Source organism: Chelmon rostratus, chromosome 19 (assembly GCF_017976325.1).
Source record: "Chelmon rostratus isolate fCheRos1 chromosome 19, fCheRos1.pri, whole genome shotgun sequence".
In the NCBI taxonomy this organism is placed as follows: Eukaryota; Metazoa; Chordata; class Actinopteri; order Chaetodontiformes; family Chaetodontidae; genus Chelmon; species Chelmon rostratus.
This window is the reverse complement of record NC_055676.1, coordinates 2,316,010-2,579,048: the sequence shown is the minus strand read 5'-3', so window position 1 is coordinate 2,579,048 and position 263,039 is coordinate 2,316,010. Positions and strand designations below refer to the sequence as shown.

General features: G+C 41.8%; 7 protein-coding genes, 1 long non-coding RNA gene and 1 pseudogene across 9 annotated transcripts; 6 read left to right on the top strand and 3 right to left on the bottom strand.

Annotated features, from left to right (window-relative positions):
- Nucleotides 1-1,891: 1,891 nt before the first annotated feature.
- On the bottom strand, nucleotides 1,892-6,071 carry LOC121623216 (E3 ubiquitin-protein ligase MARCHF3-like). The gene is made up of 5 exons (XM_041960426.1): nucleotides 5,934-6,071; nucleotides 4,574-4,880; nucleotides 4,009-4,213; nucleotides 3,689-3,898; nucleotides 1,892-2,828 (listed from the first exon to the last, which is right to left on the bottom strand). Exons 2-5 carry the CDS (start codon nucleotides 4,822-4,824, stop codon nucleotides 2,670-2,672), a joined length of 825 nt encoding a protein of 274 aa, XP_041816360.1. The 5' UTR covers nucleotides 4,825-4,880; nucleotides 5,934-6,071; the 3' UTR covers nucleotides 1,892-2,669.
- A 15,720-nt stretch (nucleotides 6,072-21,791) lies between these two features.
- Nucleotides 21,792-24,424, top strand: LOC121622969. The gene is made up of 3 exons (XR_006007808.1): nucleotides 21,792-21,989; nucleotides 22,648-22,715; nucleotides 24,379-24,424. It is a non-coding gene; the product is annotated as an uncharacterized LOC121622969 (long non-coding RNA).
- Nucleotides 24,425-28,227: 3,803 nt separating this feature from the next.
- On the top strand, nucleotides 28,228-50,747 carry slc27a6 (solute carrier family 27 member 6). The gene is made up of 10 exons (XM_041960060.1): nucleotides 28,228-28,783; nucleotides 33,270-33,479; nucleotides 35,129-35,287; nucleotides 37,869-37,993; nucleotides 39,534-39,728; nucleotides 44,478-44,568; nucleotides 44,690-44,888; nucleotides 46,789-46,886; nucleotides 47,004-47,134; nucleotides 48,490-50,747. Exons 1-10 carry the CDS (start codon nucleotides 28,297-28,299, stop codon nucleotides 48,664-48,666), a joined length of 1,872 nt encoding a protein of 623 aa, XP_041815994.1. The 5' UTR covers nucleotides 28,228-28,296; the 3' UTR covers nucleotides 48,667-50,747.
- A 22,427-nt stretch (nucleotides 50,748-73,174) lies between these two features.
- slc12a2 (solute carrier family 12 member 2) lies at nucleotides 73,175-139,632 on the top strand. The gene is made up of 27 exons (XM_041959760.1): nucleotides 73,175-74,288; nucleotides 95,460-95,579; nucleotides 96,944-97,019; nucleotides 98,792-98,887; nucleotides 103,449-103,588; nucleotides 104,510-104,620; nucleotides 104,738-104,846; nucleotides 104,945-105,069; nucleotides 105,416-105,500; nucleotides 105,597-105,757; nucleotides 105,881-105,988; nucleotides 106,105-106,228; nucleotides 106,670-106,771; nucleotides 109,947-110,102; nucleotides 110,638-110,737; nucleotides 111,980-112,091; nucleotides 114,829-114,969; nucleotides 116,790-116,896; nucleotides 117,832-117,911; nucleotides 119,703-119,846; nucleotides 123,928-123,975; nucleotides 125,746-125,868; nucleotides 127,046-127,157; nucleotides 129,936-130,022; nucleotides 131,637-131,772; nucleotides 132,087-132,154; nucleotides 134,804-139,632. Exons 1-27 carry the CDS (start codon nucleotides 73,704-73,706, stop codon nucleotides 134,937-134,939), a joined length of 3,492 nt encoding a protein of 1,163 aa, XP_041815694.1. The 5' UTR covers nucleotides 73,175-73,703; the 3' UTR covers nucleotides 134,940-139,632.
- Nucleotides 139,633-140,571: 939 nt separating this feature from the next.
- Nucleotides 140,572-144,149, bottom strand: LOC121623370 (major intrinsically disordered NOTCH2-binding receptor 1-like). Its single transcript, XM_041960637.1, has 3 exons — nucleotides 144,006-144,149; nucleotides 142,450-142,698; nucleotides 140,572-140,763 (listed from the first exon to the last, which is right to left on the bottom strand). Exons 1-3 carry the CDS (start codon nucleotides 144,147-144,149, stop codon nucleotides 140,572-140,574), a joined length of 585 nt encoding a protein of 194 aa, XP_041816571.1.
- Nucleotides 144,150-161,216: 17,067 nt separating this feature from the next.
- ajm1 (apical junction component 1 homolog) lies at nucleotides 161,217-164,495 on the top strand. Its single transcript, XM_041960834.1, has one exon. It carries the CDS (start codon nucleotides 161,217-161,219, stop codon nucleotides 164,493-164,495), a length of 3,279 nt encoding a protein of 1,092 aa, XP_041816768.1.
- Nucleotides 164,496-173,357: 8,862 nt separating this feature from the next.
- On the bottom strand, nucleotides 173,358-198,358 carry mapkap1 (MAPK associated protein 1). 2 transcript variants are annotated; one of them, XM_041960631.1, is made up of 13 exons: nucleotides 198,199-198,358; nucleotides 195,946-196,436; nucleotides 192,557-192,595; nucleotides 192,130-192,219; nucleotides 191,699-191,847; nucleotides 189,350-189,522; nucleotides 189,100-189,276; nucleotides 186,561-186,670; nucleotides 182,453-182,560; nucleotides 181,865-182,005; nucleotides 179,422-179,559; nucleotides 177,221-177,318; nucleotides 173,358-176,845 (listed from the first exon to the last, which is right to left on the bottom strand). In XM_041960631.1, exons 2-13 carry the CDS (start codon nucleotides 196,226-196,228, stop codon nucleotides 176,723-176,725), a joined length of 1,629 nt encoding a protein of 542 aa, XP_041816565.1. In that variant the 5' UTR covers nucleotides 196,229-196,436; nucleotides 198,199-198,358; the 3' UTR covers nucleotides 173,358-176,722. The 2 variants fall into 2 exon arrangements, with proteins under 2 accessions (XP_041816565.1, XP_041816566.1); XM_041960632.1 differs by lacking the exon at nucleotides 192,557-192,595.
- A 2,539-nt stretch (nucleotides 198,359-200,897) lies between these two features.
- LOC121623094 (pre-B-cell leukemia transcription factor 3-like) lies at nucleotides 200,898-238,886 on the top strand. Its single transcript, XM_041960240.1, has 10 exons — nucleotides 200,898-201,097; nucleotides 202,266-202,339; nucleotides 217,648-217,892; nucleotides 219,147-219,337; nucleotides 220,336-220,471; nucleotides 223,186-223,215; nucleotides 227,949-228,099; nucleotides 228,911-228,988; nucleotides 229,522-229,575; nucleotides 238,775-238,886. The coding sequence occupies exons 1-9, from the start codon at nucleotides 200,901-200,903 to the stop codon at nucleotides 229,563-229,565; spliced, it is 1,146 nt and encodes a 381-aa protein (XP_041816174.1). The 5' UTR covers nucleotides 200,898-200,900; the 3' UTR covers nucleotides 229,566-229,575; nucleotides 238,775-238,886.
- Nucleotides 238,887-257,724: 18,838 nt separating this feature from the next.
- LOC121623368 lies at nucleotides 257,725-259,145 on the top strand (annotated as a pseudogene).
- Nucleotides 259,146-263,039: the final 3,894 nt, after the last annotated feature.

The following is a 263,039-nucleotide window of genomic DNA, read 5'->3' as shown; positions in this document are numbered from 1 at the left end:
TCTTTTATAATGTAGAGCCACGGAGTGTTGGGGGTTGCCAGATCTTACAGCATCTTTATGCTTAGTTCTCCCAACATAAAAACTTAGTGTTATTCTTCCGACCTGATGTTTTGTGGGTGAAGTAGTCGGCGTGAATCATGTTCACACTGTGATTGCAATTTGCACGCTTGTGGTTTCCTGCTCTGATGCTTCAGCAGGTGTTATGCTGCACAGGGGGGAAGCTGATCATTGAGGCTCGGGCCTCTTCTGAAGCTGATGAGAACTGTCACTTTTCAATATGCTTCAGTTTCTTTGAATTGATCTGCTTCACTGCTAAATTGTGTCATAAAGTACACTTGATCTGACCATTGTTGTTCCCTCTGTTTTCAGACCCGTAGCTGTTCTCTAGTAAGACTTCTCATTTTATTGTAAGCCGAGGACATAGTTTCATGTTTATATCCTCTTTTCTTAAGCCTTTGGCTCGAGTGTGCTGTCTGCGTGCAAGACATGACGGATGTCGTGTCACAGGTTCATCTGGATGTGCACACTCACTTTCAGAGCGCCTGTTTCACATCGAGGCTGCATCTGAGTACAGACAACAGTCCCAAAATTATACAGGTGCACAACAAAATATGCTACTGGAGTGGACTGAATGCTGTCCATTGTGACATCACAGTACTACATTGCCATTTTGTCCTCCCAGTGGAGGTTTTCACTTTATGGTGATGGTTTGCGCTGTATTGTTGTCATTTCATGCAGCATTTAAGCTGTTAAAATGTTTTGGCTTTGAACCAAATATACAGTGTATTCTGATTCATTACTACGAGCAGTAATGTGTGTGTTTGAGAGGAGCTGTTAAGACCTTTAGTTTTCCATTTTTACCAGTGATCTGTGTTCATGTTGAACTCTGCCACTGTTGCTATGTAAGCAGATGATTGCACAACATGTATGTCAGTGAGCGGACAAGGAAAACAGGATAAGGTCTTAACTGAGGACCTAACTGAAGAGTGAAAACTAATAGATTAGTTTTTAAAATAGAACATCTATATCTCTAGAAAACATAGTTATTGATTAAGTGACCCTTTCTTGAGTGTAATTCATTGAAGTTTGAGAGAACATTAACAATGCAGTGTTGGAGATGTTAACATGACAACATTTTGTTTGTTTCCAAGAAAAGACCAGTCTAATTTCTTCATTTTAATACAAGACAGCAGTATGCTATATGATCAGACAGCTGAAGAATATACACACTGTGGACCACTTAAAGAGTGGAACAGCAGCAGCTGTGGCAGTGCTGCAATGCAACAGCATCGCGCAACTTGGAAACAACTGGCACGAGTAGTAAAAACTGACCCACTAACATCGTTTGCACAGCGGTATCTACCTTAAATTACCAACATTAGCCATGACCATATAGTTGTATGGAGGACACACATACGCTCTCTTTGATCTGTTATTCAGCGAGTTGGATAAAGCATCTTTGAGTATTGCTCTATGACTCAGGTCATTTTATCATTATTCATAAACACCTATTTGTGCAGATTTAGTAGATTTCATTCTTCTATCCCCATAAAGAAACATTTTATTGAAGCAGACAACTGTCAGCAAGAACAGAATAACATCACTTGTGCTTTCAAATTAGGGATATTCTTTGCATTTCATATAAGAAACAATGTCGTGTTATCTTTAACATCCATATTCAAATGTCAACCATTGTTTGAGGTTCTGTCTTTTTAATTTGCCTGCAGCAGTCATTAATTCAAGAGCACAATGCTTTCTCTACATGAGACATGCCTGGCTCTGTCGGATTTTACTCTTCTCTGTGCTGGAGAGCTATTGCAATGAGAAAAAAAATGAAGCCGCTGACAAAAAAAAACATCAAATTAACGACATTGACTCGATTGTATTGAACACTGAATTTTATTTTTCTCAATCAACACACACATGAAACAGACCAACAAGAACATGATTCAAATAAAAAAATAGCCTTTGGTTTAAGTGTGTCCCCTTTGATGTTTTATCAACACACTTACATCAGACTGACTGTAGATGTCAGTGTGTGTGTGTCCAGGAGAGGACCTGAAGGCTGTGCTTGACCTCAGCTGAACACCAGGGACCAACTCCACAGCAAACACGTTCACCTTCTTTGTCCATGTGTCCTCGTTTCTGCTGCTGAAATAACAGCTTCTTTGTTGGAGGAGGGGCCGACAGAACAAAAGTCAGCCTTAAAGGAACAGTCGGATGTTTCAGGACACTGACATTAAACTTCTCACCTGACTCAACAAACAAGACTTCCCCAAATGCTGTTTCTTGAAACAATACTAGAGCCATGATGTCTTTATCGTGGCGTAAAAATGTCTGACACTCTTCATCTCGTCGTGGTTCTGTTACTGCAAGTAACGATCACAGTGTTTAGCCTGAAGTCATCCGGTCGACCAAAACACTGCAGTCCCTCCCCCATCAGGAGCCAAGATGGCTGCTTCATCAGCTGACCGTATCTTAGTGTTCAGGTGAGGCAGTCCTTTACTGTGGAGTTTGAGAATAAAGTGCTGCTTAGACCTGTGGTCGTCCACCCACGTGACATCAGCTCTAACGGAACATCTCAGAACGGTTCTTTAAAGTGCAAAGAGACCAGAAGATGAACAGAGTCCATCCCCTGATGAGAGCCTGTCTTTGAGCCGGCTCTGTGCTCAGACTATCGACTCTTTGGATGGCTGCTTCCCTCGCTGTCCCCCCAGGGAGGAGTGCAGTGCCGACGCTTCCCTGCGTAACCTGGGAAGGAGGAGGACGACTCTCTGATTGGACTGCCGCCACTCATTGTACAGCCGACAGTGATACCTGAGAGACACCTGGGGAAGACAGATACGATGCCAGAGTTTCACCTAAAAAAGCCTTTTCACTGTGGACTATTCAACTAAAGTTCATTTCACTGGTGAACGGGGCATTCTGTCAGAAATGGATCACATTTGACCTCGCCCTTTTTGATTTGAATTATTTTTTTCCATATTGGACAACACACACAGCGAAGAACACGACATATTGTAGCCAGGCATGCTAACTCAAGTGGGATGAAAAACTTTTTCCAAACTGAGCTCCTGGATCAGAGGACAATGTCAGAGCGGTCTGGAATACTCTGACATGATTAAAATACACGGAAATGAAATGAAACGAAAGCTGCTATGGGTCATGAAAAAATTTAAAAAATAATAATTTGGTTCACCTGCACTGTTCAAGTGCATCATTTCTACTGTCCTGAACAGGAAGTTCATGGGCTTGTTGCAGCTGCTTAGCTGTAACACACACACTGACCACCAAGCATAATGTGAGTCATGTGTTGTGCCCACTGACTGTAGATAAGAGCTGGGTGACCCACTCTTAGAGCTCCACAACATTTCCCCCGGTAATACAACCCCGGTTTGTATTACAGTATCCAAATATGTGGTCCAGCAGGCCCCTGCATCAAGTACAGGTGTGTGTGTGTGTGACTTGTGTGAACTGTCAGACTGCATAGGTATATGACATGCAGCAGTATCTTCATTGAATGGCTTTCAACACTAGCTGAAAATAAGAGACACTGAGCAACACTACTCTTTTTAAGTTTGGAATTGCCTGAAAAGAAATTGGAGGCTCTGTGCAGGCAGATGGAAGTAGAGCTTATGTGTAATAAACATTGCATAACATCCACACCCACATGCCTCGGCCTACTAACCAGGGTCCAGAAGAGGTAAATGGTGAAGAGGGCAACAGTTAGCGCGATGAGCCCCACGGCCTCCAGCCGGCTGGAGAAGTGAAGGTGATCTATGGCACCACGAAGGCAGAGCCAGCCGGAGATGGTGGCCAGAGGGGTGATGAGCAGGAAACACACCATGTCACCAAACAGAGTGCGCTTCTCCTGACGAAGACTTGGGTTCCGCAGCCACTACACCACCAAAGAGAATTAAAGCACAGTCAGGCTCTAGATCAAACGTGACGCAATGAATCACTGAACTGAATCCTTCTCGTGTTGGAGCTTTCCTGACCATCCTGTACCTCAAGCAGCGACCTGGACTTCCTCTGCACAGTGAACTGGTAGTGGCAGAGCTCACAGAAACTGGTTCCTGAGGCAGACAGCCAGTGTTCCAGACAGCTGCGGTGGATGGTGGCCAGGGTCCCGGAACATTCACAGGGGGACAGCAGCTCCTCCTGGGCTCCGCTGTCATGACAGATTCGACACATGGGGTTCTCCGGCACGGCACTGAAGAGAGGAGGGAAAGATACTTTGATTAGTTTGTTTTGCATTCATTACCGTGTGTGGATGTCATTTAAGGCTTATATACCATCTAATCATTTTTTGTTCAAATGCATGTTTGTCTATCCACTAGGGGAGGTCACTCTTAGCACTGATTTCACACATTAAAGAGGTAGCTGAATCATAAGGAGACTGTATGTGAAATCAAACACCATCTGCATGCTGACATAGTACTATGAGACTTTCACCCAGCTGAAACAATCAGCATCCCAATAACATTTCAGTTGCATTACTTTCCTTGGGTTTACTGTTGTGAAAAATCAGAAACATTGTCTAAAACCAAATTAAAATACATCCACGACCTACCGCTGTTTGGCATACGCGTCCAACCCCGGAGACATCAGCTGACCATCCAGCCTGGTCGATGCCTGTGTGTAATACTGAGGCTGCTCGCTGGTCGACACGCTGCACTCCTCCATGGTTTTTCCTGGGAGAGGCGGCTCATCCGAGAACACACACATGGGCTCAGAGTCCAGCTCGGGCCGGCAGCTCACGTGCGCTGATAGACACTGGTTTGGCAAAACTTCTGGCAGCAGCGTGCAGCGATTGGTCATCATGATGACAGGCAGTAGAACGCTGGACACAGACTAAGGCCTTACTGGGCATCTCCCATCTACAGGAACAAGAGAGAGGTGATTCAGACTAACTGATGACAGAGATGAAGTCTGTGACAACAAAGCTGTTGCTGCTAAATGCTTCATTGCGCTCACCAGCTTCTTTCTACCTTGCCTGCTGTTTGGTGCTGACCAGGTACAATGCAGAGGCTTCATCAGAAAACCAATGAAAGCCGATGCTTGCTGCTGGTCAGAGTTTACAGGCTATAACATAAAACCAGCTGAGAGTAGTTGGCAGGCTGTGTAGCAGTCAGAGGAGCTGCAGAGTTGATGATTGTCTCTATCACAATATCACTATCTGCGACAAATTTCACATAACACAGTCATCTGACCCATTGTTAGTATAAATATACTGAGTGGTGCATCTTTAATATCTTTATTATTAAATGTTTTATATGTTTTCAGTCCAGTGCTCTCGTCACTTCCTTGCTTTGTGTTCCAGCTCGTGCATAGTAGCTGACGCGTGAAGTGTCACAGTGAAAGAGGCTCGGTCAGAACAACACATGACACAGTGTGTCCTGAGGTCAGAACAAATGCAGACGCATAGTGAGGACTTAAATGTCCTCACGAAGACATCCCATGTGCTGTCACAATGGCAGCCAGTTTGGTTAGCAACAGCTGAGGAATGTACTGACTAATCAACAGGTCGGGGAGCTCTGTCCGTGGAGCAATGTCAACTTTATGTCACGAGTTCTCCACGAAGAACGACTGTCCTCAAGTTTAGCTAGGTTAGCTAACCTTACTAACAGATGCGTGTAAAAAATATCACCTCAATACCAGACAATGTGTAACATTAGTAACGATACAGACGTCTAACATAAGCAGCAAACCAATATGGAAAAATAAACCACTGTAATGATAACATGTAATGCTGATGTTATGTCGAGAGGACATGGCTGTTTGACGTTTAGTTCGCTCGGATCGCGACCTGTCTGTTAGCGGATACGCGCTGTTGTTATGATATCATACAGGGGAAGTTAACGTTACAGGAGGCCAACGTTAGACAGCGAGCCACACCCTCTCTACACCTCTGTCTAACACCACACACTCACCTTCAGTCGGCGTCCTGCATTCTCGGTACCGCCAGCTTGAATGGCAAACAGTGGTTTTGAACAGCAGTCTCTCCTTCTCCCCTTGTATGCATTCAACTCTGCCATCAAGTCACTCTGAACTTCCGCTTTGAGATAAACGGTTCAGCGGTCTGTGACACCGACACTACTCCCCGATCACTCCTTATAGGCACACCTTGTGTTTGGGCTCCGTGCAAATCAGGTTTATGGTCAGATTCTAAGAACTCTTAATACTAATCTTTATTAAAACATCCACAATTTCGCCCCATTGATGGGCTAGCCTTAAGTAATTGAATGGTAGAGCAAGGACACGGTCTAAAGGGAGGCCTTGCCTGTCAGACCCAGCTCAGGGCTCAAAAAGTACTGGGTGCCGGTTTCTCCTGGCCAATCACATTCTGTGTTGTCCACACTCATTTACATAAAGTGGGTCAGAATAAGACAGCATACACGTTTAAAAAAACTACTTTATCATTTTTAAATAAGCAAAAAGACATTAGACAGACAAAACATACCTTAAACTGAGGCTGATGGTAATATGAAGTAAGGATCAGTCAGTCAGTCTCTACCTCTACTCAGGACCACAGATGTTGTGGCAGTAAAATGGAAAAAATTGCAAATATTGCTGTGTAGTGCAACATGCAGGTACTCTTATATCAGTGGCATACCAGACAATTCTGGACCTTGTACACAGGCATTCTCTATAGGCCCCTCCCCAAACCTATGGCTGTTAGTCTTTATATGTTTGTGGGCACTGCTTACATGCTGGACCAACACTTGAATAACCACACTACCATTTTTTATTGCTATATGATCATTGCAGCAGAGGAAATTTCATCTGAAGGACAGTGTTTCTGAAAAGCAGGTGGACAGTCTGTTTTATCTGTTTCTCTATGTCCCTGCTTGAATACAGTATGTGCTTTTCCTGACTTTTAAAGTCTAGTCTTTTAAAATCTGTTTACAACAATAATGGCAGTGGCCAAGGAGTGCAAGGCACTGCAGCTTTCCTTGAAACATCTCCATACTTGCCAAAAGAGAGCAGCTCCCCTCAAGAATGAAGCCAAAGCTGCAGCAGGCACACGAGGCAAGTTACCTGAATGTATTGTGATCCTGTTTCCTGTTGTGCTGATGCTGAACTACACTGTTTTTGTCAGACATCAGGAGGAATGATCTGCCCTGTACTGGCTGAAGGTGGGAGGCACCACTTGGGTTTTACATCACAGACAATTTATTCGTACAGTAGGAGGTGGAATTAGACAACATTAATAAAGCTGTAAAGTATATGCCCAGGTAAGCAGTAATGAAAGTGTGAGAGCAGGACATAAAATGAGACTTGTGTTCATGTGTCTATTGCCCAGTGCATTCTGGGAAGATTCCCAGCACACCCACTTCGTGAACCTACAATCACATCAGCACTCAAGCAATCATATGAATCGTGATCAAGGTTTCAACTCTCTTTTATCTTATTTTGCCTTTATTTCAAAATAGGAGTGCACTGTTATTTGAGATAAATCCCTCCAGGATTAACAAATCAATCCTCAAACAGCCTTCAAAAACAAATTAGCTAGATGAGAAGAAACAGGATTATTTCAGCCTGATAAAAGCGTTTTAGTCTGAATTAGTTCAAACATTTGAAGAACAGGGCGCTGGAAGTGTACCGTCTTTTTCATGGCACTTGCATGTAATCCATGCATGAACTGCACTTTTTTTGTTCGCAGCCTCTGCATTTTAATCACAATGCAGACGCTTGTCAAAATAATGTAACTGTCAAAAAATACATAACCCCTGAATCGAGAGAGAGCTCTTGAGTAGACTTCTACATCGATGCAGGAAGGTCAGGACATCAACCTGTGGAAGTTAACTGGTTTTAAAGAAAAGACTGGTGCTGTTTTATATGTTTTTTAAATGAGTACTTGAGATAAAGACTATGAAACTATAATGTATTGTCAGCCAGAAATGTGAACATTATCTCATCACACTTAATAAAGAGCCTGGAAGTTTTTAACAAGTAGACCAGTCCAAACCAGCTGTCCATTTGTCACTGAATCTTATATTGTCAAACATGATGGTTGTGGTTGTCATCTGCAACAAATACGTAAATAAAATGTATTTAGCAAAGCACCTTTCACAGATCAAGGTCACAAAGTGCTTCACAAGAGTAGAAAAATGTAAAAAAAGAAAAAGAAAAAAAAAGATACACTTTTCATTCAGAGCCTGTCTAGACCATACTCCTTAATTTACAGAGACACAGCAATTCTTCCATGAGCAAGCAGATGAGGAAAACTTCTTTTTAAATGGCAGAAAGCTTGAACAGAACCAGGCTCTGGGTGGGCGGTAACCTGCCTTGACCAGTTGGGCTGAGAGAGAGACAGAGAGATAGAGAAGACATACAGAGTGAGAGAGAAACAGAGTAAGATGCAGAGCAACAACAATCGTAACAACAGCTATAATAAATAAAAGAAATACAACTATATTATATAGTATAAGTATGACAGTGTGTGATCTATATATTAATATATGATAGTACTGTGCAGTGGTGTAAGTTAGTAAAGACGGGCCCCAGTGCAGGTTATTATAATGGGCCCTTGAGCTCCTCAGTTAAGAAGCAAACACGCACACACTTAGATTTTTTTCCTGCATTCACCAGACCCATTATGAGAGCCAGCCCACCTGCCCGACCAACAACAAGCCCATAATTTTGTTATATTTTGCTTGCTCTTCTTGCTTGTGTTTTTTCAGTAAAGTCACAGATACCATGACAGAGGTGGTTGTGCACATTTGAGGATATTCATTTATATATATATATAATTCATCAATGAGTATAATGGGTATACACACTGTAGCACTAGAAATTTTTGAAATGTTTCCTAGGAATACCACCTACTACCCACTACAGAGAGGAGATACACCAGCTCACCCAGTGGTGTTCAGCCAACAACCTGGTGCTGAACACAGGGAAGACCAAGGAGGTCATTGTGGATTTCAGGAGGTCCAGGAAGACGGATCACGCCCCCCCCTCCTCATGGACGGAGAAGTAGTGGAGCGTGTGGACAACATCATGTTCCTGGGCCTCCACATCACATCTGATCTCTCCTGGTCCATGAACACCTCCCACCTGGTGAAGAAGGCACAACAAAGGCTCTTCTTCCTCAGGAAACTGAAACGGGCTGGACTCTCCTCTCAGTTGCTCGTCAATTTCCACAGGGCCACAGTTGAAAGCATCCTCTGCCTTAGTGTGACAGTGTGGTATGGCAGATGCACGGCACAGGAGAGGAAACAACTGGCACGGGTGGTTAAAACTGCACAGGGCATCGTGGGCCGCCCCCTTCCTGACCTAGACTCTATATATGAAGGCCGGGTCAGGAAGAGGGCGAGATCCATCGCCACGGGCCCCAGCCATCCGGGCCACAGACTGTTTGTACCTCTTCCATCAGGAAAGCGGGACAGGAACATCCGCACCACCACCAACAGACTGAGGGACAGCTTCTGCCCCAGAGATGTTAGAGCTATCACCCCCAGCAGCCCCTCACTGGAGTGAGAGACTGTGAGAACTGTGAACCACTGCACACTGCACTTTACACCTACACCTCCACCTGCACCTTCTGTGTACTTAACATTTAAGTACACACATGCTTAACTACATGCTCAGCCATTTGCATTCAGTATATACATTTTAGTATATTCCAGCTGCTGTTGGTACATTTCATTGGTATATCCTATTGTTTATTGTTTAGTATATTTTCATTGTCTTTATAATCTTTTCATTTCTGGTACATTTTTGTTGCATTTATGAATATTTTTACTGCATGTTTGTTTATTTGTTCTAGTATCTTAATTTTATTTTCTAATCTTTCTTATCTCTCTTATTTTTTCTATCATGGGGGTGCAATGCAAATTTCATTGACATGTTATGCTCAGTGACAATAAAGGCAATCTTGAATCTTGAATAAAGGAAGCATACATACTGTGACTAGAATTGGTCCGATCACAGAATATTGTGGAGCTCTGTGATGAACTTTGATGTGTATGGAAGAATCATCATCAACTAACATCATTAGTAATTAATGTACAAACTAATTTCAATATGATAAATAGGATCTAAACCACGTTAATGTGGTTCCTTAAATGCCAATTAAATGTTCCAGTCTCTGGAAGAGTGCTGCACTTGACACCACTAAGATCCAACGAGACCAGCACAAAGATGCAACGAGAAGGTCATTTGTGAATGTCATCACCTTTTGTTTTTCAGTAGAGTGCGAGGGACAACCAGTAATCCCTGGTCAGAAGTGACCTGCTGGTGATATAAGGATGAAGTCACAGGTACCAGTCCAGGGTGCTCCCAGAGAACACACTGACCACTGCCTGAGCCTTCAGTCAGGATGCTGTGATCTACAGTGTCAAAAGCTGCGCTAACATCCAGCAGCGCCAAAACAGAGCAGTCACCCACATCAGAAGACATCTTTATGTTACTGGAGAAGGACTGTTTCAGTGGAACACTTCTGATGAAAATCAGATTGAAATTTATCTAAAATGTTGTGTGCAGTCAACACAGCAATGAGCTGTTTGGCAGCAACTTCCACTAATATTTTTGAGATAAAAGGCAGTTTTTATATAAGCCTATAGAGGCCTACATCGATATAGGCCTGCAAAAGTGTATTTTATTGAGTTAGCTGGATCATGACCAAAACATTTTAGGGTGAACCACATAATTTTCTCATTTTTAACCAATATAAATGGAGTGTTGATATAATTATGATTTTAGCTGAGAACCTGCATGTTATTGTAAAATCACTATAACCTGTTGGTGTAATTGCCACAATGAAAAAATCATAATGAAGAATTAGTCATTGTGGCGGTTGGTACTTCCGTTACGTTTATTTTGAAAACCAACTTCCTGTTTTGTTGTGTTTTTTCCGCTAACTTCACTTTTGTTTCCTGAGGCTCCCTTCCCCCCGCGGCGTCGAGGAGTGATCGGGCGCACCTGGATTCACTTCCGAATCAAGGACGCTTATTTTATTTTATTTTTATTTTTTTTCCTTTATTGATAAGTGTCCACCATACCATATATACATTACAATATACAAACACCAGTGTATATACAATATATACATTATATACAAATGTACATATATACACAAACGCTTAGTGTACCAAACCTGAGAAAATTAATTAAACATATTAAAGGATTTGCAAATGTCCAGAGTCTTCATTGCTCTTTTATCTTTTATGTTGTGTAAGGAGGTCATATAAAACTCTACTTCCTTTATAAACTGTTGTATTTTTGGAGGTTTTTGACTCCACTTGCATTTGTGAATATAATACTTGCCGTACAGTATGAATACATTTAGGATGTAACACTTTTGATGATCGCTAGTCCTACTTTCATAAAAAAATAAAACATCATTTTTCCTCAGTCGAATGTTGGAGCCAGTCTGTACATTGTAAAACTGCTCTACCTTTGACCAAAATGTTCGACAATAGAGACATTCAAAAAATAAATGGCAAATGGATTCCGTCTCATGGTTACAGAACACACAGTTTCTCTCCACAACTCCAAATCTTACGAGAACATGATTTGTTGGGTAAATTAAATGTAATATTTTGAAAGCTACTTCCTTGATTTTATTTGTTACAAAGAATTTCTGATTGAATGTCCATACAGATTTCCATTTAATATTCTCAAATTTTGAGTTCCAAATGGATTTTGACTGATGTTTGGTGGCACAGTTTCCTAATTTGTTTATTTGTTATTTGTTACTTGTTAATTGTATTCCACCTAAATAGAGCTCTAATGAATAGTGCGTGATCTCCTCCCCTCCCCCTTGCAGAAGTGATAATAGTCCAGCAGGAATTGCATCAAATACTATTGCATATTCTTTGGGAGTGATAGGAATTTTATATTTCATTAGAAATTCTGTATAGCTGTACAGGTGTTTGTTTCTATTTAATAATTGTGTGACAAACAGAATGTTGTTTCCAACCCAACCATCAAAAAACAATGTTTTATTTTTATATTTGATGTCTTTGTTGTTCCAGATTAATGATCTGTGTGGAGAGAAATTGTGCTTGTATATCATTAACCATGACATTAAGGCTTGTTTATGGAAATTAGAGAGTCTGACAGGAATCTTACCCACATCAAAATTACAATGCAACAAAAATTCAATCCCACCTACCTTCCTGAATAACAGTTCTGGGATAATAAACCATAATTTATCTTTTTCTTTTATATATCGTTTGAACCAATTAATCTTAAAGATTGTGTTGGATGTGCCAAAGTCCAACACATTTAAACCCCCTTCAGAGTATGAATTGCATAATACATTCTTTTTTAAATAATGTGGTTTATTTTTCCATATAAAGTCAAACAGTTTCCTGTCAATCTGTCCAATGAATTCTTGAGGAACATCCATAACAATTGCTGGATAAACTAGTCGTGAAAGACCTTCACTTTTCGACAATAAAACACGTCCCATTACAGATAAATCCCTTGACAACCAAAAATCTAATTTCTTTTTCACTTTTTTTACCAGAGGATCAAAGTTCATATTAGCCCGTTCCTTTTGATTTTTACATATTTTGATACCCAGATATAAAACCACATCTTTAATAGGAATCCCACCGATTTCCAGTAAGTCATTAGGCTTCTCTTTTAAAGCAAACAATTCACACTTTCCAATATTTACTGTTAACCCTGATATGTCTGAAAACTTGTTGAGGCATTCAATGGCATTTTCAACCAATTGTGGTGTCATCTGCTAGTTGGCAACACTTGATTTCTTTCCTGCCTAATTTAATACCACTGTTGCTTTGATTGATGTGCACTAACATGGTTTGCATAACTAACAGAAATAAAAAGGGTGCAGCAGGATCTCCTTGCTTAACTCCTCTACATATACTAAAGCTCCGTGTTGTGCCTGTAGACAGTCTACCCGAGCTTTTACAATCTTTATATAACAGTTGAATGGAAGATTTAAAGTAGTTACCAAATCCAAACAGGTCTAAGGTTTTGAAGAGAAAGCTATGACCTACTGTATCAAAGGCCTTATAATAATCCACAAACAGGATGTAGCTGTCGTCTTCAAGCAAATCATTATAATCAATTAGATCTAAAATTAAGCGAACATTATTACTTATGTGTCGTCCTTTCATAAAACCTGACTGACACTCATCAATAATTGTGTTGAGGCAAGGTTTAAGTCTCTGAGCAAGGATCAGTGAAAGTAGTTTAACATCGTTATTGATTAAAGTTATAGGTCTCCAATTTTCAACCATTAACAAATCTTTATCTGGTTTTGGTATTAAAATAATAAGTCCTTGAGACATAGTAGGCGGTAGTTTACCGGCCTCAAGAGCTTCTTCAAATACACATAACAGAAAGTCTGCAATTTCATCTTTGAACTCTTTATAGAATTTGCTGGTCAATCCATCATTGCCCAGAGATTTATTTCCTTTCAACTTAGATATACAAATTTTTATCTCAGCCGCCGTTATTTTTTCATCACATACTTTCTTGGAGTCTTCATCAATACATTTTACTACTTTCTTTATTGAAGAAAAAAAGGTTTCATCAGTATTATGAAGCTTCTCAGCATAAAGCTCTTCATAAAATGTTTTAACATAATAAGAAATTTCCTTCATATTGACTGAAATCGGACCATTAATGTTAAGTTTATGAATGGAGGAGAGTTCAGCATTTCTCTTTTCCAAATTAAAAAAATATTTAGTGTTCTTCTCTCCCTCCTCCATCCATCTCCTTCTGGATCTCATAAAAGCTCCTTTGGCCTTTTCCTCATATAACTGATCCAGTTCTAACTGGAGTTTAGTTAAACCAATTTTATCCTCGTTGGACAGCTGGTTCTTTCCATGTATCCTGATTATCTCTTTCACTATACCATCTTCTTTAATGCGCTTATTTGTTGCTATTTCCTTACCTCTCTGAATTGCCAATCTCCTAATTTTATACTTCATTAATTCCCACTGCCCACAATATGAGTTCAAGGTTTTACCTGTTATCCAACTTTCTTTAATAATTGATTTTGTGGTATCTAAAAATTGTTTATCCTTTAATAAGGTGCCATTGAATTTCCAGTAACTTGTGTTAGGTCTTTTACCTTGTAATATATTATTTGAACTTACTGATAAATAAATAAGTTTGTGGTCTGTGAGCACCGAGGGTTCAATATATGTCTCTATAACTTGTTTTTCTAATTCTCTAGATATTAACCAAAAGTCTATTCTGGACTGTTTACTGAGATGTTTAGTATTCCATGTAAAGAATGATTTATCAGGGTTCCTATGCCTCCAAACGTCAAAACAATTTAAATTAACACATATATTTTCAAATTCTACATTTTTGTCCGCTCGTACAGAACGGTGTGGTAAACAATCCATTGATGGGTTTTGGACCGTGTTCCAGTCACCCCCTAAAATTAATTTGGCTTGAGGAAATAAAACCAGAATTTGTGAAATATCCTCCTCATATTCTTGAAATAACATTTTATTTTTTACACTATTATTTGTTCCATATATATTCCCCAACACAAAAATATTATCCATTAATTCAACAACTAAAATAACCCATCTTCCAAAAATATGTGTTTTACTTTTCGAAATCTTTCCTTTAAAGTTCCCTTTTAAAGTGGCAACACCCACCGATCTGTTACTACCATAGGACATCCAAATGTCCTCTCCCCACTGGTTTTTCCAAAACTTATAATCTGACACTAAGGCATGTGTCTCCTGCAGAAAATAAAAATCAGCCTTGAACTTTTTGCAAAACAAAAATGTAGCTTTCCTTTTCAATACATCTCTCCATATCTCTCTCTGTATATACACTGTTCCATCGTCTCTGGTACCGCTCAGCGCCATTTAGTTTCTCCTCCAGCTCAGAGGTTTTCTTCTCGTGGTCAGAAGAGGCCTTTTGGATCGATGTAACATCTTTTTTCATATCTTGAATTTCACTGAACAGAAATTCGGCATTTTCTTTCAAGTCTTTAATATTTTCCGCGTTTTGTTTTGGTGACCAAGCTCATCTGCAGGCCGTCAGCTCTTTCATTTATTTTGTCTGCCAGCATTCTTACAATATTTTCTTGTAGGTCGGCGAGAGTAGGTTGGGCTCTGTCCTTCTTTGACTCCATTTTCCCCTTCTTAGCCGCTGGTGTTATAGGTGCAGAGTCAGAGTCAGGTAGGGGCACCCGTTCAGGGCTGTGAGTCTTTGCATAGCTGTGCATGTCCAGGGCGCTTGCTTCCATGTCCTTAACTGTGTCGTTGTAGGAAGGTGAGAACAAGTTTCTGCTTACGTTACTAGGCCTGGGTCTTATTTTTCCGCGTCCTCGTGCTCTTCCTCTACATCGTTCCATAGATGAGTTGGAACAGTTCCAGCTCCGCACATGAAAAGTTCGATGGCCGAGTAAGCTTACTGCTAGCTTTTCTGGTTCAATAAAAGTTTTTATATATATATATATATATATATATATATATATATACATGTATATATGTACGTATATATCTATATATAAAAACTTTAACTTTAACTTAAAAACTTTATATATATATATATATATATATATATATATATATAATAAGTATTCACCCCCTTTGATGTTTTACCCTTTTATTGCTTTCATAAATCAATCATGGTCAATAAAATTTAGCTTTTTCAACACAAAAATTTATTGGAAAAAACTCTTTAATTTCAAAGTGAAAACAGATTTCTATAAAGTAATGTTAATAAAAGAAAATTATATAAATGAAAATAATAGTTTGCATAATTATTCACCCCCCTTAAGTCAGTATTTAGTAGATGCACCTTTGGCTGCAATCACAGCAGTGAGTCTGTGTGGATAGGTTTCAATCAATCTTGCACATCTGCCCACTGCAATTTTGTTCCATTCTTCTTTGCAAAACTGCTCAAGCTCTGTCAGGTTGCATGGGTATTGGGCATGAACAGCCCTTTTCAAGTCCATCCACAAATTCTCTATAGGATTGAGGTCTGGGCTCAACTCCAGAACATTTACCTGGTTCTTTTTTAACCATTCCTGTGTAGCTTTTGCAGTATGTTTTGGATCATTGTCTTGCTGGAAAATAAATTTTCTCCCAAGTCGTAGTTCTCTTGCAGACTGAAAAAGATTGTCCCCCAGGATTTCAGTGTATTTTGCAGCATTCATTCTGCCCTCTATTTTTACAAGCCTTCCAGGTCCAGTTGCTGAGAAACATCCCCACAGCATGATGCTGCCACCACCATGCTTCACAGTGGGGATGGTGTGTTTTTGGTGATGTGCAGTGTTCGGTTTCTGCCAAACATGACGTCTTGTCTGATGGCCAAAAAGCTCAATTTTGGTCTCATCAGACCAAAGAATCTTCTTCCACTTGACCATGGAGTCCTCCACGTGCTTTTTGGCAAACTCTAGTCGAGATCTGATGTGACTTTTCTTCAACAGTGGCTTTCTCATTGCCACTCTCCCATAAAGCTTTGACCGGTGAAGAACCCGGGCAGCGGTTGCTACATGCACAGTCTCTCCCATCTCAGCAGCTGAAGCTTGTAACTCCTTCAGAGTAGTTGTAGGGGTCTTGGTGGCTTCTCTCACTAGTCTCCTACTTGCACGGTCACTCAGTTTACGAGGGCGGCCTGATCTAGGCAGATTCACACAAGTGCCATATTCCTTCCATTTCTTGATAATTGACTTCACTGAACTCCGGGGGATGTTCAGTGCCTTGGAAATTTTTTTGTAACCATCACCTGAATTGCACTTCTCAATAACCCTTTCCCTGAGTTGCTTAGAGTGTTCTTCTGTCTTCATGGTGTAATGTTAGCCAGGAATACTGATCAACCCTTCAGACACAGGTGTTTTACAACTCAGTCCCTTGAAACACACCCACACCACTCAGGTGATCTAATTCACTAATTGTGAGACTATTGGCAACAATTTGATAGACCTCTATTGAATTAGACCATTAAATAAAAAAGGGGGTGAATAATTATGCAAACAATTATTTTCATTTATATATTTTTATTTCATTAACATTACTTTATAGAAATCTGTTTTCACTTTGACATTAAAGAGTTTTTTCCAATAAATTTTTTTGTTAAGAGAGCCAAATTTTATTGACCATAATTGATTTATGAAAGCAATAAAAGGGTAAAACATCAAAGGGGGTGAATACTTGATGAATGAATATACAGATACAGATAAATAATTTCAAGGGAACGATTCTGACTGATAAAAGACTAATAAAAAAACACAGTTTACTGGTGGCTATAAAGTTAATGGGAGACATAACCGCCTCTCAAAATCACAGCTGAGGCATAACAGGTCAGTGATGTGTACATATCCTTCAAGTGATACTTCAATAAACTACCTAAAGTGCTGGTTAACTCAATCCTTGTTGCTCTGATATTTTAAAGCAGGTGGTTGCCTGGTGGGGATTTTAGGATTCAGTGTAAGGGTTGTGTGGACAGTGGTAAGACAGCCCAGAGCCTTATTTTCAGATGCCCCTGTTTCAGCATTTCATCCTGGCTACCGCCTCGGCTATTAGAACCTGGTTACAATAAGACTTCAGGTTGAATTTCATCAGGAAAAGGTGTCTTTACAAATCAGCAGGCAACTGAGTGAAAACTAACACTTCTCAGCAGAAAAGCAAAGTAATTTAGAGCGACAAAGTATGAATGCAAAACAAAATAATTCAGAAAAAACAAGAATTTCATCATAGTGAAAACTGGGCCTTCATCAAGACCGCAAAAAGACACAGAACAGAGAGAGCTGAAAAGGACCTTAAATGGAGCAATTGAAAGTGGAGGGAAAGAAGGCATCCATGTCAAACTGGAAAGACCATCACTGAAGCTGAGGGGTGGCCTAACACACCACCTGTCAGCCACTTACAATGCTCAATACTCAGAACCCTCCCAAGGCAGCTCTACAGCCATTCACACCAAGAGCCAGGTGACCCTGATGACTCATATGATGGTCAGGTGGGACAACCTCACTCTTTCACACCAGGACCCACCCATTGTAGTCCATTGACCCATTAACACCTTGGCCCATGTTACCTTAAAGACTCACATGATAGCTAGGTGGGTCCATGACCCTGCAAGAGGATGAATACCTGAGACTTCCCACCAGTCAGTCAGAACTGAAGTAGCCTCTTGGATGAGAGGCGAAACATCTTCTAGAACCATATACAAGTCCAGTTGCCTTTTGGAAAACCTTAGAAATAACGCTATGTCATTAACTGTACTAAAATGCACCATGCTGTGATATTTTGATCGATTTTACACATTTGCTCAGATTCTCATGGGCACTAATGTTAAATTGCAAATATTAAAATGTGTAGTCGAGTAAAATGCAAAGTAATTGGCTTTCTGACGGTCGTTTGACGTTTTAGCCTGAGTGCTTTTTCTTTTCCCTCACCAGAGGGAGACAGAGATCTTTGTGAAAGCATTAGTGTGTTGAAGTTGAACTTGTGCATTTTTTATTAATTTTATGATAAATCTACCAAGAATAAGTGCACCCAGGAAGCACAGAAACATCAGTGACTGTATTTAAATCTCTCCCATCCATTTTCACAATCACCCTCTCTTACCAATTCTGTCTTGCCAGTAGCTTCTTTCAAAAACTCGACTGAAGCATAATGTGTCAGTGATGTCTACATGTCCTTCAAGTAATATATAAATAAACTAAGTGCAGGATTTACCTGCCCTTTACTGTTTTCATTGATATAATGCAGAGATGGTCACAGCATTTTACTTTCAGCCAGGTGTCTGGTTCTCACCTGAACTGTGGTCACTTAATGAATGAAATAGTTAACCCAATCGTTGTTGCTCTTAAATTTAAAGCAAGGTGGTTGCCTGGTGGTGATTTTAGGATTCACTGTGTATAGTCTTGTCTAAATGTAAGGGGGATGTGGACAGTGATGAGGGTGGTGGGACGGTGAAGGGAGGGCCCTGGAGAATTGGAAAACTACAATATGATTTATAGTCAGTTCATACAGATTGAACATACAGTTATGAACAGCCATGACAATTATGCATATTACATTAAATCCCCTGGATTCAGATCTCAGTTAGCAGCTCACTGGTTTTGGTTTAGCAACAGGATAGATTGATGTATAAAATAATTTTTCAGCCTATTGTGTTTAAACAGAGGAACTCTAAGATGCGTGGATCCACCCTGGAGGTTGGAACGTAGACTGAGCAGACAGGCGGAGGGTAGGACAGTTAAAGCACAGCCACACATGACTGCTGCAGCTCAGGCTCAGGGGGCTGCTGTAGCTCAGGAACTGGGGGCTGCTCCATCTTAGCCGGAACTAGGGGTCGCTGCTGCTTAGGAACTGGTTGGCTAACATTATCAACCACACTGCAGATTTGTGCCATCTCACCAATAAAACAACCAAGCCCAGACATAAAAAGATTCAGATATCTTTACACAAATTTTGCATGTTGAAGGTATTTTGAGCCTAAAGTAAAATTCTATTGAACTACACCAAAATGGAGGTATAGAAGCCCAAAGAGGACTATATTAAAATGAAAATATAATTAATAATGAAAATGAAAATGTAATTCCACAACAGCTTTACAACTTTACATTTATGTTATGCTATTTAAGTAAAAAAAGATTTAAATGCAATTTTCTAACAATTTGAAAATAAAAACAAAAACATTTTCAAAGACTTAATTTGCTACAGATTAGACAATATTCAAATGCAATGAGGGAAACAACACCCCCAGGATTGCATTTATATTTACATGTCATCATGCTCTAAAGTGAACAGTATGGGTTAATTTAAACACAAGATACTTGTGCTCAAAAAGAGGATTCATTCTCAGTGAAGAACCTTGGAGCTCTAATCTGCCTCTATACCTGCCAAAGAGCAGTGATTCCTAACACGTCTCTGGGGGTCATCAGGTGGAAACCTCCCTTCAACAGTGTTTCGCCTACTTAGTCCCACTACACCTCCAGGAGGTTAGGCAGTGAACTCCGGCGTCCCAGAGTCACCCCCCCTAGTGCCAGTTCACACTGCTCCTACACAATCCAAACAGCACCGCCACGTTCAACTGACCCAGAGATGCTCCAGGTAGTGGCCAGTACCGATGCTACCAATTAACTATTGCTAATGCTAATGCTAACCGCTAGGAAGAACAGAAGAAGACAATACAGTTCCGATGCTACCATTTAGCTAATGTTACGTGCTAACCGCTACCTGCTAAGAGGAACAGAAGAAGACAATAAAGCTAGATTCACCTATACTGTTAATGTTAATTGCTAGCTACCAATACTAACTGCTAAGATACTATCATACTCTCACCGCTTTAGCTATTGTTAGCTGCTACAATGCTACCACAGGCCTAGATGCCACATGTAACTGCCGATTGCCACACTACCATCATCTACCCCTGCCTCTCACCAACTGCACCAAGAAAAAGCGGGGTGGGAATACAAACCCTGGTTCGGGTAGGGGATAGAAAATAAAGAGGTAGAGTCAAAAGATGAAAGTAGGGATTGGATACAGACCCTTGTTCGGGTAGGGGGTGGAAAATTTAGAAGGTGCTGAAGGTGGAGGCCTAAACCACAGACTAGATTTAACAGCCTCTTCTAACATTTCCTTCAAGAAGCAGCAAACCCTACCATTTCCTTCAAAAAGCAAACAGAGCAGGAAAACAAACCCTAACATTTCCTTCAAGAAGCAAACAAAACAGGAAAACAACCAAAAAGATCAAAAAACAAGCCAACTCTGTGTCTTACCACGCAAACTCACCTGAACAGGCTGCATGGTCCCAAAGAGAGACTCTAGCTGGCCACACCCCCACCTTATCTAAACTTCCTGGTTCTCTTCCTATTGGCAGAGCAAATGGAAACAAAAATGCCATCTGTCAGTCCTCTCATCAATGCAGGTCTTCACTTGGAACATCACTTCCTCTGTGGTGTGTTCCTCTTGGTAAAGTCTGCTGACCTAGCTCCTTCTGGCTTGATGCCATAGCCTATGCTATTTGGCAATGGCATATTTTTTGTAATGCCTGCAAGACTTACCACAAATAAATGTCAACAACACAGTTTCACCTCCACCTTAGCAGCCTAGCTGGATGACTATAAACCTTATCTACATGGAGTTTGGCGAGACTCGGTGACCGATGATGGACAGTATGTGAAGTTTGAATGATCCAACTTTTTCTCAGTATCCAAGAAAGATGAAGACACAGGTATAGTGTATGTGAGGGCGTTATGCTAACATTACAGGTCCATGAGGTAGTCAGACAAGTCCCCGTAGTGTGAAAGTAGGATGAAGATAGCAGCTTTAGAATACTGTGTTTGTTCAGACATGGTAGAGCCCGTAATAAATCCTACAACTTTTTAGGCTTTTTTTTCTCGTTAGTCAAGGATCCCTCTAACCTATTTTTTTTTTTTTTTTTGCTATATATACATATATGTATGTAGGACAGACATACCACCATGCTAGAAGTAATATTCATATCCCCTAAACCAAAGTAGCAGTACTACAGCATTTAAACCTATTCCATCTCTGGTCAAATTAATACCTAAAACAGAAAGAAGCATGGACGTATTTAAGAAAAAGTTACATGACTGTCAACTGGCAAGTAAAAAGTAGCAGACACACAAAACCAGTATCATTACAGAGGCTTTTTAAAAAATACTGATGTCAGATCAAAAAATGATAGAAGGTGCAACTATAACACAATATCTAATATCTATTACGTGGCAGTTGTTTATTTTTACAAAGCATTCAAATCCCCAGTGGCCAACTTTACCGCCACAGGAATTTGAAACATTTATTCATCTGAATGTTGAAAGTCAGGTCACTTCAGTGCCTTTCAGTGCTGGTTCTGTCTGTGTGGAGTTTGCATGGTCTTTCTGAGTTCATGTATGTTCCCGTGTATTTCCTCCGGTTTGTTTTGTCTTCCACACTGACACTTGTCTTCTATCATGAAGTCACTTTGAAGTAAGTGAAAAAGGGGAAAAAAATTAAAAGGAGAAGAAGACATGATGAGCAAGATCTGAAGTTGTTTTCTCAGGTCATCATGAAAAGGTAAGACTTACAGATCCCCGAGGGGAAATTCATGTTACAGCTGCACACGGACAGGCTGAGAACAAATAACTCTCTCTCTCACACACACACACACACAAAGTATTTTATCTGTAGTCAAAGTACATATCTAAATACATGTTTTACGTTGGATACAGTTTTCACATATATGTGTAGCAGTAATATTAATTTACTAGAAACTGAAGAGAATAGTATACCACATACAGTAATATAATAATTTAATTCATTATATAATATAGACACACAATAACAATATACTACTACTTTAAGCCTATATGAGGGACTAACAGCAAGTTAATAAGAGAAAGAAGAAGAAAAAGGGGGAAAAGAGGAGAAGAAAAGAAGATTAAACATGAATAAACAAGAAACGAACAAGGAAAACAGAGATGCCACTCCTCAGCAGACAGACTCCCTCCCAACAGTCAGAGTGCTCCAACGACAGGACATAAAACCTTAAAATTATTATGGACCCTATTGTCCCATGTTTCTGTGTCCAAGTTACTAGACACCAATTTTTAAAGTTTTTTTGAGTAAAGAACGAGAGAGCAGCAGCCAGGAAACGGCTGCAATTTAATCCCACAGGATGTTTGCACTCTGTCAATGTACGTCCACTAAAAGTGTTTGTTCTTGCCTCTGACAGGCTCCAGTTGTTCTAACTGTCTGACAACATTGTTAAAGGACCCCTGCAGAGGAACACTTTGTTAAAGAGTAAGTTTTGTTTTAACCAGAAACGACTGCTATATCGCTCTTGCCAAAGCCACCAAACCCCATTCACAGAAACAGTAGTTTAAAAACACACTTCATTCAAACACAACAAAAACAAAATAAAACTCAACAAAACCATCTTGGTTCGTCTTTTCGCTGTTCCAATAATCGCTAATTCTGGATTTGTTCTGAATTGGCAATTCATGTATAACTTCTCTCAATCGTTAGAGGAGCGAGAGAGAGGGCGGACATCAGAGAAGAATATTTTCACATCTACATTTGGACATCTAAATAGACTCAAATATGTCAGACTTCAACAGATTTTCCCAGTGGAAGTGGGGGCACTGACATCAGTGCCCCCCACTTCCACATTTTTCAATACATTATCATTTTCTTCTCTCCCATACGCACAACCATACATATAAAGGCGTGCCATATTTAACAGATTTCTTCTAAAATACTCGATACTTACACTCTTCTAAATCACTTATTGCATGATGTCTATTATTATTAGAATTACTGTGACTATTATTTCATCCTTGTGTTATGATTTTAAGGGTTTTAACAGACTCTGATGCCAAGCTCACACAGAGTAGCCAGGAGACAGGAGTACATGACAAACATGTATCACAATGTGTTTTAATGAATGCTCAGTAAGCAATGAGTTCCAATAGAAGAACAGAGTTCAATGGTGCAAGTTCAAGAAGTTCCAGACTCGAGTAACAGGGAGAGCAGCCAGACGGTCCAGACAAGGGTCGCAGGGCCAGGATTTTTACACAAGGTCTCACAGGGAGAACAATTATTTTTAATTCCCTGATATTTTGAAATCATATCCAGAATTGCAGCATATTAATGTTCCCTTGTGATTTCAACTTCCTTTTCCTTTTTTGACACTGTTGGAGCCACTGTGGGTGGGTCTACACTGGAGGATAAGTGAACAAGCCAGTGAGCCAGTCCTTCTCGTCTGACTGCTTTTTGTGTTTCAGAGGGACAAGGCCATGACTCACTTTACAGGTCTGTGGGAACACAGGATTGGTCTGGTTTATCATGCTTTCAGTGTTTGAACTCTGCAGCAAGAACATCCTGCAAATGCTAATCAGTATCATATTGAAATCCCTTTTATCAAACATGAAATGAATATGCTGTAATTATGTGGTTTCCTAACAAGAACCTGTAGAAGCAAGCCTGACACACTTAAGATGACTTTATCAATCACCAGTATTACAGCAGCAGGTAATGGCAGTTGGAAAAAATAGCAACAGAAATAGAAAAATACAAATTAAAAGCTGCCTTTATACATTATACAAATGACTATAAAAGAAATATGTATATATATATATATATATATATATATATATATATATATATAGAGAGAGAGAGAGAGAGAGAGAGAGAGAGAGAGATATTGCTGCCAAGAACTATTAGAAGAATTGCAAAAGAGTCTGATTATGGACCCAGTGCTACATTAAGCTACGCTGGAGTTGAACACTCTGACAGCTGATGGTATGAAGGACCTGTGGTAGCGTTCCTTCTTACAGGGTGGATGCAGCAGTCTGTTGCTGAAGGAGCTGCTGAGGGCCCCCCACTGTGTCATGCAGGGGGTGGGAGGGGTTGTCAATGATGGATGTCAGCTTGGCTAACATCCACCTCTCATCTACATCCTCAGTGGTGTCCAGAGGGCAGTCCAGGACAGAGCCAGCTCTCCTGACCAGTTTATTAAGTCTCCTGTCCCTCTCAGAGCTTCCACAGCCCCAGCAGACCACTGTGTCAAAGACTGCAGATGCAACCACAGAGTCATAGAAAGTCCTCAGTAATGTCCTACATACTCCAAAGGACCTCAGCCTCCCCAGCAGATGGAGACAACTTTGGCCCCTCCTGTACAGGGCATCAGTGCTGTGACTGAGTTTGGCTTATGGACCCACTGAGGCAGAGGCGAACACAGGTACAGAGTTCGATGGTTTTTGATGAAAATGGCTGGCAAAGGGCACAGGTGGTGGCAGCAGATGATGGCTGGCTTGGGAGCTGGGAACCACGTCTGATTTGGCAGCTTGTTCAGCTGAACACAGGAAAAAACAGATGAGCACTGGCAGCAAGGCACACGCTGGAAAAAACACGAGAGCACACTGGTAGTATTCCAGGAGAAAATACGCAGAAAAAAACTCTTAATGCTTGAAATAACACTAGAAGATATGACATGGGGGACATGTGACTCTACCATAGAGGACAGAGTTATCTGGCACATGATTGGTGTCATGAGGAGGTCTGATATGGAGGGTTGATTAGAGGGAATTGCAGCCAGGTGTGCCTCGTCTGCTGGGTGAAAGGGAGCGAGCGAGTGCCACACCAGCCACGCCTGCTGCCTCACACACACCCTGCATGGAGAAAGAAATACCAGAACAAACCAAACACAAAGTCTGTGTGATAAGAAGTATTGGCAAATGTAGAATATTTTAGAATAAGAAAACAGATGAGGCTCCAGGCACTTGGCGACCTATGCCTTATGGTCAAACTGACTGACTTTTAAATCATCTAAAGCATTTGCACCTGAATGTAGGAAACATACTCGTCTCTCTCAACTAGCCTGTTTGATGAATACAAACCGACACTTTGTAACAAGGAAGTGGAGCCTTTGTGGGAATGTGGAGGATAGATAATAATGAGGGACTGCTCTCTACAAAGGAGTTGTTAATAATACATTTAATTTGCGTTATCCTGCCTGTTTATGACTGTGAGTGAGCTCACTGAGTGAGTGAATTTTGAAATATAGCTGCAATAATCACAGTCCAGGCAGATTGTAAAACAGACTGGATGCAAATGGCTTGAGAGATTAAACTGATGAAAGAGATAATTGCAGAAATGTAAACTAGGTTATTTTAGCAGCACCTTGGGGTCACTGAGAGTCACTGTAGTGGGTGGAATTTGCAACCCATCTGCTAATTTTTGGTGTTCCTCACAGGTCTTACAGTTTTTGCTGCACAAACACTTTGGCTGCAGAAAAATAACAATGAAAGTAAATCTAGACGGGATCACAGTCATTGATAGTAAGTTGGACTTTGAACTCTGGACCTTTGTATATCGGAGATGATGATTTACTGAGTGGAGGTGTTAAACTGAGGTATTTTTTGTCTGTCTGTTGAACTTAAAACAGTCAAAATGTTGGTGAAAAAATTCTGAACAACATCACAAATTGAGTGTGTTGTGATATACTTTGATCAAACCTTTGGCAAAAATGTTGTGCACACAGTACAAACTTCGGTGCCAGACCATCGCGATAACACGTTTGAGACCCCAGCCTTAAACCCAGGACCGTGGGGTTCAGCTGAAGATAAAATGTGATAATAATGTTGGTCAGCTGGGTCAGGGCAGTGGAGGGGCCCACTTTGCAAGTGTCGGTTTTGAAAAGAGCTGTTCTCAGTAACAGATGATTGCTTTGCAGCTTAATGATTTCATGTTGTAGTTGTCAGACACATCAGCTGGTTCCACAGTAAACAGCAAACAGGTTCAGTTCCTTTTGTTTCCTTCTCATGTCCTGAAATCTTTCACCAGATGCCCGAACGAGTTTTCACACTCAGCATGTTCAGATGTCAGAGCAGCTTTTGTTCTGGCAAAAAAAAATAAAAAAAAAAATACAGTGTTCCCTCTTAGCACTTGTCACAGTTTTAATTCCTATTCAAATGATTTCACATTTGAAAGCAGAGAGCTGAGAAGCTGCTGGAGCACGAGGTTCATTTCCATTTAATGTTAGAAAAATAGAATTGGAAACAGTGAAGTTTGAGTTAGGCAAGCCACCAAAGCAACCAATAGCATTAGCAGCTTAGCTGATAATGTCACTTTAACAAACCTAAATGTATGATGATGTTCATTGTGTTTAACTCAGGCCACACATGGATTTTCACAGCCTGTAACAATGAATGGAAACCTGAGAGGCAGAGAAATGCATTCAAAGGTCTGTAAGATGCTCTGGAGAATAGTCCATAGTGAACAAATAGCTTTGTGACTCTTTTTCTGATACTTAAATGGTTTTTTGAATGTCTTATTTAGTTGGACAAGTAGGAGAATTGACCCAACCTGTCGTAGAACAGTTAACAGTTAATCCTCCAGTTTATCTGAACAATTCAAAAATGCCAAATTTAAAGATGTGTGGTTTTCAGTGGACAGTCCTAATGACTTTAACATGTCGCTAATAAATGAAAAAAGAAGTGAGATCCAGACATGGAAGGCTCCTATTAGAGCCACTCATGGAGGGGGCTGAACTGGGCTCAGACGAGCAGCAGGTGTCACTGCTATTTGATTTGCTAGTTTTAGTCTCTCTCTTATTTTTAATTTCAAATCTGTCTTTTGCAAGCTGCAAATGCGGCTTTAATTTTAAACTTGCAAATACGGAGCCGTGGGCTGAGCCCGCGCAGCGACCGGCCAGGGAGGGAGGAAGACGGGGTTCAGCAGCGTCTTCTACGGAGACGTGAGCGGTGAGGCCGAGCAGAGAGAGGCCGGAGCGTCTCCTCCCTGTTAACCGCCACCACACGCTCACCCTCACATCTGACTTTTAAAACGAGCCGAGGAGAGCGCCGCAGCGAGTCCGCCCACTCGTCTCCACAGCAACAGTCACATGACTCCACTCCCAGAGACGCACGGACAAGTTGCCGCGAGAGTTCAGCCACACCGGAAGTGAGTGTGGCCTTCAAAATAAAACGCTGATGTTCTACAACCCTTGCCGCTGGCTCCACGGAGAGCAGGATAATGTTGTGCATTTCTGGGAGAGGGGAAGCTCCTCTCTTGCTTTTTCCCTTTTTTAATGCAAAGCCCTGTGAGACAAGCTGGTGATAATTGCGATAATTAAAGAGGCATCCTCTTCTGTTGAAGTCTGCTTTTCGTAGCATATATTCAACAATGTCTTTAAAAAAGGAATAAAGCGTTTGAAATTTTCTGTAGTCATGTTGCTGTGACACTTGACATTTCATAGTTAAAATGTGTCCAAATGAACTTTGGTACTACGGTGTTATTATTGTGGAGAGCAAACACTCTTGTACTTGTACCTTCAAGACTGTTTAATGAATTGTCATCCTCCTGCCTCTGACTGCCTTTAATCAGACACATTGTTTCTTGCCTTTTATCATGACGGTGGATTACTGAGCCATCCCACAGGGAACAGGTCCAGGGGCCCAAGTGACCAAGGGGAGCCTTGAGCCATAGTTTGAAGTGACTGCCTTGACATTTCTTGTTGAAATGAATAGAATGTGGTGTTTATGATTTTCTGTTGTCATATTTTTTTCTTGTGTGTAACTATTAAGAGGGTGATGCTGAGAGACAGCATATTGGACAACCTATAGGAAGAGACTATTTGCAATTCACAACCAGACAGTTACAAGGGCAAACAGGACAATTGTTAACTCCGCTGTGCCTTTTATTTTGTAGGCGGCATTTCTCATGTTCCGGTATGATGTTGTGAGGCTTGACGCTGGTTGGCTTACATCACGATGACAGCCCGTGTTTGTCACATGAAACATGTAACAGTGTTTGTAGAGAGCAGCGCGCTCAGTGTCTCCGGCTCTCCAGCGCGTCCTCTCGCTGTCTCACAGCCGCGGACATGGTTCTGTCTCTGGGGTGGCTCTCAGCTTTGGCCGCGGGGGTCTTCTCCGCTCACGTCTTGCAGAAACTTTGCTTCCCGTACTTTTGGAGGGACCTGCTGTTTCTGCTCAAGGTAGTCGGGTACGGCGTGAAGCTGGAGATGTTCAAGCTGACGTCCAGCGTGTGTACGGTCCTGGACAGGTTCATCCAGCAGGCGCAGCGCATCCCCAACAAGCCGTTTGTCGTCTACGACGGGAGCGTCCACACCTACCGGGACATCGACACGCGCAGCAACAGACTCGCCAGGGTTTTCCTGGAAAGAGTGAACTTGAAAAAAGGGGACTGCGTTGCCTTGCTCATGAGCAACGAGCCCGACTTCTTGTGCGTGTGGTTCGGGTTGGCGAAGGTCGGCTGCTCGGTGGCTTTCCTCAACACAAACATCAAGGCCAGGTCTCTGCTGCACTGCCTGAGCTGCTGCGGAGCCACAACTCTGATTGTCGGTTCAGGTAAAGCGCTCACCTGCACCTGTTGTCACTGTGCGTCAGAACAGCGGCTCAGATGTGCACAGACGTCCACGGGGGGGTCGATCTTTTCATGCCAGTGTCTGATAACCAATAATAATTAGAATTTAAAAAAAAAATGTTTTAAAATGAGCTGGAGTTCACATCAGTAACTTTAGAGTTAACATTGCTCCCTGCTGCTTTTAATCCTGTTCGGTAAATAATAGGAAACTAAGAAAGCTGGTTATTTATATCTCGGTGTTCCTCTAACATTGTCCATGTTTCTGATCCTCTGTGTCTTTGCCTGCTAACTCTGAGCAGGTAGTATCACTCTCTGACTGTGACTTCTGGATGTCCTCAACAAGCCTCACAGTTCATATTCATTTGAATTCTCTCTTTCTGTCACCCACACTGGACACTCCAGGCCTGCATCAGAATTAGTTTAACTTTTTACAGTCGAGCAGCTGCATTATAAAAACCGAACTTGCAGGTTTCCTCTAATACTTTGCACAGTGACACTGCCCTGTAGTGAAATCCTGTGGAGGGTCAGTGCGGATCAGCTGTCAGAGTCAGTATCTTTTAAAGCAGCCTTGAAAATGTTTCAGAGCCTTTGTTTAAGTACAAGTCGCTATAAAAAAAATTTCATGAACACTTTTTGCTCTTCATCCAAGTATTAACATACAGGCTAGATAGATAGATAGATACTTTATTAATCTCCAAGGAGAAATTTGCAATTTGCTAATTACCAACAGTAAAATATATGCTAATTAAAGTAGTCATTATGCAGAATGAGTGTTGTGTGTACGTGATAATAATGGTAATAATACTGTTGTTATTTTTATTGATAAATGGATTTGAGCAAAGTGTAATATCAATCCCTGTTTATGCAGGTTAGCTTTCGTGGGGTAAAATGATCTCTAAAAATGTAGGATCACTTTTCATAATCTGGGCACAGTGGGCAGGGCGACACGCAGCGCACAGAGTCAGTCAGTCAGGGCAAGCTGGGATCCTTGTTCCATTTTGCATCTTAAACCTGCAGAGTGGGACCTCTGTCCCTTCTGGCTGTGGGAGTGATTACCAAACACTGTTGATGTGCCGGCCACCTCATCAGCGTAAACCAGTCGATGCTGGTTGACGTAGAAAGCATCACTGTCAGTAGGCCAGCGTGGGAATGTCACCACATACACCAGATTTCAAAACTCTGGTCTCCTGTGAGACACAGAGACATTTGCCTGGCAGTGACAGGATTAATCAGGGTAAAGGACATGAACGTTTAACATTGCAAGTTACTGGGTGACCCTGTATTAAGCTTCAGTTTCGGTCGTCCCAGGGAAAGGTTTAGGCACCCCTGTTTGTTGTAGATCATTATTAATTATTAAGATCATCATTATGAGTGTCTCCCTGTAACGACGTGGATTAGACATCAGTGTGGCAGACTTTTAAAGGCAGATGTCTGAAATTGGTGCCCCTCCAGCTGGTGGTGTCCTTATTTGCTGTATGGAGGATTTAAAATGCCTAAATTAAAAAGAATGAAACTAATAAAGTAAAATACAGAAATACCCAATGAAAAACATGTCACAAGGACCGTTATTTAAGATATTTATCTTTAATAACTGAATTCATTGTTTTTTCTTGGGACATTAAAATCAAATCAATGTGGTTTGATTTTAATGTTTGATTTCTGTTTTTCCTTGATAGCAACAGAAATGATTAATTTATAGTTGCTACATAACTTGAGACACGTTCAAGTCCAGCTCCCCATGATTTAGCCTTCCTCAGCTACCCATGACCTGGATGCCTGAGAGTCATCAGTTCATACTGTGGCTGGGGGCTGGGGCCATCGTCCACTCTGCCCTCCACCATTGCAAACTTCAAAACTAATATCAGAGTGTATTTGAAAGATTTTGTCATACACTCCAAAGCATTGCCGATGGCCGATGAACTCTAACTCTTCAAACGTTCTGCCAGCTCGCTGTTGTTGTTTTCAGTCTCAGGTGGGGCCTGTGTGGAGTTCCAGCGAGGATCTGAGTGATTGCTTAATGTGGGAGTCAACCCAGACAACTTCCAAACTTGCTAACGTCCACAAAGACTGGGAGCTTCCTGCTGTTCATGCCTGAATGTGTAATAGCTGCTGTCCAGTTTTATGACACAAACCTGAAAATGTAGTTGAACCATATTCAGCTTCAGCCCATGTTTCGCTGGAAGAATCCTGTTTCTGCAGTTAATAGGATTCATCATGCTGCAGCCATGTGACAGGACCCACATTGGGAGGTCATTGCTCAACCAAAGAAGCATGATGTTAGTCAGAGGCAGTGTCCTGAGCACAACCCTAGTGCAACAGCAGAGGGATTCATGGAATAGCTGGAACGCTGATACGAGCAGATGTGATGCCGTACAGTGCAGGCCTCAGTGGACTCTCGCTGAATGTTTTCCAAACATCGCGTCATGAAAACTCTGAAAATCTGGGCTGACTCGACTCATGTTGGCTTTGTAAGGCGTGTGTGTGTTTGACACCAGTGGCAGAGGGTTGTAGAACATCAGCGTTTTATTTTGAAGGCCACACTCACTTCCGGTGTGGCTGAACTCTCGCGGAAACTTGTCCGTGCGTCTCTGGGAGTGGAGTCATGACACCCTTGTGTGTATATCTGTGTATTTGTGGAATCTGAGGGGGAGAAAGAGCTTATGGCTCAGCATTATTGCTCAAAATTGATTCTAGAGGTTAAGTTATTGAGTAAAAACTCATTCTAAAGCATCTAATTCAGGGTTTATTAAAGTAAAGCCGTCTCTGAGGCAGTCCTTCCCGAACCTTTTTAAACCGTGGCACCCAGCACAGCATGCATACACCTTCCTTCCTTCAGTCACAGATTCTCACTCTCTCAGCACTGTTATGCTTTGCTGCTGAGCAGATTCACACATAATTATCACACTCATGATAAACAATTATTGAAAATTACGTCTGCTAATTGGTTGAATGTATTTCTCCCACGGAGACATGACCTCATGCCTACTTGGCAGTGGTGATGCGTTATGATGTGGGACAGCTATGTGCTGTACAGCCCCCATCCACAAAAAGTAGTACTCCAGGTAGCTTTCACCACTCAGCCTGATTCGGTGTTTTTAGGGGTCACTCAGGATAGTAATGCTAATCCACAGTCTTAGACTAGGCTCTATTTGCAGAGACTACTCTTCTCTGATGTTTGCCATCAGACTGGCTGTGGCATACATGCATATTTAGCAGGTTTTTATTGAGGAGATTTCACTGTTTGCTTACTATTCCTTCCATTTCCACACACTTAAAAAATGTCTCTGTTTTTAATGTGGCGCAACTTTAAAATAAACTCCATGTAATTTATTCTCTTTGTCCTGCATTGGGATGCCGAAGGACTGGAAGGCTCTGGGAGCTTTTCTGGTGTGGGATTTATAGATGTACACATGGCAGATTGCTTAGATAATGGTCTTAATCATGCCTGAGCGATGGCGCGGTGGTGCTAACCAGTTCTCAGTAATGACCAGCGAAGTAAAGTGTCACACTTTGCTTTGTGTTGCATCAGAGGACACCGCTCCACGTATTCAACGAACAAAGACACTCACAATCACAAAATATTGCACAGACTCATTGTAATCATTTACAACGTCCCAGCCAGGAGTGGTGCTGCATTGTGAAATATTTATTATATACGGGACTTCTGACCTTGCAGTGGAGGTTTATCAGCTGGCACAGTGTATTCATGTATTACAGCACAGTCACCACAGTGCACAGGCTCCATGAAACACTAGTTGCTCAATCCTTTTAAAAGTGCATGTTTTATGATGTCATATATCATATTCCTTTATTAGCTTTCTATTTGCTCTGATGTCTCTATGTTACACACTCAGAAAACACATTGTTTACAGCAGTGGTCCCCAACCTTTTCTGTACCATGGCCCAGTTTAATGTCTGACAATATTTTCACGGCCCAGTCTAAAGGTGTAGCAGATAAAAACAAAATAAAATGATAAGATCGGCATTAAAAACTGTGCTCTTTAATAATAATAATAACAATAATAATGAACGTAAATCCACTTTTTAATTATGTCAAGAGGACCTGGCTGCAGACTGGCACTGTCAGGCACCTCCACTGTCAGAACTTTGTTTGTTGTTCATTTTGTTAGCTTGGGATTTAATTTAGCGGGATATACCACGTGACTTATGGTGGTGTCAAGCGAGACGGATGTAACAGAGAGAATCCGGCCGCTTTTCAAAATAAAACGTCATTAAGACTCGTTAAATAAATCAAACAAATTATGTGAAAAAACAAAATAATGGAAATTATTTTTTCTTTCTATGCAGCCCAGTAGTGGGCTGTGGGTCATTTGGGTTGGGGATCAATGGTTTACAGCACACACTCACAATTCAAATTCAGTACATAGAAAGTAGAGGAAGGCTACAGTTCACAGTGTAATTTATGGCATCCTTCACCTGAAACACGGCTCGGCTGTCTCCATCTCCCAGATTTAGTGGACGGTCTGAACGGCATCCTAACCAGCCTGCTGGAGGACAACGTTCAGGTGTGGGCCATGGGGAGCCAGAGTGACCACGCTCAGGTGCACACTCTGCTAGATAAGATGGATGCTGCCTCTGACCAGCCTGTACCAGCCGAGTTACGTGCCTGCACCTCCCTCAAAGCCCCCACCCTCTACATCTTCACCTCTGGAACAACTGGTGAGTGTGTGCTTCTCTGCACCTCACTTTCAGTCAGGACAGTTCATGCTAAGGTGACACAGGTAGTCTGCCTTTTAGAAAATAGGGCATGTTACGTAATGTAAACGGTGCTTTCAGTGTACGTGTGTCATGTAATGTTGCTGCAGTTTTCTTGTCATGTGGGCACATCCAGTTTGATAGCTATTAGTCGCAATGTAGAAGTAACCAATACATGTTGAGGTAAGATTTCATTCATTTCAGTGACTGTGATGGTGGTAAACTGTGCCACATCAGACTAGTGCTTTCACACAATTCAGAGATAAATAAGCTGCCATACTTGCTTATAGTGCTTATAGTGATAACCAGCTGTAATACTTAACCTGACACCAGCCTTTCAGCCATATTTAAAAAGTGTTAGATTGGGTTATCCTTATGATTATTCTTATGATGATTTTTCTCAGCGATCTGTTGACTAATGAGTTTGTTTTCTTACGTCTAATCATAATTGATAGGTAAAATGGAGCTTTACATACTGTTTAGTTAGTACTACTACTGTTACTTGACTGTAAATCATTTGAACCCCCCCCCCCCTCCAAAAAAAGAATAATTATTACAATCATTAACCTTGATGGGCGCAAATGACATAATAATCTATTCCATCTTTATTGGGATATAGTGTTGTACGTTTTTGCAAAATAAAAGCTATGATTCGGGATATGTTTTGTGTGAAGAATGCCATGTAGCTAACTGCAGGTTGTTTCTCAGCAGTAATCCATGTTTTATAGCCCGCTGTGGGTGTCATGGTTGTGTTGGTGACAGGATAAACAGAGTAGTTCCCACAGGACTCCTGTAGCCCCTCTTGGGGTACTGAGACCTTCCCCCTGTTTACTCCTTCCAGCCTTTGTGAAGTGATGATTCCTTTTCGCTCTGATGAGCCAACTCATTTTTGATTAACCATCTAGTACACAAAATAACAACAAGGTCTGGTGAACTGTGCAGCTTTTTCCTGCCTTTTCCCAATGCATGCTGGGATAGACTTTGTGACGCTGAGTAGAGAAGGTTATTCAGTAAATGTGTTTCACCTTAGGCCTCAGGCATCATCCAGAAACTTTCCCTACATTTTACATTCTGTATTAATTCTGTAATTTTATTATGGCTGTTTGTTTTAGAGCCAAAGGTCTGTCTGAATTCACCGTGACAGCTGGCTTTGCAGAAGACACTAAATGCTTGTTTCTGCAGGAGTCAGCTGTCTGTCAGAACAGTAATGCTTTGATTTCAGTTGATTCTGCCGTCATCATCATCTTCATCACATGAACATCACCATGACCTGCAGTGTGGTTTGAAAACAGAGCGAGAGCTTTTAAAGCGGGGAGACACACGAGGGCGAGCGAGCACGCGGCAGCTTAGTGTCGTTGGCATCTTTAACAGGACTGAAAGGATGACGGCTGACTCACTGTACGTGACTTGAATTTCTGTTTAGTTTTCTCTTCCGTCACTGAGTCAGAAACCTGTTAGCGCTATTTGAATATTAGCATGTAGGTGAAATGCAGCATTGCATGACATTGTCAAATGGAGGTAGGTACGGATATGTGCTCCCTCCTCAGGCAAACGTTGGATCGAATATCAAATGTTTATTTTGGAATGTCACATAAGGCTGTGAATTTTTACAGGGCTCCCTAAGGCTGCAGTGATCACTCACCTCCAGAGCTTGAAGGCGGCAGCTGGTTTTTGGGCGTTTGGGGCGACTGAAGATGATGTGATGTACATCCCTCTGCCGCTCTACCACAGCGCTGCCTCTTTGATCGGTATAGGAGGAACCATAGAGCTGGGTAGGCCTCACAGTATCTTCACAAGAGTAATTCCCTTCATCTCACTGGATGTTGTACTCTTTTCTTCTGTCTTTTCAGACGAAAACATCCAGCAAACAACTGTTGATGAGGGGTTTTCATTATCATACATTATCGAGGTTCAGAAACCAAGACAGTCCAAATATACGATTATCTTTTGGACTTCAAGGGATTTACTCTAAACCTGTGCACAAATAGGACTGACAGAGAAGCAATTCTGTTGGCAAACTGGCAGTCAGAGCTGCAGACAGTGTCCACCGAGCGCAGTGTGACTGCAAAACTATGTGACCCCTGTGAGGACCCGCTGTTTCACTTCAGCTAGCAGCTTAATTAGAGGCTTCAGAGCAGGAAGTGAACACTGGCGACGATTGTGAGACTTTTATTATTGTTTTATTATTATTATTGATGCCGTGTGTCCAGCCTTCATGGAAAGTTCAAATTCATATTCGAGTTACGATCACATTTTAATATAGTCAGCACTGGCTTGCTTCAGTAGCTGATCTAGCATGAGCTTAAAGGTGGTGTCAGAGTTACGTAATGGTTTTGGAAAAGCAGCAAATTCTAATCAGCCGTCCTACTGATGAAGCCCTGGCTTCTGCATTTGTTCCAACTGCTGCCAAAGTTGACAGTTCATTGTCCTTCTGACATCCCAACAGGATACAACAACAAACCCTAGTGAGGTCGGTGTCCTGTCCTTTAGATGTGTATTACATGTGACATGTAATACACCCCCATACTGACCGTCAGGTGATTCCATCATAGCGACCACACTGTGAGCAGGGCTGTGGAGCGACAGAGGCCACAGGTCCAGTTCCATTCAGCAGTACATCCCAAAACATTAAGCTGAAGCTAATATGAGATTGTCAGTTAGCAAAAACATGGTTATCTTCATGGTTATAGCCTTTTTGTACACATTTCATCCTGGAAGTCACGAGTTTGTCAGCGGGATAAAAAGCTGGACGACTGTCAGGACGAAGATACGCACTCAGTTTTGACTAACTCAGTGATGAACCTCAAACTATCATTGGCCTAACTTTGAAGTGCATTTTTGGACCAAACTGAGTCTTTTGCACAGTTTTCACATTACGAAGGTATCTGTCTAAGACGGATGTGGAGAGGAGGAACAGTCACTCTTTCAGCATACGTATGGCATGTCCTTTAAGGATGGCATGCTTGGTTCCAACGATCAAGACTTTTAAAACTAGGACTTCTCTCGAGCTTATTGTACTGTAGCTTACAAATACAAGTCAGTTAACAAGCTAGCTTACAGACTGACCTCTAAATGCTGTTTGCTTCCAGCAGGTACGTGTGGTGCATTAAAACCTGAACCCAGGTCAGTCAGGTCACAGTCTGCAGTGTTAGAGATGAAGAGCGCCCTCACAGCACTGAGATGAGCTTGTTTGACTGAACGTAACCAGAATGACATCAAGTTCTGGTCACCTTTACCACAAGATAACACTGACAGACATGGTGTCCTTTGCAATTGATTAGTGGGCCAAAGAGAATACTTTGTACCTGAGTTTTTGAAAGACGTCAGTAAAGCACCATATGTCCTGTCCAATTTGAGATAGAACTGTTTGTGCTGTGAGGACACGGACTAATGTTTGCGCCCCTCTTTGTGGAGAGTGTATCCACTCAGGTCAGGAAGTGGCTTCTGTCTCAGGTGCTGTCTTGATGTGGCACCTGGGCTGAAACCATTTGACTCTGTGTGTTAGTTTCCACCTCAGAGATTCTAAATAGAAAAACTTGTGGGTTTCATCAGAAAACGTATTTAATGTAAGCAGTTCACCAGAGTTTTGAGACAAACATTATGAATGTAATATAAATGAGATTTTACACATTTTAAATTATCCACACACAATTTAAGTGCAAGGAATCAAACAATGAACTTAATGCACTAATGTGAATATGAAGTTTATCATTCAGTCATGTGTACATTCAGTGAATAGCACTGCCCTGCTCTTCTTCATCATGTCACCTGTCACTGTCACAACAGCACAGAGATCCTTTTAAAGCTAAAACATAATAATAATTTTTCTTGCTCCACGGCAGAGGGGAGACTGAATGGACCGGCTGGCCTGGAAAACAACTCAGAACTACTCCAGCGAGTCCAATTTACTTCAAAAAGTTACTGAAGTATATCTAACAGAAAAAATGTAACTGGTTGCTCATTACAATGTACAATTACAAGTACACATGTGCATGACAAGAGATCATTACTTTTAACCGATAAACATTCGACTGCTTATTAAATTCACGCAGTTCTGTGCTGTGAGGTGAAAGTGTGAGCCTGCTTCAACATGAACACAAACACACCAAAGAATGAAAAGAGGAAATCAGGAAGCAGCGTCTTCGGTCACAACATAACATAAGCACGCATTGCTTCACAATAAGGAGGGAGGGCAGAGATCTGGTCTCTGACCTGCAGCGTGGTTCAGAGTAACCTGGTTTAAATGTGATCAGATGACACTTCCTACGAACCTACAGTCCTACAAAAGAGATTTGAACGATGCGTGTTGACGCTCTCATGACTTTAATGACATTGCTGTGTGTTGTGTCACAGGTGCGACCTGCGTCCTGAAGAAGAAGTTCTCAGCCTCTCAGTTCTGGAATGACTGTAGAAAACATGACGTGACTGTTTTCCAGTATATTGGTGAGCTCTGCAGATACCTCTGCAACCAGCCCAAGGTAATCTTCTGTGTGCCGTTCAGCTGTGAGTGTTAACAAGCCCTCGCAAAAATGGGATCATACTGCCACTTTATTTCTGCTGCATTTGGTATAAAATTCCAACATTCTGATTCTGATGGATTGACACCCAAACCACTGATCAACAGAGTATCTCCATGTTTTTTCGATCCTGTACTCAGCATGATGTCACATCATGCTTATCATCATTTATCATGTTGTCCACACACCAGGCTGCAAACCGGGGCCGGAGAGTCAACATGTATCACCACCTAATGAATGACGGAGCAGCAGAGTTAGAGTAGAGCACCAGCAGACCTTCACAGTCGCAGTCACTGCTACTTGTGAATCATTCGAGTAACGTTGTGCACAACTACGACAGAAAGACAAGCCGGGGCTTTGTTTTAGCGTCCTCCCATAATAGACAGACACACACACACACAGTGTGAGGGCAGAACTCATTCCTTCTTGAGGCTGGACTCAAAGTCCTCTTTGTCCACTCTGTGTTATGTGGCTGTGTGGGTGGAAGGCTGGCCTTGACTGTCCTCACCACTGATTGGTAAATTAAAGATGCGGACACGTACAGCACAGAAGCACCTTTTTAGAAGGTCAATGTGTGCACACAAGCGATGTACTAATTACTGCTAGTGTGCTCTCATTATGCAAACATGGTGAATACCATAGAACTCATCACTGGAGACACAAACATACATGATCGCGAGTTAACCAACAACTAAGTGTTTCCAGCATACTGTTCGGACTGTTCTTACAATTGACCCTCCACTAAACCCCTCCTCCAAACAGAACTGTCCAATTATAGTTTAGTAACTGTCTCTCCTCCCTGGCAGGCATGTCGAGCTTTGCATTTCTTTACATGTCGATGTGGTCTGCATGAGGCTCTGAGAAGAGCGATACTCAGTATCTCAAGAGTTTGGAGGGTGCCGTCTTTTTTCCTTCAACACAAGCAAACATGTGTACAGGTTCCAGGTTACATTAGAAAAACAACTGTCCCGGACCAACTGTTCACTGTTTGAGGTCATGTTAACCTCTGAGCCAAGGATTCAGAGATATGACAGCAGCTCAGTCCTGCTCTTTGTTTGTTTTTGGGAAGTTCACACTGCAGACACTCAGCACTGCAGCCAAACTTACATTAGATACCATCACATTAAACTCATGGCTTATTCCTCACATACTCAAATCCTTTGATGATACAAACAATAAAGCATAAACTAAATGTAACCACTGTATTACATTAAAAAAGTACCATTTTCTTCTAAAGTTAGCATCCAAACAATTCAAGGGTTATGATGTAACATTTTAATTAGCCTGCATTTTATTATTTTTTATTTGTGATACCATGCTATGGGGCGACCTAGCTCTACACTGAAATACAAAGGCTAAGGATTATGGCTAGCCAAGTAGTGCTTATGGTTTTGGTTAGGATAAGTCTCCAGGAAATGAATGGAAGTCAATGTAACGTCCTCAGAAGTGATGGAAACATGACTCTTTGTACGTGCATTTGTGTGTGTATGTTTTTATATAGACGGAGGTGGATAAAGTTCACAAGGTGCGGATGGGCGTGGGGAACGGGTTGCGGCAGGACGTCTGGCGGGAGTTCCAGAATCGCTTCGGAAACATTAAAATGTGCGAGGTGTACGGCTCCACTGAGGGAAACCTGTGTTTCATGAACCACGTCGGCAAGATCGGAACCGTGGGCCGCTCCAACTTCATCTACAGGGTGAGTGCTTGGGAGAATGTGAAGGGGGGGTGAAATTCCATACAAGTAGTAATAATAATAATAATAATAAACTTTATTTGTATGAAACCTTTAATACAAAACTTGATAATGAGAGGAAGAAAGAAAGAATAAGAAAATAAAGTGAATGCATTACAAAGGAATTATTAATTGTAGGCACAATACCAAAGTGAGATCACATGAAGACAGATGAAAACATTTTCTGAATACACCTTGATGCCACATTGTGTAAATAAAGAGTGCACAGACAAATGAAAAGCACAGGGGTTCACCCCATCAGGAGCACGATTGTGGTCTAGAAATGCTCTGGCAGTCTGCCTCTTATAGTATTATTCCCTTCATATACAAATGTAATATTTAGCCTGAAAATTCAGGGCTCATTCTGGATTAAATGGAGGATGAGGAGTCGTAGATACCTGTCAGGGCATTCTGAAAATAAATGGCTGGAAGTGGGTGTGCTATTGTGTATTTATGTGTAATGGGAGTTTTGCTGGAGTAGCTGCATACACACATCTACATCACACTTTTCAGGGCGTGGCTCATTAACATCATCAACCCACCACACTTCTGACCCAGAGGGTGTGTGTGTGTCCGTGTGCTTCAGTCTGCATACACGTGGGAACATTTCAATTATGTCTTCTTGGCATAAATCCAAAAGAAGTTTGAATTATTCTAACTAATAATTATTATTATGTTATGCATGCTGAATATATGCAGCTGCCTGAACTCATTAGGTTTATGAATGTAAATGATACAGCTCAAACGGTCATGGTGACTGTTTTGCACTAAGATCTGGTTGCAGATCAGGGACTAGAACACGATGTGTGAGAGGTTACTGGTCAGGAGCCAGAGATGTGGTACTATCAGTTCTGGTGGTTTGTGGTTTCTGTGAAGGTGGCTGAGTTTGTCATGCCACAGAGAGGAAACTTCCTCCCGCTCCCTGGCTGCTTTCACGGCTAGCCAAAGGTCTTTTCACTTTTGATGGACAGGCCGCAGGAAATCTTGGTTGACGAAAACATTTGAGTCTTTCAGGAATTTATCTTTACTCAGAAACTTTAGTTTACCTCTGTAGCGACAAAACTTTACAGTGATAGGCCAGGCCAGATGAGCGGATCTATCAGCCCTCTCCAGCTCGGTCTTCTCATACAGCAGCTTTTTCACCTTGTCTTCTTTGTCTTCAAGATGTTCCACTTTGTCACCGAGCAGAGAAAACTTCTACAAATGGTTTAAACATCATTCCTGTAATCTTGGCTGCATCAGTCCATGCTTTGATTTGATTTTCAAAAAAAAATCCTCAAATTCCCTAAGAGTGAACTCAAGAGTGGTTTTGAGATTAAGGACTTCCTGTAACATCCTCTTGTGGGAGGAGTCAATAATGATTTTAATATTAGATTTAAAACCTGCTGCAGTGTGTTATAGAAATGCTTTTGCTGATCTAGCAGTCCGTGCATGTCAGTGACCACAACTGTATGCCACTGCCGTCCTTGTTGTTCTGCAAATGCAAGGCATTTTGGGTAGTGACGTTTCGGCTATATTAAATCTAAATTGTTGAACATTTTGGGAAATGCATATATTCTCAATCTCATGTCTGTGTGTTAAGTGCGATGATGGGGCAGGGCATGGTTAGCCTAGCTTAGCATAAAGACTGGAAGCAGGCCACACACATACCAGCACCCGTAGAGCTCACTAATTAATAATCAATCACTAATTAATTAATCAATTATCTAATTTCCACCAACAAAGTATATAGCATATACAAAATGCTGCCAAAAATAAGTACCGGTATATACGCAAGTTAGCATGGAATAAAGTATGATGTATTATGATTAGATACTAAGCAGACAGACTTGTAGCCTACTATATGTACACAGCTCACACATGATATATACATAAATATGCATGTCAGTATATTTATGCACTATGTAAATCTACTTCTAGACATGATGGTAATCCAGGTGTATGGTTTTGAGGTGTATACATCACGCATACCCCCCAGGTTCATTCTAATAAGGCATACCCTGTGGTAGAAGCAGTGTGCAGGACTTGAATTTGACCCCTAAAGTGCACATGGTTAGCTGTTGAACTCTGGTGAGTGGTGGGGGAGGGGTAAACAGCTTAGAGGAGATCTGTCAGGTCATGTATTATCCAGGATGTAGCAAGTGACCTCCATCAGAGGGATGCTTGAGGGTTCACTCAGCTGACTCCCTGTAGTTACTGCACCTGGCATCAACACAGTATCATGAACACCTGTTGAATGTAAAGTCGTCCAATATTACAGTAATAATCTCTGTGAAGCTTAACATCTTCATTTTTTTGGTCTGAAAAAGGTGTGATACCTTACATTAAAATCATTACATGAATCATTATAGATGATGATGATGATGATTATCGTGTCATGTAAACGTGTCCAGCCTGCATGGGCTCACAGCACAAGTGAATGTAAACCAGATCCAGAACACAACACACACATTTTCAAATGAGACTACACAAGGGAAAAAAAAACAAAAGACAAGTCACATTTCTTACCACAGATTTTCAGACCTTCACGTCTACAACACAATCCATAAGTTACTAGTAAAGCTACATATAAAACTGTTACCTATAAGAGAAGTCCAAGTGAAAACAAGTTAAATTGTCCATCTTATTGTGTTTTCTGAGCTCAAAAACATCACAAATTAGCAACAAAATCCTATTTTTTATCTTCCGTGTACAGTGTTTGGAATACAGCAGAAATGTGGTTAACTTTCCACTTACACCAAAATCACACAGCTCACACAATAACAATAGTAATAGCAAAGATATTACAGTATGATGTATTAGTAAGACAATAATACAATACAAATGTGATTTAATACATAATATAATGTACAACACAATACTAACACAATAGTCATGTTTATTTTGTCCACTTGGTGGTCAATGTAACAATATTATGCAGTAAATATGAGTTATGATAATATGATTTATACAATTACAATGAATTGTAATATATTGTTGTTAACAAACAGCTTGTGGTGTGAAAATAATGTGTCAGGGCATCAACATCATTATGCTGCTGGAACTTGGAAAGAGGCTGCGTAAAGAATGTCATCTTGAATAATTAGTCCAAGTGATTAATCCGTAAGTCTGTTGAGGCAGTTAGGAAGGATGAGCAGTGAAGTGGCTTCCCTGTGCCTGTTGTGGGTATTAGCCTCTCTAATGCTTGTCTGCGGAGCTGCTGCTGTTAATCAGAGGAGTTACAAAAGAGTGGCTACATGTATTTAGTTCTAATCTCTGACCTGAGCTATTCTTAGATCTGTCCCTGTGCTCTTCCTGCTGGCCCACTGATTGTTAGAAAAGATAGTTATGAAAGTGAAGTTGTACAACTTAATCATGTCGGGACACATATCCAAATTTAGTTAACGGGATTTCTAGTTCTGTAACATGTCGTAAAAAGTGATTCTTCTTTGGTTGTAGTTGGTGGTGCTAGAAGAAGTATTCAGATTCTGAAGGTAGCAACACTGCAATATGAAGATACTCCATTACAATCCCAAGTTGTGCATTGACATTGTCAGCAAAATGTACTTAAGATATCTCTTAATGCAGAAAAATAGTGGGTGCTATACTATTACACTTGTTGTTGTTATATTATTAGGTTATTACTACTGATGCATATATGTAGCTGGTCAATATGGAGCTAATCTGATCTGCTGGGCAGTGTCATTTCTAAGAGCGCACTGTATTTTATCAGCTCATCACTTCTTGCAACTTAACAGCTTGAAAAAAATTAGTAACTAAAACTCAAATGGCTCAAATGTACAAAACTTCTGTCCAAATTGTCGCACAAAGTACAAAATTGGCCAAATTGCCTAGTAATTAAGGTACAAGCACCTTTTATCTGTACTCAAGCACAGTACACACAGACACATTTCACATTACATTTTTCAGATTAACCACAAACGTCATGTAGCCTACTTCAGTGCAACCAAAGAGAGGCTAGCGTGGGGTTAATGCTGGTATTCACTCCAAATGAGATCTAAAAGCTTTATTATGTGATAAAATGTCAACTGTTGTGGTTTGAGCGTGTTCTGCTGCCCCCAAATGGCCAAAACACTAAATGACTGCTGCCTTAAATTAGTGATGTAATTTGTAACCAGCCAGTAACAAACTGCTTAGAGCAGTACAACAGCATAGCACTAAAATGAGTGCTGAGGCCGTTTCCCAAAGGCAAGCAGTAACCTGGTATGTTTTACAAAGACTGTCTTCAATTAGATTGAATAATAAAGGAAAACAGCAGTTTGGACTCAACTGAACAGCTGATGGAAGCAGATTAATTTTGGGCCTCCTGCTCCCACTATGACAACATTTTACAATTGCTCATTTTTCACAGCAGATATTGTGAATAATAACTTTGATATATTAGGCCTTCAGTAAACAATGCTTTGATATATATATACATACATATATATATATATATATATATATATATAGGGAGGGAGGTTGAGACGATCTATATATAGATAGATAGATACATAGATACATAGATACATAGATACTTTATTCATCTCCAAAGAGAAATTTGCAGAGGTAGATATAGACTGCACATTGAGAAAGGCTGCATTTCAGTTTCAATTAAAATCTGATATCTGATCTTTGACCTGAAGGTGATTTGTGGGCAACTGTTCCAGTAATTAGTTGAGACTCTTATGGCACTGCCCACTGTAATGATATTGTCTTTTAACTTTTCTGTAGCTCCTGTTCAAGTATGATCTGGTAAAGTATGACATGCTGAAAGATGAACCAGTGAAAGATCAGTATGGATTCTGTCAGCGGGTGGAAAAAGGTAAGAGTGCAACTTCTAAACATTTACACAAGTGAATTTCCTCTGTAGAATTTTTTTTTTTTTCGGAAGTTAAACTCATCTTAAAATGATGATTTTAGACTGTCTGTGCTCTTATTCTCAGGTGAGACAGGACTTTTGCTGTCCAAGGTGGGCGCCCTCAGCCCGTTCTTTGGTTATGCTGGAAGCAAGCAGCTGACTGAGAAGAAGCTGATGAGGAATGTGTTCGCAAAGGGAGACGCCTACTTTAACACGGGCGACCTCATGGCTGAAGACCAGGAGGGCTTCATCTGTTTCAGAGACAGAGTGGGGGACACCTTCAGGTACGCCGGGACGAGATATTGACATGTTTGCATTGCGGTTATGAACGATACTTTAAAGCATCCGTGTTCAGTCTGGTATCGTCAGGCTTGAAGACAACACTAACACAAAGCCTGGGAGACAAACCAGAGGTGCAGAGTTAAAACATGTGCAGGAAAGGTGTAACAGAGAGGTGATGTTAAGCAGAGAGCCGTCACGTCCGAGCCAGCCTCTGATCCACTAGCACTCCCTCATTCAGCTGTTAGAAAGGTTTATGGACATCAGTGGACAATTAAAACAAAGACGTTTCAGTGCTAATCCAAACAGCCTCATCAGTTTGAAAAGGACAGGAAGTACCTCTAAATGCATACAAAGAAGTCACACGATCATCACATGACCTGAGGAGTAGAAGTCACATGACTACTGAAATGTCACTGAAGTGTGCCCACCAGAGGATGGTATTCCCAGCAGCTTACGGTAGAACCCTCCTCCCTGTTTGGATGAACAGCGAAGCCTCTTGGTGATTGCTCTTTTCATTGTCTGCTGACTTTGATAAAGCCTTGTAACAGTTTACAACCTGAGGCAGTTGTGTGTATTGCGTTGCAGTCCTTTGTTCTGTGGTGAGGTGTGCCCTTTGAACAAGGCTGGCTTGATTGGGGGACCGTACATTTCTTTCTGGTCTGGGAAGGCTATCTTTACTGTTGAGGACTTTGTGGCCACCGGTCCTGTTTATTCTTTCAGCCAGCTACTCATGTTTTTCACTGCTTCTCAAAAGTAAGCTTACCCCTGAGTGGGTTCTCTCAGTCGTCTGGAGAAAGGGTCTTCCAAGATCCTGAGCCCAGAAAACCAGGTTTTACAATGCTCTGTTTCCCCCAGTAGAGGGCATCAGTCAACTGAAATCGCTTCAGGAGGCTGACTTGGGCCTAACCGTTTCACGTGACCATATATCCCTTTATTAAAAACTTCTGGGCAAAGGTTTATAGATACAATTCTGAATGTTTGGTAAAAATCTAGACATTAATTCTCTGTCTTGTGTTCTTGGATAATGTTAAAACTGCTTAATGTTCTCTTGTTTTGTGCAAAATAATTGGGACCCCTTCTTAAAGTACATTGGAACAGCTACACTTCACTGCCTGCATGTTGATCACCCACCCATTAGTCAACATGATTTTTGTTCATTTACAACAATTTATTTATTTATTTGATCTGTTTCTCTCTCCTTTCTGTTGTATTTATTTATTTTTGTTTTATCATGTCGCTCTTCTATTCTCCTGAAAAGGCAGAGTGCTCTTCATCACATGTCACCATTCACGCACGCACATTCACACACTGATTCATAGACTTGGACATGTAGGAGCTGGGGATCGAACTACCGACCTTCTGGCCATTCTTTGTTTTTAATCTGTCACAGTGCAACACTGAGTTACTGGAGTTCCCAGGAATTAATCACAGATTTCTCATTCTTGGTTTCATGGCTTTTTACTTTTATCTGTCAGGCTGGCTTAAAGATCTCAGGAGCTGAAAAAAGAATATTAACAGAGAGGCTGAGAGAGAAGTTCTTACTTTCACACAAATAAGACATAAGAAAGGTTTCATTTATTTATTTACACGATGTAATTCATGTAATTTTAACTTTTGTGGTCTGCGGTCCCAACCAGGGATTCAGAAACATCTGAATATAAGGATGATGATGTTCATGAAAAGGAAGCATGATGAGACACAGTACTGCCTCTGTATTACTATTAGAGACTAGTCTGAAACAGCCGGCTGTCTCCTGAAGATCTATTTACTCTATCTTATGCAAATTACTATACTTGCACCGCTGATTCCCCCTCCAGGAGATCAATGAAGGATTATCTTATCTTAATATCTTAATCATCAATAATGAAGATTGAAATCTTCATCATTTTTCCCTGATTGCAGGTGGAAGGGTGAAAATGTAGCAACGACAGAGGTAACAGAGGCTCTGGGACTGGTGGATTTTATCCAAGAGGTCAACGTGTATGGAGTGGAAATACCAGGTATGTTTAAGATGTGTTTGTATGTCTGCCATGGAAGCTTCATCTGCTCATAGTGTGCCACAGCCCAGCGCTGAGTGAGACTGAGCTGGAGACTCCTCTGAACCGTGTTGTCCACAGGGCATGAGGGCAGAGCAGGAATGGCTGCCATGATCCTGAGACCAGGCTTCACGTTCAACGGGAAGAAACTCTTTGAGCACGTGACGAGAGACCTGCCAGCGTACGCTTGTCCACTCTTCATAAGGCTTCAGGTAATGATCCGAGGCAGCGTGTCGCTGGCAAACTGTGTCTGCAGCTTCATTTTGTTGACGCGTGTCGTCTTTGTGAGGAGGACTTTAGTGGAGTTCACATTGATTCAGCACGTTAAAGTGAGCTGTTGGAAAGCAGGCTCACTGTGGCATCGCTGATTGCTGCTGGTGGGGAAGCAGAAGTGACGGGCAGAGTGAGGCGCAGCTCAGCCTCAGTCTACAAGCTGCTGCCAAAATACTGTGATACTCAAGGATTCTACTTAAGTACAAATTAGAGGTACTTGTACTTTATTTTCCATTTTATGCAACTTTATACTTCTACTCCACTTGTCTGACAGCTTTGCTTATTAGTTACCTTTCAGATTACATTTTTTTTTCTTCTTGTCCAGAGAAAACCATGTATCTCCAGATCTGGTGATGTTGAATTTTTTCTGAAGATTGAAGGATGAAGTGTTTCTTTATGTGTAGAGAAAATTCTCCTTCTGAAGCTAAATAAACGGATCTTTAAGTGGATTAGCAGGAAAATGTGTCGTCACAAAGCTGAAAACAGGCTGTTCCTCTGAACTGATGAAAAGTTGACTTTTTAGAGATACGTGGTTCTCACAGGACAGTGACTCTATAAACATACGATGATCTTATAGAATATGATGCATCGCTGTAGATTAAACCAGCCAACAGTATATAATGTAGTTCAAAGGAGCTCAACCTGATATGACCAGTGATATTAATCCACAAACATCAGATATGATAGAAAACACTGACAGGAGCATTTCAGGTGGTAACTCTAGTTTTATGCTGCAGCACCAGCTGGCATCTGCTGTCTGTTTATTCCACTGACAGTATATTTAGGAAGATTTGCATTCATATTTGGGGTGTTGTGTATTTGGATTCTGGATGTTCGGATGCTCACGGAGGTGAACTTTTTTCTCTCTGAGAGACCTCAGCCTCCCTCTTCCTGTGTCACCTGTCGCTGCGTTTAAAGTGGATGTGACGAGCTCGTGTGATTGGTCATTACTGAAGCTCACTCGACTCTATGTACTGTATTCTGGCTCTCTTGCGTGTTTATTCTTATGTTTGCATCTGCATCCTGTTTCAGTAAAATAGAGCCCAGCTGATGAACATAGTGGAGCATTTAGCAGCTAACAGCCAGATGTTTTCCTCAGGTAGAGACCAAAAACAGAGCTAAAAGGAGAGTAAATATTGGACTTTCATTCATCAAGTGGACACAAACACAAATGTGATGGTAATGTTGCGTCAGTGCAGCTTTAATTCAAACATTAATCAGTTTAATGTTCGACTTGAACTTGAATTCAGTCTGAAACCTGCAGATACTCTGAAATTACACTGTTTTCCCACAGGAGGTCATGGAAATGACGAGTACCTTCAAGCAGCAGAAGTTCCAGCTGGTGCAGAGTGGATTCAACCCCTCCACAATCTCTGACCCTCTCTATGTGTTGGACTACCAGCAGAAGAGCTACATTCCTCTTACAGATAGCATCTACAAGAGCATCCTCGCAGGAGAACGCAAGCTATAGAGCGTCAGTGTTACGACATGGAGTGACACGAAGCACAGAGAAGATAGAAATAAGCTCCGCTAATTGCAGCATTTTTATTCTGAATGGAAACTAGTGAGCCTACAATCTAGTTGAGTGATGCACTAAGGTCTGAATGAAAGCCGTCCTCTAGTTAGTGAATTAGAGGATCCTGACGTGTTGACCCTGCAGTACGGGTGATAAATAATATAGATATTATAGATAAATAATATGAACCTGAATGTGTCATTATGAAACAGCAACTCCTGGTTTAATCCTTAATCTACCCCTCAAAACGCACCAAACACCCTCAACTGAAACAAGGTGTTTGTTACGGTGACCAGAAACCCTTCATTCAGCCATTCATTTGAAAAGATGAAGAGCAAGCACTTAAGTTTCTTCTTTAAAAGATAGAAATATTTGGCGAAACCGTGAATAATCAGTTTAAGTTAAGGTTTACATTAGGGGTCTTAAGTATTTTTACAGGAAAATTAATGATATTTTAAAGGATTTTTCTTCAGGATTCAAGTGTTATTAGGTTTATTCAAATTTGGAGTTAAGTAATAGATTCATAATAGTAATAAATGACTGAACTGTAATATATAAAGTAGCATTTAATGGTCTTTCTGCATGGATTAAGAGGGTTTTATAGGAAAAAAAAATAACAAAAAGATGCAAATTCGTTTTCCACACATTGGGGGTTAATTATTGCATAAATGAATGAATTGCAATATAAACCCTTATCATTAACAAAATAACATGATCTTACCTTTAAAGGGCCTTATTTATTTCAGTTAAGGTGTGAGTCTGGGCTTAATTAATAGTCAAAGCGAATGGATCACAGTGTATTAAGGGGATTTCATGGTTGAACGGGTTCTTTGGAAATGACCAAACATCATTGAAGCCATCGTTGAAGATTGAAAAATTAAGACACCTTTAAGGTATAAGTGCAGAGATGGGGTTTTTTTCACGTTATTTGGTCAGTTTTAAGGGTTTTTTTCACCATTGCAAAAGCCGTTAAGCCCTGTGCAGACAAGCCATTAGAAATACCTTAATATATCACAGTCCAAGAGTTCACGTAAAATCCCATCAAAGTGCCTTAATTACATTAGCAGTCATGGATTGATGAGGAGAGTGATTATGTTAATGGCATTTTAAGGTGCAAAATCAAGGGATTTAGTTTAATAATTTATGAAACTGAGGGTTTGCACATGTGGTTTGTAACTTAGAAACAAAATAAATGGTTCACAGATGTATTTTTGCACCTTTGCTGACATTATGTCAAAAGATTTTTCCCAAAAAGATAAACAAACTTACCCACAGATATTTTCTGTTCACTGATTTTCCTCTATCCAATAATTAAAGCCATCATTTTGCAAATTCACACAATAAGGTGACCAATCACAGCACACCCTGCATGTGTTTCTTCAATTCATATATTTTATTAGTGAAAGAAGAATAACTGTATGTTGTCTTGACTGTGGGAGATTGTGGATATGAAAAGCTCCAAAGTGCCCAGATGTTTAGCCATATCAAAAGTTTTTAATGCTGTGAACGTTCTCAGTCCATGATTTATTTATTAATTTTTGTTTTTATTTGTTTCTTTTATTTTGCTTTTGTTTACCCGAGATTGTATTGTGAACTAAATATATTTACCGACATTCATGCCAGGGAAGTTAGTGTGTTTGCTGTTGTGTGACACGAGTTCACGGTAGAAGCACAATCAGGGCAGAGCTGGGATTTGAACAACCACAATAAGCCTGCTTTTTCCTCCAACCTCAGCGTGTCCGTGATGTTCTGCTTCCTCATTCACATGATTTATTTGAGCTATCAGCAGCGTGTTGCAGGATATCACCACTGTTACATGACTGTGACTGAGGTGAGTGCCACCATTTGTCATGTTTTAGAGAGTAAACAAACTGTGGCGGATAGAGCGCTGCTGTTATCCAGAGATCTGAGCTACGTGAGCATCATGTACTGTTTACTGTTTGTGGTGTGAGCAACTCTTTAATATTCAGTAATGATATTCAGAAGGTTCAATTCACTTCTACTTGTGATTGGGATGTGAAGATATAAAAAGCACTGAATAGAAGTTAAAGGATGGTTGTGGTTTATTAAAACTTGGTGTTGTAGTCATCATTCATGCCAGCTGTAACAATGTTAAATTCAAGCTGATTTTTCAGGATTCGGTTAAGAAGGTTAAGAAACACCAGGCTCAGCACAGCAGGGAGCAGGGAGTGACCTTAACAAGTCTACAGGTGGATGCTGGTGGAGGTGGGCCTTTGAAATGCTGTATGAACAGCAGCAGCAGAGGTGACCTGGTGACGTTGCAGCTGCTTCAAAGTGCACTGCACAAACAGCAAATCAGTTGTGTAGCTTCAGATATAATATTAATAACAATGATAGACTTTATTTGTACAGCACTTTTCATACAAGAAATGCAACTCAAAGTGTTTCACACCAAAGAAATCACATGCACCAAGTGCTTCACATAAACCTGATACGATGTTTCATTCTCAGCATTCTTGATAGGACCTGTGTTGGCCTTGTATCAATCATCAATCAGCAGTCAATCGATTATCATCAATGGCCCCAGAGTAGTTTTGTCATATAGATAAAATGCTCATGAAAAGAAAGACTTTTGGGAAGAATCAGCTGTGTTGATTTACTGAAGACAGCACTATGCTTCATACCAAGTGCTTGTCTGATCATTTGAAAGTATCTGAAAACGTTTTTCTGGCAGGAAAATGTTCAAATTTTTGTAACATTGCAACAGCAGATATGATAATCAAGATCCCAGCGTGCCTCATATAGGAACAGGGCTGAATTAGGTGTCGTCTGCCCGTGTCTAAAGGCAAAAGAGAAAAACCCTGCTGATTTTCACACCTTCAGTACAAAAGCACGAATGCCTTTGAGAGCAGACTGTCTGATAGTGTGCACCTTTATCCTCATTATCCTCTGTCTGACACCACATCATGTGACTTTTGTTAGAATACTGAGGCCTTCTGCAGGAGGAGGACCCTGCTCCTCAGAGCTGTACGGGGATATGGGAATGAAAACCATAAAGTAAAGGTCACATCAAGCATGTTCAACACAGCCAAAGACATCAAGGAGGAGAGGAGCAGGTCGGGACCTGCAGGACAGTTGCTGACCTGAGAGAGGAGAGTTGACATCATTGTTCTTCAGCCATTCAGTATCACATGTATACATGAAATACAGTGGCAATACATCCAGCAACTGACAGCTATACCAGCCACAGGAACAAAAATAAATCCAGGTTCTGTTTCCTGTGGTCTAGGACTATCCAACCAGATTCTGTCAATGGGAGCAGCTCTTTCACAAAGCTACACACGGAGGTGAACGTAGTTTTTTCATGTTATTTAGGTTAGCTGACCCTTTAACAAAGGAAGCTGGGGCTTCATTTAGATGTAAAGCAATTTAACTAACAGCATCACACTGCACACCTGGTTATGTTATGTGTTTAGAGGCCTGTAGCAGTACAAACTCTGTCCTCTTCTCACCTGATTCCAGTTGTCACACTCATTTTAAACAGCAGATGGCGCCAAAATGTTTTGAATGGTCACCAGCGTCAGTACCAGTCAGACTGTTCACTTCTGCAACAGTGCAAATACCTGATGTGTACTCCATTACAAGTAGAAGTATTTCATTCCAAATCCTTCTTAATGCTTTTGTGCTTTTGTTTATCAGCCACGATAATGTTTGTATGACAATAGTTAATACTGATGCATCAGTGTGGAACTAGCATTTTACTGTTTTACTGTAGCTGGTGCTGTTGAGGGTGGAGCAGGTTTAGTCCAGTGTTTCCCCACCTCAGGGTCAGGCACCTCCACAGTGTTGCAAGATTAATGTCAGATGATTGATGAAGGAAGGAGAGGAAAAAACAAAGTTCCTAAGTTTATTTACTGGACCTCTCTTAAATGAGAAACACCAGCTAATTTCAGCTCTTTGGACCTCGAAGACTTATTGAAACGAAACCACGTGAGGAAATGTCTCTTTGGAGGAGCTGCTGATAACTCATAGTCATCTGTAACTACTAATGTTTCGTAAGGTTTGACAAGCCAAAAGATTGAGGAACTGGAGTTGTCCAATAAATGTAGTGGAATAAAAAGTGCAACACTTCCCCTCTGAATTGTAATGGTGTGAAGTAGCATAGAGTGGAAATCTCCAAGTACTTTCAAATTGTACTGAAGTGCAGTACTTGAGTAATTAGGCCTCATTACTTCTCACCACTGACAGTCACTTATATTTGCTGTTGCTTCTGATCCATATTTCTATTATTGTGATGTCTGGTTCTGATTGCTGTCTACATTGATTCACGCCTCAGTATCTACATGTTGTATCTGTGTTTTCTTGTATGGATGCTACACTTAAGAACTACATTTCCCATGTGTACTTGCATGACAAAGCACAGGTGAGACAGCAGATATTTTGACCTGTCAAAGCAGGAAATGCACAGATATAAAAATTAACATTAGTGATGGCTCCATTCCAGGTGTCAATGGAAGTGGCTCATCTAAAAGGAATGCAGCCAGGCTTCATGCCATTAGTTCCTCCTGTGCCTTTCCTGCACCGACAAGTCAAAACCTTCTTCATCAAACGCTTGCCCCGATGAAGGTCTGGCAACCAAGACAACAATCAAATGCCAGAATAATAATCAGTGCTCTAACCAAATACGTGTGAAACCATCTCTCTCTATGTTGTGTTTTGCTTAAATACTGAATCAATATTGAAACAAAGAATAGTAACTAAATGAAGGATGGATATTCAGATATTTGCCTAAGTCGCGCAAAGCTGTCCAGTTCCAGACTGTCTGAGTTAGTAGCTACTTCATCAAGTCCCTAAAGTGCTCAAAAAACAGGAAATTTCAGCAGCTACCGTTCCATGACAACGTCAGCTGCTGATGGAGAACAGCTAGCAGGGCTGATGCAGAGCTGTACCAGGCAACCGTATCCAGACCTCAGTCACAGATCTGCTCATAAATGGGATGGCAACAAAACTTGAGAGACCAGAAAGAACGAGTAGAAACAGATTGTTTCTTCAATTGAGAAAAGTTTCTTCCATCAGAGTTGATGCAAAGCACGTCACATCAGAGAAGATGTAGAGCTGCTGTCTCGCCATGAAGCAAGAATTCCAACCACTGATAACACTGTCCCCAACATTTGATGGACAGTGCTGTGATATACAGTCCCAGAATGAGGACCAAACAGCTGCTAAAGGGTCCTTTTCAGTGGTTTTCAGTGTTGTCAGCACCACAAGCAGAACTCCCCTCTGCTACCCTGAACCATGGTGTAAACAAAAACCACCAGAACTGGAGGAGTAGTACGAGTGACTTTTTGTCATCGTTGAAAATGGAGGATGAGAAAAAGAACAAATGTTTTGTATATGTAGCTTTTATTTTGTCTTTATATGTGAAGCATCTTCCCCCTTCAGTTCAGAAAAATCCATACAGTTCATGGTTCGCAGGAATGATTTGTTTGGAACATGACTATCACATGTGGCACTGTTGTTTGCCGTATAATCCCTTGTGGCATGGACCATTTTAACGGTATGACACCAAAATAAAATAAAAAACTCACTCACATAAAAGAGAATGTTGACAGCAGCAAAAACAGGACAAATACATGTTTTAAAGTGAGTTTCCTAAAAATGTCAACAAACATAGTGTCAGTTCTCAGTTCACAGATAGCCTGGAGACAGGGTCTCTGACTCGGAAAGCTTAATTTGTGTCAGTGTTTGTTTCTGTCAGGCTGTGTGAGCAGCATTAGACTGGCCTGGGAGCAGTGTGTGTGCAGTCGTTTACAGATGTGTGTGTGTGTGTGTGTGTGTGTGTGTGTGTGTGTCTCGGTGCTCCTCCTCACACTGAACTCCTGCTGGAATCGAATCTGCCTTCAGGAGCCTTTCTTGACATTTTACCATGTATAGAGCACCATCAATATTGACATCCATAATGTTTACTGTGATCCAAAGTTCAGCCGCTGATCTCGACGCTCCATGCTCCAGCTGGAAGGATAAATGCTGGTTGTGCTGCCGTGTGTGTAAGCTGACAACAAGCAGCGGTGTGTACAAGATCTCCAGAGAAAACTTTCCACTCGTGCCGGTGGGAGTGACCCTTTGTGTGCTGAGCTGTCGGTCAGTAATGCTCTGTTTGTTAGTGACTCACAAAGCCAGCCGGAGCAGCATCTTGAGAGAGGTCGCAGCTCCGTTTGAACACTGATTTTCCTTCACTCATTCTGCTCGTTTTGTGAAACTGATGATGCTTTCGGCATTTCGAGGATGTTGTGTGTGGCACGCTGAAAGTTAAAGGCTGAAGCCAAATTACAATAAAAGCAGAGTTTCTCATTTGCCTTGTCTCGCCTGATGTATCTCTGTTTGGTTTTGGTTTGATTTGTTCCTGATCTGAGAAATCTGTCTCCACTCCAACACAAGGAGGTGATTTAGGTAAGAGTCAATAGTTCAACCAGGATTTTCAACCTCAGTCCTTCATCCTCATATCTGACTTCGACCGTCGTCCTTTGATTGTCGTTGTTTGTATGGACCCCGTTAGTCTATCATGTGACAACACTATGGTTAACGTTTGGTTAGGCTGACTCAAGTACATTTCTTGAGTACTTTAGACAGCTCCCTCTGGAGACGCAAAAGGCTTCATACAACGTTTTTCACATATGCAGTGGTCCTCCAAAACCAGGCAAAAGAGTCAGAGATCTGTAGGTGGAGAGCAGAGGAACCAGAGGCTTTGGGTGGATGGCCTGGGGGCTGGAGAGCACAGGAACCAGGGGATTCAGGTGGATGGCCTGGGGGCTGGAGAGCAGAGGAACCTTGAACAGCCGACCTAGGGGCTGGAAAGCTTGTGAGCCATGAAACTCTGGTGGACAGGCCTGTGAAGAGACAGACAGGTGGAGCTGCTCAGGAGGGAAAACAGGAGACAAGAAAGATGGCTGTTATCACTCTGGATGGTGGCCATGACGTCGGTCGGATGGACAGAGATGTTCAGAAGGTGAGCAGAGCAGGTCTGAAGGGTGGGAGACTGGCAGGTGAACCCGGTGGAGCCAGGCAAACAGAAGACTGCTGACACGCAACCACAGGCAGCTGCTGCAGCACAGGAGGGCGAGACAGTCGCATCTCAGTCAGCAGGAACAGGAGATTGCTGCAGCTCAGACTCAGTAAATGGCTGTAGCACAGGAACTGGAGACAACTGCGTCTCAGGCGTGCGTGTCAGTCGGACCGCTGACTGGAAACCAGGAGCAGGTGCCGACCAGACCACCGACGGGGAACCAGGAGGACAGACGGCTGAGTCGCCCGCACATAAACAGATGTTGTTTAGTTGCATTTCCTCAAGATTCTAGAAATACTGCAATCAGCAGTTCACATTTTCCTCCAAATGTTTTGTCACATTTCATTCACTCATCAACTGTTACACAGTGTTCTGCAAATATGATCTCCTATCACAGTCATGGACCCAGTGGCTTTGGCAAGATGTTCTTCAGCATCTGACTTCAAGTCCGATCATCCCCTGTTTATGTCTCTCACAGTATGTTGCTACACTGATGTTCTTACTGTTTCAGCTCTCCTAATACAACTACTGAAACTGTATGCAATACTGTGGTCTATTGATTATGACAGCAGACCTGAAGCTTCATGGTGTGAAATTTATCCTTCCACAAAGAAAATAAGTTGTCGCAAATGGAGCGGAAAATGTCACCTGTATGACAATTTAGGGGCCTAATTTATACTCATTATTAAATGTCATGCACCTCCTTATGAGCATGTGACATTCATCTGGCTTTAAATGAACTATTTCTGACAAGCTCATGCAGTTCAGAGAGTTTAGTGGCTCTGACTTGTAACAACCAAACCTCACAGGAAAAGTCATAGGTTAAAGATGAGAATACTACAATGTTTTTTTTTAATTATATATAAGTTAATTTTGTTTGCTATGAAAACTTCACACAGCACCTTTAACCAAAAAACCCAAACAGGGGTGAATAGAAGACCACAGCTAATTTTCATCCCAGAGCCTTGCTGAATGAATAACGGTGCAAACAAGTTCAAATGTTGAACTGTATCAGTTCTTTTTTGAATTCCACGCCTCATGGACCTGAGCGTGGTTGTTGCAGTGGTTTCGGGGAATGTGAGCCGCCTCCCCGGGTCAACTATGTGCTAATGGTCTTACACTGTTCTGAGAGGTCGTAGTGACACTTGAGGCTGAAGCTTCTCTCCTCCTCCCCCCAGAAATAGAAAAGCACTCCTCCAATATTTGTGTACACTGTTAACTCTACCATACTGTTATCTTGTTTTCTTGACCTCAAAAAGTGTTAAACTGATATAACTGATGATATATACATATACATATATGTGTATATATCATATGTGTGTGTGTGTGTGTGCGCGTGCGTGCGTGCATGCGTGTGTGTGTGTATAGAAATGACTCTTTCCACATAAATATTTTTGTACACAGACATACTATATAAATGTAAAACAAATCCACATATAAAAAGATAAGGTTGTCTGTGTCCAAATATGTTTTGATGAAATTTGCAAATACTTTTAAATACATACATTTGTGGATTTCTGCTACATTTATTTAAAACTAAATATTTGTGAGTCTATCAGAAATACATTATTCTAAATAGAACTAAATGTTTAGATGTGGATTTCACAGAGACATTTGTATATAAATCCTGAAATACTGAGACTGATCTGACTCCACAGGTTTGAGTCTGAAGTCTGTGTTAACCCCAAACGAAGTGGCTAAAAAAGGACCAATGAATGTTATCTTGCATACACTGAGATGACTTTCATTGGCACTTTGTTGCCCCTAATTGGTCCTTTCCTATTGGTCCCTTTATAGCCCCTTGACCAATCAATGTAATCTCGGCCTATGTGATGTCTAAGATATATTTTAATTCCTTCTGAAGCTTTCTGGGCTTCAGAGGAAGAATTCTTGCTACAGTCAAAAGCTAATATATCTGTTTCAGCTGTACTTCTTCTATTTAATCTCATCAGCACAATTCACAGCACACTGACATCTTATCACAGTGCAGTGTAATACAGTACTGTGTTCCATGCTGCACCATGCATCTGCTCTGAGTGTGTATAAAAATATTTTCACCTGCATGTTTTTTGTGATGGCAACCCACTTGTTTTGTGTTTGGCAGTAGTGTTAATTTTCTTAACGAGAGCTGGGACCAAATATGTTCTCCAACAAGCCTTTTTTCCACGGCGAAGGCATTCAACTGTGACTGTAACAACAGGCAATACTGTTGATGAAAAAAGACGGGAATAAAATGTGGTTTCAGTTTTTGTAAAATCTCTTTGTTTTCATTGAAAAGAAAGAGGAGAACAAGTTTCACCAAGTGATGGACAGCATATGAGGATTCTAGCGGCAGTGCACAATGAGCACAGTCGGCACTCAGAGTAACTTACATCAGATATTTTACAGAAAGCACGACGTGTCTCTCCAGCTTTGTGGTACCCTTACCAGGACTGTACGGCCTCATCGCTTCCCTTCTGATAAAGCAATGCATTCGCTTTTTCAGCCTCATTGGAACATAAATGGGCAATAATATCACCTTATTTCTCTTTCTCCCAAGCTCTGCTGTTGTCATTGTTAACTTTCCATCTGACGACTAAACCAGACACACTCTGCAAAGCTGCATTCTCAATCATTCAACCTGTGTTATTGGGTTTGGCTGGATTAACCTGACTGAAATATAAAAACTGATGACTGAAGCAGACTAAAATGTCAACAGTTTTCACTGACTTAAAATAGACTAAAACAGAGTTTTGACTGAGATAAGACTAAATCTTCATCCTCTTCAATCTTTTTCATCTTAAAAAAAAACAGGATGAGGACTAAATAATAAACAGTGTTTAAGTGGATAAATATCAAACTATTTTACAAATAAATACAACTAAACCTAAATAACTGTCAGACGACCAATCAACCAGTACAACCAGTCTAAAACCCAATGTGTTTATTTTTTCTTGCATGTGTTAATACTAAGAAGGTACATGGGAATGATTCAGTATCAGACGGAGGGTCTGGGCACTCGTCCGTCCCCCTGCAGCTTCACAGTCACCTTGCAGGGAGTGGGCGGTGCTCAGATGTTGGTAGCAGGTAGAGTCGTACTCAGTGAAAGTCACAGCACCCTGTTAACTGAAAGGCCACAGATATGGTCAAAACAAACGAAAGACTGATGACACATAAACTCCACCACACCACCATGCGACGTGGTGCTCTGCTGGGACGTTCTAATAACATTTCTCAGCCCGGAGCTCAAATGAATAGATCCATCTCTGAATGTGCTGTGTGTTTCATGAAGTTCAATATTTAACCACAGACACGTGGACCTTCTAAAATGCTGCTATTTTTTTTTTTAACACCGAGTTGTGCGACTGTTTGACAGCCACTTGGCAGAGATGCTTTTGTCATCAGAGGTGAACTATTTGCTAAATTAAAATTAGTACAACGACCACAAATACATCTAGAACAACTATGAAGAGACACACAATGACTACAGATGCAAAAAGACCACAAAGAGACTCAAAATGACTGTAAAGACATGCAAAACAACTGCAAAGAGACGGAAAACAACTATGAAAAGACGCAAAATGATTGCAAGCAGACACAAAATGACCACAAAAAGATGCCAAACAACTACACAGAGACGGAAAGCAACTATGAGGAAACGCAAAATGACAACCGATTACAACATTACAAAAAAACAAAAAAAAAACAAACAGAAACATATACATCTGTGTTCTCCTCTGCTGACTGGATGTGCCTCATTATCACGAAGAAAATTCACTCCACACTGAACAATTCTACAGTGTGTTTCAGAAATGACAGACAGATGAAACAACCAGTGGCTGTATACTGTACTCTCTTTGCTTAAGCCCTTCTTAAAACACACTGCAGACATTCCCAGCGTATGTGGTAATTCAACATGTGTCTGCAGACTGACACTGAGGGTCACGGAGCTCGGCAAGAATACCATCTGATTGGTTTGGATGTCAGTGCAGAGGTCCATCTGTAGACCTGTTGATTTAGACGTGGTCACAACAGAAATAACCCCGGGGGCCTAAACCTGTGGCACACTTCTCATCTTTCAGTGAAGTGAGAGGACAGAGCGGTTAGAGCGCAGGATGAGGGAGAGGCTGAAAACGCTCGCTGATAAAAGCTGCAGATAAAATATCTTTTTTTTTTTTTTTACATTCAAAGAACGCATAATATTTCAGTGTGAGCAAACCTTACAGTTATGCTGCATGTAGGATCTTCAAGGAACATCTTTGACATCCTGGCCCGTTTTACAGAGTGCAAGAGGTCAAGCAACAACAAAAGCTACATTGCATATTTAGAAGAGAAAAGAAATGACCCAACACATATATATATGATACAAGGTAATGAAAAGTGGACACTTTGAAAAAAACTTGCATAGTTGTGACAGTTAGTAGAAATACAATCTGTATCAGTGGAGTGACTGTATAATCCAGCAGTAGGATTACAATGAGTCCAGTGCGGGTGCAGTAAATCCAGTAGGAAGTCCAGTGAAATGGGCCATAAGAATGTCTGCCCCAGTTCACTACGCCCCCGTGTCACACTCGTTCAGTTTCAAGCTGTGGCCAGTATGGAATCTGTAGTAGATAGTAGTCGCTGTGTGTTGCCATGGCAGCAGCTCTACTTGACATCTGGGAATTACGTGTTCATTATGGTCCCCATGCCAACCCCACACAATCTCCTTGGTGGCTGTGTGCACACGACAGTTACTGGATAACCTGCAAGTCACACTCGTGGATTGTGATTGCTTTCCCACACTGTAGTGGGAGCTGTGGACAAGAGAAACAGCAGGCACACAGGAAGTCACTCTGGAAGAGGATTTGGAGGCTTTTTTTTCCTTTTATTGGTAGAGATAGTGGAAACAGACAGGTAACATGAAGCGAGACAATGATGACATGAAACAAAGGACAGTGAGGTGGGATGTAAGTGTTCCGCATATGTTGCTTCTTCCATCTACTCATTAAAAATACATTGGCTGTAAGCAGGTTGAGCCCAACCAGCCAGTTTGTGCAGCTGCAGTCTGTGATGTTTCATATTTCCTGTCCTCACAGCAGTCGCACTTATGTTATGGTGGAGGTTTGCAGGTGTGTTCTCAAATTTGCGAACATCACAAGGCCCACTGCATGAAAACTATACAGGGGCCTTGTGATGGGGAAGGACCTTGCTCAGTATGTAATAGTCCAGGAAACACAGAGGACCTTTAAGATAATCAACCATGACCTTTTTTTAAGCGATTTTCATTCTGTAATAAAGCTCCCATGTGCTTTAAATCCTGTTTTTCTGGTTAAGGACAGTGGAATTAAGCAGCCCATCATCAATCAGCTGTGGAGTAGCTGAGGTGTGCCTCAGGGGAGTGTCCTATTGCTTCTTTTGTCTATTAATCAGATGGTTCTATCACCGGGATCCCAGGAACGATTTTGGGAACACAGAAACTTTCTCTGTGTTTTGACCAGAAGCACCAGAGTCCATAGCTGGTGGAAACACAGAGAAACGTAGTCAAACAGCAACATGGTGGGCACTTTGCTTCTGACAATCTGCATGTATCACTGTTCTGTTTGTTAAATGTATGTTCATCATTTATGTACCACCCCTGGTTGCTCTGTGCCGTTATAGGGCCTGGCATGCTCCGAACATGTTTGATCACAGGTACGTGTCAGATAACAGATGGTATGAGTCGGGTCTGGAATTAGGTTAGAGATAATTGTGGGTAAAAGAATGGTTCCGGTACTGAGATATGTGGGGCATGGACGCATTTGCAAAATTATACAAATGCAGGACTCTGCAAAAGGGCCGTTGGATATAGTCCATGCTGTGATGTTGTTTAAGTGATGGAGGTCTTTCTTCCTTTGCTTGTTTTTTGGCCATTTGCATGTTTTCTGAACTTCGCATCTCAGCCACCATAAGCAAGTGAAAGCTCTAGCTCATCACTAAGACACTATTACTCACACCTTATCGATGCACACTACTGCTGTCACTGATACCTATTATATTCTATTCCTCTGTTTTTTCCTTTTTTCCTTCCAGGTCACAGCTCATGGAAAATAAATGGAGGCCTGTAGCTTCACAAAGGCCTCACTGTTGGGTGTGACTGCTGTAAATGACAACAGCTCCAAGGTGTTGTGGTCAGTGTTGAAAATCTGTTTACAGTAACTTCACCAAGCTCCCTTTAGAGAATTCTAACCACAAACAGGTCAACTGTGGATGAGGTGTCTGTGATGTCACCCCCAGTCTTCAGATGAGTGCTTTGCCTCAATGCAAATCATACAAAACATTATTTGATCAGAGGAACTACCCATAGTGGGGTAGTTGGGGAAATACCCATTTATTTCATGAAAATACACACATTACATGAAGGAATATAGAAAAGGAAAGCCTGATATTCTGCATTAGTCTGATTGTCAACAATCCATGCGCAGTGCCAAACCAACGGGGCTGTATTCCAAACCGCTTCTACATGCTTCAGACAAAAGCAGCAAAATGCAGACAAAATGTGCAATGGTGGACGTAACACTACTAACAGCAGACCAGCACTCCTGTGCAGCATTCCCTTATGCTCCAAATAAGCGGAATTATAAAATGTGAAATAGTTTTCGTGGCGATGGGTATTCTGATGATTGGAAGGGACCAGATTCACGGACATTTTGTCTCATCACTTCACTGCAAATATAACAGGACTTGGACTCGTCCTCCTGGTATGTCATGTCCAAGAAATTGTGTTAAGTTATGTTTTTGCCCTGTGTCTATGGTGTCTTGTGACTTCCTGTTTTATTGTGAAACCTAACTCATCTCTTGTTTCAGGCCCTTGACTTCCTGGTGTCCTTCCCGCCTGTCTGATTGTCTACCCCGCCCTGATTGTTTCCACCTGTTCCCCATTACCTCATGTGTATATATAGTCTGCGTTTCCCTTTGTCCCGTGCCAGTTCGTCTTGTCTTGTGCAGTCTGAACCTATGCCATTCCATGCCACGTCTTGTTACCAGGTTTTGCATTTCTTTGTTACTTTGTCTAGTTAAATACCGTAGTCTTGCCTTGCTTTATTTTGATACTTTGCCTTGCCTTTTCCTGTCACAGATTTTTGTTTTCCTCCTTGAGAGCGATCTTTAGTTATTAGAGTAGTTTGTGTCTTCCTCTGTAAAGAGCGATTTATTTTGTTACTTTGTCATTAAAGATTGTTTGTTTTGCACTTTGTCTCCTCAGTTGTGCATTTGGGTTCAAGTCCTAGTTTGGTAGTGACATGGTATTTCTGTTGCTTTAAAGTGCAACTTTATCCTGCTTCAATCAAACTGTCTTTTCATAAAACATGTTGGTTGGTATTTTTGTTGTTAATGTCCATGCAGGTTTGGTCATATTGTGAACATCTCCCCCTTGGAAATAGCTGCATTTCCAAAAAACACGTACAAAATGTAATGACAGAATAACAGTGGTGGGGATACTACAGACACCTTCCGGTTGTGGTCCTGGCTTTCCTCTGCCATTGTTGCTGCCTTGCCTGCAGGGGTCTGTGTGCATGTCGGTTAAACCGGGTCTGTGAAATTAGCATCTGTCAACAGATAATCACAATGCTGCGACAAAGCAAAAGAAAGATGTGGAGTTAGATACTCCTCATTTTTATCCATTCACACAGGCGAGGTACAGCCTGGAGAAGTCCCCAACGTATCCTCAGACTGAACATTACTGGCTGTAGGCTAGCTAGCAAACATGCTGGGGCTTTTGGATCTTCTCAGTCCCAGTTTTTTGGAAAATTGACAAATCTACACAGTTGATTTATCACCTCGAAAAATCTCAGAAGTGAATGAATAAGTGATGAAGCGGCAAGCAGCACAGTGCAGGTTCTGCTTTTGTCTGCTGGCTACATGTTTGACCAAATCAGTATGTCCTGCTTGCATAGTAGGTAATCAAACTTGCATGAAAAACATGCACACGTCTGGAGAACACGTCTAAACACATGACTGTGGAAATTCGAACTCATGTTTTTGTAAACATTCAGGCTTTTTGTCAGTGTTCTGTAGCGTTTCTTATCTTCTTGCTATGAAGCAGCTTCTTTAAGACATTTCAAAGCTCCGCTCTGTGTGCCTGTTTTTGTCCAGGACTGATAATGTTGCTGATTCTGTGTAGCCCCAGAATAAGCACAGTGATTATGAGGAAAACAGGAGTCGAGCTGTTACCTGAACATCCCAGTACCATAAATGCCGCCACTTATCTGAACCCCAAAGGAGCTGCCAGCGTTTCCTCAGCTCCCTGCTGCAGTGACGCCTGCCAAAACTGAAACACTAGACAAGCGTCTCTCTGTGAAAATATCACTCCGATCGTTACACATGTTTACATGCAATTATGTTCACACGCGTCCAAAGTAACATACGGTATTTGGTGAGTGTGTGTTGGGCAGGTGGAACATTTCAGTGTCGTGTTTCAGCCTGAGATGCTGAGAATCTGCATGTCAATCCCTCCTTTTTCTGTTTGGCAGATAATGTCATGATTGGCTGTGTTCCTTTTATTTTGTCCACCTCTGGGTCATACTGAAAGTCTAAATCCTTGTTCATACAGTTCACTCGGAGTTATGTATTTCCATTAACACTGAATATTTCTCTGCTTGTACATGAGAGCATAGTAACACAGATACAGTTTATAGCACTGTAGGGTGCTACCCTGCACTTTCAGTCATGTGTTGTATTACTGCTGTATTCGTGCTGCATTAGTTGAGCATTTCTTCCTATAATATCACTAACTACAGTAGCTGAATGGCAGTTCTGTACTCCAGCACATTTATGTATACCAGTTGTGACTGGAAGTAGCTGAAATGCATTCCAGGCATTCTCATGACGCTCAAAGCTGTCATCGAGGCAAACAGTGGAGCGTCTTGGACATAAACAATTCCTTTGAAATGAGTAAAGTTGTGTCTCATGTTAGTCTTTATTTTAGATGAGCTTATTGCAAGTCCTGTGCACTCTGACTTGCTGATGATCCTGATGCTGCATTTTTTTGAATCATTTGTATTCATATTCAAAGCCCCCAGGATCACAGGTGACACATTACCCCAAAATAGAGATGTATTATTCACTGCACAGCAACGCACATCTCAACCACTGGGACAACTGTACACTGTACTGGGAGGTCTGTGTGTGCGCCCTGGTCCTCCTGGGCCTCACGTCAACCCACATCGATTCCAGCCAAAGTCGATCCACGTCCAACCTCGGTCAGGAGGTGGGGTGGGAAGCAGGGGGTCGGCTGACGTGCGCCTACCTGGGTCTGACCTGCATTACACTGACATGTTGAGTGGCCTATAATGCTTATAAATTCTGTACGCCCACTCAAGGACGAGCATGCAGTCTTCTTTCATACAACCTCTCAGGGTGCAAACTGATGTTGTTGTATCCGGTGACAAGGGATGGAGGCATGGCAGTGCGTTTAATGTCACCGTGCTGTATTGTGTTTTGGGAGTGAGGAGAAATATGACAAGCGTGCTTTGACAACCAGCTTGAGACGTTCAACTTGAATCAAATCATGAATTAGTGCTAATTAAGAGATGACACGCACTAATTAAGCGGTGAATCTAAAATGATGAGGAGGGAGGTGTGAAGTGTCGCCGTACACAAGAGAGATGTGAGGAAAGAGAGGCGGGAAAGATGCGAAGGTGTGTGTTCAGAAACGCTTTGTTATGAAATCAGCATCTGTCAACAGATAATCACGATGCTGCGACAAAGCAAAAGAAAGATGTGGAGTTAGATTCTCCCCATTTTTATCCATTCACATAGGCGAGGTACAGCCTGGAGAAGTCCCCAACGTATCCTCAGACTGACACATACTCTAATCCCATTCACACCTTTACAGGCAATCTAGAGCTGGCAATTCACTTGTATGTCATTGGACTGTTGGAGGGAATAACCTGAGGACATGCAAACTCCACACGCTGGAGGATATCAACCACTAGTGTGCAGTTAGAGGGGATTTTAACCTTCAAATTGGCATTAAATCATACAATATGGCCAAATGCCATAACATCCTGTTCTATTTTCACCACTGATTTTCACATGAATCATTAACAGTATGGTAGGGTTTCATCAAATCATGTTTCATGATTTGATTATTTTAGGTTTGATTGAAATATTATTTTAAATATTTTAAACACTGTATATGTAGAAATGGCAGTAGAAAACAACATGAAAGCGATGCCTGTTTGCAGTACAAACTGAATGCAAATGTATTTGTGACATAGTGCAAGCGGATACAATTCACACACCATGTCAGGGCTCACAGAGGAAGTGGAGTTATGAAGCAGCCTCTACACAAATGAGGAGTTCAAAGGATTTAATGTCTTTTCATGGGACAACAGTACATCTGACAAACCGAGGTATCCAAAGGCAAAGACAGAGAGAATTGTCAAAATCCAAAAAGGGTCAAACACAATGAACACTGGAATCATGAGAAAACACTGGATAACACACATGGGATGAAGAGTGTCTGGCAAGAGAAAGGGGAAAGACAAAGGGTATATATAGTGAGGGGCAGGTGGGCACAGGTGAAACACATCAGGCTGATTGGGAAGGGCGGGAAGCTCGACAGGAACTTGACGAATGAACAGAAACCTACCAAAATAAAGCAGGAAGTGAATCACAAAACACAAACTTGATGGATCATGACACACCTAGTCTGTAGTCCAGCAGTAACTCTTTTATTATTTATTAAAGTGCATGAAGACATGCATCTAGAGAAAATCTCTTCTGGCCCAATTCCATCTTTACACAGGTTTATTATGATCAAACCTTAAAGTTAGTTGGAACACCTGCTTAATGAGTAGGGTTCTTGCTGGGCCAAGGAGGAACTAGTGATGTCAGTTTCAGTTCGTCTTGTTCTTGGGCAGAGCTACAAGCAATGATAGCAATAGCCTAACAGCCATGAACCCATAACTACCTGTTTTGTTTTGAGCTGATGAGCCTGCTGGACTGGATCTCCCAGTTAGTCATGTCCTGCAAGAATTCTATGTCCTGGAAAAATGGGGAGAATTCCAATCAAATATTATTTGTATTTATGGATCTTATTTTCCATGTTTTCATGTCTAAATGAGTTATGTGGAAAGCAGTTTTTGAAACTGGTTGATTACTGAGCGAGAGTGCTGTAGCCAGCAGCCATCAGCCACAATGTACATCTACTAACAGCTATTGTTTGTATGATTGACAGGCTCAGATTGATATTCTAAGTGTCTGACAACATTATGGAAAGGATGCCTACAGAAATAGACCTTTTTAGTTAAAGAGTTAGATCTTAATTGTTTTACCAGAAACAACTGCTATATTGCTCTCACCAAAGAACGTCTCTGTGTTAAACTGGGTTGAAATATACATCAAAGGGAGAAAGTTTTCCATCAGTCTTTGAGATCACGTGTCTGAGAAACATGACGTCTGTTTTTCGGGTTGCACAAGGCAGCGGCCTCAGCCCATTACTGTCCTCACTATACATGCTGCAACTTGGTTGGAGAGCACAGTGTGTAGTTATGCAGATGACACCCACAGCTGTACATCTGTGCTGCCAAATGTTGCTGCAGCTGTAGACTCTGTTACTGTCTTTTGGTAATAAAGACATTGATTAGCAATAATTTCTTAAAGGTAAATGAGGATAAAACTGAAATCCTACTACTCGGCCTTAAAACAAAAAGAAATGTGCTGTTTAATAATAAGGTCTTCTTTATGTGAAGCACTAGGTCAAATTATTATCTTAATGTAAGTAATTAATGGGGGAAGTTTCATAGTGGGGCTGCACGGTGGCTCGGTGGTTAGCAGCGTCGCCTCACAGCTATAAGATCCCCGGTGCGATCCCACCTGGGATCTTTCTGTGTGGAGTTTGCATGTTCTCCCTGTGCACCGGGTTCTCCGGCTTCCTCCCACAGTCCAAAAACATGCTGAGGATTGTCCATAGGTGTGAATGAGTGGTGTGCATGGTTGTCTGTCTATATGTGTAGCCCTGTGGTAGGCTGGCGACCTGCCCAAAGTGTCCCCTGCCTTTGCCCGAGAGACGGCTGGGATAGGCTCCAGCCCCCCCGTGACCCTGCAAAGGATTCAGCGGTGTATAGATAATGGATGGATGGAAGTTTCATAGTGATCAGTTCTTTTTTTTTTTACCCTTTTCACCTGTCGTGTTATTTTTACGAATTTTTTGCTGGCTTTATCCAATGCTCAGAATTTATCAGATTTTAATTGGGATATGTATGCAAAATGGATCACTGGCATATTAAAGATAAAATTTTAGACAACTTGCAATATGTAAAATAATTAGTCTTAATGTCTGAAATCAAATTGGAGCCCACATAAGGACTAATAGCAGATTTTAACAGAAATAAATGAGTAAATAGCTGTGTCATTATACAACTAGTTTTATACCCTGAATGGTACATAGTACTACCTCTATATTATACAAACATACATAAAATAGCTCTTGTACGAAACAATAGTATTTTTATAAGAAGAACCGTCTCAATATGAAATGTGTCTCTGTGTTTTAACTGTTTGTAAGTGCACTCGTGTTCTGACCACCTGGAACCTGTCCATCCTGGCTGAGGGTGATGTGTAAAACCAGTGAGCAGTAACATGGCGATGATGATACTCATTAACATGAGGTATGATGGCAACTCATATTCTCATCTGACCAATTAACACTTTGCAAATCATTTGGGGGACAGGAAAACACGTTTTTTGTTCTGAGTCTGCAATACTGCATGCTGTACTATATAAATAAAATCGAATGCTTAGGGTCCAAGTCAAAAGGAGAGCGATAATTTGGAGCAGAAATGCAGTTATTTGTTAGAGTGTAGAGGCGGTGAGAGCAGCACAGGACTGAGTGTGTGCCACAGTAATGACCTCCTGCTGTAGAGAGCAGCATTAACTGGATTAGCAGTCCTACTGGCTAATGAGCAGGAGAAACTGTCTGGGGGGTCTGACCTTCCACGCTGCTGTGAGAAGATATGGCAGAGCCTGCACGGTGTGATTATCAGCATGACAGCCTGCTGCAGTCCAGGCAGCCAGCTAGACCAGGCGAGGAAACTTAAAACCTGATGGAGGATGTCATGGAGCGGCAGGAGCTCCATTTCTGTCCTCTTACATCCTACTAGTGAGCTATTTGTGCAATTAAAAACATCTTCCCTCCTACAGACATATAATTCCTCTCTCATACTTGCGTATTTTTTCTGTCAGGTGTACTATATTGTAATAAAGAAATTGATGTGTGTGTGTGTGTGTGTGCATTTGTCCATGTTTGAGTCCTCCTCTCTCTGTTGCCTGATGTGACAACATATCTCAGAATCAGTCAGTGATGGGCACTTTACCATGAACTTGGCCGTGGATTGTCATGCTCACCAGACTATGAATCCAGAATGTTTCTGGTGACCCTCTGAGCTTCCTTTTGTGCCGCCGACATTCCACAGCTTCCACATGTGTGCAAGAAATACCACAAACTAATCAGCAATGCAGTTTATTTGTCTCAACATAAAAAACGCACAGACCTCTGTTAGTGTGAAACAGTGTTTGGGTCAGTTTCATGTCCACACCCTCCTCCAGTGGACCAGGCTGTTTGTGGTTTGTTAATGTAATAATACCATTATTCATGAGTCCCTGCTCTGATTGGCTGGCAGCACCTCAGGCCCACACGTCTTCCTTTGAGAGAAACAATAGCTGCTTTGCCAGAGAAAAGATGCTCATCAGTATACAAACAAACCTGGCTAAGAATTATTTACACATTAAATAACATTATTTGCTCCCACTGTGATGTCTTGTGGAGGGAGCAGCTTGTGTATTCAAATAGTGGAGGACTAGTTTCATACTTTGGCAGCACATCAGTTAACATTTCTAACAGCAAGATCCAACACAAAAATAATCAAAGACAAAGCTTTCCAGCTCTCTAATGTTAAGTAAAAAGATCGGAGTAACTTTAATCTCCATTTGTCCAGGTAAGGTGAGCAGCTGCCCTGAGGCCCCAGAGCCCCAAATATCCTAATTACCACAAACCGGCCGTCACAGGGAAAAGTTGGGGTCAGCCTAGAAGCACCGGTGGGTGTCTGGGTCTCTCTGTGCACCAAACCTGATGGAGCATGGAGTAGATGGGGCACATGTGTACAGAGGGTCAAATCATTTGTGGGCCAGCTTAAGTAGAATAACTTGGAAACTGGGCACTCAGCTCTGAGAAAAGTGTGGAAAAGGGTTTATGTCATACTGAGATCGTATAATTGGAATAAAAATTGATACCAGCTGTTTGTTCTATGAATCCAGTTGAATCCATCTGTGCTGATCCATTATCCACAGTGGAACATTTTCGTCTGACATTCTTGGCTTTGTTTTAACGTATTTTCTTTGTATTTTTTTGTTTTTCCATGAAAGATATTGTCTTCATACTGGCCTCGTCTGTTGCACATGTCCAATGTGTAATATCTAATGTTTAAAAAGTCAGCCTGCAGGCGTCTTAATCTTGGTTGCTGTGCTTTTGTCTGACTTGGATCCCCTTTAATTACACGTTTATTGATTACATTTTGCCAGCCTGGATATGTGAGAAGACACTGTTGCCTTTTCAGTGCTCAGTGCAGCGGTTTCATTAGCTATCATTACTGTGACACTGTGATCGTACTGTTATGTGTTTGCGTATAAAAACACATTTTTCATCCTGATACCACACACTCCCTCTGTCCTTGGTCAATGTTGGCAATAACCATGAATGTAGGCTGTATGACATCATAACTAATATGTTGACACAACAGTTGTGAGCCACAAATATTCACTGGGCATGACCAGCTGTGTAAACGTCCACACTGTTTAAAGAGCAACAAGCACTGCCGTAAATGTAAAGATCACAGGTCACAAAATACGTCGTTTACAGTTTATCCCGCCATTAACATGCTTTATTTTGACCAAAGCAAGACACAATCAAAAGTGAACTTACTGAGTTCGGAATAAACCTGTGATTCTGAGCTTATTCAGCCTTAAAGTTGGTCCTTGGCCCAGAAAAGCTGTTTTGGTCGTTCAGCTGTTCTCAGCCTAGCTTTCACCCTCCACCTTTACTAATTGGGGTATGCTCTAAGATAATGATAGGGGTGAAAGAGGATTCAGGTACTTTGTACGTACAAATTAAAGCTGTAAAAACATTCTCATTTATTTAAAGGCCTTTGTTACAGGACCAAGGTGTTCCATGTGAATCAAGTCACTGAGCTATCCCTGGTCTGATTTCATTTACCACCAAACAGCCAAACCTGATTACTGTGATTCAATTTGTGGGGACAAAGTCTAGCAGTTATATCTCACAAGGTATTATTTTAAGGTCAGAGAGATCAATATGTCATTGCACTGGTCCTAACGGTTCTTTAAAGATCCCCACTGTATGGTCAAAGTGGAAGCAGCCTTCTGTCTTTCCATCAGATGCTGGGACCTGGCTGTAGAGATTTGCCCCCATTCAGCCAATAGGGCTTCAGTGAGGCCCAGCACTGACTACCAGTTCATCCTAAAGGTGTCGGGTGGGGTTCGGTCAAGTTCTTCCACAGCAGACAGGGAAAGCCATTTCTTTATGGGGCTGACTTTGTGTGCAGGACCAGTGTCATGTTGAAACGGGACAGACAAACACAAACTGCTGATGCAAAGTTGGAAGAACACAGTTGTCCGACATATCATTGCATCCTGAGGCATTAGAATGACCTCGCCTTCGAACGAATGGGCAGGCACAGGTTAAAGGATGAATGTAGCATAAAGAGCAACAAAGTGTGCGTACGGAGGAGGGACGGGTCAAACACAGGACTTTCACCCAGGAGACCAGGGTTCATGTAACGTGTGAAGCTAAAAGTCACTGCTGACTATTTGAACCTCAATCACATATGTAAGAACAGTCATCACGTATGTGTGTAACATACTCAACTTACGTAAGAAACATACTTATTTCAACCCAAACAAGGATCTTTTCCTAAACCTAACAAAGTAGTATTAGTGCCTGAAGCTAACAAACGCCTAACTGTCAAGTGAAACTTTCTCAGCAATCTTGGGTTTGAAACTGTACATTGCACATGTGTTTTCACTAACTTGACCACAGAATGAGAATTTGTTCCTTTCACACTAAGGAGAGGCAGACAGTGACCCTGACTCGTGAACTGGAGGATCTGTTACACGCTTTGGTGTGACACCCCACCAGGGAATATCTGGCTCTTTAGTTGCTAACTGCTCAGCTGCTCACCAGCTCGTCGCTAACTGTGTCGTATTGCTGCAGAGCAGGTCACGTACAGTGGTTTTTCAGAGCTTTCTCTCTGAAAGCAGCAACCGGCTGTGGCTGAAACCAACACCATGAGAAAAGTCAGAGAGAAGCAGAAAAGAAAGTTGGGGGTCATGCAGCTAAGCAATGAGCTGAAACTCCCAATAAAGCTCTGTAAGGCTGAGGGGAGCTGCAGAGCCAGGTGACAATTCTCTGCAGGTTCATCACTATGAGCAGCCCCATTCACTGTTCTCATGTCATTGATACAATATTATCACAATAATTATGATCACAGGCCACTTGAATTGCTTTTATACTTGATTGTTGTATAATGTCCCTACACCATTCCTCATATGTAATCAGTAGTGGACACTACATGTGACGCTACATTTGAAGCACTACAACAGTGCTAGTCAACCATCTCTTATGTATTTCGCCTCCACATCATACCTCAGGACTGGAGAGTAAGGGGGTAGGAAAAGTGACACCACCCTTAAATTGGCTACAAACCACTCTGTGCCTGAAAGAGAGCAGTGAAACGCCATGTTATATGTCTCTATTAAAGGTTAATGCGCTTTTAGATTTTAGATGTAGATGGATGTAGAAAATTGCAGCCTATTCTACATTGTACATACATCAGGTTTTGAGGGTAAATGTGGTTTTACATTCAGCTGTACACATGTGCGAAACAGAGCATAAATGCAGAGTTTTGCTGGTGGTTGAGTTTAAGAGAGTCTCTCTGACTTATGATGAGCAGAATGTGAAGAGTTTTGAAAAAACAAAGCAAAACATGAAACAGTGTTGTGCAGCTACCTGTGAAATTTTTGGAGGTCACTTAGACTAAATAAATCAAGTTCCAAAGACTTGTGCCACCTTGGTGAACACTTCCCTTACATTAACTTACATCCGCCCATCCAGACTAAATTCTGAACAGCACCGTGGTATTAACTGTTAGGCCTTATGGCAGCAAACACCCTAAAGGTGTCACAGCCTATCCACACAAATACAGGAAGCTGCCAGACAGACAGACAGACAGACAGACAGACAACCAGAGCACACACACACACACACACACACACACACAATGAGTATTGGTTGGCCTGTTGGTGCAGTTTCATCCCCGCCCCTCCTCGTCCTCATCTCTTCCTCCCATAAGAGCTTAATAACGTCACGCCTACTGTTCGGGTATTGTCATGTCTTCTCGCGACAGTTCTCCCCCACACCCCGAAAAAAGAGTGGAGCTCGAGGACATCTCGCGAGCCCCCCCCCCTCAGAGGGAGCCCACCCTTCGGTGATGCCGACTGCAGTGTGTATAATAGCGGCGAGGGAAGCTCTGGGAGTCTAGGAGGAGCTGCGGCAAGGTTGAAAACAGCATCCTGCCTTGAACAAGAGGAAGTACAGAGGTGGACGGGATTAGGTCCGGCGGTTAGCGCGTGAAGGTAACCGGGACAGTTTGGATTTACTGCCGCGGAAGAAGGAGGAAGAGAGCGGCTGAAAGTTTCCAGCCTGTGTGTTAGCCTCATGTTCCGAGGCAGCTAACGAGCTATCCTTCACCACTAACTTACCGCTCTCCTCACGGCTGCCCTGCGCCTTTTCTCCCGGGCACAGCAGCGTGTTCGTCCCTCTACATTGGAAGCTAGCTGTGCGTTTGTCACGGAGCACCTCCGGGGCTTTCACGCTCCTTCCAGTTAGTTTTGCGCGCCGTAGCGTGGCTTCCCCCCCCCACACGGTTTCACGTTCATTTGTGTTTTTTGTGCCATGTCAGCGCCATCCTCCGCGCCTTCCGCCCCGGCAGAGAGCGCCGCGACGGAAACTGATTTTCTAGCGCCGGATCCGGCGCTGAGGCCGCCCGGTCCGACGCCTAGCCAGAGCCGCTTCCAGGTGGACCTTGTGGCTGAGGCAGCGGGCGCCACCGAAGATAAGTCCCCCAGCTCCGACGCATCCACCACCGTCCCATCCAGCGATAAGGCAACTCCCACCGCTTCTCTCGATGGTCCCGGTGCTGATCCAGGAGCGGGCGGAGAGGAAGCCAAGGGCCGGTTTCGGGTGGTGAACTTCGCGGATCCGAGCGGAGCGGGAAGCGCGGCCTCTTCGGAGGCAGCGCCGGTTGAGGGGCTCCAGAACGGCGACACGGTGATGAGCGAGACCAGCCTGCATTCATCCACGGGGGGCCAGCATCACTATCACTATGACACCCACACCAACACCTATTACCTGAGGACTTTTGGCCACAACACCATCGATGCCGTGCCCAACATCGATTTCTACCGGCAGACAGCAGCCCCACTGGGGGAGAAGCTCATCAGACCCACCCTGTCGGAGCTGCACGACGAGCTCGACAAGGTAAGCCACCAGAGAGCACTGAGGCAGGCATGACGCCGCTCAAAGTATCCCGGTAGAAATCATCTTAGAGCGATCATAAGTGTTAGAAACCACACGGGATGCACACCATGTCTGCAGAGGACGATCACACCCTCAGCTCATCCTTAAATACCACATTACAGATGCTGATCATTTCATTCTCAGGCCATGTTGTGCACAGGTTTTGGCCGCCTGTGCACATGTGCAGACAGAAACAACATGTGCTTTTCCTCGCTCCTTCTAGGTCACAGCAAACCTGCACCACTGCTGTGTTTTTCGTGGCATTGACAGACTTAAGTCAGCAGACAGAAGCCATGTCTGACAGTCGGGTTCGTGTGATGTCAAGGAGCGTTGTTGCAAGTGTACAGCAGATGTTTTATGGTGCTCTGTCCTTTTATTTACACCAGAAACAATAAACCTATGAACGGTATTAGCAGTTTAGTTGTAATTGGTCGTGTTATTTGGTCAGGCTCAGTGAAAACTTAATGGCTTCATGCTAGATGGTTTGTCTTGTGAAATGTTCCGTATAATTCACTCATGTGTTGGTACACAGAAGTAAGTGGATTCTTGAAATGTACCCCATGTGTGGCCGTTCACAGCCCATGCCATGGGCCTCACCGTGCAGCTGTGAGCAGCCTCCCCTCCGGTCAGAAGGTTTTCCACCAGAAAGGGGACCAAGCTGCTCCCATGCAGCCACATGCTTGGTGAGCTCCATCACTGATGCCGGCCGATAAGGTGGGGCTCCCGGTGTTTGGTGGGATGGGGTTTGTGCAGGCCGAGCGTCTTCTTCATGGAGCTGGCTTTGTGTTTTGTAGGGCTGTACGTTTAATTCTTCTGCACATGGCTCTGGTGCCACAAAGGGCTGAATTTTTGTAGCACAGGCAGCAAAACTGTAGCATGAGCCTTTCTTCTGTAAAAACAACCGCAAGTGGTGCAGTTCATCACAGGCATGTGACTGGCAAATGACATTAATGTTGCAGACGGGCACCATCCAAGCCTTAACAATAAATGTTTTTTATGTGTCCATAACTGTAAATTACAGGGACATAAAACTTTTTGCTAGCAGTATACGATCTAAGTGCATTTATGTCATCCATACATGCACACAATATCATTTCTATTAAATTCATATTGATCAGACAGTGTCTCTCTAAAAGGTGGTTTTGTTCTCTTGTTACTGATTTACACCGGGGTGTAACAACTAAAAATTAGGATCCAAAAGATTTCTTTGTTCTTTAACAGAATGCAACAAATTCAAGTCACTGGCTACAACCAAAGTCTGTGGGCAGACATCGCCTAATAAAAAGGGCTCATTATATTAGAGCTGTCTCCTCAGATCTTTTCAAGAGCCAACAACAGAACAAGAGCTGCCTTTCCTTAATTTTACTGTTTGCTTAATCGTTTAACTTCAGTGTTTGTTGTAATTAGTTGTGTACTAGCTGTAATTTTAGAATGAAGAAAGAGAGTACGAAGCTTCTACACTCAGATGCCACCAACACGCCCACTCGCTCATTGTGTAGCAGGTTAGTAATGCGTGCTTTGTGAATGACAGCACGTAAATATGGCTTAAGGCAAAGTAACAGTAGCAGTATTGCCAAATCTCTACTGGTGGACTCATTTCTACCTTTGCTCAAATATGCCTTCATATCTCCCAACCTCACCTGAACCAATATGCCAACTACTTTGACAAGCCCAGAGCTAAAGTTTGTTTGCTTCATCATCAACCAAGGAGCCTCAAACCCTGAAAAATTGGCTAAAAATTGTATGGCCGGAGGTATGTGGATAAATGTGCCCACATACCTCTGGCCATACAATCTCAGTGGCTAAGTAAAAATTGTGGTTCCATAGCAAAGGCATCTACACACACATGATTTTTTTCAACTCATCTGTCAGCTTGTCAATGACACGAGCTCAGTTTGGCATTGATGAGCTTCAATCATGTCCCATCATGTTAGCGTTCCCTCCAGGCGAGCTCAGCAGCAGCCGACCGGACTGATTAGTTTCTCCTCTGTGGATATTACTTTCAGTGAAATCAGCTGCTGTGTTTGGTCGGAAGGACAGTGGGGTCATAACTGCATGTGACTGATGACGGCTCTTGGAGATGATTTTAAAGAGTCATTTCTACTGGAGCACAGTCAACTGGAGTGTGTTTATCTGACCCCAAATAGCCTTTAATTGTCAAGGTTAAATTTTGATAAACCTCAGAGTGACTGCTGGCAACAGTAGCCTGGATAATACATGGTAGCCCTGATAAATCTGCACTGGTTACTCACTCTGAGATAGAGAGCGATTCCAAAGACTACTGTAAACATCTAGACTATGAATAGAAGACCTTCATGAAATGCAGTATGTAATCTTTGGCAGCCCCTTTTTAACTTTCTATCCCCCAAGTGCTTTTTCTGAATTAGAAATACAGTTCTTTGATGCAGCTCAAGCTGATAATTATCTTAACTTATCTGGATAACAGCATGAATCAGTGGAGCAATGTGGATGTAGCTGCTTGGCTGTGTTCTGCTAAGTGTCTCGTAATTAAGCCAGCTTCCATAAAAGATCGCTGATCTTTGTTCCAGGAGTTTAAAGAGAGCCCTGCTGATACTGGATGGTTGAAGCCGATGCTAATAATTCAACATATAGTTAAAAAAAACACCAGACAACAGTTTATTTGTTGGTATTTGTTTTTATTTTAAGATGAATGTCTTTGTTTAGAATTCTCTACATTTCATTATTAAAGAGTCATAACCAGGATGTATGCTGACATTCTGAGATGTAAAATATGTGATTGATTGGCTCAAACATATCTCACCTGAGGGGATGTGTCGCAGTGTATTGAATTGAATTCTCAGACACTGAAAGTATTCCTGTTTGCGTTCTTCCTGGGAGTTAGATGAGAAAGTGTGGATCCATTTTATTTCTGTGCACAGTTCGGAGGTGGCTTTGAGGCTTGTTTTGCTTAGCTTAGCACCAGCGTAGCTCCATCAGAGGTAGCTTTGCTTTTTTGAGGAATGTATCAGAACTGATATTGATCCACTCATTAAACCTCCATCAAGACTGCGAGCAAGAACATTTCTCCAAATGTCTGAGTTTCCTTTAATGTCAGTCTTTTTGTGTTTTTTATTAGTAGATCGACCTCATCCTAAAAGACCTTAAAGTCTTTGCAACTTGTGAAAATTTTGTATGTTTGTTGTAGTTTAGATGCAGAATGATGTTCATTGCAAAAGTCCTGTGCCGATGTTAAGTAACTTCCTTTTGGCACATCTTCATGTCATCACTAGTTACACGATTGCAACACATGAAGAAGTATTATTATTCCTATTGCAGTTATGATTATTGTTGCTATTAAAAATAATGACAACAATAATATTATAATTGTTATTATTATTATCCTGCTTAATAAAATAACCGTCTCGCTGCACTGTTTACATTTGTATGCAGTGTAAACCCTTTTAATATTTTGGAATGCCAGTACTGTATATATCCTAATGTGTGAGAGGACAGATGAACTTCAAGCTCTTCAAGCAATAGTATCTGATCGTTGGAAAGCCAACTTTTACAATACTTCTTTTTGTCTGTCAGAAGTGAACTCGTACAGACTTGAAATTGTCATGGTTTAGGTAAAGCATCACAGTCTGTCATGTCTTCCTGTGACATGATCGTATCATCATAAGCACATCGATTTGAACATCCTGTACCACATTACCATATAACAGAACAAACAGGTTTGATGTTAACTGTGGTCGCTTACATAACCCAGGCAAGGTTCATGTCTCTGCAGGCCGATTTTCGTAGTGTAGAGAAATGGTGAAAACAAATGACTCTGGATGGTGAGAAATATGTGTTAACAAATTGAAAAACTCCATTATAGTTTGGAAAGTGATGCAAGTATATGTGATGTTGAGTAAATATCATGACTAGAGAGAAAAAGAACAGCGGTTGCTTTAAATGTAGTAGTGTGGTGTGATTTGGTACTTCTGTTAAAGGCCCAGATTGGCCCTCTATAGATCACTATACTGCCCCAGTGGTCACATGATGGTCGAGTCCACATGGACACATTCCAGTGCCGGCAGCAGTCACGCACAGAGGAGCATTAAACAAAGAAGCTGGCTTCATGCTTTGCAGTGCACAAATACAGCAGGTAGACATAGAACTAATGGAAACACTTGGACTAAATCACTCGTACAAATACTGCCTTGTTACTTTGTTACTTCCAATGTTATGAACCTGTTAATATGAAACTGTTTGTTGAAAAAATGTCACTGCCTAAGCAGAGATTATGCAAATTACACAAATCTTGTGCATGTGTGTTTATCAAACTCCAACAGAAGCTGCATGCCTGTAAATGACACGGAAACACGGTAAAGACTTAGCATAGATTTTATTGCATGACCATTTTGATGCAAACATTTACAGCCAAGAAGTCCTTTAAATGGAAATGGAGCTCCATTCGTGGTCTCATGTCTGCTGAAAAGTTCCATTTGAAAGTAGTGTTTGAACAGTACCAGCACCAGTTTTTGGACTTGTGATGAAGTTATTTCAGTGTTATCATGAGGGGCTTGGACTATTTAGTCTACCCACTTTAAATCAAAGAAATGGCTTTAAACATAACAAAGGAAGTGATAAAATTTACAAGACTGCTTTTTATCAACATGTCATGAGTGCTGGTTTGTATCCAGCCACAAGCGTTTGTTGTCAGGATGTTGAGGTGATTGAGAAGCGATGACTAGGCTTCAAGCCACCGTGAGAACAGTTTATTGTCAGTAAATCATGAGCAGTATACAAAGTCTAGTGGTTAAATGAGTCCTGGTGATATCACTGACCACGTTTTTCTGTTTGTGAAATTAGTGAGCTATAATATCAGGCTGTTCAAGGGAAGGTCATTGTGTGGAATCACATATAAATACTACCAACAACGCCAGAGTGAAGGTGCAGTCTGATCGCCTAGTAGTTCCCCTTTCTCTTATTGTTGGTGTAATATAAAGAAGCATGGCAGGCTAAAAGCAGTGAAAAGGAGTTGAGGCTTCGGCATTTTACCTTAGAAGCGTGAGGTTGACAATGCTGACAACAGCAAGGTGCATGAGACCTGCCATCAATTGTGTGCACCATTCATTATTAGCAAGGACAGCATAATATAAATATTACATAATCATAAAAATACTTTGTAACAATTCATTATATTAATAAATAATCCTAATCTAACCCATATAATATTACAAAATCTGTAAATAATCCTTATGAAGGACACACATCTTTTACATTAATGAAATCACATTTATTCACAAATTGCATGCTGCCTCAAAACCCCAGTATGGGTTGGGCTCTAATTGGTCAGGGTGTTGCCATACATCCTGACTTGCATAGAAATCTAGACAGACTTTAACTGCCCTGAGCCATACTGTTACTACTGGAAATGTTATGACCATTAAGCCTATCGATACACAGGATGTGATGCAACAGCCAATGGATTGTGCATGTCGTTGCTGTATTGAGAGCAGTAAAGCACAGCCTGCACTTACGTGTAAGTTGTTCCTGCCCTGGACCTGTTTTATACAGTTATCAAGAGCTGCAAATGTTTCCTGGGTTTTACTCAGTGAATTTATCATCAGATAACCTGCTAGGAACGGGTAGAGCTTGACATATCAAGGTCTGCTACTTTGTCTATTATGCCTAAAAGGCAGACATACATAGCATAAGACAACACAAGCTTGATGCCTTTGTCCAAATTCACTTCCTGCAGTCAGTTGTATAGTAAATGAAAAATGGTGAAAAGCAATCTCCCTTCCCCTAATCTCCGAAGCAGCTGATTAGCTGTTCCTATATCCAGCCATCAAGTAGTTTGTGATGAAAAGCTGGTCTCATATTTTCTCAAGGTTGTGTAGCTGAAAGAGGGCTCCTATTGTCGTCCTTGGTCAGAATATATTGGGTCTTAATGGCAAGTATGTGGTACAGAATCAGGAGTCGAGCCTGTTTCATCACCACAAAATTACTGCTGCTAGCAGATCTGTATGATCAACTGATCGACGACAGGATTTAATTAGCTGCCGTGGTTGGCTCACATTCATAGAGGCAGCGCTCTTTGGCTCAATATCTGGGAAATGGCTTTCGGACTCTAAAATTCAGGGGGTTTGTGGTGCTTTGAAGGTCATGGTGACCGTGGTGTTTCCACTGTATCATGTCTAACAGTGAAGAGTTTTCCCCTCTCTGTACCAGATCGAAATGTGGAATGGAAATTCCACTGTGCCAATTGACTGTTGCCCATGGACTGTTCACAGCAATCAATGAGTCATTCAGTGTACTCTCAGGGCAGTTAAAGAAATGCCGCCGCATTTCCCGGATTGCTGCTGAACGCTTCAGGTTCTTCATGTAACCTGAGAAGGGCGGTGATGGTGAGCTCCAGAAGAGGAAATTTGGGTGTATATTGAACATCCCCAGCAGGGACAGGCAGGAATGTCCCACTGTCCCGGTGTTTTGGGCCCTTGATCAGGCTGCGGTAGCCACAACAGCAGTGTGCTGTTGGTGACAGAGCAGATTTATTCAGTCTGAAGCAGCCAAGCATAAATATGTTGTGCTTAAATATTGATGCCGCCCTCTGTGTTGCTCCAGTGTAACAGCCCACTCTGTCCAAAAAGGCTGGGTTATCATGTGTAGTTGTAGCATGACCTTAACTTTTTGAGTAATATTTGACTATATATCCACAGTGGTATGAAACAGGGCTGTGGGTGTGAACTGGACACAAGCACAGACATCCCAGCCTCCAGCAGTTTACATTTGTAGCATTTGGGTCACATTTAAATTTGTGTTCCCCACCTCACACATTGGCTTCATGGCAGCGATTCGGTCAGTGTATGTAAATGAGTTTGTTTCTTTTTAATTCTATGAGTAATACATGACTTTAAAGGACATGCCCATTGTGTAATAAACAAAACCCAGCCCTGTAACAGTAGTTGGTTCAATCTGCCTTGCTACGTACCTGATTCTCAGATTAGTTGTAACATGGTACAGATACACCTTTAATTTTAACTCCTGGTGCCTGGATGTAGTCCTAAAATCACAGAGAGATTGGGGCGTGCTGGTACATTACAAAGTTTATTGTGTCAAGCATAACTTGCATTAGAGCCTGTTAAAGACATACTCTGCTGCTTTTGTTGCAGAAAATATAATTAATACAAGGTCTTGGAGGATTGTGTTATAGTTCTCAGAGGCTTACTGCTGAGCAGCTGAACATGTCCTGACATTAGTCCGGCAGTGTTTCCCACAGGATTTTGTGAGACTTTGGTGGATGGACATTGCGCCCTGTCGGGGGGTCTGGGTCACGCTCTCTCAAAAGAAAATCTTGTACATTTTAAAGTTAAGTGCATCAATCTGTTGAACACAAAATAAGGAGGTTAGATCCAAGAACAGCTTTGTGCTCATGTAAACAGTTCAGTGCTCTAGTAAACAACTGAATCCTAAACACATTGGTTTTATAGACATGAGTGATAGTGACACAACAAAAAGTCACACCAACAAAGTAGTTAACGCAGTTCACAAATGATCAGAGCACAAATCGACGAGAGCATACATTTGAGCCATCAAAGAACTGAAGCAAAAGTGGTTAATTACCATCCAATGGGTAGCAGTGACGGTGTGCACAGAGGCAGGGTCTTAATCAATGCCAGGTTATGACCTGCACTTACTGGGAATTCCTTGGTATCAGTGGTAGCTTCTGCAGAACTCTATCTGTTTGACGTTGTACATTGATAATGATAAACTTGTGTTTGGACTAGTGGATAACTTTAGTGGATACTGGGATGTTAAAATTGGAGTTTAGGCACACACCCTCAGTACCCCCCCTGAATGTTTGTGATTGTGAAATTATAGATTTTTTTATTAAAAGTATGAAAATGAGAAAAGCAAGGTTCCAGCTGCTCTGCTCTGAGTCCATGCTGCCTGACAAACAGTGAGGTACAGATGTTGATGTTGGGTTTGCTGCTCTTTATAGGAGATGTTGTGAACTTGCACAATGGAACCTCTGTTTGAGTGTTACGAGAGTTTTTTTTTTTTTCTGAGCAAATGTCTCCCTCCCCCTGTTTCTACGCTGCTCCCCCTTCTCTTTGTTTGCTGCACAGTTTGTACACAGAAACAGGAAGCGAAGGACGCCCTGGGCTTCTGGTGTGGCCTTTGACAGGAGAGGGAGTCCTTTTGTCTCAGCATCAGCCATGGCTGATAGCCTTACAGCTGTTGTAACACACACACACACACACACACACACACACACAGTGTTGGCAACAGCTCGTAAACCTGTGTGTGTGTGTGTGTGTGTGTGTGTGTGTGTGTGTGTGTGTGTGTTTGTGTGGTGCTAGAGTGAATGTGTGCTTTTTGTCTGCCGAGGACCTGGCTGCTTTCTTATCCCCACATCCACGTGCGTCATATGCAGCCTGATGTCAGAAATAGCACAACACCCCCACCCCCCTCCTGAGACTATTTGTACCAGCTCACTTGTACAGTAATTAAACTGGGAGCATATGGGAGTTTGTTTTTTTCCCCAACTTACCTTACAATAAGGTGAAGCAAAGGAAGCAGAATGATTCAGACATCTATAAAATAATCCTTCAATAACTTAGTACATGCTTCAGAATAAATGCTAATTCTCCTTTATCACAACTTTGGTCTTTGTCCTAATTTCTATTGGTTTGGTTGTTGTTTTTTTTCTCTAGCACTGACCCATATACATACCAAGTGGGACATTTTACTATGTAAAAACTAATTTGTCAGTACTCTCTGGTAGACAAACTATGTAAAGGTGATGCTGTTCCCAAATGACTTGACACTAGCGGTGTAATGGCACACAGGTTGTGGTTCGGTTCATACCTCAGTCACGCTGTGGTCTGAGTTCAGTGCAGTCGGCAGGAATAAGGGTACATTTCTTTTCATTTATTTTGAACAGACAGTCGTGCAGGTGTGAAAGACAGTCTTGTTGGGGACTGAAGTAGCATCTGGCCACAGAGAACTTCTGTTTTCTGTTTCCATTAAATCATTTCACTGAAGCTTCCGCTCCACTGAAGGCATAAGAATTGGCGTCAGACAAAAACATCAGATCTGTGTGGAGCGGTGAGACTGTAACTTTCCGCAAACTGATACACGAAACAAGCAGAAATGTCAGATTTCCACCATGTTTTCTCCATTGCTTTTCACTGTTTGAGCTTCAAGTGGAACTCATTTAATTCGATCATCTTGCTGTTCACTTTTCTTCCACAGTGGTGTAACCCGGCTGGAGAATTGGCATAATGGAAGTGGCTGGAAACAAGCACTCATTAGCATTTTCTTTTGTTGTTTGTTTTGCAGATATAAATCTAATGGTCTGATAGAGTGGTACATTTAGAGGTGTCAACAGCTCTTACTGTTAATGTCTGTAATGTAGTTTTGAATGGAGCAGTTGGTAATAGCTGCAGCAGTGAGAACAGTTTACTGCCAGATGTGCTCCAGTTTGCGAACACTGTGGTTGTGTTGACTAAACCAGACATGCCAGGGTTTAACAATAATGGTTGCCTGCTGGCCTAATGCCAGTAGAAAGACACTCAAGAGCTTACTGTCCTGATCAGGAGCTGACTGATCATCAGTTATCTGATCTGATACACAGCATTTTTGTGATGATGGGAACCAACTTTTTTTTTTTAAAGCGTTCATTGTAGCTTTGAGTATCGTTGGTACGAGTGTAACTGGAGCTTATTTTAGCGTATTACTCGCCCTAATGGGTTGGTGCTGTTACATGTTAGCATGTCAACAGGTCGGCGATGGTCATAATAACGTGAGCTTATGTTGAGCCTCAAAGCGCTTACTTAAACAGGATAGTGAGTGTTAACAAATTCATTTGTTGATCCATGATAGCCAGCCAGCAGGCCAAAAAATTGATAAGCTATAACGTTCTTTCTTGCACGTCACTTAATAAGGCTGGTCATACTCAGTCTCAGCTCACGACTAGCTGTTCCTAGTAACGTTACTACAGTGTGTCCTGAAGCTGTCCAAGTACAAATGGTTATTGTCTTTGGTCTCAGGACCTGTCCCTGAAGTCTGCACTGAACTGGGAACAAGGGCATTGAAGTGTGCTGCTCCCTCTTCTTGGAATCAGTGGCAAGATTACCTGAATCTTAGCAGCTGGTCTCACTGGATTTAAAGTGAGACCAGCAAGGACATCTGCCTGTAGAGGTTTAGATGTTGGTGAATGTTTCTTAATGCTGATTCTGTAATTTGTTCATTGTTTTTTTTGTTATACTGTGTGCTTGTTTGGTGTCGTTTTGAAGAAATCTGAATGAGTCTTCACTTTAATAGCCTTTGAAAACACTGAACAATGACATGCACTATCAAAGTCACCCATTTCATTTTCCAGGAACTTCTACAAACTATGGCGGCACAAAGATGTGGCTTACAATAATATTTTGTAACAGCCCACGCAGTTTTCCTTTCTCAGAACCGAGGAATTTTGTCCCCTTCAAGGAACACTCCAGTGAATGTGATTCATAATCACATTTCCTGTTGCCTGCAGTCCTCGCTCTCGCAGCACTCGGCACTGCACGACAGATCGACTGTCCTCTCCCAACACTGCTAAGCTCAGCACTTCACAGAGCACGTGCACTATTTTCACCTAGGGGCTCAGTCACAGTATGAGGGGTGAATGATGACATCACGTTCTCACGTGATACCTCCGTTCCCACCCCCGCAGTACGGGACAACAAACTTGCCACGGCTGCTATGAATGGGTAGGAAACAAAGAAATATGTTAAAAAGACTGTCACCAGAGTTGAAAGCGGCAAACCGTCGTTATTAAAAAGGTGGTCAGGAATGAGGCTTTCTGTCAAATAGTAGTGGGTTTGTATTAATCATGCGTCTCAGAACGCGTCCTTGGAGTCATGCTGAAAGGAGCAACGGCCTGCTGTGGCTTCTCTTGTTGTTTGAGTTGATGATTTCATGTCATACTTTGCCCAATTTTAAACTGTTTTATTCAGGCAATGTTCTTGTAAGGCTGCTTGTGTTAAGACAATTCGAGAATCTTTGGGAAAACGATGAAAAACTGTTTTTCCAAAAAAAAAAAAATCAAAACAAAAAAACATATAGTTAGGCATTGGAAAAAGCTATTGTTCATGCATGTATGAAAACTTATCGTAGCGGCACTAGTATAGAAATTATTACCAAGCCCCCAGTTTAACCCTAAATAATCAAAACCCACAGTAAAAGACAGTTATGCATTTTTAGAAGCGTTCTTCCCTTTGCTCAAGTTAACCTCATCTCAAGAAACGACTGCTGTCACCTACTCCTTTCAATGACCTGCTAAGAAGAAACTCAAGGTTCCCAGTGCTTAATCATTCACCTTGAACTGAGGACACTTTTGACAATGCGAGCTTTTGTCTGTGCACAGCATATAACCTACCACATGTCTGCAGCGCTGACACATGATATGTTGTGTTGGGGGATCGTGTTTGATGAATAAGTCACAGATTTTTGGAGGTCAGTTTGATGTGATGGCACTAGCCTGTCCCTCTGCTTATTGAAGCAGCCTGTTTCACGAGGCGGTAGCTACAATCTACTTCCTGTGAGCTTGTGGTGAGCATCATGGAAAATTGGCAGACATCCGTTACATACATGTTTACAAGCTGCCACATGTGTGCTTGCGTGTACACGTGCAAGCCGTATGGCAGGAAGTGCCCACAATCCAGTCAATTTGCATTCAATTGCAAAATGAAATCACTCTTGGTGGCCCACTTCTGTAAACACTTGTATGAGAAGCACATGTGATGGAAAGTTAGACGTTAGCAGAGCATTGCAGCAAAAATGCCACTGGAATGTCACACAACACCTTTTTCATTTAGCTGAAAATTGTGTTTATTGTTGGCAATTTTTTCTCAGACAGAACATTATGAATGGTGAGGCACACAATCTGGACAAAAGCAGCCCACAGAAGGGTCAGACTGATGAAATGCTATTGTTTTTCAGAATGTATTTGTTCATCGTCCAAACACAACATAAAATATATTCACTGCAAGAGCAAAGACACAGTGTATGGTAGGGTAGGGTATGAACTTCAGCTGCATCTTCCTAAAATAATCTCACTCTAATTGAAGTAAAGAATATAAAGTAAACTAACTTTAGAAAATAAGATTTTGGTGCTCTGGTTTCCATCGGTTGTCCGTTTGTAGTCTGTGTTGTATTGACCAATCGCATTTGAGCTTGGGCTTTGGTTGCATGCAGGTAAACATTCCATATGATGGAAAAAGAGGCGGAATGAATTGGGTGAAAAATATTCTCGACCAATGCTCTTAATTTACCTTGTTTTAATTTATCTGCCCTTATATGCATATTTTTGTCCATAAAGATTAGCTGAGAGATTGAGCGTCACCTGACCAGTGAAGCAGAGTGACCTGGTTTGTAAGAGCCCAATCTAGCTGTTCCATGGTGTCGCTCTATTATTACAAATGTAATCAGAGCATGTATGAAAAATGAACAGATTAAGTAACACAGACCTTGTGCTGCATTTCAAGTAATTTCAGTCAGATGCACTAAACTTTAACACACCAGCCTGCTCATGTCTGGTGTTTTTCAGTGTATTTTAAATTCTTGTCCAACAGCGTGGCATCATGCAGGTCTTTGACTTCTCCTCCCGTCCATGCCAAACTAAAACTTATCGGTGCACCCAAAACTGCCTCTCTGTCTGAGTGCATTCACAGATGCTGTTACCTCACAGAGCAACAAAGCTCCTCACTGTTTCCAGGTGCCTCATTCATCACCTCTTTCACGCTCATGCCAGAGTCAAATAGTAATTCGACACAATTCCAAAACAAAAATCTCTGCAGTGTGAGGCCAGGCCATTTTAGTTCCATCAACAGGCCTCAGTGGGCAGCAGGGAATCCAACTCTGGGAGAGTTTCAGTGCAGTAAAAGAATAATGAACTGAGTGGTGGGAGGTTTTTCCAAACAATGGTGAGATGTCTGAGACAGTGGACATCTGATCGGTCCTCTCAATCACTGATAGAGTCATGCGGGGAGGGTGTGGGACTCTGCCTGAAATAGGTATCTGAGAATCCATCAGCCCTGCTCAAAAGATGCTTGCCACAGCAATGTAAACTAATATGTATATGGGACACAGTGTACCAATGTACAGTGTTGCAGAGATATTATTAACAAATAGTAAAAGTAGCAGTAAAAGACATGCTAACAGCCAAAGAGGCAACTGTCATTACTCTCCCAACAGTCAAAGCCCTGCAAATATTCACTGTACAGTAATAAATAATATTGGAGAAGCTGCAACCAAAGAATGTTTGGTATTTTTGCTTAAAGGTGTACTGCTGTTAGAAAACAAATTGTTCAAAGCTATTCCTCCCCGGCTCAACGTAACTAAGAGAGCAGCGGGGGTCAAATGAGCTCGAGAGTGAATGAAGAGAGGGAGCAGTGTTAGCCAGAACAAAGCAGCGAATCAGAGAAGTGAAACCGTTTTTTTGTATTGTTTCACGGTGGTTGTGTTCTAAAGCACAAATAAACACAGCCGCACCTCCGACCAGCCCTGCAGGAGGATGCTGCATTGCTGGATTTTGTGTGAATTCAGCAGAGGTGCACGCTCCATCCTGTCTATCTTCTATCTCAGCCCCGCCGTGGTTAAACAGACACACAGCAGAGGAAAGATGGACACCGCGATGTCATCAGGTTAGAGACAGCAACGAGTCTCAACCTCGTGGGGTTTAATTAATAAAGTAGACCTACTTATTAATACAAAGCGTTGTTTACATCGTGGCTCATGGTAATGTCAGCTCATATGATGGATGAGGATGATGATGACGATGATGATGATGCATGTGACTGCACTATAATGAATAGGCTATTTTGTTTTTCATATCGTTATGATAATTTGTACTAATTTGGCATACATTTGACAACAGTGGAGCCATTGTGCTGCATACGCTGTTTAGAGACCAACAAAGGAACCAGCACTGAAATGGTTATTATTACTGGATGTTAATATTGGATATTCTTTATGGCTTTGAACGTTGTGCTTGGACTCTGATACCATTTCCAGTCTATGTTTGCCGACTGAGGAAAGGTGAGAAGAGAATGCATTTTTCCTCCTTTGGGACCCTTTAAGTTAACGTGAGGATTCACATTTGGGAATGATTAGATTTGGTGTTCTTGTATTTCTGAATAGGGTCGCGCAATGCACCACAGCCGCCGTCCATCTGGCCGGTAGCCTACATCTCACTAGGCTAGTATGTGTCAACCACACGCCACCCACGTGAACAAAGGATTTTCTCCACTTTATAGACCCACATCTAGATAGACATTTCACTCCCTGTCGGCTGTGTTGCTTTTTAAATGACGTCAGGCAATGTGAGCTTCCCAGGTCAGGAGCAAAATACGACTCAGCCAACTGGTTGCTTTAAATGATGCCATGAAGTAAGTTACCTTCAGTGTGTTACGCAACCCAACACAAGCATCTCTTCAGTGAAACTAATTGCCTGTAGTGACGCCTGTTTTTCCACGTCTGCTGTGTAGTTCGGAGGGATACTGGCAGTTGCAGCCTCACTGACATAAACAGGAGCCTTGTTTGTTTTTTGATTAGGTGTTTTGCGTCAGTCCCGATCATTTGTAGGGGAAGAATTATTCATTAGCATTTTGTCACCGGGACATGTCAGTGTTTTGCAGAAATAAAGTGCTGTCATTCTTTGTTGTCAAGTTGTTTAGGATTGGTGATAGTTTTTTTTTTTTTTTAAACCTTCCTTAATGTACGTTCCAGGATCAACTTCTAATCTAATAACTAAAATCTAATTGCAACACAAGGTTTTCTTTTTTGTAATGATGCCCTTCATGGCAAGTGATGGTACAGTTTGCACTGCCATGCTAAGCTCTCGATGCTTTGTCATTGTTGTGCAAAGCCGGCCTTTGTGTTGCTTCAGCGATGTAGATAATGTTCACTAACTCATCCTGTGTCGTCTGCACTGTTCTCAGTGCTGTGCATTCAGCAGTGAGAGCGGGTCTCAGCCACACCAGAGCCGCCTCTTGAGTTCAAGTTAGAATGTCTGACATAGCTGAATCAGTTTCAGTCTTCCCCAGTGATTGTGTTGCTCCCATCTACTTCCTAATAGGATGGTGTTTTGTATTGTGCGCTGTAGTAATTTAGATCCATTCAGAGTGGAACTGCTGTGGCAGGGGGACTAAGACATCTCTTCTCGATCCCCAGCGTGAACAAAATGCTGTAAATCCAATGCAGGATTCAGTCAGCATCAGGACTTCTGAACTGTTTCCACCTGAAACACGTCACCGAAGCAGAAACCGAGCGACCCTGCTGCTCTGTGATTGGCTTTAAGGAATGACAAAACAAATTATTACATATTGATGTGAGATACAAGGATTCTTTCTTGAATGATTCAGCATTGATTTGTCAAACTTCTTCAATGAAAACAAATCAGAGGGTTCCATGAGCAGGTTATTCCCACAGTTTCAGCATTTTTACTCCCTAAGCCAGGCATGTCCAAACGATTCCATGAAGGGCCGTGTGGCTGCAGGTTTTTATTCCAACCAAGGAGGAGCCCACCAGGCTGGACTCATTTAATCAGCTGATCTCAGTCTTCAGCTGATAATTAGGTGACCTCTTGACTGGTTGGAACAAAAACCTGCAGCCACTCGGCCCTTGATGGGATAGTTTGGACACGCCTGCTCTAAGCCTGTAAGTGTAGGTATCTAAACACTCAAATATTTTTTTATGCAAAGAAGTCATTTGAAATGGCTGCTTACCACACAATGTACTCTATTCTGTTCTTAGGACTTATCACAAAAACAAAGATAAAATGTCTCCTAGCTCAGTTTCTAAATTTTATACAGCTCTGGCTGTAGTTGGGTCTATACAAGAAACAGCGATAAGAAAATCTTTTTGCTTTGTTCCTGCTCAACCTGCTGTGTTTCAGTTGCAAATGAATCCAATAGACAGAATTTCTCAAAACTCTCGATAATTTCTGACATACTTTCACTCACAGAATGAGCATGATGCTGAGAGTCCAGTGTTTCCACATTCCTGAGCTTCAGCATCATTAGTGCCAACAAGATGAATCAGTCAAAGCAAACAGGCCGCATCAATGTGCTCCAGCAGTCTTGCAATCATCTGAAGAAGTATACCTGAATACGTCATAATACTCATAATGTGAGGAACAGTAAAGAGACAGAGCTGGCCTGGAGCTGACAGCAAGTCTGACCTGCTTCTACAAATCAACCAAACAGATGCTCCCTGGTTAACAGTGCCCCTAATGCCACACAAGGGCAGCAGACCTTACTGTCAGTGTTGCATAATGGCATCAGCAGCATGACCTGACATCACTCTGAACTAAGAATGTGATGTCCCTTTGCCCAGCTGTTTCAATAATTTGTGCCAGAAGCAGATTTAATTATCTTTAGATTGTTAAGCCAACCTCAGGCCACACAGAGGCAGCTCAGTTTGCTTTTCAAATGGTTCAAAAAGCCACAGCCATGTCAAACCAAGCCTGGTTGTCAAAACTCAGTCCTCTTTAGGGACTGGCTGAGCCCCAAAAACAGCCAAGTACCACAAAGTCCGGTCAAATGTGTTGCATTATTTACTCATTCTTTGGTCAGGTTGTCCCTTATTGAAGTCACAATTTTTCCATTTTTTCTCTACAACTGGTCCACTGCACCATACACTTCTTTCTCCAATCAGTTAAAGAAAACAGAACACTGTGTCATTCGCCGGGTGTGGTCCTGGAGTCATTGGGACCGGGGTAGGTTGGTTAGAGAGCGATACTCAACATGTAAGAACTTCATGTGTTTTTGCAACTTTCCAAACCAGACGCCCTGACAGTCATATCAACAGCTGTGTGGAGATGTGAAAAGAGGCAGCGTTTGAATTCCCTCTCAGACTTCAGCTTCATCTTTCACACAACTGCTTTGTCACTTTTATTACAAGTGCAACACCGTGAATGGCTCTGAGGAGAGCCTGTGATGATGTCTTTGAGTGTTACCATTTTGAACAGGTCACCTTTGCCTTTAAGTTATTGGACAACACTTTGTGTGACCTAGTTCAATTAAAGCAGGTAGAGCAAGTGTTCAGTACCAACCTGTTGAGCCTGACGGTTTCCCTCGTCAGTGCTCAAATTATTGAGACCTGTGTTGACCACGTGCTGTTAAAGCTGGCATGTCTAATGAGTCTAAGGTAATGTGGACTAGAATTCTTAGGTCTTGATGTGCTCTCTGTGAACATGTGGCTGCTGCACACCTCAACATTTCTTCTTGGCCATTACATCTGTATCTGCTAGAAGCCATTAACGTCATCGCCCAGAGCTGGGTGATATCATTACTTCACTCTCAGGGTCACGGCTCCCCAGTCTTTGGACTACTGCAGGGCCTCTTACAAAGAACAATGGGTGAGACAGCACATACTTCAAATTAAAGGATGGGAGTATGACTCATGTATGCCTGGAGACTTACAGTAAGAGCACACTGTCTGTGTCATGCCCTGTTGGCTGTTCTTCCTTTAATTTCCTGCTTTGTCCCATGTGTCTGTGTACACTAGCTATCTTTTGGGCTAATCCCAGCACAGCTCCTGGCAAGAACTTCATTCTTGCCCTGACTGATTTCTGTGTTTGATACCTGACATTTGGTTTGATTCCAACAGACTGTACCGTTTACTTTGTTGGCTGAACTAGTCATGAGTGTACCTTGGGGCTGGACGTTAGTGTACAGCCTCCATTGTCTTACTGCCTTCTTTAAAGAGAGGGCTGGAATGGCAGCTAATGCAGGTGCCACATGGTAATCTGTCCCTCCTAACACATAAAGTCCCACATAAAGTGTTGACAAAATTCTCTAAAAATGATATATGTTCTACCTTCTCCTGTATGTTTTGTCAAGGGAACATCTCTTTTCATTATGCGTGCTTTTGTACTTCTTAATAGTGATGCTGTGTACCACACCTGAGTTGAGTTTGTAGCTGCTGCAGGAAATGCAGCGTTTCAGTGTTCTGGTAACTCAGAAGAGACAGGGCAAAAAGGCTTGCAGCATGTTTTGCATAGTTTTGCTCCCTCTGGGTTTTTCAGGCATCCTTGCTAATAATTGGAAGTATAGCAGTGCACATATGAAATGTTTTGATAAAAACCCCTTTAATGAATTAATCAAAATAACACTTCCTAAATGGATCATTTGCATACACATCAGTCGTACAAGAATGAAGCTTAATATTAGAAAATATCTCATCAAAGAATAAGTAAAGAAGACGAAGGATCTTACCAAGCATTTAATGCCAGCCTCTAGTGCTTGATGATAAATTGTTCTACGGACATATTTCATTCCATGCCCACAGATACACAACCCTAATTGGAATTGGAATCGCCAGAAGTCGGGTATTCTCCGACAAAGTGTACAGAAAGCCTAGCGCTGTCCCTCTTCCACACTTGCTTCTGGCCCCCTGGCTTCTGTTCCACAATGCGTTTTTGCACAGAGATCTCCTTTGTTCATCCTGAGAATTAATTCTTTTGTTTTTAATTTTTTTCTTCATTTTTACGGCTCATGCTAAAATGAACGCTTTAGGGCTACAACAGCTAATCGTTTAAATCAATTAAAATCCTTTATAAAACAGCTGGCAATGAATTTCATCATTGATTAGTTGGGCTGTGGCAACATCTCTTGCGATGGGTGCAGCAAGCCAGCCAATGCCATGCCATGCTGGCTCACGTGATGAATTACAGGAAATGACGCCCTCTGCTTTGTCTAGCAGCGGCGGAGGAAGAATCTAACCTTACAGTGGAGAAATGCATGATTATAGGTACTTATTTAGAAACAAATGTAACGCACAGAAATACAGATTGATCCATCACCAAATGGAGATAAAACACTTAATGAGAAAAGTCATCCTTGAAAGTGTAAAAATCCATTTGGAAAAGAAGCCGACCCCGGTGTGGGGAGGGCCCGCCTCGCTGCCGTTGCCAGATCACAGCGGGGTTGCTGAGTCATTGAAGGGACACAGGCGGGGTGTTCGTGTCGACAGATGGCCCAGGTGAAGTGATGCTGAGTGATGCTTCAGCCCGAGCCGTCCCTCCCGCAGGTCAGCTCTGTACATGCCAGAGGCCCGGCCCTCCTGGATAATTTATAACACCCGTTTATACAGGCAGCAGAGCGTAACAGAGCCTCTCTGCTGGGAGCTATTCATTTACACGTCTTTCATGTTTCCTCTCTTCATCTTACCATAAACATTTTCTAGACCTTCTGTTACATCAATGATTGTTAATAAACTATCCTCAAATGAAGGCCTTGTCGGGACGGGCGTTGTTAATTTGCACAGTCAGTGTTTCACTCTTGGGATATGGACAAGGCCAGCGCCGTGTCACCACGCTTCCTTTCCCCTGCTGTAAAATGACACAGCGGAAGAGGATCCATAAACCCAAGGTCATCCATTTCCAAAGGAAACTCACGCAATATGAAACGCTGATGTAAAAAGACACTTTTTCTAAAGGGAAGGTACACATATGACATTATTACTAATAGGTTAGCATTTTCCAAGAATTTGCTTTCATAGCATAACGTGCCACATACATTCTTTTTTATGGGGTTATGTAACGTGCCCTTGACTTGTCCAGTCCATTATGACAGCATTATTCTAAAAATACAGCAGGTATAGACTCTGTGTGTACTTGTGTCTGTTGGCAGTGGAATTGTATTGAACGTCAGCAGCGTGTTGATGGGCTCCAGAGTGAATGAATGAACTTCTGCACAAGTCAATGGTTACTCTTACTCTCAACCAGAACGCCTTTGTGATGCTAGAGGCAGGGCCCAAGAATGGTGATGTCCTCCAGTATGTGTCACTAATATTCCTGAGGGGAAAATATTTGTCTGAGCACATTTCTTGTTAAGGTTTGGATGATGAACATTGATGTCCTTTGCCTGTCTCATGCCTGTTAAAGTGATGAACTGCACTACTTGTGGTTGTTTTTAGAGACGGCAACAGACATTTTAAACTCATGCTACAATTTTGTGGCCTGTGCTACAAAAAAAACTTTCAACCTCTAAAACCAGTGCTATGTGCAGAAAAAGTGAACGTGCAGCCCTGAATTGCCTTGACAGGAAGAAAAAACCATGAAACGTTTTTAGGTTTCAAAGCAGCAAGGCTCCAAGAGCAAACTAATTTGTCATTATGTTTTTGCTCCAGCCCTCACTGCTGTTGTGGCTTGAAAGAAGTATTGCAGTCCCCGGGCTAACTAACTGCCGTGTAACATTATGCTGTGAAAATTATGGTAATGACTCACTTTTGTTCAGCTGATGCCAGAGCTGTTCTGAAGCCATGCTGTTAAGCTTATTTCAGTTTGACACCCTCATGTACAATTCTCCTGGCCAGTGGAGGGAGGAAATGCTGCGAAAGCCTCACAATAAGTACAAAGGAGTGGTGCGCAGACATCCTGTGCTCATCCCAAGGTCATTACGAGTGCTGTAAAATGCAGGACGGACAATGCGCCGGATTCCCAGAGAGTCCGGGAGGCGAGGCCACCGACGTCACAACATTGTGTGCACAGGAGGGAGTCTTCCTGTGTTGTTTGTGCTGTAGTGACACATGCTCTGTCTGTGTGTCTGTCTGGTTTAAAGAACCTGTGTTGTCTAGAGAAGTGAGACCCGTCAGCCAGAGGGTTTATCACATTGACATTCCATGATTATTTTGCCTCTGTGTCATTTCATGTCATCGTAATGTGGAAATACAGTCAAGTCTGACCCCTACATGTTTTACCTTTTCCAGAATTGCCTTTACAAATGAATCTTTTGAACACTACTCAAAGCAGTCTTAATTCAGTTACAGGGTCAGATTTTTCACGCAGCGGGTACAATGAAACCAATACACCAAACCAGCGCTAATTTCACATGCAGTCAAAATGAATGATATATTGCTGCAGAAAACTCCAAAAATCATCTGTTCAGGAGATATTGTGGTTGAAAAGAGAGGTATTTTTTGGCACATCTTGACCGACGTTTGTCTCAGTTTATCATACTCTTCCATGTGGACTGCTTCCTTTTCCCACCACAGCTAACACCCAGGATTCGTCCTCTTTGACCAAATTCCAGTGTTCTGGCTCCAAGGTTACCATGAGTAGTAGTGCTGTCAGTGAAGCAGGCTGTGGGTGACGACAGTAAACCTGATTTTATTTTTTGTGCTTTTTAGGAGCCGTTTGAGGATGGGTTTGCCAATGGTGATGAGCTGACCCCGGCCGAGGAGGCTGCTGCTAAAGAATCAGCCGATTCGAAAGGAGTGGTCAAATTTGGCTGGATCAAGGGGGTGCTGGTGAGTCACTTTTTCTTCAAGTCAAGTTACCCATGAACACTGTTTGCACTGTGAGCCAAAACTACATACGTTTTTTGGTTGTTGGTGTTTTTTTTGTCTAAAGATTTTGACTAGTTTAGTCGAGACTATAATTCCATATTTGATCAAGTTTCAAGTATACATACTATGTACAGTCAAACGATCTGGTGTATCACTGTGAGGTAACATCGGCTATTCTAAAGTAAAAACAAACCCTAAAGGAGTTACAAGACATTTGCACTACATAACCTGCAATTTTGCATCTTACATACTCAAAGAGGGAAATAGCTTTACTGTTTGTCCACTGTATCAGTGCTTCTACATATGTCTCAAATTTCTCCAATCCAAACAAGTTTGACAGCTGTGTTGATCTAAATGTATTGTCCTCATCATCTCGGTCATGTTCAAATGTCCAATTGGTCAGTTAAACTCGAAGTGGATCACAGGCATGTTTTGAACTCTATGTGCAAGTAGGAGACTGTCTGTTATGTGACAGTCTGGATTTTGGACCATGAGTGTGAATATCTGGTGGATCAGATTTTTTGCTTGGTCGCGGTTGAACCACTGAGGAAGAAATGACTCACATCAACTGAGACATGTTTAATTTAATTGAGAATAAAGTCAGCAGAGGACGAAGTTTTCATGTTAGAGCGTGTCTGGAGATTATCATCCAGCGTTTATTTTGACATGAGATGTCCTCACTTCCTCTCTATTATAAACCTTGCCCTAATTCTCATGGTTCTTGGAACCTGATAGCGTTTATCAAGTGGTGTAGGATATTTTCTTCGCGTAATCTTAAAGTGTGGTACTCGGGGTGGTCTCTGCAGGGAGAAGGGGGTGGTAGGTCGGGGTCAGCTGATGATCTGTGCCCCTGGAGCTGGGAGGGATTCTTCAAGTTGTTCAAAATTTGTCGTGGCTCAGCTTTTGCTGCAGCACAACAAAGTGACACTCAGCTACTTGTTAGCTTGAAAGTCAGATAGGTGCGACTATCTATTGTTCCAATCTGAAAACTTTAATCTGCATCTGCTTCTGGACAAATCTGTGCTGAACAGCATTCCACCTTTTCCTCTCGTCTGTTTGAACATGATTTTATCACAACAGACAATGAGCGTGTGACCTTAGATGACAGCTTTGTCTGCTGAGACATGTGCAGCTTTCTTCTCTTAAAAATACATGTTGCTATGTGTTGCTATGTGTTGCAGTGAAGTATGAAGTGTTCAGCTAAATTTTAATAACATCAAATAATGGTAGAAGGCTTCATTGGTAAAACCCGACAGTAACCATCACTAGAAACTAGAAGAGCTAATAGTGAGGTTGAAGTGAACCTGTCTCCCTCCTCTCTGCAGGTCCGCTGCATGTTGAACATTTGGGGTGTGATGCTCTTCATCCGCATGTCATGGATCGTGGGTCAGGCTGGAATTGGTAAGGAGACCATTTTAAATGCGACGACCTGTTTAGAATCTAATTTTCAGCTCTCAGTATATTTACAGTATCCTGCCCTCTAAAGCAAATTGTGACTTTGGGAAGTTGTGTGTGCAATGTGCCTGTGGTTACCAGCATGAGAACACTGTTGCTTCACAAAAAGAACATGGTGTAAGACTTGTTCCTTTTAAAAAAGTGGGGTAATTGTTTTTTCTATATTGTAATGCCATGCTGAGGAACAAACAAAGTAGACAGTGATGGCAGAGCCGATTTTACATTGTGTTTAAAAGCCTCTCGTGTGGGCTCAAAATTACCATGAACAAGGCAAACCCCTACATTTGATGGCAGCATTAATGTATCGTAGTTGTGCTGTTTAAGAAAGAGTCTCACCCTTCCTGTTTCTTCTGAGCTGTCACATCACACCATCACAGCCCCAGTCTGTGGTCAGCGGCTGGAGCCCTGCTGCAGCTTACAGACTCTTTGGATTCAGTCTTAATGGGACAGTTGAAGCAGATTCAGGCTACAAACAACCAGACACAAACTGTGTTACACAATTTAGACCACTTATTACAAATAATAATTACTTGCACACTACTTGACCTTAAGTTTTTGAGACTGATGCTCATCCTCCAGGCAGCTGTTGTTCTCAGTTGATCATATGGGATGATGTCAGCTTGAAAAGTCTTGAAACCTCTATTTTTTTTTTTTTTAGTTTTAGTCAACATAGTCTCCACAAGTCTCAACAAGATGATTTTCAGACTTCAAGCCAATTAAAAAAGACTATGAAATGCAAAACACTTCACCATCTGAAAAAGTGCAAAGCTACTGTGATGGTGTGAGAGTGGACGTTGACAGTGTGTTCTGTGGAGTATACACAGTAACAGAGACACTACTTCTGGAAAGAGATGATGCTGTTTAAAATGTCTTTTCTTCTATACTGTGACCACCTCAAACTAAATTCTGTTCACAGTAATCTTATTCATACAGCACTTCTCCAAAACGCAGCAAATCAACAAATTCAAAGGCTGTCGATAACAGAAAATATGAACTGGACCCGAATAAAGTAAAATAAAATAGAACTGCTCCTGATAATTAAAGAAAAGAGAAGTAAAAGAAGCATAAGTGAAAAATCAGGATATGCTCTCCAAAAGAAAAGTATATTTTAAGAAGCATTTAAAATAAATCTGCTGACTCAGCCGGCGGATGTGTTGGGGTGGATGCAGAGTTTTTAAACCAAAACGATCTGCGTCAAGAGACACCAAGTGACAAAAAACTTCACCTGGCCCCTTAATGATCCGTTTTTCCTTCCTGTTGTTCGATAATCGAGGCTAGTCAGACCGCCAGGAGCCTGTTTGATACACATCCAATGTTTTTCTCTGATGTGACAAAGACTGCACGCATGTGACAGATTCAAATATCGCTGTGCAGAGAAGCTACCGAGCAGTGTGGCACACCGCCCGTGTTTATTAGCGCTGCGGCGCTCACTGGGTGGTCATTTCAGACCCAGTGTTCAACACTCTGTGTCATTTCACACACAGCACAACTCCCCGCTGCCGCTGACCCCCCCAGCACTTTGATGTGAAATATCACCATGAAGTGACACGTGGCAGACTTCACTGCAGCGGCTCGTCCTTGTGGCTGCGCTGAGACTTTTCACAGAGCCCTCAGAGTGATCGCGTGGCCTGCTAGAAAACTGTTAACAGTGTTGCACATTCTTTTCATTCAAGCGTGGAGAGCGTAATGTAAAGGTTGTGATGTGTTTTCTTCTGCAGTTCTCTCCTGTTTGATCGTTGCCATGGCTACCGTAGTGACAACCATCACCGGCCTCTCCACCTCTGCCATCGCCACCAACGGATTTGTACGAGGAGGTTTGTGTCACTTTCATTACTAGAATGATGGACTATCTACAGTCATAAAGCAGAAAAGTACGGTGACCAGTGATTCACTGAATCCTGCTCTGGAGCAGCGGGGCTCTTTTGGCCTCTCCCTGCTGTTTGGTGTGAAACGAGGTGATCCAAGTGTGTGATCTTAACCAGCATGAGCAGCCATCGGTCATCAGTCACGGCGTAGTATTATGTGTGCAGCTTTATTTGAAGTCAGGTGGAAGAAGGGTTAAACACACATCTGTCCCAGTCGCCTCAGTGAGCGGAGAAATGCACACTTTGTGTGGAGGTGAATGGAAGCAGGGGTAGATGTGAGTGGGTGGTCCGACATGGATATTAACGCATTCCTCAGCTGCTGCATCGTGCAAGATGGGCTCATAATTACTTCAATATTTTACATTGAGATGAAGAAAACAATCATTTTGAAATAGGACAGATGTTTTTTGTGTTTCCATACATTGGATTCCTTTTCTGCTTTGAGGCAGACAGACGTAGTGTCAAATATTTGCACTCAGAACTCTGACTCTGTTTTCTTGCTCATGCTATATCACTGTCTATTCTGGGTTTTGTTTTGTTTTTTGTTCTTCGCTCAGTTCTGCTCTTTTTCACCTTGCTGATCCTGCCTCAGTATCAGCCATAACTACAAAATATAACATAAAAAATAGAACTGTCAGAAGAAAAATCTCCTCCTGCTCCCTTTAACTGGCTAACGTACTATTTGGGGCGACTGTGGCGGTCGTCCACTTATCAAGAGGTCGCGGTTCGATCCCTGGCCTTGACATGTCGAAGTATCCTTGAGCAAGATACTGAACCCCAAGTTGCTCCCGATGCTGTGCATTGTTGTGTGAATGTGTTAATGCTCTAATGACCAGGTGTGAATGGGTGACTGCAGGCTTGTGTTGTAAAGCGCTTTGAGTGGTCAAAAGACTAGAAAAGCGCTTTATAAATACAGTCCATTTACCATTTATTTCTAATAATGTACCACTACTTCTTAGAATAGAATAGCTATATGGAAATATCATCTCCCTGATGGTTTTGTTTACTTATGCAGACCAAGGCATCAGTATTAAATAGAGACTGCTTCGTTGCAGTGCGTTTAAACACCTGCTTCAAATGCATGAACTCACGGGGGTCAGTGTTCCAGGTGCTCAGGTACAGCTGAGAACATGAAATGAAATCCAAATCCAGGAAGGCTGGTGTGAGTAATAGATCAGTGACTTTGATGGTTTTCAAGCCATCAAAACACTGCACAACTGTTTACAATACCATGAGACAGGATTTCACAACTGTGCCATTTTATCCTCCATCTGAAAGATTAATGTAAGCAGAAGAATTACCCTGTGACGTTACCAAGTGGTTTACCAGGAATTTCAGCTCGCATGCATTCGATTGGCCAACGCTGTGTCTTGCCGGATGATGACGCATTGCTTTGCAGCAAAAGTTGAGCCGACTTTTTTGCGTGACAGTGAATGCATTAAAATAAAAGCAGCCGTGTTTTTATTCCTGTGTTTTATGCTAATGTCAGTCTGAACACGGAACATTACTACTTTTAAATCACACAAATCATATTAGCAGCCTTTTTGGGCCCTGCTTTCAACTCTCTCTCCTGCCATTATCACAACATTTCAGGGAAGGCTTGCTCAGTGGCCTAATTTTAATGCCTGCAGAGTAGTTGAAATGTAAGATGTAAGTGAAATGTCAAAGCGGAGTCATTGAGGGTAATTAATGCACAGCTGCTTTCAGCTGGGTTCTTTTCTTACATTTTGGTAAAGTAAGACATTTGTAAAATGTCAAGGCAGAGATTTGTTGAGGATTGTTACAGTATCTTTTTGTAGCATTTCTTTTAGCCATGGTTACATTTAACATTTTATTTACAGTCTGTTTGTTGACACTCGATCATCTTAAATGTCAGGCCTGTGTTAATAAAGGTTAGTGAATCAGTGTTGAATTTGATGATGATGATTTGATGATTAAGACATCCAGTCAGGTAGCCCGGTGCCGTAGCATGCAAGGCCTTGAAAGTCAAGATTAAAATTTTGGCAGTGAGGTGGTGCAAAAGTCTTTTCTGCCCAACACAGTGTGAGAGTGGATTTAACCACATGCCATGGGACTTAGTGTAATACAGTCAGCCAGAGCGCTGTTTGTTTTGTAAGCTTATCAAAAACCGTATCAAGCCGTATCAGTTCTTCAAGATTTTTGTCCATTCTTTGTTCCATTTACCTCATGAGATACTTTCCTATGTTCACATTACAGATTTACCTTTTGAATGTGATCAATAACAGATGTATGGCTGTTATGGGACTGATGTGACTGCCAGTACAGAATAGTTCTTTTCCAGTATACAGAATAGTACATATGAAATAGTACTTTGCCAGTGTATTGTATCTTTCTCTGGCTCAGGAGGAGCTATGAATGATTTTGTTCAGACATAAGGGGGCTCAGACATTTAGCTATGCTATGCAACATACTGGTGGCATCATAAAAGCTTGCTTTCACTTGTAAGGAGTACGTCTTTTCAACATCCTAGCCTCATAGTTAAACCCTAAAAAATCATAAAGTCTAAACTGTCTTTCACACCCTGTCTCCAGCTTCAGTTTTAGTCCGTGCTCATGTATCTATGCTGATTGCATATTGGGTTGTGAGCATAATTAAAAGCTTGTGCATAGTAATTAAGATTCCCACAAATCACTCCAAATTGTCGTCTCGCTTGTCTCCATCAATTGTTTTTAATATTAAACTTCCAGTATATTGTTAATGTTCTGTTGTAGAGTGTTGTAACCAGGAAAGTGTTGACTGTGATGATGAGCTTTTCCTGCTTTTAGTATTCTGTCGTCACAGCAAATTATTATATCCTCAGAGGACAATTGTAAAAAGTCAAGTGTTTCTCAGCTCCTCATGTCACCATGCAGGATGACCTGCAGAAAAGACTGTGAAGCAGTCACACTCTGTGCAACATCATCAGCATGCCCACTTGCTTGTGGTAAAGTCTGTTTAATGTCTGGTCCAGTAGATTCCCACACACAGCTCCTCCAGATGATGTGTAGATTAGTTCAGGGTTGCAGTGCATGTGTAAAAGAGACTGATGTGTAGAAACCTGATGTGCCTCCAGTGTTTGAGTGAGTAAGTGTGAATGGGGGGTGACAGACAACCACAGCCGCTGTGCTGCTTACATGTCTGCAAGCAAGACATATGACAACAGTTAGCAGGTAAACTCTGCCTAATATGCACAGTATAAAGCTTAAAGAAGTTGTTTGGATTTTTTTCTGACAATGTGTGATAAGGGTTTCTCACTTGTAACATCATTGTATAATTCCATAGATAACACCTAGCATGGGGTCCTCTGATCAGTTTTCTAGCAATTTAGTAGCAGGTCAGCCCGAGATGAGCTCCATCTCTCTGCGGGGAAACAAAGCTAAAATATCTGATTCTACAACACAGTGTGCATCGACCAACCACCCACACTTTTATGTGCTGCTGAATTCTCCAGCAAGGCCTTTAGGTAACTCTAAGCTGCTTTGTTGCAGTTAAATCTATAGTCCGTCTCACATATGCACTGCAACCCTGAACTTATCTAGATGCTTTCCGGTCGAGCTATATGTGAGAACACTAATCCGATTCAGTTGGACCTAACATTAAACAGACTTTACCCAGTCAGTGAGCGAGCGGGCATGTTGATGATGTTTCTATCAAGCCTTAGCACGCCCTACCCATGATCTACCCACACTCCACCCAGGCGCCACCCCTCACTAAACCAAACAGAGTTCTTCCAGTAGGTGAGAGCACTAGGAGTACCATGCCCAGCCATACACGCTGTTTCAAACAGCTGATTGGCAGTGTGATATGTGATCCTGAAACTAAAATAACCTTTTGATGTGGAGCATGGGCTGCTCTGGAGGCCTCTCCCTCTCGGTTACGTGAGGCTGTAGTGTTTAACACTCCACACTCTGAGAGGAAAGTGCATAACTGACCATTGATAATTGTGCTAATGGAAGCCTCAACACACAGGTCTGAGGATGAATCAGGCTCGAGTAGAGCAGTTTTCCACCAATCAGAATGTCGGTGGTGTGATCCCCGGCCCCTGTGGTCTACATATTCAAGTGTCCTCGGGCAACATACTGAACCCCAAATTGCTCCCGGTGTTGTGCCATCGGTGTGTGACTGTGCTTGAATGGTTGTTGCTCCTGATGAGCAGGTAGCAGCTTGAATGGCAGCCCCTGCTCTGTGTTAATGCGTGTGTGAATGGGTGAGTGCTGACTTGTGTTGTAAAGTGCTTTGAGAAAAGTGCTGTGAAAATGTAGACCATTACCATTTCCATTTAACTCTGTCGACAGACAGTTTGTACCACATTTCCGCTTTGCCGGGGACAGTTATTTCCCAGTGCAGTACTTTGGGATGCAAACGTTGCAATATCATCCTACAGTATGTATATAAGTTAATAAAAGAATGGTAAATCCATGTTATCAGTTTAATTAAATGTGTCCTAGCTTTTCATAACGGCAAGTTAACTTTTACTAACGTCTTTTTTTCCCTTTACCTTCTTTTCCAGGTGGAGCATATTACTTGATTTCGAGGAGTCTGGGCCCAGAGTTTGGAGGCTCTATTGGTCTGATCTTTGCGTTCGCCAATGCAGTGGCTGTTGCCATGTATGTCGTTGGCTTTGCAGAAACTGTAGTGGAACTTCTCGCCGTAAGTCTCTGTGTCTTACAGTTCGTTAAAGCCGTTAGTGATTCCTGCTGTGTCTCTTGTTGTCGGTGCAATTTCACTACTTTGGCTCTCCTGGGTACCGGACCTTTCCCAAGTCGTACAGACAGCTTGGACCAAGAGAAAGATCAGTTAGTGACTTGACACCCTTTATATAGCAAGTTTAGCCATGTTAACTAATACTGACGTTGTTTATTGGCTTTCTATTCGTTCATCCATTAGCAATATCCCAGCTGACACTGAGGCTGGGTGAGAGGACAGGTAGCGAGTCAGTCCCAGTGCTGACACAGACAACCATTCACATTCACACCTACAGGCAATTTAGAATCGCTAATTAACCTAACCAGCATGTCCTTGGTCTGTGGGTGGAAACCGGAGCACGCAGTTAACCCACACAGGCTCAGGGACAACATGCTGCATCCTACATTCCTTGTTCTGTGCAAACATACATTCCATTCAGGTTTATCTGAAGAAAATATGGGCATTAGCAGTCTGAGGTAGACTGAGAATCTGCCAAAGTAAAAATCCTTTTAAGTAAAATTACTTTTTTCTGTTACTGTCCCTCCACAACAGCTCAGCACAGAAACGCTGTCCAGGGAAAGTGAAGAGGGAGCTGACTGTTGTTTTAAGACAGACTCAAAAAAATGTGAACCAAACTTTTGGGCAGCAAATCACCGTGCATGTATGCAAAAGCACCAGCTGCTGGGTTTAGTGGGAACTGTTTCGGCGGTGACGATTAATAGTAGTTTCATTTTAAAAGCTCCCATCATTGGATTTTTGTCTAAACTATTATATTGAGTCTTTTGCAGTATCAAGTAAAATACATATGAAAGAACTCGAATGTTTGCACTAGGCATTGGAAGTTTAGTGTAATTCCATTTAACAGCTCCTTGTATTGTCTCTCAGGGAGCAGATGCCATCATGACAGACGAAACCAACGATATCCGAATCATTGGCACCATCACTGTAATCCTTCTCCTCGGCATCTCTGTGGCAGGAATGGAATGGGAGGCCAAGGTATGGACAGGGTCCCACCTCTGGTGCTTCGTGTAGTTGAAGATGAAAATTCCCAATACAGGACACACAGTATGATTGATGCATTCCTAATGAACTGGTTCTTGTGCGTCTCTGCAGGCCCAGATCTTCTTGCTAGTTGTCCTCATCACAGCCATCATCAACTTCTTCATCGGGACCTTCATTCCCGTCAAGTCGAAGGAATCTGTGGGCTTCTTTGGATACGACAGTAGGATCATGGGCTGATTTCTCAAGTCAAACTTCCTTTAAAACATAAAAGTCTGTACCACCTCATAACCCTGCTGCCTTTCTTTGTGTTTATTTCAGGTTCAATCATGTGGGAAAACATGGGTCCGAATTTCCGAGAAGAAACGTTCTTCTCTGTCTTTGCCATCTTCTTCCCTGCAGCCACTGGTATTCTGGCTGGAGCCAACATTTCAGGAGACCTTGCTGTAAGCCACCTGTAACTGTGAACAAAGCCCCCATTGATAAAGAGATTACAGATCTCAACGGGTTTATCCTGATCTAATACATTTGACTAAAGCTGTCAAACCAAGCAAACTCATTGTCTGTGGAGATTCTTCTGCACTTATCTTTGTCAGACCTTAACTCTGTCTGGTAAGATGAATATTGGTGGCGTCTTCATTGATTTTCTGCTGGAAATAGTGAAAAAAGTAACAGTGAAACAGTGATTGAGCTGAAGACCTTCGGTGTGGCAGAGTATTGGTGACATCATCTAAAAGCCCTTTATTGATAAGAATAAAAATGAAATGCACTCATTGTGGTTGTTTGTTGCAGGACCCACAGCTGGCCATTCCCAGAGGAACCCTTCTGGCCATATTGATCACAGGAATAGTCTACCTGGGCGTTGCTTTTTCAACAGGTGCAGTAGTACAGTAAATGGGAGATTCTCTGTCGCTTTACGAGTGGTGTCACTTTTCTGAACAGGCTTTTAACATGTGCACAATACTCACACCAGGCTCCTGTATCGTGAGAGATGCCAGTGGAAATATGAATGACACACTCAGTTCTCAGTTCATGGCGAACTGCACAGATGCTGCCTGCAAATTTGGCTATGACTTCTCTTCCTGTAAGAGCGATAAAGACGGCTGCCGCTATGGCCTCCATAATGACTTCCAGGTATGAAGCAGCTCTATCAGAAGATGATTATTAGGAGCATTTCAGGGATAGAGGTCAAAATAGCTGTGTTGTTGCTCGGTGCAAAAGTCCAACAATTCACTGTGGATTGAACTTTCTGTTCAGGTGATGAGTGTGGTTTCTGGTTTTGGGCCCATCATCACGGCTGGGATCTTCTCTGCCACGCTGTCCTCAGCTCTGGCCTCTTTGGTCAGTGCACCCAAGGTTTTTCAGGTAAGACTCAACCTAAACTGTAACAAGGTATTTAACAAATCACACTAATAACCAGTAAGCATTTTACTTTTGGATTGATTATGAACAATTTCAACTCTGTCGTTTTCTTTCTACAGGCTTTATGTAAGGACAACATCTACCCCGGCCTGGGCATGTTCGCCAAAGGCTACGGCAAGAACAACGAGCCCCTCCGAGGCTACATCCTGACCTTCGGTATCGCTCTGGCCTTCATCCTCATCGGTATGCTCATTTATATTCTGACAATTAGGCATTGTTGTTGTTTGAGATCACAAAGAACAAAAGCCTTAAAGCTTAACATTCAGTAAACTGCAGTATGATAATGTTGGACTAAATTAGCGTAATGTTTTGTTGTACAGCGTTGTCTGTAAAGTCAGAATAATTTCTTGTAATGTAACAATGTCATTTGGGAGTAACTATTCCCATTTGCCTGTGATGAGTACCAGATTTCATAGTTCTTTCCTGAAAATCTTCTAAGAATAACAATTGGAAATTATTAAGACACTATGGACTTCTAAAATAAAGTGATATCAAATGTGCTGTTTTAGAGACCTCACCATCAGCAATATGCCAGTACAGAACATGGTCTGATGGTGGCATTAGAGGAAATTGCAGGTTTGAGTTTTGGCCCATTTGAAGTTGACTCATGTTTTGTTCTTTCAGCCGAGTTGAACGTAATTGCGCCCATCATCTCCAACTTTTTCTTGGCGTCCTACGCCTTGATCAACTTTTCTGTGTTCCATGCATCACTGGCTAACTCACCAGGTAAGATTGAGATCGAGAAACGGCAGAAAATAAGAAGTAAGATGTGCTAGCTCAAGAAGTTAAGACAGCAGGAACTTATCAGAAGACATGTCCTTTGTTTGAGTGTTAAAACAAGCAGACTGATAGCAGAGTCACGAGGAATATGCTGTTTAACAACGATTGTGATGGGAAATGATGGGGTTTCAAAAGGAATTACTTGAAGCACTTAGACATGTCCTGAGCTTTAAAGTGCCTCAAAGAGCTTAGGGCTCACAAGACCGGCGCTATCAGGCTGTCCATGGAAAGGCTAAGAGAAAATCTGTGGTAGAGTGAGTGAATGCAGCAGCACTCAGACCATCATTTACATGACTTATCATTTTTTTCACAGGGATATTGATCAATATGGCAGTAACTGTGGAGGCAGAGGCAAACTTTTAGGAATCATAATAATAATTTACTTTTTTTGTACAACACCTTTTATACAAGAAATGCGTCTCAAAGTGCTTTACAACAAAGAAATTATTTGCAACAAGTGCTTTACATAAAAAAAAAAAACCTTTTTACCTGAAACTGTTCAGTGGCCTGATGTTGAATTGGCCGTTAAAATAATATTAAACCTGACATGTAAGATCAGAACAAGAGAAGGCAGCTTAAACACGAAAGTAACTAGACAAAGGGTTAAAAGTAGGGAGATACTACAACTACAACTAGCTTGAAAGTATTGTAGCTGTGCTAACATGCTAGCCAACTTGGAACATGGCAGTGCCAGTTATTCATAATAGCTCTGCAGGAAGCTGACTTGCTAACAGCTAGCAAGCTAGTTAGCCTGACTGCTAACTGGACGACAGTTAATTCAGTAGGTGTATGTGAGAGCTTGCTCTGTGTTAGACTCTTTGGGTTTTAGTTCCCTCAGACGTCAGTGATGTGAAGACAGTTTGCTATTCTTCAACAGCATAAATTTACCTTGTCAAAGTTAACTGAAGCCCGTCTTGCGGCGAGCTGGTCCAACACAGTCACAAAATACCCAATGTCCATTTATCATTAAACTTGCGAGGAAATGCCATGTTTGTTGAGTCATCTGGACAAACACACACTCAGCATGAAGTTCAATATTCAGGTTCTGACAAATGAAAATCCATTGATTCGTAGGTGCACACAATGACAACACACACACAAATACAAGGTGTGTAAATCAACATTCTTTATAGTGGTGAAAAGCTGCCCAAACAGTCTTGACTTAAAGTCTGCTTACACGCTTGTTCCCGAGCTTTCAACAGTATCACACAGCCTTTATCAGCAGATGAAACTGTAGGATTAAACTTTGTTATTCAGAGAACTTTTAGGAGCAGATTAAACCCTTTTCAGGCAGCTTTAACATGCTACCAAAAATCAAAGCTTATTTGGGTAAAAAACTTTTGTTAGATCCTCTGGGTGTCACTTTGACCGTACAATAAGCCTAAAAAAATGCATCAAATACAGTAGTTCAACGAAGGGTTTGGGATTTCCAATAACTGATGATGCATTTTCTGACAAAACAGAAGTTCATTACCAATTGCTCCCTACTCCCTTATTACTGGATTTGTATACAATGTAATGCTCTTAGAAAGGAGATGAATGAAATCCACCCACGTCACCAACCCCCCATTTTCCTTCAGTCACTCAGTCACTATGTTGCATTGAAATATGTTTTTACAGAAGTGTGTAGGTCACTGTTACTGAAACTCTGCCACACATCTGATGAGTCATTTTATATGATTCACTGGGTGACGATTATGACTGACAGCTGTGTTAAATTGGATCACAAAGCCTCCGGCATTTTGAAGCCCTTTTAAATGTACGGTACGTCATTTGGCTTTGCTGTTTAATGATAACTGCATCAGGAGCTGTACGGTTCTTGCCTGACACTAACGAGGTATTGTCAATTTACATTAAAGTGAGGACTGATCTCTGCTCATATAGCTTAACATAAATATGTCTGAATATATCATCAGCTTTTCAGAGGTGACACACAACGTACAAAAGATGCTGCCTTATATATGCTAGTTTTTCATGTTCTATAAAGGGTCAGTTCACCAACCCTAACCTTAATAAAAACTGTTGAATTATCTGTTGAGTGATGAAACATTGAGTGGAAAGAGAGAGGATTTCGCTCCCTTGCATTGGGGTGGAAACAGAAATGTCAGACACAGATATCTGAAAACCTGGACAAATGAAACCCAACCTGTCTGTGTGGATACCACTGTAGGTGTGTGAGAAAATGTTTACATTTTTTTGTAGTTTAGGTGAACTGACCCTTTAGACTGCAGTGAAAGGCTGAATGAATGCATGTAGTTCATTTATTCATTTTTTATATTGAGTTCTGTGCTTTTTTCCCCTCAATACCAAAGCTCTAGCAGAACTCCAGGTACAGATTCTCTATCTGCTTCTAATTCTGCCAAGCAGGTCATATAATTACATGGACTTAAATGGTACATGACTCAATTAGAGGCAAGCAGTAATACAGACATTGACTTTTACTGCCTCTGCAACCACAAACTGTATAAACCCCATTTGGTGTTCTGACCTCATCAGGGCCGATCTCGCCCCACTCTGGGGGACACATAAAACCCCTGCAGGGGACTGAGAGGAACAGCACCATCAATGTACCGTTTATGTCCTGTGGTTTGTTTTAGACTCTGTCATTGTGTAACCACACACACTCTGACTGTATCCCATCACTAAAATCCCACTAGTCTAGTTTCTGTGATACGCAGTAAATAAATATGGCCCCTAATAGCTGGTATAATCTTCTGGTCTCCAGTCTAACTGGCTGCTAACTCCCATTCTTTAACCCCGGCACATATCCAACTTTCACTTTATCCATGCTCTTTAACAGCAACATTTAATATTTTAAGACCATGTTAATGATGAAGATTACGGCAAAGTGTTTCCTTTCATGTGATGACCACGCTTACCCTTGATTTTTAGTCTTTTCCATTGCAGGCCTGACTTAATTTGGTCCCAGTTAAGGAGTCTTTAACAAATCGGACTTCTACTCAACCTTAACACGAAGTGCATTTCCTCAGTTTACCATAACTATTAATTTTGCTACTATTCTGATATCCACACAGTATGCAAGTTGCACTCTGTTTCTTTGCTGTTAAATGTCCATTGACTTTTGTTGCAGTGATGTGACTTGTTTTCTTTGGTGCTGTAGGCTGGCGTCCCAGCTTCAAATACTACAACATGTGGGTTTCTCTTGCTGGAGCTATACTGTGCTGTGTGGTGATGTTTGTCATCAACTGGTGGGCTGCTCTTCTGACCAACGTCATTGTTATGGGTCTCTTTATCTACGTCAGCTACAAGAAGCCAGGTGAGTTTCGAAGTATTCATTCAGCACAATTTGGCCAGTGAGTTCACATTTCTTGTTCCTAGCCATGGTTTACGGCGTTACGGGATTTCACAAACATAATTAGCTTCAGTGCCCTAATTTCAAGACAAAAAAAATCTATTTAAAGTCTTTATAGACAGAATAAAATGCATTTAAAGGACTTGAAGCATGGTGAAAATGCTAGCCTAGCATCACCAAAAGTGAAAAACATACACCGTCCAACAAGCCAAGTCAGTTTTCTTTATATAGCGCTTTGCCACATGATACTGAGCTGTCAAGTCGTTCCACTTCCCAACGCACTTTCTTTGCACCTCTTCAAACACAAGCCTGGCCTTGCAGCTCTGCACGCACACCTGTGTGCACGCTCAGTTTGACATGCAGCTACACTCACATATGAGGCCTTCTCAATGTCTGTAACACCACATGTGTCAGATGGCCTTTGGTCCAGCGGGACGACCTGTAAACACACTTCCTAACTGCACTGTGTGTTTCTGCCTGCATGCGTCCTCCCCTCCAGATGTGAACTGGGGCTCATCGACCCAGGCTCTGACCTACCACCAGGCCCTGACCCACACTCTGCACCTCAGCGGAGTGGAGGACCACATCAAGAACTTCAGGTACCAAACACGAAGAGGCACCCCTACGGACTTACTAAACATGTCCGCAGTTATTATCATGAGTGCCGAAGCTGAAAAAATCCAGCAGTTTTATCAGACTGAAAGCACTGTACTGTAGGCTTCAACTGAAGTTCAAATGTACACATAAACATGTCTACTAATACACATTTATGAATCTGTTTGATGTGTTTTGTGGCACCCATGTGGACAGCTTCAATATGCCTTGGTAGGCTTACAGGGTATCATTTGACAGTGTTTTGTATTGGTGTCAATACAATCCCCAATGTCTAAGCTTTTCAGTGTAACAAAGCATGTCAGCTGCTCATTGCACCAGTATTAAATAAAGAAGTTGACCTTAATAAAAAACTAAAGCTAGAGAAGTTTTCTGATTTAGATCAGGAATTATCTGCTCATAGAGGCAGTAAACAAGCCTAACACTTATATATAACTAAATCAAATTCAGGGTGGGGTCAGAATGCACTGAGAGATTATCAAGTTATGGTCATAAGGGAAATGAGGCCTACTGTCAACAACCTGAGCTTACAGCTCACATACTGTAGTTATTGTCTAACACAGTTTTGTAGTTTGCGGTACACACAAACACTGGGGACAAAGTTTGCTGCAAGTCATTCAGCGAATGTAAAAAAGTACACAAAATCACATAATATAACTAAACAATCGCTGTCACACATTACATGGGACCATGTAAGGGGCAATTTGGGGCAATACAAACTCTAACTAATTTGGAATCACTTATCATTAAATTGTAGACCAGATGCATAGATCATTGCACCTACAGTAGGTATTATTATATATACAAATATCCACCATGTTGTTCATTCTCTGAAGGCTTGCACACAGAGCACATGGCTCAGTGGTGCTTTTGAGGACGTATTAGTGATAATGTGCCTTTGGACTGTTCCCATGGCAGCAAACCAAGCAGGAGATTAAAAGGCATCTGATGGTGTCTTCAGAATGACTTGTGTGTTCCTCTGGGCCCTCTCTTGTCTCCTCTCAGCGCCTCTATTAAATCCCATGGTGCTTAACATATTTGCTTTGATGTGCGCTACTCTGCTCCAGTTTTTCTGTCCCGTGCTAAGAGGGCTGGAGACCACTGTGAAGGTCAGCAGAAAGTGGCCGCACATGTAAAAGCTAGTAGTGCTGTAACTGTCATGGCAAAAGATGAAAACTGACCCAAATGCTGACATGTTGATATTTTCTCTTGAATGTGTGTGACTGTAGACCCCAGTGTTTGGTGATGACTGGCTACCCCAACTCTCGTCCAGCTATTCTTGACCTGGTGCACAGCTTCACCAAGAATGTGGGCCTGATGATCTGCGGTCATATTCGCACGGTGAGCAGACACTCTTAGTGTTACTGTTATTACAAAGATGCTCTGTTAACCCACAACTGCTCCTAAATTGCTTCAGAGTCTCATGAAGCTGCCAAGTCAGACAAATGCAATGAAAGCATTTCATTAATACTGTGGATGACTTCAGAAAAAGCTTTTAGACCGACTTTATAATTTCAGCATGTTGACTTCATGCCACTCATATGGCCATGAATAGAAACTAATTAAACTATAATCAAGCTTCCTCTCCTATATTTTGACCCTTTGCACTCCTGATGCACCAGCTGTCATTTGGCATATTTAAAAAAATCAAATTATGCTCCATTTGCGTTCATCACAAATGCTTCAGCAAATCGTTTTTGACTAGCAAACAAAGTGAAATAGAGGCTTTTGTATTTGGTTACACTAACTACATGTGAATCCTCTATTTAGTGATTCTGTGAAGTCCTCTCTAATCTCTTCATCAATACCAGTTAGTGTTGAGTTGCAACACCCAAACATTATTATGTCTTAGCCAAAGCGCTTTGTAATGTATTGATTGTCATCTTGAGCTGTAACAAAGTAGCAGTAGTAATAATGATAATGGTAATAGTAGAGTATTGCAGTATAGATATGCAGTATAATAATATATGTATGCACCACAGCATTGCACCATTGAATTATTGCACATGTTGAGGAGATTATTATTATGAGCTACTGACAGGGGTGAAATAGGAAGTCCAGCTCCTTCGTCTTTGTCTTCGTTCTGCTCAGGTCGGTGACAGAATTTCCCACCACAGCCCTGTGCTCACCCTCCTCACCCTCGCTGATACATCCAACCATGGCAGAGTCAAATAAATTCTGATGATGGCAGGACACTGATAGTGATGTAGTGATAGTGACGTCTGTGGTGCAGATGTTGACGAGGAGTGGAGACAGGACTGTCCCCTGCTGGGCCCAGTGTTGCCGACCACTCTGTCTGACACACAGTGTTGCAGGTGCACATACTGTGGTCTGCCAATCAGGTGGTCGAGGGGGGTATCCACCTGCATCACTGTCAGCTTCTCACCCAGTGGAGTCGGCTGGATGGTGTTGAGAACTGGAGAAGTCAAAAAACATGAGTGGGGGAGGGGGAGTAGGTGGTGTTTGGAGGCAGACAGTAGATTAGTCAAGGAGGGGATGGGCAGGAAGATGAAATTGCTTTTTATATAATTAGGATCCCTAATTATTAATTACTTTTCAGAAACTGAAGTCAGTCAATTAAGGGGACTTGGGATCTGAGTACCATTTTCCATCTTAACAGTACAACACAACAGCTGTTCACTTCTTTCCCAATGCCCACCATTAAGTTTTCAGTTTTGACCCTCCATGGCAAAAAGTTTGGGCACCACTGTTCTAGTCTCATGTGATCTGAGCTAGTTAAAATCTGTCATGACGTTGGGTGAATCAGTTGAGTTATCATTGTTGTCACTCTCTGTCACAGTTTTGACACTAAATAGAGTCTATGCAGTATACCATGACTTTACAACAACCTCTGGACAGTGTTATTGAGTCTGATGGTCAGGTCAAATATACCGCCCCCCTCACTGTAATCAAGTCATATATGCACCATGTTTTTTTGCTCTATGCCAAGTTTGTTGGTGGCTGTCATTCAGCCATCCAACAGTTGTATCTAAAACTTACCTGATGCAGGTATTTAGTAACAATTGTGATGTTGTAAGTAGTGCTTTATTGTGATATTGAAGAATTCAAACAATCCATTAAGAATATATTGGCTGATCTATCATTTTTAATGTAAATACATAAAATAATTAACATTTTTTAATAAGAATTCCTTACATTTGTTTTTTAAGAGTGTTGACCAAAATATGGAGTGAGCAGGACACACTTGAGTTGAAAAATCAGCTGACATTTATTTATTTATTTACTGTAGTAATGGATGCGTGAACGATTATAAGCTGATATTGGTCGATGCATTGACTCTGCTGTCCATGGTCGTTTTGGAGTATATCAGAGCTTTTCTGCTACACCAAGGACAGCTTTAACAACTGCCGCAAACAGCTATTATCAGTATTTCCTCTGCTTGCTCCAAGTTAATTAGTTGTTGTCTTAGCGTGACACTAATTTTCCCTTTAAAACATCATCATAGTTGTGTGATCTCTTGTCCGTCTTTGCTCAGACACAGTATAACTCTCTCTCTGAGTCAGCTTAGAGCTCAGAAGTGAGCGCATCAGTGAGCCACAGTGGTGATACGGTTGATGTGTTTGTTCCACTACACAGTGTAAAAGGCCTTTTACAAATCCCCTGCCAGGCATAACTACTTCACAATGGAAATCCATTTTGATTGGATGAATGCGGCTCTGTGCAGTCCAGCAGCTCTATGGCTCTGTGGAACACGCCACCCCCAACAAGTGGCCTCTGATCTGCCTCCTGCCTGTTTCCACAGCTTCCATTAGGACGCCAGGAGAGAGAGCGAGTTAAATTGTGTAAACATTCCCAGCTAATGGCATTAAGGTTTTCTGTCTGAAGAGCGTCTTTGTGCGCTCTTTTTTTAAGAAATAAACAAAGTCACCAATGAGGAGATTCAGAGCAGGACTTTTCATCTCATTTTATTTATTCCAAACTTCCAACTTCCAATAAAGGCTGTGGGATAAATTCTATTGTCCTTAATTAGTGTGTGTGTGTGTGTGTGTGTGTGTGTGTGTGTGTGTGTGTGTGTGTGTGTGTGTGTGTGTGTGTGCATGTACACTCCTCCCCACAGGGCTACAGAAGGCCAAACTTCAAAGATCTGGCCACAGACCAGGCCCGGTACCAGCGCTGGCTGTTGAAGAATGAGACCAAGGCCTTCTACACGCCGGTGTTTGCTGAGGACATGAGGCAGGGCACACAGTACCTGCTCCAGGTAGGAAGACAGCGCTGCCACAGTGGTGCTAGGAATAATATCTCTAATCTCTGGAGGATATCAGTGAGTAAACTACTACACTGAGGAGCATCACGAGGCGTTGTCCAAACTTGTCCAAAACAAGTACCGACAGCCAGCAGTGCTGGCTCTGTGTATTCTGTATTTGCTGGTGATGATAATCCTTCTAATGACTCATTTTTCACTGTTGTTCAAGAATGTTGCCAATGAGAAATGTCTGAAATAATTTTTCCTGGTTAAGGATATTGCTGCAGTGGTCAAGGCAAGGTAATGTCCACTATCAAATACAAAGTCTCATTTGGCTACATAGAAACATATAAACAGTGTTTACCAAGCCAAAAAAAAAAAGGAAATGAAAGTAGGGATGTCTATGCTTAATCATTAATCGACAGCTGCACTGGCCTGCACCAGGAACTGGATAGACGTGTTATAGAAGATGGCCGGACACGAGGAAGAAGATAAATTGATTAATTGACGTTAAAAATTAACTGATTAAACCGACACAACGTGTCTTTTGCGCACCATTTCTCTGGAGGTCACATACATTAACTTTTCTACCACGAGAGGGCTTACTTCATGAACCACAGCAGGTGGTCCATTTTTGATGGACGGCGCGTCAGTCTACACAGAGCAGATCAAGCCAGACAGGAAGTCAGGCACAGGAACAGTGTAGAGAATGTGGTAAATTTTCAAAATATAAGTCGCTGACTCCTAATCTTACATCAAAAATAAAAAAAAACAATTAAAACAGACAAAAAAAGAAAGCATTTAATCACAGAGCCTCCCTCCCCATGGTAGAAGCACCCTTTAGACTGTCTGAAGGATGGAACATAAACCCATCACAGACGCAGACCTAACCCTGCCATTGTTCTAGGTTTTTCTTATTGTCCACAGATCCCACGAAAAGACCCACACCAACAATTTGTTTCTGTCACTACTCTCAACCTTGTCAGTCACTCTGAGCTTCAAGCCCATTGGCTCCCAGTGAAGTAGTTTTTTTAGTTTTTAAAATGATGAGGAATGTTATAACAAACGTTACTCAAGCAGGAGAAAATAGTGCGTTTGTTGGGGACTATTTTAAGCGCAGATTAATCAACATTTGTTGCTGTAGTGAGTATTTGGGGCAGCAGTATGTGGGATTGACTACAGGATTTGTGTTTATGGTAATGAAGAATCATGTCTCCCAGTATTTGTCAAGATAAATCAGTCTTTGATATACACACAGTGGTTGTTAGGATGGATTGATAGTTGGTTTGAGTATGTGCATTGGATTTGTAGACAAGAAGAAAAATACAAAGTATCATAAGAGTTATCCTTAATCCTAAATGAGTTTAACATCTGAAGGTTGAACTAGTTTTAGAACACTTCAGAACATTTTGTGATGTCCTCATGTGCTTTCTTTGGGTGAGAAATTGAACGAGTTTACAGACTCACAGATGGTGAAAAGGAACAACACTTTGTTTCATTGCTGAATACATTGATCTTATTGAAATGCAAACTAAGCAAAGGTGAAACTTGTGAAACTGTGAAACCTGTGGAACCGAGGCAGTGCTGACTGAGGCGGGTCTGCCAGAGTTTCCATCTCAAGTGATAAAACTGGTCGTGGTAACTAGCCTGAGAGGGAATACAGTGCATCTCGTGGCACCGTAACACCAGAAGTGGGCTCAACCTAGAATATCTTCAGTTTTATTTGCTGCTCCAGAATGACGACGAGTGTGTCGATGATTCTTGGGAAAGTGGGCAAGAAATGAGTGAAGGTGTTTATGTGTGAATTCATGATTTCAATTGTTGTCCCTCTCAAGGCTGCCGGCCTGGGTCGCCTCAAGCCGAACACACTGGTGCTGGGCTTCAAGAACGACTGGAGGGATGGCGACATGATGAACGTGGAGACTTACATCAGCATGATCCAGTAAGTTGATGTGCTTCAAAGAGACATATTAAAACTAGAGTCATCGGTCTCATTATTCTCTCTGTGAGACGCTCGCTGTCACTTATTGTCATTTATCTGACAGCTTCAGTCACTGGTTACTTTGCAGGTTCAGATTAACAATACAACATACAATCAGCATAGAAATTATGATAAAATAAACTAAAACGAGCTCCACATTTACTAGATGCAACGTTAAACAGTTCATATTATGTTCTGAAATGGGCCACCGATGGGTTCACCAGTGTACCGTCTTATCCTGTGAACCATCCTGCCTGTCGTTAGACATTGTAATAATGGAGTAAAGCTTATTTGTTTTACTCAGTCAAGATGTTGTTTTCTTATATTCTAATCTCAAAACGCTCCAAACGGCTCCACATTAAAAAGTAAAACTGTCTTTCGGGGGAGGCTGTTCCCAGACTCCCCTACCTGATTTAGTTTTGCACCTTGTCGTCTCTTTCACTGCTCTAGATTGTGCAGGTCTGGAATTAACACAGGACTACAGTGTTTGTCCATGTGAAGTCTTGTCTGCCTGCTGAACCTGAAATCAGTCATGTGAGACTGTGAGTGAAGGACTTAAGCTGAATGAGTTCCTGGTTGTAAAGTGTGGGGATTATGGCATTTGAGCTGAAGGTCAGAGATGGTTCAGCCCCACAATATTAAAATCACAGCTAATACGCTCAGCAATGTGCCCTTTACTTTCCATCCAGTGAGTAGCTGTGGTAGTGTACACACTACAGGGTTCAACCTGCAGAACTGAGGAATATGTTGGAACCTGGCATCTGTTGTGTACAGTCAGCTCTCTGCAGCTCTCATTTGTCTTCCTGTGAGTCTCTGTTTCATGTCTCTGATTCAGGTCTCACCTCATTCTGTCCACTGCTGATTTTGACTCTTTCATTTATGTGTTTTCCTCTCAGTGATGCCTTTGACTTCCAGTTTGGTGCTGTTATTCTGCGACTGAAAGAGGGCCTGGATGTGTCCCATATCCAAGGACAAGGTATGAAACACATGAATACACACACAATATGTTTCCAGAGGAGTGTTTACCAATATGGTTCAAGTCAATATGATTCTTCCAATATTCTTATTTAAACCATTATTCCAAGTTGAGATGCTGTGCAAAACATAAGTAAAAACAGAACATGTGAACAACTGAGCCTTTCAAGGATCACCTGTTACCAATGAGCCTTGGTAATGAAATCACCTCTGGAAAGGCCCAGTCCTCGGCTGTCTTATGTTGCCCCGATCCCAACTTCTTTGAAATGTGTTGCTGGCATCAAAATCAAAATAAGCATATGTCTATGATTTAATATATTGTCTTGTGCTGTTTTCAAATGAGTCCATGTCAAAAAAGATTAACAAATGATCACATTCTGTTTTATTGGTGTTTTAGACAGCGGCCTAACTTATGGAATCTGGGATATATAAAAATCATGAATGACACTACAGCACAAATCAGAAGTCTATACATGGGTCCAGTATTCTAAGGTGTAAATAATACAAATAGTGGAAAGAAATAAATACTCAATGAATATGCTGATGATTATGGGTGTGATGGGTCTACAGTGATCTTTTCTCTCCATAGCTGCATCTAAAATCAGACAAATGTAAAAGCTGATCAAAAGCTAAACCGTCATTAGAAGAAGTGTTTGTTCACCAGTTAAAAGACAGGGGTGTTTCCCAGGCAGGGAGTTTTGAGATGTCCATGAGCCGATCCTAAGGATCTGCATCAGGGCTGATCTGGCCATATTTTAATGGATTGGCATCAGCTAAAGTGAAGCCTGTGAAAATACCGATCCTGTGTTTTGTCGATCTCAGCCTGCTGGTGTTGCAATGCGGATCTGCTGTATCACAGCCGGCCTGTTCAGTGCATGATTTGGGTGCACAAGTGAGTGATTCACACCGAGTTTGGCAAAATGTATGAATTTGCTCTGATATGACACTGATTGCAGTTAGTAGAGAATACATTAGTAAAGATCAGCACTCAAAATATCGACGTAGGCTGGCACTTTTTAACCACCGTCACTTTCTTTCAGCAGTGAAAATGACAAACGTGGCGGTTATCGATAGTTAATATTAATTTTGTGAGTTACTTGATATGTTGTTTGTCAGGTTTGTGTGCACTTTACAGCTGGTGTCTGTACTCACCCCCCAATGATTTTAAGGGAACAAGCTCTGCTCATTAACAATGCTGTACAGTGTCGTGCCTCTCACAGATTGAGACTTCCCTCTCCCATCAGTTTCAGGAACTGCATTCTCCCAGTTAAACCTTTAGAAACTTGGAATCTTAATAGTTTATAATCAGAACAACCAGTATTTGGATCAAGTAGCAAAAACGGTGTGTCAGATTAGGAGTCTACAGTCGTTATTTCAGTCTTTTAGATTGGTATTTAATGAACAGAAAAAATAAGTATTGTGCCAGACTCTGGATAAGCAGATACCCAATATATTAACGGGCTGATTGATTGATTAGTCCTGATTTATAGTAAGGACCAAAGGTCTGAATATCTCAACCTCTGAATTTGATGATTCATTTTTTAATCTGACACAGCTTTATGGAAGTGAATCACTAAACCACTGGACTAACCCAGAAGAGATGCTGTTTTTCTCCGTAACTTAAGCATTTCTGTGTCAAGGCTGCATAAATCTGTAGTTGATTTCATTTGTCTCACCCCTCACAGGCTTTAAAAACCTTTCCCCCCCATCTTATTTTCTCTCTCATTGCCTCATTTTTTTCCTCTTCCTGCTCCTCCGTCTCCATCTGTCCCCTCATTCCATTTCCTCCCAGATGATTTGCTGTCCTCCCAGGAGAAGTCCTCAGGGATGAAAGATGTGATCGTGTCCATAGACACCAGCAAAGACTCTGACGCCGATTCATCCAAGCCGTCCTCCAAAGCCACCAGCCTCCAGAACAGTCCGGCTATACAGAAAGGTCAGCCAGCCTCAGTATGAATGTCTCCACATTCGTCTTAATTACTTTATATTGTCCCACAGAATCTACCAAGCAGACTTTACACTGAAATTACACACCTTAAACATCTAATGTGTGCATTATTCACAGCATCTCTAAGATTGTTTAGTGTGTGTGTATGTATGTGTGTGTGTGTTGCCACAGGTCTGGTAAGTGCTTGAAAGTGGTTGGATTTCTGAAGCAGTAAAGAAGTCCTGAAGATTTATTGGATTAATCAATCTGAGTTTGTGATATATCAACTGAGAATTCACCTTTCATACCATTTGTATGCACCTGAAGCATTGGCCAGGCTTGATACACTTTCTTTCTGTCCATCACTCTCCGTGTAGGCTACAACCTTACAGCAATTTGCTGATGTCTGTGCTGTCTCATTGGCTGTTATGTTGTCATTGGCTTTCCTAGCTCAAATATTTGGCTGGTCGCACGCATTGTTTAGGTCCCCTCACCCACCACACCCAGCCCACAGTGGTGCAGGCTAGTGAGAAAGTAATGAATGAATGTGTGTGCCCACTGTTGAAATAATTAATTATGCAATGAGTTCATGTTCCCACCACAGAATTCTAACCTTTGTTTTGCGTCACGTCAGATAAAAGAGACTTTAACCCCAGTGGTTAGAGGGACGGCTACAGCGTCCGCAGTACATTCCAATGGGTTGCCATTGTAATGAAAATCATATATCACTGAGCAACAATGGCGACTTCTATAATTACTTGCTAACACTTTTTGACGCATTGCTAGGTGCAGCAAACCAGGTGTACTCCCATAGTAGACAGTTGGGCTACAACATCAGGAAGTGTCCAGGAAGAATCCTGCATGCATAATTCTATGGTGTTGACACTTGCCATGTGGCAAATGTTGGCTCACTGTTTATTGTATTATAGTGGTATTGTTAAAATGTGCTGAAAAAGTTCAAAATGAGTCTTAAAAAGACTGACTGTAACTGCAATGAGCCCAACAATTGACATAGATACAGAGGAGCCTTTTATAAGAGCCTGTAGTGTTTGTCCTGGTGAACATTTTTACAACCTACTTGTCAGAGCAACAAAATATATTGGTTGGATACTAAATTACACAACGTGTTATCGTGTGCAGTGGGCAGATAGAGTTTGCAGACACACGTTGCATACAGCAGCAGCACAGCACACACTGTTTTTACACATGTACGTAGGTGACAGTGAAAGCTTCATACATTGTTGACAAGCTATTAACAAGACAGGCAAATATGACATTTTCCCCCATTCTGAAGTCCCCACATCATGCATCGAGCTGAAAGGTAACCCTGCATTTGCTATAAAGTAGTGGTGGTGGTGGTCATGAAGAAGACTTGTAACAATTGAAGTGTATGCGACTCTTTTACACAGCAATGGGTCATAAAATCCCCTTTTTATAAATGAATTACCAGTATAGAGGAAATGACTGTATCTTATTGGCAGTTTTGTTTTGAGAGCAATCAGAGATCATTAAACTAACGTTAACTCCCAGATGACTTTAATAGCAGCTCTGCAACCAACTGATAAAAGGCACTTGTTGACTCTTGTGTTGGTTAATGTGATGCAGCCAAATGTCCCTCCTCCTCCTCCTGTTGAAAAAAGGAAAACATGTAATGGGTACAGCTGCCATATTTTACATACCTATTCCTTGAAGAAACAGCCAGTAGTGTTCAGAGGCCTTTTGTGATATCTTTCTTCATTTTCTTTTTTATGAGGCATTTTATGTGGAAAAAAATGGTCAACAGTTTTATTTGCTGCACCTAAAAATAGTTTCTACTCAAAGTAGTGCATATCTAATTGTCTAACTTCCCTCATTTCAAGATTAGAGTCTATATTTGGATGTATATTAACATGGCAAAGTTTCATCCTGGTGGAGTAATGTCTGTATTCGCACAAGGTTGCCATCTGTGTGAATTATTGCCTCTTAAATTTGAAATAATATGACCTTGAAAAGGGCTTGAAAAGTTCTTGAAATATATTATTATAAAAGAGCGGCAACCCTGGTCTATGTTGCTCAGACTACAGGTCAGGTTGTGACAGAGGAGGGCCTTTCATCCAGAAAAGACCCTCTTAATGCAACAATAGCTTCTCTTCTGCCTTTACACACACACACACACACACACACACACACACACACACACACACACACACTGTCAGGAAGTCGCCTCAATGACCCTTGACCCCAGTAATCCCACTGGGCCCAGTTTGTTAGTCCACAGATGTCTTGGGCCACACTGTGTGTGTGCGCGTGTGCGTGTGTTTGTGTGTGTGTGTGTGTGTGTGTGTGTGAGCACAGACTGTTCCCAGATTGTGGGAACTGTAGACCCGAACATTCCCGGCTGGAATCATGGCTGCTGATACAGTATTTGGTGGTGATATTTATTTTTGTTAAGTTTAGTCAAGCTTTTCATATATAAAGAACAAAGCTGCATGCTATATTGTATATTGTCTGAAATGTAAAAAAAAGGATGAGCTGGCACAAAATGAAATCACGACATATTTGGTTCAACATCAGTATTAAATCACACAAAACAAATCCCCCCAAGGAAATACTGTTCTGTGCCTGTGTCGGCCAAATGTGCCGACCCATGAGCCGATTTCCATTTCTGAGAACGTGGGCTTTATTTTTGTAGTCGTAACCATCATTCATATCATTGTACTCACCAAAGTAACAGCTAAGTCCTATTTTTTGTATTGATCAGTGTTGATATTTATCAAAAAATGTAAGTGACAATGCTGCCAGTTTGAAAGAAGGCTGTCCTGACGATGGCTGAAGCCTGAAGAAACCACAGGCTTCAGCAGTTAAACTTCAGAGTGTAAAAATATTGGTTGGCACTGACCGACGGCATATTTTACAGACTGTCTTAATCCGTGCTTCGTCGTTTTTGACATATGTTAACAGAGATAAGTTCTAATTCTGTTCTGATTCACTTTTTAATTGTAATGGCTGCTACCTTAGTGGCTCAGAGGACACAATCCATCACTTCCCTGGTAGGCTTTAACTTGAAACACAGGAAGTGTTGAGTTTCATTGACAGTAGCTAAATGGCAATAGAAAAAAGGCAAAGTAGAAGCAAATGGAACTAATTAGTGAAAGAAAGTGTTTGTGTCAAAATAAGAAAATCAGAGTGGTATGACATGACTGTTGATGGAATTAGCCCTGTGGAAATAAATAGCATGTAGAGTTACCATGTGAGCCATTATAAAGAAGGTATTAGCACAAGGTATTTATTATCAGAGCTTTATTGGGGACAACAACTGTTTGTTGTTGTTTTTAGAAGAATAATGAGTTGTAATGCAGAAATAAGCATGTATGTATGAATGTTAGTACAGAATAATGTTGTTAGTGTGATCAATGTGTGTCCATTGGAGGATGCCACACACAGTGTGAATATGTTTGTCTGATGAAGGCAGAAAAAGTGAAGATAAATGTCTTGATTTGAGTAAACATGCTGGTCCGAGCCAAAGCTCCTACCTGAGCCGTCATTAAGACAGGATCTCTGCCCAGTTCCCCTCCTCTCTGTGGAGGCAATTTCCTCTCTGAGTCACCCTCCTCACTGTGTGAGATTTTCATTTTAATCCAAGCATAGTCTCAGTGGAGTAGTTCAGCTTTGAGAATTAGAACTGATTCATGCGTGTTTAATACTCTCACATGTCCGCGAATGCCGCTTAACAAATGGCCAGTGGAAGCCAGATTGGTTTAACTAGAGAGCCTGGCTCAGAGCTGCTGCTTTTATTGTTCAGATCAGTCCTGAGAAGTTTCCAGAAACTGGGGAGAAAAGGTTGAGCTCTGTGTTAAAACTCCTGCCAGTGGAGGAAAGAAAAGGTTCTTGTTTTTCCATGAACCTGATCACCAGCCTGTTAGCACGAAGCTCACTGCTAACGGTTCCTCTGGACACATGTGTTTGTGAGTCTGCGTTTCATGCTGCTGATGTTCTTTGTAGCTGTACGTTTTCTCTTCATCATGATTCATGACCGAGGAACCTCAGTTGTACGTCGATGGCACGTTAAACCAAAAAAATGTTTTCTCTCCTTTTGTCTCACATCTCCCAGATGACGACGACGACGGCAAAGCTACAACTCAGCCCCTGTTGAAAAAAGGCAGGACATCCACTTTCTTGGGTTGCCTTAAACCTTTCTCTCGCTGTCTCTGCTTTGCTTTTATCTCACTCGACAGTATATACAGTATCTTTTATCTTTCGTGTGCTCCTTTCCTCTCGACCTCCTCATCCTTCACAGTAGCCTTTGACTTGCTCTTGTATTAACATGCCGTCCTGCACCCTGCTGTCTCTGTCTTGTGTCTCTCCGCGTCTGTCTAGTGTTTCAGGCCAGCTAGCTTCTTGGCTTTGGGGAATAACATTTTGTCTTTTCCTCTCTCTCTCCTGCCCTCCTGTTAACAGTCTCCAGCTTGTAGCTCAAGCCCAGTCTGAAGCTATACTGTCTGTGATAGTGCCTTTAACTCAATCCAGGTCTTGAGTATGTAATGTTGTGAGTGTTTGCCAACATTTCAATTTCCTCCACAAGCGTCGTCAGTCCCTCTTGCCTGCTGCTTCTTGTCTCTCTGGAGGTGACAGTTTGTCTGTAGCTTTCTCTTCCAGGATGAAAACTGCTCTCCTGTTTTCATGTTTCCAGCTAACTCCTGAGCCTCTCACAGCTTCTCTCCCTGTTACTTTGCTGTTGTTGTACTGATGGTGTTTCCCCTGTGTGTTCATTAAGCCCACATTAAAGAAATCACTTTGGTCGAAAACAGTGAACAACTATGTAACTTCTACAAAGAAGAATAGCCTCACTGGAAGCAGTAAAGCTCACCCTTAATTCAGTACACTTACTGATTTCACCTGGTCTGTTATAACCAGTAGCTTATGGCTAATGCTGTAGATAATGCTGTGTGACTGACATCACCAAGTCAGCTCACTGACTCTTCACATAATGCCCGGTAACTATAATTTGCTTTCAATTGATTATTTGTTGTTGAAGACCATTTTCCAAAGCATATTTTAGTTTTATTGTCCATTTTCTAACTTCAAGGCAGGCTTTGTTGTCTGCTCATCAGTACCCTAGGAATATTAACTAGGGCTGAAATGACTTGCCCAGATTGACTCTCCCATCTTCACAAATGTGGGGATTTACACATTCTGATGGGGATTTGCCACTGCTTTATGACATTTTAGATTTAAATTAGTTCAAATACTCTATTTGTTCTCTGGGGATTTTTGAGGAAGTCAGTCTGAAAGCAGACACTATGGACACTCTTGAAAATACTCTAGTGAAGCTCTGGCTCCAAGGCAGAAAAGTTAAAAATCAGAGTTAAAAATCTGTGAATTTCCCCTCGTTACTCGGATGCTTTGGAAAATGATTTTCAAACATATTGCTGATTGTTAAGCAATACAGAACAAGCAATACTGCTGCTGGTTCCTTAAAAACTCCACAGAACTAAAAGCAGTCACATCCACGATTCTGAGAACTACAAAACAATCTACAGGGGAAACACTGATCGCAGCTGTAGCGTTCAGATTTCATAGCCTTGTCTTTTTAGTTTTATTAGAGTTGTGTAACATGTTTTAAGTGCTCACCATCACACCTTTTCCAAAACCACAGTAGCTGTACTGAACAGTTAACAGTCCACAGAGCCAAACACCACATAGGTCTGTCCATAACTGACGAAGCCAACCTACACACAGTTTATTCCTCTGGGATGTTTGTTTACTGGCCAACCTGAGCTCCACTCTCAGGACTCTTTACAGGCCTGAAAATAATAGTAATTACAGTTTTATGTTGCCATCTAAATGAGCGTCTGCTGTGTTGGTGTTGTTTGCGTGTGGTGGTGTGTGTGTGTGTGTGTGTGTGTGTGTTTGGCAACCATCCCTGCAGACAAGAAGAGTCCGACTGTACCGCTGAATGTGTCTGACCAGAGGCTGCTGGAGGCCAGCCAGCAGTTCCAGAAGAAGCAAGGAAAGGGCACAGTGGACGTCTGGTGGCTGTTTGATGATGGAGGTGAGTTAGAGAGGGAGATATATGGCCAGTTGTTGGAGATGGTGAACGTCACTGTTATCCACAATACGCAGTAGATCGTAGTCCATCTGAGTGGTAGTGCACTAGCTCCCACTGCATGTGGACCATGAAAAACAGAAAACACCTGTTACTGTTAATACTACTGTGAGCAGTGTGAGCGGTAAACACAAAGGAACATTTCTTTAAAAAAAAATTGAATATACATATGTTACATTAAACATATGTTGTAAAACACATTGTTCTCTTAAATTTACAGAAGCATTGCATGTAAACATTTTTCACATGAATATATTAAGAAGTTGTGGACACAGACGTATGTGTGCACAGTAGGAGTAAGATAAAGCAAAGTGGTTTCTAGCAGACTGCTGTCAACAGGACGACACAGTGGCATGGACCCCTGAATTGAATGTCAAAATGAAAATGGAAATGAATCCACAGCTGTTAGAAAGATCAGCTCTGTCACTGATGTGCTGATCAGTGGAGCTGACAAGGACAATATGTTAATATGACTAGTTTTTATTGTGGGGGGTGGATTTTGGGTGTCTGTCAGCCCAGCAGGGTGTAAAGAAGTGAACAAGGCCAGAGCCCTGACTCATGTGTTCAAGACACTGACATGTGACACTTCCACTCATCATCATGTCAGCCTCTTCTCTGTCGACAGCTGAGGTGCTGTTTGGTTCAGGCAGAGCTGTAGTTTGGAGTACAGACATCTGACCTCTGGCTCAGTTCTGAGTTTTCAGATATCCTACAGTGAAAGTCTTATGTCATCATATTTGAAGTGTCACATTTGCTTGAAATATGTTTAACAAATGTGTAAACAAGTCCTCTGGCCTTGAACACCAACACTATTTTCTGAGGGGTCTGAAGTGCTGTTTGTGGGTGGGAAGCTGGTGAGGGATCATGTTTCTGTAGCTGCAGCAGTGACTCCTGCTGGCTGGTCAGGGGGGCTGTACGGAGGAAGCTGGAACCTGTGGGATTCCCCCCCTCCTGCTTCAGTAATATACCCATCAAGTTAGCCTTAGTTGAAAAAAAGCTGCATTTCTAATTTGGGTAAAATTAGGCCAATAATCTGCACAAAAAGAGAGAAAAACAAGTCTGTAGAGATTGTGGACATTTTGACTTCCATCAACTGACTCCGTTTTTGATGTCTCCTGTCCAGGTCTGACCCTGCTGATCCCCTACCTCCTGACCAACAAGAAGAGGTGGAAGGACTGCAAGATCCGCGTCTTCATTGGAGGCAAGATCAACAGGATTGATCACGACCGCCGAGCGTAAGTACTGCACGCTCTCCCCGTCCACTATGTCACGTTTGAAGGTTAAAGGTTGTTATTATTAAGAGTTTGATTGCTCTGTGCAGCTTCTATTTTAATCTGTTCTTATTTCTCTTTTATATACTTTTAAATTATTTATGTGTGTATTAAGTTCTCTATTTATCTGTACTTTTTTCTGTCCTTGTGCTGCTGTAACACCCAAATTTCCCCTCTGGGGGATCGATTATGCTTTTTCTGGGTTCATGACATTGGTTGAGAACAAGATGCGATGATCCAATGGCAATGATAGCCCGAGCGCTCTTGTATTAGTTTGCATGGTGTTTACAGATGACTACTGTACCTCCAGTACTGCTGGGTAAATGGAGGTGGGTCAGACATTGTCCTATAAAAGCAGGCATGCTGCTTGTTAGCAGTGAACACAGTGCAGCCATCTGCTTTCCTTTCAGCACCGCTCTCGCCTGCTCAGCTGCTGCTGACAACATGACACACTGAAACTGCATTTATCTGCACAAGTGTTCACATGTTGGCCAGAAGAACTTGATATATTCATCTACTTAGATCATTAGAAGATGCACTCTAAACACTAACACTGACTATGTCTTATAAGTATACATTATGTTAAATGGCAGCATGCAGACTAAGATCCCTCACATTTTAAATGTGGTACTAATGTACAGCTCAGATAACACACAATTTAGTTGTAAATCATCATCAAAAAAATGTACTTCCTTTACTTGTGAAGTTAGGACACAACTTTACATAAAAAGACTGATTTACCCCTGTGTGACAAATGGTCCAACTTTGGCTGTTTTTATTTCACTTTAGTTGTTAGTGACCACAAATACAAAAGCTTTGATACAAGTCTTAACTGACTCTTGAGTCTTAAATTTAATTTCACGCCGTCAGTGTACCATTAAAATAGACTTGAACTGAATAGACTTCCACCATCATCAACAGTGAATGTTTTGTTGCCTTCATTTTTCTATCAGAGTCATGTCATTGTCCTGAGGTTATGCAGTTGAGTGCAAAGTCTGCTTTAACCAGTCTATTGTGTTGCGTTCAGGGATACTCTCACTAATAACTTAGAAGTGAATACAACTGAATGATGACTGTGAAAGTACAGTCAACAGTAAGGTTTAAGTTTCAGCAAACACATTTATGTAGTGTTATGATATGAACTGAGGCTATTCAAGAAGGAATGAAATGAATCTAACATATTTTGACTAATAATGGAAAGAGTTTGTCAGTAATGTAAATTATACTTTGTGGTTAGTGAAAACACAGAAAAACCACCTTAAACCTTAAAAGCGTATGGAGGTTGAAATGCTGGAGCTGCCAGTGATGCTCATGTGAACATCCTGTCTGCTTTTGTTTGTATTCCTCCTGGGTTCTGTCTATCAGAAGCATTAGTTTGTGGCCAGAAGTGGTCATTTCCTTGTTTTTGTGGGGAGAGGCTTTTCTCATCACCTCTCATGACTCTGTTTATCGTCCATCTTTGCCGATGTGAAGGCGTACAGGATGGACAAATATACTCACTGCCATTGTTCACTTAAACTTTAAGTCTCTTTCAGCATCTTCTGACTTTGGTTTCCAATGTTATTTATTCATATTAAAGGAAAAGTTCTTTCCTCGAGTGAAATAAAAATAATTATCTCATGTCTGTGTTGGAGTCAGGACTTAGCTAACCAATCTTAGCATAAAGACAGGAAGCAGGGGGACCAAATTAAATGAATCCAAATGAAGAAATACACAGATTAATATGCTGTATTTAGTTTCTTTTACCTATACAAACAGAAATGAAACAAGATCGATATCCATACTTTCATCAGACTCTCTGAAAGAAAGATATCTCCTGTATTTTCTGCATAAACCTGAACCTTCATGACAGGAATCAGTTCTCAGTACAAACACGTCTCTCACCCTCTGCTACTACCACCCCCCATCTCTCTGTGTCATTGTCCCCTACAGCTGCCTCCTACCTCCTTTTGTTGGATAAAATTAGCTTGGTGCTAGCAGCCGAGCCTTTTATCTCTGTGTGCAAGCACACGGCTGCACATGCACTTTGAAATCCCCTTTGTGTTTGTTTACTGCCAAACTACGAAGTGGCCATTTCAACAGACACCTGACGCTTCAGTCGTCCTCTGTCAAACCTGCGTGGAGTCGTGCTTCACTATTTTTTACAAATAGACACATAGATTGCACCCTATTCGTTGTACAGAGGGTTTATCAAGGCTTTTTCCACTGGCTGGTGAGAGCACTGAGGCCGAACCAAAGTTGTGAGCCATAAAACCAAAACAGTGAGCTGCAAACCGCTGCTAAGCTTCATAGAGCTGAGGAAAGTGAGGAGCTGATGATCTGTCTCTGTGGGCTCTTCACTATCAGTGGCATGTGTCACATTAGAGAGTTGACCAACTGTTAATATAAAATATTGATCAGAGCAGCACAATATTTAAGTTCTACTGGGATTTCACATTTGACAACAGTACAAAAAAGAAGCTCTCCATTTCTGACAGTGCTTTCAAGCTTCTTTGAAGTTGAAGCTAAAGGAAATTGCTCTGACACACAGAATGCCACTGTGCTCCCAGTAAAGCCTGTTCTACCTGCCTCCACCCTCCCAGAAACTCCAAGTTCAAACAGAGCTATTTAAAGCAGCTTCGGCCGGCCTTCAGGATGACTCTGTGCTGTTCTCTCTGTCCACAGCTCCTTGAACTGAAAACATCCAGCAGCTGGTTTCCAATATCTGTCCCAAAGCTCTTTGTTTCTGCTCTTTCCGTGCAGGATGGCCACTCTGCTGAGCAAGTTCAGGATAGACTTCTCGGATATCACCGTGCTGGGAGACATAAACACCAAGCCCAAGAAGGAGCAGTAAGTCTCCTTCAATTATCTTTGAAGAGCAAAGCTTTTCCACCAGCTGAGTCACACTTCTGGCCATCATTTCTGTGTTAAAATAACTTTTTGCTCACCTACACGTTCTACTGGACATTAACACTTACTGTTATTCCTCAGAAGTCTTTAACAGTCTTTAATAAAGTCCATGTAAAAAACGTTTAGGGGGTGAAATGAAGAATGAAGAAGCAAATTCAATATAGTATCCATTTCCACAGCCCTGATTCCTTCAGTTCAACAGATTCATGTCACACTCGCCGTGCTTTTCACTTCATTTGCTCTGCTGCAGTTAAAGTAGTCAATGAAATCATCACTTCCTGCAGATGTTTCCCATTAAAAGCCTACAAAGATCAGATTACGTCCACTGAGCCACTGGAAGCCGTTTGGCTTGAAACAAAACTGCAGGAAGTTTGTGTTCTATTCATGGTCATTTAATCGAGTTCAAAAAAGCTGCAAAGCAGGAGGGACTGGAAGTAACCAGCGAATGAAAACAGCAGCTGAGTATGACTCTGTTGTTGTGCTGATGGAATTAAAGCTGTGGACATGGACGTTAATAGATGTATCAAGACAACAGGTAAGCATGGGGGAAGAGTTTATGTAAATCTGGAAGCAGGAGGAAAGTATGAATGAAGACTTTTCCATAATGAAGGCCTGTTTCTCTCTGTTCTCGTGGGTTTAGACCACAATCAAACAGGTTTTTTAACAAGCCCCCAGTTTAAACTAATTATATTTGCCACTTATTTGCAAGTGAAAACTTAAAAGTAACTGCCTATTATCATCTTCCATCACATTGTAAAACTTAGTGTATGCACATCTACTCAAGTCTAGTGGGTCAAAGGTGACCTGGAAGTAGCCCTGCAAGATTTCATGCATGTCTACAGGAGAATGTTGGTATTCTGTCTGAACATGGTTAAAACTTGTTTTAAAATAAGTTTCCTGGTCATTGGTGCATTCGCTCTCATGTTATCTTTCCTGTATGCATATTTAAAGCAGGGTGTTTCCCTTCTGTCATTAGCCTGCATGAATAAATCATGATATATGGACCAGTCTATGGCCAGGGGCCAGTGGATCACTGCCACCCTCCTCTGGTCTGTTTGTGTAAAGACATGACATCAGTACAGTACAAACACAGAGAACGTGACAGAGCGTCAGACAACTGAGTTCAGATTATATTTCACTTTGAACAGATAAATCCATTTATTCAGTGAAAGATCCATTTATTTCTCTGACTTTAGAAGGAACCTGATGACACTTTTTAAAATGTGCTTCAAGGGCCATAGATAAATAAATACTAAAATCAAGTGTTTCCACAACTTTCCCAGTCTTTTGTTCCTCCTGTCCCAACTTGTTTCTGCATCAAATTCAGAATAAGCAGATATTTACAAAAATCAATGAAGCTGATGAGGTCAAACATTAAATAATCTTCCACACACGATTATTACGTTAGATTATAATCTTAGCTGTGCCCCCTTTCATCCATCTGCTCGTATCCCTGCCTATAGTCTTCACATCTTCAAATAATCAGGTGGAGGTAGTCTGAGTGTTATCTAAGGCTTGTATAAGGGGGTTAACCATGAAGCTGTTGTTGTGCAGCACGGCGGCCTTTGAGGAGATGATCGAGCCGTATCGGCTGAAGGAAGACGACATGGAGCAGGAGGCGGCGGAGAGGCTGAAAAACAGCGAACCCTGGAGGATCACCGACAATGAGCTGGAGCTGTACCGCGCCAAGGTCAGCGTGCCGCCGCTCGCTATGATTCACTGCGTGTGTCGTTCTGTCTATTTTAGTTTCAGATGTTTAAATACGCTGTCATGCCGTGTCATATTATTACATCTTCCAGAGCCTTCCAGCTCAGGAAAAGGCCAGGAGAGTGAATGCTTTTGTAATCCACTGCAGCCCAGTTGAACTGGTTCTGTGAACAGAGTGGGAACAGTGGCGTGTAGATGAGCTGTGCTGCTGGCTCAGAGTCAGCGTCGCAGCAGCTTGTGATCATTATCTGGTAAGCTGATAGCTGAATGTTTCAACCTGTTTGTTTTGCTCCGCAGACTAATCGTCAGATCAGACTCAACGAACTGCTGAAGGAGCACTCAAGCACAGCCAACCTCATCGTCATGTAAGCCGCTCTCTCCCCCTCTGTGTGTGTGTGTCTGTGTGTGTTGTGGGGACACAAATCTGTTGACACAGTCACATCTTAGGGACTTACATTACTCGTAGGAACAAAATGCAAGTCTTAGGAATGCAAATGCAAATTTTAGAGTGAAGACTTGGGTTAAGGTTAGGTTAGGGTTAGAGTTAGGGCTAAGTAGAAAGCAGCACAGTCGTGTTCACCGCAACAATTGTACACACAAATACTCTGTAAGGACTAAAATCCTACTTGGTGATTTCTACGCTCAGTATTAGAAGACATTATTAACTGTTCCCTCTCTGTAGTTCTTTAATGCTATTTGATGTAATCTTGGGTTTCCTCTCCTGTGTACTCAGTGTGGGGGATGTGGTGATGATGAGGAAGCTCTACTGAACTCATGAGTGGACTTTTAAGATTTAAGTTGGCTTATGTCTTTTATACTTAAAAGGTGCTTATGGAATAGTTATGGCTCACTATAAGCACAAGTACAAGTAACACTGCTGGTTTGAATGTTTAGAATAATGTGGATCTATAATTAATGTTAGTTAATGCACGTTCTCCCATTTGTTTTTATACATCACAACTTCTGTGTGGGAGGAGACATTTATCTGTTTCAGGCCTGGTTTTGTGCGTAGGCAGTGGTTCTGAATGAGAGCCCTGAAGGGACATTTGAAAAGACAGATGGACTAGAAACCCCCTCCCCTCACACCTGCCCAGTGTCAGAGTTGGGGCAGCTTTGCTTTGTCTGACTATTTTTGTAAATTCAGAAACCAAATATCTAGCAGGCGGGGCTTTCTGTCTTCACAGAGCTACCTCCGTCAGTTTTTCTGTGATCAAACAGTCCACAGCAGGATGTCTTTCAGGAGAGCCTCCACCATTATTCCCACAGTAATGATTATTTTGTCTTGGCCCTCTGCATGAATGGAGGCTTTTCACCACGTTTTTCAGTGCGGCTGCTCTGACAGTATGAACTTAAAGGCAGAGTTCAGACCAGTATTAGTTGTGCAAGGAGACAAAGGAAACGCGGCCCCGTCATTCATTTCAGTGAGACCACTGTGATGGCGCAGCAGTCCAGCACAAAGAGCATTTACAACAAAGCACAGGTTTGTGTGGAATAAAAGCTGAACCTGCCTCAACTCTAGCCCTAAGCACACATTCCTGTAAGATTACTGTATATCACGCATGGAGATGATATGATTGTGACCATGATAACTTTTCAGAGCAGTAAAATCCTGTTTCATAGCTTTCTAAACCTCTGAGGGCTTATCAGACATCAAACCACTGCACAGAGTCTTGAATCTGTGATGAAAACTGGAATTCTTTGAACTTTTTTCATCTTCTTCCTGGTTCTTCAGTGCAGCCTCTTTCATCTTGTAGCACAGGGCTGTTTTCTGTCTGAACACCTGCTAACCTGGAAGGTTTAGCACTTGAATTGGCATGACTCTAAAACCCTGGGATGAAGGAACTTGGCATATCTGTACGAGGTAGAGCTGCAACGAGAGTAAATTTAATCTGATAAGAGGTTCACGTCAGTAATTTAATGAACTCTGGTTATCATCATGCCCCTTAGCATCTGGGGTGGCCTTAAAATCCTTTTAACTCCTGGTTACTTTGGTGTTCTGGGGGGGTGGTCTGGTGACTCCTCTTTAGACCTTGTTGTTAAGAGAAGAGATGCAGGTTCAGGCTTTTGAATGGAACACAGCTCCCTTTACCCCACAGCATTATAGGGCTTTCTAAGTCTGGCCACAGATCTTCTTCTTCTTCTTCCTCAGAGCTGCTCTGATGATGCTCATGAATTATTAGGACCGGGTATCAAACATCACTATTTTTGGCACCAACTATAGTTGTCTCCTTTTCAAAAGTGTTTGGAATGAATTTGAATGCATCCCAGTCAACTCCACATCACTGCCTCACCTTCGTTCCCTCGCTAAGTTAGCAAACAGCATTATCTTGCTGATCTATATTGCTAGATTAAGCATTTATTTATTTGTCATGCAATTTTTAAGAAAAAGTGACAGCCTTGTGACCAACTGGTAAGTGTCAGTCGCACTAGGTTTTACAAACAGACATTGAATAACATTGAATAATGGCTCAAACTGTCTGGTCAGGTTCATAATGTTTGTTACTGGTTCTTTGTCAAAGTAGGTCTTCAGTTAAACTATAGTTCATAAACCAAAAGGTAGGGACCCACTGTTCTAGGTGCAACTTGCTCTATGATGGTGGACCTCTGAAACATTCATTGAAAGCTTGAAACAGCTTGAAATGAAAGAGCCTCTGAAGCTTTGTTCATTGAAGACAGTAAAATACAGTAGAATACAGAGCTGTAGAGACGTGTGGAGCTGGTGGGCTGTTCACCTCCACCCACAACTTCCTCACCTACAGATTTAGATCAGGAGGACAGGCACTAGGGTTAAATGAATAAATCAGACCTCCGCCATATTCTTCGGAATTGTAAACAAAGCTAAAGGTTAAAGTGTGGTTTTATGTAATGGGCAGGCCAGGCTAGCTGCCTCACATCACATTTATGGGATACATTTAGGAGTTCAAGATAAATCAGCAAAAATATTCCCTGTTTTTTTATGTTAATGATTGCCCTGTCTTTTTCTTGCTTCCTCCTCCTCCTCCTCCTCTGTGCAGGAGCCTGCCGTTGGCCAGGAAGGGGGCGGTGTCCAGCGCTCTGTACATGGCCTGGCTGGAGGTGTTGTCTAAGGACCTGCCGCCCATGCTCCTGGTGCGTGGCAACCACCAGAGTGTCCTCACCTTCTACTCTTAAATCCACGCACGGAGAAGAAAATCCAAGTTTTTAAGTCTCACATCCACTTCTGCTTCTGGGAGCAGATCCACATACACATCCCAGTTCCAGTCCAAACCTAGAGGTGCACCACATACACTCCAGAGACGGTAGAAAACACAGCCACTGATGGAAACAATGCTGGCAATATGAATAAAGATGAAGGTAGTGATATTGGATGAGATGTGTAAAAGCCCTACAAGTGATAGAGGAATGTCAGGGTTGGGGCGGGGGGTGGTTGTAAGGTTGGCCACTCTGCTCCTTTCTTTCTATTTATTCCAAGATGTCTGGGTTTTTCTCTTGTAGCTCTAGTTTCTTCTAATTTCCTCATGAAAATTTAAGTTTTGTCAAAGTTGATTTCTCTCAGGCTCCAAAGCAGTCGTGCACAATGTCCACATTGTTCTCATGATATGGAATATCTTGATGTCATACTTGTTAAGCAAATTGGACCAGTTGTTGTGTTTGTGATGCAGCAATAATCACCCTGTTGTTTTCCTTAAATATTGGGAGAGAACCATGCAGAAAGCTTTGCAACACCGTCTAAAGCCTTATGGATGTGCCTTCCAGTTGAATCAGATGAAATAATTATAATCTCTATCTAGATTGACAATATTACCTATTCTACTGGTATATATTGATTATAATAGTTAGTTTTACTGAGTTTTAAATGTGATTCTTTCTTAGTTGGAGCATTGTATTTATGCGAGTGGATTGCATGAATTTAATGAAGGGTGTCCACTTGATTGCATGAAGACTTTCTCTGTCGTTTCTCTTTCACCCTAATCAACGTGTTTATTTTGGTTTTTTATTTTTTATTCACTTTTGAGTCTTCCTTTTTAAAGCTGTTGAATATTTACAATAGCCTCAGCTACTCGACACAAGACACAATTTATCTTTTAGGCGCGTCGCCTAAAAAAAATGTTTGTACGGGTCTTAAATTTAAGATCTTGTTGTTTGTCAGAAAAGATGTGAACATAGTTTCCCGTTAGCCTTGTCAGGTGGAAAGACTATCTCTCCCGTGTAGCTGCTGATCGACTAAATTAAGTATTTCTTTCAACAACTGTTTCTGTGTCCACGTGTATGGTTCTTCCCCTGAAAAGAAACGGCTCGACCCAACTAGCTAGTTAAAACCTTGCCTTAATGCTAGAACTAACGATTGTCAGGAGTTCCTTTTCTCTTATAAGCCATACTGGCTGGACGGTTTGTGGGTAAATGCAGATAGCGATCCATTGGTAGCGTGTTAGCACAGTTGTCTCGACTGTATCTTACTTTTCCTCCCGTAGTCCACCCGCATTAGTCTGTTACAGTGCTTACTGTAGGCCTGCGTGTTGCTGGTGAAGTGACTAATCAACAGATGGTAACATATATTCCACTTTGCCAGCGTTGGTGCCACAGTAGTCTTGGGTTTTGCACTCCTGTCTCGCTGCTTGTTTGTCTGGGTGTATGATGGACTGCTGGTCTCCCATTCCCACAAAGCCTAGAAGAGCAGAGAGAATGAACGACACGCAAGCTTCACACTGGAAGACTTGCTGGCAGGAAGAATGTGACGTTAGAATGTGTCGAGGCTGAGTGAAGATATACCTCTATGCATTTGAGCTTGTGTTGCGTAAGTACTTGTTTGCTCCTTCACGTGAAAGGATCTACTCGCCTCAGTTCATAAGGAACACTTTAGGCAAGTTCCTTTCCTTTACACTAGTTATTTTCTACAAGAACACTTGCTTGTAGTCTTTTTAAGGGTACCGTGGCTTTAAGAAAAGCCATGAATAGATCATTTCACAGTTTTAAACACTGAGGTTCTCAATAGGTCAAATGTATTCCCCTGTTCTAACCTGGTCATAGAGATGTCGACTTGGCCAGATTATTTTAAACCTGAAACAGGTTTCTGATGTTACTAATTGGCACCTGCTACTTTTTGCAGTGGCAAGGTTACATTTATTCTGGCGGTGTGTTCAGACTGAATGCAAAGTGAACTTTAGAAGCGCTGCCCTTGCTTAGAAAAACAATACACAATGAACAAAGACACAGGTGGATGGAAGTTCACACTGGGCAGCCCGGAGTGAGGCAAAAATCCACAGGAGCTGAAACTGATGCTCACCCCAAGTACGACTTCCAATTCATGAAAATAGGAAGGCTAGAAAACAATCTGATGAGTCTTTAGACAGGTTACAGCAAACATCTGTACAACAATTAAAGGCAATTTCACATCAAATTTGCATGAATAACTGAATTGGCTTAAGTAGCACCACATAAATGTTCTATTTGAGTGAATTGCCCTGCAAAATGAATCATTCTGTTGACATCATTAATAACATGAGGCCATGGTATAAGAGGGATAATGCACAGCTCATTGTGGATTATCCCAGACTTCCCGTGTAATGTCAGCAGTTAACAGGAAAGTGAACTTGGACCTAAACTGCAACACAATTCGAAAGAAAAGGTCTATTATGGCCACTGAGGATTATGGATATTGTTAAAAACTGCCACAAGACTAATGTAATAAAACAGGGTTTTCTTTATTTGTTATGTACCTTTCTCTGCGTTTCCCCCAGAAACAGGCAGGTTTAGCATTTACCTCGTGACTTTCATGTACTTATGTCCTTTACTGTATGCAATTTCAACAGAGGAATGTGACACGATTCTTAGGTTAGTTGAATGTACTGTATTATAACGAACACTACCGCTAGGAGTTAGCATACATTGTGTCCTTTTGTTTTCCATTCTTCTCATGAATATGAATTGTTTCCTGCTTAGACTGCAGTTAGCACAGTGCAGTGTACCGTGTCAGCTTCACTGTTCATACAGCTGCATCCCATCATTCAACACTGTGCTGTTGTTATGAGTGTATATAAGCATTCAGTACATACACATTAACTATATACACTCTCATGGTCACCGGTGTATTAAATATACCCTGAGTACTTTCCAAGTATGTGAAGCGCATGTACTGAGTGAACAACTGTAACCCTTTTTCTAACTTTGAAGGCACAGTCAAAGACGATCCCCGGTTCATTCACGGCACACAACAGGGCCCCCGAAATGCCACAATATCTTCCCAGCTCATTGTTAGTGTTAGCGGACGTGTCCGGGTCGGGGTTTAGACCCAACCCACGACAGACATGTTGACAACCAGACCAGGACGCTGCCCCATCTAATTCGACTGAATTTAATTTTCACCTTGGTTTAAGGAACCAAGTGGATCCGTAAATGTATGCACTGTGTGTTGTGTGTTTAAACTGAAAGAAAGACAAAACTAAGTACTTTATATTTGACCCAAACGAGGGACTAAAAGTCACGATATCTCTTCCTTTGCTGCTTTGATTTTGCTGTTTCTTGAGATTCACGAGACTTTATTAAAGTGCAACACTAAATCACTGCAGGGCCTTTTAATCACCAGTAGCATTTCAACGCTACAGTGGATTGATGCCTCTCAGTGCCGGTATTGCAAAATGCACAAATCAGCTGTGCATTGATTTCTTACGTAGTAACTGCTAAAAGCATATACTGTGACCGTTCTTGAACAGTTCATACTGTACTTTCTGTCAGATTTGTTTGTAGTATACATTTTGGACAGCACCGGTTTCAAAACTTTGGTGAGCTAGTGGGACATTCTGACATCTGGGGGCGCTCTTGTGCACTATAACAAAGTCAAGGACTGTATCTTTAAACTCGATCATTGTTCTGCTGTGAAGCACTCACTCTCTTACTGTTACAGAGCAACAACGTTACAAACAAGACCACGGGTTACTCTATATTTGTATAATAAAGAATATATATATGCCTATATATACACATATATAAATGTATCAGTCCGACCTGGAGGGGATCTTTGTCTTGGATATGTCACATTAAGTGAAACGCAAGGACCTCCTGTCAACATTTTACAACCAAATAATAGTGTATGTGTGTGTTGTTTTCTTCATTTATGTCCTGATAGATAGATTCTGAAGCCTGTCTGACGATACTACTGTGTTCTACTGAAGAAACCAAATGTCACCTGTACTCACATGTCAGCCGCCATCTCATCATTTGACATCTCCTAATTATTGTATGTATTTTTTGCCAAAGCCCACCTTCCTCTCCAGTCCCCATCAGTCATGTGTCAAGTGATGATGATGGATGATAGTGTAATAAAATCAAACTGGTCTTTATATCTCATGGTGGTCGACGTCGTCCACACTGCAAACGTAAACTAACCTGTAAATAAACGTAGTAGTCTAATGGCATAAATTAAGGGAGAGGATTAATTATGTCGAATTTCAATATGGAGAAAGATATTTATTTTAGTTTCTAATTTTCTCCGCTTTTTTTTTGGTTTTGTCTTTAATATCTTGGATTTGGTTGTAAGTTAATTTGCATGTTGATTTTTTTTTTCTTTTATTGTTTTGTTGCCTTTTGATTTTAGCAAATTGTGTCTTTTTTCTCTTTTTGAGTCTGTGTATTTCTATCTTTTCAATGCCTTTGAAGAAAAGACATGACAACAAAAGCAGATCAAACCTGTTTTCTCCTGCTTTCACACAAACGTGGATGGAATCGACCCAGCTGGTTGAAGCAGTAATGTTTTGATACACTGTACTGTTAACAGTCACAGATATGCTTTTTCTAACATTTTAACATTTATGATTACCAATACTTTGTACATCTTTATTGCAATAAATAAATCAAATGAAATCCATTACATTTGAAGTCTCTTTTTGTGTTCTTTATTCATGCTGTCGCTGACTCGGTAGGACATGAAGACGATTTAAAGAAAATAATATATCTGTTCACTTCAGACTGGAAAGTGCCAAACGTTAAACGATACAAAAAAAGTAATATAATATAACTCATGATGAAAATAAACAGGAGATTTACACATATTTACAAAGTCATCTTGCTTGTTTAATGGCCCCTTAGCGGTTGTGGTTCTCTCCTGTAATCTTTGCGATCACCTGCCAAGTGAAGGTGTTTCAGTGAAGTCAGAATCTCGAGATAACGGGGTAGAAGATATACTGTAACCTCGACTGAAGATCAGGGTTTCACTTTCTCAATCTGAAACGACTTTCAAGGTTTCAAGTCAGTTTAAATATCGCTGGGTGTATTTGGGCGTGGTCGGACGTGTGCTCTGCTGCACCTGTAACCACAGCCCACAGTGATGTCCCTGCAGTGCACCTTTACATCGCTGCAGCACGGTGAGAAGTTCAACCACAGCAGGTGGTAGTTCAGTAGGTGTGAAGCCGCTGGAACTTTCATCGTCTTCCACATTATTTCAGGAGTGTTTTTGCTTCACTCTGAGCATCAGCCGTGGTGGTTGTTGCTTGTCCATCCCTCCAACTAGGTTTTCTGCAAGTAAGCAGCAAAGTCAAATTGAAGCAAGGCATCACTTCAGAAGCCAACTGGGGACATCATGGATGCTCTGTCCATGCTTCATACAGCCTCTGGATCAGAGTTCACATGAACAACAGAGTCAGTGTGATGAGTGAAATTTCATGGAGCAAAGAAATATTCCTTCAAGGTCAAACTAGTTTTCAACTGCAACCTTTTTTTCCACTGATCATCTGTCTGTATTTCCAACATTTTAGTGCAGAGCCAGATATTTCAGCGACTCAGCGAGAGTTTGCTGTGGAGTCTTCATCGATTAGTTTTTCTTCTGTAGAACCACAACTGGCACTACGATGACAATAAGAGCCACACAAATAGACAAAATAACAGAAGAAAGGATTTTACAAAGTCTTTTTCTCTTGTCTTCTGCTTCTTTCTTCTTAAGTAAAGAGTCAAATCCTGGTGTGTAGAGATCCTCAAGCCAAAAGTCCAGATCTTTAGGAGTCTTCTCCTCCTCCTGCAAAGACAATGAAAATAGGCTTAAGTATGAAACATCACCATGTATGAATAAGCCCTGTGAGTTCTGTTACCTACAACATGCACACTGATAAGGACTGGTTTGTAGCCTGTGTCTTCCCTTTATGTTTCTCTTCTTGCTTCCAAAAATGAGGACTTGGAAACATGGCAGTCAATTGAATTATAATAAAGTGTAATCTAGTCATTACCATCAGTAATCATCAGACACTCCGTATTTCTTTTCTTGTCTTTTCTTGTCTTTTGTAACTTCTATGTGCATGTTCAATTCAGGGAACACTTGTAAAGATGTTAGTCTACTATTTGATGTTTTCTTTTAATCACAAAATAAAAGTAATTTCTTCTAGGGGATCAATAACTAATCTAAACTGCTGTGTGGCCTTCTTGTTTGTATTTATGAAGCCTTTTTTGTATTTATGAATTGCCTTGTGGATTGGATCAAATGATCTTGCAGGACCATGCTGCATACGGTTGGGAGGCCAGACAGAGGCAAGGAAAAACTCTTCTTTAACAGGCAGAAACCTTGAGCAGAACCAGGCTCTGGGTCGGCAGCCATCTGCTTTGACTGGTTGGATTGAGAGAGAGAGAGAAAGAAACTGTACTATCATTGTTATTAATTGTAATAATTAGAATTGGAATTAGAATTAACAATAATAATAACAGTAATAATACTATAGCAGCTGGTGTTGAACAGGAACATGGGGGCAGTAGGTAGCAGAGAGACCTGCAGAAAGCAACCAGAGCAGAGAGGAGAGAGACGAGAAAGCACAAAACTGCACATGGAGAGTCAGAGGAGGAGAGAGGAGCTCAGTGCATCATGGGAAATCCCCCGGCAACTTTTAAGCCTGCTCTTAAACACTGACCCGGACACAGCCTCGTTGGGGTGGGGTGGAAGAGACCTTAGTAAAGTTCAGAATGAACAGTGGGTGGCAGTGCTGCATCACTTCGTTGGACTGAATCATTTAGCAAAGACCTCTGGCAGCAGCTCAATACTGATTCCAGACTAAAGTAGCCGAGTGTTTGCTGGACACAGTTTTTTGGCCTCTATCAGTTAGTGTTCACCTTGTGTTGCTTTGAGTTTTTGGCCGAGGTCTGAGCCATTAGCTTCCCACCTGTCCTGCACCAGCTTTATTTTCCCCGCTGATGCAGGTGAGGTTTAACTTTTCTGTGTTGGAAATGATCAAAAACTGTTGATTTGATTTGATATTGACCAAATTTACGCATGAGCAACCTGGTAAAACGTCCTGATAAGTGGGATGGAGTTGCAGACACAAACAAGTTAGTCCAGACAGGCCTGGACTAACTTGTTTGTGTTGTGCTTATTGATCCCCCGCCCTCAAACCTGTCACTTTGCATCACCCATCAGTATCAGAGCAAAATAATAATTCATAGCTCCCCTGATACCAACCACTTTGTTTCCTTTTCTAGAATACTAGCTTATCCCAGGTTTTCTGTGTGTCTGTTACTTTAATTAAACTAATTACCACAAGGTATGTAATTAAGACAGGCTCCTTCTACAAGACAAAAAGACAATGAAATCAGGGTGACAGTGTACACAGTGTATCCCTCCATCTATCCAGCGTCTTTATCTCTGCACCAGTCCATCCCCCAAACACCCAGTCATCCTGTCAATCATCCACAGCTCTTACTCTCCAGTTACCTTTAAAAAGTCTGTTAGGTTGCCGTGGATTGTTTGTGTGTCGTACTCCCTCACAGTCCAGGAAGGCTTGGACTTCTTGTTGTCCGCCGGGTCCATCGATCTAATGGCCGTGTACAGAGGGTTCCTCTTAATGTTGGACGTCAGAGTGACTGGAGTGATGTGCTTCTCCAGGTATCTGTCCACAAACACCACAGGAGTGTCCTCTGGGGACGGAGGAGACCTGCTTTCACTCCTTATCCTTTCCTTACTCTGTGGAGACAGCGAGGCACAGATTTGAATTCTCACCACATCCACCTTTAGGCTTTCAACACTTTGCGCAGACAGAGAGGAGATGCTGGAGACACAACGTTCAATAAATACATGATGACGATTAGATCTGAATTTTATGTGGGCTCAGTCTGTTTCATTCCTGACAGCATGGATATTTTTACGCTCTTATCCGTCACTGCAGGCTGGAAAAAGTAAACCCACTGTTGTCTTTCATTACAAAACAACATCCACACATCGTTTAGCTCCAGTGACTATAAATATTAATAAACACTGACATTTGTAACCTCATTAACATGCAGTGTGCTCTGGTTGTTGTAGGCTTTTCCCTTCAGAGCAAGAGGGAATCCTGCAGCCTTTTCTCTGCTTCCTCTGGCCATGGGGTGTAGATTTTAAGTAATACTTCCACATTTCTATTACCCAGGTGACCTAGTTTTAAGGAAAAGCCCTCCTTCCAGTCTTGAAATTCCTCTTTAACTTGTTTCCCTTTCTCTCCCTACCATGGCTGAAGAGACAGTCTTATTGCATTTGAAGTGTGTCACATACAGTATTAATAATAACAGTTTGCTCACCATCAGACAAGAACAGCAACAGTACTCACTCTATACTGCAAAACACTTGAAAAGACCAAACAAATCTAAAAAGACGTGTGATAATTTGCCTTACTTGTAATATTTGGAAATTATTTCTAGCCTCCAGTGGTGTGATTATTCAGGTTATCTTATTTCCTGCAGGTATGACCATTTGATCTCGTATCATATCAAATAAACCCACGTCATTCCCGGTTCTGATGATGTTTCTGTCAGTAAGAGGTCTGCCTTCTTCACATGAACTCACTGGCAGATGCTGGTTGTCCAGGATCACTGATGCTGCGGCTTGGTTCATCAGTGTGGGATGTCGTACAGACTGTAATGCTCCCACGGACTAACTTTCTGCTTCTGGACAACATAAACTTCTGTTGTTCTTTTCCTCTCCACAAAATGTCTTGATTCTCCACCAAATATTACACCATGCTCCTGTCCTCTGGATATGATGACTGATTAATGAATAATTCACTGAACCGTTCTCCTGTTTCCAGCCACTATCTCCACATAGCTCCAGACTGTGATGATGATTTCTGCCAGAAGATCATTCATGCTGACTAAATGCACATCATGACTAATGTATTTGGGCATATCCGTAATGTGGAATAACATTTAATGAGCCAAATGCAACCCCTGTCAAAGGGGGGGACACACAGACACGAAGGCATCCACACAGAGGGGGAGCGACTGTGTCACAGTCCATACCTGAGAGTAGAGCCTGTTCTGCCAGTGTCTCTGACTGGACATCACCGCCCCCACCTGAAACATGCCGTGTGCGGCCGGCAACATCCCAACGTCCAGCTGCAGGAACTTCTCCGGGTTGTTGTTGGGCAGAACCGAGATGTCCATCCTGGCTCTGCTGCTCCATCCGCTGCACCCGCCGGCAGCCTGGCTGGATGCACATGCTCACCACAACTTGCAGCCTCTGTAATAATTAATGAAGAGCAAGATATTTATGAGCCTGTATCACTTGCAGGTGTGTGTAACCCAACCTGACCATTAAGAGCCTGGCGCTGAGGAGCAACGGCGTAGCGTAGGGCTGAAAAGATAAGGCAGAGAGGGGTGGAGGCCCAGTGCTTCACTTCACGCATGATACATCCACACTGAAGTCATCTGAGGATTGTGTTACATGTGCTGCCAGTGGTGAGATGTAACTAAACACATTTACTCAAAGAAAACATGGATAACATATGAAGAGCTTATAGGATATGATGCTGTCTTATAAATGAAAGTAACCAACACTAACAGAAGTGGAGCTGAAGATGTCATGTTTTTATCATCATTCTGAGGTTTGGACTGTTGTATGGACAGATTTTTTTATTAATTCATCAAATGATCGGTTGGGGGGGGGGGGGGTTGGAGACCAGCCAATATTCACAGCAGAAGTTGAAAGCTATGGGTTTTTTTTCATATCTGGTTTAAATAATAATAATAAAAAAATAATTAAATAAGAAATTGACCAATTATCAAAAGCTTCATTTTCTGATTGACTCCTGAGCTTCAACATGCAGAGCACGTGTATAATCCTGATGGCGGCGCTGAGGGCAAGGTCACGGTGGGTCACCACAGACAGATCCCTTCCTGATGGGAGCATAAATGCGCAAAACTGATTTCCTCTCCGAAAATATGTTCGTCGCGGGCAAACAGATGGAGGACGGAGGCAATCAGCCTCCTGGTCGGAGGTTTAAAGCGTGCCCTGTCAGTGCTGCAGGCGCGATGGAGGCAGAGAGGGGTGGCGGTGGGAGGGGGGGGGGGGTTGCGGGCACGTACAGTAGATGTGGATGGTGCAGCGGGGTTGCGCAGCAATCCACCAACGATGTAACGCTCGGGAGGAGGAGAGAAGGATCCGGGGAGGCTGACCAATAAGGCGGATATTGCAGTTTTACCTTTTGCACATGTCCGATGTCGTCATTGGGAAACCACTATCGCTCTGCCTCGTATCGCATCCCCGACAAAAAATGGATAAGCGCAGGCTGGGAGTCCGGACCGATGCGGTAAGACACGGAGCTTTTGATTTGCAGTGCCGTGATGTCGCGCCCTGTGCGCGGCTAATAGCCTATAGAGCAGCACACAGATCAGATTAAGCGTTTTAACTCCATTAGCTGCAACCCGTCGGCCCTTTATTTCTGTTTAATGTGACATCACTGCGACGGTCACACAGATTGCGCTCGGTGTGGATCGTGCATCCCATTTTCGGGTCCGTGCACGCATCAAATCGCGTTCAGCCATCGGGAGCTTGCAAAGCGTGTGGTTTTGTTTGTGCCCGCATGTTCTGAAGGATGCGGCGGCTGATGCGTCCTGCTCATTACTGTCCAGCGGAGTCATTTCCCTGCTGGCTAATGTTGGACTAATACGTTCCCATCCGTGAACACTGACATCATCCTCGGCAGATCGTGGCTCCAGGCAGCAGCTCTTCATGCAGCAGCGGTCAGGACACACTACGCAGTGTGTGCTAGCTCAGCGCGTCAATGCGACGTTTGTTCGGACTTGATGCGTTTCCCTGCGACCCAACTTCATCGTATCTGAGAGGAGCCAGGCCCTCCGCGCTGCACGGCTGCACTGCTCCAGAGGTTTGCATGGCTTGTTCGGATTTTGTCAGGGGCAGCCCGGCAGAGGAGGCCAGCCAGATGCTGCAGAGTTGTACAGAGGCCACAGCATGTGTGCACACAGATAGATAGACAGGTGTGATATAGTCAGGTAGTCAATCACACATTTTATTTTTGTGTAACAAGAATGCAGACATTGCATTTGTGGGTAAATTATTTAACTTCCTATCAATTTAAAGAACTTCTTAAATTCATCAGCCTGCAGGCATGATGGCACTTTCATCTTTAATTACTGATGAATTATCCCATTCATTAGCTCATCATTAAGCAACAGTGTCAAAACTGACATATATCCACCACACAAGAGCCCAGTTGTTCAATTTATAGTGATATAAAATATACAAAAGCAGCAAACTCTCACATGTGGTTCAGCCTCTATGTAATTTTATAAGATCAGTCGGGTATAAGATAACTCATCAGTTAATAGATTTTCGGTCAGTGACTTGCCAGTCAATCATTCTAGCACCATTTTTGTATTATTCATTCAATACAGTGAGGCCAGCAGAGAGGAGCCTTTCAGCCTGCAGCACCCAGGTAGCCAAGTGTGGGGAGACCCGTGTCTCTGAAGACAGACAGTGATGGAGTGAGCAAACTGCTGCAGAGGCCACAATCGACACAAACCTAATGCCAGCACACACGTGTCAGTTAGTGGGTTAGTGACCTACAACCATTCCTTTAACGTTCATCCTTGTTTTTTTTTCAACATTTTCTCATGTTTTTCAAGTATGTTTCAAACAGGACTTACGATGAGGCCACTGAAGGTGGTGCTCTGCCCTGTTTATTTTCTGTTGAACTAGGAGCCCCCTCGAGCATCGTGGGATAATAGGCTGCTAAAAAATGACGGGTTCAGAAGGAAAAAGATTCTACACGCTAGCTGACGAGCAACAAGATGTGTTTGCTTCCAGTCGTCGAGCATGCTAACATGCTCCAATCACAATGCTTTTATGCTGATATTTAGCAGGTATGATAGTTACCATGCTCACATCTTCGTTTAGCATGTTAGCATGCTAACCTTTGCTAATTAGGGTTAAACACAAAGTACATCTGAGGGGAATGCGATTAGGTTTACAGCTATTTGGTCATTAGCAAAAATACTGGACAAGTCCACTTTTGACCTGATGGTGGCGCTAGATGAAAGGTCAGAGGATCAACAAAGTTATTACAGTTCATCCTGAGGGGAACCGAATGTCTGGAATAGCAATCCATGCAATAATTGGTGGTGGACCCACCAACCAACCAGTGTCCCTCAGTTCAGAATAGTATATAACTAGCAGCCACCCATAATTCACTGCTGCAAAAATCGATTCAAGCACTAAAGCTACTAGTGACTGAATTAAGCTGCGTTTTACATGCACACCAGTATCCTGCTTTGTGGCCTTTGATCATATTTTAGGATGTTTGCAGGGAACGTAGAGTCACCTTGGTATTTATATCTCTGCAGAACCTTTGATTTGGATCTTCGAGGGTTTCTGATCAGGCTGCTGTCTGCAGATGTGTCTGACTCTTCCACATCCCCGGCGTTTTCATTTCACTCATTCCTGCAGTCGCTCCAGCAGCTGAGGATTAGAGCTGTCCTGACACTGCTGCATTTAAACCCTGTCTGAGGGTTTGGTTTCTTCGCCTCATCCACATCATTTGTCAGGCTATGCCAACACAATTATAACCTTTATCATAATGTTTGTTTTTCTGACTAATCACCACATCATTTAAAGTTTTTTTCCAGACGTTTGCCCGCTGATGCACGTTTAGGTTTCTCAAAAAAATGATAAGGGCTTACCAGATATTTTACACATCCTATGAGGTACAACATCTGAGAAAAATCAGCAGCTTAGTCCGGGAGGGGCGACCTTTTTGCAGACATTAGCTGCTGGTGAATGTGCTGCTCCACCTTTCATGTAGCCTTCTTCCCCCACACCCACACCGAGTTAGGGTGTTGAGGTTGTAGCACCTCTGACTTTATTGGGGAAACCGGTGCTCCTGTCACGATTCTGTGTTTTAGTTGCTTGACCTTAACTGTACCTCAACAAAGGTTTTTTTTCATATATCATATATATTTATATGATTTTTTTATATATTTAAAATGTGGTTATTGACCTTGTCTTATAGCTAGTATCTATGTATTCAAATCAATATATTATGTCTGGCAGTGAGGTTGATTTAGCCAGTGTAGTGCTTCCTTTGAACAGGTGGTGGGCAGGTCAGGTGGTAACAGCCATACCTCTCACACAGAGGGTGGAAGTTTGTGTCCTGCCACAATCTAACAACTACATGACTGATTTTTAAAATCATTACTTTAGTCTTCTCCTAACCTCAGCCAAGTGATTCAGTTGCCTACCCTTAACCATAACTTCACCATAAGTCAGTTGCTATGAGTAGGTATTGCAGTAACAAATAACTAAGATAAGTCAATAATACAATAAGAGATGGTATTTATTTTCATTTATTTACTCTATGGGTCCGTGTGCATTCTCAACAGATGAGTTTTCGGTCTGCGGTGGAAGATGTGTGAGTTTCTGCTGTCCTGATGTCAATGGGGAGCTTGTTGCACCGTTGTTGAGCCAGGACAGCAAACAGCAATGATTTTGTTGAGCGGTAGCTGGGCCTCTCTCATAGTGAGGGAGCAGCAAGCTGATTGGCTGTAGCAAAGCATAGTGGATGGGCTGGGGGGTATGGTTTGACCATGTCCTGGATGTAGGATGGGCCCGAGCCATTTGCAGCACGGTTGGCAAGTGTCAGCTTCTTGAAATGGAGCCCGGTATCCAGTGCTGCCTCGTTCTGGATGTGCTACAGAGGCTGCATGGCACGTCAGCGGGCCGCAGTAGTCTGGGCGAGAGATGACGAGAGCCTGCAGCAGAAACTGTGCCACCGCCTGGGCGGAGGACTAAACATATCCTCCTGGTGGCCCAGCTGGTCTGAGCCGGGGAAACCAAAGAGATCTCAATAGTAATGGAGAGGTCATGGATTGGAGATATTTTTACAGGGCGTTCGAGGATTTCATAACATCTTGTCTGACGTTATTGTCCAACAGCATCATGATTAAAAAAGGGCATCTGACACTCAATACCAAGAAGTGTCAACTGTTTTGAACTGAGCTTATGTTTAGGGGCCATTTGCATTATGTGTGAAATAGCATTGGAGCGACAAAATCAAAGATGTAGATGTAACAGAGAACACAGGCTATCCAAGAAATGCTGCTGAAGCCTCTTGGGGCTACTGAACTGCAGTGGGAGATTTATCCCCAATACATCAGAAGCACTGAAGAGATTCATGAGACAATACTGCAGGTTGATGTGAGGAAACGGAGCAGGAAACAGCATTTATGGAATGGAGCTGCAGAGTCAGCTCACATGTAATGGCATACTTCAGTCAAGAGGTAGAGGCACGGGATGCAAGAGGCCACTCCTGTGGAATTAGGTACAAGGCAAGCAGAAAAACGTGATGTACTGTGTTTCTGTGCTGCGAAGGAATGGGAAACCCCTGCTTTGACTGGACTACAGTGGACAAGAAAACAGAATTTCATTTGTGTTGCTCTCAACATTGAAAGATAACATCACTTTTCCAGAAACCCCAGTCCCAGATACAGATCTCACTGCCAACTGTTTTGACTGGAAATATATTCTACTGAAGAAAGTCCAAATGAAAACTGTTGTCAGTTTGTTTTGTGAAACAAGTTCACTGTTTCTGGAAAGAGACATTTCTCTTGACCATTAGTTGACTTGATGATTAATACACAATAAATAATAACTGCAAAATACTGATATTTTATGCCACTTTTGGTAAGAATGGGTGAGATTTAAGGCCAAGATTGAAGCAAACTTACACCCTGTTAAGGGGACGTGACTGAGACAACTTCATGTCATCTGAGGCTTGAAAGGCCCATTTATGTGACCCTCAGCTAACAGCTTCTTTGTCGGCAGTGCTATGGGTCGCCGGACACTGACAAAGCATGGCTCACCGACTGAATTATAATGGAGCTTGCAACCCATTCTCAGCATGTTGAGTATCCCTGCCTTTCTTTTGGACACAGTGTGTGTTGTTACTTGCCTGACTCACCATCCCAGCTGCATGAGCAGGAGAGTTTGAGAGTGACATATAACCTAATTTTTGCTAGGAGCAACATAGTGGAAGACAGGGTCTTTCTTTCGCCTCCTCTGACCTCGCTTTTCAGTCTTCTTGGCCATATATCATCTAAATACACCTTTCTGCAAGTGCTTCATGGTCTTGATACACCTTAATGGAAACAATATATCTTCTTGATACCTCCTTGCTGCAAACATTACATCGTCTCGACACAGTTTTCTGCAAGCCTTCCATAATCTTGATACACCTAACGACAAGAGTCAACATCTTGATGCGCCTTACTACGAATGTTACATCATCTTGATACACCTTAAGGCAAGCGTCTTGATACACCTTGTTACAAGTCCTACATGATCTTTATACATCTTAGTGCAAGCATTACCTCATTTTGACACAACTTACTCAAAGTATTCCATCATCTCGATCAGGGACAAGGCCACTTGTCATTTTTTTGAGAGTCAGGGCAGAAAGCTATGACATCAAACAGAGATTTGAAGTCACTGTCTGGAGTTCTCTCTGGAGTTGGCTCTCCTTCTGTGCCCCCTCCGTGGTCTGCCTTGCTCGGACTGAGAGTTATTGACACATTCATTGACACATCAACTAGATAAAGATGGCTAAAAGTAAATCACATGATAAACAAATTCACTGAACAATAACTAGCTTGCAGTCACTTTGCTGCTAGCTAGCTAGCTAGCTAACTATATTGTTGCTTCTTCAGTCCTAATTTTCCTCCACCATCTAAAAAAAAGCCCAGTGTTTAGCAGTTTTTAGCTGCATCGCGGAAAAAACACATCTTCAGAAGCTTTTCCCTCTGCGGCCAGCATAACAGTTGAATGAATGAAAGTAACATTAATGTTGGAATGAAGCCAGCTATCAGTGTTAGCCTACCTAGCATAAAAACATAACATTGATTTGACAGCCAGCTAGCAAGCGTTAGCTAACGTTACATTTAGAGGCTAGAGGCTGTAGATATTCGTTGGGCATGTAACACTTCTTAGGCCAATGGGTCAACTAAGTCTTTGTTGTAGTGATATACAAACAATGTGTAACGTCATATGTTTGTTTGCTGATTCATCAAGCTGACTTACCTCAGCTCAGTCGACCTGCTCAAGATCACACCCAACCGCAAGCATGGTGTTGTCTCGGTGTATGTTACTGCAAGCATTACATGGTCTTGATACACCTTCTTGCAATGATTACATCATCATGGTTTACCTCACCGCAAGAGTTACATCGTCATGATATACCTTACTGCAAGTACTACATGATTTTGATACAGTTTACTGCACACAGTGCCTTCATGTCACACTGTACTCCAAGCATTACATCATCTTAATACACCTGCAAGCGTCGCAGCGTTAACTGCAAAACTTTTCTTATCTTAGAAAAGGCAAGGTAATCTCTGCAATCTAAATTAAAGCTAGGAGCATCCATACCATTTCACCATGAGCGCTTGTCTGGCAAGTTTGAGTTTTAAGCAAGATTCTTTTCATGGTGCTCGTGATGCAGTCAGTGCGAACACTGAGAGTACAAACCAGATGTGCAGCAGATGCACAGCAGTTTCAAATCACTTGTGCACATACTGACGTCATATGGAGGTCACAGATGCTTTGAAATCAAAACACGTGGGAAAATAGTGGGATTCTTTGTGTCCTTATTAGTCAATGCTGTGCTTAGGCATGTAGTTTAATGTTCTGATCTCCAGCAAGGAAAAAAAAACTGTTCCAATGTACATATGGTTGTGTGAGTTGCCAGATGACAGGGTGATGCTGAAACCAGGAACTGAAAATATACCACATTATGACCCCAAAGGCAGGGTGCAACCAAACCACTGATTTTGTGTACCCTTGCACTCCTATGATTGACAGCATTTATTACAATGTGACTGTTATGATTGCATGTCTCTCTTTAGATCTCACATTAGGCTCAATTTTCATGTTGGGCAGCAAGCGTAAAAATATTAGCATAGCTTTTCCTGCCCCTGCAACCACTTTAGTTCCCCATATGCTCTTCAAGTTGGCACATATGTGGCTCTGCTCAGATTAAAAATCCCCTGGTTACCTTCTGCTTTCAGCCAGCAAGGTCTGCAGAAGGAGAGACCACACAGAGTCAAAATGCAAAATGTGACATTCAGGAGTCAGACATTTTCTACGGTGTTTAGTGCCAGTGGTGCAGTGTTGCAGAGAGCTCAGCTCCATAGAATAGATCCATACCCACAATGCACCAGAAAACAGTGCTCACTGTGCTCAGTGACCACAATTAATACTGCTACATCCACTGGAGAAGTGACACTACCAGTACACTACATCCATTAGACTATCTCCTGAACAAAGGAGCGGTTAGAGAACCTCATATGACCTGTTTTTTTTATTACTGGTTTTTCACTCTATTTACAGCTTTATGGAATAGTCACTTTTTTAAAGTGGATTTCTGGTTGTTCATCTGTGATGGAGACAATATTACTGGAAGGAGTGTCTGTCTGATGTGTCTGTGTTGTGATTTTAATGAGTTATCATTCTGAGAAGAGATGCTTTTGTTTTGGATATGTTTTTTTTTTTTGGAAAACGGCTGCAGTTCATCCTCATGTGTCAGTGAAGTGAGGGTAGAGTGTCTGTTCTGAGCTACGTGCAGTCATAGAAGCTTTTTATAATAAATATTAATGTGAAGACATTTGGAAGTACCATGCTTACAAAAATAAAAACATTTACTTTGGCCGCTGACGGGCAGAAATGAGTGAATAATAAATGTCTCACATATTCCCTGCCCTTACTCACCATTGATAAGTTTGCAGTTATTTTCAAATCAGATGTTGTAGGGGTCAAATAACTAATTTAAATGTAATCTGCAGTCTGTCAAATGTGAGTCATCAGTTTATTTTATGTCAAGAAAGATGAGAGATGAAGAAGAACCATGGGACATGAGAGTTATGCACTTTATTTGTATGATAACTGACAGACAGATGGTGTTACAGTAGGAAGTGTCTGTAATTCAATGGAAAACTGTGTCCTTTGTTTACAAGACAATCAGAGTGATAAAAGAACTGATTGCATTAGCAGTGCAAGAGTTACAAAGATCAGAAAACAGGTTTATTTGGTGTTTTCTTTTTCAATTAACTTAATTCATCCATTAGCAGTTATGTTGTTGTGAATGGGACTCCACTGAGAGAGTTGACCATGTGTTTATCTTTCAACTATAGCAAAGCCAGTCATACAGTAGTGAATGATGTAATGGGCATGAAGTGCTGCTGGACATCAGCCTGGTCCCAGTGGAGCACAGAGGGCCAAAATGCACTCAACCTTTTCCTTCTATTCCTAAAAAGCAACAAGACATGAGTCAGTTTCTACCAGCTCGTCTTTCATCCCCACTCATCTCCTCAGCCAGAGCTCTGACAGAGAGCTCAGTCTGGTCCAACCAGAAGCAGTAGCTACTCGTCCAGACTGGAGGGCCACAGTCCAGTGTTGTAGTGTGGGGTGTGCGCAGGTATGGAGCCACATCTGTATCCCCTCCGAGGCGCTTCCCTAGATGGTGAAGGTATGACCCACCCTACTCTGCCTCTGAGTGGCTGCTACTCCACTACTTTGTTGGTTGGCTTGGTTAGCTTTAGGCATGAGGAGTGATGATTGGTTAGTGTTAGGTAAGCCAATGAGAGGCAGAGTTAGGTGGGTCATGCTTTCGCCATATGTGGCCTACCTGCTCTGTTGGTAAAATAAGGCCTTTGGCAGTAAAGAAAGTAAATACTGATTGTACAATGTAATAGAATAATGACTGTGCAGTTCTGGTACATTCTACTGGGAAGAAGGCTGACTGCTGAGCTAATCAGGCTGGCACCATTTTACTATCTGCATTCATGTCTCCAGTACAGATTAGGTGAATGAATAACCCCCTGCTTCTTCTGCTAATGTTTTCCCGTACTCCCCCCGTAGCCTGATGCCAAACCCTACACCATATACTATGGAATTACGGCAATTTCAGTTTACCTCTTCAGCGAACATGCTTTCTTCTCTCTTATTTCGAAATGGTGTTGATCGTGTCTTTAGGAAGAAATTGGAAACAAATGCACTGTATCCTATATTTCTGGTAGTTGTACTGAGGAACACAGAAAGCGATCTGGCTGTCTTTGCAAGAGCGGTGGCAACAGTTATACCAGTGGAAACACTAGGGGGAGTTGAAATTTTGTCTGGTTCTTTGTTATAATATAGACCCAGGTGTGAATGTGTAGGAGGTGCTCTAAAGACCCCAAAGCCAGTCCTGATGACCTGTTGCAAGCAGGTGTATTGCAGAGGTGGCTGAACCAACACAATCTGTAAAAAAAAAAAAAAAGTATATATATATATACATATAGACACACACACACACACACACACACACACACACACACACATATATATTTATATATATAGTGCTACATGAAAAGATTGGCTGTTGACTAACAAAGCTAGACAAGGAGTCATTGCTGCTGTGCACATTTAACACACCATGGGGGGATATCGTAGGAAATGCTTACCATTTGGAATTAAGTCAGCGAGTGAAATCTTCAAGCAATGCAACTGTGAAATTTGGAGACATCCAAGGAGTCCACATCATAGCTCATGACATGGTCGCTCCAGCATGTACACAGAAAAAACATGATGAAATAATACAGAAGGAGATGGTTGAAGAGGCTAAGATCAAACTCAATTAAGAGACAGTACAGTCAAGAATACAGCGAATGCTTGACATGATAAAGTACCTCGGGTGGTACATCCCTGGCCACCATAACAGCACCACTGAGACGGCTGCTACAGGAGGAGGCAATGAACATGAACATGATGATGCAGTCAAGAAACTGAAAGAGGCCTTCACAACTGCCCCGTGCTCAAATATAGAAATATACAAAACGTACAATATACATATATAGAAGGAGCTCTTAGTGATAGTCCTCTCTGTCAAGGTTCCATCAGTATGTATATGGGTGAGACTACAAACCATTGGAAAACATCCTGAAAACACCACTGTGAACACAGAATACAGAACGGAGAGAATGCTGCTCCAGCTACATTGATATAACACACCAGCAAGAGTAAGGAAACAATCACATCTCATGCCTCTCTCCAAAGCCACTCCCCGACAACACATGACCGAGCACAGCCTGACTACTGCTGGAGGATGAGTCCATAAGAGAGTAGTGATGAGAAGACCAGTTCTTTTCACAAATACATAAATAAGTAATTCTGTTAAATGCCACAATCATACAGACACAAGCAAAGGCCGGGTAGTCGATTCAGTCTTTCAGTCAGTCTCCGGCAGTGACTGCTCACTGCTGTGGGTGCTGCTGCTGCCGGCTCAGGGGGTGTGTACTGGAGCATTCTGCCATTCTTGGGCGCTAGCTCGCTATAGCTTGAGAAACATGTCTGCCTAGCCATGTGGAAGACTGGACAATTGGGCCAAATGAAATGATTGGATGTGTATATTACTTACAGGCTGTAACAAACCCATCCTCACAGCATTTGATTTAATGATTGCTGCTGAAATATAAAAAAAACTTTCCACACCTATATCAAAAAATGCTTTGAAAATACTTAACCAACTCTAGCTGTAAAGATCAGCTACACACTGGGTGAAGACCTACTGATTGCAGAAACACTGTCTTGAGCGGTCATACAAGAACAAACATGACAGTCGACGACATCACGGATGAGAGAGTTGTCTATGCTTTGGAGCAACAGAACAGATGCTATGAGAGCAGAGACTCTACAGCAGCATGTACAAACTATTCCACGTAGGGCCGTGTGGCTGCAGGTTTTCAATCCAGCCAAGGACTAGCACCGGGCTGGACTCATTTAATCAGCTGATCTCAGTCCTCAGCTGATAATTATGTGACCTCTTGACTGGTTGCAACAGAAACCTGCAGCCACAAGGCCCTTTATGGAACAGTTTGGACATGCTTGCTCTAGAGCAGCTCAAGAAAGAAAAACTGAAAGACAAAACACTGCAACTGTTGCAAGACACACACAGACATGGTTGGCCCTGGTATAGGAAACAGGTAGTCACAGTAATGGCCCATCAGACACACAGAGCGGCGGAGAGAGATTGAGTAACCCTACCAAGCACAGTGACAAAAGACATGCTTCAAAAGCTTCATATAGCTCATCAAGACTAAAGCACTGACCAGCATAGGTACTGCTCAGGAACAATGAGGGAAATAGAACAAATGTTGGAGACATGACAGCAGTTCCAGCCCAGAAACCAGAGGGAGCCACTGATCTCTCTCTACATCCCTCAGCTTCCTTGGCTTAAATATAACATAACCAGAGGTACTGAACATACAGGCCAAGACACACTGTAATCAGCAAAATGAAATCAGTCTTCTCCAGAATAGGAATACCAAAGGAGTTGGTATGTGACCAAGTTCCACTTGCAAGTCAGGAAATGAAGAACTTTCCAACATCATGGGGCATAAAACTCATTCCAGTCTGAGCTGCCCGCAGTCAAATGGACCAGCAGAAAGAAGATTGAAAACTGGACGCACATACTGATGAAAGTGCAACAAACACGCACAGACCGTCATCTTGCACTCCTCATCCCGGGGAACACGCCTGTAAAGGTCACGGAGAGCCCGCCAGCACGAATGCTCATGGGTGGGGTCCTCAAGCACTCTGCAGAGCTCCAGCGCCGTGCTCTGGCCCATGGTGCTTAAAGATGCACACTCAACTGTCCAAACTGTGCAACTCCTATAAAGACCCTGGAACTGAACATCAAAGATGAGATAGTAAAGGTCATTGCTTTTTCTTGTGAAGATGCAGATAGCCATATCTATTAGAAAGTGTTAAGGTATCTTTAAATAAACTACACATGATTTTAGTGTTGTTAGTGCATTAACAATACAGAGGTTTACACCTCATTTCCAGTATTTATTTTTCCACCATCATTGTCGAAAGCACAGTTGTATCATCATAATTTGTTATTTGGAAAATTGCTTATTCTATTTAATGTATATAAATACAGAAAATAAATGTGTGCAAAAACCGATATGACATGAGTGTGTTTGACTGAAAAAATGAGCAGGATTGGGCATTGAAAGCTGGTTTTGAATTGGATCCAGTTCCAGTCCAGTCCACCATGCTGTAAACACTGTGTATGCTGTACATGTGTCCTGACAGCCTGTACAGTCTGTGGACTGGAGCAAGACTTGTGTTTTTTCGTGGTCATTAAATTTGAACATGACCTTCACTGAACTGTTACGGCGCTCTGACGGCTGCACTCCTTTAAAAGGATATTTGCAAATGCACTTGGCTGCTGTGGCCACCACATTTTAGGAAGACGTCAGCCATGTCAACACCATAATCATCCTCCATCTGCTCCAGTCTGAGCGTCTGCTCGACCAGTTGCTCAATCTGGGTCAGCTCCTTGTCCTGCGGTGGTTTCATACAGGTTGCAGCAGCCTGTATTTTTATTGTTATGTAAGCATTCTATTAAATCCTGCATCCTTGTAATATGACTTTTTTTCATTTCCTGCATTCGTTTTACAAACATCTCTGTGAATACAGATCAGGATTTTATGAGTAACAAACACCCAAAAACTTTTTGTTGATTTATTACAGTGTTAGTAAACTTAATTAATGAGTTTTCTAGTTCAGTATCATCGAGTTTCTTAATTGATGTGGCTGATCGTAGACAAATTCCACCACTCAACTGCATCTTTAAAGTATGCACACTGCCTGTCACTTTTCAACTGCTGCCTTTCAAAATCATATGGTAATTCATGCTGATTGCGAGTGCAGTCTGTGAGCAAAGGTACCAAACGGCATAATTTATCATTCACAGGGCTACGACAAGTGACTGGCACCAGATTAAAGGCTCTGGCACCATTTATCGTTTTTCCAACCTAATTCTTATCTCATTTGCGCTCTGATAAACAGTTAGTGCATCAGGTTCAGTGTGCCATATCTCTATTTTCCAAGCTACTGTAGCACTCATGTGGCGTTCAGGCTTTCATGCAGATGTGGACAGTTTGACTGCCTCTTATTGGAGAGTCAGCAGGCAATGTGCTGATTGGCTTGTCAGCTCAGGCTAAAAGCAGTCAAAATGTGTGCTTGTCACTCGTAGCTTGTGGCTTCAGAGTCTCGTACACAGACTGGAAATGTGTCTGTCTGTCTCTTAGACTTTGTGAAACGTTAATGTTGAAATATACCTTTTTACATGTGTAAATTATATCTCTGTGCTCATAACTTTTTTCACACATGCACAAAATATTTCTACTGCTGCAAAACATTATTTCACATTCACAAGCGTATTCAGGCAAATTATTATTATTGTTACAAATTCGCACTTTCAGATACATGCATTTTTTTTTCACATGCACACAAAAGGTTATCAGGCTGTGAAATAATTTGGGAACACCATGTCACAAACTCAAAATATCAACAACCCTTATCTGCCTTATACAACATTACAAAAAAAGGAAATTGTACCAACTGGAGCCTGAGCTGTGCAAACACTCCAGCCCGGTCTGGCGAGAAGCATTGTATACAATGCTGATTTAATAAATGTTTGCTTTCCTAACTATAGTAACAGCTTCAGCAGTGCAAGCAAATGTGACTGAATTTTCCTCAGTGTGATGTAAGTATGTATAAAAACTTTGCTACAAGAATACTTCCTCCACATTAAGCCAGCTAAATGTGAAAGCACATCTTTTCCCCTCCATTTTAGCCTATGGAAATAAACTGGTGTTTTTCTCACCACAAACCATCCAGAGTGGATAAATCTGAAAGCCTGAACACCTTTAAGTCAGTATAGCTGTTGAGACTGTCTTTAACTTGTAATTTACTGCATAGTGTATTGCCAGATGTCTGACATGAATGTAAAATAATTATTTGATTGATTTCTTGGCACAGTGCCTTTGTAACAGGTAGCAATAAAAGAATTGTGTTACTCTTGTTCCATTGTCTGACAACAGAAATAAACATCATGAGTCTAGTTGTCTTACATGTATCGGTGATCGGTGAGAGCAGGGAGGGCTGGACAGTCACCAGGCTGTCCCCTCTGGACCACATTTTGACTGTGATGCACAGTTTTTTGCACAGTTTTGTTTTTGACCATTTTCCTATTGTTCAGGTGTTTTGTGTGGATAGAAATGTTTTCAAAAGTGACCTGAAAACATTGGTGAAGATTTTTTCACACATTTTCACAATCAGCTGGTTTAGTGTGGAGTCTAGAATTATGGTTGACTCATGTTGAGACACTGGCATTGGGTCTTTACTCGGACGTGTCTGCTATGGCTCTTATTGAGACTTGACTGCCTTAAAACAAGACTCAACTTGAAAGAGTTGATTTGAAAGCTGTGGAAACTGGGTCTCACATCGGTAAATACTGAAAAATGCTGCATAGTTTTGAAGCAGTAGCTTGACTTTAATCTTCTGCACTTTGATAAGGCAGTTTGATTTAAGTTAAATTAAATGGAGCTAAATGTTCCAGTGGGTGTGTTTGTGTGTATCTCTTTGAGGAACAATTTGAGTTTTAGACCTTAGGTGTGATGACATTTTTGCAAAGTGAGGCCATTGTGGCCCTATCTCGACTTTGGGGCAGTGAGGTTAGAATTATGTCTAGGGTTAGGGTTAAAGTTAGGCAATTAGTTGTGATGATTAGGTTAGGGTAAGGGGCTGAGGAATGCTTTCTATCAGTGAGGGTCCTCACAAGTATAGTACAGATCTGTGTGTGTGTTTGAATGGCCTGATTTCTTGTCTGTAGCCTTAATTTATAATCTCAAGAAAACACTGATACTTTCCCATCATTACATAGAACATAGACTGAATCAGACTCAAGCGAGACTCAGTTTGAAGACTTAAGACTTGACACAATGGAAAAAAAGACCTATAACTGGACTTTGACTTTGAAGTTTATCAGCCAGGTCCTGCTGAGCAGTGGTGTGATGATGGTGTAGGAAGAACTCCGCTGATACAAGCTTGAGTTGAAGAGACCTTTATTAACAAGCAGTATCAGATCAGATGCCGGCCATCCGAGAGAGCTTCGGGGTCAGATCAGAAGACTCTGCCCTTAACATCCAGACAACACAATATATAGCATGACTGTTTATCTAACTCCACCCATACCTTTCCCTAGCTTAAAGACCAGATTATGCTCTGGGCATTGTCCCACTGAGGAATGTTCTCCTTTGTGACAATCTATGTCTACATCTAAAGTTAATAGTCCTAATAGCCCCCTAAACATTACTACCTCTGGTTTATCTATTCTTTATCTGACCCTTCGTAGCCTCACATACCACAACTAAAAGTGGTCTCCATTCCAGACATCAGTTTACCCCTGATCATGCTTGATCCGACCATATACCTCAACTTCAACACTAGAAACTTGTGACCTGATGGACTTGAAGCCCTCCTCAGGTCTGAACAGGACTACTCTTGGCCTAGCAGCAGCAGCATATTCAGTGCAACATGGAGGAGCACTTATAAACAAGGTTTTTGTTTGCAGTCTTTTTCTCACCAAAATGTATTGCATGTGTCCACTCTCAAGATTTTTTGTAATATTGAGAGACAAAGGCACATACAAACTTCAATGTTACTAAGTTTTAAAATGGATAATACAGCCACTGTATTGCTTGTGGTTAGAATAACCAGTGCTGGATGCCTTCGTACAGATTTAGCTTCATGTATTTATAGTTGGCCTTACTTTGATGACGTTGCTTTCATTGAAGACAGCATGAAGTCAAAACTCATTAGAGGAACTTATTTTAGCCTTCAAATGAATGTCTTGTTATGGCAAAAGACAGAAAAGTACGAGATGGATCCCAGAATAGTTTGTGTCATTTTTTCCAAAACCCTTCAATCCCTGGTAACTGAAGGAATATTCAGTATTTTTGGAAGTGAAGAAGCTATAAAGCTGTGAATGCTTGAAGTGTGGGTCAGTTTTAAGTGAAAACAGATTATATGTCGCTGGATTCCCCATTTTTTCTTAAACTAATTGAAGTTATTTGTTTTTCCTAACCAAAACTGTCAAACCGAAGCATGTTGCACAAATCGTAAACATATTCAAACTTTTCTTCCAAAGTTAAGTCTAGAAACTAACTTTTCAGCTATTAACCCATACTGAATTGTATTTCTTCTCTATGCACAGTTGGAGGAAAAAGCTTGTATTGTCTGGATAAATGTCACTGACTGAAATTCTTTGTTTACCTCTCCAGGCAACATCAACATTAAAGCAACTTGATGGAGAAAACTAGAGGAGTCCCTTTAAGATGACACGCACAGACCCGCCTGATATACTGGTATCAACTGTGCATCAAGATATAAAAGTGGTCCCCATTTCTTCACACTACAAGTCCTTGCAACCCTCCAAACAATGTGATTCTATAAATTACAGCACACTGGAGGACAGTCAGAGCAAAGTCAATAAGAGGCACTGCCGTACCTTTGACTATAAGTCACTAGAGTACCCCAAATCCCACAAATACTCAATGGAGTCCCCGTACAGGAAGGCTGATAGGCATGCAGCTAATCCAGATGTTGCGTGGAACGCCTTGGGCCGCCAGCAGAGATATCGATTTTCTGCTCCGGACATTTTCAGCCATAGGTTAACTCCTCAACCAATGGCTGCAGATATGGCCAGTGAGGTAGTTGTTCCTGAACAGAAAAGAAGGACCAGGTCGAAAAGTGCCCCTCGGGTCCAGACCAGTCTCACCCCTGTGTCTTTTGAAGGGTCCTCATCTTCGGGAAGGAAGGGCAGAGAGTCCCAAAGGGCTCCAAGAGACTCTCGTTGGAGACCAGAAGTATCACCGCGTAGGGAGTCCTCCTATGCAGCAACTAGGGCTCATATGCATGAAGTCCATCCAATTAAGTTGCAGCCTCAAATAGGTGACAGCAGTAAATATTCACCTCACTATGCTGCTGATAATTCTGAGGATGGAGGGCTAGATAAACCAGCAACTAGTCCTCATGTCAGGTGTCGGGTGGACATCAAACCCGATGACGCAGCATTACATCATTCAGGACGGAAACAAGCTACACCTCAAGTGGACATACCCTGGCAGAGGCACTACAGTGGGGGGAGCAGGAGCCTGACTGTGCCACGCCATTTCTCCTACTCTAGAACACCAACACCTACTGATTCATTGGGTACAGAGAGCAGGCAAGCTTATCAATATTCTCGCAGCATGCCAAATAGTTACTTACAAACCATGGAGATTCCCTTGCAAAGAATGCCTTCATCAGGTGATTACTATGGTAGGGAACGCAGAGCTCATTCCAGTCCTAATGTGCCAACCAAGTTCTTTTATGCAGATGACCCAGGGAGATATGTTACTACTGCCCCTCCTCAACCAAGTACTTACTTTCATGATGAACGTTATACCCCAGGACAGACATATACTCCAAAAGTGCAATATGTGCAAGATCCAAGGACTCAAATGGTGCATGCTGTAGCTACAAGGCCTTATTATCCTGAGATGGAGACCTATCCATACTCTGTGCAGACAGGGTATCCCAAACCCTATGCAGCAAATGAACCAGGGCCATACATCATACAGACACCTCCAACAAGAATATTTTATGGGGATGATCCAAGGTCTTATCAAATCCAGACTGCTCCGCCAAGGTTTTATTACTCTCGCGACATGTATGCAATGCCACCTGAGCATCATATCCCAGCAAGGGCATATTATACAGAGGGCCGAAGACATGCTAGAGTTGTTCAGGCACAGACAGATGACTGGTATGGCTCAGATGCATCTGGTTATTCCACCAATCCAGCCTCATATGTATCTCAAGTTACTCCAACCAGAGTTCGCCAAGAGCCTGTGTTAACACCCTGGTATGCTAACCCATGTGTAGAACCTCAAAGAATTGGCACAGATTCTAAATCTTACTCAAGGTCCTGGGACAATATTCTCAATTCTCGTGTAGAGAGGGAACAACCTCTCCCTGTACAGCGGGGTCAGAGCTATGATGATCTTCTTGAGTCCAGGAAGCCTGCAGCAGCCACAGGTGACAAACCACAACCAGTGGTAGTCAATCTCTCTAGTTCACCAAGACGCTATGCAGCCTTATCAATGTCTGATAACTCACTAATTGACAAAAGCCCAACAGAGACATCAAAGAGCACTGCCAGTAAACTCTGGTTTGTGACTCCTGAGATAACTATCACTGATAATGACATTCGACCAGGGAAACTTAATAAGGCTGAAGGACGGTCTGCCAGTTGGGACATTCTTGACTCCAGAAGTGCTGAGGGTCCAGAACTGTCTCAGCCAGACTTTCAAAGCTCAACCAAAGAGAAGACGCATGACAACGCCTCACTACAGCAAAGCCTTGAACAACTTGATGAGCTTCTGGCAGATCTTGTGACTGATTATAAGCCACCGAGTAGAAGGGCAAGTGAGGACATTCTGGATCAACTAAAGAAGTTAATTGATGAGGAAGAAGCAGTATCTCTGTCCAGAAAGAGCTCAAGGGCAGGTACAGAGGAACCAGCTCCTCTTGACAAGCAGCCAACCTCAATAAGAATGAATCCTGATGCTTTTCGAGATATGGATGGTGCCAGTGATGCAATGAAGAGTGCAGATGAGTGCTCCCCAGATCAGAGCCCAGATGAGGATGACACAATGATGTGTTCCAACAACAAATGCCGGAGGACAGAGACCCTGTTTAATGCTTGCCTATATTTTAAATCCTGCCACAGCTGCTACACCTACTACTGCTCTCGTAATTGTCGCAGGGAGGACTGGGACATTCATAAAGAAAGCTGCCTGTATGGAAGAATTGGCAGCACATGCCGTCACATCATCAAACACTGTCGGGAGACTGTTGAAGTCCACAAAGCCTTCTCCCGTATTGCCAAAGTTGGCTACCTTTCTCGAGGTCGAGGAGTTCTCTTCCTTGGTTTTCCAAACCCTGCATCATCCAGTAGCTTCCTGCAGTATGGTCTGGATAGTCTACTCATGTCTCCTACATACCTGTCCCTCCGAGAGCTTGAAAGCTTCAAGGACAATCTAGGGGAGTACTGTAAGGAGCTGCAGGAAGCTGGTAAAGAGTACGACCCAAATGAATGTTTCATCTTGAATGTTTCTATTGCTGTTGGTGAGCAGTTGCCTGATGGGCCATCACCAAGGAACCAGGCTCCAACTGTCAGAAAATATGCAAAGGTGGCACTGGCGTCCTTCAGCCCTGAGAGAAAGGTTCACAAGAAAGAGAGTGACATGGAAACGCTGATCCTCACTCCACCCCCAGGAACAGCAGATATTGACAAAGAGGGAGAGGAAGGCAGGAAGGCCAGGGAAATCTGTTTTATCAATATACAACGGGAGTTAAGGATTCGGGGGGTTTTCCTACGCCATGAATACCCACAGGTGTATCAGCAGCTCTGTGAGTTTGTGGAAAGTAACAGAAGGTTCACACCCACAACTATTTACCCTATTGATAAGAGGACCGGTAAACAGTTTATGTGCATGATTATGGCTGCCTCTGAGCCCAGGACTTTGGACTGGGTAGGCACCCCGCATCTCCTTGATGACATTATTTAAGTGCACCTTTTGTTGTAAATATATATGTATAGAAATACATATATATTGTTACACATATTTATATATCAATCCAATTACAAACATTTGTAGATAAGTATTTTGTTATCAAAATTATATATATTCATGTCTGCTTGGTCAGTATTATTCTTTTTCAGAAAATTTCCTGTCAGGTGCAGAATGAGTACAGTGCATTATTTATTTTAGTCTTTTTAGCAGGTACATCATACTTTTTATCCACCACAAAGTCATTTATATATGTATCCTGGTCATTTACTGTTTTACAACACATTCCCTTTGGTAGGGATGACCTAAACTGACATTCTGGTATTTAGATTTTTTTCAAATTATTAGCAACAGCTGTATGTTCTTCTAAACTTAGCCTCTTTAAATGAGAGAGTCATTTTCTGTAAGTGAGTACAACATGACTATTTTTCATATGTGACTTTAATGGAATATCAGGCAGAAAATATTAAACATTATTTTCTTAGCTACGTAAATACTTTCTATGCAAAGTTGCTTCATGAGTTAAGTACCACATTCCTGTAGAAGGAGTTGTTTCTGTTATTATATTATATTATATTATATTATATTATATTATATTATATTATATTATATTATATTATACACATCTGTAAAGACAGTTTTTGTTGAAATTGAGATAAAATGTTAAAAGATTTGGTTGCAACGTGAATCCTCATCATAAGAAAATAATGAAAACAGAAAAAGAGATAGTTGTGCTGCTTGAAACATCAATAAAATACAGGCACAAAATCTTGTTGTTGCATAGGTAGGAGTACTATACTGAAAGCTAACTTTTTCCTCTTTGACTCGAATGACGTACTTCGGAGAAAGGCTAAATTCAGTAGTTCTGCACTGGAGAATTACTGGAGCACTACTGGACTTGAAAGCAACCTCCACAATGGATATTGAATTGGTGCCAGTTACCCGCCACACAGCAGGTGTTGGCCTGTACTGTTCAGAATTAAACACTGTGAATAGTGAGAGTTATCTACTACAAAAACAAAACTTGGTAAAATGCCAAGAAATCATGCAATTTCCTATAACGCTGAAGTTGATGAGTTGTATTTTTAGATATATTTACAAATAAAAATATATGAATTAGCAGCAGGAGTCATTGTCCTTAGAACAAGGTGAGCCAGATTTGGCACAGTAGCTATATGGTACATAAATGCTTGAAGAAGACATTAGTTGTGTATTTGTGCTGCACTAGATTTATTACATGTGTGATTTATATTGTCTTTTTTTAAAGTTTAGTAAATCAGAACCATTGGATTGCTCATTGGTTGCGCAGTTTACGCAACATTTATCAACCAGAGCCATGTTGCCTCATCTCTCTAAATACAGTACATTTCTTGATTCTGTTTTTGTAGTGTCCTAAATCCTAAATTTCCTGCCAGCACACCGAAGGTGGTTTGAAATTTACAGATGAGTTTTAAAAAAAATCAACAGACTAGCTGGAGCATATTGGATGCTATGTTATTATCCAGACTGTTTCAAATGGTTTGACTGACACATTTGACAAATGACTCAACATATCTGGAAGATGTGACGGAGTGTTTTACAGTCAATCCTCAGTAAAGGTTGAATAAGCTGTTTTCTTCCATTATTAATCATTCTTCTCTTACCAAGTTTTTCCCTTGTGATATGAGCTTTCCTTAGAGTTTGTAAGACGACGTACAGTGAAACCTGAAGCACATATATATTTGAAAATCTGTTTCACTCGGCTGACAGGACGTGCTGTACAGATTCAGTGAAACGTGGCTGCATGTGACTCTTTTTCTATGCTCTGATCTCATCTTAACATGACATTGATGATAGTAACTTGCTTGATGAATGGACTTGTGAAAGTGAAAACTACCCTGCTGTGTAAGAAAAAATAAAGAAATTTTCCATTTTTGTCAGTCATTCAAGTTAAAATATCATGTCCAAGGCAATGAAGAAGACCTCACTAAAATGTCTAGTAATCTTGTATTTTTTTATACTTTCAACATGTGTCTGAGTGTGTCTATTTATAAACCATATCTAATAAATGGAATGGGAACTCTGGGTGCGGCTGTCTGCCTGTTCTTTAGGTGAAGTGCAACAACACTGACAGACAGTCAGGTCTCGTTCAGTTTTTTTCAAAGGAGTGACGGTAGCAGGAAGCGGAAAATAGTGGAAAAACATCAAGAAATGTTGGTTTAATCATCACAATTAAATTTTCCTAATAAAGAGTCAAACCTATGCATGATATGTTTTATCATATATATTGCTCATGTTTCCCCCAGGCCGACCTGAGTTACCGAACCAGATGTTGGTACAAATTTTAATCAAATTCAAGCATACGGTAGACAAAGCTTGAGGGTTAAAAATGGTGGACAGGGCAGTGTGGGGGAGGGCACACACACCACCAACCTGCCACACATATTTATCATGTTTGTGCCTGAATTGGCATCACGATTTTTGATTTTTTCATTTGAAAACGGCACCTTTTGGATCCAGAGTAGCAAAAACCACCATCTTTCTCGAATTTTAGGAATTCGGAAGTCAACCAAAACTTAACCACATGTGTCGGATCAGAAAACCCTGGCAAAGGTTTTTTGGAAGCAAATGATGAGGGACCTATTTTCTTGTGTAGCAATGAAGACATGCTGAAATACTGATTAAGACCAATAAAGTTTCAAGTGTGCAAACTTGTTTAAAGTTCCAATAAAGTTTCTAGATTACTTTACAACCAAGTTGTAGGGCTTCAAAGACTAGTGGGTTGAGCACCCATCAACAGCTTCCTGTTATTCTCTGTAGGTCCCAAACATATTAGTTTATCGCTCATTGTGCTCCCTAATGACGCACTTATAGCACTGAACATGCAGCAGAATTGGTGCACTACACCAAACAGATATTAAACAGGAGATTTGGAGTTTTTTAAGTCTTAATGAAATATGGTAGCTACATTGATTTTTTCCCCCACAATTGTTTAAACTACATGAACTACACAATGCAAATAGCCTTGAAATGCAGAAGCTCATGTAAGTAATGACATCTCTGCCGCACTGAGCACTGAACATTTGCACTATGTCTCTGCCGGCCTTACTGTCTCCTTAGTGTCCACAGACAGTGTTCCCTCGCTGAGCCACTGTGGAACGATCCGTCCTCATAGTGCATGTAGGTTTACTGCTGATATTTTGTCTTGACGGACATTGCAAAATTCTTGCAATATTAAAGGTGGAAACTTTCCACAGGAATTAATGGGGAATAACAGGAATAAAATGGAAGTCTATGGGTTATTTGCTCAGGTTGTATTTAGCAGGTCATATGCAGACAGAAGCTAATCAAATGTGCTGACTCATTTAACATTGTTTCACTGTTTTCACTGAACATCAAAACACATTGTCTATGACCTCCCTCCACAGAAGACTTCTCTCCAAAAAATAATTTTGGCCTTCATATCCTCTCATCACATCCCTTCATCACATCCTCTATGGATGCCAGATGCCGATGCCCCATGCCCCAGTTTGACCAGACTGGCACCAGTTTTTCAACTTTCAACTTAATTTGGCCTGTTGTAAATGTTTCGGCCTGCTGCAAAAACAACACGCAACACAAAGGTCCCCGCTGGATTTGTGTAAGTCAGACTGTTGAAACCTCATCTTTAGCTTTTGCTAAATATTTCAGCTTTACTCTATTTTTTTGGTGGTTTCTTTGGGAAGTATTATGTCAGGACCAGAACAGAGAAGGGAGGATGATTACATGGATGATAACCCTTTCAGTGTACAACGTATGGTATGGTCAGCGGTAAAGACCTCATCCGGGCTTCTCCCACCTACAGCACCAATCTTCTCTTCCCCTTATCTGATTCAGCTTTGCGCTCCCTCCCCTCTGTCTCCGTTCTTGTCTGTTGTGCCCCCATACCCCCCTTTCTTTAGGGACCTCTGTGGGACTTGATGGAGCCTCAGCCTCTGAAGATGAGATGACTCCATGATTGTTCCAAGCACTGACCTCCATCAGTCCTGCATCCATGCACACTCTGCCTTCTATTTCACAATCAATAAATCATTGAACTTCAGTCGTGTGTGTGTGTGTGTGTGTGTGTGTGTGTGTGTGTGTGTGTGTGTGTGTGTGTGTGTGTGCGCGCTAACACTGAATGTAGGCCGTGACAGTGGAGGAATGTAAAGCAGTGAGGGTAAACTATTCCTCTGGCTGGACTTCAAGCCACTCGGCTCAGCATCTTTTGTGACTGCTGGCAGTCTGGCAGGACTGTGGAGGCTCAGATAAGAGCAGCACATTAGTGGACTGTGGTTCATTCAGGAGAGCAGCTCAACTGTAGGCACAGTCAATACAGGCGCTCTGAAAACCCACCAAGGAATGTGTGTGTGTGTGTGTGTGTGTGTGTGTGTGTTCACACAGAATGTGGGTCATGTGAGTAAAAGAATCTAAGGCAAAACGGGGTAAGTAGACTCTGGGCCTCAGTGTTTTGGCTGAGCATCAAGATATTCAGTGTGGGACTAGATCTGACTCCCCTCTCAGAAAAATAACATCAATAGTCGATTGTGAAAAAGCCGAACTGCGACCCATACCAGGTTACCAGATACACAAGTGACCAGTTTACGTGCTGGCCCCTGAAAAAATCACGACAAACTTGGAAATCTGAGACAACAAGACTTCAGGAAGCTGCAAATGAGATGAAAAATAAGAAAGAGTTCCAGCACATAGATCCCCCGAAAACTGTCATTTTAGAGCTGTTGGCTGGTGTATTTTTGAACTTTGGACAGAGAAGCAGTTAATCTCTGCCCGAAAGAAAAGAAAAAGAATGATCAACATCAATGAATCGAGAGTGTAACTAGAAATAAACTATTTTTTATAAACACCGTCCCTGTGTCACGTTCTCATTAATCTACAGTATCTTCAAAACATTGTTAGGACAGAAAAAAGAGAAAAGAACAAAATACATGTGCAGAATATTTAACAGTTGAATAAATCTATAAAAGAAAGTGTTTTTCAAACTGCAACAGCAGATGGATCAATTTTTCACCTTTCTTTTTGCAATAAAAAGTGCTTTTCACCGCCAATGTTCCCTTCAGCAGTTTTTATGGGTGAGGCACCGCAGCCACATAAAGCCCACAGCTCAGGAAGGATATAGTATGATGATGATAGTATGTAGATTGGGGTCAGTGAACTAATGTCTGGGGGGCAAATGGAGGCCGTTCCAGTGTGTCTTATTGTGCAGAACAGCACATGCTCACACAGTATGGCTCACGTCTGTGGGATCTTGGCATCTTCGGTGCAGAGGACACATCGGAACACATTTCAACCAAAGTGAATCAAATCAAAGACGAGAAGAATTGTTGAGACAAAATAGGTTCTGAAATGAGATTTAAAACAGTTTTCTTGTGCAATGAGGGATTATTAGTGATATTACCGCAGTGTGGTTAAGGTTATGGTCACAGCTTTAAAAATGCAAACACTGATGGCAGGTCTGTGACAGGACACATGACATGTGGACATGCTACACTCTCATCCACCACCTGGACCCCCAAAGCTTTCCTCCCTGCCTACATAAAGGACACTCCACTTCCTGATTTGCCACTGAATGTTGGTTTTCCACTACACAAATCTTAAGTATGGAGTCATCTAATGTGAGCATCATTCGTCAGGACGTGGGTCAGATAGTCTGACAGCTTGTGGTTCTTGCTTCATCAAACTTTGCAAATATTGTCCCACTAATATACACGATGTTATCATAATAGATAGAAATAATGGACCAAACTACGATAAAAAGACCCAAGTTGTAAAAAACCTCATTTGACAATTCTTCCAACCCTTTTGTCAGTGTGACTCTAATGTACACACTCCTCTAATGTCCCCGCTGCAAAGACACCCAGGGTGGTCGACACTTGCACTCGATATAGTATTGTGTCTCTGGGTTGATCATCTTTGAGGCCGAGTCCAGGACAAAGCTCTACAGCTCTTGAAAGGTGAAATCAGCTCCTGAGCTAATGATCAAGATGGGCCAAGAAACCTTGGTGGTCCCTGAGCACCGGCTCATTATAAGCCCTTCATTTGTATAATCCTCCTTTATTATACAGCATCACTACCTGTGCTGTGACCTCATACAACCCTGAGACGAACACTGGGACTGTTTAACAGCCATGAATTTGACAATAAGCTGAGCTCTGTTAAAATACTGTCATATATCAGGCTTCCTAAACATTTTTCTAAATGTTTTATAAATTTCATACTTGTCCAGATTAAATTTCCAGACTTCTCTGCAGTTTTCAGACTACATTTGACATCTGAGTACAAACAGGTGGATGTTATGTTAATAAATTGTTTTAAAATCCAACTATACTGACTATTACTATTTCCACTAGGATTCTGATTATGTTTAATATTGTATTACCTTTCAACTGCCAGAAGATTGTAGCGTCACTATAGCGCATACAAATCAGTTGGAAACCATGGAAACGAAGACAGCCATGAAGGTATGGCTTCCTTACACAGAAAAGACTTCTGTGATAACTACATGGCTGTGTGGATTTGGTAGTTATGAGGCACTTGGAGCAGAGCTGTTTTCCAGGCTGTGACGTACAGAGAGAGGCAGCTCTGTGTGGGAGGGTGCATTCGCTCGCTCACCGTGGCCCTCGCTGTCTCACACTGTGGTCAACATGCTGGCTGCGCTGGCTGCCTGCTTCACACGCCGTGAAACACACAATTCTCAAGTTTACATTTTAGAAAAAAATCTAGAAATACATACATACAGTCATAGCTTCACCACTTATATCGTTACTATTGCTGCCTGAGACATCTGCATCAACAGTTAAAAAGTGGGTTAAAGTCACAGATACTTTCATTGGAATGGGCAGTGGTCTTGGTAACAATGTCTTCTGACTTTGGATGAGGACCTCTTAAAACACAGGCATTGTGTGTTGTAGAGAATCTATACATAATATTTCTGTGTGACATGAGATGTGTCGCTGTCACCCTACATGTTGGGGTCATAGTGGTATTGACCACCAGATGGCAGAGTAACTGCTTGTGAAAACAAATTCACCAGCCAATGATCAGCTCAGGGCTCCACTGAACTGAAGCCAGTGTTGGAAACAAAACTAAATATTAGATTTATGTGCATATGTCATGTGGTAGTATATATATATATATATATATTCGTCCAAAATAGACAGCAGTGACAGAGTTACATTCCATTAAATGATAATGCTGAATATAACTATATTTAATAAATAGCACAACATTGGTAGAAATATGATAAATCATTTTTAAAAACCGATGACCAGGATTTAAGTTGCAATTTCTGTTGTTTTCACTGATGATTTTAACTTGATTTTGATATACCTGTGTCTACTCAAAGACAACAAAATGATTTCTTAAAGCCAACCCTGCGTTTTAAAACCCCCTCATCCCCTCACTCCAGTGCGCAATACTGATTTTATGAAGCATCTGTGCACTATTCTTCAACATGCTTTCTAAACTGATGTTTTGGCAAGTCTTCTTTATTTGTCAGTTGACAGTGGAAAACTGGGTAAAAGTATGACATACTGTACTGGAGGTGTTCAAGGCTGGATCTCAGCCCAGAACATGGCAGTTTCTGTATATAGTGTATGCCTTAAGGTGTTAGTATACTTCTCACAAAGTGTCAAGACTCGTTTGTTGCTTGATGTAGTGAAGCTTGATGATGCTCATAGAAACTGAAGAATCTGGATTAGTCTGTCAGACTCTGCAAAGATGAGCAAAGGCTGGTCTCGCAGGTATCATGTGAAAATAATATCAGCAATGTTAACTGTGTATACTGACCATATAAAGAGTATGTGCATATATGCATATGTCCATGTGCCATTATCAGTACTGTTAAGAGAAATTCTCTGAAAGGATTTACAGGGTCAGCAATTTGAGTTTGTCGCCATGGAATCACTTGAGGTGCCATCTCAAAGCGCAAGTTATCCTCTCTTGGTCCAGCACCCTTGCAATGAAAACGGTGAACACGACAAGGTACGCATGACAAAAGCCTGTGCAGATTCAGTCTGTAAGCCTGGAGGGGGCACATTTGGATTCAGAAACAGTTGTTGGATCAGAGAGGCAGCAGGATGCAGCCAGGAGGAGGCTATGGCAGCAGGCTTTCCCCCCGCTTTACAGCGTGGACATTCTTAACAGGTAGAAACACTTTGTCTTAAGACGTGGTAAGACAACATGTCGTATGAACTCTGAAGCACACTGAAGCTTTTAGCCACAGGCAGCAGGACAGCCCGAAACACAGTTACGCTGATCATGAGGTGTATGTGCAAACCAGCGTCCAGTTAAGCTTTTGGCTGCTTAACAAAAGACAAAACAATTACATTTCTGCCTGCCTGTGAGACTGTATACAAGCCAAAATAAGGGCTATACATCTGACATAGAAATATACAGAAGCACATTGTTTTCAACATTTCCACATAATTAGGAATTTCATACATCCTAATTATGACATCTTGCAATTATTGTGAAATGACTCAGTAGATTACTAGGAAAAAAACTTGGTTTTAAGGATCCTGTGATTCCATAATGATTACTGAAGGTGGTTCCTGGACAGAACTGTGCTAATTATATGCACAACAGAAACAATGTTCTGAGACAGTACAGAGTGCTTTTCATTTTTTAGGTTTATATCATATATACTGTCCACTTACATTTTCCTAAGCTTTCAACCGCATCTCACGGTCTTCATCAGATGATTCATGAATAAGATTGTGCATAATCAAACAACATTTTCAAAGACACGACCACTTGTCAAAGTGTTGGTTGAAAGCCCTGGAAAAAGCGAATAAGTGTACCATGAGTTGAGATTTTCATTTTTTTTTATTTTGTTACTTCATTTTTAAGTTTCATTCTCAAAACCATATGACATGCTGTACTTCTTACACAAAAACCATCCGCACAAACTGAAATTAAAATTCACTTCCTGGGACATGGGGACTAACTGGAACTTTGACATCAAGTGTTCCCAAAGTTTCTCTTTTTACAGATAAGACCGTTGCAAAATGCTGAGTCATAATTAGGCGATGTGAAAGTCAGAATTGAAAGAAAGCTCATCTGAATTGTTGATGATGACACTGCACTTCCATTGAATAATGCCTCTCTGTATGTTTGTAAAGCTATTATGTGTACAGAATCATGGCAGTACTGTGCCAAACATTCACCATGGAGCAGTTTTAGAGGGTCAGTTTAACCCTCGCTCAGTCACTTCTGTTTGTTTGCTTTGTTCTTCACCTGCTGTGTGTTGATACATGGGGAGATGTAGTTCAAATTCAAGTAACATTAGGCCACTTCCATTAGCCTAAGCAGCAGAGAAACGTACACATTGGCACAGCGTGTCAAGCAGTGAAACAGGTGAACAATCAATAATCTGCTCGTTGGAAAGAAACCGGTGTTGCTTTGATCGGTTTGGTTTACAAAAATGCAGCAACCACTATGAGCGAACACTGAAGAAAAACCATGTAGAAAGGAAACTATGTCTCCTCTCCGTACTTACAACTGTGCTGTAAGAGACGAGGGACAAAATCCACAGTCCTCATTCTGCAGAGAATGCAGTCTAAAGTTAAGCTGCAGCAAAGTTCTAGCCAACCTGAATCTAGCTCTGAAACCAAATCCTTTAAATCCCTGATCAAATGTTTGTGGTTACTTTGTTTGGTTGAGAATGAAGACGTCTCACGGGTGCAGAAGGGAAAACAACACGGCAGAAATATTATTCTTCTGCAAACACAATGTACTGCGGTTACCTGAAAAGTGGAAAGTCACCCTCTACTTCGGCTGAGGAGGAGCACTCGTCCTTCTCAAGTTCTTACTTTAACAGGATGGACGCTGGATAAATATTCAAGCAAGCGACTTGCTGCAAATATTGCATTTGGCAGTTGTTTGGTTGACTTTGGTTGAGTATATCCACACTTTGGAACGTTTAAGTCAAGGCGGGTTGCCTTCAGCTCAGTTGGTCAGTCTTGTTAACAGCTGTGTGAGTTAGCATGTGTTTGTACATGTTGGCAGTTTTCTCTTTGCAGATGCCAGTAAGGTCAAAAAGAGGCTAGAGGTATGGTCTAAGGGAGAAAGTGAATGAAAGATTTGATAGGGGATTTGTTGGCCGCAGAGCTCCCTGAATCCAGAAATCCCTCAAACAAAATGGAAGTGACTGTCAGAACCCAGCATTAGTCATTTCCAAAGTTTCCAAACTTCCAGGACAAGATACCCAGTTAATTTGGCTAAAGCTCAAAGGACACGTATCCCGTCATTTAGCTGTATCCTGACTGTGTGGACTGGCCGTATGCATCAGCTGTACATGTGAACATATCTCAGTGTAGTATACACAGAACCAGGCTCACATGTGGCATATCAGTAGTCAGCTGGACCTCATAGAGGCTTCATCTGCACAGGACTGTGGATTTTCTCCCCCACTTTTACAATGTAGTCACTGCAGGGGAGATCACTTCACAGCAGTATGGACGGAGGGAATGATGGTGAAGATAGTGGTAGATTTAAGATGGATTTGATTATATATCTAAAACTATACTTTAAAGGTACCCTGTTTTTTCATCACTATGCATTGGATCGATCCAGTTAACACATACCAACTTAATGAATGTGACAAGATGTCACTGATTGTGAGCTGAATCTTGGGAAATAAGCTGCCTCTGCCACCCAGTGACATGAGACTGCCTCAATTCTATTCAGCCAATTCTCTGTGATATAACTTAAACAAGCAAGTAGGACTTGAAAAATAAAACATCACTCAGGAAATACTACTACTAATACTACCTTGTCGCATGCCAGCTGGTGGTGACTAGCCAATCAGAGCAGAATAAATCTATTGCTGGTTTACGACATGTTGAATTGCTGGCAGTATTTGTCAGTGGAATAGTCTGAACTGTCAGCAGGAATCTGTATTGTGTCAACTGCTTCGTCATCTAAACATCACTTTGTAGCACTGCTAGTGGTACGACTCCACAGGGTACCTTTAAGGCTTTAAGAGACTTATGTTGGTGGGTGTTGGCTTGACTGAGGTGACTTGTCTCGGTCGACAGACCTCAGCTCCACCGCAATAACTCAATGCGAGTTTTCTACCTTCAAAATAGTGGTAAGCTGTGAACCACAATTCCAGTGAGTGATGACGCAGACGATACAGCCATGTTTTCTACAGTCACTGTCAGGTTCACTGCTGAACGAGAAAAGATAAAGACGGCGTAAAGCCAAGGCATTCAAACGTCTTCTGAGTAACCTCCCTGTGTGCTGTGTGTTGGTTAATCCACTTAGACAAAACTGACCATTTCTCTTCACTGCTAATGTCTCTTCAAAGGTTTCATATGAAGCAGTTTAAAATCCTAAAAATGTGCCATAATCACACCCTTCCAAATCACCCTGCATCAACACTGTTACACTCACTTGCCATTTTTTTGTACTGGTAAACCTAGCTAAAGCTAATGCAGACTAGATTCCTAAGGCCTACCTTCATGAAGGTCATGATGTTGTGATCATTATGACCTTAATGAAGGCAGGGTTTGTCAGAGGACCGTTGGGTAAGACGGCATTAGTTTTAACTAGGTGTACCTAATAAGTTGGCAGCTGAGTGTAGATAATGTTAAGGATTTGCTATCTGGATTCAAGGCAGAAGGGCACTGATGTGTTTTTAAAAATCCAGACTGAGCTATTTCATTTCTATATCATCATTATTTAATTTCCTGAATGTAAAATGTTTATGTACAGTACATTAAAAATGTGAAGATTTCTTTTCATGGTGTTGTGTTAAATCTCTTAAAGATGGAGGAAGCAAAGATTTAGCATGTAGCTTTGATTTGTTTGTCGGTTGGTTGGTTGGACATAACCAACTTGTTGAAGCTATACAAATCCATCCTGAGGGATGAAGCTTAAATTCAGAGGCAGTGAATGAACAAGAATAGATGGTGACTTGGCAGCCAAGTCTCTGTCCTGGAAGTCTTTTCCTTTGTCCTGCAGAAAGAATAACAGGTTTGTTTTTGCTTGTGGACTCTCTTCGCTCATGGAGGCTTCCAACTACTGACACGTCTTCCCAGTCCGTTTCCAGCCCGTCACTCTCGTCTCCTCTGACTTGACTCTCCTGTGAGCCTCCGCTTCTGTTTAGCCTGCTGTGTCTGTGTATGAGACTGTCAGGCCTTGTTTCTGCATCTGTCTGTGCACATACATGCAGACAGACAGGTGGCTGAGCAGCTTCACGCCGTCTACTGGCCGGTCTTCTTCTCTTTCTGGAAACTGAAGCTGGTCCGGCGGCTCAGTTTCCGCTGCTTCTGGGCAAAGTAATCCGCCCGAGAGGTGCTGGCCCGGGACTCCAGGATGTAGTTCACCTGAAAAGAAACAGGGGAAAAACGTCCTTTGACACGTGCAGCTTTATGTCTGACATTCACAGGCCTTTATCATGGACAACAAATGATGTGCATGTGTTTCCTAACAAATATAAGCCCAATCGGCCAGATGGTGGCACTGTTACTAAGGCCCAAAAATGCACAACCCTCATACTGTAAGTCTGATTGACTTGAAATTGGACACAAAAGTCCAGCTCAATGCGCCCTACAAAAAATATCTCTATGCATAGATTAATACCAATAGTGCTTATTGATCCAGTACTTTAATGATACTCTTAATTTGATTTTATTGAGACAAAAAATTTGAAAAAACTGTTTAAACCTTGTCCTTACAAAAGAGAAACAGCCAGAACTCACCTTTAGCACTATTTCATTGACAGTAGCAGCATCGGACTCAAAGTAGAGAGGCTTGTAGTCATGGTTGCTGAGATAAGTGAGCTTAAATATTGCATGACCTGTAAGACACAGAGGAAAACCATGTTTGATGGGACAGAAATGATGCACTGATCACACCAATCACCCCCTCTCTCCCTGTGTGCAGATCTTCTGTCATGTCTTTGTGTGATCTGAGATGTAAACTAGGGGAGTGTTAGATCTGACGATCTAACTGACAAAAAGCAATCTGATTCTTCATGGAACAGACATTTGTTAATAAGATTAAATAAACTGTCAATTTGATTTGGCTTTATCATGTGAGAGGAAGGCCTATTATAAGAAAAAGACTGTCATGACATGACAGTAACAGTAAGTGAACGTTCACAGTATATGAATGTATTCATGACTTCATTGGCTCTGTCAGCTTTACCATGATAAAATGTAATCCAGTTACCTCAGTCAGAGCCTGTCGACTAAAGGTGACCCAAGCTGATCCAAAGGACCGGATTTTGGGCCAATCTGCACATACTTTAAAGGGTTGGCATCAACTAAAACAAGTCAGATTAATTCTGATCCTTCCTTTCTTTACTTTTTTTGTCCACCTTTACTTTTTCTTGTCTTGTTTTCTTGCAAGACACACAAATTCATATAGCTCCAACTGAATATTGAAGCGAACTCACTATGAGCAGATACCCAAAAGTGTTTTCCTTTGGCTGTACTGGAGCTTTCAATCATATCGCAAGGCGTTCATCAACGACAGTTGATGGCTGAGAAACTGTATTTCAATCAATGTCCTGAAATTAATTCTAAAAGCCACAGAGAGCCAGATCAGTGTTATGTGATTATGTTTCCTATTGCAAGTCAAAATCCTGGCAGCAGAGTTTTGGATGAGCTGGAGGTAGAAAAGTAATTTTTGTTGATGGCAGAAAGTAAGGAATTACAGTAGTCTGATCAACTGGTTATGAAGGCGTGATAAGTGTTTCCAGATGTTTGAGTGCTTGGTATTTGACGTATGATCATCATCTCTGTCAGATCAGCATTTAGCTGCAGGGAATGAATGCTGTTTGACAGGGTTCTGATAGATGTTTACAGGATCACAGCTTAGATAGATCTGAATATCATTTGCATAAAAGTGTACACTGATATTATGTCTCTGGATAAGGTGGCCAAGAGGAAGCCTTTAAATGGAACAGAGGACTGGACCTTGGGGAAACCTTGGGGCACCACAGTGAACACTTGTTGCAGCTGACCTGGTATCAGCAATGCCCAGACTGAAACAGCTGTTTTTAGGTAGGACCTCAACCACTGCAGAACAGCACCACTGATACCCTCCCAGCTTTCAAGACACTCCAGGAAGATAACACTGTCAGTGGTATCAAATGCTGTGCTTGGATCCAAGAGAACAAGGGTGGATTTATGGTCTGCATCTGCTGAGAGCAATAAGTCATTCAAGACCTTAACAAGTGCAGTTTCATTACTATGATTTTTTCTAAAACTGGACAGGGATTTCTCAAAGGTACTGTTGATCTGCTACAACCTTTTCTAAAACCTTAGCTAAAAATGGGAGCTTAGAAATAGGCCTAAAATTGGTAAGAGGATCAGAGGAGTCAAGAGACAGCCTTTTGCAAAGCGGTTGCACAGGAACAGCTTTAAAGGATTCAGGAAGGGGAACCTGTCGACAGAGAGCAGTTTACAATTTGCAGAATAGAGGGAGACACTGTGTAAAAAACCTCCTTCAGATATTTAACAGGGAGAATATCTAAAGGGTAGGTTGAGGGTTTCATTTTCATTACCAAACCAGTTAATATAGATGGAGAAAACAGATTAAATGAGCAGAGGGAAACTGCACAGGGGGCAACTGGAGAAATGCAATTTCTTATAGGAGGAGAGAAATCCTTTGCATTTATGAGGGATGGCATTGACTATCTGGGCCAGGGGAGGACCAGTGACATGGCTCACAGTGCTTAACAACATATTTGGACTGATAGTCACCAATTAAAGCATCAAAATATACAGCTCTAGAATTTGAACCTGTGTGTTAAAAATGTTAAGTAGAGACATGACATGTTTTTTTTATCTTATTTTATCAACAAATTGAGGAAGAAAAGGGACTAAGTCAGGCTTCTGCTGTGAATATAAAGTACAAAGTGAAAAATAAGCTCCTGTTTCCCTGGTCCACTCACTGGGGCTTCTCTCCTCCACAAGGTCACAGGCACAGAGGTGGTCCGAGTCAATAGAGATGGGTTTCTGCCGAATCCAGAACTTAGTACTGGCCTTCTGATTGGTGACAGGATCGATCTCCACTTTCTCTCCTGAAATGCCTGCAGAAAAAGTTGTATGTCAGTTCACATGATCACCCACTTGTTGTTGGACAACAGAAAAGAGCACCTGGACCTTAAATTTTATGAAGGACAGACTTAACTGCTGCATTCTTAGAAATCATCCATCCATCCTGTTTTTTGTAACCAAAATAATACTACTGTCTTTATTTCCTGACTCAGGCGATGGGTGTTAAGCTTGTTTCATCACAGGGACTAAAAGGTCAACACTGCTTCATGGGGCTTCTCCTTTGAGGCGTAATTGACAGTCATGAGTCTGATTCGAGTTGACAGGAGGTGATGTCTCCCTGTCTGTGAAGTGTTGGACAGTGAAGCACTATTGATGAAACGTACATTTGGTAGATTTTTCACCATGAAACTTTCTCAAGTCTATTCCAAGTGACATAGGAAAAGAAGACTTGTGTGTAGCATGAATTGCAAGCAGATGTGTATATGAAACAAACTAAGCTGTAAACTGTTTAGTTCAGGTGGAGGTTTCGCAGCTCCAGAGTTTTTTCATAAGTAATAGTGAAATGGCAGCTTGTTTCAGTGTTATTGTAGGCGCACACATGTAGCCTTCAGCAGCTTGTTGCATCGTTAACTTGCCTCTTTCTCTTTCCTGCACACACAGATTGAAATGTGGAACATTTTTGGGGTTGTTGAGGGGATCTGTGTAATGTTAATGATAATCCATCAGTGTTCAGCACAAACAAAGCTTTCATTTGGTTTCTGAAGCTGCTCTGCTTTTAGTTCTGGTTGTTGAGGGCTCAAAGCGGTCTAATATACAGTTTATAACTGTGAGATTCCTCTGTTATGTTTACACCACGGGCCATGATTGTGTGTTGCCATAGCAACCTACAACACAAGGCTTTGCCGTCTCTGCGTCTGTTGTAGTTATAGTAGTGTAGTTGTCTTTTTGTTGATGAATTACAACGTTGTTTACCTGGCATGGCTGTAGACTCTTGTTGACTGTTTTTATTTTGCATTGTATTCTTTTACAGGAAGACAATAAAGCAATTTATAGCTAAATATGTGTGCACCCTGCTGATGCTACTTCTTTGTGGAGCTGACATGCACTTGGAAATTCTTTGAAAAGTCTAATTGCATTTGATAGTCACTGTTTAGTTTCCTGTTTTGTTGTTTTAAATGGTAATAAACAGCATGTGAAGGTCCCTGAAAAATGGGAACTTGACAGAATGGGGACACCTCAAGCTCCATCAAAGCCACTGGTGGTGACAGCTGTGTGTTTACATTATAGAACATCACTCTGTTTTTGAATCTGATTATAGACTACACATTTCTGTTGAGTGCACTTCCATTATCTTTACTAAGGTGGCAGAGGAAGGGACAACAGAACCAAACGCAGAAGCCTGGGCTGGACTGTTCATCCACATGGAAGTCTGGGTGATGATGAAAACTGAATGATGATGAACATTAATTAGTCTGATCAAACATATGCTGCTGATGCTAGCATTCCTGGCTAACTTGCAAGCAACAATAGCGACTTAAGACTTCTAAGGCCAACAGTTAGCATATCATTAGCTAACTATTTTGTGAAGTTACATGTATATTGGAAAAAGCTTCTCAAAAGGACTGGAACACCCACTGTGTCGTAGGCAGTCCCAGACACAAAATCAGAGTTGCTAATATCTGCGGTTCTGTCCTGCTCTGTGTTGACTGGGGGAAGTTTACCAAAGACAGGTTTGCCAAATTCACCGATTAATACTCATCCTCAAAGCTCTTCCTTGTGAAAATGAAACCTATTGTTTGAAAATGATGCTTGCCCAAGAGTATTTTTCTTTAGTAAGCAGCTGAGAATGCTCACTTTAAACAGTAATTGTCATACAATTTCCCTGAAATACTGCACTCTAACACTAGGGCTAACTCTACCATGAAGTACATGTTTTCTGCTGTAAATGGATAAACAGCTGGGCAGGATGCTGACTTTTTGCCTGGGAACTGTTAGCATAGCCTCAGTCTTTTAGCATCAATACATGGTGCTGAGTTAGCATGATATCATGTATCTAGCCATCAGGTGCATATTTAGGACCCTTTTGCAAATGAGTCAGCCACAAATACTGAAAAGTGAGCTGAAAAATGAGGGGCTACCTTTGTCTTTTTGTGTCAGGAATCAGGGAGGCATTGTTAAAGAATAACCATGAATTTCGAGTGGTACATTTGTCAACAATATCATTGTGAATTGCATGTAATCTACTACGCAAAATGCTTCCTTCAAAAACTTTTTTTACTTTTGGACCTGGAGAAAATGAAGAAATGTTTTACAGTCTGTAGAGTAAGCAGTATGTACCTAGCTGGACATCTGTGGTGAAGCGCAGCTTGTGGATCATACTGATCTTGAAGGACTTATAATGGTGACTGCTCAACATGTCTTGAACTGTGGTGATGTCAATAGGAGGGTCTTCCTCTGAGCTCTCCTCTCCCCTGGAGCCTGGAGACAGAAGGAAAACCAATTAAACAAAAACTAAGCAAAAGCACAATCTACAAACAATCTGAAGTGATTATTTTAACCACCACCATAATCTATAACTGCGAAATTGATCAAAATATGGTCACAATCTCAATTCAGTCCTCTAAGCAGTTTAATCTTTATGTGACAATGATTCTGCTGTGTTTACATTAGCGGAGAGACCTCTTGCATCAAACAAACACACACGCCTAATTGTTCTTGAGCTGCATTCACAAATGTCAAAGGTGTGGTACCCCATGAGTCAAACTGAACACAGGAAGGGGGGTGGTTGTGTGTCATCTACAGTAACTTTGGACACACGAGGTGAAGTGAGGCTGGTGGAGCATAACCAGCTGTGGAGTCATTCATTGAGAAGATACAGCAGTTGTGGTGGAAGTGAAACCCCGGTGATGTACTTGGATTACTTACTGTTTTCTCTGACTAGACAAAACTCCAGGGTGCTCTGGCTCTCCAGCGTCGAGTCCACGTCTACTGCAACGTTCGGCTCTGTCTGCTTCTCCAGACGATACATGGGCCCTGCAGAAGAGTTATGGAGCCAGACGACAGTAAGAAACCTTAGCTTTTCTGGTTCAAAGTTTTAGAGGTGGGTGGAGGACAACTCTCGTTCTTGTTGATGCTGCAGAGCTCCATCTTAAGGGATAATTCTCTTTTATTACAACTTACTTTCAGTTCAGTTTTTGGCCATCGGCCCATCACATAAGAGCTTATGCCGAGCTCTTATGGAAAATTATGGAGTAGAGAAGATCATAGTCGGGGCCAAATGACCTCAAACACTGCACTAAGCTTGCACCGTGCATGCGTGGCATGAGATATCAGATTCATTGATGGTGCCAATAATACTGGACTTGCAACTAAATTTGACAAGAGGCGTTACATGAAAATAAAAAAAAAAAGAGTAATGTTCGTAATGACAGTAAAGGCAATCTTGAATCTTGAATACGATTTCCACCACCGCGACTTCCAGCTCCTCCGGTGGAAGCCCACTGTTAAGTAAGGGATAATGTATAGTGAGCGTCAGGCTTCTATGTCATCCTGTCAGGGTTTATTTCTCCATCTGAACCAGCTCACTATACATTATCCTGCTTAGAACACGGAATCCTTATTGCAGCAAGTCATGTAGGCTATAGTTTTGCACAAGGTTTATCTTGGGCGTGCGAGAGGAGACATTCAGCTGTTTTGAACACCCACCAGCATCTGACTGCTCATGATTGTTGACCCGTCTGACTTCTTTTTAGTGACATCACCATGCTCCAATTACTTTGTGTGTCTGTTAAGCTTTAAACTGAACAGATGGATTAAACACAATGCATAGCCATGTGAATATGTAACAAGCACACATACTGGATAAATTAACTGATGTTTTTTAACCCTTTTTAACATGGAGTCCTCTTTTTCGGCCCCAAATTTCTAGTTTTCATGTTATCGTGTCAATTTCAGCAACAGTCCCATCTCTATCATATTATCCACCAACACTTGGAAGCTGGGAGTCCAGGATGCTTTAAACCAACTAGCCTGTCCGATATGTTGTCTAACCCTGTCTGAAGGCAAAAGTGTTCATGCCAGTTTCCAAAAAGCCACACTCATAAGCAGGGTGCTGTCATAACCTCCGCCTGGCTGGATCACACTGCCTCCCTGATATCTCTGCAACAACTCTGTGTCGTGTGTGTAACTTTGTAGTCACTGTTCAACTCTGTTCAAAGATACAGCAAGCATTTTGTTGAAGATTGCTGTGCCCTTCAATGTTTATTATACATTTTATTCTCTGATGATCATAGAAATCATTCTAATATGTCTTACAAATTGAACTTTGATCAAATGAGTGCAAAGTGAAAGGGTCTGGACTCGTTCCACTCCGTCTGTGGGTTACCTCTGCCCTCTGGCTACTAAGCATCATCAAAACTTTACCTTGTTTCCACACAAACAGACTGAAATAAATTGATGCAGCTGCTTGTTATTGAGGTCCCCCCAGGGTTCAAACCAATCAGTCAGATAAAAGTCGACCTCAAAGTAAAACTGACTAGATTTCTGTTGAAAAATATATCAATTAAACTAACATGTCTTAAAGTAGCTACAACCAACATCATTATAATAGCAACTAATCAAATGACAGCAGGGAAACGATGTGACAACGTAAAAGAGGTCACAGTATTCATTCCGTTTATTCACGGTACAGTATCCAGGAGAGGTTTAGTAAAGAAAATATTCTGTGCAAACATCAGGCATTTACACTCACTTCCCCTGAGTTCTGGCACCTCATTTGCAGTTCAAACACAGCCAATCATCTGAGCCCCAGCCATCACCTTCCTATCCAAATGTCACCACAGTTTGCCTGATAATGTGCACAAGCACCATTCAATACCCCCTTATCTACTGGCACAGGCCACATCGTTTTATATTCCACTGCAGCCTTCCAGCACATCATATTTCACAGCCTCTTCCAGTCAGCCATGTCTGCTCCTTTCATCCCTGTTTCTGCCTGGGTCTGACACTAAACTAGCACTACTGCATCTTCAATTTCAGAATTATGCTCTGATATATCCAAATGTTTCAAATATCCTCAGTTCACCACCTGATTGGGAAGGCATTTAAAGAGTGAGACAGAGAGAAAACAGCAGTCTGTGACAAGCGCTCTTCAGGAAAGAGATGTTACAGTCAATGTAAACTCTGGAGATGTTCTTCAAGTTTGTTCCAAAGACTTCAAGTGTCTGGTAACTGAATTTTGTTTTCTTTTTCTTTTTGATCAATATTTTCCTGCAGTCATAACTCTTATACACTGAAATACATGCTATTCAAACAATACAAACCAACTGGATTATACAAAGCACCTGTGAGGGTAATACAGTAGAAAATGATATGACTAGGTTAAAGGAAGGGGTCAGTTTGTAGGAATTAATTTGCTTGCTTTGCAACATTGTGGAACCCAGCAGCTAGTCTGGCTCAGACCAAGCACAGACTGTTACAAAGCCATAACGTTAGTGGTCCACTGTGCCGTGAGGCTGAGGCCACTGTGGATCTGATGCCTGCTAAAGCATGCAGGGCCTGAAAGAAGACTGGAGCTAAAACAGAGAGCTCAGACAGAGAGAATAGCGACTACAGTAATGGACAGCATGAGAAAATCTTTGCGATTCTTTAACATTAACGCATTCTGGTAGAAATGTAAAATAAATGTATGAACCTGAAAATGAGCACAATATGGCTTCTTTAAACCCCAAGAGGGAAGCAGGAGAGCTGAGGCAAAAACACTGTGGGGGTTGAAAGGGACTAGTGCATGCCGGTGTTCTAAAAACAACACAAAGTTATTGTAGTCTGACTCACTGATTTGGCCCACTTATCAACATGCTCAGCAGTTAGAGGAGCAGCTTGAAACAGTTTGAAAAGCTCTGGTCTGAAGCAGTACAGAACATATACAAATCAGCTTGAGGTGTGACTTTGAAAATCCCTGGTTTAGGAGTTTCTTTCAGTAACATCTGGATTTCTCCTTGGGGGTCAGGTAGGACATCTGGTACGTAATGGAAAGTAAAATGAACAATACAATTATCATATCAATAACCAGGTGTAGTGACATTCAGGGCTGCTGATCACATTCAGTAAGTTAATCCTGTGACTATAACGCCAATGAGAAGACAGAAATCATTATTGAAACACAGCAACACTATAGGACCTGTGGATGGACCTTGGATGGTCCTTGTGAAAAGAAAATGTATGTATGTGAGAGAGAACAGGAAGAAACTAATTCTTTACAGTAAATACAGTAAATGATCAATACTCGTCTAAATGTAAATGAGACAATCGCCCTCTTCTGACTGTTTGTGTGCAAGGAAGTACACACATCCAGGTGTGTGTGTGTGTGTGTGTGTGTGTGTGTGTGTGTGTGTGTGCAGAGGGTGGGAGGGTTCGATGGATTAGGTTATCATCTGGGCAGTTTGCAACAGACAGTGGACAACAACCTCATCACCATATTCAAATATGGATCCTCCTTTAGAAAGTAAACAGCAGCTGGAGTCTGCTCTCAGACAATGAGAGACAGAGGTAGAGACAGTATTTTGATGGCAAATGCAACATTTTATGTCTCACAGACTTAGGTGTCAATTCAAACTAAATAAACTATAGTGTACAAGTGTGCACCTAAACGCACAGACCCAATGTAAATGGTAAATGGACTGTATTTATATGCACAGTATATATTTCTAGTCTGCCAACTATTCAAAGCGCTTTACCTATTCACACATGGTAGCTAAGCCACCTGCTCATTACGACACAACTAGTGGTTCAGTATGTTGCCCAAGGATACTTAAACATGTAGGTTGCTGAGGCCAGGGATCAAACCACCAACTTTTTGATAAGTGGACGACCGCTCTACCGCCTAAGCCACAGTCGCCCCAATGCCAATGTCCAGGATGACAAAGACAAACACACGAGGACGAAATGAACTGACTCATTGATAAAGAAGAGGATGACACACCTATCTGGTCAGTCATTAGCTTCCATGGCTACATTAAAGGGAGAGGGTGATTACCTGAGCCTTTCTGTGAGCCTTTCCTCTTCTTGAGTGCTTTCTGAAGAATTTCCTTCATGGTTACCTTCAGGCTGTCCACAGGGATTAGAGAGAAACCATGAGCAGCATTTCTACAAGGGAAAAGGTGGAAAAAGTTAATGACGCCTGTGTAGATTTATCTCAATCATCCAGACAAACAAAATCGGTAAACAACACTGTACTGGACCAGGAGCAGTACAAGTGAAGACAATGTTCATCTTGATGGCTTCTTCAGTTCTGATTGAAGAGACATGTGGGTCAGTAGCTTTACAGCAGTAAACTGGCAGTAATGGAACCTCTCGTTTGTGCTGGCACATACTGCCAGTGTGATCCTGATGTGTGTGTTATGTGAGTTTTCCATCTACTCTGTTTAGCTTTGACTACTGCAGACTTCTTTCCTGTTATCTTAAGAGCCTCTGGACTCAACAGTCACTATAATATTATAATTCTATGATATGAAAGATATATAAAGACACTGCTACGTTTTGTTACTATACAATGTAGTTGGAAATAACATTGTTTGCTATGAATGTAGGAAATGCACATTAAAGTGACAAAACGACTACCATGCATTACACCATGCTTTTTGATTGGTGGTACCCAGACTAGACAAACATTTCACCCTTTTAGTGACGGCATTTTGAGCCCCCCAAAAATAAGATGCTAGAAAAAAACAGAACAGATCTCTGCAGCTACAGCAATAACTACAGACATACAGTATTTCTAGCTTGACCTCCTTTATGGCCTTGGAAAGCCACTGACTGTGCTCCAGGCTCTAGGTTGTTTGCCAATTCACTGATCGTGTTGTTATTTTAGCAGCCTACACTGTAACATGTCACTCAGAGGTGCATTTATAAACTTAATATCAGTGATAAATTTGATCATTCTTTGTATTTGCACTGTAAATAGGTCATGTGTATGCACTCATACTTCTGTCTTTGTGTGTACACACACACTACCTTTAATTGTGAACCTACATTGTGTCATACATCTGGCCCCAGGTCTAATAAAATGTTTCAGTTTCATATGGAAATAAAAACAATGTATGTAAGTACCAGATGAGAGCACCAGGAGCACAGCAGCACATGACATTCTGGTAAATATCAAAAACTCAACAAAGAGAGAACTGACCTGAACTGCACCCTGTCTGAAGTCTGATTTATATGTATCTATATACACAATCCACAATATGATATGAAAATGTTTGCTCACTTGAAATGAAGGCGGCAGGATAAGATGACCAAGCGCTAGGACTGGGTATCTTTGTTTAATACTACTCAATAACTGAGATTCACAGCATATACTTATTACTTATATACTTATATAATACTTATTTGACACAGTGTTGAGAGAAACACTAACATATTTTTCTACAAAACTTCTTTTCTTTTAGCAAAAAGAGCCGAAAACTACATTTTTGTAGTTGATGTTTTTAAAAGGAGGCTCAAGACTCACCTTTTTGGTTTGGCTTTTAACTGATCTCTTTCAAGCTTTTAATTCTTCTATTATGTTATTTTTACTTCTTATATTTCTTATGACTTGTTCTTAGTTATGCACTTTATCAGTATTACATCTTAAAATCGTATTACTTTTATTTATTAGTTATTTATTTGTCTATTTTACCTTTACATTTTTAACTTTCTTAAAGCTTTTCATTTTTGTGCATTATACCTGCTTTTATCTTTAATTTATTTGGTTATTTATCTATTTATTTATTTTTTCTAGCTATTTCTTCTATTTCTTTCTATTTTTTTTAGCTTCAGTGTTTCCTCATGGGGGGCCTCCACACTGGGGTGTATGCCCGGTCTGCCCACGGGGGCCGTTGCCTTGGAGGCCTCCTGGGCCCGAGGGACTTGGGTGGCTCTGCATTAAGTGCGGAGTCTGCCCCTGTCCATCGGCGTCTGGGTGGTCTCTGTGGCGGCGCTCCCGGCGGCCGCAGGCTGTGGCGCTTCCCAGTGTGGATGGCTCCCATAGGTGTTTCCTCACATGGTTCCTCAGTGCCCTGCCATGTCTCAGCACTGTGTGTGTGTGTGTGTATTTAATGTGTGGGTTTTGTGAGTGTTTGTGTGAGTGCATGTGTGTATATCTGGAAGTGGGATATTGTCTGTCATATTATGCTTTTATTCTCTCTGTTGTTGTATTCTTTTATCTTGTGAAGCACTTTGTGTTGCATGGATGAAAAGTGCTATATAAATAAAGTTTGATTGATTGATTGATTTGTTCACTACTTTCTAGAAATAAGAAAAAATATATGAACTTCCTAATGACAAATAAATTACACATATTCCATATATGTTTGGAAACACCACACAATATTCAGAACTTGTACAATATAATTTGGTTCAGCTCTAATATCTATTAATCTTTGCACTCCTTGTACATACAGTACAAACCCCACTTACACAACAGTGCAGATGGTGTGCAGCATGATGCTCTGTTATGTTACCACATGCCTGAAACAAATCAGGATAGAGACAACATTCACATATTCAGGCCTACTGATAATTACAAGCATACTTACATTCTGACAAACAGCGACTGTCTGGAAGCAAGGCCAGGTGAGGAGTATTTCTCCACCAAGGCCAGAGTGCTGAAACCAAACTTATGGATTGGCTCATTAGAGTCCAGTGGAGGGAAGTCAGTGTCGACCTCGCCATCATCCTCAGCAATGTGGAGGCAGTAGGCGTTCACATTCTCACTGTGGAGTGACAGAGTTTGTTACACAGAAATAGGCATTCAGTAAAACTGGTGATGCTATCTGTTGTACTTACTTGAGTTTGGGTTCTCGTCCCTCACTTGTGTACTGCCAACAGATGAGCCCGATGAGGTCGTGGACGCGGGCGTTGGCGATGGTCACCACTGTCATTGGATGTACTTTCTCCTGAGCAATCTGCATTGAGAGGTAGACGTCTATCTTTTTTGTAGCTGTCGTGCCAATGTGGCCCTGAAAGATGAAAAGACAGTGAGAACATCATGCACACAAAACCCCTTATTACAGACAGTACAGGGATAAAAAGTGACAGTTTAACAAACTAAAACTTAAGTATTTACTCTGACGGAGAGCTTCCTCAAATCGCCAGTCATACAGCACTCATTTTCTGCTGGACTGCTCTGTTTGGTTCCATTTTTTATTGATGATGCAAGAGACATGCACATATCCATACATGCACATATACAGCTCTGGAAAAAACTTCAGAGACCACTGCTATTTTTCTGAAATCAGCATCTCTACATGTATGACAGCGCTTTCATTCCGGTGTCTGTTGAAATCCAACACAAGCACACCTCACTCTACTTAATGAGGTACTGATTAGGTCTTTACCTGAACCAAACCTTATTTAACAAGGAAAAGTATATCAAGACTATCCTGGAATCAAAACATAACAATTGACCATGTCAAAAGAGCTGAAAAGAAAAGTTTTGAGTGAGAAAAAGAAGGGTTCAATTCTGGCTTTACTGGCAGAGGGATACAGAGTGAGCGTCAGGTTGCGCCCATCCTTAAAATTTCTAAGACGGCGGTTCATAACAACAAGGTCAAGCAGCAAACATTGGGGACAACAGAGCTACAGACCCGCAGAGGGCGAAAACTACTCTCCACTGACTGGGATGACTGTCAACTGATTCGAATGTCACTCTATACGATGACATCAAGTGACCTACAAAAAGAATGGCACATGGCAGCTGGGGTGAAGTGCAAGAAGAGAACAGTTTGAAACAGGCTCCTAGGGGCAGTCCTCAAGTCGTGCACAGCTAGAAAAAAGCCCTTCATCAATGACAAGCAAATAAGAGCCAGGCTGAGGTTTGCAAAAGACCATAAGGATTGCACCACAGAGGACTGGAGTAAGGCCATCCTCTCTGATGAGTCCAATTTTCAGCTTTGCCCAACCCCTGGTCTTCTAATGGTTAAACAGAGACCTGGAGAGGCCTACAAGCCACAGTGTCTCGCACCCACTGAGAAATTTGGTGGAGGATCGGTGACAATCTGGGAGTGCTTCAGCAAGGGCAATCGGCCAGATCTGTCTTTGCGAAGGATGCATGAATCAAGCCACATACAAGGTTATCCTGGAAGAAAACTGCTCTGACAATGTCCCCCAACGCTGAGAACTGTTTTTTCCAGCAGGACGATGCTCCATGCCACACAGCTACGTCAATCAAGGTGTGGATGAAGGACCACCAGATCAAGACCCTGTCATGGCCAGCCCAATCCCCAGACCTGAACACTATTAAAAACCTCAAGATGTGATCAAGAGGAAGATGGATGGATGAATTTTTGCATCAGGAGCAGCATTAAGTCACCCGACAGCAATGTGAAAGACTGGTGGAGAGCATGACAAGATGCATGAAAGGTTATTGGGTTATTCCACCAAATACTGATTTCTGAATCAAGTTTAGAGTTTAAACATTAGTATTGTGTTGTTTAAAATGAATATGAACTTGTTTTCTTTGCAGTATTTGAGGTCTGAAAACACTACATCTTTTTGTTATTTTGACCATTTCATTTTCTGCAAATAAATGCTCTAAATGACAATATTTTAATTGGAATTTGGGAGAAATGTTGTCAGTAGTCTATAGAATAAAACAAAAATGTTATTTTTAATCAAACACATACCTATAAATAGTAAAATCAGAGAAAACGGAGAATTTTGTAGTGGTCTTTGTAGTGGTCAAATTTTTTCCAGAGCTGTATATGTATATACATACAGTCTATCTATCTATCTACACACACATGCACGCGCACACACACACACACATACATATAAAGAAAATAAAATGAAATAATACAAATATAGAAACAAACAGAGGGAACAGGCAGAAAGTTTAGACCCCTGGAGAGCAGTGGAGCAGCAGTTTTAGGTGTATATTTTGGTACATTCCAACAGCTTCCTTTTATTTTTGATCCAGTTGCTCAAATGGCAAACGTAGAGCCAAGGCACAACAGTTACACTAAAATATAATCATCATCATGATCAACATTTATCTTGATTATTATTTAGGAAAAAATGTAATATTATGGGCATTTTTTCTTTGCTACAGTATGACACAATTATTTTTAAGTGGTTTCTTTAAAAGAAGATACTGGGAGATACAAATTAACAAGAACAAAATGTGGAATAACTCACCTTGCCATCAAATTTGGAGTATTCATTGAAGGGGTTGTTGAGCTGCTGGGGACACTGCTCCAGCCGCAGTGAAAGAGTGGATTTTGTACCTGTTGTCCGTGGCCGGTCTTTAAAGTCCCGTTTTTCAAACAGGGACCCCAGATCCTCCACTGGACAGACACCATAAACAACATGCAAGCACTTGGTTATTTTCAATTACGCTACTGGCCTTAGGTACTGATTCAGTGGTCTAATTGTGATTTTGTGATGTTTCATATAATATTTTAGCATGTGTCAAAGAAAATAATCTAAACATTCAGATTGCTCAGCAGAATAAACAGTACACTGACAAACAGTAATAAGTGAAAAGCTAAACGAAGGGTTTTCCTAAAAAAAATTAGTAACAATTTTGATTAGTTGAATATGTATTTTAAAAATGTAGGAAATATTACCTGATTGGGAGGATGTCCTCTCTTTCCACTGAATGTTTTTACACTTGATTTGGTTCTGTCGTTCTTTCCTTAACCTTTCAAGTCTTTGGGCTGCAAAGAAAGAGCAACTTTTAAGTTTCAGTCACAAGCAAACAAATCGCTAAAAAAGTGGTGAAACAGAAAAAAATCATCATTACATAAACCACACCATTGAACTACTGGTTCAAATGGGTATCTTTCATTGGGCCTGTCACAGCAATGCAAGAAGAAAAGAACTTTGTTTTCAAGAAAACACGCTGACTCTCTTCCATGTGATACTTTCACTGACATGACACACCCTATACAGTAACACACAAATATGTGCAGTGCACACACAAAGCAGAGCTAACATCAAATAGAAGTTGCATACTTTGGTAAAATGTTTTTTTGCTCATCCCTCTTATCTTACCAGCTGCCCCAGGTTTCTCGCGGCTGTCTGGTTGGAGTCCTGGTGAGACAGCCACCACAGGTCAGTACTCAATCTCAGGTCTGAAAGTCTCGGAGGATTGCAGCTTTCTAGCCACAACCCAGAACCACGACCAGCACTCCACCAAACTTAGTACAAAAGTCAAGGGAGCCAAAAGGAGACATGGTGTCTACCTTTGGACTCCCTCTATCACCAAAACCACATTTGCCTTTCAAATAAAACACCAGAATGTATCTTAAAATAGATTCACACTCTTTTCATTTGATTCAAACTCACTATATACAATTTTTATAACACATCCAATTACACACCCACATCCCAACATAAACACAGTACTCTCATTTGATGACTGATTTGATGATTTGATGTTGATTAGGACACCAAACCTTGAGATTTAAGAGGCTAACAAAATGTGACCAAGACTAAATTCAGACATCAGGGAAAAAGAAAAGAGACTGCCGCATTAATTTGTCGATGAGGTAATGGATATTTTCTCAGTAAATAAATCACAGCCAAAGTGGGGATGACAATGTATAATCATCAAGTGGTTAAAGACAGAAAATATTTTTGACCAGTTATGGATGTTGGTCTGTAGGTTAATTTGCATGCACACACACAGTGTGATTCACTCCAGTCAAGGCCATCACACAGGTGGTGTGCCAGTGTGTACCAGTGGCATGATTGCTGACTGATTGAGTTTGCTACCTCAAGGCCGAGTACATTACGCCATCGAGGGCTACTGTGAATAAATGCATTGAAAAACACTTAAAAGAAGAGAAGAATGAGCCCAAAGTCAAGCTAGCGATACCAGAGAAGCTAGCTCTGACCACTGACTGCTGGACAGCTCTCACAAACTAAAACTTCACATCACAACTACCTGTCACTTCATCAACGCTGACAAAGAACAGGGTTTCCGTTATCTGGCAATTATTGGTTTTACCAGGAAAATCTGTTTAAGACTGACATATTTAAGTCTGTCTGGTAATTATGTCCTGTCCCAATCAAGATGTGAAAATATCTACGTGCTGTTTTCCCCCATTGCTTTAGTGATGTCGGCCATCTCTCTTGCACCTCTGTCAATTTGGTGAATTAAGTATCAATTTTGACCAAACCCGTGTTGAACGGTGTGAAGACCAGTCAAGGCGGTTGTGGCAAATTTTATTTTGTTTCTGTCCAGTTTGAATGATGTGTGTTTTCAGATGATAAAATGACTGTTTCTGTAAATGGAGTCTGGCAGCTTTGGCAAGAGCGGTATTGTGGCTGTTTCTGGACAAAAAGGATCTTACTCTATTACAAAAAGGTCTATTTCTTTAAGAAGTATCAGAATAACAATCAGAGCCTGTCAGTGGCAAAAACAAACACTTACACTGACAGTGCGTAATCGCACAGAGATCACATTGCAGCCCATTTAGCAGCAGAGCAGCGCACTTGTTCATGCTGCAGCAACGTCAAAAATTGTTATCCTCACTAAGCCACTCGGACACAAATACATAGGAGACTAGGGTCCATAAACACAGGACACATCTGACTGGGACACACAGTAAAGTGTGCTCCTCAGCTCAAAATTAACTGGTTAGTTACCAGTTAAAAACTGCTTGGCTATCGAAGAAGCAAAATTAACCAAAACTGACATCCCTAAACCAAAGGACTTGTATTTGCTCTCTTTCATACAAAATGTGTTGCGTCTCTGAACTGGAGAAAACGGACTCATCGATCCATTCAGGGCTCAAACACATGGTTGTCAAACATTCTATTTAACCTGGCTGACTCTGCTGAGAGCCACTTTTCAGTGTTGGAAAAAAAAATCACTGCATCTCTTTCCTCTGGTGTAGAATTGCCAGCCTAGACAGATGACAGTGCTATGGCCACACTAACATCAAAAACAGCAAAACTAAAAATAAATAAAAGTGACAAGCGCTGAACATCATCAGAGAATAACTGATAAGACCAGCTGTCACAAGCAAAACCAAATGAAAGACAAGCAGAAATAAAATAAAAGCTTGGGGCTGCTGCAGATTAAATTTACAGTACAGGGCAGACCAAATTAAAACTGCACACACACACACACACACACACACACACACACACACACACAGCTTCAGGACAAGCAAATTAATTTTAATAAAAGTTCTTATCCAAACGTTTTTTTGTTTGGCCACTCTTAATGCATTTACATTGTCCAGCTAGTGATTCAAACTTCAGTCTCATGTCTGACCTGCAGTATAGGTCTGTGGATTTTTTTTGTCTAACATTAGCACCTGACTGACTGACTGATGACCTCAATTCAGAAGGTTTTCTTTTTTCCCTGTCAATGCAAAATGCTGCTCTGATTAATCAGAGAGTGGTAAATGTACGACTTGTTCCGTCAATCAATCTCCTGCTGAGTTGAATCAGACTGGTCCTAACTCATCTCATTTAGGTATCATAATAATTATGAGACGTTGGTTTAGACGGTCGCCTCTCTCATAAACAGGTGGCGCTTTTTTGGCTTTTTGGTGTAGTACCAGTGTTTGTTTTCTTCAGGCAAGGCAGAGTGCGGAGTGCAATGTATTTGAAAAAAGTGCAGGATCTAGCAAACTAGTTAAAGAAAAACTTCAGTTTGCTTTGGTGAGTGCAATATTATCACAATTGATTAATGATAACATAACTGATGGTCGGCGCAAGGAAAATTAATCCCAAGCTGTGATAATCAGTAGTTTTAGTTAAATCATTGTCATCTTGTGAACCTGGGCGGACTGGTTAGTGTAGATATACTTTGCATGGAGTATGCACTGGATCTTAGCGCACAGAGTACCGAGGCATCCCAATGGTCTTGTGGTGTAAGGCATATACCATGTTATCACAAAGTCTTGGTTGGATTTCAGTTTGGGAACTTTCTTGCATATCATTCCCAACTTTCCTGTCTATTTCTACTGCCAAACTGTCAAATAAAGGCACAAATGCCCAAAAGAAATAGTCCCACTCCTTTTCCATAGCTGCTGACATATTCTAAGTTCTACGAAGAGTCACCTGTCTGCTTGATGGTACAATAAAAAGAACAATCTGACGGTGACTGCTTGATTTAGAAAGTATACTGGCAAATAAAGGGGACATTAATCATCGCCAATGTGAACTGTGCTACTCACCTCCTAGCAGTTCTAAAATTTACACAACAAACTGCAATGTAACCCCATGCTTTCCACTTGTGCAGTAGCAACCTTCAACAGCACACAATTGCCTCACTAAACCACTGGCCCAGATTAGACACACACACCACCTCCAAACAACAGCAGACCAGGCTTTCTGACTGCCCCCACCATAATGACAAGAAGGAGGTGTGCCTGACAGAAAGCCTGCCCTGCTAATTAGCCAGAGCCTTGAGATGAGCCTACCTGTGTTGGAGCGCCGACGGATGCCAAAGTCCCAGCTGGAGGTGATGTCCATGGACTGGGAGAGGTCACAGGCATGATTGTCTGTCAAGCTGCTGCCCCCCTCGCTCAGGGAACCCGACCCTGTTGACCCACAGCTGCTGCCGGGCACCAGAGCCAGCTGGCACTTCTCCAGATCCACATCCTGGTCTATTAGTACCATCTCACACATTCCTGTATCATCACTGGTCACATGAGACTGTCTGATGTGGGCCAGAATAATGGCTGGATTGTCCAAGAAAGCCATTTCCTCTGGTTTATTAAGTGTGGCTTATGGTGTTGGATGTTTTCTCTTTGTCTCACTCTCTTGCCCGTATGTCAGATGATTCTTTTCACTTCCTTTCAGTCTCTGAGAGTGTTAAAGTTGTGGCTGATGACAAGTGGAGCGCAGTCATCTTTTCCATCTCCTTTTCTTGCTTTATCTTTCAGCCCCAAGGCACGAAAGGTGCCGGCACCTGTTTAAAGTGAGACAACAGTTATTATATGAAGCAGGCTGAAAATGGTGAATTAAGCTTGAGAGAAGTAAATTTGTTTTAAAAAATAAATGTTTCAACATTTATAATTCTAAATGATTCTGAAGCTCAGTCACTTATAATAGGGCACAACTTCTGTTTATGTACTGGGGACCTGTCGTTCATGGAATGATGGCTTTGATTTAATGTTTAAGGAAGCACCATTACTGTTATTTTCCAAACTCAAAATCTGACATTCACGTCCACTGTACATCATGATTGGCCAGCTGTGTGGAGGCGAGAAAGGACTGAGGATCCAAACTTTTCACTAAAGCTCTCTTTTTCATTAAACAGACAACTGTCTTTTCATCCCACCTTTGAAAGATCAGGTGAAACACTTTCACTTTTGATTTTGAACTCTGTTCAAGCATAACCTGATTTAATTCCAATCTACAATCAAGCAAAGCAATAAATATCAATTTGGTGGTAAACAGCACATCTAGAAGTCAAAAGCATATAGTTCATTTGTTGCTTAAACCAAGTAGCAAAGCCTGATGAAGACTTTGGCTCCATAGATTTTCAATGTGGGCAACACAGCCCTATGAACAGACAGCCTACAGTCTGAATATATAGTACAGCCACTTAAAGCATTACAGTGTAAATCTGTACAGTGGGTTTATGACAGGGAGGGAGTACACTATTCATACATCCAGTTACTTTATAGAATCATTTAATATTTAACATGTTACATCATATTTTTATAGTATACTAGATAATCATTGTTATTATTAATAGATAATGCCGCTGGTTAGGGACAGACCGCTATTTGGACGAACCTGGAGCCACTCAATAATGATATAATGTTGTAGTGTGAATGTTGACGTTTTGTCTTTGACTGCTTAAATGGGTGTTAGTCATCACTGGACATTTGTATTGACCAGTAAACAAATGGCGTCTTACAAAACATAAGCCTGGCCGTCCTGGGTATTTACACTGTGAACACAAAGCTGTTGGTGATTTCAACACGGAGATGGGAGCAATGAGCAAGGGCAAAACAAACCCATCCCACGGTTTTACATTAGCCTGGCTGAGACACCTAAGTTAGCATGCTAAAGGCAGGATGCCGTGGCACACAGCCGCGCTATAAGTTGGTCTAACGTTAGCTAACAAACACCAGATAGACAGCGACATGCTGTTACAATCCTATCGAACCGTTCCCTTTGTGGGAGAGGCTTTATTTCATTTGTAAAAGTCAGTTCCTGTAAAGAGCTCCTCCGATTGATGCTAACTGCAGCTAAAGCTAAGCTATAGTAGGATGCCAAGTTTGTCAAGTTTGCTTTGTCACTTGAAAGAAACATGTTGACAGTTATATAGCTAACTCATCTAATGCAAGTGGTACTTTTTTACTACTAACGCGTAGTGATGCTCTTAAATAGCGAATCAAACAACCTGGTTAACTAGAGATTATCCCAGTAGCTTTGACGTTAGCTAAAGTAGCTATTGTGTTTCCTAGATGAACCTCGCTAACTGGCTAACTTAAAACTCCACTATTAGCCAAGTCAGTGTTCGTCTGACTTGACCAAAAGTACTAACAAGGATACTTGGCATACAGAGTGTAAATACATTTAACCACGAATGTCAGTGCAAGTGGCAATGCTTGCATCTACTTAGCTCGTAAGCTTGTTTAGGCTAACATCACTGCAGCTGGCTGTGGTTAGCTGCTATCAGAGCTTCCCAGAGTACTTAGTTCATAACGGCGTCCCACCTTTAAAAATCACGTCCGACGAGGGAAAGAAATGTCCACAATTGTCCCATTTTATCCAGGCATACTCCCAGTGTTGACAAAACTCTTTTCATAAGTAATAATTCACTACAACAATATCATAATACAACTGCAAGTCAAGCCAGTCTGTTGTGTTCAGCCTAGCGGTAGAAGCCCAGTTTCTCTTCCGGTTCCAATTCTTCAGAATAAAAGACGGTTTCGTTTTTGGTCAAATAGCAACTAAGTAATGAACATTTTGTGCTAAGTGTTCTACATAAAAATGTGTGAATTAAAGTATAGAACAAAGTATAGTATATACAGTATAGAACTGAAATGCTGGTATTTTGCTACATGGTAAGGGCAGATTAATCCTTTGAGGGGAACTGTGTTTACTCACAACAGTCATTTCTAATTTCACCAAAAAAATAAACCATTTGCATTAAGCAGATTCAATTCAGTGAAAAGCTGGCTGAAGTGCAGGAGGAGCAGCAGCCAGGAGGAAAGAACAAGAGAGATGGTTTGTAAAAAGACATGTTTGAGTTCTCCCTACTTCTAGCCATGATTGTGCTGTTTCCATAGAGGTAAAGGACTTATTTTATATTTCAGTGAAAAATGTGACAGGAGGAGCAAAAAAATGCCCAGCAAACCTTTTTGGGGTTCAGAGGATTAAGATTAAAAACATGTTTTTAAATGTACAACGTTTTTACCAACCATTCTAATTTCTGTGAGCTCTAATATTTTGCCCATATCAATAATGTGAATGACAAAATCAGAGCTACTATAAATATGAAATACATGGATGTTCTTTGTCTGTTTTTATGTGTACAGGTGGATGCAGTAAATTCCAGTTAGAAACAACAGATAATGCTGCAGGGACAGTTCAACTGTCTAGTTATTTTTGGTCTAGGCTCTGTAGTTTGAATGACTTTAATTCTTAATGCTCGAGCGTACAGTGGTATTTTAGGTAACAGTTTTCTGTATCAACTCTGCATCAACAATCTGTTTGGCCTGGTCCTGTTTCAACATGACAGTTCCCCCGTGCACAAAGCCAGTTCCATAAAGAAATGGGTTTCCCAGTTTCATGTGGACGAACATGACCTCAACCCCATCCAACACATTTAGGATGAAGTGGAACACAGACTGTGAGCCAGACCTGATCACCCAACACTGGTTTAGGCTCCACTAAGCAAATCCCTGCAGAAATGTTCTAACATCTGATGGAAGGACCAGAAGAAACCAGAAGAGTGGAGGCTGTTAGCAGCAATGCCCATTGTGTCAGAATCACATGTTCAACTTCTTATACAGTTAAAGGTTATGAGGAATCTCATCTTACAGTTTGATTGTCAGACAATACTTGTTACTGTTACCCAATACATACAAATCTACGCACTAAGTAGTAGGAATGATATGACTATATTTTCATTCCAGTAGCTTCTATTTGAAAATGTCGCTTTTCCAAACTTTTTTTCACAATGCCACTTTTCAACACAAGACAAACCAGCGACGTGATTGGCTGTCTGTCACCTAAACAAGCACCAGCCAATGACTAACTGGGCTGAAATATAAAGTACTGCAATAAACTGTGTCATTGTGAAAAGAAGCAGGATGAAATAGCATCTCACAGGAATGAGTATAAGGATGAGTATGAGTTCTAACACAATTTCATTATTTATTTCAAAATTCCTTATTAACTGTATTTGTATTGAATGTGAATTTTATGGGAATTTGCTTGTGATGTGTGTGAGACAAAGAGAAAATCAGTTGAATTGAATTGTAAAATGTATCCTGATTTGTATTAATAATTTGTATGAGTTTTCATACACATTAAGGGGACCACCAGGCACACTGCAAACCTGGGAAACAGTAGTACTGCAGTGTGTGTACAAGCCAGTTATGGATGGATTATGAGACAATGGGCCCCTGGTCATGACATGGAAGGCCCCTAAACCCTTCAGCAAAGGAGCAAGAGCAGCTTGCATCTCTTTTTGGTCATTTGATTATCTTTTCAACAGAAATCATCATCAAACAGTGATTTCAGACAGAGGCTCTGGCTCTGGGGCCACCTTTTGGGCCACCTGACTTCATAGCCCCCGGTAATCCATACATGCCTACAGCTGAAATAATGTTCACTGAAGAGGTGGAGCTCATTTTCATAGCTTTCACGTTTTCGTTTTTTTTTTTTTCGTTCAGTGTCTCACATCCAAGCAGTTGCTGAAGCAAAAACATGGCAGCAGTCATTTTTCCGCTGGAATCATCAGATGCTCCAATTTCCAAAGTTTGGAAAGTCGTACACTGCTGTTCAGCACTTCAGGACTTCAGTATGACACTGGAAGATTGTAGCTGGTCTCGCGCTCATCGGACCGCGCTCATCGGGGAATATCTGTAACCGTGTTCCGGTCGTTGGTGGGTGACACGCAGTGAGGCGACGCGCAGCAGCGGGGCTGTGCGCTGGCTGGACAGCAAGAAAAACTGCCGACAGGCGCGCTGAGCCTGCAAGTTGATGCGCGCAAATACACACACATACACACACACACACACCCTGGAGATTATTTTGCACATGTGGAATCACCCTCAACCCCATTCTATCATCCGCGGGCCCACGGCACTTCAGCTCCGCTTCCACCTGGTCCCTCTCTGTTGGATGTAACCGCAGCTTTGCAAATCCGATCTGCTTTTTCTCGCGCATCGATTGTGCTGCGGCAGACATGGAGGATCACGGCCGGATGATGCAGGCTCTGAGCGGCATGACTTTGGCCGGACACTCGGTGCAGGGAGCCGTCACACTGCCGCTGCCTCACATCCACGACGGCACCGACGCGGACGGAAGGAAGCAGGACATCGGGAATATTCTACATCAGATCATGACCATCACTGACCAGAGTCTGGATGAAGCGCAGGCAAAGTTCGTGCTGCTTTTCATACGTTTATTTTTATGAATGGATGCAAAAGTCTTTTACCAAGGCTTTACAAACTACTGAAACTGTAGATGATAGTGATAGATTATCATGCATTTCAAAGTTGAAATGTTAAAGTTACAGGCTGACAAGAGAACCTGCTTTCATCAATTCTGTGAACCAACCACTCAAAGTGTACTTAGAAGTGGAGGAAAGATTACTAGTTCCTATAAGATTTGTGCGTAAAATCTTGCGTCGTACATTTTTCATTTCCTTTTTTGTACATAGTATGATTTTTTTTGCAACATGTTGCTTTACAAATAAGTGCTCAACAACAACAGCACTGAAAAATGATGAAGGGAATTAGAGCTGGATTTGTGCTGGATTCATGATACATTAGTGAAGTAATAGTTTGATTAGATGGTAAACGAGTGCCACACTCAGTCACTGGGAGCAGGGTGCTTTCAGATGGCTTCACCCTCCCATAACCCAGACAGATATACAGATAAACGGGGCAGGCTGCTTAATAAGCGTTAGAATAACTTATCAAGGCCTCGCATCGCAATCTTCCTGTTCTTCATGTTCCTGTTTGCATGTCACTGTGTGCTCATGTAATCTTAGCTTCTACCATCAGCTGTCTCTCTCTTTCACTGAAGTCAGTGAAAAGAAGACTTATTGCTGACGACATTTGCGAAACATACTTTCCTAATGTCTAACTCGGTCCTCACGTTCTGGAAGTTCTTCACTTACAAGACCCTCAATAACCCAGCTATATGCTCTAAAAGTGAAACATAATTGAATGAACTTCCTTTGAAATGACTCTTATTTATGAGAGACAACAACATCTTTAAATCACTGTGCTAACTTCATAACTATAACATTGTCATCTGCCGCCTTTTTGCCACTCCAGACCTGATGTCCACAACTGTGTTGAATGTTATGTTAATATGAGGGTGTAAGAGCATAACGAGGAGCATAATAAAACATTTAGGCTTCACTTTAGTCTGTTTAAGGTCAGATCCACCTGTTTCACCCTTTAAACTGACTTACTGTTTATGCATTCGGTCATCTTATAGGCCTCAATATCATTTGTTTACACATGGATAATTCTATTATGCCCTGTTAAATGGTCAAGTCATTGTGCTTTGGTCTATGTTCTCTAATGTGTTTTGGTAGGAAACATGGATTGAACTGTCACAGGATGAAGCCTGCACTCTTCAGTGTTCTCTGTGAGATCAAAGAGAAAACAGGTGAGGGATTTATTGTCACACTGACACAATGTCTTTCCTGTGTTCATCTCACCAGAATGATTCATTCACAACTCCAGGCTGTTAAAGTGGGCAGAGAAACACACCATTCCTGTGTCAGTACACTTTCCTCCATCAGTGCAGGTTGACAGCCACATGTTTGAAAAGCCAAAGGAGCTCTGACTTGATTTTTCTTCTTTTTAGAGGTTTTTATGACACATTAGGTTTTGTTCCACCTCAAATATGTCATAATGTTCTGTTTATTGTTTAGTATATTTTTATTGCCTTAGTATATTTTCATTCTGGTATATTTTTAATTGCATTTACAAATATTTTTATTGCACGTTGGTTTATTTTATTGTAGTTATCTTAATTTTATTCTTTTTAATCTTTCTTATCTTTCTTATTATCTTGTTTCTAACATGGGGGTTGCAATGAAATTTTCATTGACATGCTCAATGACAATAAAGAATCTTGAATCTTGAAGTAATGGTGCTGATGCTGAGGACTTCTGGTGAACTGTGGAGCAATCATGTTCCCCATTAAAGGGATAGTTTAGGTTTTGGGTCATTTGAAGTGGGGTGGTGTGATGTACTTATCCGTAGTCAGTGTATTACCTACAGTAGATGGCGATCGGCATGCCCCTGGTTTTGAGAAGCAGCAGGAGTATCGTGGAGGAAGCCAAGCAATGTACTGCTGAGGACAAAGTCAGCAGCAAAATATATTTTAGCAGCCTAAAAAGGTTCAAAGCTTCTAGGCCATCCGCATGTGGAATGTTACTATAGAGGCTCTCTATGTCCAGACTACATACTATGTTTGATTCGGAAATTTCTAGTGTCTTTTCAACAATTGTATTACACATTATTATTAGAAGGCTGGTATTTTAATGACAAGAGGTTTGATTTGATGGTCAACAAAAGCAGATAATGGGGCTGTGACCGAGTTCATGCTCGCCACTGTTGGTCTGCCAAGGGGGGTTCCAGGGATTTGTGGATGTTCGATAGGGTGTACAATACCGGAATGGAGGGTGTTTAAACACATAAGAAGCCAGATTCTTTCAGAGATATGGCACCTCTATTACAGTGTTACACAGCTGTCACATGTGATGTCTTGATGATGTCATTCACCTCTCCAGTCTTGGGATGGGGCCCTGTCTTTAGGGTGTACCAGCAGAGGTCTTAAGGTGTTGAATGATTTATGGTAAATGGTGAGGTTTTTAATGAATGTTAATCTTCAGTTCAATGAAGATGAATTGCTTTTAAAAAGCATTTATGGGATACTAATTATGATCCACTCCAAGAAAGACCACCTTGTCTGGTTTGTGCATCCTTGTGAAAGTGGGAGCTGTGCTGTCGGGGGCAGTAGCTCCTGTTTGGTCTCCCAAGGCAAACTGACCCCAAGTGAGGGGCCAGCCTAAAAGCAATTCATAGACCCTAGGTGAATGGGCCAGGATGTACCTGGGAGGGAAGCTCTCTAGTGACTGTCTGGTGGGTGGACCCACCACCCACAGGTATAGGCACTGGGGTCAGGTGCACTGTCAGCTGGGTGGCAGACAAAGGTGGGGAACTAGGTGTGCTGACCTCTGGCAGGGAAGGAACCAGAGATAGTGTGAGAGGTGGAGTGGTTCCAACTAGAAATAGCTGGGATCCCCTAATAAATAGAAAACTGATAAATGTAAATGAAAGATAGAATGAAAAGGTTGGCCTTTTTAAACAAGGCAACGGTTGTCCCTTATCTGCAATCTTTGTGGACAGGATCTAGAGGCGTAGCTTGGGGGAGGAGAGTGTCCTGTTTTGAGACCTCAGAATTGCTTCTCCACTCCTTGCAGATAATGTGCTTCCTGTGGCTTCATTAGACTGTGACCTTAAGCACGCACTGGAACTGTTTTCAGTCAGTTGTGAAGCAGGTGGGCTAAGCACCTCCTAGTCTGGGGCCATGGGTCTCTGCTGGAAAACAGTGGATTGCTCTCTCTGGGTTGGGAGTGAATAGGTGCATCAAGTGAAGTTGAAGTATCTTGGGATATCTGAGAGAGAGGGATCGACTGGCAGGTTGGTGCAGTGTTAACAGTAGTTTGGGCAGTGTACTGAACGGTGATGGGGAGGAGGGAGCTGAGCTAGAAGGCAAAGCATTTAATTTACTCATTGGTCTGCCTTCCATCTTTCTCCTGTGGTCATGAACTTTAGGCAATGATCAAAAGAACGAGAGGATAAAAGTGGCTGACAAATGTTGCTGAGGTGACGGATATCTGGACTACCTTGCTTAGACTGATGCTACTGTGATGGCTCTGGATAAGTGGTAGAAAATGGATGAATGCATAGATGTATGGATGTTATTATTTGTCATGAAATATATATATTTTTAATTTATTATGTTATTTATTTATTATACATTTTGAAAATTAACTTGCTTTTATGTTTAAGGTGGGATCCTCTGCGATGTGAGAAAATAGTCAGTGGATGAATTTGCTCAGCTTGCTGAGAGGAACGTAGATGAAGACCTGTGTTTATCTGAGATAATTCTGAGGCATCTGTGTTAAGTTAAATCTTCTTCCTGAACTACAGTGGGTGAAAAACAGAAATTACAGAAGGAAATAGAGGTGGACCCAGAGCAGTGGATTAAATCCGCCCAGAGTGTTTACAGTGACGGATAGCTCAGTGTGTGGTATGAGGCTTTCAGACAGGAGAGGTGCACCCACCATCCCCTGGTCTGACGCAGGACTCAGGGCAAGTAAAGCAGCAGGAACTGGTTGTGAAGTGTTTGCCTCGTAACCATGTAAAGAAACATGAAAAAGTGTTCAATGAGCAATGTACATGCACAAAGGCAGGTTGAGGTGTGTGTGTGTTTGGATGTGTATTACAGACATTGTGGGGATTCGCATTCTTTGTGCAGACAAAACCCAAGCACCCAAAATGTACATCAGTAAATTTTAGGGTGAAGACCTGGGTCAAGGTTGGGACTAGGCAAGTAGTGGTTATGGTTATGGTTAGGGTAAGTGTCCAGGAAATGAATGTAAGTCTATGTAATGTCCCCAAAAATGATGTAAAGCAGGTTGTGTGAGTGCGTGTGTGTGTGTGTGTGCGTGTGCGTGTGTGTGTGTGTGTGTGAGAGAGAGAGAGAGAGATGGAGAAACAATAAAGCAGTGGAGTGTTTGTGTATTCACAGCACTTACACAATCTGTGAAGTCAAACGGCCCGGCTCCTCTGTGCTGAATGCTAAGCTCTCTCCATGGAGTTCATTTATGATCTTTTTGGTTTAAACTGAGCTCTGACCAAATGACTGAACTGTTTACGCATAAGGTTTACTGTTAAATCGAGAACCTGTCAGTGGATGCTGGCGGTAAAGTGCATTTTTCTAACAGAAAATAACAATAGATTGAATAAATGCGTTTTCTCATTAAATTTGCAAATTTTACTAATTTGCTATTATGTTTCTTTAGCTTTCCTCCATCAAACAGCCTAAAGGTCCGGTTTCAGAAGCAGGACTGTAGCCCTCTGGTTGGAATCATTTTCTGTGTTGGAGTGACATCATAGAGCCTGTCTTTGTAGGACATGTTCCTTATTGTAATTTTCAGCCATGGCTCCATGGATGGTCAGTCCATCAGTCGGTTTGGTCCAGACGGTTTGGTCCATAACACAACAACTATTGGATGGATTGCCATGAATTATGGGTCAGACATCCATGTTGAATTACAATACCTTTATCAAAATAATAAAAGTGCTCATTTCTCCATCACGCTTTATATCACAATACTGCCATCTTTCACCTGTTTGTTACCACCATCAAAACCTTACACAGACTGCTGGAATCATCAGAAAGTGGTGCAGAGGTTACTGCTACATAATCCAACACTTTCTTTAAACAGAGTTTGTGTGGATGGGATTTTTATTTTTTTTTTGAGACTGAAGGAGGAGAACCCAGTTTTAAAAAATACCTCTTTATATGTAGACTAAGCATTGGAAAGTAGGAAAAGCAGACTAAATGAAATTAGGCCAATGCTAAAACAAACAAACCAACCAAACCACTCTCATTTGGTTGCCGTTTCCATGGGCTTGTTGAAGGAAGCCTTTTCTTTTTTGAGAAGATGATGCAGTCATGACAGAGTGCCTTTCACATTAAGATAGCTTCCTGTGAGATCTGAGATCTATCTGCAGGGACATTGTACTTTACATTTAGCTACATTTGTGACTGAGATACAACTACAACTACTCATCAAAACTATTAGGAAACGTCCTCTTTTGAACATGAATGTTCATGCCACTAGTAGGGACAGTCATGTCGGTAATAGTGCTAATAACGCTCTTTAAAGGACATACTGACTGACCTGTAAACTGACATCTTTCAACCCACTGCTGGCAGAGCAACAATTTGCATTTTGCCAGACACTTTGAACCATAACTGCATTTCATCTGTATTTGCATTTGACTCAATCAATTGTGAGCTCAGCCTGTAATAAAAGGAAGTGAGATTTGAAATCATTAAGTTGATTTGCCATCTGACTCAGGACTGAGGAGGTAAGCAGTTCTGAAGCCTGAGGGGGCATTCAGACCCAGGGCAATCAAACAGAGAGCTAATGAGACGAATAAATCTGTCTACATGTTCATTATTTAAAGTGTATGCAACGCATGTTAAAAACAGATTTCATATGTTATTTTCATCATGTTGCCAAGCTGTCAATCATTCTAAAAAATACAGCATCCTGTCATAGGGCTCACAGTCATTGGCTGCTTCTTCAATACCTGTTACAATGACCACTATGACTTGGTGGTTTGGAAAATTAAATGTGAAAATAACTGATAAAAATCCCTGATGTGGTTTCTGTTTCTGCTTGGAGCTTTGAATGGATTGCTTCCCCTATTTGTGGTCAGGAAGCAGCTAAGTAATTCTTGTTATCTCCTGCGTTTTATGCGATGGCTTAGATACAGTACTGACCCTCTAATGGGCCCATATATATCAAGTTTCTTGAAGTAAGGAATCAATCCTAACTTGCACAAAATTGTCAGAGTGATGCATTTTTGGTCCTACTTCAAAGACAAAAGCATACTCCTAGTTCACAAATGTTTATTCTGCAAGAATAAGCATAACATAAGAGAGATGTTTTGGCTTGATGACATTAAGTTTATTCAAAGATTGTTTTGAGAAACTGACTCAAATTATGTTTTGAGGCTGACTTTACGCAGAGTCAAACGATGTTTCCTCACAAACTATTCTCTTTATAATCTTCACTTTTTTGGAACAGGAAAATGCAGCTGTGCAAGAGTGATGATTTGCTCAGATCCAACAACTTCAGAAATCATAATTCAACCTTCATCACCCTTATTCGTATCATAATGACCATGACCAAGGTCCTCATTGAGAATGGACTGTGTTCTTTATAATGAAGAATATCTCATCTAATTACAACAGATTAACTTTTATGTTTTTGTTTGTCATGTTGTTCTGGTGCATTTTCCAGAACTGGTTGACATTACAGAAATAACAATGTTTTTGTTGCATGTAGGGAACATAAAGGAGTGTGGCTGAAAGAAAAGATTAGGTTACAGCAGGGGGGACGTTTTTATCATCATATCTGTGTGAGCCTGTGCAGTGTGTGCAAGATGCAGCCCACTAGGCTTAAATATGATGTGGCTGGATGGAGCATATAGGACAATTTCATGAAGCACAGTCAAACTGCATGTATATTATTATTTATTACTTATTTACTACATACATATTGGCTACATTTATTTTTTTTAAGACAAGTATTAGTAAATATCATGGTGAATGTTGATTGCTTTTGACATCATACTTTTGCATATGTATAACAGTGACAGGTTACTTAAGTTAATTATGTGTACACATACAACATTGGTGCTATTTTCTGCATTTTAAATTTTACCTCTGTTTAATATTTCAAACCACAACTACAATACATCCTCATAATTTCTACTTTGTGGCTTTGGGTATGATGAGACACTATGACACACTGCACAGCTCTGTGCAGTTCAGTTATGTGGCAGGACTGTTTGTAGTCCTTCGGGTTCACTTTCTGCTTGTCTCCTAGGAGGGATTCTGATAAGTACAGGCCCTTGTCAGAAAAGGGTGAAACTACTAATGTGACCCGTGTTTAGTTGCATATGCATTTGTTTCTTCATGAGAAATCCCAGCTCGTCCTTCCTTCAACTGTGAGTCGCAGAACATGCTCTTTTTTTTGTCTCTTTTAACAGTTAATTAATCCAATTCAGTGTCCTGTATTGTTATTTTTCAAGCAACTGTAGCTGTAATATTTTGTGGGACCTGCGTGAGTGTAGTTTCCATGGTTACACAGCTGTTGAAGCCTTTGCCATATGGAAGTGCCATGGTTTCATATAAAGTAGGTTGAAAAAAACAGTTTTGGCACTGGCCACATGATGGCCATAATGCCACCAATTCTCACCTTGCCTGCTGAAGGATCTCTCTTAATTATGTTAACGTTCGTTGTTTCTTTTGCTGCTATATGAGGACCAATCTGCTGTCACCTTAATCATTGTTCTTGATACTTACATCTTTATGGCTAACACATTAGACTGTTTGTGTTGTCCCATGCTGTTGGGCTGTGTTAGTTTCTGCCATTATGGTCAAGCCAGTAAGTTGACCCTTATCGTTTAAAACACCAGTGCCATGGCTGATGAATACGAGTTCACATGCCAGACTTCTGAATGATAAAGCAACAGTTATTGTGTCTTTTTCTGCTGCGGTTAGGATCCCCTCTGGTTCACATTGAGTGCCTTTCCCTCTCCCTCTTTTACTATATTGCATCCAGACACACACCTTAAATGCACAGATGCGGTAGCATAACTCATCTTTGCTCCATCCCATGTTGTTGTCAGCAATGCATGAATCATTTCCCCTTCTTGCTTCTCATTTCTCTGTTTAACTCTCACAGTCCCGCCCACCCAATCTCTCGTGACATAGCCACTCTCATGGCCATGTCCACTATCTTGCCTTCTCTCTCTCTCCCCTACACACAAACACACACGCACACACACAAACACACGTACACACAGTCACAGATGCCACACGTTTGCTGGTTTTATGCTTATCTTTCTTGCCTAAACTCTTTATTATTGTAGTTGCAGTTGCAGTTAGACAGTGGATGTTTATTAATTGAAGTATTTAAAATGTCTGCTCAGTGCTGCTAAAGTTAAATAAACCCTATTGTTCTTCTAAACAGCAGTTGTCTGTGATTGTTTGTGCATGTGTATTGATGACAGTTGGCTGTGTGTGTTTGGATTCAACCCTTCACTGTTCACCATATATTGTATATGCTTAAATACTGACATTTTAAGTGAACACCCCATTGTCAGACATCAACCACATTTTGGTGAGTAGCCCCTGATCCCTGGGTGGTGTCCCATAATTATCAATTCCTAATAATGATTTGGTTGATATCAATAACTAACTACCTCCGATATTTGCTAAGAACCAAAGTAATTGTTACTTAAAATATTATTGCTAGCAAAGAGTCATTTCAACTGACAATTTATTTGGGGAACTAAAAATGTTTGCAAGGATAGAAAGTTTGAATAAAGGGCGGTAATTGTTTTATTCCAAAGGATCCTGCCCTTCCATCGGGAGAACATAGGGTGCTTTCCAGATTTTGGGGATGGAATTAGTCTGGAGACTCTGATTAGAAATATGAGCAATAGACTCAGCAATAAAATCAGCTGCAAGCTTTAAAAGATGTGGGGTCTTTCTCCATTTTACACAACAGAACTGTAGCTAGTGAGCAAAACAAAACATTTTGAGGCAGCTCTTTTCAGTTTTCAGGCCCAAATGAGCATTTTAACTGTTCCAAAGAGAGAAGAGAAGAGCTTCAAGTCGAGGTCAGCTCGAGAAACAGATCAGCACTGGGGTCCGTGCTGGTGATTGATATGTGTACCATCCTCTTATTCATCCATGGCCAATGTGCAGATGTTGCCCGTTTTAGCTGACTGTCCATATGTGCAGCGGTGTAGGCTAGTTTATTGTAGAAGGACATTTTAGCACTTTAAAGTAGGTACCAAAACCTTTCTGGAATGGTTTCATCATTACTTGCAGCATGTCACTATTAAATGGATCATCAAATACACAGCAACTACTTGGACATTTCATCAACAGTTGTGACATTTTTAAAAGGATTAAATTCTCACTGGTGTGTGGGTTAATATTTTCTTATGTTTAATACATTACAGCATTCATCCTCTTGGAATGAAGGGCTCAGATGACTTCTCATTGCAATCTGTCAAAAGGCAAATGCATATAGCCATGTAAAATCTGTCCAGAGGAGATCTCAGGACCTCCAGCTGTTAGTCAAGCTGCTGTGGGGCTTAAAAAAATGGTGGAAGGCTTATTTTCATGTCAGGATATTTATAGGAAGCAACCTGTGCACCAGCCCAAAGATAAATCCCTAATCCAATTCAAATGCATGCCTGTGAAACATCTAGTCCTCGACCTGGTGTAAACATGGACAAATGGAATATGTAATACTGTTGCTGTACAGGTACTGACCTTCATTTGTTGGTTATAATCCTGCTCAGATCATCGTTTTAACAATGTGAGGTCAGTTTGTCTGTCCAAATGTCCAACACCACTGAGTGGTCAGATTATTAAAAAATGATTCCTACCGTTTCACTAATGCAATCTTCAATCAGCATTTCCTCTTGTTGAGTACTCCCACAACACTAATGGCTCAATTTTCATGATATGTGTTTGCAGACACCACTACCTTTACACTATGACAATCCTTGGGCGAGCATTTCCTCAAAAAATCTCAATTATCTTTTTAATGTGCCAATTCTCCTAAAAATATACATTTAACACTGATGTAGCTCACTCATGCTAATCAGAGGATGAACCACTTCCATCCCTCTAGTTCCATCTTTCCTCAAGCATTTTAATGGAAAGGTATTTTGTATGAACATGGATTTCAGAAGCAGCTGTTGACAGTGACTGTCTGATTCATGATGAAGGCACAACTCTTGTTGATGTAAAATAAAAACTTCAGTGAGAGGTGGCTGCAAACATTAACCTGTGAAGCTGTGAGTGTAGAGGTCCACAGATAGATTGTGGGCCGACAGACAGTTAGCCGAGACAGAACCAAACAGCAACACCTTCACTTCGTCAAGGCAAAAGAACAAGAGACCAAGCAAAGCTGAAGAGCCATTCTGTTCAGCTTCACTGGTCACAAAAAGGTTGAGGGTGGGTGTATAAACTAGGTCTATGTAAGCCCAGTGCACCTTATTTGGCGCTAGCAGTCAGTAGCTCATGGTGGTGCGTCACTGTCAGGGCGCTAACAGGGCCAGTCATGCATATCAGCTCCCTGAGTACTATACCCCTAGTAGATGGTTAGCTACGTCAGCTCAGGCTCAGGCTCACTGCCTTGATGTAACAGTAGGCCTCAGCAGCAGCTTTCGTAAAGCTCTGCAGAACAAGGTCAGACTGTCAGGAAGGCAGACTGGCTCTATGACTTCATGTGGGTTTGAGTTTCACCTCAGCTGAGGTGTTGTCAAGACTACTGAGTTTGATTCCAAAAGCCAAGACCAATCCAGTCGAGTTTAGTCAAGACCATGACCAAACTGAATGGAGATGTGTCACGAGGGCTTACTGAAATGTAAATGTACCCTTCAGCATCCAGCTAATGGAAACATAGTATGTCACAAGTTATAACATTACAGCATAGCAGAAGTTTGGGCCTTTTGCAGGGTATGAGGCTTTATGCCCAGCCTCCACTTTGTTCTTGTCACACTATATTTCATCTACAAGTGTGTTTGAATTCCACCTTCTTTCTATACACATTTTCACTCTAAGCAGAAGAGTAATTCAACCACCAAAAGTTAAAAATAGGATAACTTTCTGTCACTCTATAGTTTAGATACAGGGATTAAGGTCTTCTTGTTTTTTCACTATGTGAAGACAGTCGGTTCAACAAGTGCCCCAAATTTTCAAGTATAAAAGCCCCCTCATGGTGGAATTTGCTCCTGATGACTCTCGTCCATCAGGCTCACAATTGAGGTCCAGCAAGTGCTGATTTGACTTTTCCACATCCCATTATACAAAGTGCACCTGGCTTGGGGAGCAGTTCAAAGTATGCCTTGTCGTTGGGTCGGATCACGGCCCCACATTCCCACAAACAAACTGCTCCAGAATTCATTTGTGACTGGACTGGGACCACTTCCTGATTTCTGTGTTCTGATCTGAATGGTTTCAAGGGGGAAACCAATAAATACCAATCCAGTATGTGCATGGCACACCTTCTTTTCAAAGATTCTGTCTTCTCAATATCACTACTGTTTGCTACTTTTGATATTTTATTATTATGTATATAATTTTTACTGCTTGCTATTTTGATATTTTATTCTGTATAGTTTGTTCAGCTTTGACCTATAATCAGTGCATCACGCTGCATTACTCATTGAGTCTATAACAATTACATGACTAGTTTTCTCATGCAGGCAGGCTAATGCTAGATATCAGCAGGCATGAAAAACAAAAGCCTACACAGCACAGCATGGGAACTGTAGAGCAATAAAACACGTCTCTGTATTGGGACGAAATACATGAAATATGCATTTAGGTAAGTTGTTTCTGCTTCAGTTGACTCAGTGTAGAAATCCACCACCTGCCACAATCTTTCATTCGCTGTATAATTCCACACTACTCCCTCTCATTTCCCCTCCATGTCATTACACTGGGGCAAAGTCAGCATCAAGTGGCGCGGTGAAAAGATTAAATTATACTTGGAAATGGGTGCTCCAGTGATTTAGAGGGTGTATAGCTGTGTATTACTTTTTTGCTGTGCCAATAATAGGCTCTTGTGCCAAAAAAAGCTGCTGCATGTCAATTTTCCACTATTTATTAATATTTTCCCCACCCTAACACACTCCATTCTTGCTTCTTTTCCCCCTAACATCTGTTTTTCTCACCAGTGACAGGACACACCTCAGCTTTGTGGTGACAACTATAGGTGTCCTTCAGGGACCCGTCTTAATCAACACATGCGTATACTGAGAGGGCTGGCAGTGAAGAAATACTAGATTGTTATAAATAGAACCTTCCCTTGTTGATAAAATGTATGCATTACCAACAGGCGACTGGAAATAATTAATTTCTTGTAATAAAGCTATTTTAACATATTGAGCTTTAGCACACAGTGGTTAGTGGTTCCACGAGAATTCATGTTCTACAAGTCAGCAGCACAAACAGCAGAAGAAATAGTCGGCTTGGGAAAATGCAAATTGCCCCCTTAGCTTAGCTAGCTGGGGCAATCACTGCTGGTCCAGCAGTCTCTTTTGTATATGGATGCTTGTCATGGCCAATCGCTGCGTGCAGATAAGGAATGTTACACCAATTTACACATGAAGTGTTGTTTAACCATGATATTCAGTGCTACTCAGTGTATGAAAACCATTTTAAGCTGTCTTCTGTGGCTCTGGAGGACCTTTGTCAAGTCTGAGAAAATTAACCCAGACAATATCATCCCAGGACGGAATTCACTCCCTGCTGTGCTGAGCTGGATATATTTGTTGTGTAGAAAAATGAGGTCAGACCCTTAACAAAATCCCAAATATCAGCAGCGTACCTGTTTCAAATTCACATGATAATCCGTTCCACATGAGCTGGCTGACTGAATGTTGCTCCCAGCATGTGAATCCGCCGATAAACAAGAGTTCAACCACCTTTGAGAGCCCAATTTTGGGATAAGGGTGTATTCACCTCCTGGTTTTGACTTCTGTCATCCATTTTCATTCTTGTTGTTTGTATGTGTTATGAAGCTGTTGAAAGTCAGAATTCTATGGCACTAAATTTGCGCCTCATTACGATAACTGATCCCTGCAGCACCCACCATTGCTGTCTTTACCAAAGGTAGAAAGGCAGGACCAGCATTGATTTTTATTCATTTACAAAGCTTCAGTACAGATGCTTTTAACCCACAGTATATTTCTTCCCTCTTAACTCTAAGCTCATATAATCTTGGTCCGTGCTCACAGAATAGGTTGTGCCCCATTTTCCATCCATTCAGACTCTCTGCCGTCATTATGCCTTTGACACAGAAGTAGCACCTGACTTGACATTTGGATATCGTGCGATAGCAGGTGTAAGCACTTGAAGATGATGATGATAAAACAGCAACTAACTAACTAACAAGCTAACTACTATTAATTACATCATATCCCTTTTATTAAAATCCAACTGCTTTTGTGGTGCATCATGCTATGTAGAGGGGGGGCAGGCAAAGCTGACACAGAGCAGAGTCAGGTTGAGTGAGTGTGCAGATGTCTGCCAGTGCACAGAGCAGCGATTTGTGACAAAAAGTGATGTTATTATTGTGCATTTATGTTAATAATACCACCAAGCGAATACATTTATTGAGCAGAGAAAAGACTTTTGCTGGCTCAAACTACATGCTGATCATTTTTAACAAAATAATTTCTGTGTGTTGGAAACATTTCCTGTGCTCAGAAGGTCCCACTGTGTGCTCAGGAATGAGATGCTATTAAAATTCTACATTCAAATTCAAATCTGCAGTCTGCAGTAACAAACCCCTGCTTTTCAAAGTATCTGCAGCTAAATGTTCGTCAGACAAAAGAAGAGCGAAGACTGATGCACTACTGAAAGGCACTTACACACCTCTGCACTCTGCTCATTTGCTGCTGCCATGTGTGGAATGATCCTGTCCATTTCAATGAGGCAGTCCGGACACAGAGACAAACAGCTGCCCTTTCTGCACACAAGCCACAATTTATTGAATGAGACAAGCCGCAGACCACCTGCCACACCATCTACGTGTGCACATGTAGTACTCACGTTGTGGGGACATACATCTGTTCACACAGTCCCATGTGAGGACTCTCCTGCTTGTGGAAACAAAAATGACCTGGTTAGGGTAATTCTCCAGGAAATGAATATAAGTCTATGTAATGTTCCCAAAAGTGACAATGCACGACTGTGTGTGTGTGTGTGTGTGTGTGTGTGTGTGCGTGTGCGTGCGTGCGTGCGTGTGTGTGTGTGCATGGAATAGAGCCTCAGAAATGCCAACTGAGTGGGAATTATTATTATGGTCTGGTCACATAGGTAAATTATTATTTACATAGGTAAATTATTATTTACCTATGTTTTAAATTATTATTTACCTATGTGACCAGAGCATCGTACTACTTCTTGGCAGAGTAGTAGTAGTTTTTCTTTTTGAATCTATATGGTATGAGTAAACACTGTGTGTGTGTCAAAACTTGTGAAGATCAGAAATGCCTAACCTGTTGTTCTAGAAGTGTTTCTGTGGAAAAAAATGACTAGCCTTTGTGACTAAACAACAGAGTCTGGATACACACACAACAACTCGTGTCATTCATTTGTTCATTCACTGCTGGTTTGAGTCTGCATATGGGATATGTTGGAAAAAGGAGAAATATCACCAAACGTATTGAGAAATAAGTTACAATCAATCTGTGAAGGAAGTGTTAGAGTTCTCAGTAGGATTCCTTTAATGCCACTGCTCCCTCTCTCACATGGCACCTGGTCCTGCTGCTCATGGGGTGTACATCATCACACGTGGCACCTACAGGATGACCTACTTTCGTTATGTTAGCAGCGGAGAGGCTTTAAAGAGCTGCACAAGCCCCAGCGACACAATCAAAATACCCCCTCCTGTGAAGTGTCTCAAACAGCTAGCAGGAGGATTGAAAGTGACAGCCGGATGGGGTGAACAGCACATCAGGGCTCCTTGTTGCAGTTAACATCCCTGACATGAGAATCAGAGCCCGGGTGAACGCAGCACAGCAGTGCTGTATGGTAGACAGAGGTGGACAGCAGGAGGGAGAATAGTGAGGTTGCTAGTGTCAACTCCTGTGAACACTTAAAACCTCACTGGGGATGGGGGGGAGGGCGAAGTGCCCCCCCCCGTACTTTTATGCCAGAATCCAGATCAGAGCTCTGAACTGATAAAAAAAATGCTAATCTGTGCTGCTTTCAGATATTACAATTAATTTCCAGCAATTTGTTTTAAGTAGCAGCAGCCAGTGGTGAGGTGAGTGCTCTATGAGCTGTTTCCTGTTTCAGCTGCGACCCGACTGAACTTAATGCTGTACACATACTCGAGCCCCCCTACGATGAACGATAACAACTTTGGTGATCCATTACATTTTAAATTCATCATCAGATCAAAATTAGAGTTGGGCAACACTTGGGGTTTTTGCCTTTATTGATCGAGAGGAGGGTGGATAGAGGGGAGAGAGGGGAGAGAGGGGATGACATGCAGCAAGGGCCACAGGTCAGAATGAAACCCGCCTAAAGAAACAGGGTGCATGCTGTACCAGGTGAGCCACCCGGGCGCCCTGATGGCAATACTTCAGTTTATGTTCAAATACTTGTAAAACTAACAACATGCCAATCTACCTCAGCTGTACTTTTTTATTGCAAGACAAAAGACAAAGCGCTGACGACAACATGAGGATGAGAGGAACTGTGCAAACAGGGCAGTTCATCGGGGAATAACAGGTTAGGGTTTTGTTAGTGTTAGTGTTCGTGTGTTGTGCTGATTTGATGTTGGTATGTGTGTGTGTGTGCTCAACAGTCTATAGGGTGAATGGATGAAGGGAGGAAAGAATTAAATAAATAAGAACAAAGGGGAAAAAATAGTAAAATAGTGAAAAATGTATACTAATGCAAAGCTGTTTCTGTGCCATGAAGTTTACATTGCAGCATCTCATGCACAGGACTTGTGAAGAGAGAAGTCATTTGTGACTATGGCCTTTGGGTAGCTGTTAGTGTGCGCAGCAGAGGAGGTGATGAGCAGGATGTGGGATCAGGTGTGAATGTTATTTTGTTTAATCTTGATGGGATTACAGCCAGAAGAGTGCTGCTCTTTTCCACTGATGCGCTCTCTGCAAGGCGCAGAAAAACCCAGTGTAATGAGATATATGAACTGGTGCCATGGATACATTCACTCTCTCTCTCTCTCTCTCTCTCACACACACACACACACACACACCTGTTTGATCACACAGACAGTAGGCAGACATTTCCATGCTCTCAACACACACCTGAAGGCTTACTAAATGTGCCACTGACTAGGCCTTGCCTTGGTCTAGTAGGTGATTTCACTCTGACTTGTTTTAGTCTAGTAGGTGTTTTAAGTCTGGCCTCTCTCTCACCTCTCTCACAGTATTGACAATGTGCCAATTATAATATTCTCCAAAAAGATGCAAGAATTTCATTGAAACTTCTTCTGTGGCTGCACTCTGATGTCTGCCGGACTTTGATTCAGTTGCACACGGTAACATGATGGCGTAAGCAGTGTTTTTGTCTTCGTTTGACAGGCCTGAGTATCCGCGGGACACAGGAGGAAGAGCCCCCAGATGCCCAGCTGATGAGACTGGACAACATGCTGCTGGCAGAGGGGGTGGCTGGACCAGAGAAAGTGGGTGGAGCGGCAGTGGCCACGGTCGCAGCGGCAGCAGCGGTGGCCGTTGTGAATGATAACTCCATCGAACACTCTGACTACAGGGCCAAGCTGACACAGATCAGACAGATATACCACACAGAGCTCGAGAAATATGAGCAGGTGAGTCACTGCCTCTGTAGCTGCTGCGAACAATTAAACCTTTCCTTTACGCTGTCAATATGTTATTCTGCAACTCTTATATTTGTTTTAAGTGACATTTTAACCTAAAACTCTTTCACATGTAATTTTCCCCTGTCGGTTTGTGGCTGTGGCTGTAAAAAAAACCTTTGAAATAGGAATTTCTTTCTCCTGGAAAAATACATTTTTCACTCTTTTTTACTATTTTAATCTAATATTGGCCAGACTTGCTACATACAGTAGAATATTTGGGTCAGCCAAAAAAAAAAAGTTAGATTTCCTAAAGTTTTGGCCAAATCCTTCTTGGTGTGGCCTGATATGTTGGCATGACTCTGAAATGGATGCTTGGAGTTTAATCCACAAACTATAATCAATCCTTAATCAGTTGTAGATCATGGCATCCTTTGAGATCAGCATGAGATTCTCAAGGGGCTCGCATTTGCCTGGTTCAGCTCATATCCAAGTGACAGAACACATGATAACAACAGCTACATTATTACTGTATAAACCTGTTCAAAGGCCAAACAGAGTTCCACAGAGATCAGTACATCAGACTGCCACTAGATCAAATCTTAAAAAAATACAGCAATGTTACTGCTCTGCTGACAACACACAACTCTATCGTTCGAAGGTGCTTCTGTGTTTTGCAGACTATTATATCGTGTTCTTTCCTTAATATTAATACACACCAAACAATGATCAGACAGAAATGATTCATCAACATTTGCATCTGTGCTATTGCTCCCCATAATGAATTATGTCAATTGAAATCCCCACATCATATTACACTGTCTTGCAGTGGTCCCCCAACATCCTCTAATACTGTATATGTTGACTTTCCCACGTGGATTATAATAGTTAATGGTATCTATATTACCTCTGTCAGTCTGTACCTTCATTGCAATTGATTCATTATCTGTGCTTGCATGTATAACCTTACTTCATTCCATTCTGTATGAGCATTGCAACTCCACCTTCTCCAGATTCCCTCTCTCTTCTAACTGCATCATATCCCTTAATAATAAAATCCAGCTGTGGTTTTGGCCGTTCAATCTGCTCTACGCAACCTCAGCAGATTTAAAGTGACTCATAGCGCCGCCTGCTGCTGTGGAGGGCGAATTACCCGGGACATTAGTGAAAACATCCGGAGCGCTGCACTACTCTTCTTACACTACTGCTGAACGGTGTGGTGGAGGGGCTTCTCCATGACTTTGTGTCTCCATGATATTTTATTAGGCCTGCAGTGAATTCACCACCCATGTAATGAACCTGCTGAGAGAGCAGTCGCGGACACGGCCCATCTCACCAAAAGAGATTGAACGCATGGTGAACATCATTCACCTCAAATTCAGTTCTATCCAAATGCAGCTGAAGCAGAGCACCTGCGAGGCCGTCATGATCCTACGCTCCAGGTTCCTGGATGCTCGGTGAGTGCAGAACACAAAAACAATAAAATAGCTCTGTGAATCTGGATCGTGATCTGTCCAACACTTTGTTCCACAGCCAGAAATCAATATCTCAGTTCCTGCCAGCCATATTGTCATTGCTGAAGAGCTCTTCAGTCAAATATATTCTCCACTGCAGCATCTTAGGTATAATGGGTTAATCTGAAAATATAGAGTTTATTCTAATTGAATGAAGACAACACAAGTACTTACAGAGGTCTTGTCTAAACGAATATGTCACAGGCAACACAGGCAAGATACACTGAGTCAAGAGCAAGGCTAGGGGATGAGATTATAGACAGTCTGTGTGTTTAGAGATTATCTCTCTCTCTCTCTCTCTCTATATATATATATATATATATGATGTATATTTATACACACACACACACAAGTATACAATTAACAGAAAATTTTGAAGTAAACACGTTGTCATATAGATATTATTTTCCTAGAGATGGCTACAGCGTCCTAGAGATGGCTACAGCCATGATATCAACATAACTTTAGCTTGTCTGAAATATATCAGAAATAAAGTACTGAGACTGCTTGCAATAAATGATAAATGATAGTGGTCACATGTTATTAGTTATTATAAAACACTTGTTAATGCCTTATTCCGGCGGGTTAGGATTATTAAGGGTAAGGATTACATTATTAAATTCACAAACCTTTTATTAAATCTCCCTTACTGCTACTTACTACTTAGTTTATGGGGTAATAATTGTGGAATATGGTCATGCAGTATAAGCGTTAGTAAGTACTTTATAATGACTAATGAGGAGCCAATATGCATGCTCATAACCAAAAAAAGTAAACAAAAACAAAAAACAGAAAAATACAAATGAATGTTTGATAAAGCCATTATAGGTAGAACTTGAACATTTCTGTCTTTGGTGTCCCCACAGATGGTTTCAGATTCTGCTACCTACAACAAGCATTTTTGAATCTCATCATTATCGCATATCTTTTTCTTCTCCTAGACGGAAAAGGCGGAACTTCAGCAAACAGGCCACGGAAATCCTGAATGAATATTTTTATTCACACCTGAGCAACCCGTACCCCAGTGAGGAGGCCAAAGAGGAGCTCGCTAAAAAGTGCAGTATAACTGTTTCCCAGGTGAGAAAAAAAAAACCACCTGCAACGTCCCTTTTGGTCATTAAAGTGGCCACGGGAAAGTTAATTTAAACACAATATACTTGTGCTCAAAAAGAGGATTCATTCTCAGTGAAGAACCTTGGAGCTCTAATCTGCCTCTATACATGACAAAGAGCAGTGATTCCTAACACGTCTCTGGGGGTTTCACCTACTTAGTCCCACGACACCTCCAGGAGGCTAGGCGGTGAACTCCGGCGTCCCAGAGTCACCCCCCCCTAGTGCCAGTTCACACTGCTCCTACACAATCCAAACAGCACCGCCACGTTCAACTGACCCAGAGATGCTCCAGGTAGTGGCCAGTACCGATGCTACCATTTAACTATTGCTAATGCTAATGCTAACCGCTAAGAAGAACAGAAGAAGACAATACAGTTCCGATGCTACCATTTAGCTAATGTTAAGTGCTAACCGCTACCTGCTAAGAGGAACAGAAGAAGACAATAAAGCTAGATTCACCTATACTGTTAATGTTAACTGCTAGCTACCAATACTAACTGCTAAGATACTATCATACTCTCACCGCTTTAGCTATTGTTAGCTGCTACAATGCTACCACAGGCCTAGATGCTACATGTAACTGCCGATTGCCACATTACCATCGCCTCCACATCTACCCCTGCCTCTCACCAACTGCACCAATAAAAGCGGGGTGGGAATACAAACCCTGGTTCGGGTAGGGGGGGTAGAAAGTAAAGAGGTAGAGTCAAAGATGAAAGTAGGGAATGGATACAGACCCTTGTTAGGGTAGGGGGTAGAAAATTTAGAGGGTGCTGAAGGTGGAGGCCTAATCCACAGACTAGATTTAACAGCCTCTTCTAACATTTCCTTCAAGAAGCAAACAAAACAGGAAAACAACCAAAAAGATCAAAAAACAAGCCAACTCTGTATCTTACAACGCAAACTCACCTGAACAGGCCGCATGGTCCCAAAGAGAGACTCTAGCTGGCCACACCCCCACCCTATCTAAACTTCCTCTTCCTGGATCTCTTCCTATTGGGAGAGCGAGAAAAAAGAAAGAAGCACAACAAATAATAACTAACAATATAATGTTGTTACAATATAACTTTTTTTGCCCAATTATCTCAATATCAAAACATTGTTATCCCAAGATAACAACTTTGTTTTGTTATCCTGTCATGGTCAAGGTGTATTTTGATCACACACAAACATCTTTTGATATTACTATTGAGGCATCACAATGACACACATTAAAAACTTCAAATGAGGGCCATTTGATATACTGTACAAACAGAATGGATAATGAATAACCCTATATAATACTCAGAAAGGATTAATACCTTGAAAATTCATTACATTTTTGAAATATATTATAATATATTACAATGCAATTATTTAGTTACCATCTAAAAAAATATCAGCAAATACTGCCTGTCTAGATTTCCATACACTGAAACTTTTGGTATGTCAGATGGGCTGGGGATAGAAGTGGGCTGTGTGACCTGAAGAAGTGGAGCCTCAACAACAGTTCCAGAGGACATAAACGCTCCTCCCTGGTTGCTTGTGTGGAGTTGTTCAGGAGCTACCAGGAGGAATCTGTGGACACCCTAGGCAGCTCCTCGCTGTTGATGTATTTAAATAGTACAAGTTTAACATCAGCGATGCTCTGATTGGGCTCTTCAGAGCAGATACTGCTCACTCTGTTACTGTCATTAGAATTGGACAGCCTGATGAAGCTTTCCGTCCTTACAGAATGATTTGTATTACTCAGGTTATTTTTCATGTTGGACTCACCACTCCAAAATATCAATCCAGCAACTAGCTGAATAAATGCAGTGAAGCTTGAATCATTAAATGCAATTACAGCCATTTTCACACCTGTTTCCAACCCTTTATAAAACCAAAGGGCATTTTTTGTAGCAAGGCAGCATAAAATACATAGAACATGAACACAATGAAAACACAATAGACAACACAGTATCTCACACTGACAAAACTCAAACAACACTGTCACAGAAAAGGATCCAAACACAAAACACAACACTTGGTTCAGCCATGATCCACTACGTGCTCCCCAACAGCCACTTAGCCCTCATTCGTTGGTTGCATTTTGAATCCCACTGGGGTCTGCTGGAGTTAGAGTATGACCGTAAGATATCAGCATATTCTGCAGACATACCAAATGGTGATTTATCCACAAGGTAATCCCTGCAGAGAGTTTTTATTTAGAAAAAAACATGTAGGACTACATATCAAGCTAAAGAAACATGTATGGGGGTGTGTTGCCTCGCTCATTTTGTAATTGTAACTGATATTGGCCACTTCCACTGATTGGAGATCCCTTTAGAATTTAGCAGAAATTGCAGTGTGTAAGATTGTTGAAGGAAGGTGTGTGTATTGTAAATGCACTCTCCCCTATCCCAGTCCACATGTCATACTGTAAGTCTCTGTGTGTTGTGTCAGCGATATACACACTGAGACTGCAGCACCAGCGGCTGTATCATATCTACTGTATCTCACTAGACAAGCGCTAAAATACTGACTTACTGATGATGGGAATTTTTCATTTAGTATGTCACCTCTTTGTCACTGCCTGTCCCTGTTTAGTTGTCAACCACAATGTTACATGTTGTATCTGTTGTGTTGGGGTTGGGATATGAAATGTTAGGCCTGCAGAGTCCAGTACTGTAAAAAAGCCCGTTCTTTTTTGCCCTCAGGGCGGGGGAAGCACCATCACTGTGTCACAGGTATGTCACAACTCTCTCTCCTCGTCTGTCTGTTATCATGTTGATGATTTCATGTAATAGCTCTCTATTTTTTCAGAATGAACAGCCCCTGATTTACAAAACACATAAAAACTTACAATTCAGTCACTGCTGTATCCATGTAATGGTCCAAAGGACCAAAAATGTTCCTAAAATCTCTAATAGCTGCAGGCGCATTAGGTTAATCAAAAACCTTTTTATTTATTTTTTAGACTTATCTTGAAATAACATAGACTGATAGCAACACCACTGGCCCGCCATTCAGGATTCTAGAAAATTAATCGGTTAGGCTGAAATCTCAGTCGTAACATCAATGAGTCAGAAGCATCATGGTGCTGGTAAAGATATTTATCCCTGGTGGGGGGTGTTTGAAAGAGGACAGAACCATATTAAGGAGAAGTGCACCTGTAAATTATGAAGTGCTGCTGTGTGGTTGCTCTCCTGGAGTAAAGTGGAGAGGTTACAGCTGTCAGGTCCCAGTTTGACACAATACGTCTAGTACCCCCTCACCTCAACCAGTTACTCCCTACTTCTATGTCTGTATGTTTCCACCATGTTCATGTTTCTGTGTATTTTCACCCTGGTCTTTTAATACACTACTCTTCTATATGATATATAAAATATATAAAATGTAAAAGCTCAATAATATCATTTAAATTAATTTCAAGTATTTACAAATGAAAAAATACATAACATTTTGTTTAGTAATGTGAAACATTGCTTTGCTGGGACTATTAAGCAAAATCATCAACACGCTGCAGTATTGAAATAAGTGATACAGGTGTAAAAGGCTCAGATAAGATGAATAAAACAGACAAATATGATAAAACCGAATCAACTCAAAGTACAAGGTGAGAAAAAAGGGACTAAGAAGTCCTTTACATGTTATACTGTACATAGTATATTTGGGGGAAGTTACTATCTTTGTGGGCCTGCGATTCTAAGGGAGTCTGTAGTTGCACATAGTGCTCAATCACTATTTACAGGTTTGCTGCCTCATCTGTGTGGTGACCTGGCAAATGTCAGTCTGTCATTGGTCATGTTGTGGTTGTCACTCAAAAGAATCAGAGACATTAAAGCATAACTTTCGTTTTTTACAACCGGGACCTTATTTGTTGCATTAAATACGACCATTTACTCACTCAGACAACTTTGGTGGCATTTGGAGTCGTTTTGAAGAAATTAGCCCCAGAGGAGCGGCGCGTATATCCGTATAATGCGAGTAATCGGGGCATCCATGCGCAGCCTCTATATAACGCATAATCTGCAGCGAAGCTCGTTCATATTCCAATATTTAGTTCTGATATGCTGGTGTTATTCCCCTCTGAGCCGGCGGTCGGCTAGTTTAGCTGTAGTTTGGCTCAGCTATGGTTCGTTATTGCGTATTCGTAGCTGACCGCCGCAGAGTCAGCCGTGTTGTGGCTGGCTGCTCGCAGCGCGCGGTCGTATTTAATGCTACAAATAAGGTCCAGGTTGTAAAAAAACGAAAGTTATCCTTTAAAGGACATTGTGGAGCTGGCAATCTGCAATAATCAGAAAGACCCTGTCAGAGGGTCTTAATGTGAGATTTAACAAAGAAAGAAAGCATATTTATTGTAAAGTACTCAGTTGAGCTGGGATGGCTAGTAACAGCAGAGGAAAGAGGAGGGATGGAGAATGGCAAGGTGGTGGGGCCAGTGGAAGAAGTGATCAAGAGTGAGTTATCAGGCAGGCAGTCGGGGATCCTGAGGCACATGTAGGCAAACAAGCATTACTTCAAGTAGCAGGAACAAGGGAAAACTAGAGCAGTGATTCTAAAAACCAACTGAGCATGAGAGTAGTTACCACGATGGTAGAAACAACAATCTGGCAATGAGTGGGTGGAGAGCAGGGACTCATAAGATGAGAGCTGATGAGCTGCATCTACCCAGGGTGGATTATGGAAAAGTACAGTGGGAGCTTCCAGGCAATCCACCAGGCTTGTCCGGATTACGCTGGTGGAAGTCCTAGATAAGGTAAGCATCCAGCATTAGCGGGGTATGTGTGGGGTGGGAGGAATCAACATCCCAATCGATCAACTGGTATCCCCAGCCTTGGCAGGGCACCTCTAGCAGCCATTGGATAGTATAGGCCAGATGGGATGGATGTGCTTGGAGGAAGGGAACTTGAGTCAGAAAATCAGAGACTCTCTTGAGGGACCAGTGAACTGGGGTGTGAGTTTTTGAGAAGTAGTCTTTAGAAGAAGATGCTTAGAGGAGAGCCAGAGCCTTTAACCTGCCTGATAGCTGACACTTTAATAGGGAACACGAATGGCTGGTAGCCTAGAGAACACTCAATGCAGGGGGCAATAATAGCCACAAATTTAACGTGTCAGTCAAAAAGCTCAGAACAGAAAACTGCTGTAGGTGGAATCAAATGAAATAATCACTTAAGATGGACAATGTTCTAAGATTATGTTTAGGATTAGGATTATTGCAGATACAAAGAAGCCCATCATCTTCATAGCAATGAAACAGGATTGTATACATTGCTGTTCTTCTAATAACCTTAAGGAAGTACAGAAATTAAAAAAGGAAATGACCTAAAGACTGACCCTATGGAACACCTCAGGGTACCTGAGAAAATGATCTCACCCTCTTCATCTTTAAAAAGAATATTGACAGGAACATAAGCACACACATAATGCAAATCCATTTGTTCAGGTGATTATGATTTCCAGATGTGTCACAGCTAAAGATAAGGTCAGTGGGATCAGTGGGGATTATTCACCAGCATCAGCTTTGAGAAGAAGACCATTTCAGAAAGTTCGGAGATAGCATGCCCTGTCATAACAGAGCTACACACGCTACAGTAAAGGTCAGAATTCCAGCCTGAAGGCCTGGCTGCCGATCAGCATTTAAAGATCAATTTACTGCACTGGCCTCAGCATATGACAACTTCATGCCTGGAATGGAGTCAGACACATGGGTGAAAGTGAAATGATGTGATTGTATCAGTGAAAACACTGAAGGCTATAAGAGATGATAGAAATGCAGTCTTTTGTGAAGCATGTTTCTGTGCTTCTTGGGTGCGCTGATGCTTGGCAGATTTGTCGGTTTTCCTTCTATATGATATAATAAAATCCTTGTGGCATATTTCACAAAAAGCATAGCTTTGTCCAATATTCTTCATTAAATTATCAGTAAACCTCCTCACATTTGCTGTGATACACAAAGAGAGAGAAGGATAAAATACGGGAGGTTGGCAGGTCTGCAACTCTGATTGTAAGATGTCGGGAGATGCTTTGAACTCATTTTCACTCATCATTTATTTTTTCTGTGGCAGCAAAACATGTTACACAAGCCTTCAGAAACTACTGTAAATTAAACTGGACTGGAGCTGAAGAAACCCTTCAAGGGCAAGTAAACTCTAAAAGACACACTATAAACAGACTTGAAGAAACTCACTCTCTTAGCAATAAAAAGGCTGCAAACAATCTGTTATGCAACACTCTGAGTTACACCAGTACTTTCTCCCTTCCCAGAAAGATCTGCTCTTGTGAACATGAAATTGTATAGTTCTTAAATATACGACAACCCCCACCTTTTTAAATGTAATTAATATAAAAGTCATTTGCTGTTGTCACAAGGTAAAGAGCGCTACAAACCTTTTGCATCAAGTTCAACTTTGGTGAAAGTTGCTGTTGATCAATAGCAAACTGTCTTGACAGTGTTGCCCTTTAAGGAGACGGAGCCAGAAAGTCCAGAGCAGAGGAAGCTTATTGGCTGTGTTTCTTAACCCACTTGGCAGCTGTGACTCAGGAGGTAGAGCAATCGCCACTTATCAGGAGGTCACTGGTTGTCCAAGTATCCTTGGGCAAAATACTGAACCAGTATTTGTGTGTTTGTGAATGGTTACTGCTCTTAATTAACAGGTGGCATCTAGTTACAAGTGTGTGAATGCTGACCTGTGTAGTGAAAGTGCTTTGAGTGGTCATTAACACAAGAAAAATGCAATTTAAATACAGTCCTTTCATCATTTATGTAACCCGTCTTTGCCAGAGTATGTTTACGAACAGTTATAAGACAGGGGTTGAACTTGAATTGACTGTGTGAACTTAAACCTCTCGAACTAGTCCGTTAGCTTTCCAGCTGCAGTAGTTCGCCAGCCAACGCCATTAGTACATCTCGTCAGCACTGTTTGTCACTGCAGGTGCTTCACAGGATGCACAGATTCACTTCACTGTGCCATTTTCTGAAAACTGAAATTCAGTATTATATGCTGTTATTGCACACTGTCACAATCTCTTTGCTGATTGGCCATTAACCTGTCAATTTCCGAAGACGAGGGGGATGTTTTGGTAAAGGTAATGGAGGCAATTTCATTCTTGAGAGAACTGTTTGGTAAATGTCACTGCGTATACACAAAGCCCCCACCACCACCACCACCACCCACACACGCACACACACTCTTAAACCTGCAGTGGCCAGTGACCTTTAAGCTGTCATATGTTGTTATTGTCTCTCCTTGTTTGCTCTTTACAAGCCGTGTATGTTTGACCTGGACTTCTCCTACTCCTCAGCACTGCCCCTCTTATAACCACACCACACTGCACTCTAACCGAGGAGTACTCTGTCAACATACTATTTTGTGTATGGTTGACAAAGTAAACAATGAGACAAAGCTGGACTTGAGAAATGACAGATGTGAGAAAACAACTTTTTTTCCCCTTCTTCTCTTTGTTTCTTCTACACCAGGTTTCTAACTGGTTTGGTAACAAGAGGATCCGGTATAAGAAGAACATTGGCAAGTTCCAGGAGGAGGCCAATCTTTACGCAGCAAAGACAGCTGTGACAGCCACCCAGGCAGCAGCTGCTGCTGACAACTCTCCTACAACAGCCACCTCCGGTAGGAGTTAAAAATATTACTTAAGAAAATAATAAAAGACAAAAGATTCAGCATTATATCAACCTGATCTACCAAAAATACAAAGACAGTGGCTGTCTCTGCTCATGGTTTTGCATGTTATGTATCAATTTGAAATTTTTGTAGGAGGACATACTTATTTTGATTGGAATAAAAACAGTCAGATGTGAAAATGTCCATTCATTCTAATTGTTAATTTCTTTGTCCTTATATTTTCAAGTGGCATTATTTCAGACTAGTTATTTGTTTTCCTTTTTGTTTAATTTATTTTTTCAGAGAGATCTGAAAATAGATTTTGTCATGTTTTTTATTGCCCTTACTGTCATGTTGTCATGTTAATATGTTTTGTCATTCAAAATATATTGTCACGATTTCACTGACAAAATTCAAACTCTGCATAGCATGTGAAAAGTGAATACAGTGATGCCAGCATATGGAAAGGCTGGACATCTTATCCACACTATCTAAACCAGGGGGGGTGCAAACAGTATTGAAGGTGCAAATAAGAACAGTGCAATAACATTACATAGCTATGGTAGATAAAAATAAAATATATATATAAATACAGTATATATATCTTCTAGTGCAATCACAGAGTACTGTGTTGTCAAAACAGATCGATCCATTGGTCACAGATACAAAACTAAAACCCAAGCTGTACTACGCTGTGGTTTTCCTTTGACTAGTGATGGAAGGTTTAACTTATACTCGGGAAATGATGCTCACTAATGTGGCATCACTGTGTTGAGTACAGGCGTTTGAAACTGGTATAATTTCTCTTCTCTTTTCCCAGGCTTCCAAATGAAAGATGAGGATTTCCAGCTGGATGCCGATGACAGCAAAAACTCCCTGTTAACCAGCATGTTCACTGGTACTGTCCCTTTAGAAAGAGAACATAATGTATGTCCGCTCATGTAACACCAATCCCTGTGTAATCTGTAAAAATCAGACCAAATCAATCGCCATTGGCAGCAAACATTATATGTGGACTTCTATACAATCTTCTATACAATCTATAATATCTTCATATTAGTACATTATTCAGTTGTTTTGTACAGAAATAACATTTTACACATATTTACATGTTTGCAAATGTCCCACAAGGAGACAGCTGAGTCGTACAAACAGGAAGGCTCTCCACTTTCTGCTTTGGTCTTCACTTCCTGCTTTCTCTCGCGTTTGACACCCCTTAATTTGCGCATACCCAAAAGGGCACAGTGCCATGTAGTGGCTGCATGTGAAGATCATGTTTTCCACCACAGCACAGGGATATCCAGGATGTTTAAATATCTTTGCATTTATCTTTCAAGATGCCTTTATTCACTGTTGCCATTTCTACACTCGTACTTCATCTTGATTTCACTTTTGTCCTGCCTGTCTCCATTTCCTCTGTTCTTTCTCTAGTTGGATACCATACACCATGCTACCAGTCAGACAGGATTCAGTGATTACTTCAACGTAAGTACAAGTAACCATCGCAACACATTTCTGTGCTGGAAGTAGTTGGAAAAAGCAAAAAAAAAAAAAAAAAAACAGTGCATCAAGCTATGATGCTGTGGCTACCCCTCTAGTGTTATTTCTTGAGGCACCCCTCTACCATAATGTTTTGACGTGCTGTCAAAGTCAGGTGGAGTAGTACAAAGAGCGAGGAGGAGGATATGCATGTGGAGGAGGTTAGGGTGGTTGGATGCCAAACACAGGAATATCACCAATGAGACCAGGGTTTGTTTTCCGTGTGAAATCAAAAGTGAACTGACTTCTTTTTAACTTGTGTACAGAAGTTATTTACCTCACACATCCGCAACACTAACCATGTGTTTACTATTATTCTCAGCAGGCTTCATTTTGAAAGCATAACCAAGCGTTCTGTTCAGTTTTGCTAACTTTACCACAGAGCCTTACACATGCAAAACTGATGCTAGAGGGGAATGTAGAGTGCCATAGTTTGAAGCTTAGGGCCGCTGATCAAGCTGCCATATTTGATGAGTTGGGAGTGATAACATGTTGAAGAAAAAATTAAATAGTTTATAGAGTAGTGACGTATGTGTGACGTATTGTAGTTACTGTGGTAATGCAAACCATAGGGTACACATACAAACAAACTCAATCACTATTCTCAGTAAATTATTATACAGTAAAATAATAGCAGAGTATTGATGCTACTATAATAAAAAAAGAGATGACTAAATCAGCAAGACACCCTACTCTCCACTCTGACGAGAACTGCTCCTTCAGCCTCATTTCGTATCACCCAATAACTAAGTTGACATGTCAGCAGACATAATACAGCATTAAGAAAATAATTAAGCCATGTGATCTGATGCACACAGACAGCATGGTGTCATTTTGGTTTTACTGAGTGCTCTGTCTTGCCTTGGGCAGTAGAGACAATATGCCAACCTCTAGCAGTTTCAAGTTCGTTGTTCGGCTTTCTTTTCCTGCCATTTGCAATCACAACTTCTCATTTGAGCCACACCTTGGACAAAGCAAGGCTGACCAAGGAATGAAACATGGGGTACATCCCATTTCTCTTAATTGCATCCACGTTTCCCTCACTTGCGTCGTAGTCCCTTCCACTTGGGATGCATGGAGAGACGCAAGGAGAGAAGAAATCAGGAAATACGTTTTAGGAGAATTGAGACGTCCTTTCCTCTGAAGCGTCACGTGAAGTGACGTCTGTTTCTGATGACGCGACACAGCTGGATCTGCTGCGTTTACCGTTATATTCACACCCCCACCACCCCCCGCCCTCGATATATTTATATTTTATACGTATATTTACATTATTTAAAAGTCTCCAGCACTAGCAAATAAATATGAAACACTTTTATTAACGCACATGAGAATTAATGAGTTCATTCTTGGCTGGACGCCTCTTCAGGTGAACAGGTGGTCACTTTCTGACCTGAACTTTATCAGCCTCGCTGTGTCTTCTGTCCCGTTCAATGAGACACATTTCAGACCTGTCAGTGAAGACAAACCTACGAGCCATGAAACACATTATTTCACTCAGATAACACGCAGAACGAGTGACGAGAGGCCGATGTGTTAGTGTTAGAACAGGTTGTAGATAAAAGACTGCTGAGTGGAGACAAAACTGGAGACAGATTTTTAATGTCTGACGCTGAACGCAGAAATCAGCTGCTGCGGGACTTTTATCCATCAGTTGAAATAACAGCGGTAAACCAAACTCTGTCTCCAGCTACGTCTCTCTCAGGTCTGGGATATCCCGTCACTTCTCCACATTTGACATGATTTCTCTGATCTATCTGTAAAGAAATAAGTTTTCCTGCCTGCCGGCCTGCTCACAGTGGGAGGCGGTTGCTACGCAACGTACGTGTTTACGTTCAGAGCCGCTGCGCAGTGAGAGCGGTGACAGACGAGAGTAGGCTCATTTTAAATCAATAAAATATGTTTTAATCACTATTTTGTGTCACTTTATATTGAATGCTTTAGTAGTGAGCAGAGTTCAAAGCGGGATAATAGTGAGCAGGTTCCTATGGTCCCTGCTCACTACATCATCTCTTACGTGATTGAAACATGACGGATCCTCATGTTCTTGTATTATCGCTCTTTGGAGAACGTTACGTTAAGTTAGGCTCATCTGAATTACAGCCATTCACTGCAGGATATTTACACTAGCGCACTTTCTCCTCCACCTCGTTCAAACGTGCCAGCTGTGGGGGCGGAGTCTTCATACTCTTCAGTTGACAGGGTGGATCTCATTTCTCAAAATTGTCGTTTCCTCGCTCCTCGATCCTCGCTCGAACCGGAAGTACTTCTGGTCCGCCATATTGCCGGCCGTCCCAAAGCGAAAATTGCGGCTCTGAGGAGCGAGGAGCGAGGAGGGCTCTCGGAGGAGCTATGAGCGAGGATACATCAGTGCATCCTACCCGGAAGTCTGTCAACTGAATGGTATGAAGACTCCGCCCCCACAGCTGGCACGTTTGAACGAGGTGGAGAAAGTGCGCTGGTGTAAATATCCTGCAGTGAATGGCTGCAATTCAGATGAGCCTAACTTAAAGTTACGTTCTCCAAAGAGCGATAATACAAGAACATGAGGATCCGTCATGTTTCAATCACGTAAGAGATGATGTATAGTGAGCAGGGACCATAGGAACCTGCTCACTATTATCCCGCTTTGAACTCTGCTCACGACTAAAGCATTCAATATAAAGTGACGCAAAACACTGATTAAAGCATATTTATTGATTTAAAATGAGTCTACTCTCGTCTGTCACCGCTCTCACTGCGCAGCGGCTCTGAAAGCAAAACACTTACGTTGCGTAACAACCGCCTCTCAATGTGCGCAGGACGGCAGGCGGGGAAACTTATTTCTTTACAGATATTCAGAGAAATCATGTCAAATGTGGAGAAGAGACGGAATATCCCAGACCTGAGAGAGACGGAGCTGGAGACAGAGTTTGGTTTACCGCTGTTATTTCTACTGATGGATAAAAGTCCCGCAGCAGCTGATTTCTGTTCAGCGTCAGACATTAAAACATCTGTCTCCAGTTTTGTCTCCACTAAGCAGTCTTTAATCTACAACCTGTTCTAACACTAACACATCGGCCTGTCGTCACTTTTTCTGCGTGTTATCTGAGTGAAATAATGTGTTTCATGGCTCGTAGGTTTCTCTTCACTAACAGGTCTGAAATGTGTCTCATTGAACAGGACAGAAGACACAGCAAGGCTGATAAAGTTCAGGTCAGAAAATGAACACCTGTTCACCTGAAGAGGCGTCCAGCCAAGAATGAACTCATTAATTCTCATGTGTGTTAATAAAAGTGTTTCATATTTACTTGCTAGTGCTGGAGACTTTTTAACAATGTAAATATAAGTATGAAATGTAAATATATCGAGGGCGGGGGGCGGTGGGGGTGTGAATATAACGGTAACTGCAGCAGCTCCAGCTGTGTCGCGTCATCAGAAACAGACGTCGCTTCACGTGACGCTTCAGAGGAAAGGACGTCTCAATTCTCATAAAACATGTTTCCTCGTTTCTTCTCTCCTTGCGTGGTTTCCTTGCGTCCTCTCATGCATCCCTGGTGGGAGGGACTAAGACGCAAGGAAAAGACGCAAGTGAGGGAAACGAGGATGCAATTTTGAGAAATGGGATGTACCCACAGACTTCCGGGTAGGATGCACTGATGTATCCTCGCTCATAGCTCATCCGAGGCTCCTCATCGCTCCTCCATCCTCGCTCCTCAGAGCCGCAATTTGCGCTTTGGGACGGCCGGCAAGATGGCGGACCAGAAGTACTTCCGGTTCGAGCGAGGATCGAGGAAATGACAATTTTGAGAAATGAGATCCACGTGTCTTCCCCCCTGTCCTTTCTGTTTTATTTATTACCTGAGTCTGAACGATCTTTTATTTTGAAAAATGACCGGATTCTCACGGTTACAGCTCGGTCACTTGAGCACTCAAATTGAACCCACAAGCTACCAAAATGAGTAAAAAGACGTCTTTGGAAAGTTTCTTTGCGAAGGACCCAGTGAAGAGACAGAAGACAAGCCTACGACTTCAAAGAAAAACAAAGCTTTTACCAGACAACACCAGGAGTCCTGCTGAAATATGGATTTGTCGTGACAGGTGATTCCCACACACCGAGCCCACTCTGCATCATATCCGGCAACCAATTGTGTTGTGTGGTTTTAACTACCTAATGCAGAGCCCTCTTGTACTGGGCCATGCACGTCCCATTCCAGTTTGCAATGTCCATCCAGTCAGGATGCTTTCAATTGCTCCTCTCTAAAAGTTAACAAGAACTTGGCACAGGAATTTTGCCATCCTTGAACCCCATCCTGTTTTGTCCATTAAAGTTAATCAGTTCTGTGTCCCCAGTCCAAAATGACTGCCCCATAGAGCCACAAAATACGTATCACATATGTATTATGTTGTGTTAGATCTTTTTATCAACCCAAGTTCTTGTGAACATTTCAAGGTTGGAACTTCTATTTGCTATTTTTGGCCCGTAGGCCTCATTGACCTGAGCTCATACAATTCATTTTTTGAGTAAAAAAAAGCATAAAGTATGGATTATTTTGACTGTACCGAATACTCAGAAGAAACAGACTGTGCTATTTATCACAGACCACTTTGTGTCAAAGTTTAACAAGGCACAAATCTACACATGTGTTAACCTTTCCTGATGTTATCCTGACCGTGGTCAGGAGATCAGGGGAAATCGTCTTTTTCCTCCGTGCAGAAATTTCCAGGGCCGAAGTAATACTTCTACCTCGGGGTTAACTTCCCTCCCGTTAGACTGGGAAACAAGGAGCAGCTTCAATAAACTGTGTTCGTACTATTTATTTTCAGGAACGACAACACCGGCTCCGGTCGCACGCCCTCTCTGTCACAGACCCACACCCTCCGCTCACTCTCTCTCTCTCACTCACCACCCGCGCCCCGCCTACACCCGCTCACATAGCAGCTTATTGGCTATTTTACAACACTACCCCCACTCTGGATAGCAATTACATCTAATTCTAATCCAGTACAGTAACATAACATTTTCTTACTTCATAAACATCGCTTTTCATTAAATAAAAATATCTACAAATGTTGCAAAACAATTCCTGGCAAATTCCACAATAGGGGCAAAGAGATGGCAGGCACATATAACTGAACAGGGCATTGCGGTTACTTTACATTAAGGTATTCAAGTGCATGAGTGTTAGCTTAAAGCAAAAATGTACAGTCCTCACACTACCTTGGCGACCGGAGCACAGAACATTTAAACTTAATATAAAATGAACAATGAAGATTGTGAACAGTAGTTTTCTCAGTTTTTTTTTTTTTTTTTTTAAGTCCCTTTTCTTTTCTTCTTATAATTTTTCTAATCTAGGGGTCGGGGTGGACTACCCGGGTCCCCAAGCCGTGCAGGGTTTATTCTGCCCTGGGAAACCACAGCTTCCTATCTAGTCTACCCATTCTCCAAACCTGACTGGAGATCTTCGTCGGCGCCCCGGCCTTTGAGAGCGCTGATCAGACAGCGGCGCCGTTGGTTCACCCCCACTATTCTCAGAGTCGTCCTCTGCTGGGCCGGTAGAGGGGAGTGAACCGGCTATTGCAGAACTGTCTCCAGTTGTATCCAGGGTTGACTCCTGGTCTGCCCCGGAGAATAGGCTGGCGAGGTCCGGTACCACACAGTCTGTGGCCAAGGCTGGAGGGGGCACCTCCGTTGGTGTCCATGCCTGGGCCTGCTCCAGGACCCAGCCGTTATCCAATGGGTCACGACTCCGATAGGGCTTTAACTGGTTGTGATGAACCACCTTCACTTTGGTCTTTGGACTTTTCTGAATGCGGTACACCAGGTCATCAAGCTGCCCCAAGACAAAGAACGGTCCCTCATAAGATGGAAGAAACTTTTTGACCTTGTTCTTGACTCTCCGTGTACCCTTGACGAGGTACCACACGGCATCCCCAACGCAGTATTGGGTGCGGCAGCAGTTTTTGTCATATTGTCTCTTTGCACGTTCCACGGACTCTCCAAGCACATCCCTTGCAATCTGGTGTGCCACCTCCAGACGTTCTCGGAGGTGCTGGACATACTCGGGAGCAGTAGGAGTGTCTCCTGAGTTGGGAGGGAGGCCGGTAACCAAGTCTACCGGCTCGCACACCTCCCGGCCAAACATCATGAAATTAGGGGTAAGTCCGGTTGCACTGTGCCTGGTGGCTCTGTAGGCCATGACTGCGTAAGGAATCATAAGGTCCCAATCCCAGTGGCAACGCTCCGCAGTCGTGGCCAGAATCTTTTGCAGAGTGGAGTTGAAGCGTTCCACCTGGCCATCCGACTGTGGTCGGAATGGGGTGGTACGTGTCTTCTCTACACCAAGCAGAGTGCACATCTTCTGGAACACTTCCGATTCAAAATTTCTGCCTTGGTCACTGTGAATGGTATGTGGGGCACCAAAACGGCACACCCACTCGGAGGCAAGTACTTCAGCCACTGTTTCAGCTTTTTCATTGGGCAGAGGAAAAGCCTCCACCCATTTTGTGAAATAGTCTTGGATCACGAGCACATAGCAGTTTCGGCGCTCAGTCTGGTTCAGCGGTCCCATAATGTCCAAAGCTACCCGCTCCATCGGGGCTCCAACTCTGACAGTTCCCATTGGAGCCTGGGGTGTTTTGCGGGGCCTCGCTTTGGATGCACAGCGGGTGCAGGTCTGACACCAGAGGCTAACATCTTCCCGCATCCGATACCAGTAGTATCGTGTCTGGAGCCTTGACACCATGCGTTCTGTTCCAAAGTGCCCGCCCACAGGCCCTTCATGCATCTGTCCCATGACGTGTGTACGGAAAACTCGTGGTAATATCACTTGAGGGTAAAACTGGGCACCATCCAGGCAGTAAAACCGCCTGAACAGAATGCCATCTCGGACGAAGAGGCGCTTCCACTGGCTCCAGTAGGCCTTTGTGGCTGGTCCATGTGGTGAGATAGTGGTCCATGGAGGCCGCTCTCCACCAACTTCTAGCCAGGCTTTGATGGGTGAAATGTCTGGGTCGGCCTCCTGCGCCTGTTGTAACTCTAGGGCGGACCAACCACAGAATGGTGGGGGGTCGTGAGATGGGGTGTCTACCCCCACTGAACTTGCTCTTATCATGGTCAAAGGCCCGTCCACCCCCACTGAAGTTGGCAGTACCAGGTTTTGGAGGGGAACCATGTCGCACTGCACAGCCTGATGGCAGACATTCCCTGGATAAGGAGTTGGCACTGGCAGTTGACACGGGCACGACTGCCTACATGGCTGTCGGGAAAGGCTGTCTGCATTAGCGTGTAGTCGGCCTGGACGATGGACGATATTGAAGTTATACTCGCCGAGTCTCTCCAGCCACCTGGCCAGTTGACCCTCAGGCTCTCTCATCTTTGTCAGCCAACGGAGACTGCTGTGGTTAGTACGGACGGTAAATGACCGTCCCAGGAGGTATTGGCGAAAGTGTGACGTGAATTCAACCACTGCTAGCAACTCTCGACGGGTGGTGCAATAATTCTGTTCAGTCTTGGACAGTCGGCGACTCCCATAGGCCAGCACACGTTCTCGGCCAAGTTGCACTTGAGAAAGTACAGCACCAATGCCGACATCACTCGCGTCAGTGTCCAGTACCATGTCCCCTTGGTCCAATGGATAGCCCAAGATAGGCGCAGTGGTTAGCAGGCGTTTGAGTTGGTCAAATGCTCGTTGACATTCCACGGTCCACTGGAACCGAGCATACTTCTTGGTCAATGCATGAAGGGGTCCAGCCACTGTGGCGAAATCCTTGACAAATCTTCGGTAGTACGACGCCAACCCAATGAATTGACAAACCTCTTGAACCGAAGTGGGCGTAGGCCAGTCCTGTACCTGTTGTATCTTCGAGGGGTCCGAAGCCACCCCTTCTTCGGAGACAACATGTCCCAGGTAAGCTACCTGCCGCCGGAAGAGGCAGCATTTCGCTGGCTTCAGCTTCAAGTTGGCTTGTAGTAGCCTGTCGAAAACTTGACTGAGGCGGTGCAACATCTCAGGCGCGTCACGGCCTAGAACTATTATATCATCTAAATAGACAAGGCACGTCTCCCACTGCATGCCAGCTAATACCCGGTCCATTAAACGTTGAAATGTCGCCGGGGCGTTACATAACCCGAACGGCATGACATTCCATTCAAACAGTCCCTTCGTGGTCGCCAGTGTTAACCTTTCCTGATGTTATCCTGACCGTGGTCAGGAGATCAGGGGAAATCGTCTTTTTCCTCCGTGCAAAAATTTCCAGGGCCGAAGTAATACTTCTACCTCGGGGTTAACTTCCCTCCCGTTAGACTGGGAAACAAGGAGCAGCTTCAATAAACTGTGTTCGTACTATTTATTTTCAGGAACGACAACACCGGCTCCGGTCGCACGCCCTCTCTGTCACAGACCCACACCCTCCGCTCACTCTCTCTCTCTCACTCACCACCCGCGCCCCGCCTACACCCGCTCACATAGCAGCTTATTGGCTATTTTACAACACATAGAAACTTAAACATATTCCAAAATAACATCTGGACACATTAAAGAACAACAGTGGTTACTGTCACTCAATAGTGGTTACATTTTGTTTGTTCAGATATGGGCTGGTTGTCGCTGCCAAAAATACTAACCTTAATTAGTATCAAAAATGGAGTTTGCTTTCATGAATATCTTAAGCATAACTGTTCATTTCCAGTAATCCAATAGTATGACCTTGCCTCATGTCCAAACTGTAAAAATAAAACATAAACTCACTGATGTGATTACTTGAAAGGGTTCCACTAAACAGCGTTTTTGATATGAACATCCAATGACTGTTTAATGTGAAAAAGTATGGGTCATAATAATAATAACAAGCCTAAAGAGAACACTGCAGTTCTCCTCAGCTCTACAAAGCATTTTAGTCTCATTTAGTTCAGTGTTTTGGTTTTCCAGGGCACAAACTCATTAACCTGGTTTCCAGTTGCAGTCAGCACTCTGATCAAGTCACTGTACACAACTTGCAAAGCACCAAACAGCAGACAGACAAAGCCAGAGACTAGCTGATGATCATAGTGGAGCTTATTGCAGCTAAACAGCAAGATGTTTTTTGACAGAGTTGGTGGAGACCAAAACAGAGCTAATACTCTGAACATGAGAAGTTAATAACATGTGTTTTATTTCTCCGCCAGGTTAATGGGGACTGACATGATGCTCCAAGACTTCAGTGGCTTCCCCTAACGAGGGGCCAGCCAGTATGCATTCTGATACCTCAAACTGACCTCTCCAACCTCAGCACAGTGTTTTTATGGACCATGACCTTTAACTGTAACTCAACCAAACTCAACCAACTAAATGCCCAGCTGAACCAGTCAACAAGCTCAACTATGATGGCTTTAACAGTTGGTCAATTCATGACCAGTGTTCTCTGCATGGATCAAAGGACATTGATGAAACTCAACTGAGTGAGTACACAAACTAAAAACACTGTTTTTTAAAGGTCAAGGACTGAAGAGAGAAGTGAGCTTCGATCCAAGGGAAGGTGTGTAAAAGCTTACTTTTCTCACCTCTTCTGCATTTTGTTTGATGCGTTGAGTTGCACCACTCACAGTGTGTACTGAGGTGGCACACCAAGATGGGATGCATAATTCTGGTTTAGAAGGAGCTTTTATTGCATTTGTGGTTGATTTCTTTGTGAAATGGTTAATTTTGAAGAATTAGAAGATAGCAGATTCTCCAAATTCATTTCACAAAAAATATTATTGCACCCTGAAAAACACTAAAAACACTAAAAGATGCCTAAAATGTCTGTCAAAGCAAAAGCTACAATGGTGCAGAAGTGAACAACAAACAAAATCATATTATTTTCCTGCTTGCAACATCCCCATCAGGCCTCTTCATTACTTGTACACTACCTCCTCTAAACTCTTCTACACACACTCTCACTATTTACATTTTTTTTTAAACTGATGATATTTTTTTATTCCATTTCTATATTTTTCTTCCTGTCAACAAATCCCATGTGCAGACCCAAACCAGCAACGAATGTATCTACTAAGTAATGTGTGTGTATCTAAAGCCTGACATATTTTATTTCTCTGTGCCATAGAGCTCCATTGTTGTCCAGATACTATTTTAAAAAAGCAGAGCAACAAAAAATTTTGAGTTTGGGAAAACTCAAAGAATGGATAAATAACCTTTAGCATTTCTAACCCAGAGATTTCACCAGGCGCATCTCTGTGACGTTGTGTCGGCAACACGTTTTTGTTCCGTCCTCCACGCAGCTGCAAACCTCACCTAGCCTGTCTGCAGAACAGAGTGGAGATTCGCCTCTGGGACGCTTCTGAAATGGAGACAGAACGCACCTGGTGGAATTGCACACATTGGCAGCGATCAGCACCGTCGGATGCATCATGGACAGAACACAGGTGGAATGCGGCCAGTAGAATTTAGGGATAACTGAATGATACGAATCTAATTCTAATTAAAATCTAATGTCCTTGGTAATTTGAAATGTGTGTTCTCTGCTCTGCCCTGGTCAGTCATGCAGCCTCTTCCCTGCAATGACTAAGCTGATTTGAAAGAAATGAGTTATAACCTGTGAAGACTCCAGTGTTCTGCCTGTCTCCTGACACAAATGCTGCATTTAAGTTTGTTCTCATGTCATACATCATTGGAAACTTTGGAAAGGTTATTGTGATTCAGTTGTTGCGAACCATTTCAAGACGCAATCACAGCACAGTGGCAACAACAAACAACTGATTAGAAATTTGAGACAAGCCTTGTATGAAGCCTGACAAAAACAGTCTGCTTACATTGGCAAAAGTCCAGACGATCCAATCTAGTAAAATGTTCAGTCCAAAACACTGTTAGAAGCTGTTTTATCATCTCAAGTTAGCTGGCGATGTGCTAATCTTCTATGTCATTTCCATTATAATTTCAGTTAGCATGTACACCAGGCAATATGTTGGTCTCAAAATGGCTGTTGCACTCAAACCTTTCAACTGACATGTCACATGACCAATTAGGACCTTCCATGTCATGTTCACAGCTGACAGTGGCCAGTGTTTTCCTCGTCCTCTTCTTTTGTGTAAAGATGAAGCCATTTGGCAGATGACTTGGTACTTTGTATAGCCAGTGAAACTCCAAAAACTGGGGATATGCTGCTTCAGTGGGCAATTTACATTAAAAACTTCAGAGTGCTACATTTCAAAAGAGACCAAAACCATGCATGTAGTCTACATAGTTCAATAACAGCTTTACATTTACTTTGGGTATGCCTTGGATTAAAGTAATAATTTTACAGGAATTTTTGAAACTCTCTCTCTCTCTCTCTGCCTCTGTCTCTCTCTGTCTCTCTCTGTCTCTCTCTCTCTTTCTCTCCCTCTCCTAGTAAGGCCGCCCATAGACCTGACAGGTTTTTTATGACTGATGTGCAGTCTGATCTGACCATGCAATAAGCTTACTTGAACCTTAACATCTTAACACACACACACACACACACACACACACACACACACTGTGTAGTGCACTTTGAGCAAATGCCACATACACTATCCAGCAGCCAAAAAATATTTATTGCTGTACCAAATGTGGATTCATCTGCCACAGAAAATAGCCCCCAACAGGCCATTTAGGACATTATCATGCCTTTTTTTTTTAATAAAAAACAAACCAATATATTTTTGAGGTGATTTTTAAAGATTTACATCTTTTTTTAGGAGCAAATACATTGTTGGTTTGTAACTTTTTACATGTATTTTTTGACCATGCTCAAAGTATTGAATAACGACAGCATTGCATGAAATCCCCACTGTATGTATGACAGTCTCACATACCTGTTTGGTAAAAAAGGTTGCATTACTGCAATCTGACAAAAAGCCTACTGGTGATGTTAAACTAAGACATGGGCCTATAGGTAAATTCAGCCACTTCAGCAAACTTAAATAGAAGCTCTAGTTTATGAAAACTTGAGTCTTATTTTTTAATTTTGTCAGTACAGTCGTACTAATACTACTAGTACTAATAACATTGTACACACCAAGTTAGTTGCTGTGAATGCAGCAACATCAAATGTTCCCAGATCTCAGCAATTCATAATAATATGAATTAGTTACATCTAACTAATGAACCAGAATTATTCTTTAAGATAATACAAGATAGGCATGCCTTTAGATCCAGGGTTGTGATTATTGAACTTCATCCAGGCTTTCACCTGTGTGGAAGTGGCTGTTTTAATTGTGAAGCCATGTTTTGTTTCTATGGTTTAATATTATTAGTTTATCAAACTGTTGTTAATACTGAGAAACATTTTGAATGCTGTTTCTTCTTTTCTTTTCCTTTTTTTTAGTTTTTGTACCTCTGTCATACATATATGAACTAAACCCCATGGCTTCACTTACTGCACCTGTATATGCACACTCTGTTTGAGTGAAGCTGCCTTTTTTTTTTATTTGATTCGGTTTCTATTGTACATCATTTTCAGGCAAATATTTGTGGCCGTATTTGTCTTCTTTTTTATTCTATGATATGGAGAACTTTATAACCAGAGTCCTCTGTGTTAGTCAGTATGTATTTTCAAACCTAAAATAAACTTTTGCTTAAATGCTTCCTTCCTTTATTACGCCTCAAAAAGGGTAAAACATTACTCAAAATATTATTGAAGTCCTTGCATTTCACCAAAGATGTACAAATTAGTGGAAGCTACCATTAAATACAAAATTCAAACACCACAACAAGTACTTCTAAGTGCTATTAAGAAAAGTCTTCACAGCAATGTTGAGTTGTTTGAAAAGAGAAAGACTGTTCAAAGGCTTGTGTGGGAACATTGTTTGACCCCTCATCTTTCCCAGTCTTTGGTTGCTCCTGTCCCAACTTGTTAAAAACGTGTTGCTGCATCAAATTCAGAATCAGCAGATATTTACAAAAATCAATGAAGCTGGAGTCACGTGGGGCTGCTGACCGAGATGGCCACCTGAAGCAGACCTCCTGACGAATTACCCATTTTCCCTACTAAGGCTATACGCGACATGGCCCAGGTGAGCAGCATCTTACAGGATTTGCAGGCAGACAGTTTCAGCAGTGAAAGCTACTCAGGCTAAAATGGGAACGGATGTCTCTATGCTTCATGATAGACTGGAACAAGCTGATGCATGCATCATGGATCTGGAAAGAGATAATGAACGGCTGGATAAGGCAGCCAGGGAACAAACTCGTCTATATGAGGAACTTAAGAGAAATGTGCAAGGCATGGAAAACTGTGACAGACGAGTGAATCCACGCTTGGTGGGGGTTAAAGAGAAGGCGGAGAACGGTAAACCGAGGGAGCTGGTGAGGGCTATCGTTTTAGAGGTACTTGGCATTGACTCGTCAGAGATGGAACTTCAGATTGTACATCACACCTTGGGCCCTTTTGTTATGCGCACAACTATTTGGAGAAGAGGAGGGTTCTGGCGGCCGCAAGACAACACTCTCACGGTGGAGGGGGGATTGATAAATAACATGTGGGGTACTGGCTAAAAATATCAGAGTAATCACTTGGAATGTAAACGGATTGTCAAACTCCATCAAAAGAAGGGAATGTCTCAGTTATCTTAATTCTCAAAAGACAAAGTACATTTGACAGATAAAGAAATAGCTAAAGTTAAATGTATGTGGGTAGGCCATGTATTTCACAGCTGTTTTAATAGCCAGAAACAAGGGTTTGTAATATTGGTACACAAGAGGCTAAATTTTGAAACATTAAATCAGCACAAGGATGAAGAAGGGAGGCTAATTTCCGCTGAAGCTAAGATCAATGGGAGTAGGGTTAACCTATGTAACATACAGTATATGCACCTATCATTGAAGATGTAAATTTTTAATAAAATCGATAGTATTTTGGGAGCCTTGGGTGAGGGGAAAATATTATTAGGAGGGGACTTCAATCAGGTTCAAGATGGTGTTTTAGATAAATCTACTTATATCAAACATGTTCCCAGAGATAGACACGCAATCCATCAGTTAGTTGAGGACCTAGGGTTGGTGGATATATGGAGGCTTACTAACCCCAGAGAAAAGCAATTTACTTTTTATTCCCACAAACACAAATCAGCTTGGAGAATTGATAATTTCTTAATTTCTAATAGTTTGAGTGGTTCTTGTGCCAGTTGCAAGATTGGAGCCATTGCACTCACTGACCATGCATCTGTATTACTGGATATGATAATTGGGGAAGAGCCAGTTAAGAGTAGTAGATGGAGGCTCAATGCATCTTTATTCCAAAACCCAGAATTAACAGATATGCTGAAGGAAAATATTAAATCCTTTTTCCAGATTAATACTGGATCCACCGATAAATTTAGCTCTGTTTGGGATGCGTCTAAAGCTTTATTTGTGGCAAAATTATTGCATACTCAAGCAGGAAGAAAAAGAGAAAAATTGGCATATCTTGAATCTCTGTCAAAAGATAAAGAAACACAATTATCCATCAACTATACAGGATCATTATTAAAATAAGTCTGCAAATTAAAACTAGATTTGAATGCAATTTTACTGTAGACTGTAAAATTCTTACAAAAATCTTGTCAATGAGATTGGAAGAATTTTTACCCTTGCTTATACGCTCTGATCAGGTTGGTTTCGTTAAAGTGAGGTCCTCTTCAGACAACCTAAGGAGGCTTTTTCATTTGATTAGGCAAACCCATGGGAAATGTGTGCCTGTGGCTTTCTCCCTCAATGCAGAGAAAGCATTTGATCGAGTCAAGTGGAGCTTTTTATTGTGTGTTCTGGAAAAATTTGGATTTGGGAACGATTTTGTGAGATGGATCAGGATAATTTATGCTAAACCAGATGCAGCTGTGGTCACAAATGGTCTGATTTCCCCCTTTTTTAGACTGTTTAGGGGCACAAAACAGGGGGACCCTATGTCCCCAATCATGTTCATATTGATGATTGAGCCATTAGCAGCAGCAATAAGGAAAGAGGCTCGTATTAAAGGGGTAGTAGCAGGTGGGAGAGAACACAAACTTTTCCTTTATACCGACGATATCCTTTACTTGATGTCAGACCCGGTGTCCTTTACCCAGGCTCTTCTTGATAAAGTTGACTTGTTTTCTCAAATATCTGATTATGAGGTTAACTGGCATAAATCTGAGGCCATGGCTGTCTCTAAAGCATGTCATCGTCAGTGCAGGCACTTTCAAGTGGCTCTCGTCTGGTATGAAGTGTTTAGGTGTAAAATTATGTGCTAACCTATCAGACATAATGCAGGTTAATATGACTTCTCTCCTGTCTAAAATCAGGAGTAGCCTGGACAAGTGGAAAAAGTTGAATTTGACTCTGTGGGGAAAGATAAACACGGTAAAAATGAATATTGCACCACAATTCAATTATTTATCAATGATACTCCCACTTTCAATACCTAGAGAATATTTTATTCAGTACAATCAAATGGTAAAAGATTATCTGTGGAATGGCAAAAAAAAAAACCAATGATAAAATTGCAGAAGCTGTATATAACAAGAAGGGATGGTGGGCTTGCGCTGCCAAATGTAGAGTTGTACAACATGGCCTTTGAGACAAGTAAACTAAATCACTTTAAAGGGTGCTGATTTAGGATGGGTGGCTATTGAACAAGAAAACACTGCTCCATTTAGTCCACTTCACGTTCTATCACAAAGAATTCCATTTAGTGACCAGGAGCGTAACCCAATTATTCAGCATTCTAAAGAGGTCTGGACTAAATTTCACAAACTCTGAAGGATTTCACCTTATAAACAATTATATTCTTCACTTTGGAATAATCCGGCAATAAAAGTGGGAGGAAAAGTTATTTGTTGGCGTTCCAATCTCAAGGGGCAATAAGAGTTTAGCAGATCTTGTTGATGATGAAATGTTTAAATCATACCAAGACCTGAAAGCACAATTTAACTTGGTAAGTAAAGAATTTTGGAAATATCTGCAATTAAGAAGTGGTCTGAGTGAAGTAACTAAGCAACTTTGGGGGGCAGCCGTGGCCTAGACGTTGGAGAAGCGGCTTGTGATCGGAAGGTCCACCCACTGGACTGGCAGAAAATTTGGGTGTGGTGGAGTATTCCCTCCCCCTCCATTAGTCGGCCCCCCAATATGCTCCCCGGGCGCTTGATTGCAGCCCACTGCTCCTGTGTGTGGTTCACTGCATATGTGTGTGTTTCTTCAGACAGAGATGGGTGAAATGCAGAGAATAATTTCCCAGTCTTGGGATCAATAAAATTAAAAAAATAAATTAATTAAAACTACCTGAACAGGACAATGTGGTACAGCTATATTTTAAACTGCCTCATAAGTGTCAATCAGCCTCTTTGTTTTATAAAATGGCATCCAGGACCATGTATGACAATAGTGAGAGTCTGAGACTTGTTTGGCAGAGAGATTTGAATGTGGACATAGATAAGGACTCGTGGCTTAAAATAATTTCCTCTACAAGAGAGGCACGAGGGAAAGCTTACTCATTTTATTTTACTCCTGTACAACTTTTCAAAATGGGTATTCTCCAGAATAGTCTATCTTGGAAATGTAACAGTCAGGAAGGCACGTTTATTCATGCCATGTGGGCTTGCCCAGTCGTCCAACCATTTTGGAGGAAAATAATTCAAACACTACAAGAATGGTTGGGTACACATGTGCCTGTCTCTGCTCAATTGTGCCTATTGGGGGACAGTTCCTGTTTACCTAATGTTTCTAAAAGTGCAATTGCTTTGGTCCTAACAGGCTTTATTTTAGCTGCGAGAGTAATTCTTTGTAAATGGAAGAATCCTGATGGCCCTGTTTATAAGGACTGGGTTAAGTCCGTGATGGATGTGACTTCCTATGAGCTATTGGTAGCTAAGTTACAGAATCGAAGGGAAACTTACTTACAAGTCTGGGACATGTTTTTGTCTTATTTAAGGGGTCAGACACATTAGCAGAGGCGGGGCTTCCATGGTGGCACGGGGGGCACCCGCCCCCCCTGCAGTCTGATTGGCCACCCCGTGTGCCCCCCCAACAGCCATTGACTCATCATAATGTCAATCATTGTTTTGTGTAAAGTTACCGACGCTGCATGATAAGACGGAAGCAAAGCTGAAATCTTGTTTGATTAGACTATGTTAAAAACTCATGAAGGCTTTTATTTTGGAAAAAGAAGGAAGTGGCTCCTCGGGTCCGCACATGAACTCCTGTAACTTCACCAGTCACGGACTTTTTTTTCGACGTGATGCTCAAAGGTGCACCGGGCTAAGGTAAGAACAGAACACTACAGGTTCTTAAAAACAATGTTTTGCCAACTTCTGTTCCACTTGGGCCTAATTTGGTTGAATTTGCATGGGAAATTGTTCACTGTGTTTTACTTTAGTTAGCTATCCACTGTTTCAGTAGCGTTAGCATCCTTCGTAAGTTGAGCGTTTTGCTACATGAATTAATAGTCAACAACAGAGTATCATGTTGCCACTGTGATGTGACGGTACAAATAACATGTTGCCTTTCGTTGTGTTTGTGGACACGTTTTTCAATGTAGACTATAGTATGAAACGGAGGCAGGGAGATATCTCCAGCTTCTTCACTAAGAAGAAAATTAGGGAGAGTGACCAGGAGGAGTGTGAGACTCAGGGTGAATGCAGCCAAGCTAACATTGACCAAAGTTCCCAGGGCCAGAACAGCGCTCATGGACTTCCAGGTGAAAATGCAGGAATTAGGGAAATGCTTTAAAATGTGTAATGTGTGGGGCTCTCTGTACAATTACAGTTATTTAGTGAATTAAGGAATTTAAATAGGCTACCTCCTTTTAATCATGGTACTAAACCAGCACGCACTTAAAATTGTGTAGTTGTTAAACAGTTCATATATTCATGCTATATATTATTTAAAAAATAATCATGTACACTTTATAATGTATGTTCAATTAAAAAATGAGTTAATTAAGTGCTGACTTTGTCAATCAATACTTTCAGATGCACAAAGGGAGAGGACTGACAATGGTGATGAGTCTGACCGTACTGAGTCAGATGACAGCTGCAGCTACAGCAGTTGCAGCAGCTCCAGCAGCAAGGGGAAGCCCCCAGTTCATCCGCCCTTTGCTACACCTAAAGGTCTACAAGGTAGAATATTTATTAAAAATTACGTTAACCTATCACCAGCAACATCTGAATAACTCTTTTGTATTAATTTCTGCTGAAATGCAGTCGTCCCTTTATCTATTTTAAAGACAATCAAAATGTTACTTTCAAGTTGTTGTTGCTTAATGATCCAACTCAACTTTTATAAAGTTTAATAAAATCCTCATTTAAAAAATCCAGAATCTTTGCATATATTTATATATATATATAACATTTGCCATAGGAACAATAACAAAAGCATATTTCTGTCTTTAATTGTCAGTGTTGATCATGAGTATTAATTTCCACAGACTTATTTTGGATTTATTTTTAATATTTTCAGACATTTCTCAGACCAGAGCTGCAGGTCCTGCGCAACCTGTCCTGAAGACCTTCCCTCTCACCCAGCACGGACAGGGTAGGACCAGAGCGTTCAGGGCCTCGTGTTTGTAAGGTTGTTCAGCAGCAAACACGGCAATCGCAAAATACAGTTATTTTGAATTGTCAGCACCTTCAAATGAGTGATACATTGAGTGGTACGTACTCTGATTGTGATACAGAACACATAAGTGTTTAAAATACACAGTGTAAAGAGCCGAGCACTAGTGATTTTGAATATTTTTGTTGTTGTCCATTTCACTGTGAGAATTTGAGTGTCAGTGGGGAAGAGTAACTACAACATGGAGCAACCTGTTCTTTGCTGAGCCTTTTTTCCTCTGGTTGAAAATTGCATATAATTAATAAAATGAGTATATCTGGAACCACAAGGTCTGTTTGAATAATTTGGGTGTCATAGGGAACACTTTGAGGATTTGTTGAGATGGGTAATTATTAGTATATGTGTTACTGGTGAATAGTAAATGAAGATGACACACAAAAAAAATTAAATAAATGTAATCCCCCCCCCCCCCCCCCAAGATGTGGCCAAGAAAAGCAAGATGAAAACATAAGCAATGTAATATTGAAGTTAGCAGCCTTCATTTTTGTTACTTTTGGGCGCCCCCCCCAGATTTATTGTTGTCACCCCCTGTGCCCCCCGCCCCTGCACATTAGAGCCCAAAATTTACTTTATTTATTTATTTTTGTTTCAACATGGTGGAATTTTGCTGTAGTGTTTTAGTCTGTTTTGTGGTTTTTGTCATTTTGAAAACTTCAATAAAAATTTAAATTCTAAAAAAAAATCTATGAAGCTTATGAGCTCAAACATTAAATATATTGTCTTTGTGCTGTTTTCAATTGAGTATTCGTCAAAAATGGTTAGCAAGTTATCACATTCTGTTTTATGTATGTTTTGCACTGTGTCCAGACTTTTTTGGTATCAGCGTGATTGTGTGTACAAACATATGTCTAAACAAATTCTAATTTTATTTCCAATTTTGATGAACAACAAGAAAATCCCCATACACTGCAGTAACTGAAATCAAAACAATATGTACACAAACTAGTGGTAGAAAATATATTTACTCAATTACTGTACTTGAGTACAAGGAGGTGTGCTCCTCCTTGGTTGGAACGAAAACCTGCAGCCACACGGCCCTTTATGGAATAGTTTGGACATGCCTGCTGTAGCTGAACCGACAACGCGGTGTGGCCAGCCGCATGATTCCTCTGCAGGAGACAGCGTCATTGAATCCTTTCTCCGTTCATGAACAGATAAGAACACATCAGAAAAAATCTACCCGGGTAGTTCGAACATAGACATCACAAAGAAAACACACACACATGCACAAGAGATCTTCACTCTTTCTCATAGAGGAGCAGTGCACACTGGACGTTGAACATTGCTCTTAACTGTTTTTCTTGTTTTTTGAGAAAGTCTCCAAAGGGGACACTATTATTTAATTTTATTTATTTTATTTTCTTGGGGCCCATTTATTGTGCGAATGTGCACATTAGGAAGCCGGCTTAGGTAGGCAGGGTCTGTGACTTTATGCTTATATGTCTTGTTTTATTGTTTGTACAATATATCGCTAAATCACTCAGCTGTGTTGTGTTTGATTATTCTGCTGATACCCACTTTCAGGCTCTGTAGCCGTTCCTAGATCTCACTGATACTAGTTTACATTACATTATTATTAACATACTAATCTGTGGTGAACGTTACATGTGTGTTTATGTATCTGTCGTTGTGTGTGACTGCGTCACGTCTGTTTGTGTGTGTGTGTCTGCTTGAACTACACATTTATCAAATTGTCTCAGGAATAAAATAATGCTGATAATTACCTCTGTCCCTCTCCAACTTTTGACCTGTTCCTGTTCAGTTTTGAGGTGCTTGTTTTTAATCACTTTTTAGCTGTTGGTTAGCCCTGTTTGTGTATCTGTCATTGTGTGTGACTGCGTATGTGTGTCTTCGTCTGTTTGTGTGTGTGTGTGTCTGCTTGAACTACACATTTATCAAATTGTCTCAGGAATAAAATGATGCTGATAATTACCTCTGTCCCTCTCCAACTTTTGACCTGTTCCTGTTCAGTTTTGACGTGCTTGTTTTTAATCACTTTTTAGCTGTTGGTTAGCCCTGTTTGTGTGTGCGTAATAATAAGAAGAAATGCGCAAGATAACAATAGTGACTGGGGGCTGACTGGGGGCTGACTGGGGGCCCCCAGTCACTATTGTTATGGCCCCTCTGCTGGCCCCTATCATTCTCAGGCTGGTTGTCCTGCAGATGTGTGTGCGTGGGTTATTGACTGGTATGTGTGTAAATGACAGTTGCACCTGTTCAACTCTTCCCTTGAAAAGCTACTTTTTCGCTGTCGGTTTCTTCCGAACAACTTGTGATTCTGACAAAACCGTAGCTGCTATCAAAAAAACGATTACACTGTGAGATGCGGACAAGTCTGGACCAGATGTACGTGTGTTTTATGTCCAGATATTCTTTCGAAAAATAACTAAAGGGTTGATTTAAACAGACACACTCCCGCAGGCTGCGATTCAGAAAACAGGAGATTGTATGGGTTTAAATGGAGAGCAGTTCCCCTGAACTAAAGCCTCCTATCTGAGTGTACTATAGATCATCGGACTCCTGAGACCTGGTGCTCACAGAGCTAATAGAGCAGCGTTAACAAGGGGGCGGTGGGATGGGGTTTTCATTATGCATTTGTCTGTGTGTGTGTGTTTATGTATCTGTTGTTGTGTGTGACTGCGTATGTGTGTGTCTTCGTCTGTTTGTGTGTGTGTGTCTGCTTGAACTACACAAGCAGCCCAACCACCTCCTACATGGAGATGTATCTGGTATATGTGTGTCTGAATGTGTGTGTGCGTGTGTAACTTCTGCCCCACCTGCTGATAATTACCTCTCTACCTCTCCCACTTTTTACCTGTTCCTGTTCAGTTTTGACGTGCTTGTTTTTAATCACTTTTTAGCCGTTGGTTAGCCCTGTTTGTGTGACTACTGTCTCAACCTTTTTGCGAAAGTGTTTTCTGAAGCCGAGTTTAACTGCTTGTTGGACGGAGATTGTTTTCAAACAATGCCCTTGTTTTGACTGACCTCTTTAAGAGGACAAGGACATTTAATCAGGCTGGTTGTCCTGCAGATGTGTGTGCGTGGGTTATTGACCGGTATGTGTGTAAATGACAGTTGCACCTGTTAACTCTTCCCTTGAAAAGCTGCTTTTTCGCTTACGGTTTCTTCTGAACAACTTGCGATTGTGACGAAACCGTAGCTGCTATGAAAAAACTGATTACACTGTCAAGTCTGGGCCAGATGTACGTGTGTTTTATGTCCAGATATTCTTTAGAAAAATGACTAAATGGTCGATTTAAAAAGACACTGTCCAGCAGGCTGCGACTCAGAGAACAGGAGTTTGTATTGTATGCAGTGAGATTTGGGTTCGAACCTCCTGAACTAAATCCTCTCGTGAGAGAACCGTACCTCCTATCAGAGTGCACTATAGATCATCGGACTCCTGAGACCTTCCTGAGTCCGACTATCTCCTCATTTTATTCCTGAGACAACAACTTTTCTTTTTATGGCGATCTAACGACAGGAGGCATTTCTGCTTTTCTTCCAAAACAGCTCTGAATTTTAACATTGGAGTCAATGGAGAGAAGGAGGGAGCTGGCTGCACAAAAAGTCTCACTATTTAAATTCAGTAAGTCTCTCTGCTTTTTTGAGGACATCACATGACAGGACAAGTTTGTCTACAAAAAGTTCTAAAAATTATGTGTCTCCTATTCACCGTTTGGATTTTACGGCAATTTTAGAAACACATTTCAGGCGATTTCTCACTGGCTGTGTCACTCTAACTTATGACATCACCCACTCCAGGGGGAGAAAATCTGATCATTTTTGTGAGAAACTTTATGGTGTTCAGATGGTCATAGCTCGAAAACCGTAAGACATATCAAAAAATGTGCAAATTATCTACGTTTTAAAGTTTGAATGAAGTCTCTAGGAGAAAGTATGGCGAAGCAGCGGACAATTGAAAAAGGCTGAAATTTGAGGAAATTCCCCATTCATTTCTTATGGGAAATTTAACGAAGTAATAGCACACCAATCCCGATCAAACCGCAGCTATTTCATAGCTTTTAGGCATTGCGGTGGAGTGTGCAATATTAAATGAAAATGTAAGTCTATGGTTTGGCGTTATTTTTTTTTTTTATTTGATGTGATTTTTTTTTTTTTTTTTTTTTTTCCATTTCCATTTTGGCAAAGTGGGAGGAAACCGGAGCACCCGGAGTAAACCCTCACACCAAACACATGCATGCAAGAACATGCAAACACTCCACAGAAAGGGGCTACAAGCAAGTAACATGGGCAATGGGTATGTAGGGAAACTATGTGGAGATAGGGGATGCAGACAAGAGAGCTGGGGAACGGGAATGCTTTAGATAAGTCATTTACGTCCTATGAGCTGCAGCTTGTTATGCTCCAGGGGCTGTTTGGAAATGGTTATATTGGCCATTTTAGACTTCCTGAGCTGGAGCTTGTTGGTCTGGGAGTGTTTAGTAGTGTTCCTGGTTTGTGCAGGGGCCAATCTGGGCAGTGATTCACCGGTACCCTGAGAATGGTCGGGGGAACCCTGCACGCCAGCAGGTGGGCAGCGTCGTCCTGCAAATGTTTCCTTTCGGAAGATGGATGGGAGGTGGGTTGACTGCAGCTTGTTCTGTTCCGAATACTGCTTGGTGGGCCGAGATTGAACAGTGGCCAATTTGGGCAGTGATTCACCGGTACCCTGAGAATGGTCAGGGGAACCCTGCACGCCAGCAGGTGGGCAGCGTCGTCCTGCAAATGTTTCCTTTCGGAAGATGGATGGGAGGTGGATTGACTGCAGCTTGTTCTGTTCCGAATACTGCTTGGTGGGCCGAGATTGAGCAGTGGCCAATCTGGGCAGTGATTCACCGGTACCCTGAGAATGGTCGGGGGAACCCTGCACGCCAGCAGGTGGGCAGCGTCGTCCTGCAAATGTTTCCTTTCGGAAGATGGATGGGAGGTGGATTGACTGCAGCTTGTTCTGTTCCGAATACTGCTTGGTGGGCCGAGATTGAGCAGTGGTCAATCTGGGCAGTGATTCACCGGTACCCTGAGAATGGTCGGAGGAACCCTGCATGCCAGCAGGTGGGCAGCGTCGTCCTGCAAATGTTTCCTTTCGGAAGATGGATGGGAGGTGGGTTGACTGCAGCTTGTTCTGTTCCGAATACTGCTTGGTGGGCCGAGATTGAGCAGTGGCCAATCTGGGCAGTGATTCACTTGTACCCTGAGAATGGTCGTGGGAAACCTTGACGGCAGCAGGTGGGCAGCGTCGTCCTGCAAATGTTTCCTTTCGGAAGACGGATGGGAGATGGGTTGACTGCAGCTTGTTCTGTTCTGAATACTGCTTGATGGGCTGAGTTTTCGCAGTTTTTGGCAGTCTAGGCAATGCTTTGCCTGTGTCTTTTGAAGACCCCTCAGCACCACCAGTGGAAATATGCTGTTGAGTAACTGCTTCCTGCGCAGATACGGCACCTTCGGACAGCCTGTTTGCTTTGGAAGACAGTGGCTTATGGCCAGGTTTGTTCTCCTTCACTTGTTTAGTGTGATGGTCTGCCCCAGCCTGGTTGTAAAGCTGTCCCTGACAAGCTGTCGTCCCTTCCTTTTGACTTTGAGCCTCCTCCTGTTTGCCCCTCATCCCTCCATTCACTGTTTGTTGTTCTCCAGAAGCTTTCTGTGCCTCCATTTTATTCTTTCTCTTATCGTTAGCACTCTTTTTTTCCTCTTCATCTATGGCCAAGGAAATGCGATAGGCTTCCACTATATTGGTGTAGTCCGTGATGAAGGCGTTGATGTCCTCCAGTTGTTGCACTGTGTCAACCTTCTCAATGTCTGTCGTTTCAAATATGTCCGCGCTCCCATGAATAGTTGCATGTATAGAATCAATTAGGCTGAGGGTCACGAACTTAAACACTGCAAGGTCCAGTTTTTTCCTTATTGATGTTTGCTCAATGTCATTCCACAAGTCCCTCCATGTGCGAATCTCAGAGGTTACAGCGTTTAGCTCTGTACTGAGCTCGCCTATCTTGTTTTGGTTTCTTAGCAGCTGAAACTCATACTGGTTCTTCAATTTCTGCACTTGTTTTCTCACCTCATATATCTGATCGTGCACCTCAAACACTTCAACCTTGTACTCCTTTTTAATTTTGAGAAGACCCTCTATAGAACTTGTGAACATGTGCAAATTTTCAAAGGTACCATGGTTTTTTTTAAGTACCTTCTCCATAAGGTCCGGAAACACACTGAGTCTCTGCATCTGATTTTCTTGCTCCTGTTTCCTCTGTAGCAGTTGAGCATACTTCTCTTCCAGCCGTTTGATCTCTGCATCCTTTCGAACCCCCTCTTCCCTCTCCCTCTCTGCTTTCCTAGCAGCTTCATTGGCATCTCTGTCACTCAAAAACGTCTCAGTGCCAAACTCCTCCACTTTCAGAAATGCCTCCTGCAACGTTTTTACGCGGTGTTGCAAATTCTCCAACTCCTGTTTGCAGTTTTTTAAGGTTACATTTCCCTCTTCCTCCTCTCTTCTCTTCTGCTGTAAGGCAGCAAACCTGTCAGACGTACCTGACATCTGACTGCTTGATGGTGAAGACGTCATGCCTTTTTGTCTATTATTTTCCATCTCTTCTGCAATTTTTCTGCTGCTTGCACCTACCTGTTTTGGACTTCCTTCTTGTTTTCTTTCTTCCATGTAAATGTGTGTAAATATCTACGTAAAAATGTAAATTATGTTGCTCTCTACTACTGGAAATAAAAATACTTCTTGTAACTAGTTAGCGTTGTGTTATGTCCTGTGGCGTGAATAAGACTTCTAAAGTAAAGACTTTTTCTTTAGATCAAAGCACTTGATGTCATCACTGTCCTTTGATCTTTGTGAATATATATTTGGATCTATTCTTAGGCTCCGCCTCCCTTGGTTCACAAAGATAAAAGCAGTTGATGTCATCACTGTCCTTTGATCTTTGTGAATACATATTTGGATCTATTTTTAGGCTCCGCCTCCCTTGGTTACTGTTGCTATGGGTGTGAAGCCCTGTCATTTAAAATCAGATATTTGAGTAGAGTTGAAAGTCAGTGTAAAATTTTGCAGGCATGCAGTGAAAACTTCAACTTTGCAGAGTGATGATTATGGGCCAGCCTTTGTAACGTTGTGACTGCTGAGCCGTCACATGCAGGGAGTTGTCTGGAGTTGTGCCACAGTATGTAACGTTAATATTCCCGTGTCCACAACATCGTTTAATAATTGTTTTTCGACTAAACACGGTTTTGTAGTTTCATAGATGTCGACTGGGGACACTTTGTCAACGTACTCAACGGTCAGTTTGTCCCTTTTCTGAAGTGACCAAAGTGGTGCCTACGATTAACACAGACAGTGGTCCTTCTTCACACAGCGCCGCGGCCATTGCGCTGTGCACACCGTACTGTTGCTCGCTCTCGCTGATGAATGAAGGAAAATAAAGTTGTAATGTGGTGCTTATGCACAGCGGGACACGCTCACCCATAAAGCCACAAGGAGTGCTGGAGTAAAACGTCCGTTTACAGCGGGTAGTGAGCCGCTGTCGCCGACGTTAAGGCTCTTCTCATGCTACTACAGCCGCTTCAGTAACTATGGGACATTCCGGCAACTTCGTTGTTAAGTCATTATTGAGCTGACTGTGGCAGTGAGCTCTCAAATCAGCGGTTTATCTGACACCCCCCGGTTAACTTTGTGGAAAACTTGAGATGAAGGTTATGGAACAATATAAGAACATTAATAGGTTACTCTTTGTTCAGCTGTTTTTCTTGGTTGTTATTTTTTCCCTTTTCTTGTTCTAATAGAATATGCTGCTGCGTGTTTTGTTTGGAGGGGAACAGAAGTATGTTCGGCTGTCTGACCTAACATTCGATATCTTCATGAAAGAAGGTTAGTGAGTACATCAGGATAGAACAATATCACAACTTTTTACTTGGTTGATACACCTAATTCATCATAAATCCATTCCTTCTGAATGCTCTGAGTTGGTGATTGTTTCTGCTATGCCTTAAAATGGATGGGAATGACCTATTGACTTAAGTTTCAACACAACAACATTTTGTGAAGACATGAGGCTTACTCTACTAAGTTGACATTTTGATTCTCATCAGAAGGAAATGGTCTTTCAAGCTTTGTTACGATTTCTGTAATACCCTTTTCCTTCGCTTTACTTCTGTGTGCCTAAAATTTAACATACCAGAAGGCAGGCAGCCAGATATGAAGATTCAAGATTCAAGATTCCTTTGTTGTCATTGAGCATGACATGTCAATTAAATTTGCATTGCAACCCCCGTGTTAGAAATAAGATAAGAAAGATAATAAAATAAAATTAAGGTACTAGAATCAAATAAACCAACATGCAGTAAAAATATTCATAAATGCAACAAAAATGTACCAGAAATGAAAACATTCTAAAGACAATGAAAATATACTAAACAATAAACAATAAGATATACCAATGAAATGTACCAACAGCAGCCGAAATATACTAAAATGTATATACTGAATGCAAATGGCTGAGCATGTAGTTAAGCGTGTGTGTACTTAAGGTCAGGGAGGGGGCGGCCCACGATGCCCTGTGCAGTTTTAACCACCCGTGCCAGCTGTTTTCTCTCCTGAGCCGTGCAGCTGCCATACCACACTGTCACACTGAGGCAGAGGATGCTTTCAACTGTGGCCCTGTGGAAATTGACGAGCAACTGAGAGGAGACTCCAGCCCGTTTCAGTTTCCTGAGGAAGAAGAGCCTTTGTTGTGCCTTCTTCACCAGGTGGGAGGTGTTCATGGACCAGGAGAGATCAGATGTGATGTGGAGGCCCAGGAACATGATGTTGTCCACACGCTCCACTACTTCTCCGTCCATGAGGAGGGGGGGGCGTGATCCGTCTGCCTGGACCTCCTGAAATCCACAATGACCTCCTTGGTCTTCCCTGTGTTCAGCACCAGGTTGTTGGCTGAACACCACTGGGTGAGCTGGTGTGTCTCCTCTCTGTGAAGGTGCTTACATTTAATATGCTTCTGTGTTGTTTCTTTTCCCTAATGCACAGAAGCTTCTCTGTCATCATCATCATCATGCTCAGTAACATTTGAAGATACTATCATTCTGAACTTCACGATGTGTGACCATCCTGAAGAAGCAGCTGCTGCCGAAGGAAGTGAACCTTAAAGGCCATGCCACATAAAAAATGAGGCAAAGAGGTGGGTAGTGGACCTTGTTGTTAAGTCTAATCTGGATTTTGTTCCATTTAATGGGAAGTGTTTTGATGTTATCATTTTCCAGTCATACATGTGGTTTAAAAAATTCTGACTGCATGTTTTTTTCCCATTTAAGTTGATTGAAAAAATCCTTGCAGCAAGTGTGGCGGTGAGCACATCAGGCAAGAGTATGCAGAAACTAAATCGCCACCACAAGACAGATAATAAACATACTTGCTGCTGAGATGACACAAACACATGGGTAAGAATCGTACATGGAGAAACATTGTTTCTATTTGGATTGTTTTTAATTGTGTCCAATTAATTGATTGTCATCATTGAATTCATACATTAGGACACCCCCCCCTAAAAGTGTCAGAGTGATGTATGCACAGGGCATAGTTGCTCTGGAAGACCCATATTCACAACATGGATTTGTAAGTAAAAGGGTTATTACAACATTTAACACATAATTGTCCTTACAAATGTTGATAGCATAGTCAGTCTGTGTTTAGTTAATTATATAGGAACATTACTATGACCTAGAGAGTTGTTCAGGATACCTTGCGTGGCGGTTGAAGACCATTCAAAGGAAAGCTGCAGAGGAAAGAGGTTCCTCTGTTAGCAAATCTCCCAAAAGTAAGTTTACTTATCAGTCACATGATATTGATGGATTGTGTAGGCAGGGGTCAATAAAATGGTGTTTTGTCTTCAGCTGGTGGGCCATATCACATGTCAAATTCTGATCTTGCATGTGTACATATGTGAACGAACTGTCTATAAACTGTAGGTTTGGTCAACATTAAACAAATACAGTGTGTCCATAAAGCACTTTATGCATTACCTGAAGGAAGTATACTTTAGTCCCCCATCCTCTCTTATCCTTTCCTAGCATGACCTGCACAGATCCAAGGAGAGGCCAGAGCTTCAGCAGCTACAGGGAAAGAGTCTGCAGTGAAGTATCGGGGAGCGTTTGGCACCGTCACCACCATGGTGCTCACAGAGGGGCCCCGGAGTCTTTACAGTAGACTGGTGGAAGGTCTACAGAGGCAGATGAGCTTCGCATCTGTCGGCCTTGGTCTCTACGACTCTGTAAAACAGTTCTACACTAAAGGCTCTGATTGTGAGTATCTATGAATGTCTATTAATTATTTATCCAGGAGTCCTGCACCAACCAGCCCTGACATCTCCCTCCTCTCTGGTTCAGATGTTAGAGGGTGTACCGCTGGTGCCATTTGCTCAGCCTACGGATTTGGTGAAAGTCCGTTTCCAGGCACAGGCAAGGTCACCTGGGCATGCCGGACGCTACTGTGGTACCATTGATGCTTACAAAGACATCCATGGTCTGTGGAAAGGTAGCTTGATCTTAAGAGGATAATATTAGTCTTGCAGCATATCCTTTCATTTCTTATGCTAAATGTTTTGATGTGCTTTTATATTACGCTGTCACACAGGTACAGCTCCAAACATTGCACGGAATGCAATTGTAAACTGCACTGAACTGGTGACATATGATTTCATCAAGGATTCACTCCTTAGGTCCACTCCACTAACAGGTAAAACAATGGCTGCACAACAACATGGTGCAGAGACATAATCTCTTTGGAGCTGTAACTTTGAGCTTTTACTCCACAGATCATCTGCCCTGCCACTTTGTATCAGCCTCTGGAGCCGGCTTATGCACAACTGTGATTGCCTCTCCTGTTGATGTGGTGTGTCCTGGAACGTGTTGATGTTCGTAACCTACGAGCAGCTGAAGCGGGCCATGATGGCAGCCAATCACAACTGCACAACTCTACAGTAACCATTGCTGTCTGTCAGAAGGCTGATTTCTACCACAGCGGTGTTGTTTGCAAATTTCTGCCAAAAGTGTTTATTTCAACTCTAAGTAAAATTACACAAACTGTGCTGACACCGTCTCTCTCATGACAGAAATGTAACCACATTAATTGTTCGTCATAGGAGAGCAACACATGCATCAATCTTTAATGTAAGGGCTTGTTTGATCAGATGCTTCTTCTCAGTGGAGAGCTTCTCTGGAAACTGGATGTCAAAAGTGATGATGAGGTTTCCTCTCTGGGAAGGGTCCTGGGACAGCGGCATTCCCTCTCCAGTCACCACTTTTTTGTACGCAGGGCTGGTGTGATATGACAAACAAATCAGAGACAGGAAAATGCTAACTGATGCAGATGAAACCCAGAAATGTCTCTGCAAGTGAACAGTTTGTATTAAGTGCCTGAATTTGTTATGTTTGTCTCTTCCTGCTCTTATGTTGATGTTCAAATCGTTCACTCAGCTTTTAGAATGAGATTAATGTGAAATTAATGTCATTGCTACATATGGTATCATACATGAATGTCATTTAATATTCCACTTTGGCCTTAATATAGACGAGCACTTACTGCACAGTGTCATTGATGGAAATACTGAGTAGCCTCCCATCAAGTGTCTCCACATCCACAGAGAACCCAGTCAAGGCCTGTGCAAAAGGTTTATGTAAGGTTTTTATTCTAATGAAGCTAAATCTTTAAGTATGACTAATAATGAAATCTAATATTCTGGCTATCATTAACATGACTTTCCTTCTCCAGAGAGATCTGCAACTTGTAGATCAAGTCATTGAGTTCTCTAAATGACAATATTTTTATGTGAAAATTGGGAGAAATGTTGTCAGTAGTTTATAAAATAAAACAAAATGTTCTTTTTACTCAAACACATACCTATAAATAGTAAATTTTTCCAGAGCTTTATATATATATATATATAGCAGAACCTTAGAAAAGGGTAAGCGGGTGTGTAAAACAAAAAAGCATCACACAGGGGTGCTGTGGATGGGGTAATGGCAGAGATTGCCAGCAAAATAGTGATTAAAACATATTTTATTGATTTAAAATGAGCCTACTCTCGTCTGTCACCGCTCTCACTGCGCAGCGGCTCTGAACGTAAACACGTACGTTGCGTAGCAACCGCCTCCCACTGTGAGCAGGCCGGCAGGCAGGAAAACTTATTTCTTTACAGAGAGATCAGAGAAATCATGTCAAATGTGGAGAAGTGACGGGATATCCCAGACCTGAGAGAGACGTAGACGTAGGAGTTTGGTTTACCGCTGTTATTTCAACTGATGGATAAAAGTCCCGCAGCAGCTGATTTCTGCGTTCAGCGTCAGACATTAAAAATCTGTCTCCAGTTTTGTCTCCACTCAGCAGTCTTTTATCTACAACCTGTTCTAACACTAACACATCGGCCTCTCGTCACTCGTTCTGCGTGTTATCTGAGTGAAATAATGTGTTTCATGGCTCGTAGGTTTGTCTTCACTGACAGGTCTGAAATGTGTCTCATTGAACGGGACAGAAGACACAGCGAGGCTGATAAAGTTCAGGTCAGAAAGTGACCACCTGTTCACCTGGAAGAGGCGTCCAGCCAAGAATGAACTCATTAATTCTCATGTGCGTTAATAAAAGTGTTTCATATTTATTTGCTAGTGCTGGAGACTTTTTTAATAATGTAAACATAAGTATAAAATGTAAATATATCGAGGGCGGGGGGCGGTGGGGGTGTGAATATAACGGTAACTGCAGCAGACCCAGCTGTGTCGCGTCATCAGAAACAGACGCTTCACGTGACGCTTCTATGGAAAGGACGTCTCAATTCTCATAAAACATATTTCCTCTTTTCTTCTCTCCTTGCGTGGTTTCCTTGCGTCCTCTCATGCATCCCCGGTGGGAGGGACTAAGACGCAAGGAAAAGACGCAAGTGAGGAAAACGAGGATGCAATTTTGAGAAATGGGATGTGCCCATTGTCTCTCCCCTGCTTTTGACTTAATTGGAGAAGAGAATACTTCCCCTGTCAAACTTTTATGGTTTAATCTGGAATTTACGTGCAGAAGTTGGTTATCAGTCCTCTACCATGACCCATTAAAATGCCAGAATTATATGAAACTAGTCACAGTGGTACAATGCCATTAAATATGACTAAGTATACAGTGACAGTAGATGGCAGCATGGTCATATGGTAGGACTACGCAATTGACCATTGACAAGGAGTGGACCAACATTCTACAGACTGCAACAAGCAATCTGATCAACTCTATGTGAAGGCCAAAATGCATATAAACGGCGATGTTTTGACAAATACTTGTGTATGTGTGAACTAGGCATTAGATCTGTTATTTCAACTCATGAAAAATGGGAGAGAGAAAAGTGTTGTTTTATTTTCGTTCAGTGTAAATTCCTTGAACTCTTGCGTGCGAGCATTCAGGAAGGTTCATACCATTTGTAGTTTTCCATTAGGTAATGCCCGAGGTCATGGCAATTAGTAAATTTGTTTACCATTAAAACAGGCGAGTAATTATTGACCTTTGTAATGTCCTTGCTTCTATTTGATTTGCCACACATTAATTGTCTCCAGATGTCTGAAGAGGTGGTGCACCAAAACTCACCTCAGTGCACTGAAAACAAAATAGTGTACATGATCATTTCTATGTAGCTGACATAGAGGATGTTTCAGGACTGACATAGAAATGACTGATGATGATGAAACATTTGAATTTAAAATAATTAATGATTTGCATTGTGCATACTTGCTATTATTATTGTGCTATTATTTTAATTTGAAAAAGGAATGTAATTATTGAACAAAACACAAATGTCCTATTTTCGTAAGCATTCACCCCCCTGAGTAAATACTTGGTAGAAGCACCTTTTTCAGCAAACACAGCTACCTGTCCTTTTGGGCGACTCTGCACAAGGTTGGCACACCTGGTTTTGGAGAACTTCTCTCTGCGGAACTGTTTGAGCTGGGAGAGGTTTGTTTGTTTCCACTGATGGAAAGCAGTGTCGTTACACACATTTTCTATGGGATTTAGTTTAGGGCTTTGACTCCAGAACACTAACCTTGTTCTTTCCAAGCTGTTGGGATATTCGCCATCCTTTGCGCAGCAGCACTTGCGTTTTACTTAGGATTAACACAGTGGATAACTTTATCGGCTAGCATTGCCAACAGAAACACTCGACAACTGTCTTTTCTGTTGGCTGGCACACAACATCTCAGACTCAGCCGTTTATTCAACAACAACAAAATATGGTGGTGGTGCGTGTGGGCACCTGCATGGGCACTGACGTCATTATGTCATACATACTCGATTGGATGCTTATTAACATGGCTTTGCCCTAATAACAAATATACTTAACACAAGTCACTCCACAAAAGCTTCAGCCTTGTGCCTTGGGTCATTGCCCTGTTGAAATATGAATGTCTGACCCCTTTTTAGTCTTGTAGCAGTCTTTATTCGGTTATATTATTATATTGGTGCAAAACGCTGCTGCACGTCTTTTAACTGGCACACGTCTTTTAACTGGCACAAGCAAACGCGAGCACATTTTCCCCATTTTAGCCTCACTACACATACATTTTAATTTTTTTATTTACTTTTAAATCCCTCAATGGCCTCGCCCCACTCTACCTCTCTTAGCTGCTGCAGCCTTATTCACCCTCCCGCTCTCTCAGGTCAGCTGATCAGCTGCTCCTGAGTGTACCAAAAACTAGGCGCAAGCTCAGAGGTGACCGTGCCTTAGCAGCTCCTAAGCTTTGGAATGATCTGCCTCTCCATATCAGACAGGCCTCCTTCCTGTCTGTTTTTAAATCCCATCTGAAAACCCATCTTTTCTCCTTGGCTTTTGACACCTTGAGATGTTAATT

Coding starts and splice junctions, on each gene's coding strand:
- LOC121623216 (XM_041960426.1), bottom strand. CDS start 4,824: ATGATGACCAATCGCTGCACGCTGCTGCCAGAAGTTTTGCCAAACCAG. Junction 4,214..4,573: donor GACGCGTATGCCAAACAGCG/GTAGGTCGTGGA, acceptor TCCTCTCTTCAG/TGCCGTGCCGGAGAACCCCA. Junction 3,899..4,008: donor AGTCCAGGTCGCTGCTTGAG/GTACAGGATGGT, acceptor TTGGTGGTGTAG/TGGCTGCGGAACCCAAGTCT.
- slc27a6 (XM_041960060.1), top strand. CDS start 28,297: ATGGTTCTGTCTCTGGGGTGGCTCTCAGCTTTGGCCGCGGGGGTCTTC. Junction 35,288..37,868: donor AGGAGGAACCATAGAGCTGG/GTAGGCCTCACA, acceptor GTTGTGTCACAG/GTGCGACCTGCGTCCTGAAG. Junction 39,729..44,477: donor GCTCCAACTTCATCTACAGG/GTGAGTGCTTGG, acceptor ACTTTTCTGTAG/CTCCTGTTCAAGTATGATCT.
- slc12a2 (XM_041959760.1), top strand. CDS start 73,704: ATGTCAGCGCCATCCTCCGCGCCTTCCGCCCCGGCAGAGAGCGCCGCG. Junction 110,738..111,979: donor GACCACATCAAGAACTTCAG/GTACCAAACACG, acceptor GTGTGACTGTAG/ACCCCAGTGTTTGGTGATGA. Junction 131,773..132,086: donor TGGAGCTGTACCGCGCCAAG/GTCAGCGTGCCG, acceptor TTTGCTCCGCAG/ACTAATCGTCAGATCAGACT.
- LOC121623370 (XM_041960637.1), bottom strand. CDS start 144,149: ATGGACATCTCGGTTCTGCCCAACAACAACCCGGAGAAGTTCCTGCAG. Junction 142,699..144,005: donor AGAACAGGCTCTACTCTCAG/GTATGGACTGTG, acceptor CTGTCTCCACAG/AGTAAGGAAAGGATAAGGAG. Junction 140,764..142,449: donor ACCTAACAGACTTTTTAAAG/GTAACTGGAGAG, acceptor CAGGAGGAGGAG/AAGACTCCTAAAGATCTGGA.
- ajm1 (XM_041960834.1), top strand. CDS start 161,217: ATGACACGCACAGACCCGCCTGATATACTGGTATCAACTGTGCATCAA.
- mapkap1 (XM_041960631.1), bottom strand. CDS start 196,228: ATGGCTTTCTTGGACAATCCAGCCATTATTCTGGCCCACATCAGACAG. Junction 192,220..192,556: donor CGAGAAACCTGGGGCAGCTG/GTAAGATAAGAG, acceptor CTTTCTTTGCAG/CCCAAAGACTTGAAAGGTTA. Junction 189,523..191,698: donor ACTCCAAATTTGATGGCAAG/GTGAGTTATTCC, acceptor TTCATCTTTCAG/GGCCACATTGGCACGACAGC.
- LOC121623094 (XM_041960240.1), top strand. CDS start 200,901: ATGGAGGATCACGGCCGGATGATGCAGGCTCTGAGCGGCATGACTTTG. Junction 223,216..227,948: donor GCACCATCACTGTGTCACAG/GTATGTCACAAC, acceptor CTTCTACACCAG/GTTTCTAACTGGTTTGGTAA. Junction 228,100..228,910: donor TCCTACAACAGCCACCTCCG/GTAGGAGTTAAA, acceptor CTCTTTTCCCAG/GCTTCCAAATGAAAGATGAG.